Source organism: Vulpes vulpes, chromosome 2, assembly GCF_048418805.1.
Source record: "Vulpes vulpes isolate BD-2025 chromosome 2, VulVul3, whole genome shotgun sequence".
In the NCBI taxonomy this organism is placed as follows: Eukaryota; Metazoa; Chordata; class Mammalia; order Carnivora; family Canidae; genus Vulpes; species Vulpes vulpes.
The window spans coordinates 124,380,144-124,617,334 of record NC_132781.1 but is presented as its reverse complement, the minus strand read 5'-3'; the positions used below and the strand labels follow the sequence as shown (position 1 = coordinate 124,617,334).

The following is a 237,191-nucleotide window of genomic DNA, read 5'->3' as shown; positions in this document are numbered from 1 at the left end:
GATTTAAAAAAACACATGAGAATATTTTGACTTAAGTATTTTGTATAAAGAACAAATGGGTCTTATATTTAGGAATTCTTTTAGCTTTAATGTATTCGATTAGCTACCAGTAATATTTTTTCAGGGCTAACATCAATAGTTTATAAGCAGTTTATAATGATTTACACTAAATTTGGTCATTTTAGAAAAGGGTTTTTTCTCCCCAGGAACCTGCATTTGTCAGATTTAGATCATGTCCACTATATTGCAAATTTGTTTCATTCGAGCCAAAACATCTTTTGATATTATCTGTGCCATTCTGCTTCATATGAGGGAAAAATATTAGGTATTGATTGCCACTGGAGAAAAAACATTTCTGTTTCTTTAAGGATTCAACATGGGCAAAGATTGGGGTGTCTGGGTGGCTCGATCAGTTCAGCATCTTTCTCTTGATTTGGGCTCAGGTCATGATTTGAGAGTCGTGATATTGAGACTGTTGGCTCTCGTAATCACCTGGGAATCTGCTTGAGATTCTCTCCCTCTGCTCCTCCCCCCACTCATGTGCACATGCGCTGTCTCTCAAAGAATAAATCTTAAAAAAAAAAAATGACTGTATGGGCAAAGGCCAATTCCGATAACCCTAAGGAACCTGAGTTCTAATTTTCAGGTTAAATCAAGAGATTTTACTGAGCTATCTTCTTCAACAGTTTGACAGGTACTGGACCACACTGAATGCTTTATCATAGATCCATTGAAGTAAGTCATTGAATGTTAGAACTCAAAGATCCCTTAGAGGACAAGTGCAAGTTATCATTTATCAGCGTAGCATAGCAGGTAAGGTTAATATGCTCTGAAGTCAGACTAGCCAGGTTAGATTTCCACTCTTTCCATTTGCTACTTGGGTGATCTTGGCCAATTACTCAGACTCAGTTTCTTCATCTGTAAAATGGAAGTAATAATGTGCCTATCTACTTTCTAGGCTTATCAGAGATGTTTAGGTGAAACATTCTAGGAAAACCATATATATAGCATAGTACCTGGTAGGTGGTAAGACCTCAGTAGGTGTTACTGATTAATGATAGTAATGATGATGATAATTAATAAAAAGCCCCAGGATGTATTGGTTTAAGATTATTTAGGCTGTAATCATGTCCTTTCTGTTGGTTTCTATGGGGCCACCATTTTGTTGTTTGCCCTCTGGATTCTTTTGCTGCTCCCTGTGTATAGCCTTAATTATTCCCTAAATCAATTAATCTTTCCATGTGCCTAATTACAAATTCACTTAAGTTTAACTTTGGTAAATTAAACTATATATGTTTTGGGGAAAAAAACAAAGAGCAAACCAGAAGGATGGAAAATAATTGCAATATTATGGATGATTATGCCTATTTCATTAGATGAGCCTACGAACCTCTGCTCCTTGGATTAAGTGTGAGTTGGAATTCATAGATCCTCTGTTCTTGCCGGCTTGAATCCTTGGTGCCTCTCTTAGAATGAGCGAGCATCTTGCTGGGCTGAATATGCTTCTTGTGTTTAAAGATATATAAGTTTTGTACATGGAAGCCTGCAAGCATGGGCCCATTGCTTCATCTGGTGCTCAACTGAAGAAGCAACAATTAGTTGAAATGCTGAAGAAAAGGCAGCCCCGGTGGCGCAGCGGTTTAGCGCCGCCTGCAGCCCAGGGCGTGAGCCTGGAGACCCGGGATCGAGTCCCACGTCAGGCTCTCTGCATGGAGCCTGCTTCTCCCTCTGCCTGTGTCTGCCTCTCTCCCTCTCTCTCTCTCTCTCTCTGCATCTCTATGAATAAATAAATAAAATCTTAAAAAAAAAAATGCTGAAGAAAAACAGGCTGCATTCGGCTTACTGTAATCATAGGAGTTTGGTACCTTCCTAAAGGATTTGAATTCCTTTTAAGTTGTGAAATATGCACACACAAAAGTGAATAACAAGAAATACATAACACATACTCAAAATATAAAAAATTAAATTAACAAAAATATTAGCAACAGCAAAACAATTATCAACAGAGCAAAATCCTATATAATCACCATTCAGTCAAAGAACAGCACAACGCCAGCACCTCAGAAGCCTACCTTGTGCCTCCTCCCATAAAGACAAGACTGTGTCCCAGTGTACAATTTTTATACCTGCTTTTTTAAACTGACATCTTTAAAAAAGATTTTCATATAAATTCAATTTAATTAACATATACTATCAGATTTTTTTTTTCTTCACTAACTGTTTTTATACATGTTCTGTGTGGATCTGAAAAGAATGTTTAGGGCAGCCCCAGTGGCCCAGCGGTTTAGCACCGCCTTCAGCCCAGGGTGTGATCCTGGGATCAAGTCCCATGTCAGGCTCCCTGCGTGGAGCCTGCTTCTCCCTCTGCCTATGTCTCTGCCTCTCTTTCTCTCTGTGTCTGTTGTGAATAAATAAATAAAATCTTAAAAAAAAAAATGAAAAGAATGTTTATTCTGCAATCATAATGTTCTGTATATGTCCGTTAGGTTATAGTTGGCAGATTGAACTGTTCAAATCTGTATCCTACTGTTTTGTTCTTTTGGTTTATTTTTGAGAGGTGTAATAAAATCTCCCAAGGTCATGGATTTACATATTTTTCCTTATAGTTCGTATGTTTTTTTTTTTTTTGATGCTGTTATTTGATGTATATAGATTTAAATTCTGTTATCTTCCTGGTAAACTGAACTTTTTCTAATTGGGTAGTGTTCCTCATTTTTAGAAATGTTTTTTGCCTAAAGGCTATGACATTAATATAATGACATCAGTTTTCTTTTGGTTAGTGTTGATGTGGAATATCTTTCTCCATCCTTTTACTTTTAACCTTCTGTGGTTTTATTTTAATATTTTATTTTGACAAATTTTAAACCTACAGAAAAGTTAAAAGAATTGGCCAATAAACATCCATATATCTATCACCTAGATTTACCGATTGCTGCATTTTGCCACCTTTGCTTTCTCTCTGTCGAAATATACATTTTTTTAAATAAACTTTTTATTTTGGGATACTTCTAGATTTATGGAAAAGTTGCATCTATTGTACAGAGAGTTCCTATACACTCTTCATAGTTTCATAATTTCCCCTCGTGTTAACAGACATCTTATATAGCCTTGGTTCAGTTGTCAGAACTAAATAATTAACATTGGTATTTTACTATTAACTAAATTAGAGCTAAATTATAGGCTTTATTTGGATTTCACCAGTTTTTGCACTGATGTCATTTTACTGTTTTACTATTGTAGGATCTAATCCAGGATACCATTTTGCATTTCGAATATACTTATAAAAAATTCTGAACCATTTCACATTAAATTACACGCACCATGACACCTTACCTTTTAATACTGTAGCATGTAACTCCTAAGAACTAGGACATTCTCCTGTATAATCACTATATATGTGTGTGTGTGTGTGTGTGTGTGTATATATATATATTTTGCTCAAGAAACTTAACATGATGCAGTAATATTAGGTAATAAGCTTTCATAATAAAAATGAAGTAATAAAATTTCCCCAGTAACCATTAATAATTTTTTTTTTAAACTCTTAGGATCTAATCAAAGATCAAGCATTAGATTTTGTGGTCATGTCTCTTCACCTTCAAGCTAAGACAGTTTCTCTACTTTCTTTTCTTTTTTGGTATTTCATGACTGTAACATTTTTGAAGACTCCATGGCAGTTGGTAGTAGTTTGTCTCACAATTTGAATTTGTCTATTTTCTCATTATTAGATTCAGATTTAAAATTCTTGGCAAGGCTAATGACATGGGTGATGTTTTCCCTTGTATCACATTAGGATTGGTATGTTGATATATTGTTGGTGGATTTCTCCATTGAAAAGGTTCTGTTTCCGTTTTATAATTAATAAGGTGATTATTTGGAGACTTATGTGAATATTCTGTTAGCTACAAACTGTGATGAAATGGCAGTATTCACTGGTCATGTTTCTGCCATTTGTTATTATATGGATAGTTGTAATAAGGTAAGTTCTTAATTTTGTCATTTCTTTTGTATTTATTAGATCTAGTTCTTCTGTAAAGAAGAGGTTTCCCTTTTGCTCTCAATTGTTTTCTTTTATCGTTGTTTTGAAATCACTGGACTGATGGATTCTTTTTTTTAGACATGCTGTAATCTCAATAAATTTACTCATTTGGTCTCAGTGATTTCAGAATTGGAAGTTCAGTACTATTATTAACAACAAATCTAAGTAGAGTTCAGGTTTTTTTGTTTGTTTGTTTTTTTTTTTTTTGAGTTCAGGTTTTTTGAATAAGTAAAATACACAGTTCAAAAATAAAAGATTGATCCATTTAGAGAATTTTTTCTCTCTTGCACCATATTCCCTCCTATACTCTGTAGCTAACCACTCTCATTAGTTTCTGCATCGTCTCTTCTGTGTTTCTTTTTCCAAAAATAAGTAAATATTTATATGTACTTTCTAAAAGCTGAAGTATAATTGACATACAATGTTACACTGGTTTAGGTGTATAGTACAGCGATTCAGCAAGTCTGTACTTGCTTACAGGTGTAGCTCCCATCTGTCACCATAATGTGCTATTATCATCCCACTGACTGTATTACCTGTGCTGCACCTTTCATTTCAGTGACTTATTTGTTCCATAACTGGAAGCCTGTATCTCCCACTCCTCTTCACCCATTTGTCCATCCCTCCACCCTCTACCCTCTGGCGATCATCATTTTGTCCTCTCTCTATATGTAATTTAATTTTTCTTGTACAAAAAGCATCATGTTATATATAATTATTTTACACATTGCTTTTTAAAGTTAACAATAGCTTGGATATTTTTTCACTTTAGTTCATAGAGATCTTTCCTTCTCCTTTTCCTCCCTTCTGCCTCTTCTTTTCTCTCTGCCTTGTGTCCTACTGCTGTAAAAGTGTACCAGTTTATTCATCTCATCTCCTATGGATGGCACTTAGATTGTTTCTGAGCTTTTGATATTTTACAGACTTTGTATAGAATTATATAGTGAGTAACTTTGTGAATATGTGGTTTTATATTTGTAGAGGCATATCTTTTTTTTTTTTTTTAGGATTTTATTTTTAAGTAATCTCTACACCCAACATGGGGCTTGAACTCACAACCTCAGATCAAAGAGTTACATGCTTCACCAGCTGATCCAGACAGACGCCCCTGTGGAGGTGAACCTTGGGAGTAAATTTCTAGAAGTGGGCTTGTAGGTGCAACGGTAAATGAATACGTAGTTTTGTTAGTCTGTAATCTGGGAAAAAGCCTATAATCTGGGCAAAAAAAGGCATTTGTTAGCTTGTAATTTGGACAAAAAGAAGATATAGCAGGTCTAAAGGCTCTGAGGCAGGGACCTGGTAGCTGGTGTGCTGAGGGGATTGCATGGAGGCCCCATGAAGAAACAGAAATGAGGTGGCCTGAAGATCATATGCACTAGTGGCAGAGCTAAGCTAGAGCCTTGGCCTCTCTACTTGCAGTTCATTGCAATACACACCCAACACAGGGCTTGAACCCATAACCCGAGATCAAGACCCAAGCTGAGATCAAGAATCAGACACCGAACCATCTGAATCACCCCAGCGCCCCTGCAACACACTTGTTAAGTGTGTTAATTCTTTGTTTAAGAATGCATACATGCAAAACAGGAATCTATTTGACTGAGGGCAGTCATGTTAGGGCTATAAGAGGAGGGAGAAGTTCATATGGACCGAAGTCCGATGAGACTTCAAAGATGAGGCAGCGCCATAAAGGAGGGCTGGGCCTGGAGTAGAGGTTGAAGCAGAGCAGATCCACCTCCCCGACTTTAGAACTAGGTGTGGATAAGGGCCTGGAGCTGAGAATAAGTATGTGGTTGGTGGGGAGTTAATGCCAGGAATAGAATGTTTATCTGGGAGAAATGAGAGGAAAATTGAAAACCAATAAGTAAATTGGGCCTTGTAAAGATTCTCAGATTCCAGGATGAAATTTGAAGTTGATTTGTCTGCACAGTCACTGCAAATTTTTGGCATGGGGATGAGGTAGTATGTTCTTGTGTTTTCTCTAGTTTGTGGTCATTGTGTCCGTCTCTTTTTGTCTTTTTTTTTAAAATTTTTTTAAAGATTTATTTATTATGATAGACAGAGAAAGGCAGAGACACAGGCAGAGGGAGAAGCAGGCTCCATGCCGGGAGCCGGACGTGGGATTCGATCCCGGGACTCCAGGATCATGCCCTGGGCCAAAGGCAGGCACCAAACCGCTGAGCCACCCAGGGATTCCCCCCCCCCCCCCTTTTTTTTTTAAGATTTTATTTTCTCATGAGAAACAGAGGCAGAGACATAGGCAGAGGGAGAAGCAGGCTTTCCATGGGGAGGCTGATACGGGACTCAATCCCAGGACCCAGGATCATGACCTGAGCCAAAGGCAGATGCTCAATCACTGAGCCACCCAGGCATCCCCATCTCTTTTTATCTTGAAAAATTCATTCATTCAGTTGTTCTAGTGACTAGTAAAGATCAATGTGCCTGGCTCTGGTAGGCCCTCCTTGTTATCTGGTACTTTGGTTACACTGTTTCCTCTCCTTGTTGTCTTTGCACACAACTTCATCTCTGTATTGGAAAATACTCAGATGCCACCCAAGACTTGCAGAATCAATTAAGTGTTCTAATTGCCCACTGTTAGGCTTACAGCTTGATTGGTAATAAGGTGGGCACCCCTCCTCTCACTTCCAGAAAGCAAAACAGCAGAATAAGATGTGATCCTTACTCCTAAGGGCTTAGGAATGTGACAGAGGAGTACTCACTTCACTCTGGAGGAGTAAATGGTATTTTATTCTTCTATCCCTCATTTTCCTTATCCTGGGATTCAGTCTAGAGCTGTGCTGTGCAGTAGTTTAGCCACTAACCCCCTGTCTAGAGCACATGAGAGGTGGAGAGTCTGAATTGAGGTGTGCTGTAAAAATGTGGGACATACTTTCAGTTCAAAGACTTGGTATGACAAAGAATAGAAGATACCTCGGTAATAATTTTCTATTGTTTACATGCTAAAATAATGTTTTGAATAAATTGTGTTAAAATACTTTAAAATTAGTTTCATCTTTCTTTTACTTTTTTTTTAATTTTTTTTTTTTTTATTCATTTATGATAGTCACGGAGAGAGACAGAGAGGCAGAGACACAGGCAGAGGGAGAAGCAGGCTCCTTGCACCAGGAGCCCGATGTGGGACTCGATCCGGGGTCTCCAGGATCACGCCCTGGGTCAAAGGCAGGCGCTAAACCGCTGCGCCACCCAGGGAGCCCCTCTTTTACTTTTTAAAAGTATGGCTACTAGAAAATTTAAAATTGCATATGTGATGTGGCCTTGCATTGTATTTCTTTTGGACGGTGACCTAGAGACTTGATAAATTTAGGTCAAACATTATTATGTACTGCATCATACCAAGAGGTCCATAATACGAGTTTTGTCCTACTCTTAGTGACATTAAATTTGGTATTTTCCAAAACTCTATAACTCTTTTAAAGTTCCATTTTGGGGGATCCCTGGGTGGCGCAGCGGTTTGGCGCCTGCCTTTGGCCCAGGGCGCGATCCTGGAGACCCGGGATCGAATCCCACATCGGGCTCCCGGTGCATGGAGCCTGCTTCTCCCTCTGCCTGTGTCTCTGGTTCTGTCTCTGCCTGTGTCTCTGGCTCTGTCTCTCCTTCTATCTCTCAAGAATAAATAAATAAAATCTTAAAAAAAAAAAAAAATAAAGTTCCATTTTGGGGATCCCTGGGTGGCTCAGTGGCTTGGTGCCTGCCTTCGGCACAAGGTGTGATCCTGGAGTCCTGGGATCGAGTCCCACGTCGGGCTCCCTGCATGGAGCCTGCTTCTCCCTCTGCCTGTGTCTCTGCCTGTCTCTGTCTCTCATGAATAAATAAATAAAATATTAAAAAAAATAAGGTTCCATTTTGATCACTGTCAGAACTTTCCATTATAAAGGTGTATGTGTATGTATATATGTATTATATATATATATAAGGTATATATTTTTGAAATCAATTCCAGGGTTTTTATTGTAGCAATACTAAAAAACCAAAACCAAAACCAAAAACCTCAGAACTTTCCATTTTAAAGATAGATTTTGGGCAGCCCAGTGGCTCAGTGGTTTAGTGCCACCTTCAGCCAAGGGCGTGATCCTGGAGACCCGGGATTGAGTCCCACGTCGGGCTCCTGGCATGGAGCCTGCTTCTCCCTCTGCCTGTGTCTCTGCCTCTCTCTTGCTCTCTCTCTGTATCTCTCATGAATAAATAAATAAAATCTTTAAAAAAAAATTAAAGATAGATTTTGAGTATTTCTGGAATTCTCCAGAGATCCAGAGTCCGTATGGACTCAGCTTACATGGACAATGGTTATTCACTCCTTAAAGGAATCTTATTGTAAATCTTTTTTTTTTCTTTGCAAAGCTAGTAATCACTTGCTAATTTCTGTTATCCTTACAAAGTTGACTTTTCACGGGTAGCACATTTATTGAACAAATTACTGAATGCTGATTATGTTGCAGACCCTGCGTTAAGCACTTTGAGTTGGAGTGGTAAGCCGGAGAAACACGGCCATGCTTCACGTAGGATGGTCCTTAGAGGTGAGGAGACACAGTTGCCCAGAACCCAGTGAATGAAGGCAATTAGGAAGCTCAGCTGAAGAATCTTGATTTGGGAGGTATTATATAGGCTTTTCTTCACAAACCTGCTCAAATAAATGCTTTGAAGTTTAGAACCCTCCACAGTCATTCTCCGTGGGTCTGATGAGAAGAATATATAGTATAGTCGGCAGCTCCCTCCCGTTGTCTTTCTCATGTAATGCTGATTTATGATTGTAGAACTCTTCCCTCAATTGCAATTTTTTTCCCCTTTCTGGACATTTTGCCAGCATTCCTGGGGTCCGCACCTCCATCAGGCGGGTCCTAGAGGCGTCCTTTGGAGACTCCTAATACCCGGGACATGGACCTAACCAGTTAGATGTGTACGTGCCTTTAAAGAAGTAACATGTCTGTTAGGTCCATGCTATGACCTCAGGTTCCAGAATATCAACGCAACATTCTTTAGAAGAGATACTTCACTTTGGATTGAAACTAAGTTTAGAATCAGCCAGCCTTTTGTCCAAGGGAGGAGAAGAGTCCCAGTGAGGGAACACCTCACTATGAGTTGGTTTGGAAATTACTTCTCTCAATTTCCTGAGGATGTTTCCTTGCTCAACATACACTCGCCTCTGTTGCTTTCACTCATCTCTGAAGATGAACAGCATCTTATTTCCAGTTTGAGGTAGAGAGTTGGGTGATTTTTTTTCCTTTTAACTTTTTCTCTTTGGGTAGCATATCAAATCTCTCTCTCTCTCTCTCTCAAAATCAATCTCTTATGAGGAGCCAGAGAGAAGAAAACCGGGCAAGCGAAGAAAGTCGTTGCTATCATTTTTCAAGGATACTTGAAAAGGGGCAACTCATTATTGGCTCCTTAGGGCCCTGCTTGGCTGGTGAAAGAAGGGCTGGCTTGGGTGAAAGGGTGTCTCTTTATTCTTAACTTTCAATGTTGAATCCTTGACCAGGTGAAACTTGACTTCTGTTTGGCTCCCAGTAATTTCTAGTCCTTTGAAATCAGAACTCAAGGGCTTTGGCTTCAGGTAAGTTTGAAGTAATCAAGGAGGCCTGAGTGGAAGGCAGAATGAACCCTTTTTAGGATTGCAAGTTTAATCAAGGAAGAGGTTTCAGGAACCCACCCTCAGGCGGAAGCACCCCACCGGGTGGGGAATGTGCTTAGGTAGGGGAGATCTGAGCAGAGTGAGGTGAGAAAGGGGGGTGGGCGTGCCTCTCCTCCATCTCCTAGCAGTCTCCTAGCACTGTGCCTCTGGCCTCTCTATCTCTATGGGTGACTAACCTTCTTGGGTCACCTGGGACTGTTCTGAGTTTAGCCCTGAAAGTTCTCTCTCCTGGGAAAACTATTAGTTGTGGGAAAACCGGAGGCTGATGGGTCCCCGGGATTGAAGTTTGGGGTATTTGGGCTGCACAGGTGACACCTGAGAGAGTGCCCCAGGCCTCCTCCCTCTGTTTCTCAGAGTAGGGTAGGAGTGCCCTAGGGGTAAGGGCAGGCTCAGGAGGTCAGAATGACAATAGCCACCTCCACCGGCCTCCTGGAATCCTTAGGCAACTGTGGAGGGTGGGTGTTTTCAACCCAGTTTCAAGGGAGAGAGACCAGAGCTGAGGGCGATGATGTCTCTCGGGTTTCCCAAGGCCAGACAACTAGAAGGCCACGAGTGAATTTTAGTGTGCCTGAGTCTGAAATCTGTCCTCTTTCCACTAAATGAAGAACTCGTTGAATTTGATGGCAAAAAGACAGCTGCTCTGATATAGCAAAGCTCCGTGACCATGCGCCTCCTCCACTGTTCCCAAACTCCGGGTTTTAGTCGTAGAATCAGATTCCCCGGGAGGCCCCAGAGCTAAGAGCTGTACAGGCAGCTGTAGTGGGTGCTTTAGTCTGAGGCCTGTGGCAGCCCCCCAGTTAATGATCCGGTTGGTAAAGGAACTGTGAGGGGCCTGGTGGCGTAGGTGCTCCGTGGAGGGTAGCTGTGCTTGTTACTTTCATTAGGACACCCAAGCTGTAATGTTGAGCTGAATTTTGTTAGCCAGTGCATGTCAATTCAAACATTTTAATATCAAAATCACCAAAGATTTAGGGTATTAGGATAGTAAGATACTTGCTGAATTCAAAGTTAGGCAAGCAAACCCATCTCCCCCCCCCCACCAGGAGAAGCTGATCTCTTTGCTACTTGATTAGAACAGAGGACAGGCTTCCTCACCATCCTAAAAGGCTGAGCCAGGAGCAGAAAGTTCTGTTCTAGGACTGCAAGCTGTAAATGGTCCATTCCAGGGGGAGGTCCAATCCAGGGGCTCAGGCCTCAGAAATTCTACTAAATTCAGAGCTGATTGGAAGCTCTTCCTATAAGGACGGAAACCCCAAGGTGTAAGCAGCACGTTGGGAGGTCCAGGCCCTACACTGGGGGGGTGGGGGGGAGCTTTGAGGCCACTCTCTGCTTTGGTTTCCTCTCACCACCTGAGACCTATGCCCTGGCTGGGTCAGGAGGAAACACAGCGAAGATCAGACCATTTGTAGCTGGGTCCGAGGAGGACTCAAAGATAACAGAGGAGACCCGTGCATTCAACGAATGGTCCAGCTCAGCGGGCAGCCACCGGCCCGCTCGGTGTCGGTGCTGTGCAGGGTTCTGGGGTTAGCAGAGGGGCAGCGTGTGCCCGCTGACCCCAGGAGGTCACAGGGGAGCAGAGGAAGTAAGCGGGCACGCAGGGGGCTTCTTGAGCAGACATTTGACATCTTCACATTGACTCAGTCCGCTTGGGCCCCCGGAAACGAAATATCATAGACAGGGTGGCCTGACGAGCAGAAAGCTGTGTTCTCACCTTTCTGGAGGCTGGAAGTCCAAGATCAGGTGCCCGCGTGGCCGGGTTCCTGTGAGGTCAGTACACGTGGCCTGCAGCCTTCTCGCTGGGTGCTTCTGTGGCCTTTCTGCATGGCAGTTTTAGCAGACCGGGCTCCCACCCCTAGTCCTCACTTAGCCTTCATCATCCCCTAAAAGCCCTGTCTCCAGATTTAGTCACACCAGGGGCTGGGCTTCAACATACGACTTTGGGGGATACACGATTCAGTCTATACCGTGGGCCCTAACCTACACTGTAACAAATGTATTAAAACCAACCCATACCACACGTTATATCCACATTTTTTTTCCTGCTGTACAATAAGTGAAAGGATTTTTATAATTTTGTTTTTGAAATTATTTGGCTATCTGGGATTAATTCATTTTATGATTGGTTCTTATTTCTCAGCAGTCATTCATACTTGGAATTTTTTGCAAAATGAGAATCCTAAATTGTTTTTATTTTTATTTTATTTTATTTTATTTTATTTTATTTTATTTTATTTATTTTATTTTATTATTTTATTTTTTTTCCTAAATTGTTTTTAAATGTAATAAAATATTTGTGAATCTGACGGTTCATGAGATGGACATAATGCTAGATTTTTATGTTTAGTTGAGTATTAACTAACTTTGCAGTCTGCTTTGCAGTTTTTATAGTTTGGAGCCAGTACTTTTTTCCAGACCTCAGATACTGTTGCAGGCTCTTGAACAGCTCGTTAGCCTCTAAGCGTTGTCTATAAATGCCTAAGGGCTAAAGGGGCTGGGGTGCGCAGCTCCACTTGACACTTGTAGATAGGTAGCTCCTGACCCTAACTTCTTCCAGGCTCTCCTACCTTCCAGCTCCTGTCTCATTGGCACTTAAGACTGGCCATGTTCCACCCACTCTCTTCCCCGCCGGCCTCCCTCCCATTCTGTGTTCTTTGCCATCTTTCTTTTTTTCTTTTCTTTTCTTTTCTTTTCTTTTCTTTTCTTTTCTTTTCTTTTCTTTTCTTTTCTTTTTTTCTTTTTTTTTTTTTTAAGATTTTATTTATTTATTCATGGGAGACACAAAGAGAGAGAAGCAGAGACACAGGCAGAGGGAGAAGCAGGTTCCCTGCAGGGGGCCCAATCCCAGGACCCCAGGATTAAGCTTTGAGCCGAAGGCAGCCGCTCAACCTCTGAGCCACGCAGGCGTCCCTCTTTGCCATCTCTCTCTCACGCTGACATCACCACTCACCCCGTGGGAGACTCAGAGGCCGTTGTGGCCATCAGAGGCCTCCATATCCACCTGTGTCAGGTTTCAGGCTGGTGTCAGGACGACTGCCTAGGTATTGCTGGCAACCTTGTTATGAATCCTGATTTCTGTCCCTCTTGTCTGGAGACCTGAGCTGTTGGCCTGGGGTGAGGTGTGGGCATTTTTTTTTTTAACAGTGTTTAATAACAGTGTTTAATAAACAGTGTTTATTGAAAGCACATCAGGTTTGGGAAGGCGTGGACATGGGCAGTATTGGTGGAATGAAAAAGAGATGTGCGTCTGAGTAACGAGAACGCATCCCCCCTTGGGTTTATTGCCCTGATTTAGAGGTTCTCAAAGGGGCCTTCTGCTGTTTCCATGATGCCCGCAGGGTGTTGCCTTAAGGTGCTCAGGAATGTTCCACTCTGGCCTCCAGACCGTGGGTCACAGGTGCTGAGCGCTGGTGACTAGTCCTGTAACAGCAGCTGTTAGAGGAAGACATTCTGCTGTCTCTCGTTTGTCTCACGTCAGAGGCAGGCTTTCTTCACAACAGCAGAGGCAGGGACAAACTGCTAATAAGCCTTGCTCAAAGGGGATAATCATACCGCGTACAGGCTCTCGGTGGTCCCTCCACCATCCCCTCCATCTGGCCCTTCCACAGGCCAGTGCAGCTCCCCCTTCACTGTGGGACTCACCGCAGGTATCCCCACGGTAGGAGCTTGGGCAAAACCCACTTTCGGCCCCAGAAAGAGAAGGAAGTTTTTCCACCTCACTTTTGAAGCCCATCCCCCGGGCCTATATTTCCTACTTCAGAATGAGGGTATAGGATATCTGTTTCCTTCAGAGAGAACGATCTGAAGGTGTATTCTGTGGTCCCCCGAGGACAGCCATGCAGCACTTTGACATTAAGACATCTTCTGGGGCCTGGGTGGCTCCGTGGGGTAAGCATCTGACTCTTGGTTTCCGCTCAGGACCTCAGGGTCGTGAGACCCTGCCCTGCGATGGGCTCCGTGCTCAGTGGGGAGTCTGCTTGAAAGTGTCTCTTTCTTACTCCCTTGCCTTCTGCCCCTCCCCCACCAAAATAAAAAGATAAATCCTTAAACAAACAAACAAAAAGACATCTTCTGAAGTCTTGGTTCAATTAAATGATACTGCGCGTTGCCCTTCCATAGCCTAGCCCCAATTTCCATGTCTGGTCCTTATTGGTCTCTTCAACGAAGGCTCAAAACCTTTGGGGCGTAGCCTCACTCGGGGCAGCTGGTTACATACTCCCTAGGCACAGCAAACTAAGTATATGTCCTTCATTCAACACAATAACCTGATAAAATTACTTATTTTTAATTGTACATTTGAACAAATGGAAATAGGTGTTAAGCAACAGCCAAGGTCAAGCTGCCAGGAAGTGCCATGTTGGCATTTGAATCGAGGCCTCTTGGTTCCAAATTTGTGAATCTAGCTATTAATGAAACTCCAAGGAACACTAAGGAAGTAGGCTGGATTTTATGGTGAATGACAGGATCAGGAATAATCATGCCACTAAGAGAGCTAGGATAAGGTCAGAGGAACAGTAGGACTGGGGCAGATGGCGAGGAGCTTGGGCTATGGGTTAAGAGCCACTAGGCATCATCACTGGGTCCCTCTCTCCTCCGCATCACTCTGTCTTGGCTTAACGGTTATCCTTGTGAACCATCACCTTTGTTTTCAAGTTAGTCACTGTTTTTGACTCTCCAGGAGCCATGGGCCAGCCCAGGCTGTGGTGAAGCAGCCTGTCCGGGGAGCCACTGGCAGGACCACAGTCACAGCGATTGTCCAGACTGGTGGAGACTGGAGCACCGGCCTCTTCAGTGTCTGCAGAGACAAGAGAATCTGTAGGTGTCCCCTCTTCATTTAAGTCCTCCTTGACTCTTTCTTTCCCAAGGCATCCCTGTGTGCAGCAGCTATGTTAGGCATACGGACAGAGATCTAATGGCTTTAGAATAACTGGACTGATCTTCTAGTGACTCACATGCACTCCTTGGTGGGAGACATCTTGCATTTGGGGTAGGGATGCTTTTCTAGAATAAGCAGTGACCTCAAAAATGTTTTAAATGACCAGATCCACCTTTGGCAAAGGTATGTGAGATGGGCTCCCCCATCTGCTGCTGGTGGGAGTACAGAGTGGTATAGCCTTCCTGCTGGATGGCTTAGCAGTACATATAAAAAGAACCTCAAGTGCTACATAGCTTTTGGCCAAGTAATTACATTTGTTTAGGCACTTTGGCTTGGGAAATAAATTATGCACTAAGACTTAGCAACATTAAATTCTGCAGCATTGGTTATTACAGCAACAATCTGGAACAACCCAAAATGTTTGATGGGGGCTCGCCTACAATGAGTTATTATACAGCCATGAAAAGTCATGTTGTCGAACAGCATTTAATGGGATGAAGGATGTTTTGGTACATTTTTAAGTTAAAGAAGCAGACTGTAAAACTAAGCATGTTAGGCACCATTTGGGGGGAAAGGGAAGTATTTTTAAAATATCTGGAAGGATAAAAATACAAATGTTTATGGGATGCCTCCAGATGGTAGGCTAATGAGTAATTTTTATTTTCTTTTTTGCGCATCTCTTTCTAGTGTTTCTATGAGGAATATGTAGGACTCTTATAAAAACAAGGATATCACAAAAAGACGCCCCTTATGTTGACTGAAATATTTTCAGATGTTGTTTCAGCTCTAAAGAGGTATCAATAACACTGTCCTCTAGCTACATGATTTTCCTCTGGGAATGAAGTTCAAAGCACATGGATTCCATTTTTATCGTAGGACATTCTAATGCATCTCTGGTACCACATCAGTGTCCCCTTCCAGGTCCTGCCTTTGCCCGAGGGAGCAGCTCGGCTACAGAGTCTTTCTTGTGTATGCTGGGTGGGTGGGGGAAGGTCTCCTTGTTGGACAAACATTAATCACTAACATTCAAAATCCAGCAGACCCTGTATCTCAATATTTTTGAGCAATATGGCTTTCCCTGCCCTTTGCTGGCTTTTGGGAAGATCTCGATTTGTTCTTGAAGTCTCACAGGACTGATCAGAGATCCCTCTGAGCTGTTACCTGGTCCACGTCCCTATTCAGCGAGGAATCTTGCTGAGGCTAAAGCTCTCCTGCCATGTTTTGGTGCTCTGGCCATCTACACTTGAGCTCTTTACTGTTGGCCTAGGCCTCACAGAGGAGAGACTGCCTAGTACAGAACCCAACCCTCCATCCCTGTCCCTTTGCCCATCTGACGCAGAGCTCAGCAGGTTTCTTCCTGCCTCTGCTATGTGTGTAGACTTCTGATCAGATAATGATGGCAACCATTTTTTGATTCTCTCAGCTTTCTTCCTTGTTCTCTTCCAATTACTCTGACTTTGGTTGTCTCCCAGTGCTGATGTACAAAGAAGACAGACTGGCTGTGTGGAGATGTGGAGACCTAGCATCGAATTGGGAAGACGGCCATTTTCCTTTCCTAGCTTGTAGGTGGGGGTTGGGGTGCCACCAGTGCATTTTCAAGCAGGGCCAAGCCTAGAATATAATGTAGTGAGGAGAACATGTTCGTATCAGAGAAGAGTTTGACTTGAATCTTAGCTCTGCCTCTTATTGGCTATTTGACCTTGAACAAATTCTCTGGGTCTTCATGTTGCCCCCTCTAACATGAGGATAATAAGTGCTCACTTTCCTCAGGGATGGTTGTTAAGATTAAAACGTAATGCTTATAACCCATTCTTAATACTGGCTTGGAACTTAAACTGGATCAGAGTTTTCTGGGTTGCATGCTCTACCCAGTTGAATAGCCCTCTCAAAATTCATGTCCACCTGTAACTTCTGAATGTGATCTTATTTGGAAATAGGGTGTCTGCCATGTAGTCAGGGACTACTAGATTAGGGTGGATCCCTAATCATCCAATGGCTGATGTTCTTGTAAGAGTGGGAAATTTGAACACAAACATTCAGAAGAGAAAGCTATGGGAAGACAGAGGCAGAGATTGGAATAATGCATCCACAAGCCAAAGAATGCCAAGGATTGCCAACATCCACCAAAAGCTTGGAGAGTGGCATGGAACAGACATTCCCTCAAAACTTCTGGAAGGAACTAAGCCTGTCAACATCTTAGTTTCATACTTCTAGCCTCCAGAATTCTCCAGTGAGAGAATATTTTTTTTTTAGTTTTTATTTAAATTTCAGTTAGCTAACATCCAGTGTCATATTAGTTTCAGATGTACAATATAGTGATTCAACACATCCACACAACAGCTGGTGCTCATCATCACAAGTGCACCCCTTAATCCTCATCATCTGTGTCACCCATTCCTCTCCGCTCCCTCCTGTTATTGTCAGATTGTGAAGAGAATAATTTCTACTGCTTAAAGATGCTCAGTTTGTGGTATTTTGTTACGGTGGCTCTAGGAAACTAATACAGAAACTAACACTGGATTTCATCAGAAGGCTTTGGGGTAGCTCACAGAATCAGAAAATCACCTTAAAACTAAGCTTAGAAGGGACAAGCTGCATTATCAGGAGCTAGCTGATGCTCTGATCAACTCCAAACATTTTTATTCTTTTGTTTTTCCCTCCAAGAATTGATGGAGCAGATGGCGTCCACTTTGCCCGGCTTCAGTCATTCCAAAGGATGGTCCTATCGGTACTGCCCTCAGTAGTGAAGGGATAGTCTCTCACAATTATTATTGGGGTGCTGTTATCAGGAAATGCCCAACAAGTACACAACGATGTGCTTAGTGAATCTTAGATATTAATATTATTGTTACTACAAGTTGTTACTATCCTCCAGCGTGTTGAGAGCAGAGTCAGGAGGCATAGACTGGCTGCTGTACCGTGATTTCTACTCAATCCCAAGAGCACCTCATTGGGTAAAGAAACAACCGTCCTCACTGCTCTCAGCCTTAAATGCCGCTTCACTCCTTAGCTCTGTCCCCACCTCCTTGGTGTTCAGACCAACCACACTTGGTCTTCTGAAAATTCCCTGCTTGTCCACTTGAGAGCTCATTCTGGGGACAAGGTGAGAAGGGAGGACATGTGGAGAAATCAATGTTCTTTACATTTTGGCACAACCTGTGGAGAAGGGGCCACAGCCATACAATCCAAAGTGACTGGAATGCTCTGTGTCCCAGTTATTCCCCGGGTGGACCTCCATCGTATGATTGCTCATAGTGTGTCTAAGCTGACTAGCTCAGAGAAGAACTTAGAGGTGACATCACTTTAAACATTCGTTCCTGCATGCTCATTCCCAGGACACAGGTGGACTCAGAGTGCTACAGACCCTGGGCTTTTTTTCTCGTTTAGAAGGGCTACTTTATTCACAAAATATCTTTTTTTTTTTTTTTTTTTTTTTAAGATTTTGTTCAGTTGAGCAAGAGAGAGAGAGCATGAGCAGAGGCAGAGGGAGAAGGAGGCTCCCCGCTGAGCAGGGGCCCCCAATGCAGGGCTCAATCCCAGGACCCTGGGACCATGACTTGAGCCAAAGGCAGATGCTTAACCAACTCAGCCACCTAGGCACCCCTAGCCACAGAATTTGAATTCAAGCAGACCAGTGTGTAAACAGTTGTGACAAACTTGGAAACAAAAAGGAAAGCTGCTTTCCATGACAGATTCCCATCCTGGGACAGTTTCCTGTTACATGTTGAGAATTATTGCCACGATTTGACACCCATTAAACAAAGGTTAAGTGATGAACAGCAGCGATTTCCATTTCTCTTTGACATTTGGCTTCTTCATTTTATTGCAATTCCATTTTTTACACTGCCTCCCTCTTCCCACCTGGGCGCTTTCCCCTGAATTCAGAGGGCGCTGGGATGGGCCAGTGGGTGCTTCTGAGTCCTTTGGAGATGGGGTTGCTGGAAGCTCAGTTGGGAGGATGAAGCCGAGGGGGAATGAGTGGCTGCTAAGTGTTGTCATGGGTTGAAGGTGAAGTATCCCAGCTTTGAGGACATTTGTGACGGTGCCCCAGGGAAGGTTTATGTGTGAGGCATAATCCACTGGGTGTGTAATTTCATATTTACTGAGTTCCTACCTGTGTGGAGACTGTGATGGGTATTACAGACGTTAACAGCAAACGAGGCAGAGAAGTTTTCATAGAGGAGAGAGACAATGAGCAAATAAATCAGTTACCAAGATAATGACAGTTGTGATAAGTTCCATGAAGGAAATAAATAGGGCGTTATGGAAGGCAGCTGTGGGGGAGTGGGGTCAGGGATGGCCTCCTCGGGGAACCAACTTAAGCCAATACCTGGAAGGTGGGAGGAAACCTGCCCCTCAGCCTCCCTGTGGAGGGCACCATAAGCTTCAGGGGTAAAGAGCTTGGTGGGACTGGGAATCATCACATACCCAAGATGCATAGGATGAAGTGGGCCGGGATTGTCTTTGGTTTTCTGGAAGAGGAAGAAGGCATTGAAAAGGCTTCCGATTTGTGTCCCTGAACTATAACCTGGTAAAGCTACACTCTCTCAAATCAGGGACCACTGCTGTGCCCAGCAGAGCGCCTGGTCCATAGGAGGCACTTATAAATAGTTCCTGAACAACCCATCCATGAATGCATTTTAACCTGGATTCTCACTGGATTCTTTCTGTCTTACCCTTCATTGGAAGAGTCATAAATCCTCTGAGTTGGAAGGGGTATTGTGGTCCGCTGGTCTGGCCCCTCCCCTGCTTGTCTAAATCTCCTCTGCACCATGCCTGGCAGGAACCTGGCAGCCTTGGCTTTTGAGCATTTCTCGAAAGGGGGTTTCTCTCCTTTGGAGCCAGCTCAGTGCTTTAAAAAAGAGAGAGAGAGAGAGAGAGAGAGAGAGAGAGAGAGATTTTGAATAGCTTAGCATGCACGGGATGCAAAATTCAAAAGCACCTACGCCTTTGATATATCTGCCATCTGCCCACCCAGTTCCCCCCAAAGGCAACTACTCTTACCTGAGTCCACATGTGGTCTATATGCTTGTGAAGATATAAAATAAATTTAAATGAAAGTAGATTATTCTTATTATAAAACCATCCTGTAATCATCATAAAAAAAGAAAAATACAGAGATGTAGAAAAGAACAAAACCCAGCTGTTGGAGATCATCCTTGTTGTAGTTTGGTACCTCTCCTTCCAGGTTTTCTGCTGTGCCGTGTATATAAATAAATAATTTCTACAAATAGTAGAATTGTAAACACATACTGTTCTGCATCCAATATTTTACATTGCTGCATAGATTCCATCATATGAATTTATCATGATTTATCCAGAAACCCTCATTGGTGCATCTTCCTGTGGTTTCCAGACTTTGTGCCGCTCAAACCAGTGCTCTATGAGTGACTTTGTACAGGTGTCATTTTGCATGTGTGTGAGTTTACCTGTTGGACAATTGCCAAGGAATAAACCTGCTGGTGGAATAGTACATACCATTTTAAATCTCGATAGATGCTGCCAACAGTATCTCCATTTGGAAGTTGTACTAATTTACACTCCCACCCACAATGTATGAGTGCGCCCCATTTCTTTCTTGAGCATCTCTTACTGTTGGATAGTTCTGCCTTTTTGGAATAATTGATCGGCACTGTGCCTCGTTGCAGTTTCCACCCACCTTTCCTCCTTCTGCTCTCTGGAGCTCTGCACTCTGGTTCTGTGTAGGCTTTTTCTTTTGATCTTGACTCCCCTGTGAGTTAGAAGGATGAATAATAAATCACATTCCATGCATGAGGGGGGAGCCCATCTCAGAGGACAGGCCAGGAACAGTTAGGCTGTGGATGCTTACATAACCACCAGGCCTTTGGGTGTAAGAGAAAGAGGCTAAATTTCTGGCTCAAATCCTTTTAGAGCCTGAGCTCCTTAAAATAAAAAATAAATAAATAAATAAATCTGTGTATATGTATATACACAAATAACACATGAATATGTTCACCTTGTAAAAAAAAAAGAAACATTACAGAAAAGGAAATCATGTCTCCTCTTTTTTTATAAAATAAGTCTGGAAGGTTTCCTTACAGATCATTTTCTTGGTGTTTGTATATGTAGCCATTAGTAATAAGTAATATTGTTCTCTAACTCATTAAACAAAGCATAAATAGTATTGTGGTATTTGTATAATTATGCAACTTCATTTTTTGGAAGATTTTATTTATTTACCAGAGAGACAGTGAGCCCAGAGGGTGACGGTAGGAGGGAGAGAATCTCCAGCAGATTTCCTGCTGAGTGTGGAGCCTGACGCGGGGCTCAATCCCACGACCCTGAGATCAGAACCTGAGCCAAAATCAAGAGTCAGACAGATGCTTGACTGACTGAGCCCCCCAGGCACCTCTGCAATTTCTTTTTAACTCAAAATATGTCTTAGAGATTTAACTCTGTTGGTACTTAATCTTTCACTGCATTCTTATTTATTCCGGAATATGATTTACACCATGATGGCTTATTTACACTTGCATCTATTAGTGCACATTAAAGTTTTCAATTTCAAGCTACAAACAATGCTGCAGTGGACACCCCTGTGCTGCCTCGTTGTGTACATGTGTAGATGTTACTGTAGGGTAGATGCTTACAAGTGGGATCACTAAGTTCTGGTGTATCTAAACTTGTCCTAGTTTCACCCAACTTGCCTTCAAAAGGGCTGTGTACCTATTTCTCTATGGTTTCCCCACAATGTAAATATTGAAAAAAACTGGCATTCTTATGGGTTTCCAATTGCCTCAATAGCATCTCCCTGATTACTAATGACTAACTTTTCACAGTTGTTATTGGCCATTTGTGTTTCCTCTTTGGTAAATTACCTGCTCATGTTCTAGCTCCATTTTCTTCTTTTGTTTAATCCTTTACATATTGATTTGTAGGAGTTTGTAACTATGTCGCAAAATTTTCTTCTAGAGATCCTTTAAGACAGTGTTCCATCGTCCCACTTTTGCCCATTCCTATTGAGGTATGAGCTGAGAATTTTTATCCCACTCATTCCATCGCGTAGTGACATCTGACAAAAAAGAACTTTCCTAAAGTTGTGTGATGTGAGAGTGTCTCACAGGAATAAATGCAGAGTAGTGGCAGTGAGGATACTGTCTCAGAGCACACAAATCCACAGCTGCTGTGACATACTAAATACATAAAACACGAGAACATATGGTGTTGTGTAGTAGTTAAGACTTTGGGGCCAGACTACCTGAGTTAAAATCTCACCTCTACTCCTTCCCAATAAATGTATCCCTCTGGCTATCTGTGCTCCTCCATTAAAATGGATGCAGTAAGAGTATCTGTATCAAAAGATTGTTGTGAGAATTAAGTGGGCTAATGTAATGTATTTTTAGCAGGGCTTGGCACATGGTGAAGTCTAATGTTAGCTATTACATAATAAGAATTTAGCTTTCATAGTGATTTTTTTTAAATTTTTATTTATTTATGATAGTCACAGAGAGAGAGAGAGAGAGAGAGAGGCAGAGACATAGGCAGAGGGAGAAGCAGGCTCCATGCACCGGGAGCCTGATGTGGGATTCGATCCTGGGTCTCCAGGATCGTGCCCTGGGCCAAAGGCAGGCGCCAAACCGCTGCGCCACCCAGGGATCCCTGATTTTTGTTTTTTAAATCACATTTGACTTCATCTGACTTCTGTCCCAGGGTAACTGAACGTGTGTTCTGTTGTGTTGCCTTCAGCATCTAGAACTGCATCCTAATGAACATTTAGATAACACGGTTATCTGATGGAAAGGATTAAAAATAAGAATAACAGCACGTGCTTTTTAAAAAGGTATGCAACTCATAAAGATGAGATACAGGAGTTCCAAAGCACAAAACAATGTCTTTACAATATGCTTACTGAGAGGATGGTGGGCATTTGTCCCTGCCGATGATGGTGCTACAGCTCAGGCAATTGTGAAAACACAACTTATTATTCACTTAGCTTGCCAGCTTTATAATTATGCAGCTTTTGATTAATTTATTTGCAGGCATTTGCACTATTTCATAATCCATGCATAAAATGAGATTTGATTGACCTTTTTTTTTATATGCCATGATTTCCAAGTCTCCCAATTCAGGACTGCCTATAGTATGACTACTGGGAACTCGCAGGAAGTCTACTGGGCCATCTGTCCTCCAGCTGTTCACACCAGTGGTTGCTGCAAGGTGGTGGGGAGGGGCTGGCTTCTGATCTGGCTGAGGGTAATGATTTTTTTTAAATGTGGGGCAAAACATCTCAGATTGACTGAAAGCTAAATTCAGAGTTTGCTTTGGGTGAAGGGATGCCTACAGTACATGATTTAGCAAATTATCTCACGACTCCTGAATGGAAGAAATAGATGTTATTTTCCTCAAAGATGGGCTGCTCCTTGTCCTCCTCCACATGGAGTCCTCTTGCCCTTTGTGTGTGTGCTACCTAACTCCCTCACAGCGACAGTTAAGTCCAGAGCCCTGGAACATCTTCTGGGGGTGGGGGGGTGTCTAAGATAAAATAGCATTCCTAGCATTTTGCTTTTTTGTCATTGAAATTGGAAGTGGGTCTTCGCACTCCCCACCATTTGGGGAGGGAGGGAAGGAGGGGTAGCAGAGACAGGCCTTTGACAGGAAGTTCTGGTATGCTAATGACACGGTATTTTGAGCCTTTCTGTCTGGTGCACTAAAAGGCTGTGATCATTACCATTTCATTCTCACTGAAATGGCTAAAATAGAATGCGCTGACCATAGCAAATGTTAGTGAGGCTGTGGAACAACTAGAAGTCTCATCCATTGCTGGTGGGATTGTTAAATGGTGCATCTATTTTGGAGAACAGTTTATTTCGTGTCAGGTTAAACATAAATCTACTTCATGACCCAGCAATTCACCTAGGAATCCACATAAAGGAAATGAAAACTGTACACGAATGTTCATAGTACTTGTTCACCACAGCAGAAAATGGAATAGCCAGTGAGAGTATGGAGAAACAGTCTGCTCTGTATTCATATGTTGGAATAGCACTCAGCAGCAATAAAGAACGTACTACAGATTCACAGAACAACAAAGATGAGCCTCAGGAAACAAAGTTGAATAAAAGAAGCTGGATATAAAAGTAAACATGGTTCCATTCATATGAAGTCCAAGGAGATGATAAAACTTATCTATGGGAAGAGGAGTCAGAGCAGTGGTTGCCTCGGGAGTGGGGATGGGAAGATTGGGGTCATCCGGGAAGGGGCATGAGGGACTCTGAGGACAGCGCTCTACTTCTCTGGTTGCTTGGGTGAGAACGTGATTGTCACAACTCACCCAACAGAGCACTTACGATCTGTTCATTTTCTCATATCTAAATTATATCTGAGGGATCCCTGGGTGGCGCAGCGGTTTGGCGCCTGTCTTGGCCCAGGGCGCGATCCTGGAGACGGGGATCGAATCCCACGTTGGGCTCCCGGTGCATTGGAGCCTGCTTCTCCCTCTGCTTATGTCTCTGCCTCTCTCTCTCTCTCTGTGTGACTATCATAAATTAAAAAAAAATTAAATTATATCTGCATAACATCTATTGCATATGTGCTTTAAAGGTCATGGTTAGCTTTTTGGTATTTATTATTTCATTTTTTTTGCTGTTTTATAGTGCAAATTCTGCATTCTTCAAGATCATCCTCATCTGGATTGCTAGGCGTCATAACACTTTAACTGTATATGAGGAATTCTTAACGCGCTCTGTTGATAGTTTTCAGTGGATCCTTGGACCCCACAAAATTGAAGGCACAATTTTGCATGTTTGTATACTTTTCTTTTCCCTTGAAGAGTAATTTCATGGCTACCACCATATTCTCAAAAGGGTCTGTGACCCAAAACATATTTAAAACAGAACTTGTGTGTTAGATGGTTCAGGCAGAATGTGTAGGAAACAGTATCAGGAGTTAAAGATCAACGAATGAATAAATGACGAACTGTTTCCAGTTGCTGTTCTAGGAACCAAGCCTCCAATAGTTTACTGATTAAAACTGGCAGATGCCAGTGGCTCCATGAAACTAGCAAAAATTAGAGTAACCTTCTGGCCTGAGCAATAGAACACAGTCCTGAGGAGACTAGCGGGCAGAACCAGTGCAACATGAAAGAGCTTTCAGTCCCATTTATAGAAAAAGATGCCTGCTATTCAAAAGTATCATATCCTGGGTCTATTTTAAATATTGAAAATAGATGAACATAATAGAAGCCACAGTGACGACTCAACTGTAAAAAATTATTTAATGCTTTTCTCTTGACAGGAAAAAACAATTACCGTCGTGAATGCTAACAGAATTGTGTCAGGTTCGGCTTTGCCAGTGTTTAACAAAAGAGGACAATTTTGATGTGGCTCAGTTACGGCAATTTTCATATGCTGCGTTTTGACAATTGGTTATTCATTGTCAGTCCTTGATTGCAGGGAGACAGCGTAGCGTCGGGTCAACGGCATAGGGCTGTGAATGCTCTTGGAGACGGGAGGCTGCTCTGAGCACATGAGAGCCGTGGCTTTCTTTTGTGTGGTTATCGACAGGTTTCTGTGGCCTGTTTTGTCCAATATGCCTTGAGTGTGACATCGCCAGGCATCACGGAGAGTGCCTTTGTTGGCCATTGTTACCTGGGTCCACCTTTGCGCTGAGAATTGGCACCAGAGAGAGACATAAAATACGGGTAAGTTTGAACGTGTAAATGAACTTGGATCTATGTAAACCTAAATGTCTTTCAAACCTGTGATTTAAAAAAAAAAAAAAGTCTGGGCCAGGATGCTTGAAAACACCACACTTAGTGGAAGACTTTGGGAGAGGGAAGGGAAGAAATCTCTGATTTCATTCGTATGAGCCAAAAGGCTACATCGTGTGGGGTGTTTCCTGGGGCGCCTATTCGAATGCTGGTTATTGGTCAGTGGGCTACTTCTGTCTCTCTGTCTCTCCCTGCCCCCTGAGATGATGATGGGTAGAACTGCACCAAACTTAGAGGGTGTTCTTGGGGTGGTCTGATGTAAGATACAGATGATGTGGCACATGCAGAGCTCACTCTGGGGGTTCCCTGGAGGGAGCTTCAAAGAGCCAGTCACTTTCCAGCGCAGCTGAGCCTGGGGGACAATGAGAGCCCGAGTACAGACAGGTCACACATATCAAGATGACGAGAGTCAAAAATAAACAAGGCACCTCCTTATATATTCATGTGGAATGATCCCTACTACATACATATTTCAGTGGACCCTTGGACCACTGAGATAGATCAATACAAAAATATATGTAAGTATCTATATTTATTTGAAATATCTTTATTTATTCACAAAGAGACAGAGAGGCAGAGGCAGAGAGAGAGGCAGACTCCCTGCAGAGCAGGAATCCCAAGTGGGACTTGATCCCAAGACCCTGGGATCATGACCTGAACCGAAGGCAGACACTTAACTGACTAAGCCACCCAGGCGCCCCCTAAAATAGATTTTTAAGTGAAAAAAAAAAAAAGTACAAGACACAGAAATATGCAACTATTTGCATAGAAGGACTATATATACACTTGCGTAGACATAGAATTTATCTGGAAGTGTATATAAAGAGCTGCCAATGACGGTTGCCCCCAGACAAGTGAAGTGGGTGGCTGGGTACAGCCATGGGAAGAGGGATGTACTTTTTACTTCCCGGGCCTCCTTGTTGTGAGAATTCTGGACCATATGCACTTGGCACCCCGAAAGAAAGAAAGAAAGAAAGAAAGAAAGAAAGAAAGAAAGAAAGAAAGTCATTATAAATATTAAGTCCTAGTAGAAAAAAGAAAGAGGTTGACAGGGAAATCGGGGCTTTCAAGTATGAAGCGTGTACCAAAAGCCCGAAGCAGGGCCGGTCCCTGGAGTGAAGGACCCATGAGCACTTGAGCAGCGGGGCACCTGGGGGCCCCCCAGGGCAGCCGCGGCCCTGGGCGCTCACCGCGGAAACGGGGCGGCCCGGCCCTGGGAGCTGGTAGAGCGGCGCGGTGGCAGGACAGACCGGCTCTCCCCGCAGGCCACGCTGTGTGAGGACTGGCTGGCCGTGCACTGCTGTTGGCCCCTCGCCGTCTGCCAGCTGGCCCGGGAGCTCAGGATGCGCGCCGCCCGCCTCCACGAAATCTCTGCGGCCCCTTCAGCGAGGGACGGCCTTGTGTGACGGAGCGAGAGACGCCCCCGCCCCCGCCCCCGCCCCTCAAACTCCTCCTAGAAGAGACACTGTCCTTAAGGTTTCACTGAAGTAGCAGAAGAATAAATGAGGGCTCCCCTACCGTCTTGGCTGCGTCCCTCCCTCCCGCCGCCGCGAGGGCGTCCCTGGCCTCTGACCCGCTGCGGGCTCTGCGGGAGCGCGGCCCCGCGCACTGCGCGGGCTGGGGAGGCCGGCGCCCCCCCACCCCCTCCCCCTCCTTGGGAAGCTTCCTTTCGCCACCTGCTCCCTCAGGGCCAGCGCGGCGGGAGCCGGCCCCCTCAGCCCGCCCGCCGGACGCCGGCCCCTGGACGCCGACCCCCTCAGCCCGCCCGCCGGACGCCGGCCCCTGGACGCCGGCCCCCTCAGCCCGCCCGCCGGACGCCGGCCCCTGGACGCCGGCCCCCTCAGCCCGCCCGCCGGACGCCGGCCCCTGGACGCCGGACGCCTCAGCCCGCCCGCCGGACGCCGGCCCCCGGACGCCTCAGCCCGCCCGCTGGATGCCAGCCCCGGGACGCCGCTCGGGGAGCGCCGGGCCCAGGCCGCTGCGTCCCTTGAGCCGCTCTCCCCTCCGACGCCCCGAGGCCGCCCGGGCCGGACAGATCCGGGAGATCCTAGCCCGCGGTGCCTGTGATGTGACCTTACCTGGCAACAAGGCTCGCAGACGCCATTAGGGAGGGGAGGGCCCTTTCCCTGCACGACCGCCGACCGCCGTCTTCACCAGAGGAGACGAGCCGCGAAGGCGGACGCACGGCGGAAGACAGCCGCGTGGAGGCCGAGCGGGGCCGGGTGGGGCCACCAGCAAGGGCGCCTCGGTGACCGGTGACCGGAAGCCGGGCGAGGCAAGCAGGAGCCTCCCGGGGGTCTTGGGGGGAGCGTCGCCCTGGCCACATCTTGGTTTTGGACCTCGAGGCTCCAGAACCGGGGCAGATGGTGCCAGTCGCCCCGAGCCACCCAGTTAGGGGCACGTTGTGGCCGCAGTCCCGGGGCGCGTCCAGCCCGGCGGCCCCACGAATGCAGGCCAGTCCGCGGCCAAGAGCGGCAGCCCAGACTGGGCTGAGGAGCCTCGTCCTGAATCCCAGACTGCCGCCTGCATTTGCTGAGTGCCTGGCTGTGGGCAAGTTTCCTTTTTCTTTTCTTTCCATCGGAGTTCGATTTGCCAACATACAGCCTAACACCCAGGGCTCATCCCGTCAGGTGCCCCCCTCAGGGCCCGTCACCCAGTCGCCCCCGCCCCCGCCCGCCTCCCCTTCCACCACCCCTTGTTGGCTTCCCGGAGTTAGGAGTCTCTCGTGGTTTGTCTCCCTCTCTGCTTTGCCCACTCGTTTTGTGGGAAAACTTTCTAATGCCTGTGCCTTAGCTTCTTCCTCTGTAGGGTGACGGTGCTGACCTCAGAGCTGGGAGGATTCTCACCAGTCAAGACTCCCAGCACCGTGCGGGGCAAGTAGCAAGGACTCGGTACATAGGCGTGCTCAGAACTATTTAACTGCTACCTCAGATTCACAGCAAACTATGTTAGTTCTCCACCTACAGCTGCGATGTAAAGTTTTCTTTTCAATTAGCTTTTACTTAATTAACTAATTTATTTTTATTTTTTTGAGAACCTGAAATGTTTATTGCAGAAATTTGGTCACAATTCCCACTGGGTGGACCTCGTTGAAGTTGGAGCAGAGTGGGCCCTTTGTCCAGGGGTGGGCAGGTGCAACACGAAAGAGTGGAAGGAGTGTCTGGGCTCAGGCACTCAGAGCTGCGAGAGGATGTTGGGAGCCAGGCTGCAGGTGAGGCCTGTACCATCTGGCTCCACATTCAAGGACTTCACTATGCCAGTCTCTATCACCATAGAGAACCTCTTGAGCTGATGATTTCCAAAGAGAGATACCAATGAATCATCCAGTAACAAATCTGTCTCCTTCCCAAAGGCCCCAGTGGGGTCAGCCAACAGCCTAACCTTGCCTCCTGAGTTATGAGCTCGTCCCCAGGCCTCAGTCACGAAGACATCATTAACGCTCAGACAGGCTATCACTTGGACCCCCTTGGCCTTCAGAGCCTCAGCCTACTCCATGAATCCTGGCAGGTGGGTCTTGGAACAGCCAGGGGTAAAGGCCCCAGGGACTCCAAACAGCACCCCCTTCTTGCCCTTGAACAGCTCTGCCAGGTTCTCCTTGTTCCCAGGCTCCCCTTCAAAAACCACCACCGAAGGGATGGCATCTCCCACCTAGAGGGAAAGACTTGATTGGGGCCATAGTGGAGACAGCGCTTCTGAAACCATGGGCCCCGCCAAGCGTCCCATTCCTGCCTCTTTGCTGGCACCCGCCCGCTGTCAACGCTGCCTATGCTGCAGACCCGAAGGCAGCTGTGGGGACGAAACCCGAGCCCACCGAGCTGTTCAGGACATTCAGTGAAAGTAGCTGCACGCCAGTCCCAGCGCACACCATGGCCCGGCCCCCCTCAATTAACTTTTAGATTACAATGGAATCAATTCAAATACTCTTAAGTAACAATCTGGATGGTCGGTGGATGTGGCAAACAATTTGAAGGTGGTGAAACATATTGGCTTCTTGTTTACACCAGGTACTGTTCAAAGTGCTCTACGTGTTTTAAGACACCTAATCCTTTCGTTGCTCAAGACGACACAGGAACCTGAGCCACAGAGTAGTTAGGTGACTTGCCCAAGGCCACATAGCTGTTGGTGACAGGTTCTTGAGGCCGTGCTCCCGGCCCCTGCACTAAGGGAGTGGAGAAGGCTTCTGTCCAAGAGGTCTTCCTGGGCCCACGTGGTTGTACCAATGGGGAGTTTGCTCTCCAGAGATGAACCCAGCCTGGTGAGCTCTGAGAGGTGGTGGCAGCCATCCTCACAGATCCCGAGCAATTCCCACCTGACAAAGTGATTCCTCTCCCTCCGGCCCTCCCTGTTGGATGTCCAAAGCAGCTGCCAGGACAACCCTCTGGGAAAAAGCAAATGCTCAGTGTTGGTATTTATTCTACAATAAAATGTTCCCCCTCCACACCATTTACTGAAAAAAATCAGGCCTGAGGGACAACTAAACCAATTTTATTGTTCATGCTAAAACACACATCGGGCTTCCCAAGCTTGCAGCTGGGGACAGTATGCATTTCTGATGAAGGAGGCTTGGGTACTGTCCCCACTTTGGCTGATGGGCCCTTCCCTGGTGGAGGGCAGACGGTCCTGCAGGCCCTGGTCTCTGGTGTGGGTCTCCTGTGCTGGTGGGAGGTATAGGTGGACCTGTCCAGCCAGGGAATGCCTGTCTCCCTTGGCTTCCTTTCCTCAGTCTGGCCGGTAAAGAGCAAACTCAACACCTCATTAGAATCGCAAACCCAAACAAAACTAGGCTCCAGAGAGCACTGGTTCTGCCAGTGAAGCACGGAACAGAAAACAGAACGTGGACGGTTCTTTGAAAACTATGGTGGAGAGTGGTCCCGAGGCAATGCAGCTTAGGGCCCTGACTTCTGGTTTCCTCTAGACCATGTCAAGTGCAAGAAAAAAAAGGACTTACTAAAAATATATGCTTTCTTCCCAAGAGAAAAGTTAGCCAACATCCAATATTTAAGTGAGAGACAACAACTCTGGTGTTAAACTTCCCATTTCCTCAGACTTGCAAAGAGCTGTCAGTGGTACAGATCTGAGGGTTTCCCAACAGTGAAGACATGTTCTGTGAATTTTTCTTTCCACCAGAAAATTCCTTTTGGTTTTCCAAGATGCAAAGTGTGGAATGGATCTCTGATGACTCCCATGTGGGCGAACAACACTAACACACAAGCAATAGACATTTCAAAGCAATCCATACAGACAATCATAAATTACAAAACTAGAAAACACATAAAACCCCACCACACTTCTTGCCTTTACAGTGGAATATACTAAGGAAATAAGCTGCCAGCCTTGGAACTTTCTTTCTTTCTTTCTTTTTTTTTTTTTTTTTGGAACAAGGATATGAAAACTTTGGAAGTCCTTAAGTGTCCATTGCTCTATAAAATAATTTTTGTAGGTTCCTATATTTTATATATCTAAGCTTATACAATAGTCCATAATGGTTAAGATATTACATCCTATTTTATAAACATTCACATACGTATTACCTCATAAAGATTCTCTTTTGGTCTATTAAAAACACTGTACTTAAAAAAAAACAAACATGACACAAGAGTCTATAGGTTCTCTGCTTACATTTCCATGGAGGTGTGAATTTTTCTCCCCTTCCATTTTGTCTTTCCACTTTTTCCCCTAAATGGTACCCTCTCCCCGAGCCACATGGAATAAGAAGAAACAATTCCAGAAGATGAAACCCAGACTCTGGTTAGCAAACTATTCTAGGGTAAATTTCTGGGCTGACCTCATTCTGACCATTCTACTTCATCCTCACTGCTTCCCCACCCCTTCCACTGCTTTTTGGCCCATGATGTTTTGGAATCCATATGGTGGAACTGACAGTTCAGAGATGAAAACTTTAGGAAACAGGGGTGGGTGATGGTGCTTTTCTTAAGCTCCTGTTTGGTTGGAAACAAACCAGATTTTTCATTGAGGTTTTTAAAAAAATATTTGGTCTATTGGCTAAGCAGAGTCAAAGGAAAAGCTACATTTCCATAAAACCTTCCACTTGGTAAGTCATGGAAAGTTCCCAGAGACTTAAAAAACAGCAAGTGTACAAATTAGGAGTGGTGATCTCCTGTTGCCTCAATGGGAGAGGAAGAAGAAAGAAAATGTGAGAAGCAGCAAATGGGAATGAGAGGCTCTTGAACACAAGGCTGTAATTAGCTAATATGGTCTAATGGTTTCTGGGGACTAACCGTTGTTGTGTGTCCACCCCTCACCCCAACTCCCTAGTTTATACAACATGCTTCTGTGTGGGCAGCTTGCCTATACTTCACCTTTCCAAATATCATCTATAAAAGTAAAATTCCTTCTCTGAATTCAAATGACTTTTCTCTGGAAAATGAAGTCACTAAAACCTATATATAGGTGGGCTGTAAGGCCTCATGGTAGTGACAAATAGATCCCAGAGTCTGAAGGCAGCATCTCTAGATTCTTTGCTGCTGGGGCTAGAGGAGCCAACCAAACCTGAATGCATCCCAGAGGAAATGGAGCCAACATTGAGTCAGAGTAGTTAAAAGGGATGACAGACAACTGGCAACAGAATCACTGACCACGTGTGAGAAGCTGTGTCATCCTTGAATTATCCTTTCTGTGGTCTCTCCATACCTCTTAGCTTCTCACTCACCACCTGGCAGATAAAGCCAATACTTTGAGGTTGCTGGTGCTTATTATCACTTTCCTCTGGGGTTAACTGAGGGTAGGGTGTGGTTAAAAAGTCCAGGTTGCTCATTTAATTAAGAGAGGGGTGCTAGTTTGAGTCCTGCATGTGGCAGCTTCACATAGCAGAAAACATTCCTTTAACTACAAAATACATTCCTTACTCTGCTCATGGTTTGGCTGATGCTCGCTCCTGCTTACAAACAGGACTGCATGAAAGCCTGAGGTGGTTTCAGAGCGAAATTATCGTCCTGAACTTTTAAACGACCAACATATCCAAATGCTGCTGTATTCTTGTCCTTATCTTTAATAATCAGGGTGGCATGTGCTTTTAAAAATGAAATTCTCATCGATGTCTTAAGATAGGGGAGGAGATGAAAATGTATGGCTTGAAGAGTCTCAGGGTACATCTGAATTGCATTTATTGGTACCATGGCTCGCTCTGCTTAATACAGATAATTTAAAATTTGTGTTTAAGGTAGGGGAACCTGGCTGGCACAGGTGGGAGAGTATGCAACTCTTGATCTCAGGGTTGTGAGTCTGAATCCCATGTTGGGTGTAAAATTTGTATTTTAGAGTTTTTTGAAACCAGGCATAGGAGATCTTCTAATGATCAGTCCTTTAAGACAACTTATTTCTGAACAAAAGAGAATGCATGGTTGTAACTGATTTTATATCTTTAGACTTCAAATAGCCTCTCTGTAGTCTGTGGTAGCTCTCTTATTACATCATGGATTTTTTTCTTCTGGAATTCTTTATGTACTAAGTCCTCATTTCCTTAATCAGTATGTTCTAAAAGAAACCCTCTTGATCAGACAGTGTTGGGGGGAAAAGATGGCATGGGATCAGATGGAAAAAGAACAAAGGTGTGGAGGAAGGGCTCAGGATGATTGGTGGGAGTCAGGAGAGGGAGTCAAAGCTAGGGGTGTTGTGAAGAAGCACTGGCCTCTCTGGCTTGACTATCTAAGAGGAGAATCTTATACCATCCCCTGCCTCCACTGTTCCAAATGTGAGCTGCAGGGACTGGCCAGGCACAGAGCTGGAAGGAATTTGATGTCCAGTCTTTTCATTTGTCAGTTAGGTGCCAAGGTGTGAGAAGTTGGCAAGATAAAGTTTGGCTCGGACAACAGAACAGAGTAACAGGAGGGTGAGGAGTCTGTGGTAACCTGGAGCAGCTTACGTGCTGTTCCCCAACCTGACCCACCACCCACTGATGCACTGGTTGAAGACAAATTTTTTTCTTCTCCTATTGCCCTTCTGTCCCAGAAGCCAGCCTGTTGGTATTCTGGTACCACCCCTGACGTCCAAGGAATATCACAAGGCCCACAAACTCTCCATTGAGCAGTTTCCATCCAAGGAGATGATTTGTTCTCTTTGGTCTCCCAACTGTTGCTAGCTCCTCCTGGGAAGATGACCAAGGCAGGGTCTGTGAAAGTGAAAGAGATTTCAGAATCTATTATGTGTGAGTGCACTCCGGAAAGGACTATGGTTCTTAACATTACTAAGCCTTTTGGACAGAAGTCTTTCTTTTCATTTCATAGAATAGGCGTTATTTCATCCTATCGGGAGGTACACAGTGTCTATTTCCCCACAGTGATTTAACTGTGGTCTTTTGGTTAAAATTACTATTTTCCCCTTTGTGATTAATAAGTGTCCTGAGAGGAAATAATCTGAGCTCTTCAAGCTTTCATCCACTAATTTTAATAACTATTGATGATTCTTGCCTGAACCAATTACTAGTGTAGTGGTTGCCGAATGGTAATTTTTAAAAAATTCCATCGTTCCTTCCCCATTTAGTAGTTGGCACTCTACTACAAGGAAGAGCTTTTCCTTATATTCATATATCAATGGACTCAGGGCTTTCTATCTGATGTGAAAGATTATTATTTATTACTGCCCAAAATCTAATAATGGAGAAATGTCAGACAAACCCTCACTGAGAGAGATTCTATAGAATAAAAGGCCTATATTCTTCAAAATGTTAAGGTCATGGAAGACAGTGAAGCTTGAGGAATTGTTCCAGATTAAAAGAAACTAAAGAGAGATGGTAATTAAATGTGTTATGTGGTCCTGGATGGGATCCTAGACATTACTTTTTTTTTTTCTGTGAAGGAAAAAGAGTAGGCATTGAAAACATCTCAGGATAATGAAATAAGATCTGTAGACTAGTTAACAATTCTTTATCAGTGTTCACTTCCTGGTTTTGGTTATTGTTTTGTGGTTATGTAAGACCACATCCTTGTTTACGGTACACACTGAAATGTTTAGGCATAGATGGGCATTTGGTCTTCGGCATATTCTCAAATGGTTCAGAAAAATATATATAATTTACATTAAATTTTTATGTAATATTTAATTAATATATACTATATAAGAGAAAATCAAAACAAACATGGTAAGATGTTTTAGTATCTAGGGCGCCTTGCTTTGAAGGGTGTATAGGAATTCTTTGTACTATTCCAGCAGCATTTCTGTAAGTCTGAAAGCCTTTCAAAAATAAAAAGTTAGAATCCACGAGCCCCCAGAATTTCTCCAAGGCCTCAAATACTCTACTTGGATGACCAACTCAAGCTGCACACCCACCGTCCCCACATACGTACCCAGTGTCCTCCTTGCCCTGACCAGCCCGCAGCTCCTTCTCCCCCCGAGCACTGAGTTCAGAAGGGCGGGCAGTAAGGGCTCGGGCTGACCTGTCCAGGCGAGGGCGGGCAGCCTGAACACCCACCACAGCTCTCCAGGGCTTGGCTGCTTGGCCTCTGGTCCTCCTGAGTGCAAGTGAAGCCCCAGCGGATCATGCCGAAGGGGGACAGGCTGCCTAAAGGCTGACGGGAAATGGGCCCAAGAGCGTTGAGAAAGACTTGCCTTCTGAAAGTCAGCCTCAGAGCCTGTCCATGAGTGAGTGCATCCCCTGAAAACCCAGTAGAAGTGGACACGGGCAGGAGAGGGAGTCGGCCAGCTTTGCCCTGTTGCTTCCATCCAGCCTGTTGACTGCTTTCCTCTCCGCGGACTCCGGCTGATTGGACAGACCAGTTTTCTCTTTGGGGAAACTCCGACCATGATCACAGTTTGGTTTTCTGCAGGATGGCGTGGGGCCTATCTTGCCAGCGATTTATGGGAAACACGGAGACTTGCCCCCCAAGCCCTCACTCTCCAAAGGCAGGGCTCTGCTCCATTGCTAGAGTCCGTTCCCAGGAAGCCCGAGTTTGCGGCAGGCAGGTGCCTCCTTGAGCTCTCAGGGCCTGCGGACGCGATGCCCAAGGACTCCCTTGCGGACGTGCTCCACGCAGAGTCTCCAGGTGGCTGCTCCCGTGCAGCGGGAGAAGCCGGCGCGAACAGTCTGCGATCGTTGGGTGCGGTCTGCTCCCCGCCGTGCCAGTTACACGGGATTTGCACTCATGCTCTCTTCGCCGCCGCACACCACCAAACGCGGGCAGGAGTTTAGTCCTGCTGTTCGTGACTTTTTAGCCCTTAAAAGGGAGGGCACCTGCGCAGGATAGGTCTTGCTTCTCCACGTACCTAAGTTGGTGCCCGTGCCAGGGCTGGGCACCTGCCTTTGGGGATTTGGGGACGGGTCATTGTCACTTGGGCTCAGATAATGGCGTGCTGTCATCCCCAAATCAGGCGGGGTGTTGGCAGCTGGGAGCAGGACCCTCCGAGAAGGAAGGCCAGGTTATCTGAGACAACTGCATCTGGATGGCAAGGGAGGAGTGGTGGTTGGTTTGCTCTTTTAACTGCATTTCTTGTGACGTGGTGTTTCTGAGGGGGAGCACAGGGGCAGGAAAGGAATAAGGAGGTGACTGCCAAGGGGAGGATAGCTGCCACATTAATCTGGCCTTCCAGGTTGTGCTAAGTGATGGAGAAAAGAACTTCAATTCTAAGATCGACTGATGTTCTACGAGGCCCCCGAAAATCCCATCAGTGGTGGGAGGTGTGACCTTACCTAGGGCTGCCACTGCATAGTTGGGCAGCAGCCCTTATCAGTGCTGTGTTGGTGGGCCAGGGTTTTAGGGCTAGGCAGGTAATAACTCTTTGTTGACTGAGCGCTCAGGGGAAAAAGTCTATTTGAAGTAGAAAAACCTGATGTCTACAGGAAAGCTTTTAGGTTTCATCTTAAATGAGGGGGCAAGCAGTCAGCAGCATTGACTGGAGTCAGAATGCCTGGGTTTAGCCCCCAAATCCACCAATTCCTGGCCCTGTGGAAGTTGTCTTCTCTCTCTAGGTCTTAGTTTCTTTATCCGTAAAATGGGGATAGTATATAATAATAGTATTTACTTTGTGTAGTTGTGATGAGACTTTTGAATCAGTAAATATAAGTAAAGCATATAGAATAGCGTCTGGCACAGAGTAGGGGATCTGTAATTGCTGGCATGAAACCATCAGGATAAATTAAAAGACCTCTTGAAGGCTATTTCTTGTGATCCTCCTTCTTGATTATCTTCAAGAATGGAAAACAGATCATTAAACAGGTGGAGACAGATCATTAAACAGGCTCATTGGCACTCATTGGTTGAGTTTCCTTTGCCTTAAAGACCCAGATCTCCCTTCTCTCTGTTGAGTTCTGACAATTTCCCACACTAACTTAAAAATAAGGATAACAACAGCTGAGTATTTACTTTAGATGGTTGCTGTGAGATGGTCTCTCTTATTTTCCTCTACATTATATGGATGAGAAAATTGAGACTTGGAGAAATGAACGGACTTGTCCAAAATCACACAGCAAGTCACACCGGAGATACAAGTCAAGTGTTTCAGTTCTGTAGCCTGGGCTCTTCCCTGCTCTGCCAGAGAAGGATTGGGCCTGGGGGTGGGGAGGAGCAGAGGGAGGAGATGGAAAGAAGGGAGGAGGAAGGAAGCTCCCAACTAATAGTGTTTTCGGACTGGGTGAGGGCTCATGGAAATTCAGTATGTAATTCGGTACGTACATCCTAATGACAATGACGCAGATGACATGCCTTGACTACAACCAACCATCCTGACTGCTTAAAAAAAAAAGACAGATTGCTTTGTGCTTGCCACACAGTCACTGCTTAAAAAGCTGGGAGAGCCAGTCCCCTTGGAAGGTGTTCTGAGCCTACAGGCCTGGAATGCTAGGGCTTAGGCACAGCCCCTTATTTTCAAGAAGGGGAACGGGGCTGGAGAAAGGGCAGCCACTTGCCTCTATGCTGTGGCATCTCCCCGGAGCTCCTCCTGCCTATGTGAGGGTCCTTCTTGATAGGAACAAAGAAGATGGACCTATTCTTCCATTGTTGGTTCAACACATATTTATCATATAATCCAACCTGCTGGATAAATGAATGAATTTCCTGACGTCTGAGCTTGTTTCTGTTCGCCTTGCCACACTGCATGTCTGGTTCCTTCTTGGTCTTCAATCTCAGTTCACATGTCACATCCTTGGAGAAACCTTTCCTGGCCATTCTACCTAATGTAGCCCGTCCCCCTCAGCCAGTCTTTGTCCAATCACTTTGTGTCCTTCATAACACCTGTCACGTAGAAGCAGTCCTGGGTGTTTGCTTACCATTTACCCGCCTTCACGAAAGCAGGAACTTTGCTTGCGTTGTTCATGGCTGCATCCCAATGGTATTGAACAAAACCTGCACATGGTAGGTGCTCAGTTGGTATTTGTTGGATGGAAATAAACAGATAAATGAGCGAGGTGACACTGATGTCTACCAAGGAGGAAAATATTCTGTGACTTTAAATGGAGAAGAGTGAGAACTGGGATGTTGGCCTGCAGTCCCGTGGTGTGTCTAGCAGTTGAACTCATTGGCACATACATTTTCTGAATGACGAAGTGTGCCAGGCACATTTAATTTCTGTTAATTGGCACCAGGGAGGAGGGCATTTTATGGAAATCACAGCCAGCTGGAAGCATGTCCGTGTGAGACCTCGCTGCACAGCACAGTGGACATTTCATCAATGCTGCCACCTTGTGAGGCTGCAAGTCCCCAAAGACGCAGCCCCAGTGTGCTCACTGGCTGGGCTCAGGCGCACTGACAGCCCTACACCTTCCACCTCCAACAGCTGAGGAGGCGAGGTGGTGGGGAAAATCAGACAAGAAAAGACGGATGAGCATTATGGCATAAGGTGCATTTAAAATAACTGTCCTATGACCTTAGCCCCAAGCTGTTTACCAGCTTATGTGAAAAGTGGAGAGAACAGAAATCCGAGATTTTGAGTCTTGCAGAGCCAGCCCTGCTGCTTCCTTATGGTGACCCTAGACAAGTGCTTATCCTCCAAGCCCCAGTTGTTTGAGCTAATAAATAGGGGATCCTAACACTTAGCTCATGGAATTGTGAGGATTCACAGAGAAACATGCATGTGAATAACCACGATGGCTACCACCACACAGCGTTCCTACGTGCCGGGCGCCGTGCTCATGACTTTACATCCATCTTCTCTTTTCCTCCCTACCACACCTCTCAAAGAAGTTACTTCAGGCATCTTGCAAGCAAGGGGACTAAAGACTGGGCAGATTAAATGACTTGCCCACTGTGGTGGCACAGGGAGGAAACGCCGAGCCTGGATTTGCATCGGGCCACCTGATGCTGTGCTCTTCACCACCCTCTGATTGACCCTCTGAGGGGTTAGCTCAGTACCTGGCATTGGGGACACGTCTACCAAATGGCAGCCAGCAAGAGGCTGCTCTTATACTTAGCATTTCCCCTGCTCAGCTGCTTCCAAGCCTCTGGGTGCCTGTGGACTCCTCTGACAGCTGTCCCTTGTAGGGCTCCTTGTGTGTGCCAGCATCTCCCTGCTCCCTTCACGTGCCCTATAATCCTATGAGGTGCTGATATATTGTTTCCACTCTTCAGATGAGTCAAGAAAGTCTCAGGTTAGGTAGTTTGGTCCAAGATCAGAGCACCCAGAAGAACAGGATTTGAACATAAGGACTTGTGATTCCAGCGCCCAGGTGCTTTCTCTCCACATGGCAAACGATGTTTCTCCGTGCTAACATCTTTTAGAAACTGCTTCTTGTCCTCGAAGCCCCCTGACAACTGAAGCACACCCTCATTGCTCCCCCTTCTCATTCCTGTTCATATGATAGAGCCTAGCTTCTTTATTGTACTTTCCAATCTTGAATTGTGCCTCCATATCCATTTATTAGTCATAACTACCATTTATTTAACACTTCACTGTACCCCATACAACAATCAGGGAGGGGTACATGCATGATTTCATTTAATCCTGCTGAGAAACCTAGGAGGTGGAGGTTCTGATACCCATTTGACAGATGGGAAAATGCGCTTAGGGAGGTGTTGTAACTTTAGTCATGTGTCACAGGATATATAACTAGGGAGTGACAAAGCTGGGACAAAACTCCAGATGATTTGGTTCCAAAACTCATCACTCACCCGAGCAAGTATGTTATATTGCTTCTCCATATCTTATGAAGTTCTAGTGGATTGGGAACATAGCTGGTGTAGCTACCCCCAAATCCTTGTTGACCAAAGCTTTAAAATCTAGTCCTTTGTTCAAGGTCTCCATAATGAAGAAGTCCTAGGCTCTCAGAACTGCCAACAACTAAAAACAGCTTAAGCTTAAAAAAGAATTGAGCTTATAAATAGAATGTGCAGAATGGGATATTTGGAAATGTGGTTCTGATATCTAAATTTCCCTTCCAACCAGTGTCGCCCCTTCTGACTGACTGCTCTGTTCCTCGTCACGGAAGCTGGTGCTATCTCTCTCGAGCTGTGACTGACATGTCCTCTTCATGCAGGGAAGTTTTCCCAGCTCTCTCCTTGACAGAGATGTAAAACATCTCCCTGAGGAACTGGGAATGGGGAAGGGCTGGGAATCGGGGGTGGCTACGTTCCTTGGTAGGTGATACCACTTTGAATCCTCTTTGGTTCTCCAGGTGTTTTTGCTGCCTCCTTACTTTTAGGTTCAAACTTGCTTTTGCTTTATTTGTGAAGGTCTCCTGAATGCCATCAGCTCTCACAATCCTCTTGGGTGGTTCGGGGAGTCACTGTTTTCATGGGGAGGGCATCAGGGTGGCTCTGGCCTCCAGAACACACGGGACCTCCAGCAATCAAACTCTGACGTCACAAATGTCCTTCATCAAATCGGTCAGTCAATCTAGCACTAATGCTAATAGCATTAACTGAGGATACACAAAATGGCTTTTGCAAATGCCTTTTGCCTTTCTCCCTGGGTCTTGGCTAGCATCCTTTTAGTCCTTACTGGGCCCTAGCTCTTGTCCATCCAGCAGTGACCCTATTTGCATAATTACCTTGCATCTGGGGGTGTGTATTTACCCCTGAAAGTAATCGCCTTTGAACTTTGGATAAATACCAGCATGGAATACTGGAAGATGTTCTTGCAGTGCTCTCAAGCTTTCTTGTTCCCACAGAGAAGATGAAAGTGGAGGGTCATTTTGGAGATCATATCCCCCATCTTTTTGTCTCTTTTCTGTATCATTTAAAGTGAATACAGGCAAAACCAGAAATAAACTCATGAAGAGGGAGAGATCTAGGGAATGCAAAATGACTATTGTGCATTGACGTCAATGATCCAAAACCACACTGTAAGCTTGGTTTACATTTTGCTCGGCTGTGTCTAGGTGCCCTTGCAGCAGGGGTACATTTGCTTTTTGGATATCTCTTTAGAGAACACTCTCAGTTACCTTCCTTTCCACCATGACTTCTTGATGACAAGACCCTTGTATTTTAATCTGGGTGGGCTGGACCCTCTGAAGTAAATCACCCTCTGTCCCTGTCCCCATCCTCATGCCTGTGATTTCAGAAGCACATACCCATTTGTCTATCCTCTCCAGCCTCAACCATGCTATTAATAGTTGCCATTGAACAAGAGGGATGTGGTGATTTAAGGTTAAGGTCTGGGCTTAGAGATTCTAGTCCTTGTTGCCTTAGACTGGTCATTTGACCTCTGAACCTTAACTGTAATCTCTAAAACAGGATAATGCAATTCCTCCCCTCATGGGGCTGGACAGAATTAGGTGGCATAATGCATGTAAAGTTCTTGGTACATAGTAGGTGCTCAGTAAACGGTGACAATTATTGCTGGATGATGAGTTATACTTTTTTTTTTTTTAATTTAGTAGTCCCCTATCATCTCAAACTAATCATGAAACCTTAAATAAAGCATTGCAACATGTGAATCTCAGTTTCTTGATCTGTAGTCAGAGGACAAGAATAGCTTTTCCCTGCAGACTTCACAAGGTTCTTAAGAGAATTTGTCAGCAGCGGCAGCCAGATCTGTTTCAGTTTCAGATTCTAAGGAGCTGCTTCTGGTTTCTGCAGTTGGCTCCCACAAAGGGCCAAGCCAGCCCCACAGGAGAGCCGCCTGGAAAGCCCTATACTCAGTTCGAGCACAGCCACAAACCATATTTTACCTGTTCGTGAGCAGCATGATCTCTCTAAACAACTGTACTGGGAAGAATCATATAAAAATCCCTCTCAACTAGAACCTCTCAAAACCAGACATGCTGTACATCAAAATCTCAATTCCCAGCAATGACTCAAAGCCGTGGCATCCCAGTGACAGAGGCCAGATGGGAGTTCACATATTCGGCGGGGCTTCTATGGCCTCCGGTTGCAATATCTGCTCTGACTAGTGTTCACTGAGATCTATAAGCCGCACTGAAAATTCCATATGGTATATGTGTGGAAAACTTACAATGGGTGATAAGCATGGGGTTGAGGACAGTGGTTGTGAGGAAAGTGGGGAGGAGGGGAAGACGGAATGAGATTGGATGAAGCGCACAGCAGGCTTCAATGGAATGGATAATTATTATTTTTTAAAAAGCTAGATGGTTGGTATATGGTTATTTCACAATCCTATACATATAGGACACACACACACACACACACACACACACACACACACATGCCATTGAATTAAAAAAGGGAGAAAGGCAGAAAGGAGCCCCCAAATCCACTTAAAATTAATAAGAAACACCAGTCTGCGAGGCCCATATGGATTTTCTCTCTCCTGTGGAACGACTGAATCCCCACCATCTGTCACAGAGCTTGATCCAGAGTGGCTGATGGACAACTGGTGCTGAATGGATGGATGGATGGATGGATGGATGGATGGGTGAATCTGCAATGCTCCTTCATGCCCCTACCCCCACTACCTTTGATCCCACTTCTGCCCAATTCTATTTGTCCAAGTCAGAAGAGCTTCCTGAGAACGTTTTGTTTCTGCTCTGGTCCAGGACACTATACTATGGCTTGATGGCTTGATCATTGAACATTGTTCTATTTCAAGCAAAATGTCCTTACAAGATTTATTCTCAGGGACACCGAGCTGCTATAGGTACCTTTGGAGTTAACTCCTGTCGTTGGGTCTTGCCTGCTCAACTCATTCCCTGAGTGACTGTCATTTGTGGTCACCTGAGAGGGTGCTGAAAGTGCTAACATTCCCTTCCCTCAGCCAAAGGCAGAAACCGGGGTCTCTACTGTGAACATGTAAACAAGAGAGGTGCCCATGGCAGCAGCTGCTGGCCCTGGGTTAGCTGAGCTTGCTCAGTACTTGCTCCCAGTGGAGAGACTTGATAGGACTTTGCTCTTCTGCCTGCCACAGCTGTTCACTTCCCAGGAAGGGAGTCCAGAGGCCATGTGGCTGGTCTGTATGGGCAGAGGAGGGCGAGAGGGTGAGGATCATGCCCACTCATCTTATTGCAACAAGCAACTTTCATATCTGCTTAACTGATGCCAGAGGAGCTGGGAAGCTCAAAGGCATTGCTGGTACCTGTGAAAAGGCAGACCAGTGAGCAAAGAACTGCCTGCCCTCCAAGTCAGCTCCTGTCCTGAGCCACAGGCCTGATGGAAGTAATTGTCAGGGGCTGAGCAGTGCCTCGGATGTTGGCTGGGCAGAGTGCTGGGCTGAGAGCAGTGCTCTTGGTCTCTGAAGGACGTCTCTGGGCCTTATTCTGTATAACAGGGTACCAGTCAAGATAGTCAACGACCAGTGTGGTGTAGGCACCAGCCAATGACAACGAAGGAGAGCTTTACTGCTGAAGGTCTCAGCTGCACATGGCCCGAGCCCTTTGGCTATTGGAAGGTAGAGTGATGGGGAGAACGTGGAGAAAGGGCCAGGGAGCAGGAGTGGGGAGACGCCTTGGGGAGCTCAGAGCATCCACTGTTCAGCTATCATAACAGGCGTTGTTCAATATATTGGCAACCATTGTGGATACATTTCCACCCTACTGTACAATACGAGAAAGACAGGTTTGGTTCTTATACATCAGGATCACTTTATGCTGACGACACAGATGCCTAGACCCCACCTCAAAACTACTGAATGATACCCTGTCAGGCCCAGACTAAGCTTACTATGCTCATGAGACCCAAGTGCCTGGATCAGCTGATTCTAAGGGTCTAGCTCTAATTTTTAAGGCATCCCTGAAGACTGTGCAGTGAAATATGGTACACAGACTCCAGGAGAACATGCCTAATTCAGGTGTAGGTCATGTGAGTGAGTGAAGCAGGCTGGTGGGGCTGCAGCAAATTTAAGTATGCGTGTCCATCTAACTAAAGCTTGCCCCTGACCCAGTACCACTGCATCGCTTCTGTTTGGGAACTGCAGGCCTGGCAAGGACAGATCTTCTGAGTTTTCAAGAGAAGTTGGAAGTCAGTGCACCATGTTTTTATTGAGTCAGTTTTGGATTTAGCCAACTCACAGATGGGGCACTGCTTTAAACTGTTTCTGCTCCAAAAGCCCTGTCTGTGGAATGATGGCGGGTAGTGGAGGTGTAGCTGGTCCCACATGAGAAAGGACATAGACAAGCTCTAGGTGCGGGTCCTGATGCTGCTTAAGGAGACTATTTCCTCAAGTATGGCCCTAGGAGTCTGTACTCAGCTGACTGTGCCCCTCTATCACCTCTCAGATGTCCCTCTTACCCCCAGCACTCCCCAATCAGAGCCTACCCTCAGCACCTTTCCTAGCCCTGGGATACCAGGGGGCGATCATGAGGCAAAGAGGCACCTTCCTAGTGACTCTGAGTCTTGGCTGAGGGATGGAGCTTTCACAGGTTGGGATATTTGGCTTCAGATATGAGGTACTCAGTTCCACCTGGGATCTCTGGAATGTTCCACGAAGGAGTGGATTCCTCTAACTATAAGAGAACTTGGTTTGATTGCTGCATTTAAATCCAAGGGCTAAATTCTTCTTTCTCTGCTTGGGATGCCCTTCCCCCACTCTTTTTCTATCTGACTCCTTATTCATCCTTCAGGACTCAGACTACCCTGTGCTCTGACCTCTGTGATGGGGCAATATTTGTTTCGTTTTAGCACCACTGTCCTGGACATGCCATTCCTTTAGCCTTTCTCACCTGGAATTTCAGTGGCCTGTTCCCTTAAAAGCATTCAAGTCTGACATGTGTGAGGTATGTACTATGTCACTTCATAATATTATGTCAGTTAATCCTCACGATAGCCCAATGAGACTGGCACAATTATCATTCCTATAGAAGAAAACAAGGCTCAGAAAGGTTAAGTGACTTACCTAACATCACATGGCTAGCAAGTGGTAAATGGGGATTTGAACCCAGTCTGCATGTAGCAGAACCTGCATTTGCTACCATTGCACTATGTCATATCCCTGCAGTTGGAAGCCAGTGGTCTGGGTTCAAGGATGGTCCCTTAATTCATAAAGCATAGTCCCATGTTGGGCTTTGAAGTCAGACAGCTTGAACTTGGTGCGTGGGCAGCTGTCAAAACCACTCTGCTTCTATCTGTGGTTACCCTGTGGGCCTGTTTCCTTGGCTCTGTACTGGGGACTATTTACAGTTGTCTTATGAGGTTACACCAGACATTGTAGGATAGGATGTATCTGTTGTCCTCACTGCAGTGCTCAACACATGGGAACTGTCTGAAACCCATTGGTGGAATAAATGATTGGAGGTGCCAATGAGTTCCAACTTTTACTTGGATAAAACACTCTCTTGCTCCTTTCAAATCCTCCTATGATTCCACAGAGATGGAGTTTGGTTGGAGAGGGACTAAGTGTGATGCTGGGTGTTAGTGAAGAGTCAGGAATGGGGGTAGCAAGTCTTTGGAGTTGTTTACATTTCTCAAAGACTACCATATAAAGGTAGTGGGCAACTGGGAGAATATTCTGTTTTGTGTGGAAGGCAAGTACATTACTCTTGTACGCACAATGCTTGTCAACTACACAGTTAAAAATTAACTGGATCCACTGCTACTGAGGCACAGTCTAAATATTTGCTTGGCTGGTCATATCATGTATCTGCCATTCTGGGTGTAGATTGCTAAACTCATAGAGGGTGTTCTTTTGAGTAAAGCAGCAGCTTACGAACTTGACAAATCATAGGATGCCTCCCTGTCCTTGTGACTTTGTCCCAGTTCTCCATCTGGATAATTATATTCAGCTCAGTGAGGCAAGGAGTTGGTCATGTTCATTCTTTGGAGCAGATAAGGGTGATATCTCACAGAAACACTAGAACCTGTTACCATGTTGGCTCTACCAACCCCAAAGTTCTGACACCTGAGCAGTATTCCTTGGCAGGATTATGGTTTTGCTTTCATTTTATTAATATCCAGAAAAGTATGTGGACAGTTCAGTTTGCCAAGTGCATGTATGTGTGTGTGTGGGGGGGAGGGTATGTAGAAGATAAATGTTTTTAATCTCAGGACTTCAAGAACTGTCCAGGAAAAAGGTCTAATTAGACCTGCCTTGTTTTTTCTAATGACACCCAGGCTTAGTGGCAAATGGCATTTATGCACTAAAGTGCCCACCCTGATGGGCATGCAATATAAGTTAAATCACAGCAGTCAGGTCTAATGAGAATTAATGGGTTGTCTTACAACACTGCCTCAGCTCTCCGGGGTGCCCCCTCAGCCTTGTTTATATGGCGCTTGCTTCAGCTCCATCTCTGTGGGGTCACCTGGTTTTGCAGGCTCCATCCTTCTGTCACCACTTGTCAGGAGTGTCAAAGTCACTCTTCTTCCCCTTTTTTCTTCTTCCTTGATACGCCCTGCCCTGTCTTTCTCTCTCACACACACACTCCCAGCTTCTCTCCACCCTCCCTCTTCTCCTCTGTGTCCCCTTCCCTCTCCAACCTTCTTGAACCTGTCCCTGTAAGACCAGCTGTCCTCCAGGAAGTGTCCCCAATGCAGCCTTGCACTGGCATCTTCTCCTTTACCTTACTGCCCTATTCCACAACCCAGTGAAACAGCTAGTCTATCCCAAATAAAAGAGACAGTAAATAATGTCATAATGCAAATAAAATATCATCTAAACTCACACTCCTTACACAGTTTTGAAGCATGCTGTGTTTTCTTGGGGAAGTCAGACTAGAGCCAGAATGAATGAATTACCCCTAATTCCATACAGGACCTTGCCTGCAGCTCTGTACTTCCTGCTTATCTATCATGTAGGATTATATGTGGGAAAATAGACTGAGAAGTTTAAAATATGATCATAGCTTTCTCTCTGACCTTCTTGTTTGGACCAAATCCAATAAGCTGACTCCTTTTGGTTTTAGAGGATTCTCAGAATGATCAGAGTATCCATCACACATCCTTCCCCAGATTGCTCCTTTGCAGCCAGGATTATGACTCAGTGGAGGGAACACCATGGCAGTCACTGGCGGCCAGTGTTGGGGCTCCAAAAGATGGCAGAAGCCGTTCTGGTGTTTGTTCAGAACAGGGTGATGAGGTCAAAGAAGGAATGCCAACATTCCCACCATTGTGACACCCATGGCTGAAGCCCCATTTAGGGCACCACAGAAATTCTACACAGAACACAAGGGATGAGGCTGCACACTCCATTCTGGGGAAGAGGGCAGCCAAGACTGTCTCCCACTCTTTGGTCTGAGTAGTGGCCTTGCATCAAATCATTATGTTCATAGGCCACATGCTTTATCTTCCCACCCAGGACATGGATCCTTGCTCACCCCTTTCCTTTCCCAGAGGTAAAATGGACAGAACGAGGACCCGTGTTTGAGTACCCAAAGAATGGCAGGACTCCCTCAGTGGAGGCAGACTGTATTTAAATGCAATTCACCTCTTTGGGGTCTGGGAAAAGCCATCTGTAGATTCATTTGCTGGGGAACACGGTCTGTGTGGCCGAGGCAGCGGGCACCGGGGTCATGGTCTTGCCCAAACTTGACTTCCTTCGGAGGTCTGTTTGCTGTCCAGAATGGCAGCCGCTTCGGTGGGCGAATAGGACGGTCATCTCTGGGCCTGAGGGGGCTGCTTCAGGCTGGGACCCCTTCAGGGTGGCAGGCTGTTCAGGCTTTCCTGAGGTGGGATGGGAGGTGTACTGCTTGGCAGGAGGAGGGCTGTAATTCTGAAATCTCACGGTTTTGACTTGCTGCAAGAGAAAGGAGAGCAAAAGGACCCAGGTGTGGTGGAGCTGTGCTGTTTTCCCTGGGACTTGACTCATGCTCTTGCTCAGTACTTGTCCCTGCTTAATAACCCTCATTTCTGTGTTCACTCAGCAGAGACCTGTGTCTGCTCTGAGGGCCTACTATGCATCATGCTGTGAGGTGCCGTGAATCCAAGAGCAGACAAAAGTGCCCCGACAGACAGATGGGTTAAAACAAGTGCTGTGCTGGCCAAAGTGTAAGATGCTAGGGGTGTAGAGTGCGCTCTCACTGCAGCTGCAATGGGGCAGCCAGGGAAGGCCTCCTCGAGGCAGAGCTATTTAAGTTGAGAACTGAAAAATGAGAAATCACCTAGGAGAAATGGGAGAAAAGGGCCGAAGCCAGAGACTGTGGTCCCCTCTGGAAAGTACAAGAGGTATGCCTTCCCTCTCTTCTCTCCACCTGCCATTAAGGCCTAACTCCAGGCCCACCTCTTCTGTGAGGCACCTCTCTACCGACTCCAACTCAAAAGTTTCTTTTCTTTTCTTTTTTTTTTTTTTTTTTAAAGATTTTATTTATTTATTCATGAGACACAGAAGGAGAGAGGCAGAGACACAGGCAGAGGGAGAAGCAGGCTCCATGCAGGGAGCCTGATGTGGGACTCGATCTCAGGACTCCAGGATCACGCCCGGAGCCAAAGGCAGATGCTTAACCACTGAGCCACCCAGGCATCCCTCAAAAGTTTCATAATGGCCTTGTATCCTCAGAGCAGAGTTCCCAACCTGGACATCTGGTGGCATGATTTCAACTGCAGGATATTTGAGAGTTTGACTTAGTTGCCAACACATTAGAATCAGGTGACGGCATTTAAAAATTAGACTTCGTATGTCTTTTAAAAAAGTTCAAAGATCTGGTGCATTGAGGTCTGTGCCCCATCCTGGCACCAGCTGCCTGGCCCTGATGAGCAGGTCCCCCTTTCCATGGGAGGCATAGTCTCCTGTCCTCAAGCCCTTCTCTCTCTCTTTCTTTCACCTCCCCATGCCTCTTCTATCTCTATTTTGTACCAACAGGTATTTGCTTGAGCACATCTCTGACTGAGGGCTTAATCGTGTTCTGTGCTACTGTTTAGAAATCGTTTGCTTTCCATGGAATTGGATCCTAGTGTCCCCCACTGAGAATGTGAGTGTCTGCGTACTTGGGATGCTCTCTACATCTTGCAGAGGTCTGGGCACTTATTAAATGCTGATTGTTCAGGGCTGTTATCTAACAGTCTGTGGTAAGGGCAACTGGGGGCTGGAAACTGGAATCTGAATACTAAAATTCAGAAAAACAACCCTTAACATATATATAAGCCAACACTAACTGTTTCCAAATGCCTTTTCTTACATGCTGATAGCTTAGTATGAAGAGCATGAGTTTTTCTATCAGATATGGATTCTACTGCAGACACTGCCATGTGTCAGCTGTGTGCCTTTGGATAATGTACTGTAACTCCTTCCACCTCCATGTCCTCATTTTAAAATGAAGGTGACAGTAATAATACCTCCTTGTTGAGAATAATAGTATCTACTTCAGAGGGTTACTGTCAGGATTAAGTGAGGTGAGACATGTCAAGTCCTCAGTACAGTGCCTGCCGGGTTGTTAGCACTCAGTAAATACTTAACAAAGAAGAAGAAACCATATTGTCTTTCCCTTTTGGGATGGAATGGGTAATGGTGCTGTGTTGACGGTGGTGATGATAGTGGTGATGATGGAGACAGTGGTGGTGGGGATGGTGGTGGTGGTGGTGATAGTGGTGATGGTCATGGTGGTAGGGATGGTGGAGATGGTGATTGTACTGAGGGTGATGGTGGTGGTGGGGATGCTGATAGTGGTGATTGTAATAAGGGTGATAGTGGTAGTTGGGGTGATGGTCAATAAACTAAAAACTAACAATCACCTAGTCTTCTTAATGTCACCTTTATCTTACTGTTCCTTTGACCTCAAGGATATTATTGAGAACCTAAGATTTTAACAAGAACTCAGGTCTCTAGTGGGAAAAGCCCCGGACTAGAAGGTTAAAGATCTGACCTGTCATAGAGGTCATAGTAAAAGTCAGTTGTTGGTGTCATTATAATTCGGTGTGAACTTGAGAAATCACTTAAATTCTCCTGTGTCTCAGTTTCTCTTCTATATCATGAGCCCTTGTGTAAGCACTTTACACATCTTCTCTCATTTCATCTCCACATCAATCCTATGTGGCTGTTACTATTCTTACTGCTATTTTATAGATTAGGCAAAAGGAGTCTCGGGAAAGGTTAAGTGTTTTGGCCAAGTCACCAGATAGCAAGCAGTTGATCTGGAATTCAGATCAAGATGTGTCTGATGCCAAGGCCATACTTTTTCCAACTCACCTTTGGGCTTCGAAAGAACTATGTATGAAACTCAGGAAGCATAAATGAGATCCAGTAGCACATCTACAGAGGGTGTGAGTGGTCTGGGGATGTGTGTGTGTGTGTGTGTGTGTGTGTGTGTGTGTGTGTGGAGCACTGTGTGAAATGAGGCTGCGATTTTGATTCATTGTCCACTAACCTCAGAAGCTGGGACACTGTGCAAAATAGGTGATACCCGGCCCCCCTAAAGTCACTTCACTCCTACCTTTTCAATGCCGTTTCTTGAGTTTTCTGGTTTCACCAGGATTGATGGTGGGGCAGATGCAGGTGGTTTAGGTGGAGGCTCACTCTTGATGGGGATTTCCTTGCCTTCCATGATGAGGGAACTGGCTGCTGAGCGGATCCTGGTGTCGCTGCCCCTGCTGACGCACGTGAGGGCAGGCTCTCCAGTGGGAGTGGGCTTAGGTCCCAGCTCTGCCACCACTGTCGAAGGTGAGGAGGGGACCCCCTGTGGCTGGTGGAACTGGAACTGCTGAGGCCGAACGACCATGGTGGGATTGTGTCTGAGGGAGCCCACCACAAGGGTGGGGATCCCTGACTGGGCAGGTCTCTGCAGGGATCCATCTGAGGAATTATATGACACAGATATCAGCATCGGGGGCTGCTGACAGCAGGTTGGGTTGGGGTTGTGCAAGCCATGTGTCCTGATATCCCGGAATAGTTAAGTGCTTTCCTAACTGGAGTGTACTCACATTCTCTCAGGGTCTTTCAGAGGTGACCTTATTCTTTTTTTAGTGCTGTTTGCTGATGCTGGCAGGAAGTAGCTGCCTAGGCGAATGTTTGGTGGGGCAGGTGGGGGGGGGAGTGCTGTCAGAAGGTATATTGCTTCCATTTGCCTCCGCTCTCCCTCACACACATGCACACATGCACTCCTACTCTCTCACTTCAGAACTAGGGTTTGGAAAGTGAAGAAGACAAACCTAAAGAGATGGCTCCACAGTGGGAAGCCAACAGAGGTATGCAAACCAGAGAGGAAATGAAGGACTGGAGACAGAAAGAGATAGAAGAAATTGAGAAACAGAAGAGTCAGTCAATGGGGAGGGATGTGAGGGAGAGACAGAGGGAAGCAGAGAGGATGGGAGGGGGCTCTGACCAGTTATTGGGAGACAATTCTAACAGAAGCTGTAGGCATGTAGCAGTGGGGTCCCTTTTGTTGGGGGCCGTAGGGAGGAAGGGTAAGTGGAATTAAGGGAGAATGTGTGCGGGCAAACATGACACCACATGGAAGCACATTTGGAAAGGTTTGGATTATGTGTGGATGAGCTTTTGCAAAGTCCTATGACAGAGGTTCTGGAATCAGACTTACTCCCAGGGAGCCTGGGACAAGTCAGCCACATCACCTCCCAGCATCTCAGCCCCTCATGTGTAAACCAGAGGTGACAGCAGCACCTTACAGGGCTGCTGGGAGGCTTACATTTGATAATGAGTGCAAAATGTGAGGACAGCGCCTAGGGATAAATGCCCCATGTTTGTTAGGTCTCATTACTTTTGGGTAAAGGATAGCAAACCCTACAAATATACAAGGCTCAGGAATGTGATTTTATCACTTTCTTGAGCTTTATTTTGTTTTGTTAACTGAGATGATCCTCTTTCAGTAAGAGGAAGTCATTCCTTCCCCTCAAATTCTCTGGAGAACAGGAGGCCCCCATCCCTTGGTCCTCCATCCTGTGTGGGACCAGGGGAACACTGGGGACTTCAGTGCACTCTGGGGGAGGAGACAGGAGACACACTCCTGAGAAGCTCTGCCGTCTGCTTCTCCATAAGGGTCTCCCAGCATTTAGGGAGCCATCAGTGACATCCAGTCAGGGATGTGAGTCCTTTGTTGTGATAGCCTGTAGACATGTGTGCAAATCAGAGTCATCCGTGTCCAGCACGGAGGGTTGCGTTATGACTGTTTGTCAAGCCAGATGTGAATGTGAAAAGCAGAACGCTCACTAAACACAGTCAGTGCTCTCAGCTGCTGTGAGCAAGCCAGGCGCCATTTACACAAGTCTGCCCTTTCAATGTAGACATTTATTTTTCCACTGACAGCCCTATGAGGTACACAGTCAATTCTCCTGTCATTTCTCTTTGCTGTGGGGAGATTGATAGGTTGGCCAGCCTCACCTTGGGGAAAGGGAAAGTGAAAGCCTTCGGGACCTGAGAAAGTCAAAGCAGCCCTGGGCAGACATGTCCTTAGGCTCCTGGAAATGTGTGAAAAATCGGTTTTATGCCTCCTCTATTTATCTTGTTGGCTTCTCATTTCCAAGAGATTTAGTGCTTTCTTATCACATGAGCATATAGTGCAAGCAATCAAAACTTTAAGCCAGTCACGATCTCTGCCAAGGTAGAGAAGGAGTGTGTGAAAGGAAATGTGAGCAACTGCCAACAAGACACAATTCTCAGCACTCCTAAGTGGTCTAAACTGAGTGTGAACATGTCAATACTGAGTCAAGTTCACACACTGGATGGACCAAAGATGACCTGCTTGGTTGTTGCAGCAATGACAGTATTGACAAAATGATCACCCTATGCAGACAGTTATGGTTTCTTGAGACTTACTTTGTGCCATCAGTCTTACATGGATTACTTTGTTAAATCTACACAATAGCCCTGATGAGGTAGGTACTAAAGAGGTCCATTCACTTGCCCAAGGCTGCTGTGGTGGGATTATTTAGTACGTGTTTGTGTGTGTGTGTGGGGGGGGGGAGGTGGGGGCAGGTCAGGAGGGAGGAGGAAGGAGGTGTATGGTCAGGTAGAGGCAGCATAGTGGGAATGGTGGCCAAGCAGGTGGTCAGGTGAAGGCACTGGGAGAGGGTGCAGCTAAGACTTTGTTTGAATTTTCTTGGCATGTTTTCCTGTGTGGCAGGAAAACTGTCCTACATGTTACCTTCTTGCTTTGATGAGTTGTACTGCATTTTCATATTTAACCATCTTTTAAGATGGAAGAGAGACTGCACAGCCCAGTTTAAAAGAGAGGATGCAGAATAAACCAAATTTACTTTGTTTGCCTCATGGTCTTCAAGAGACATATGCAAATGTAGAATCTTCATGTTTTGTAGAACAATGGGTTTCAAACACTTTTCAAAATACCTGAAGATGAAGTCTTAGGTAGAAATTGCAGTATGTTAGGAGATAAAAGTATTGCCATGTGAGCAATGTGGATGTTCTACAGGTAAAAATAAAAGCAAGATGCAGACAGCGCAGTAGGTATGATTACAGGGTACTATTTATGTATGTGGAAGAGCACTTGGGACAGGGGTTAAGGATATGAAGACTTATTTTTATAGAATATAATTTATATTAGTTAAATAACTAAGCAAGATTTAGGGGCTCAGAGAATTGACTCCTTAACAGTCTTTGCCTCCTCCTCCCCATCCCTCCCATGTTTCCCTTTTGGCACCGCTGAGGTGTTCCCTGGAGCATAGTTTGAGAAACACTGACCCAGCAAGTACTTTGCTTATTCTGTCCTAACTAGAGCCAGCCTCCACCTTGGCTGTGCTCTCATATGTTGGCACCAGGGCTGCTATCATCCCAGCCATTCAGTGTACAGGAATGGGGTGACCAAGGGCAGTGACCTTAAGTTGGTCTGGCTTCATCCAGTAAAACCAGTCACTATTTGGGAATCAAAAGCACTCTTTACAGGAGCATATTTTAAAGCCACTATTTCGTTTTTGCAAAAGGTGCTCCGTCTACCCCAGAGTCAGATCCCCTCACTACTTAGCTCAAGGCACGTACCTCTCTGCCACCACTTACTCTTTCTCATGCTGCTCCGCCCAGATTTCCGAAGAGAGCCCTGTCCTAAAGTCCCCGGGTTGGCTGTGCTCCTCACAGGGTTGACAATTGCGGTGGGCACAAAGACGGACTTGAAGGGACGGTTCTGCCGGGGATCACCTTCTGAAATGCTGCCTTGGGAGGACACAGAGGAGTTGGATAATGTCCATGTGGTATAGAGACCAGGACTCCGAGAATCTGGAAAACTAGATGTCTTTCTGGTTGTTGCAAACATTTTAAAGAGAAGAAATAAAGAAAATGCTCAGTTAAGAGTCATATTTTAAAAAACTCTCAGTTCTCAACCACATACTAAATGTGGCCTCTCTCCACCCTCTTCCTACCCATTTATACTCCCTTTATCAACCACACAGGCTTAACTAAGTAGGCCTCACCTCCTACAGCTGAGGCCCTGTGTGGGTGTGCTGGGGGCAGGGACAGGGTCTCATATTGGGGCCCTGATGGAACAGGAAGACTTGAATTTTGTCATTCTTCACACCAGCTCTGATCACTCCTGACCCCATGGGTTCAGAGCATAATATCTTGTATGTGTTCAACTTGCTTTGCAGTTCTGATTTTTCTTTTTCTTCCTTCCTTCCTTCCTTCCTTCCTTCCTTCCTTCCTTCCTTTCCTTTCCTTTCCTTTCTTTCCTAACTTCCTTCCTAGCTTTCTTTTAGAGATCAAGAGATCGAGAGAGAGAGAGCACAAGAGAGAGCATGAGGTGGGGAGGAGCAGAGGCAGAGGGAGCAGCAGACTCTGTGCTGAGTGCAAAGTCCAATGCAGGGTTCCATCCCACGACCTTGAGATCATGACCTGAATAGAAATCAAGAGTCAGAGGCTTAACTGACTGAGCCACCCAGTTCTGATTTCTTATTCATTCAATGACTTTTCCACTGGATTCTAAAGTCTTTGGAGGAAGAGATTTTATATGATCTCTTTTATATCCTCTGTGTTCTGCATATACTGCTTATTAACAAATGTTTGTTGAATGGCTTCCACGATCCTTTCAGCACTGATGCCAGTCATTTGGGCTAACATATTTTGAGCACTTACTGGATTCTGGGCATTGGGCAATGCTTTGCCCACATTACCCCATGGGTTCTTCACAACAGCCTTCTGAGGTAGGTACTTTTAGTGCCATTACTTTATAGATGAGAAAACAGACTTGGAGTTACTTGGCCAACCAGCTACTAGACCTGATATTTGAACCCAAGTCCAGGCTGGCTTCTGCTGTACCACTGAACTGTTATCACTATCTTACCACTGAGCACACTCCATCTTGGCTGGTAGGAGCCTTCATTGTTTAGGTAGCAAGGAGAACACTGCATTCTGCGTGAAAGAAATAAACTAAAGAAGGGGGTAGGACCTACACATGCCTTCAGAAGACTCCAATTTTTCAGCCTTGGGCTGAGTTTTAAGATTAGTATTAAAATCTTACAGAACAAAAATCCCTAGTCCGTTGTTTCCAGCTTGTTACTCCCTGAACCCTATGGGGAATGGCTGCCATTTTACACGCCCTCTTGCCCTTTTACTAATCCTACCCCAAGATCACAGTCCCTTCTGAGCAGTCGATGGATCAGCTTGTCACCCTATTGATGAAATAACCTCTGCTAACTCCCCAGGAATGATCGACTCGCCCAAGGCCCTGGCTCAGAGATGCCCTCCCTGGTGGTCTTTCCGTTAATGCCCACAGGTTTCTCTTTGGGGTATTTCCCCTATTTCTCCTCCTCCTTTTGCCTAAAAAAGCGATATGGAGCTTAGCAACAAGCCAGCCAGTTATACAAAGATAAGTTAGGCTTCATTTAATGGGGCCCACTCTGCCCACGAAGCAGATGTAGCCAGAGGCCCAGGAATGATGCTTGCCAGGGCCTCCTACTCATGGCCAACAACCTGTCTCTGGTCCTTGGGGATGTGGTCAGTGAAGGGAGTAGGTTTAGGTTGCCTGCCGGTAAGAGCTCAGACTATATTTCGGAGCTGGGGACTGGGCAGTGGAGAGAAATCCCTGCCTCTGACCTCTGTGGCAGAGGGCTGCATCTGTCCATCTTTTGAATGTTGGTCTCAAGGTCTTGGATCCTGTAAAATGGGCTGGCAACAGGAAAGACAGCCCAGCAGCAGTAACAGCAGCAGTAGCAAGGACAGAATATAGCTAATTAGCCCAAGGCAGCCTTATTTCACAAGTCCCTCTTTTGAATGACTATTACAGACCAAGCTACGACCTCATTTTTCTGAGCCTGGCACTAGGCCAGATTCCAGAAACTCCTACATCCCAAGCCCCGACCTCACACTGAGTCCCTCTATGTCTTTTGGCAAAAAGCTCAGCACTTGCCCAGCACTTTGGTCTGGTATCAAAGTACTTTGCTAACATATAGCAGTAGTCCCCATAACACCCCAGACCTGCAAACATTCTGATTCTTGTTTTCCAGATGGAGAGATTGAAAGACACTCTTGGGTTGAGGTGGGAAGGGTGTATGTTGCCTCTGACTTGCTCTACTGTGCTACTTTGAGTGTGCAGGTCTGTGTCCCTTTTTCCATCTGTGATATGAGCCCATAAGAGCTCGCATCATATTCAACCCCCTCTGCCATGCTCACCACTGGCAGTAGCCTCCTGCTGAGGCAGAAGCTCGCACCTTGGCAATCTTTATGCAGTTCTGTGTAGAAAGGTAAGAGAAATTAATGTTGGCTCGTGTGTTGCTTTTCTCCACCCATAGCACACCAGGAGGGCATACACATCTGGTGAAGGTTGCAAGAAAGAGAAATATCCTGGCTCCTGGAAGAAGGGAATGTGCTGGGAGGTCATGAGGGACAGAGGGGCCTTGGAGACAGGATCCAAGGGAGGCTGCCGAGAGCCCAGCAGCGGGGTTCTAGGCAGGGGATTCTGATCAGATGCTGTTACCCCTGCTCTTGCCATGGATGGTTTTCACCTGCACCCACATTCTTTCCTCTCTGGTTCAAGCTTCCAAGTCCTAAGAGGGAGCATCAGATTGGCTGAGCTTGTTCCTCAGCTAAGTTGATGGGAGGAGGAGGTCAGTCTCTCTAGAGTTAGTCCCAAAACTGTGACAGGGAATGTGTTCATTAGGGAATAATGCTAATAAGAGCAAACATGCAAATGCTTATGGGGTGCCTCATACTTTCAAGCCTTGGCTCTTTTATAAAAGGCTATATTTTACACCAAGAGAGCTGGTGGCAGTAAGAGGCATCACTGCAAACTGAAAGACAAAGAAGGTTGGGAAAGCCTCACACACAAAACCAAAGAGCAGGAAGGGGCCGTGTACATGTAGTCCAACCTGTTAGTCCTAACACAACCTGCTAAAAGTAGTGGAAACTCAGTAGACAAAGGACAACACCATTTAGCTCTGAGAGGCAGAAGGAGCTAAACTACCCACATTGGAAATGGTGGTCAATAACAAGGGTGAACTGCTCCCAGGTAGACAAATTGGGCCATAGTCACCCATGTCTAAGATTAGTGGTGATGAGATCTTTCTTTGCATCAGGGGGCTATCAAGGAGAACTTTACACACAGAAAGCACTCATCCTCTGTTATCTAACAGCCCCCTGGAGACTATATTCTGACAGGGACTTTCTTGGAAATACTGGTTCCCTAGAAGCAAACACACCCATCCACATAGGTAGCACCTCAGTACACACATATGTTTAGGATTCTATGAAATCAAGATCAGGGACAGACTCAATGGAAACCTATGGCTGACACTCCATCCACTGTCTGACATGATGCCAACTTGGAACAGGTGAGTCTAGATGTTCATGACTTGCTGACAGACACAATACTTGTACTTAGAAGAAAAGCCAAGGAAGGAAAGGGAAGCCGGAGCCTTGAAGTCCACTGGAATGGAATCCTACATGCATTCTAGTTAGGGTAACCATTTGTTCATCTCTTCCTAGGAGCGTCTCAGTTTACAGCTGCTCTCCTGGTATATTAAAAGTACCTCTATTTTTTCCCTTAAAAGTGTCCTAGTTTGGGTGACAAATTATATGGTCACTCTTATTCTAAAGGTTTTTTGTTTGTTTTGTAGAATAACCAGGACTTTGGGTTAAGGCCCTATGCATAAGCAAATGCCCTAATAGTAGACATGATCATGGAGAATTCATGTCATGGAGGAAACTGTTCATAAGTTAAGGTTGCTCTTCATTGGCACCTCTAGACCATTCTCCCACCTTCCTCAATCCTCCTCAGCTTTGACTTGTACTATCAGACTCTACCACCTGCCACTCTATCTTGTCACCATTTCCTCTCTCAGCCTCTCTGCTCATTCCATGAAGATTTTAGTTTCTGGCTCACTATCATTCTCCCCAATGCAACTGATCCTACCATGATTTCATCTAGCCCTAGGGCTTTAAATACCATCTCAAGCCTGGACATTCTTCCTTAAATGCTAGGCTTTTGTACTCAACCATTTGCCAGTATCTCTACTGGGATTACTAATAGGCATCTAAGACTTAATCTGCTGCTCACTGAGTTTTTGTCCTCCCCCCCAACCCCACTGCCACCTCTCAGAACCCCTCTCTCTCAGTAAAAGGCAACTCCATAGTTACTCAGGGCAAAAACCTAGGATTCATCCTGATGACTCTACTCTTTCACACCCAATATTTCATTTGTCAGAAAATCCTGTTGTGTCTGCTTTCAAAGTATACTCAGAATTTAACCACTGCCTCCGTGGCTGACACCTGCCTTAGCTCAGTTTCACCTCTTCCCCAGATTATTACAATATGCTTTTAATTAGTCTCTGCTTCCATGATTTCTTTCTATAGTTTACTCTCAAGCTAGCAACTACAGGGATTCTGTTTAAAACATAAGTTAGATCATGTCACTTTTATGCTCAAAACCCTGTGATAAAACCAAATTTCTCATTATGACTTAGGAAATTCTAGATGATCTGGCCGACCAGTTATCCTTCTGACCTCATCTACTACAAACGTCTCCCTCACTTGTAATTCAGTCCTTTTGGCCTTCATGTCAGGCAAACTCCCACTTCAGGGCAACGGTACTTGCTGTTCCTGTGGTCTGGAATATGCCTGCTTCATTCCTTTCCTTCTTCCTTCTTATTAGTAAGGCCATCCCTGACTAACCTATTAAAACTGTAGTCACCTCCCGCAATGACGCCACAAATTCTATCCCGCTTTTCTGCTTTTTCTTCTTAGCCCTTACTGTTAACACTCCGCATATATTACTTACATATCTTTTATATATTACTTGTATGTCTTGTGTATCGTCTGCCTGTCCCACTAGAATATAAGCTCTAGTGGGCAGAGATTTTGTGTCTTTTGTTCACTGGTGTTCATCTAGAAAGGCGCCTGACACATAGTTTGTGCTCAATAATTATTTGTTGAATGAATGAACCAAGGCATCAGTTATAGAGACACTTCCTTTGCCTATGGAGATTTTGCAACTTTCTAACAAATTCCAAGGACCTTCCACTGAAGGAAATAACTTCAATTCCAACCTTCTGCCATGTGAAGAAGTCATTTTATATAAGCCTGGATCCACGGAAAGCTAGAGGTGACCTGTACTCTTCCTAGAAAGGGGTCTGGTCTATCACTTTGCCAGCCAACCTTCTTGGAAAAAAATCTATGCATTAGAAAGTGCAGCCTTTCCCTGAACCAAAACCTTCTAGGTTGTATCCGCCGGCTCACTGCCCCCTCAGGAAATAGATTTCCAGTCTACAGCCTGTTATGATCCCTCTGACCCTCGTCTTCTGCAACTTAACCCTAGTTTCTCTCTGTGGTATGCTTCTCTGTCTCCTCACCATCCTTGTTGCCCTCCTCTGGACACCGTGCCCCACCTACATGAAGGTCCCCCAAACTGGACATATGACTGCGGGGCTGATTCCCAGAGAGTATAATGGGTTATCACTTTCCTCAGAGGTATGTCACAAAGCCAGCATTTGGTGTGTGCTGATGGCCTCACGGCCTTGTGACATGCTGTACCTGGGCTGACGTGGGGATGCGGGGGAGGGGGAGGGGAGGTGCTGGGATATGTGTGCATCTGTGGTTCCAGTACGAGCAGCTGGACAAGGGGAAGTGTCTGATGTGCCAGAGAATGAAAAAGGTTAGGAACACTGTAAGGGACATGGACCTCCAGGGTAACCTGCCTGTGGCCTGGGGTGTGTATGGACAGGTGGTAACCTGAGTCTTAGAAACTTGCCTACTGGCCTGATGTCCTAAGAAGTTTCCTGATCTCCTGAAGTTTCCTCGGAGGGGTCTTCTGATCATCGCATGTTTCCGTTATTCAACTAGATGGGAGTGTCAGGGTGCAGGGTGTGAATGGGATTTTGGGGTGTGTGTACAGTATTAAAACCTGAAACTCAGTTCTTGAGTGGGTTGCTGAACTCTGTATATCACTTTCCTCATCTGTAAAATAACATCTATTTCATGAGAAGGACTCTTGGGCCTAGGCAGTGAGGTAAGAGTCCTTGTAAAATGTGAAGAGCTATAAAAAAGATAACTTGTTACTATTTAAAAAAATAAAGTGTTAAGGGGTTATTTTTTGGCCCCTGGCCTAGGTGACCCTGCCTCTGCTCCCTGAGAATGGAGGGGACGCACCTGAAAATGGGTATGACATAGTTGTTGGGGAAGATGCCGACCCGCCCAGTGACCAAGGAGACACCCCTGAGCCAGCCGTCTGGGTACTTCCCCAGGACCCTGATGCCTTCTCCTTTGTGCAGGTCCAGCTCATCGGGTCCGTGGGCTGAGTAGGAGTGCAGGGCTACAAACCTGGGGAGACAAGGGAATAGGTGAAGAAGGTGAGTGTGCCTAGCAGAGAGCTTGGAACCAGCAAAGGGTAAAGGGAAATGGAACATTAGGGACCACTGTCCCTATGGTTAGCAATAACAAACTTCTTAAAAATGACACTCCAGTATGGAAGGTAGGTAGCAGTGATGGAGCATGGTGAAACCACGGTGGAGGGGCCCACATCCCTGCCCTTCCTGATTCAGTCTTCCATAGAGTCCCACACAGCTGTGAATCACTAAGGCCACTGTGGCATTGTGACAGTGCGGAAATTGCCCTAGGACAGAGACAGGACCAGGGATTGGTGGCAGAGCCTGGTCTCACACAGGAAGTGGTGGCTCTGCCCAGAGTGCTTTTTCATACTGCTCAGAGTATTACCCAGGAAAATGGTTGTAGCCAGCAAGTGAAGGGAAAGGAGAGGCCAGAACAAGCCTCTCTGATCCACTCCCTCTCCTGAGAGTGGGGACATGTTTGAGCCCCAGGAAAGGCCCAAGGAGCTAGCTTAATGTAGGCAAGGAAGTAGACCCTGAGAATTGGGGGGAGGAACAGGTTTTACTTTGTGAGCACATAGTAGAATCCTGGCTTCATGGAAGGATAGAAGAGAATGGACTTGTAATATCACAAAATGTCCTTGGGTTTGAGCAGTGACTTTCTACTCTGTAGTCCACACAGGATCAGACAGATTAAATAACATCCAGATATAAGTCAAGGGGCGAAGACACTAGCAAGGCTGTGAAACTAAGAAAATCTGCCTGACTAAAAGCATTAAAAAGAACCCATGATGGCTTGCCAGATTCAGGTGACTAGTGTACGGCTTCAGGCTGGACATCAAGAAGTCCTTCCAGACTCCAAGGACCATGAGACACTGGAAGGTTTTATCAAAGGGGCTGAGGGTGTGTCCTCATCCACCAGGTTTTCCTCCTCTAAAATGCTGTATTTATTTTCTGCTGGTCCTAAAGTAACATCTTTTTGTGACCCATCATTTTGGATCTATATAGTAAGTCAGTAGAAACTGCAATATCCAACCTCCCAGCAATGTTCTGGTGTATAATCTTCCAGTCTCTTTCAATTCTTGGAAAATAATGAGCTAGGAGGATGTGGTTTGCCAATTTATAGGGTTTTATTAAGCATGATTTCCTTTAAAAGATGTAAGGGAAGGGGAGCTATTGTCTCTCTAGATGGAATGGTTTGGGAGTGGTAATGCTTGATGGCAGAGGGATGGCAAAGACGGCCACTCTGGCCAGGACCTAGAGATGGAGGGCTGAGCTTGTTACTCACATGTTGGCAGAGAGGTGTTGCTGGGATCCAGGAAGATTGATGATGGCTGTGGAATGTCCTGGGGAGGCGGGTACAGGGTGGTAAGTGCTGACCTACACAGACAGAAAAGACAGCCAAGCAGAACCAGTGAATGCCACAAGCCAGGCCCACAGCAAAGCTGCTGCAGAAAGGCCTGATGCAGCTGAAAACCAAGAGCCATGCCCAGTGCCACCCATCATGCATCTTCTCTGTGGTTTGTGGCTGTGGGCAGAGTAGGGTGGAGATAGACTGGTTTATGGCCTGCTGGGGTGGCATGCCAGGGCTGCATTCCCAAAGACTGCTCAGATATGGGCAGAAGATGAAGACTCATGCAATTTCCAGTTGACAGGGTACTGCCAGGCTCCTTGATTTTCCCCCCAGTCTCTCCCCACCTCCTCCCAGTACACTTAGCCCTCCTATGGAAACCTACTCTCAGAAAATGATATGATGGCTACTAATGAGAACTTAACACTGGCCAGGCACTTTTAAGTGCTTTGCAAGTATCATCTGATTTAATCTTTAGTAAAGGTACTATTTTCTTCTCTAATTTTGAATGAGAAACTGAGGGAAAGATCACCCAATTAGTAAGAAATCAAGTTTTAAACTCAGGTAGTCTAGGTCCTGAGCCCATACTCCTATTAGTGCTCATATTAATACACACAGAGACATACCAGTTAACCAGTGATTTGAATAGGTGAATCTGAATAGTGTTCACTTTGCCAGGATGAAAGAGGGAGTAACAGTGCGAGACACACCCGGAAACTACTCTCCTGGCACCCTGCCTGTGTTACACATGACCTTGCTTCTTTCCTTCTTGCCACCTCTCATAGATGTGACTGCCCCTGTGGTTAGACTATAATTTGCATGAGGGCAGGGACTATCCCTTGTTCATTGTTATCTTTTCTATGCACTCAATATGTACTTGTAGTTTAAAGAACAAATAAATGAAAAGGTCTTCCTACCCAGCAGACCCAAGGACTGACCTAATCTCAACCATCTCCATGTCTTCCAGAGTAAATACATCACCATGAGTGATAATTACTATATGTGTGTGCCTTTTTAGGGCTGTACTTTTGTGGGTACAACTCTTGTTTGTATATGTGTATTTGGGCAAGTGGGGATGCATTATTGAGTGCATGTGTCTCTTGTTCTGTGTGTATGTTTGTTTACAACTCATGACAATTATATGCACATCTGCGACAGTATGGTCTATTGTGTATTTGGTTATGTTCACACATGTGAGTCTCTGGATTGATATGCACGTATATATACTGTGTGTGATGGTCTGTATAAGGGCTTGTGATTGGAAATGTCTATGTGGGATTCTAAGTGTATATATGTGAACTCTAGAGGTGTGTGCCAGTATACATGACTTGGTAGTTTTGTGTGTGTTCTTTGTTGATGATTGTCTAAGTATATGTGTGCTGTGTATTTATGTTTGCCAGTTTTAGGATAGGATTAGAAAACCATTCCAGTCAGATAATAACAAGCGTTGAGGAGAATGTAGAGAAACTCAAACTCTCATACAGTTGCTGTTGGGTAGGAATGTAATATGGTGGAGCTCCTTTGGACAATAGTCTGATGGTTCCTCAAATGATTAAACAGAATTAGCAGTAGACCCAGTAAGTCCACTCCTAGTACATACCCAAGAGACAATGTAAACATGTGTCTACATAAATACTTATACATGAGGCATTACTCATAATAGCCAAAAGGTGGAAATAACCCCAATGTCCATTGACTGATGAATGGATAAATAAGATGTGGTGAATCTGTACAATGGAATATTATTCAGCCATAAAAGGAATGAAGTATTGATACAGGTTATAACATGGATAAATCTTGAAAAAATTATGCTAAGTGAAAGAAGCCAGATACAAAAGACCATATTATATAATTCCACTTATGTAAAATGTCCAGAATAGACAAATCCGTAGAGATAGAAAGTAGATTAGAGGTTGCAAATGAGAAGGGTTATGGGAGTGGCAATTAAAGTACAGGGTTTCTTGTGGAGGAGAAGAAACATTGTAAAGTTGTGGTAATGGTTGCACATATCCATGAATATATTTAAAAACCCCACTAAATTGTACATTTTAAAATGGATGAATTGTATGGCAGGTGAAGTATATCTCAATAAGCTCTTAAAAAAATTCCGTAGTCACCCATCTGGTGCTCTCTAATGCTGCATAAAATAATCCGAGCTTTGCAATCAAATACTGTCACACCAGTTTCTCTTAAACAGAGAAGAAAAGTTGCCAGCTTTCGGCTAGGCTGCTCCTTCCCTGTGACTGGGCAAGATAAATCCCTGCTGGGCTTGGGAGATGTGCCAAGGGAGAGTCTTGTTATGTGAACAATTAATCTTATGTGCATGGAGACGGTTGGACCACTGATTAATCAGGATGCATTTCACTTAATACCCATGACTTTCCAGTGTTATGTTTGAGTAAAAAGCCCTTCTAACTGTAAACACTATTAATCATTAAGGGAGGGGGAAGATGTCAGAATGCAAAGCCATCCCTCCATGGCACCAGGCTATGTCTTTTTATTGCTCTGGGTCTTCACCTGGAGACGGGGGTCCTTCCCCCTACTTGGAACACTGAACCTCACCAGGACTAAAACTAGTGGGCTTGTGATGGAGTGCTTTCTGCTATGGAATGGGAAATGAGGCTTGATTCTCAGGTTGTGAGGTTTCCTGGCAGAGAAGGAGAATATGTGTGGACAAGGAGGGAAGAGAGAGGCAAAGGAGGAGGGAAAGAAGGGGAGATAGTGGACAACTCTGGGGGCAGGAGTATGTGTTTCAGAAACTGGGACAAGGACACAGTGAGAGAAAGAAATAGAGCTAGGGGATAGAGGAAAGAAGGAAGAAGAAAAGACAGATGAAAAAAATGTCAGAAAAAGTCTTATAAACCTTATAGAAGATGGCAAACAACCCAATTAAAAATACCACAAAAGAAGATGTATTAAGTGGCCAAGAAGCATGTGAAAAGATGCTCAACATCAGCAGTTATCAGGAAAATGTGAGGTAAAACTACCATGAGATACCACTATATACCTATGAGGATGGGTAGAATTAAAAAGACTGACCATACCAAGTGTTGGTGAGAATGTGGAGTAACTCTAACTCTTATATACTGCTGGTGGGAATGTAAAATGATGCCACTATGTTGGAAAACAAGTTGGCCATGTTTTATGAAGTTAAATATACACTTACTACACTACTCAGCAATCCTATTCACAAGTAGTTATCAAAGTAAAATGAAAACATATGCCCATACAAGGACTCGTATATGAATGTTCTAAGTGGCTTTATTCATTTTAGCCCCAAACTCGAAACAACCCAAATGCCACAAACTGTGGTATAACCACAAGGGAATCTCCCTGGCAATACAGGCAATGGCATGGATAAATCTTAATCTCATCCTAAGTAAAAGAAGCAGAACACACAAGACTACGTATTCTGTGATGCCATTTACATGTCATGCTAAAAAATGCCCAAAGTACCAATAGCCAGGGGTGAAGGGAGAGGACTGACTGATTGTAAAGGGGCACAAGAAAATTTTCTAGGGTGATGGACTGTTCTTTAACTTGACACTGGTAGTCAATCACATGCCTTTATACTTTTGCCAAAAGTCATTGAACTGTATCCTTAAAATGGATGGACTTTATTTTATGTGACTTATAGTTCAGTAAAGCTGATAAAAAATATGAGTATAGGGCAGCCCCAGTGGCGCAGCGGTTTAGCGCCGCCTGCAGCCCAGGGTGTGATCCTGGAGACCTGGGATCGAGTCCCACATCAGGTTCCCTGCATGGAACCTGCTTCTCCCTCTGCCTGTGTCTCTGCCTCTCTCTCTCTCTGTGTCTCTATGAATAAATAAATAAAAATATTAAAAAAATAAAAAAAAGCCAGATGTGTTTAAAAAAATATGAGTATATTATCTAGTTGGCAGGAAAATTCAAGTGAACTGAGCTCTGGGGTTGGTCAGAGGAGGGTATAGGGATGGTTTTGCTTATTGACGGGCAGCTAGCTAGTGACTCTCATAGCAGAGGGCCACCTGGGTAGGAGAGAAATCAAGAATGGAAATCTATGGATCACACCCAATCTCAATAAATAAGGCCAACAAAACTGAGTGAATGAATAAATGAATGAAGAGATAGGAAAAGAGAACAAGATAGACAAAGGTAGAGAAGAGAAAAAGTGGCAGGGAAGGAGGACAGACAGAACAAGACAGAAATGAAGGCCCCACCCAGTAACTGGGGACAACCAGGAGATGGCCAACTTCTAAGGAGACAAGTGTGTTCCTGTCACCAGACTGAGTGAATGGGTCTCTGGCAGGTGGTTCCCTGGGGTCAGCTGTGACCTCAGGTCCCTATGCCACAGGGACCTGAGGCCAGATGTGAGGTGTTCCAGCAAATGGTGTTTCCTGGTATAGCATCTGGGGGCTTGAGTGGGGATGGACGGAGGGAGTGTATTTGAGGGTAGGGGTGGATATTTCTGCGATAATCTAAAAACATTTTTTTCCTCTTTATTGAAGGAAATGACTCATTTAAAGGAAGCCTTTATCAGTAGCAGAAGAATATACCACTGCATGGCTTCTGGGCGTTTTCGGGTCTGGAGGTGTTAACGAGGGAGGAAACAGGCATGTAGTCTGGCATGAGGTCCTTCCCCAGCAGCCACACATGGTATGCAGAATGAAGCTCCATCTCAGGAGTCTGGAGGGGGAGGTTTAGGTTAGTATTCAGGCAATGTGGGGTTAGCATTTGCCAGGGTTTGTGATTTGGGCAAGTGATCAATTCTGTAGGTCCTCTATGTCCTCAGCTGTAAAATGAGGGCAACAACGATAGTTCTCTCAGAGTTGTTATAAGGATTAACTAGAGTAATCCATGCAAATTATTGAGCACATTGTAAAAGCTCAGTAAGTACTACTTATTTAGATCTAGAACGAGATTAGCTGCTGCGCAAGGTAGAGAAGGGGTGGGTGGAGCATCTGCCTCCTTTTATGCAATAGCCTGCAAGGTTTGAACTGAAAGCAGGACCTAAGAATGTTGTGGGGGATGGGAAGAAGCAACCCCATCTTTCTGGAGGATAATGTTCCCCAACTCTCCAAAATGTAAGTTTGTTGTCCCCCTCAACCCATACTGTGGCACTCAGCTATTTCCTCCAGGGCTCATGCTTTTTGGCAACTTAGTGGGCATGAGGAGTGTGAACTTCTCGGGAGCCCATGGTGCTTCTGCATCTTGGTATTCCCAGGAGCTAACAAGGGCCTCGAACCTACAGTGTTCACTCAGGTTTAGGAGAAGAGCTGCATTTTAGAGACAGAAAAATAGGTATTGTATGATATTGCTCACCATTATCGATAATCTGGAGTCGACTATCAAACTTTATAAAGTTAAAAGCTCATTCCCCTGTAAAGATTAAGAGTCTTTTAGTCTGATTAAGAGTCAGCGATTGCAATGCGTGGACCTTATTTGGTCCTAGCACTGGGGTTAACGCAGTGAACAAGGCAGTTAAATCCATAATTCTATGAGCATGAGGGGTGCTGGGGTGGAGGTGCTCTGGGTGCCGCCAGGGGAGGCTTGCCTTGAGCTTCGAGAGGTATCTCACTCTCACACCCTATAATTTCAGTGCTAACTTCGATACCATCCTCATGGTCATTCTCCCCGATTTTACCAATGAGGAAATTGAGATAAAAAGTTTACATGATTTTGTGGAGGTGGCTGGCAAATGGTGGTCAGGTGGCCACTGGAAGCAAGAACCCTATATTCAGAGCTCTTTCTGTAGGACACCAAGGTTAACATTTTTTAAAAGATTTATTTATTTGAGAGAGAGAGAGTACATAGATGAGCAAAAGAGGGAGAGGATCTCAAGCAAATTCTGCAGTGAGCATGGAACCCAACACAGGGCTCGATCTAACAACCCTGAGATCATGACCTGAGCTGAAATCAAGAGTTGGATGCTTAACAAACTGCACCACCCAGGTGCCCCAACAGTTACCATTTCCATATTTCAATATGTCTAAAGGGGTCCTATATATGAGGCAGGTTGGTGCATCCTAGAAAAAAATCATCCTTCCAAATTCAGCATTCTGTTTTTATGCTCATGGATATATTATACTCACGATGACTACCATCCCTGTCCAGCGCCCCGTGTAATGTGGAATAGATCCCAAGGCTGGAAGAATAGTGTTAGTTTTTATTTTTGTTCCTTATCTGGCAGAAGCAAGGTCTCAACAGTCAGGGCTCTTTCTGCCACACTGTTCTCCGTCCTTCCCATCTCAGTCTATGTCAGAGCCAGCTCAGCCTGATGAGCAAGGAGAGGCCACCCAGTGCTATTTATTTGCCCTGTGAGTAAAACACTGAGAAAGAGAACTCATTTATGAGTTGGCAGCAGACCCCTTTAGGTCTATCTCAAAAAAAAAATCTTCTCAAGTACCCAGATAGGTCAGCAAAGTATCTGTAAAGACTACTGAGTTTATGTCTCCTAGGTAGTCATCAAAGCTTTGAATATTCCCTGTGATCTGCCTCCTGCTTCACCTTCTTATATTCCCTCTCACTTCTTCACCTCCATCAGACTTGGGTCTATTTTCCCAGATCCCTGAGCAGGTCACACTCACTTTCTGTCTCCCCCGATCTTTGCAGAACCCCAATCCCCATCTCTGCTCTGCTATTTTCCTTTGTTATGGAAATTTTAAATGATAAATATATAACACATACAAATAGGTGTATATAATTTTATGTATCACCGAAAGAAGAATAATAAAACTAACACCTGTATACATACCACCCAACGTAAAAAAACAATAAAAATAGAAATTGAATACTGTACTGAGAGGCCGCCTGCATATTCCTCCATAATCAGGTCTCTGCCCCTCTCCTTGTAACTACAGTGCTGAAACGGATATTCATCATTCTCGTGCTTCTCTATGTAGTTTTACCATCATGGCATACATCCCTGAACAACATGTTGTTTAAATTTTCTGTTTTTGAATACGGTGTGAATGGGATTTGTGTTGAGCATATTCTTCTGTGAGCTGCATCTTTGGCTCAATAATAAGTTTTTGTGGTGGATTTTCACTGTCGGTGTGTATTTCACTGCATGCATATACCACCATTTAACCATTCTATCATTTATGTGTCATCTGGGCGATGTTCAGTTTGGGGCTGTTATGAACGATGTTGCTATGAGCATTCTTGTATATGTCCCTTGTGCTCCCCCGCCCTGAGCAAGAGCTTCTCCATGATACCTATCGACAAGTAGTATTGATGGGCCATAGGGTATGAGCCTGTTCAGTTTTATTAGGTAATAACAAATTGTTTCCCAGTGTGGCTGTAACAATTTACACTTCCACCAGCAGCAAAAGGCAATTCCTGTTACCTCATAATCTTGCCAGCATGTGGTAATGCCTAGCTTTTTAATACCTGTCTATGGTGGGTGTGAAATGATAGCTCATTGTGGTTTCAAATTAATTTCTCTGAGTACTAATGGGCTTGAGTTTCTTTTCAAATGTGTATGGGCCATTCTTACGTCTTGTATGAAATGCCTGTTCATGTCCTTTGTCTATTTTCTCTCCTCTGTTGGGTTTATTATTATTTCCTTAAGTTATGGAATTCTAATATTTTGGATATGAATTCTTTGTAGCTTATATTTTTACTCTGTAGTGTTTTCTGATAAAGTTCTGATTTTTAATATAGTCAAATTTCTTTCTTTATTTTTTTAAAGATTTATTTTTATTTATTTATGATAGACAGAGAGAGAGAGAGAGGCAGAGACACAGGCAGAGGGAGAAGCAGGCTCCATGCCGGGAGCCCAACGCGGGACTCGATCCCGGGACTCCAGGATTGCGCCCTGGGCCAAAGGCAGGCGCGAAACCGCTGAGCCACCCAGGAATCCCCTATAGTCAAATTTACAATATATTCTCTTGTGGTTTATACTTTAAAAAATCTTGAATATGATTTTTTTATCCCAAGGTCATAAAGATGTATTTCTTTATAGTCTTCTAAAAGTTTTATAGTTTTGCCTTTCATATTTAAGTCTTTAATCCACCTGGAATTGATTTTTGACAAGGGAGGAATCCAATTTCATATTTTTCCACATGGATACCCAATTAGCCCAATGCCATAGTTCATTCTTCCCTTCTGATCTGCAAAGCCTGCTCTCCCATAAATCAAGTCTCCATGCTATGTCTATTTCTGCGCTCTCTAGTATGTTCCACTGGTTTAATAGAATACCTATGCTAAAGCCATGCCATTTTAATTACTACAGCTTTGAACTAAAATTTGGTATCTGATAGGGTAGGTCCTCACACCAACCAAATTCCATCTTCTTTAGAAATACCTTGGCTATTATCTTGCCTTCCATTAGAATTTTAGAATCACCTTTTGAGTTCCAAACAAGCTACTGGGATTTGAATTTATAGATAAATTTGAGGTAAATCATCTTTAAGATTATGGAGTCTTCCTATTCAAGACCATGGCAAAATTCTTCATTTATTTTAGGTCTAATGTCTTTCAATGGAGTATTATAAATTGTTTCCAAAAACGGATTGCATGTCTTTTGTTGGATTTATTCCTAGAGATTTGAAAAATGTAGTTGCTTTGTAAATGGTATCCTTTTAAGAAAATATTTTCTATTTTTTTAAGAGTACAGAAATGTAATGAACTTTCTTGTATTGACCTTTAACCAGGACCCTTGCTAAAGTCATATTGATCCCTAATACATTTTTTTTCTCCGATTCTTCTGAGTTCTCTATATGGACAACAATATCGTCCACAAATAATGAATGATAGCTATGTTTCTTCTTTTCAAATACTTAACCTTTTACTTCTTTTTCTTGCCTTACTATACAGGCCAGGTACTCTGGGAGGGACAGTGTTGAGGAGGAGCATACTAGGCATTCATTCTGTTCTTTTTCATATGCTAAAGAGGAATGCCTTTAAGACTGAACCATTAGGTAGGATGTTTGCTGTAGATTTTTATAAATTCCATTTATCATGTTAGGGAAGTTCCCTTTTATTCCTAGTTTGCTGAGATTTTAAAAATATATGTATAATGAATGGACGTAGAATTTTTTCAAACATTTTCTTCTATAGCTATAGAAAAAGTCACATGATTTTCCCCCTTTAATCTGTTAATGTGATAAATTACATCAATTAATTTTTGAAGGTTAAACCAACCTTTCAATCTTGGGAAAAACCTACATTAATCATGATGTATTCCATTTTCACAAATCCCTGGGTTTGGTTTGCTAATATATGCTTGAAGGTTTTGCATCTATGTTTAAGAGCAAAGTAGAGTTCAAATTTTCCTTTCTCATATTGTGGTTTTTTGGTTTTGATATTAAGGATATCTTAGCCTCATGAAATAAGTTGAGGGATGTCTTCTTCTCTTCTTCTTTTCTTTGGAAAAGTTTATAAAGACTGAAAGGATTCATCTGTCAACCTGTTGGGATCTGGGTTTTCTTTGTGGGAAGATAAAAAAAAAAAGGTTTGTTTGTTTATTTATTTATGAGAGAGATGAGTGCAAGCACAAGTACATGCACTGGGATGGAGGAACAGAGGGAGAGAGATAGAGAATCTTAGGCAGATTCTTTGCTGGGTGTGGAGCCTGATGTGGTGCTTGACCCCAGACCTTGAGACCTGAGCTGAAACCAATAGTTGGATGCTTAACTGACTGAGCCACCTAGGTGTCCCTCTTTGTGGGAAGATTGTAAATTTCTTTAATGGTTATAATATTATTCTAAAGGGTTGCCAATGCTGTTTATCAGATGTAAAATGTTTTTCATAAATCCTGTTTGCTGAAGATAAATTCCTTATTAATTATTCTTCTGCTGGCTTCTTTTTTTTTTTTTTTTAAATATTTTATTTATTTATTTATTTATTTATGATAGTCACACAGAGAGAGACAGAGAGAGGTAGAGACACAGACAGAGGGAGAAGCAGGCTCCATGCACCGGGAGCCCGACGTGGGATTCGATCCCGGGTCTCCAGGATCGCGCCCTGGGCCAAAGGCAGGTGCCAAACCGCTGCGCCACCCAGGGATCCCCCTGCTGGCTTCTTTTGGGAAAAAAAGGTGGTGCTTAGAACATCTGTGTAGAAGTTTGGCAATCCCAGCCAATATGGATTCCCATAATGTGAGTTCAAGTCCTTAGAGTCAGTCTCCAGAGTCCCACTCTTTACAAGAAGAACTCTATAAGACAGTCACTGACTATGTGGATTTCTGTAACTCCATGAGATGCTATGCAGCCATGGCTAAGAGAATGAACTTGGGCTGTCTGAAATAAGTTCAAATTTTGGCTGTGTGAAGCTTAGACTTAATTCCTCTGAGTCATTGTTTCTTCATTGCTAAAAGGGGGCAAAGTTAGTTGTAGTTACCTCATAGAATTTTTGTGAGAATCCAATCAGACCATGCCTGCAAAGTACTCCGCACAATGTCTGTAACTCTGATGAGATGGGAGACATACAGGGCAGATTTGTGAGAAGATGATGGCAACAGGACTTTCTCACTCGGACTGGATTTAAGAAGGAAATATTCATTCTCTAGGACACAAGAGCCAGCCACAACAGTCCACATTCCCATTGAGGATGACTTGGTGATGGGTGTATTGACTGTGCGTGGGGGACAGGAATTCAGGAGTCTCTTTCCTGACACTGGATTGGCCTATCTCAACCTAAGGCTTCCAGAGAAGGATAAGGTCTAGCATCTCTCTGTAGCTGTGTTCTGCATTGGGTTCCTGAGACAAAGATGAAAATGAACTTGTCCCTCAAACCACAAAGACAAAAAAATCTTCTTTAAACTGAGTCCTTTGGTTGGGCACTGTGACCCCCAGCCCTGCCACTCTCCCTTCTATCCTCTACCTCAAGAAACCTTGCAGGCAGGTTTTAGTACCAAAGCTGAGTCTGATGGGGTGCACACTATTAGGGCTTGTTCAAAGGCAGGGTATACCCAAACCTTAATTATAACCCTTGCCCTCCTAGTCATAACAGTCCATTTGAGAAGTAACTGCATGGCAATAATTATAATTAAATCCTCTCACTGGGCTTCATTAAAGGACATAAAAATTTAAACAAGCAAAGCTCCTCTTAAATTTGCTGTGGTCTTCTCATGGCGTTTATTCACAGAAGATGCTTGTTATGCATTTACTAAGTATCGAGCGCCAGGCTATGTCTTGAGGATCGGTGACAAAGGCCAGTGCGCACCAGGATAGTGCAGACTGTATGAGAAATCTTCAATCTGTCCCACACCAGGCTCCTGACCTCACAGTTGCCAGACAAAAGAGTCCCAAAGAAGCGTAAGTCTCTAAATATTTAGAAATATTCTACTTGCTTTTTTTTACATTTTTATTTATTTATGATAGTCACACACAGAGAGAGAGAGAGGCAGAGACATAGGCAGAGGGAGAAGCAGGCTCCATGCACCGGGAGCCCGACATGGGATTCGATCCTGGGCCTCCAGGATCGCGCCCTGGGCCAAAGGCAGACGCCAAACCACTGCGCCACCCAGGGTTCCCTATTCTACTTGGTTCTGATAGACTACATGTGGTCCTTAGAGATTAGTTTTCTATGGTGGAGATATTTGGGCTGACAGTTCTTTCCTGAGCTAAGGAAAAATGGACCCACGAGGAGATCTGGATGGGGACAGTAGCAGACTAAAAGCAGTCAGAAGATGAAGTAGCACAATCAGGAGGAACTCGGAGTCTGCCTTCAGATTTTCCCAGGTATGGCTTCCCACATTGTTACTCTTTCACAGAGTAACCCTGGGCAAGCTATTGAACCTGCCTGCTCCTAGATTCCTTTATCTGGTTTAGGTGAGTTTGACAGCTTTTTCTCTACAGATTTGGCAATTTTTATGGGTCTGACTCTGGGGGAGACAGCTGGAAAGGCAAATTGAAGTAGGACTAAGAATTAATTTTTAAAAACCCCTTCTAAAGAATTTAGTGAGTCCGGAAATCATTTGACAATGTCAAATTCACTTGGCATTTTCAGAATGTTAACTTCTTCCCATGTGTTTGTTGTCTATTAATATTTTTAAATTCTCAGAGGAATCACTGCAACCACAATGGACATTTCTGTTTAAAAAAATTTTTTTTAAAATACCTATTTATTTGAGAGAGAGTGAGCTTGTGAGTGGGGGATAGGGGCCGGGGGGGGGGAGAGAATCTCAAGCACACTCTTCACTGAGTGTGAAGCCATATATGGGGCTCAATCTTATGATCCTGTGATCATGACCTGAGCCGAAACTAAGAGTTGGAGGCTTAAACAACTGAACCACCCAAGCGCCCTCAGTAGACATTTTTAAAAAGAGAAAAAAAAATTGTTCACTGCCCCACCACATTATCAATTCAGTTGTCTTTGCTCTCTTTGAGTAAGTAAATACTCTCAATACATGAAGGATTTATGATCTTAGGAACTGTAGGATCTCGAGCTCTCATAGGCTAATACCTTTTTTGGTGGCAAGTCTGCTTTTCTCTTCTGTATTGCTATCATAGGAGACACTTGGGAAAACACCCTGGACAGAGGCTAAACCCTCTGATGTGGTTGGTCACTTAACAATTTTTCCTTCTCATGGGATTGATGGGATGTGGCTGCAAAGTCCTTTCTAAAGGTAGGCTCAAGGATCTACAATGAGTGAAAAGGACACGTGACATTTCCCAAGCCAGTGCTTAAAGCCCATTTCTGGATAGCATGCTTGTTGTCTTTGTGATTCAGGGGAAGCTTGCCCTCTCTTGTCTCAAATTAGATTTAAATAGTTTTGATTGGCTGCCACCACAGACCACCATCCCTGCCCTGAGAGCCCAGCCTTGGTTCTAAAGAGGCTGAATACCCTTCCAGTGAGCACTCTGCAGTCTTCCCCTTTCACTGAGTAAACCATATATGCCCAGGGCCCTAGGCTGTTTATATAATTGATGCATCTCACCTTCCAGGTTCATGCACTGCACTTGAAGGAAACAGAAAGTAAAGCCTTTCCAGGTGTCATGATACCTGCTAAAAAGGGATAAAGACATGCACTTGCATTCAGGACTGGATCCCTAATTTTGGTCCCTCTTAGAGCAACTGTAAAAGGATTATTTGTATCTTTAGTCATTAGAATGATACCCCAGCACCCAGTAAAGAAAGTCAGTGTCTAAACCCTCTGGGGCAGCTGTGAAGAAACTATCCTTTTCCCAGTTCTCTCTTCTATTGGTGTTAAAATTTGCTAATAACAAACTATTAAGGTATATTTTTGGGAGAAGTTTTCCTTCTTGTTCTTTATCTTCTCTAGAGGTTCCCTAACTCAGCTTCTTCTCCCAACAATGGTTTTCCACAAAAGGTGGGTGTCATTTCTCTCAAAAGAAGGCTATGTGCCATGCCAGTGGATTTTGACTGGCAGATCCTCATTTACATTTGGAGAGCAAAGATTTGGGAATGTGTGATGCCTTCCTCTCAAGTTGTTCTAAGTGTTCTGATGGCTAGGTGTGGCAATGTGAGCATGAGGTCGAAAAGAAGGCACAATCCCTGCCCTTAAGGGGTGTATAATCTCACTGAGATAAAATGGGGGGATACCTAAACAGATTTTGGAAATCACACAACTACAAGAGCTAGTATGTACAGAATGCTTGCTAGGAGCCCCCTGTTCCTAAGTACTCTGTTATCTCATATAATCCTCACAATACACCAAAAGGTTAAATTCTATTATTAGCATCACCATTCCCAGTTTATAGATGAGAATGTCAAGGCAAAAACATATTAAAGTAATTTTCCCAAGGCCACAGAGCCAGCAAGTTGGCTAAGCTGGGATTCATACCTAAAAGTCCTGACTTTAGGGGTGCCTGGCTGGCTCAGATGGAAGAGCATGCAATTTTTAGTCTTGAGGTTGTGAGTTTGAGCCCCATGTTGGGCATAGAGATTACTTAAATAAATAAACTTAAAAAAAAAAAAAAAGTAAAAATCCTGACTTGAGAGCTGGCCCTCTCAGAGCTCCCTTCAGTATGCAAAGCAGTGTGTGCATTTTGGAGGTTGGAACAAGTGACTGGCTGGCAGGAAAGGTGGAAGGGTTCTCAGGGTGCAGGAGTCAGTGGGGGCTGGAACCTTCAGATAAGCCCTCTTCTGCTCCCTGTACCTCATTTTCCAGGCTGAGCCAGGAAGGGTTTGTGTGGTTTCTGGGGACTCTGTAAAGACAATTAAAATGAGATTTCCCAGTCACGGAGGTTTTATGGCATACTTGTATGGCTTTCATGAGGCACAGGCAGCAGGATGCCAGGCTGGGCTGTGGCTCTGCGGGAGAGAACTGACCACATTGGGATAGTCACACATGCTCAGGTGGCCACTGGCCAAAACAAAGATGTCACCACACCCAGTGTCACTTTACCCCATCACAGACTGGATAAAATGGCTGACCCTTATGTAATAACCGAACTCTTTTTTTTCTTTTAAGTGCTGTGGCCGGGGGACTCAGGTTCATGCCAATTATGTGAGTCTTGAAAATTCCAAAGGCCCTTCCCCTTGGCTTTAGAATCCTAACATGTGGGAGCTGGAAGGGACCCTGAAGATAATCTCATTTAATCCCCTGAGCCTCAGAGAGGGGAAATGGTGTGCTGAAGGTCACGTGTGCCAGTTGGTAGTTGGTGAGAGTTAGGTCAGGCCCACCACTGGCAGATGAAATCATGTCTTGGTATCTGGTTCAAGTGGTTGGTATACTTGTTTTCCAGACAGTGTTTCACTCATTTTCAAGAAATATCTATTGGGATTTCTGTGTGCCTCTCTCTGTCCTCATGGAGTTTATATTCTACTGAGGAAGCAGGCAAAACAACAAAAACACACAAAACAAAAAGAAGACAACAAAGTCTGCATTCTAGAGGAAACAAAGTAACTGCAGGGACGTGTATTAGGGTGCTTTTAATTCCACATTTTCCTACCTGGTTAGGATGACCTCAGACATGAAATTCACCCCAAACCAACACACTGCCCATCCTTTGCACTTGGAATTCTACCTTTGGGTTCGGTCCTATTCACCTGTAGCACATAGAAGAGATGGGGCTGAGGATGCATTAACTGAAGGCATATTTTGTCCATATATGGGAGGGAGGCCACAGTCTCATAGGCATGGCTGTCTGGCTTCCAGCCCAAGGGTGCAAGTGTTTTTGTCCTGACAGAAGCCCCAGATGCTAAAGCACTAAAGCACGGGCACACCCTCAGTAAGAGAAGCCATCAATTAAGTTCAAAATCCCATGGCTGGCAAGGCATGAGCAAGCAAGGCAAAATGACGAGATCAGCAGAACGTGGCAGTGACACCCTATGTCCTCATTATATAGCATCTGTACAGACCCCATAGCTGCACTCACTTGCTCACTCATAGATCTCTCCTTTCTACATTCGCTCATATTCTTATTTCTTTGTTCAATCTCTCACTTTTACAAGAATTCCCTCAGTCATTTATGTCTTCTTTCATCTAGCTCCTCAAGCTTTATTCATATATTTATCCAGTCTCTTGTTTACATTTATTGACTCATACACATTGGTACACATACATTCGCTGGGTTTTACCCACTTCCTCACTTAACACATCCTACTAACATTTACCAAACATCCCTTGTGTCCAGCTCAATTGGGCTTAGCCCTGGAGGGGTCAGAGGGCACCAGTTACCCTGTCCTTACAGAGTAATTGGCACTAAGGCAGCTTTTAGGTAAATTCCAAAACAAGGTGTGAAATGACGAACGTGCACCTGGAGGCATAGATCAATTATTGTGGGGGTTCAGGTGGTGCCCTCTCAGGCACCCAGTTGTCCTTCTTCCCTGAACTGGCGGAAGGGACCAGATATACATGGTCTCACAAAGGAACTCAGAAATTGCTAGACCAGTCGGTATTTGCATTTTAGAGGAGGAGAGAGGGAGCAATGTTTTAGCCTAAGGGTCAGTAAACTTTCTCTTTAAAGGGTCAGGTAGTAAATACTTTAGGCTTTGTGGGTCTCTGTTACAACTACTCAGTGCTGCCACAGTACAAAGCATAAAGAGAATGGCTGTGTGCCCGCAAAACTTTATTTTGGGACATTGAAAATAGAATTTCATATAATTTTCACATGTCATGGAATAGTCTTCTTTTGATTTCCCTCCATTTAAAACTATAAATACCGGGGTGCCTGGCTGTTCAGTTGGTGGAGCATGCAACTCTTGGTCTTGGGGTTGTGGGTTCGAGTTCCAGTACAGATCCAGAGATTACTTAAAAAAATGAAATCGTACCAAAAAAATAAAACTGTAAATACCATTCTTAGATTATAGGCCATACAAAACCAGGCTATGGGCCGTATTTGGACTATGGGCTGCAGTTTGATGATCTCATTTTAGCTCAAAGAAATGAATGAACAATGGATAGATGCCAGGTGGTGCAAACAGTGTGGGGTGGATAGTCCTTCTCCCCATGGCCGTGTTCTCTCCTTATGCAGAGAGATGAGAGCCCAGAGAGCACTTGATTCCAGGCATAAGGGATGGGACTTTGAAAATAAAGGATAGGCATGCTCTGACCTTGTCAATGTTGTATGTACTTGAAACTGACACAGGAGAATGTCTGAAACAATGAACTTTCTCCCTGACCCAGTATGTGCTAGCTCACAGGTATAGGGTTTGCCTCCCAGTGTTTGCCCAGGACTTGGTGCATAAGAGGTATTCAGTAAATCTTTAATGAACGAATGCCTGACATGTGGCAGGCACGCCATGCTTGTGAACAGGGCCACCAAGGTAGTGAGCCTTCTATAATCTGTGCCAGCTCAGGTTAAGTCAGAGGTGGCAGGGAAAGGCCTTAAGAGCTCAGTTAGGTAGCCAGATCTGAGCCTAGCTGGTGGGGATGATTTGTTCACGTTTCCTACTCTGCCCTCTGTGTCCTCAGGGTTGCCCCAGACCCAGCCGTGAGAAAGCATATCTTCCCTAGCTGAAGTGTCTGGAAACAGACAAACTGGTGTTTACAATATTCTCTGCATATGTAAGCAGGTTTTATTATGTATCTAGTTGTGCAATTTTCCACCAGGCCTTGCTTGTTTTGGAGTGGGAAGAGAAGACGAAGGATAGATACTGTGTCTCCCAAAGTCGTGTTTTAAAATATAATGAACATTTTTTTCTCTAAAAGAAAGTGGCCTATTTCATTAAAGTTTCCCCTTTCTTGGAAAGGAGGAAAAATGAGTGGGAAATATCAGAAAGGGAGACAGAACATGAAAGACTCCTAACTCTGGGAAATGAACTAGGGGTGGTGGAAGGGGAGGTGGGCGGGGGTGGGGGTGACTGGGTGACGGGCACTGAGGTGGGCACTTGACAGGAGGAGCACTGGGTGTTATTCTGTATGTTGGCAAATTGAACACCAATAAAAAATAAATTTATAAAAAAAAGTTTCTTCTTTTCTTTTTTGAGAACACTGTTCCGCATCAAAAATAAAATTCATGAAGCATTACCAAAGTGTCGCGACAGGGGTGTGTATTTTGCTTTTCCATGGGAATCGTCTAAGAGCATGTCTCTTTCGCAGAAATCCTTACATATGAAGACCTATTTTTCAGTTCATGCCTTGAGGAAAGGATATAGTGCAGTTGCTTACTTGCTGAATAAACCCAGATGTGCCCCTTGCCTGGTGTAGTCCTCAGAAGATGATGTAGAATCACTGAATCATGGATTATAGGCCTGTACATGGGTGGCAAACTCATGACACACTTCCTATTCCTGGGTCCATACCAGACATTGCTAATCAATCCCATCCTTCTTCCAAACTGACCCAGAATCATCCCTAAATGAAGTCAGCATGTGAGAAGCCCCACTCTTGCCGCTTGGGTGGGGAAAGAGCATGTGTTTGGAAGAGAGTCAGACCCAGATTCTGACCCAACCCTAAAATCTAATTGCTGATAACTCTAAATTAGGTATTTAGCTTCTCTGAGTCTCAGTTCTTCCATCTAAAGTGGAAATAATATCTCTTCACAATTCTCAGCAGCCAAGATGTATGTAACACCGTGGCTCTGGGTCTGGCATCTGCTACCCACACCATAAAATTAGCTTCTTTCCTGTTAAGTTGAGCAGAGTATAAAGGTGATCTTTTCCCACAATCTACTCAACATACAGATCCCTTCAATTTCTCTGGCCAGGGACACACTAATCTCTGCTTTAATCTCTGTTTGTACATTCCAGTGATGGCACTGGCAAGCCTACCCATCCCATGTTTGGAAAGTTCCAGATTTCTCCAAGGCCCTTATATTCTTGGCATGTGTTTGGAAAGAAGGGTCTGCTGCGGCTACGCAGAAAGGGCCTTTGCCTTGCACATCCTTGATGTTAGCTGCCATCTACTCTGCGTTGACTATATGCCAGGCCCTGTGACATGTCCTTTACCTCACTTGTTGCCACCCGGGGCTGATTTCAATCCCGGGGAACATTTGACAATGGCTGGAGACATTTTTTATAGTCACAACTGAGTGGTGGGTGCTGCCGGCATTTAGCGGGGAGAGACCAGGGATGCTACTCAACACCTGACAGTGCACAGGTCAATCCCACGACAAAGAATTATCTGGCCCGAAGTGTCAACAGCACTGAGGCCAAGAAATCTTGTCTGTGAACATCTCACTCAGTGTTCTGACAGGCCTATGTGAAAGGTGCTATTTGTTTTACGGCTTTAAGATGAAGAAACTGAGGCTCTGCAATGTTAAGCCACACAGCCAAGGTCTCTGTGCCATTAAGGGGGATACCAATGCCCCACATCTTCCTCTCTACTGTGTCTTCCTTGTGTCTGTTGCCCTGCAGCCTCTCTTTCTCTTGCCCTCCTATTCGATTTTGCTGATTCTATGAGGGGGAGAAAGCATGAGGGAGCATGCAAGCACATGTGTTGCAGGCCCACTGACCTTGGCTATATATTACCCCTGCTTCTGGCTCCCAGAGCTAAGGAGTTTGTGTTCAAAATGTCTGAAGTGCAAGCTGGGCTGCTCCCTCTTTCACCTGGGCAGGGTTGGGCCTCCTGAGTGCCTCACCTGCCAGGATTAATTGGGCAAAGTGATGATGTCAAGTTTAACTTCTTGTTGGAGAAATGCTGAATCAAGGAAGCAAGCCGAATAGTGGGTTTAATTACTGAACCTGCTTTGGTCACCAGAAACCAGAGAGACTTCTCCGCAGAGGACCTCAGGAAGCTTGGGCGTGGTGGGGAGCCAAGGAGCGCAGGTGTGGCTGCGCACCAAGAGTGTTGGCATCTGCTGCCCTGACTTCAGGAGAAAGGGAACTGGGCTGCTGGGGCTGAGGAGAGAAGCTGGTGGGGCCTTGCATTGCCTGTTTGTTTTCCAGCAAGCTCTGTGCCCACTGTGACCCCAAGATCAAAAGTTACAAGCTCTGCTGGCTGAGCCAGTAGGCACCCTGCTTCACCTGTTTGTTTTTAACCTGGCTGTCTCTGTCCTCCTTCAGTCTCCACCTGAAGATCACTTCATCAGGGGGGCTTCTCTGACCTCCCAGACGAGGTGGGCCCTCCCTCACAAATTCCCATCATTCCCCATCCTTAACTCAGCAGTACTTCACACACTCACAGTCTCGTAATCAAGTATGTATAATACCTGGTTTCTTATTGGTCTTCCCTGCTAGCCTGCAGGTTTGTAAGAATAGGGACCATGACCCAAGAATAGGGATCATTACCTGTGCCTGGCCCATGGGAGGCACCCAGAGATTCTTTGTTGGCTGCTTTACTGATGGGCTGTGAGCAGATTGGGCAACTACACACGGTGAAGATGGGGCTCACAAAAAAAGCTGAAGATGGTGGACAGACAGCTCTGCCTCAATCTCCACCTTGGTCTCCCTTGTCCAAAGCCTTTCTTCCTGGAGCCATTCCTGGTTTCCTTCCCGAGGGTTCCCCTGGGGATTATAGCTGAAGATCTGAACTGAGCAAGTACAGTTGCCCCAGGGGTCCCCTAGATATAAGCCAAAAGTTGCTCCCTTCCTTCTGAAATGGTCACTGTTTATCAGGGGAGCAAAGGAGCTCTTGGAAGCCTCTGCACTGCGAGGCAGGCTCCAACAGATCATCCTCTGATGTGTGTGGCTCGTGAATGTCATTCTCAGCAAGGCCTGGGGATGGAGGATGGTTACAGCTTCCTGACATGACCTGGCTTAATAACAGAGTGAACATTTATTGAGCTATTTGCCACTGTCAAACCTGGCCAGTATCTCACATACATGTACTGCCTTGTTTTATCCTCATAGCAATCTTATGAAGTTAAAAAAAAATTAGTTCCATTTCACAGATGAACAATTGAGGCCCAGAGAGATTATGTAACTTGCCTAATGTTATACTGCTCAGTGAGAGGCAGAATGAGAGTTTCATCCTGGATCTGGTGGTCCCCAAAGCCCACATTTTCTCATTCAAGAGCCTGTGCTGAGAAACATTACTGGAAAGCTCTTTGCCTCAGAGAACTCTCCCTGACACCTACTGGATCTTTGTGGTAGGCAGAAAGGAAGCAGGTCTCTTGTGTGATGGTGTGCTTGAGCACAAGGAGGGATCACACTGATGACCATCATTCACTAAATAATAGGAACAGGTTTTCATGGTGTTATCTGGCTTCTGAATACACTGTTAACAAATTAAACTGCCAAAGATCAGTTTCATCATTCCACCTAGAAAACGAGAAAATTAGGATCTGGAGAGGCAAAGATGCCTCATCCAAGGCCATGCAGCTAAGTGGTGGGAGCTCAGATCAGATTCTCTTTGGCCTACCTGGGTCTGTGATGGCAAGTCCAGTGCTAATAATGGCTATCACCACCTGGGACTATAGGACCCAAAGATGAGACATTAAATTATATAAGGACTCCTAATTCTGTCTTAAATTGCAATGACAAGTTTTTTTGGAAGACCTTGAATCTGTCATAGAAGTACCTTTTCCTGCCAGTTTTCTTACATATGAAACAAGATCACCCTCATGTCTGCCAGTAGTTGTGAAAAATATACCTTAGGACACTCAGCTCAAAAAGACATCTAGATTTTCGAAGATGTTTCACTTGCCTGCTTTAAGTCAGGGGTTCTCCTCAGTGACACAAATGATGATACGTTCTAAGAGCTCTGCTTGGAGGAAAGAAGGTGGTAGCAATGGCCATAGGTAGCCCCAATGACTCTTCATGAAAGCCTCTACCCATTTTGCAGATGAGGACACTAAGGCTCAATGGGGGAAGGTATTCAGTTTGATGTCCCTTATGAATTACATGGCAAAATATGGCATGAAGCTTTGCCTGACTCAAAGCCTTCTTTATTTATATTAAGCTGCCTTCCTCTGTAGGGAAAAATAAAAACCCAAATCAAAGCCCAACAGTAATAGTTTCCATTGGCTCCTTCAGCATTTTCAGTATTCATTTTCTCACAACCTTTGTGATGGTAGAGACTTCTTGGAACTCATGAAATCCTTCATGCTCCGATTTATGTTGTGTTCCTCTTCTGGACCCGGGAGTATAAAGCCAGTATATAAACTCAAGTTTGGGAAAATAAAATCAACACTCACTCTCAAATTTATCCTTTCTTTTCCAGGCTGAAGAAAACCTAGGCCTTTTCTCCTAGTCTTAGCCCGGGGTGGGAACCAGACTTTAGGAGGAGTGGGAGGATGAGCACATGGCTGAAGAGACCAGGATGCTGAGGCTGGCCTGAGGGCAGTGATAAGGATGTAAACAAGAAGACTGACACAGGCAGGCAGGGGGAGATTAGCCTGGCTGGCAGCGGCCAGTGGAAAAAGGGTAGCAGCAGTTCAGTGATGGCAAACATGCCAAGCGAGAAGGTGGTGAGAAATGAGTCCTATCTTTGGGCTAGGGAAACGCCCAGGAACAAACAAGGAAGAGAGAGAGAGAGAGAGAGAGAAACAGAGACAGAAGGGATATAGCGGTTGAGGCATGAATTTTGGATTGCTCAACATATGCTGAGCACCTATGATATACAGGTTTGGAAATCACTGTGAAATAAAGTAGGTATGACAGTACAGCATGTTACACATAATCAGCCCTTAGAAAGTAATAGTCAGTCTTGTAGAAGAACTACAGCTTAAAAATAATTTAGGAAGAATGATAGATTTGGAAAGTCACTATTTGCAACCTCAAATGAATGTTCATGAACAGCACCTTAAACCATTAGGTGAAATGCTGATGGGGAACCTTATAATGGACGGAGAAGGCTGACAACACATGAATCTGAATCAATGCAAAATGAGAGACATTCTTTTACATGTAAAATCTGGACCCTGACCTCACATCATACACAAAAATTAACTCCAAATTCATATACCTAAATGTAAAACGAGTAAAGTCTTAGATGAAAATGTAGGGTAAATTTGGTGAAATTGGACTATGCAATGGATTCTTAGATATGTAAGCAATGAGGGAAAGAACAGATAAACCGGACATTATCTGTAATTAAAACTTTTGTGCTTCAAAGGACTCCACCAAGAACATGAAAAGGCAATACAGAATAGGAAAAAATTTTGCAAGTCACATGTCTGATAAGAGACATGCACCTTGCATATATGTACATATGTAGAGAATTTTAAAACTCAGTAATAAGATAAATGACCCAATTAAAAAATGTAGCAAAGGATATGAATAGACAGTTCTCTAAAGAATTCGCATATTCAATAAACACATGAACAGATGCTTAGCCATCAAGGAAATGCAAATCAAAACCACAGTGGATACCACTTCATACCCATTAAGACGGCTATAATAAAAAAGACAGATAGTAAAACAAGTGTTGGTGAAGATGTGGAGAAATTGGAACCCTCATAAACTGTTGGTGAGAATGTACAATAGTGCAATCACTTGGGAAAATAGTTGGCAGTTCCTCAGCTAGACATAAAGTTACCATATGATCTAGCAATTCCATTCCTAGTTATATAACCATGTGAAAACACTTGCCTACACAAAAACCCGTACACAAATGTTCACAGCAGGATTATTTATAATACTAAAAAGTCAAAGAAAAAAACCCAGATGTCCATCAACTGATAATTGGATAAACAAAATGTGGTATATCCACATAATATTCTACACAATGGAATATTATCAACTATGAAAAAAGAAGTACTGACACCTGCTACCATGGATGAACTTTGAAACACAATGCTAAGTGAAAGAAGCAAGCCCCCAAGGACCAAATACTCTGTGATTCTGCTTATATGAGTATAATAGGCAAGTATATAGATATAGAAAGTAAATGGGAGTTGCCTAGGGCTGAGTTGGGGGGTGGAGGGAAATGGGGGGTTTAGGGGTGATAGCTAAGAGGTGTGGGCTTTCTTTTTGGAATAAGGAAATATTTTAAATTATGGTAACAGATGTACAATGCTATAAATATATTAAAAGCCAATGAATTGTGCACTTAAACAAACAAGACAAAAACCAAAAAAAAAGTACTTAGCATTATCTATGAGGTATTCTTGGAAAGTCAAGCCTGAAGCTGATTAAGCCTGCAAACCTAAATACCAGTGTACAGAAAGCACAGAATAGAGAGGAATGTATTAAACAATGCTGCAAATACGCAATTGGCAATACTCAGAATGCAAAAATCCAACAAGACAAACTACCTGGCTTCTAGGTAGCCAGGCTACCCATGCATGGCTAAGGACCAAACAAGGAAAGAAGAGTTTGTGGAATAAAAGAAATCTAAGAGACATATCAACCCAATGCAAAGTGTTTCCAATCCATCATCTGGATGCCATTTAAACAAATCAACTGTAAAAAAAAATATTTAGAAGGCTAATACGGACATTTGAACACTGGCTGACTAATGTTTTTAAGAAATCACCGCCCACACTGATGTAATGAGCACTGAGTATTATATAAGACTGATGAATCACTGAACTCTACCTCCAAAACTAATAATACACTATATGTTAATTAATTGAATTTAAATTAAAAAAAGAAATTGCTGCCGATTTTCTAATGTGTGAGAATGGTATTATGGTGATGTTCAACTCTTAGAAAAAAATACTAAAACTGGTAAAGAGGTATTGAGATACGTGTGGATGGAATGATAGGATGCCTGAGGTTTGCTTCCGAAGAACCCAGTTGGGGAGCAGGTTCAGGGCTGGGGCTCTAACTGAAGTCAGACTGGCCCATGAGTGTATAATTGTTGAGACTTGGTGTTGTGTACATGAGGGTCCATTATACTCTTCTTTCTGCTTTTGCATATATTTAAAATTTTCCATTATAAAAAGTTCAAAAACATGTACAACATAGTGATCGAAGAGAAATCTAGCAACTGATGTCTATGAAATTTTGACTGCTAAAATATTTAATAACAACAATAATCAAAGTGCTAGCCAAGCACTTTATAGCCACTTTGCCTGCTCTGATTTCCCAACAATCTTTTGAGGCAGAGGTTACTCCTGTTCTGATGGAATCCTAAGGCTCAGAGTGGCTACTGACTCACCCTAAGTTTCCTCACTGAGATGAGGAAGAGGTGGCTGGGTCCAAGACCATAGGGGTTTCTCCTGGACAAAACACTGCTTCTCTAGGTGGCTCGTGATAGTTTTTTTCCCTGGGGGGAACTGGCTGAGCAGAGGGCAGTGGAGGCCCTGTGGTTCTACCTTGTGTCTTTTCTTACTGTTGGATGTCCATCAGGGAACTCCTGTTCAGGTATTACTGATAATTTATGAGAACAGTTCAAGGGGCTATCTCTGGCCAGGGGTACACTCTTGAAAACTTACCAAACAAATTTCAAGCACCTATTAGGCTCCACAGAAGATACTTTGGGGCAGGTAAGATGACATGGAACAAAACAGTTTGAGCAGATAGGTACCCACTCAATGGTGGCTTTCTATTTTTCTAGCCACAACTGTTTGGGACCACCCCAGCCAGTTCAAGAGTGCTCTGATAACTTCATTTATGAATAGGGATTTTTTTTTTAAATTTTTTTTTAATTTTTTATTTATTTATGATAGTCACAGAGAGAGAGAGAGAGAGGCAGAGACACAGGCAGAGGGAGAAGCAGGCTCCATGCACCGGGAGCCCGACGTGGGACTCGATCCCAGGTCTCCAGGATCGCGCCCTGGGCCAAAGGCAGGCGCCAAACCGCTGCGCCACCCAGAGATCCCTGAATAGGGATTTATTGAGTGAAAAGTGGAAAGACAGAAAATTTTATCTTAGGTAGTATTAACATAAGACTGTAAGAATAGGCTAAATCTATTTCTGTAAATTACCTTAGAAAAGGAGAGTTAGCTAGAATCTTAAGCATAAACTAGCACTGAGACTGTGTCCAAAGGAAAGAAATTATCTAAATATTGCCATCTCTCATGGCAGTCGGGCTGAGAAACTCCCATGAAAGAGAGAAAGGGAGAGGATCTGGACTGGTAGTTCAAGCTCCTAAAAGTTACTTTATTCAAAGTGTCTCAAATATAGGATTGAAAGGAAAGACTTACAAGACTTCAGAATTCCCCAAGGTCTGTGACAGCTTATCTACCCAAGAGCCCAGGAAAGATGCTTGGAGTTGTCATTATTATCCTGGGGGGTGGCGGGGGGTTGGGGTGGGGGCAGAGGAGGCATGCAGGAGCTAATAACATTCCTACCCTGACTTAGGGACCTGCCATTTTCCATAGTCTTATCTCTTTTGTTTTCTGGGTAAACAGAAGAAGGGATCAGGTTTGGTAATTATTTTTAAAAGTCAGAGGTCTTTGACTCTGTTTTTAATTCTCGAGGCAAATTATGTTATTTCAAACCTTTACTGGGGTTTTTGGGAAGTCAACAGTAACATAAATGAACAAAACACCATCCCTGCTCTTAAGAAGTATCCAGTCTCAATGAGCATGGTGAAAGATAGGCGCGCAGTATGGATAGTGCAAAGAAGAATGTATAAACAATATGCTGTGAACACAGCGGGAGATACTAATTCTGCCAGGGAGAACCGGCAAGAAGTTCCTTGAAGAAATGGTATGCGTACAGGCCTCTGGGGTGTGGATAGGATTGTGACAGGTGAATGCACCAAAAATAAATTCCAGGAGAAACAGCCTTTAATTTATTCAACAAACATTTGTTCATCACCCATAATAACACTGATACTATGCCGGGCACAAGGACCCACATCAGAGTGGCCTAGTGTATACATACTGTGCTTAATAAGGTCAGGGAGATCACTTCAACTTTTGTGTGTGTGCACACTCTTGTGTGTATATGTGCACACACATGCATACGTTTTCATGTGTGTGTGTGTGTGTGTGTGTATGTGTGTGTGTGTGTGCCATTCATATGGTGGGTCTGGGAGTGCTGGGAGGGGGACTGTAGTCAGATCATGGAGGGCCTAGAATGCCTTCATTTATTTAGGGGATAGAGCACAGGTCTCCCCTCAAATCCTGGGTCTGTTTCTCACTTTGAGACCTTGGGCAAGTTGCCTATCTTTCTGTCCCCAAGTTTTCCTGTTTGGTAAAATGGGCATAGCAGTGCGTACTCTTAACAGTTGTGAGGATAGTCTGTAGGTTTGCAAATTGTCGTTATAGTTTCTGGCTTTTAGTGGCTGCTCATTAAACAGCAGGTATGACTTCTTCTGTGGACTGCAGGCAACCAGTCTGGGCAAGAGAAGCAGCTGAATGGATCTGGGTTTTCAAGAAATTGTGATAGAGGCCATGATTAGAAGAATGGGTGGGAGTGAAGGGGCAGACAGGGTGAGGGTGGTGATTGAGCCTGAGCTCTGGGAGAACAGGAAGGAGGCTGAAGCAATGGTCTAGGCAAGAGATGAGGACCCAAACTAAGGCATTGAGATGGAATGGACAGAAGCTATATAACTAGGCGGCAAAATGAGCTTGCTGACTAACTGAATGTAAGAGATGAGGGAAAGAGAAATCTCTGGAATGGTGACAGGCTTTTTTCTAGGTGTCCAGCAATCCCACTAACCTGGATCTGTGATACAGGAAGAAGGGCAGGCTGCAGGAAGGGGGACTGATGGTGGGGTGTGTGAGAGAGGAGGAAGTCAGGGGTATACTGAGGGACCAGAACCTCTTAGGAAGCCTGCTGTTAGAGAAAACAAGAACGCTTCATTGTTCTGTGAGTGTGGGAGAAATGGGACAAGTAGGCTCTGTGTCATGAATAAGTGAATTTTAGAATCTCTAGAGTGGGCACTTGTGACTTCCACTGCTGAAGGACTTCATTCTAACTTGTGTCCCATGCTGTTGATTTTCTCCTTTTAAGGCATCCCTTCTCAGTGCAGACCTAGGGATCATCTTCAGGACCCTGAAGCCTGAAGGCCAACTCCATGGGTTCCAATCCTCCTACTTATCCTCCTCCATCACCGTTTCCCAGGGGGCCTCCTCGGGTCTAATCCTGAATCGTTTTCTAAGTACAGTTGTATTTAGTGCAAAGTTTATCCTTGAGGTCATTTCCTGACATTGTAGCCAAATGTGTCAGGTGGTTTCCCACAGGTGGGAAGACACAACACCAACAACAGGAAAACAAAATTCCTTGCTTTGGCCTCTCTTTTCATATTCTTCTGTGAACATAAAACTGTATTACTTACCATATATGGAAGATAACCCATCAGACTACATGAAAAAATGTTCAGTGTTATTCAGTTCAGAGATGGGCAACAGCTTGCCTCAAGCCCTGACCCTCAGGCCCTGCTCTTTCCTCCTTCCAGAGGCAGATTATTAGCAAGAGTCAGCACCAAACTTAGTATCATCAAGGGGGTTGGGGAAAATCGGAAAGGGAACAGCATTCTCAGTCTATAGCTCTGTGTTGTTAAATTCTGAGTCTTTGTACTGCTAAAGCTAGTGTGGGTGTCAGCAGGGCCTCATCTCATGTTAGAAGTCCTAACTCCACTAAAGTTAGTTATTCATTTTTTGTGTCCTTGCTAGATTGGGAGTTCCTTGATAGTAAGAGCTTACTCATAGTGTCTTCGGCAGCGTATGTAATGGTTGGACACAGCTGATACTTCATAAAGGAACAAAGCGTGATAGCAAATGACAATCTTTCAGTGTAAAAGACTTAGGGCAATTGTTTGTTGAGGAATGGAGTGGGTAGGGAAAACAATGCTGTAGGGCCTGGAAGTCTAATAGGAGTCTGGTGAAGCGTCTGAGAGAAGGGAGGCTATAGACACCCAAGATGAACCACACTGACATCATAACAGTGTTGCCTGATGAGGCCTCTGTTGAAGACATAGTGCAGTGACAAAAGTGTATGTTCTAATATCAGACAGTTCTAGGGTTAATCCAGACTCTCACTGTTTACTATTTACATGAACTATGACCATACTATTTTTGGTGAGACCTTAATTACCTTGCTGTAAAGTGGAGATAAGACCTTCTCTACAAAGAGTCTTACTATCTTTTAGGATAGAGGGTGGGACTTAGGAGACCAGCAGCAAATAAAGACTTTGCTATCAGAGGATATTATCCTATCTATCTGTCTATTTCTCTATCCATCAATCATACTAGTCTCAGTAAGTGTTCAGGATTATTATTGCTGTTCTTCTTGTTTTGGTAGTTGAATCCCCAATACTCACTATGGTTGCTAGTATATTGTAAGCACCCAAAAGATGTTTATTGGTTCAAAGAGTTACACTGACCTGTGAGCTTTCTACAGGAAACTATTCCTCTTCCAGTCTTTCCTGTCTGAGTATTTGTCACCACCATCTTCCCAGATGTTTAAGTCAGAAGTCTTGATTCCTTGATTTATGGGGTGCCTTCTAGGAACTAGGGTAGTGCGATGGGGAAGGTAAAGGCAGCTTGAAAAACTAGACCCAAACTCAGCTCTCCAGGATGTTAGAGAAAAAAGGAAGCAAAAGAACTTATCATTTGCTCAATTTTTTTACCCATCTTTAGATGTAGCTTATAAGTGAAGCATTTTAAGAGTGTTTTTGACTATATCTGGGCAAACATGTAGAAATACTTATAATCCACTGCCATCTGAATTGAGAAAGGCTATCAGTACTGTGCATAGGTTTCCTGGGAATAAGATATGCAAATGTCATACTTCAGAATTCTCACCATCTGTGAAAACTAGGAAGTAACATTATTTTATTTTATTTTTATTAAAACTTTCTTTGGGGGATACTATTTATTTTAAATCCTACTAGGATTCCCCACTTTGGTTCAGCCTTTCTGTGGATGAGGTAAATGACTGGAAAGAAGAATTAAAAAGGCACATGAAAAGTGACTCTTGGCTAAATCTCTGGGGAAACCAACTTACAGCTGAGTGAGTTTGCCTATAACTACTGAGTGTAGGCTGTACTTTATATATCTATCTCTATATATAAAAAATGGCTTCAGAAAAATTCAGTCAGTCTTTGGCTTAATTTTGAGTCACTAGGCCCCTCATTTTAGAGGGTATATATTGTGTGTATGTGTGTGTGTGTGTGTGTGCGTGTGTGTGTGTTGAAGGGAGAACTTTGGGTACAAAGCGTGTACGTACTTGTAAAAAAGCATTTGGAATGTGTGTGTAGGAAGAGAACTTTATGGGTTTTTATGTAAGGAGGGAGGATGTGGAGGGAAAAATGTATTTGTGTGTGTGTGTGTGTGTGTGTGTTTGTGCCCGCGTTCGTGTATGTAGTGCAGATGGTGGGCTGAAGTACACGAGCTGCCAGCCTCTTAGAGATCCAGACAGTGGTGCAAGATATAAAATGTCGTAGATGGTGATTGTTTTCATTTTAGACCAGCACACAGGTCTTTGAGGAGCCCTTGACTTTCTCCTCCTCCTTGTCTTGTTAAAAAGGGATTAGAGTCCAATTAAGTCCTTTAATCCCAAGGTAGAGATTCATGTTTTAAAACAAGATTTACAGCTTCAAAAAAAAAATACATCAGTGCAAGCTGAAGTTTGTCCTTTCAAGTTGCCACCTGCATGGTTCTAAAGAGTGTTTTCAGCAGAATCCCCAACACACAGTTATTCTTAATTACTTTGCCTCATACCTCCAGTCCTTCATCTTTCAAAGTACCCTTCAACCTAAATAGCCACATGCTGTTAGAAGTACTTCTGCTTCTGGATTGCCACAATCGCCACTTGCTTTATCTCCCTTCAGTTGGCAATTCAGTGTTCTGGCTTAATAGTAATAATACTAAGAGCTAGTGCTTATTGGATGTTTAGTATGTGCCAGGCATTGTGCTAAGCACTTTACATGTATTATCTTACCAGATAATACATATAAAAACACGCAGGGTTGGCTTCATAGGTGTGTAACATATGCAGTCACGGGGCTCTGTGTTTAGAAGGGCTCTTCCCTTGGTTTAATGCTCTGCTGTTGCTGTTGGTTAAGAAATTCTTAACCATTTCTGAGCAAGGGACCTGCATTTTCACTTTTCACTGGGCCCTGCAGATTATGTAGCCAGTTCTGAAAACACCTAGTAACCCACATTTAACCCATATTTCTCTTTTCCTTCCTTTCCATGTGATGCCTAAGACATCGCCACAGGATGGAACAGTGAATTTCTAATCATGGTGCCAAAACCTTCTCTGGAAAATGGATGCCATTATTTGGAGGGAGTATTTTAAGAGACAGGAATCACATCATGGCTTTTAGCATGGGAAAGCAAAATATCTGTGAGGATCCCCAGTGACTCCTCTTAGCCTCAGTTTTCTTACCTGTAAAATGGGGGTAACAGTAACACCACCTAACTCAAGAGGCTGTTTCAAGGACAACATGAGATCATGTGTCTATAGTTCTGATACAGAATATACACTATTAATGCATTATGGCTGCTCAGCAGGTACTCAATATCTACTGTTGCTTGTGACATGGTGTGTGTCACCTGCCTAATCCCAAGGTGCCTTATCCCAAGGGTTTGTTTCCTACCTGTCCCACAGAGCTGGGAGGAACATCTGTTTTCTCCATGTGCTGGGTAATCACAGAAGGGTTGCTGGAGCTGATGAGCACCGGAGTGCTGATCTCTACCATATGGCGCCCAGAGGGAGAATGAACCATTCTGTTGAGAGTGTTCAAGGCTGTTGTGATGGAGAACTGCCCAGGTCCCTTCCTCCTGGATCCAGGGCCCCTGCGGAGGGTGGGCGTGTTGTTTGCTTTGCCTCGGGAGGATGAGGGCACCAGGGACAGGGTCTTTGTGCGGGCTGACTGCCGGCCTTTGTTCTTCTCTAGGAGGTGTCTTGCAGTGAGGTTTGGCTGAAAACACAGAAGATCCATGAGAAGTCAGTCTCCCTTAGTGTGAGCAGCGAAGTCCTACTCAGGCTGGTCTGAAGCCAGTTCAGATGTTACTGTCATCTTTGGTCAACTTCCATCTTTTATCAGTACTTCCCAGTTACTTCACTGTATCAATACACTCTGACAACTCTCTTGCAAAGTAGGTACTGCTCTTATTCTTTACTGAGGTCAGCAGGGGTTAAAATAAACTATGATACTCTTCCCTGATTGGGAGCATTCTTCCTTCATCCACTTTTCCTGGGCACTCCCCCACCCTTTTCCTCTTCTAGCCATGCCTGAATGCCACTGGGTGGGCTGCAGCCCCTGTGTTCGCCCACTGTGGCACTTTACACACCACACTGTTCATTTCCCTTCCTTCCTTCCAGTGGACTGGTGGCCACCCGAGGGCAGAGAGCTCACACAGGTCCATCTCTGCCCTATCCCACAGTGGGTGCTCAGTGAGTATTTGTGGAATCATGTGTACATGAAGCTGCTCTGGTTTATACATTTGATAATCATCTGTGCTAGAATGTGAATCCATTTGGAACTTTGAATCTTTATGTTAAGACCATCTTTTACTACTTCCTTTACACGCTTTCATCTCCCCACCATTATTTCTTGTTCTGTATCTCTTAATCTGTGATACGCTCGTTAATCAGGAAAATAATAAAAGGGGAGGAAAAGAAAAAGAATAGAAAAGAAAGAGCAAGCCTTGTTTTGTAGAGTTTACTAATTTCTATGATATAAATATCTACTAGTGGTTTACAACTAGCTAGCAGAATTTCTGAAAAATGTAAAAACCAGCTCTTGCAATCTAGTTCTAGCTTTAGCACAACCACCAACTGTGCTATAGTTTGAGTTCAATTCCTTCAGAAGGCTGAAATATGCTGACAAAGTTGCCCCCTAAAGCCACATATCTCATTCTAATGTAGAGATGCAACTATAGAGGTAAAAGGGAATTTGCCCATTTAAGAACTTTTTATGACAATGCGCAGAGATTAAAATAGCCAATGTAGAAAATCTTAAAGTTCTTACCTTAAGAAGCTTGTGGTATGGTGAACAAGAAAATCAAGAAGGGGAAGTAGCATTATTATGTCTTCTTTAAAGATGAGAGAGCTGTGGCCCAGAAGGGGTGATTTAAAAATGGCACCACCAGTAAATAGACAACAAAACAAGAAAATATCAGATAGAAATGAGTGCTTTGATGTGATAGACAGCAGCAGGGGGAGACGCATACTTTGGGGGAGGGGTCAAGGAGATCCCAGGAGAAGATGACATTTAAGCAAGACACAGATGACAAGCAGGAGCCAGCCATGTGAAGACAGGGCTAAGAATATTCCAGACAGAGGGATCATAACCTAGTGGGAAGACCTTGAGGAGGAGAAAAAACAGTTTGAGGAAAAAGTCAAGAAAGAAACAGATGCTGGAACAGAGAGAGTGAGGGGCAGGTGGTAAAGTAAAGAGACCACAGAGATAGGCAGGGGCTGGGTCATTAAGGTCCTGGGAGGCTCAAGTTTATTCTAGGTGTAATAGGAAGCCTTTGGCAGGATTAGGTAGAGAAGTGACATGATCTGATTTATGCTTTTAAAAGCTCATGCTACAGTTTGGCAGTTTCTTATAAAGTTAAACCCATACTTAGCATCTGACCCAGCCGTCCCACTCCTACATAATTACTGAAGAGATATGAAAACTTATGCCCACTCAAAAATCGGTATGCAGATGTTTATAGTAGTTTACTCATAGTAGCTAACAAGTGGAAATGGCTGTGTTGTCTTTCAGCTGGTGTGTGGACAAACAAACTCTGGCACATCCATACAGTGGAATATGGCTCATCAATAAAAAGGGACAAGCTGGTCATACACCCAACAACATGGATGAATCTCAAATGCTTTGTGCTAAGTGAAAGAAGCCAGATTCAAAGGCTACATTTTGTATGAATCCACTGGTAAGACATTCTGGAAAAGGAAAATTATAGGAGCAGAAACCAGATCAGTGGTTGCCAGTGGTTGGGAGGCAGGGCAGGGGCTGATGATAGAGTCAGCATGCTGTTGTATTTTTGGCAGGACTTTTCTATTGGAAAAGTTGGAACTTTTGGAACTTTTCTATTATCTTGATGGTGGTGTGGTTATACTGTATGCACTTACCAAAATGTATAGAAGTGGACACCAAAAAGAGTAAATTTTACTGTACACAAATAAATACATAAAAGCTCATTCTGGCTGTTATGCAGAAGTACCAGCCCGGAGACGCCTGGGTGGCTCAGTGGTTGAGCATCTGCCTTAGGTTCAGGTCATGACCCCCAACCCAGGATGGAATCCTGCATCAGGCTCCCCGTGGGGAGCCTGTTTCTCCCTCTGCCTATGTCTCTGCCTCTCTCATGAATGAATGAATGAATGAATGAATGAATGAATGAATGAATAAATAAATAAATCTAAAAAAAAAAAAAGAAGTACCAGCCCAGAAGTAGGGAGACCAGTTAGGAAGTTACAGAAGTTGTCTAGGCAAGCTCTGACGGCAGTCTGGACTAGGGACAATGCCTCACATTCCCCAGAGCACCTATCCCTCCATTGTTCACCTGGTAAGAGGACAATATATATTCTTTGAGTTGAATGAGTAAAGTTCTTTATGATTGTTCACAGCTACAATGAAAGAAGTTGATTTTTTTTTTTTTTTTGCCTCTACCTAATTGTTCTGTCCCCAGGTGAGCAATACTTTCAGTGTTTTCATCAGCAACATTGACAAAGGGCTCTGTGTGACTCTTGGTCTGCCCTGTGCTCTGCCAACATGATTAATAGCTCAGTTGGGGGAGGATTGCAGATCTCTTAAATTTGCATCCACTCATTTGAAATGATATCCTTGAGGTTCACTGGGCTGAGCAAGGTTCACATAACCCAGGCAGGCCCACTGGAGAAGTCTTGACAGGAATGGGTGTAAGCTCAGCATTTGTTTTACCACCTTTTTATCCAGGTGCTATTCAATAAATCAAGTGATACATTAATAAGAAAAATCCTGTTTGTGAAAAAAAAAAACAAAAAACAAAAACAAAACCCACAACCAAAAAACCCAAAACTCCCAAGCCACAAAAAAAACCCCCAAAAAACCAAGCCACATCATTCTTACAAGAAAGCTTTCCTTCTTTCCAATTGCTTTACATGGCACTGGTAATTCAAAACTTATTTAAAGAGTTCTCAGCAAGTGCTAGTCTTAATGAAATGACTGGAGTCAAAATTTAAGTACTGCTTTAAAAAGCTCAATTTAGATTTCAAGTAATTTTTGAAAATCAGGTTCCCAGATTAGAGCAACCACTTGATTATCTTTTTCCCCTCCTAGCAATTAGGAGAACAAATGAAGCAATGGCTAGTTTGATGATAATCTGGAGGGTTCTTGTAATCACTAATTTTAGAGGTGAAGTGGTGGGGAGAGTGTCCAAGTGAATAATCATTAAATGTAGAAATTTTGGAAAAAAGAGTATCAAAGATGGGTAATAAAATCAATGATGCTTTCTCCCCCCAGGAGCTATGGAGAAGTTTCTTGAAATAATGCAGGCGACTGTGTAAGCTCTGAAATGCAAAAACTGAACCCCCTCCTATGTATCCAGCTAGATATTAGCTGGAGCTGGTCTCTGTCCTTGGAGACTTAACCACTGTCTCCCCATCACTGTAATTGTTCCACTCCAGCAAATGTTGCTTGACCCAGCAAATGCTTCCACCACTAACCCAGGCACATAAAGCACAAATTGAGGCCTGCATTCTTGACCATTCCCCCTACCCTCTCCTCACTTCTGTCAACCTCCAAGTCCTGTGGATCTACCTCCTAAATGGTGTTGAATCTATTCACTTATTTCCAATCTCCTGGTCCAAGCCACAGTCATCTTGTAACTGAGACTGCATGCACTGGCCTCCTAAGTGGTCCTTCTGCTTTTTCTCTCTCCTCTTCAAATTATTCTTCCCACTGTAGCCAGAAAAACAGTCTAATAAACCCAGGTCTGATGCAGAGTTACTGTGTCCCTTAAAATCTTTTGATGGTGTCTACTGACTTCCGGATCAAATCCAAACCTTTTATGATATGGCAAAGACCACAATATCTACTAGATAGTCCTTGTACCCCCTTGTACTTCTCGGCTGCCTTGAAGACAGGTGAGGTTAGGGGCATGGTTTGGGCCAGTGGGCAATGAGTGGAGTGACAAGTGTCACTTCTGACCTGAGGCCATTCACTGGGTTGTAACTCAGTCTTCCTTACCCCTCCCCTGCCATGAAAACTAGGGCAGTCCATGTGTTCCAGATGGCAACTACAACATGACGGCCCAGCCTCAGTGAGTGTTCTGGAGTGACTATGTGAGCAGAGCCTCTCACTGTTCTGTGCCAAACATGTAATGTGGGTGAGAAATAAGTTTATCTTTGTCAAGCCATTGACAGTTTGGGGCTGTTTATTACCATAGCATAACCTAGCTTATGTTGACTAATACAGGATGACATATCTGTGATCTGTCTCCCACTTACTTGTCTGGCTGTGTCATGTCATCCTTTTACTCTCTTTGCTCCAGCTCTAGTATTCTTTTGGTCCTTGGGTACACTACACTTCCTCATCCTACAAGATTTTTGCGCATGTTACCTCCATTCCCTCAAACATGCTACCCTCCATGCTCACCTACATAGTTTCTAATCATCTGTCTGATCTTGGCTTAAAAGGCATTTGCTGACCCCCTTCCCACAAAAGTTGCACATCATTCTTTCCTTCTCCTATTTAGTTCCCTCTCCTTCACTCTTTGTATCGTTTATTACAATTTGAATTACTTGGTTAATGTCTGACTTTACAATCCCTGAAAGTAGGGACCCATATCTGTCTGTATCTTTATTTTATTTTTTAAAAATATTTTATTTATTTATTCATGAGAGACACACAGAGAGGCAGAGACATAGGCAGGAGGAGAAGCAGGCTCTAAGCGGAAAGCCCGATGTGGGACTCGATCCTGGGACGTCAGGATCACACCCAGAGCTAAAGGCAGGAGCTCAACCACTGAGCCACCCAGGGATCTCTGTCTGTATCTTTAGACTTTAGCCTAGGACCTGACTTAGCAGGTACTCAATGTAAAATGAGTTGAATGATTGAATATACATATATATAGGACAGGGGTCACACTGAATGGGTTTGTTTTCTAAATTTTTTCTCCTTATTCACTTGTTAAGGTAATTTTTTTTTTTTTTAACAGAGTACCTCTGTGTTAGTAGCCTATGCAGTCTAAGCAACACCTGCTTAGTGTTGGCTTAGACCTAGCAGTCTAAGCCATCAGGTGTTTAAGAGAAGACAGAGACAACTGAGTGGTCAACTAGTGGTGACATTTTATGGAGGAAGCAGGTTTCTTTTTTTTTTTTTTTTAAATTAATTTTTATTAAGTAAGCAGGTTTCTAGTTGAGCCTTGTAACCTGAGTGAGATTTGAACAGGTGGAGAGGATCGGGTGTGTGTGCCTCAAAGGGGCCTCAGGAAGAGAAAAAGCACTGGTAATGAGAATATTGTTTACTAGACACTGTTAGAAGACCAGCCTCTTGGGACCCATCCTCTTCCCTTCCATTTTCCAGTCTTTCAACATTGATTGAGTTGGAAGAGCTATAGAGAATCTTGCAGGCTGGATAGTGTTCTGGGCATACCATTTGCTTCAGAACCTGTTTTGGCTCTTAAGAATGAGAGAATTGGTCTCTTTATCTCCAACTATGTCTCTGTTTTCACCCTACCTTCCTAGATGGTGGAAAGCATGCCTTTTACTGTTCTCATAGCGCCCCACTTCTCACTTTTAATGCTTTATGCTTGGTAAGCATCCAATTAATGCAGTTAAACAATGGAAACTCTCTTTTAAATTTGTAATGATCTGCCTCAAGCTAAGGTGAGGCTCAAGGATAGAGAGGTTAGGAACTCCAGGTTATAGTATTATTATACTTGAGAAATAAGTAGATATAGTCTAGCATGTGCTCTTCCTTTGTTTTCTTTTTAAAGTAGCTTAAAAAAAACCCAGAAGGAATATATGCTCATTTCAGAAGATTTATAAAATATAAGTTGGCAGGGGCAGTCCGGGTAGCTCAGCGGTTTAGCTCCGCCTTCAGCCCAGGGTCTGATCCTGGAGTCCCGGGATCGAGTCCTGTGTCGGGCTCCCTGCATGGAGTCTGCTTCTCTCTCTGCCTATGTCTCTGCCTCTCTCTCTCTCTGTGTCTCTCATGAATAAACAAATAAAATCTTTAAAAAAAATATGTAAGTTGGCAGAAGACAATGAAAATATCTAGATTTTCATTATCTGGTGATCACCACTGTTAATATTTTTGCATATACCCTTCCAGTCCTCTATCTATTTATATACACACACACATATGTATAAAGCTAGTTTCATACAGTTCCAATTATTTATCATGGTAAAAAACATATGACAAGAATTTACCCTAGTAGCCATTTTAATATATAGGATGCAGTAGTGTTGAGTATATTCATATTGTTGTGAAACAGATCTTCATGACTTTCTGACCTTCTAAATCCAGAACTCTATACCCATCAAATTTTATTTACTTAGCAACAAATCATAAACCTCTTTCCATAATTACCAAATACTCAGTGATATTTATATTCTTCTTTAGAATTATTTTAATGGGTATATATTTTTTCATCACCATAATTTTTAAAAATGAAATCCTTATTGGATATTTAGATTATTTCTTGTTTTTCACCATTACACACAATGCTATGGCGAACACCTTGTACATATATCTTTGTATACTTGTTCGAATATTTCTTTACAATAAACTCTTGGATGTGGAATTGCTGAATCAAAAGAGATATCGGTTTTTTAATGTTATTGATATGGGTTTATTTGAGTTTGAGCATGAGAAATTGCACAATTCACACTCCTACCAGCAGAATAAAAAGGCCCATTTCCCCACACTCTTGCCAGAACTGGGTGTTATCTTCTGGCATCTTTTCTTTGGAGACTTTAGTTACTTCTGAAATAAGCCTTCTATCAAAAAGGCATTTCTCTCAGGTGTCCCTGTGGCACATGTGTATTTCAGGGTAAGCGTGTATCAGATGCAGACTTAATACTTACGTACCTCTACAAACAAGATCGGGAAGATGCCTACTTGATCCCCTAACTTGCCTTCTGCCCAGTTCTCATCCACTCGGCTGATCACAGTGATGATATCATCCTGAAAGAGACAAAGTCTCAAGGTCAGCATTTGCTCTCGGTTTTCAGGTGGCAAAAGCTTTCAGTGGAGATCAGAGTGGAATCCCAGATGGTGTAAGGTGCAAGAAATGTAACTCTTTCATAATTTATTTATAAAATCTTCCTCCATTAAGGGCAGTATTTGGGTCACCAAGACCATAAGAGGAGTAGAAATAATTTGGAGGAACAATGGGATCCAATAGAAAATTTGGAAATGTTTCTAATTTTCAATCACCAGCAGAATCTGGGTGTTAGTTTATATTAGTTTTATGGAGAAATCAATATGGGAGCCACAGGGAGATAGATTTTTAGCTTAGCAAAAGGCAGAATAAATTTCATTCTAATTTTGAAGACTTTGCAGAACCTATTCAATTTTAATTTTTTTTTTTTATCTTTAAGTAATCTCTACATCCAACATGGGGCTTGAGCTCACAACCCAGATATTAAGAGTCGCATGCACCACTGACTGAGCCAGCCAGGCACCCCTACTCAATTTTTAATGTATCAAATGTAAGGTGTCTTTTTACTCAAAATTTTCTTGTTATAAAAGGTGATATGTAGATTTGTAGAAACATTTGAAAATACAGTAAACAAAACAAATATTGTACCACAATATAGATACAGCCATTGTTAACATCCCTGTTAGCACATTTCCCCCCTAGATTCTTTTCTATGAAGATGAAGATACAACATATCTGTTTTATATAATATATATATATATATTGATTTTTTAAAACTTTGCTGAAAACATACACTGGTTCAAGAACTATAGAACATTTCCAGCACCTACAAGGTTCCTTTGTGCCCCTTCCCATAACCCAGTAAGAGCTAACCACTATTCTGACTCCTAGTGTGTGTATATGTACACATTCATTCAGCTCATCCTTATATTTCATCTATAAGAAGTCATACAGGACACACTGATTTTTCACTGTATACCATACCAGGAATGCCCTTCCACTTCCATACCCATTCATCAGTCCAAATCTGAATATCCATCCTTCTCAGTAATTTAGATGAATCCAAAGTTCATTACTGCACTGTACCTTTTCTTAGCTTTCTCTGTCCTTATCACAATTTACAGTTACACATTTATAGTTATGATTTCTTTAATGCCTGTCTACCGCATCAGACTATAAACTCCATGTGCTCAGGGTCTCTGCTGTGTTCATTTCTGTGTCCCCAGCACCCAATACAGTGGTTCCCATTTAGTAGTCACTCAATAAATATTTCTCAAAGAATGTGTGCATGCATAAATAAGGGGATATGTGAGTAAACTGCACAATTACCTGAGATAGAAAACACTAGGAAAAGAACATCTTTGAGGAGGAAGATCTTGGGTTTAATTTGGACCTGCTGAGTTAGGAAGATCATGAAATTTCCTAGTGTAGTCTCAGCCTTCCACAGCTTCCAGAATGGATCAAATCCTCTCTTCTGGTTCCTGGGTCATAATTTCCCATTCATGTGTCTGTTCCTTTCACTAGTCTGCCAGCTTTGTGAAGGTAGGAACATTGATTTGTCCTTTTTTCCTCTATGGACAGCTTGGCACATGGATGGGCTCAATGAGCAAATGAGCAGGTGGAGTTTTTGCAAATTTTGCAAATTCCCAAAGAGGGATAAAAATGCAGATAATGCTTCCTGCCTCTGCCTTCCTCCAGTGGTGTCTCCAGAGCTCAGTGTTTAATGCCTGGCCACAAAGTAAATGGTCAATAAATATCTGTGGGCTTGAACTGCCATTCTTCTAAGCATCACTCCATAAGGGATTCAGTCTGAGGTGCCAAGACAATAATGCTCAGTATTTCAAAATATGGAGGACAGTGAGGTTATCTAGTTTGAGGCAATCTGAATCAAATCTCATTTCTGGGAATGGTGGAATAAACATGTTTGACAAAATAAAAGACCTTTTCTAAGTTTCCATACCAGATCTACTTCTATTATCTGGTGTACTTAGCATAAGCAGCAAAGAGTGAAAATCACCCCAACTTTGGCCTTTGTGAGAGAATTCGAATGTGTAAGGAATAATAAATACGGAATACACAGAATTAAAGTAATCTAGACTTCAGTAAAAGTGTTGTTACTGGATAGCCCGGGTGGCTTAGCAGTTTAGTGCCGCCTTCAGCCCAGGGCCTGATCCTGGAGATCAAGTCTCACGTCTGGCTCCCTGCATGGAGCCTGCTTCTCCCTCCCTCTCTCTCTCTCTCTCTCTGTCTCTCATGAATAAATAAATAAAATCTTAAAAAAAAGTGTTATTACTTGCACATGGTGAGAAATTATCTGATAAATAAAAGAGGCAAAAAAATCTTAGGGTAATTAATATGCTTGGAAAATAATATCTTGTAAGAGGTTATTTATATATAAAGGCATAATTATGTTATTGTGTGTTTCTGGAGTGCTTTGAATACAATGTTTACAATTAAATAGAATGTTGCAAAGAGTAGAATTAGGTACTCAGAACTTAGTCAGCAAGAATGTCCTCACAGATACATGGTAAAGAAGTAAGAGCTCTATTTTGCCCAGCACACTGTCAAACTGTATTTGTAAATTTCTGTCCACTTATCTGTCTCTTCTACTACTCTAAGGGCAGAGACTGTGACTTGTTCATGCTGCATCCCCCAGGGCCTGTGAAGAAGAGGTGCTCAAAAGTGACTGTAGAATGAATGAGTGAAGATGTGAATACTTATTTTTGTAATTGTAATATAAAAGGTTTAAGGATTTTCATCAAACTGTTACTAGTAGATTTCTTTGGCAACTTCCATTTAGTTTTGAATAGTACAAACACACAGTACATATATATGCACATGTGTATACATAGAAACATTTATGTGTAAAATAGGTACACATTTTAAAAATCAGCAAGTATTAAACAAGTCCAGGTTCTGCTACAGTCTCTATGTAGTTGCTGGTGACCTCCACGGCTGCCCAGAATCTTACCTTGAGGAAGGTCAGGCAGTCCTGGTTCTCACTCTTGTCTTTGTCTCGTAGGTCGAAGTTGTAGAGGGCCCGGCAGAGTGGGGGTGGCTGGGGAAGTTGTTTGATGACTTCCACGGAGCTGGCTGGGAAGATGCCACTGACTCCATTGATCTCCCCCTGGTACCAGTTCTCATCCAGCTGTCTCCGGAGAAGGATGACATCTCCCTTATTAAACCTCAGGTCACCAGGATTCTGCCCTCGGTAGTTGCATAAGGCCTTTGCTCGAGGCACCTGCAGTGTGGCACAGACCAATGAAATATGTCCTTAGTTTACATGCTAGGGGGACAGAAGATACATTGATAGCTGATTACTGAGCACTTCCTTTTTTTTTTTTTTTTTTTTTTTTTTTTTGAGAGGCACAGAGAGAGACAGAGAGGCAGAGATATAGGCAGAGGGAGAAGCAGGCTCTATGCAGTGAGCCCCATGTGGGACTTGATCCCGGGACCCTGGGATCATGCCCTGGGCTGAAGGCAGACGCTCAACCGCTGAGCCACCCAGGTGTCCCAAATGAGCACTTCCTATGTGCTAAGGGCTAGATGCTTATTACTCCCTTTCCTAAGTAGGGCAACTGAGGCACAGAGTGGTTTAATACCTTGTCTAAGAAGACACAGCAGGGAAATAGTGGATTTCCTAGTTTCAGAGTCCCTGTTCTTAATCAATATGCAGGGAACAGGATTTTGGACTTGACTCCATAACTATGTGAACTTGAGTGAGTCAGTGACTCTCTCTGGAGCCTGCATACTAATTGGGAGAATTCTGGCTCTACCACTTTCCTCTCATGTGACTACGGTCAAGTCACTTAATCTTTCATAAATCGTATCCATCTATAAAATGGGGTAAAAATAGAATATGTACTTCATTAGGGTAGTCTTTAAGACTAAATGTTTTTAAGATCTTATTTATTTGAGAGATAGAGTGAGAGAGTGAGAGAGAGCATGAGTAGAGAGAGAGGGGCAAAGGGAGAGGAAGAAGGAGACTTCTCTCTGAGCAGGGAGCCCAACACAGGGCTTGATCCAGGGACTCTGGGATCATGACCTGAGCTGAAGGCAGACACTTAGGTGAGCCACTAGGTGCCCCTGAAGACTAAATATTTATAATGATGCATTTAGCATATTGCTTGATAAATAGTATGGGCTCAATAAATGACATCTCTTATAATCATCATCTGTAAGGAAAGGTTAATGATACCAGTTTTACCTATTCCTCGGTGTTGATGGGAAAAAAACTGAGGTGAAAAGTCCTAGAAAATTCAAAGTGCTATATGAGGGGCACTGGGCTGCCTCAGTTGGAGAAGCATGCAACTCTTGATCTCGGGGTTGTGAGTTCAAGCTCCACACTGGGTGTAGAAATTACTTAAATCAATAAATAAGTTAATATAAAAAATAGGAAAGAAAGTGCTATATGCGAGTGATGTAACATAATTTGTCTTCAGTCTCCTCTACAAAGTGTAAACCTCATGAGTGTTTGGATCATTAGGAAGCACTGAGACAAAGAATTAGTCAGAAATCAGTCATCACTTAAAAACTCAGCTAAAGAACTATCATTTGTTAAATTAGTTATCTAAATATTTGTTTCAATCAAGTGCATCTTTTTTTTTTTTCCTAATTGAAATGGGTTTCTACATGCAGAAACAGTTTCACTTTGGTCTTGCTTGAAGTCAGTGTGGCAAACTGAAAGTTCTCCTAACTTATGTTTACTAGCCCTTCAGAGTTACCTGGGTTTGGATTTTACTTTGTGCTTTCCTCAGCAGTGGGGTGAAGTAGTCCCCTCTCTCGGGGGTAGTCTTGGTATTCATAAGGGGATGTAAGCAGGCAGTATAGTATTTCAGTCTGTGAGAAACTTCCGAGTCTGCGATGTTCATTTGAAAAGGAGTATCAAGCAGTTTAGGGGTAGAGACAAGCCCTGAACAGTCCCTTGCTGATGGGATGGTAAAGCAGTATTTTTCTGCTGGTCCCTGGATAGAGTAAGGAGGGCCCAGGGAGATATAAAACCACAGGTACACAGCTCATCCTAGGGAAACGAGTGGACAAGTGAGCGAAGACGTGTGTACTAGGAGTCTTAGCATGGTGTTGTGGATATCATAAATGGAATTGGTTGAAAAATTATGGAAAATCCTAAGTCATTAAAATTATGACACTGATCTATAATAAAATTGCCAATTACTCATAATATATACTAAATATAACAGAAGAGGTTAAAAAGTTGTGTTTTTATTATAAATGAAAACTAGAAAAAAAATATAAATGAAAACTAGGCTTTCATTGTAAATATATATGTATATTTTTATCTGGATGGCTATGCCAGCATTTTAAGAGTAGTTACTGCTAAGTGGTAATATTTTTTAATATTAAAAAAATGGTTTCCCTAAGTGCTTAGCCATGTTTTCTAACTTTTCTACAGTGAAATAATTGTATCGTCTACTAAAATTGGACAGTAGAGGGGCATGTGGCTAGCTCAGGCAGTAGACCATCTGACTCTTGATCTCTCAGTCATGAGCTTGAGTCCCACATTGGGTGTGGAGATTATTTGAAAAAAATTGGATAGTAGAAAGAAAATGAATGAAACTGGGGAATGAGAAGTGAAAGGTCTGAGAGAAATTTAGGAAGAAAATAAGCCAAGCTGACTAGGATCAACGAGCCAAGCCAACTACCTTTTTGAAGTTTCTTATCTGAGAAATACGCAAATAGAAGTAGAATGAAAGCACAGGATTGCTGAAGAATGATCTGAATCTGTTAGATTCCTAGGGCTGGGTAGATCAGGTGCAATAGTGGTCTCCTCTTTCTTCCAATTTTCCATTGTAATATAAATCACATTTTTTGGGTACATGGCACCTGGAACACTGGTCACATTTTCCAGCCTCCTGGGGCAGCTTAGTTTTGGCCAATGGGGTATATATAAGCAACTTTTAGGATGTATCATTCCTGAGAGAGACTGATTTTCTCTTTCCTGCATTTGCCATGTGGAATGCAGACATGATTGCTGGAGTTGTAGCTGCCATCTTGAACACTGAGGATGAAGGTCACACTGAATGAGGGAAAGAAGTTACAGAGCTGCCAGACAATTCCTAGACTACCTTTACTTCCAGTCTTTAGTCTGGAAGCAAAATAAACACCCATCTTGCTTAAGGCACTATTAATTTGGATTTGTAAAAAGCGAAAGAACAAGAAGGAAGACTGAAAAAAATTGAGAGAAAGAACTGAAGCCCCTTTGGCTTTGCATAATAACAATAATACCAATGGCTAATGTTCATGAGTGTTCCTTTCCATGTGCTAGGTACTCCACGATAGATCTTATTTAGTCTCATGACAGCCTGTTATTAGAAAACTGGGCATCAGAAAGGTTAAAGGATGGCCCAAGTTCATGAAGGTAGATGGTGGTGGTTTAAGATTTGAGATTGGGTTTGCCTATTCCGAAGAGCTCAAGCTCTTAACCACTCAGACAGTGTTTTTCAAAATAAAGTCTGTGGTTCACCTCTATCACCTATATCTTCCATGATGGAAGATATAGGTGGAAGATTGAAGATGTCCAAGATGCAGATTCCTGGACCCCCACCCTTGACCTATTTGACCAGAATCTCTTGGCTGCATTTTTACCAAGCTCCTCCAGGCTCCAAGTTTGATACCCTTGGTCTGATTTATATGTTATTCTAACTAAAATGGGAGCAGTGGAGTTGTGATGTAGGTTTTGTGAATGGCTAAACTGCCTTTTCTCTTTTTTTTCTGGAAGACATTCCAGTGCAAGTGGCCACATATTTTAATGACTACTGAGCAAGCATATTAAAACTGAAATTGCATACAAAGTGCTTAAATCTCTGCAAAGATGCGTGGACTTTGAAACCCTGAGATAGTACTAAGTGCCTGACCAACTTCATCTTTCCTCCATCTCCCCTCAGTACAGATAAGTATTGTGGAACTGTATCGTAAAATGATTTTAAACATCTTCTTTCTCTTCAATCTCCCTTGGTATCTCAGCTCTACATTCATACTTACAGGAACCACTGCCTTCCTGTTGTAAAAATGGTTGGATGGGAGCAGGGGCAGGGAGAGATGGAGAGAATCTGAAGAGAAGGAGGAAATTAACATTTATTGTGGTACTGACCGGCCACAGAAATGTGCTTCACATTATAGCTCTACTTCACTTTCTGTGTATTATGTCATTCATACGAACTAAAAATCCTCTGAAATAGGTGGCATCATCCCATTGTATTGATGAAGAAATAGAAGTTCTGAGATGTTCACCATTCATACAAGGTCACACAGCCAGTGTGACCGACTGGCTCTTGTGACCTCAAGGCCTGGTGCTTCTCTCATTCTCTTTCTTTTTCATCCAGCTGAAGTCACCAAGTATGTTTTTCCATCATAAAACTCATTTGGGCCTCTGTTTTATAATCAAAATCTGAATAGAGTGTGAATGCAATTTGCTTGCTGCTGGCTGTATTAGCATGAATTATTGAACTCCAGAGCCCTCACATAAAAGCTAAGCACCTGAAGAGACTCAGCTGGTTGATTCTATCCGGTTCTCAACTGTTCTCTCAGGGGAAAATGACTCGAGTTCCACATCACCTACCACCCGTTACATTGTTGGTAATAGCTTTTATCACCCACAATTGTTTTCTGTCTCTACAGGTGTAGGTGGGTGGGGAAATGCAGATAAAGTGGGTGTGGAGGTCTCAAAGCCAGGTCATTACCAAACTCTTTTTCTTTGTGTTTTTCTGAAAGCCAGATAATCCAATGAGAGCTTGTATGTGCCTGAAGAGCTTTCCTTTTCTATGATTCAAAAGGCTCAAGTTTTCTGTGGTTCTGTAATTTGTCTATTCATTTGTCACCGCACTGGGTCTGAAAGCCACAAGGACGGCTTTGGATGGAGGGATAATGTGTGAAACCAAGAAACAAGGAAACAAGGTCAGGCAGACACATTAGCATAAAGGCATGTTGCAGAAATGAACGCTACTAGTAAAATTACGGCAAGCATTCCTTCTCTGAGGAACCACCTGTTTGCTCTCTATCTTCTGATGGGCCTGTCATTCATTCTGGTCACACCACACACATAGGGGTTTGTGGGCCAGGCCAGCCACAGTATCCAAAACCCCTAGCATAGTGCTTTGTATGGTGCACTCATCTGCCTCCAGTGGGGTCAACTAGAATCTTCTCTGAGGTTTAACATATAGATGCTCTCTTGGATCATGAGCCTTGAGGAGGTAAACCTTGGACTACCAAAGGTGATATTTCCTGAGCAGTAAGACACATCTTCTTGAATGAAGCTGCAGAAGGCAGCAGAAAGAGATATAGATAGATAAGAGCCTTGACAATAAAATTTGAATGCCTAGGTCCAGCTGTGGCTTGAAGGATACTTAGTTAATAAATAAGACCATATATATAATGTTTTGTTTATTACTTAAACTACTTGGGAGTTATTTTCTGACACTTGAAACTGAACACGTCCAGACAAGCACATATTAAAAACCCGGAAACAAGACTGCATAACAGTGAAATACCCAAATAGTAGAATCCAGAAACAGCAGGAGGTATAGTTTGCCAATGAGCTCTGAGCTTATTTCCAACTTGAAAATAATAAAGGAGGCATGTGGACTGATAACAGGGTAACAAGAGAAAAGGAGCCCAAGTGGAACAGAACCACCACAGTACAAGGGAAAAGGCTGAGCTGGGAAGAGAACCCCATTTCTTACTATGTAATGAGCTCTTTGCCATGCACTAGTGACACTTCTCAGTGGTTTAGAAAGGATTTGGCCTGGTTGTCTCTACTCCTGGCATCAGGTGGGGCCAAAATCAACATGCTGAGCTAACTGCTCACCACCCTGAGCTGGTCATGAGATCAACCATCTTTGGAGAATGGAGCCAAGAAAAAAACATCCCAGCCTTTGGCTCAAGTTATTATTCACTAGGCTATGGATTCTCGTTGGAGAGTTCAGGATGTGTCTCTAATGCATCTCTGTATCTGTTTCTGAGACCTGCAGACGAGATGTTTGATAAATGCTCAAAGAATGAATGATATTGTGAATTAATCAAGAAATAGCCAGAAATTGGCATTCCGGGAAGAGAAGGATACATGCAAGGTTAATAAATATGACTGATAATAATAATTTGAAAGTAGGTTTATTGGCATAAGCTGGAAAATAAAAATGGGAGTCTTGGCCATATTTTCCAAATTGTCCTGATTTTTAATAATTGGGTGTTACATACATTCAAAAAAGTGTTCCATACTCCAGTTCAGGAAATGCCAACTTAAAGTTATATAGGTTTCTTTGCTGACTGGCTTCTCAGAAGCTTTATCTGCCCATGTGATTTTATATTTGCATCTGGACCACTTTGCAGGATTAACAGAACAGGCCTTGGGAATGCTGGGTAGGATAAATGTGATTTTACTCTACTAGTGAGACAAAGGGCCAACCAACTGTCGTGGATCCTAACTTCCTACTTGCTGCTAAGCCAGTTGGGCCAGAATGCCTCCCTCCCTCCCCATAATAATCCTTTTGAAGCAGATTTTGGGCAATGGAGACTATGTTAGAAAGTTCTAACTGGCCCTTGTGCACACATTTTGTCTTCCCTGGTGAGAAGGGAGAACCCACCCCCCAGTGCTCAGCAGGATCAAGACCGTCTGCTAGTTGGGGGCTTGAGATCACCAGAGGGTTCACAGAATTATGCTCTTCCTAAGTGGTAGTCCTTGAATCTGGACATTTACATTTGAGGCTGTATGAGATATCAGCCTGGGAATATCCTGCCTGTTATGAGATATTCTATGTGAATTTCTTTTCTTCATAGAGAATTTTACTTTTTTAAGGGAGACACAAGGGTGCAATAGAACACCAATGTTCGCATCAAGTAGGATGTTTGTATGCATTCTGGCTTTTGTAACTTTGACCAAATCACTTAGCCTTCATGATCCTTAGCTTAGGTCATACACAAAATGGGGCTGGTACTACACCTCTCTGTGCAGCACCGTCAACAAGTCTGGGTTATTCAGACCCTGCCTATTCCAATGAAAGGTTTGGCAGTTGACCTGGGAGATAACCTCTAAGCCCTGGGAATATCCTGCCTGTTCAGAGAGATTTGGTTTACTTAGGGCCTTGGGGCATACCAGAGAGTCTAAGCTAACAATGTGATTTACAGCTTGGAGGCTTGAGTCATGTGATAGAACGCTGACGTCTTGAGGAGCTGGAGACTCAAGTCAACCACAGGCCTACCTGACCAACCTCCAATAAAAAGCCTGGACATCAAGTCTTGGATGAGTTTCCTTGGTTGGCAATACTTCATGTGTGCTGTCATGCATTTTGCTGAGTCAAATAAGTGTCTGTACAACTCCTCTGGGAGAGAACAACTGGAAGCTTGTGGCTGGTCTTTTCAGGTCTCTGCCCTATGTATTTTTTTCTGATTCTGACTTTAATATGTATCCTTTCACTGTAATAAACTGTAACTGTGAGTGTAGCAGCTTTGCTGAGCAGTTCTGTGAGCCCTTTTAGTGAATCATTAAATCTGAGGGGGGTCTTGGGGACCTATGAACACACTTCCTCCTGGGTTTGCTAGTAGGACAAATGTGATAAATCACAGAATATTTGTAGAATGTTTGGCAAATAATAAGTGTTCAATAAATAAGGATGCTTTGAGATTTTCCCCAAAGGAGGAGAGAGGAGTAATAACCTCACTGTTTCATCTGGCCTTACTTTTCCAGCCCTACTTGTCATTCATTCATTCATTCATTCATTCATTCATTCATTCAATAAATATACTTTTGAGGGCCAACTATGCCAGGTATTGTTTAGTTGTGAAACCAAGATTAAACTTATAACTAAATATATAATTACAATTTGCAATAGTGTTATGGAAGAAAAGAATAGGGCAATGAAGGCTGGGAAGGGAACCAATGTAAGGAAGGTCCTTGTTACTGGCCCTGTATCAACATCTAAAAGTATATTCTGCTCAGTGGCTTTTGTCATGAATCTCTTTTATCACCTTCCCTCAGTCACCATCTCAGACTTCTCTTCTTCAGGTTGTAGGTAGAGAGCTGGGACACCACAGCTCTGCATTGTTCTTTATTATCTATCTACTGCTACTTTTAATCAGTGGGCATGGTATTCCTGCCTTCCTCTCTTAATAAAATATCAATCAAGTACCCAGGATATGCCACACATCTTTCCCTTGGTTCCTCTTGCCTCCTTCCTGGGTTATTAGGGGTCTCATAGCAGAAAAAAGGGAAAGAGGCAAGGGTTGATACCAGGGGGCAGAGAAAGAGCCATTCACAGTCCTTAGTCCCTTTTTATGGTCACCCTTAGCATGCTTTCATTTTTCCCCACAAACATTTCTCTGAGATTGCTTTGGGGTGATCTCATTCCCCTAACACAGGAGGTAATCCCAGACATGTTTATAGCCATATGCCAGCTCCTAACATAAGCGGGTTCTTAATAAATAGCTTGTGATTGCTTTTGAAATGGGCTAGATGCCATGTCCCAGAACTGTTCAATGGGATAGTACTGAATTCTCTAGGGAACCAAAGCATTTCCACTGTCATCTCTCCTCCTGGGAGGGCAGAGGCACCTGTGAGGGAGGGCCAGAGGTGTATGGAAGCCTGAGGGACAAGGGGAGGAGCTTTTTCACTCATCCTGGGAGGCACCTCTGCTCCCTTCCATTATCCTCATTTTCAGAGTGAGCTTTTCCAATAGGTGTGGCACCTGGTGAATGAGTCTCTTTCCATATGGTGTGAGAGCCTGAGCCTAATCCCACATGCAGAGGGAGGAAAGATGGGTCAAATGACTCTCCCACCACCATCATCTTCCCTGGCTTAGGAAAAAAAAAAAAAACAAACCTCTGGTAACATGTACACTGACTTTCTCCCCCAAGTTTTTTTTCTCTTTCACCCACATGTGAAGATTTCTGCAGCTAAAGGAGGAATCACTATTGACAATATGACCTAGGCAAACAGGGGACAATTCTGATAACCAGACCATTGTTTGGGGGCTGGAGGGAGCCCCTAGACAGGATACACAAGCTACATATTTATGTCTGTGAGTGACTGAACCTCTCTGAGCCTCAGTTCCTTCAACTTCAAAGCAAAGACGGTAATCTTACCATTCTTTCCAACTCTAAACACAACAGAGACTAAGGTGAGTGATCAAAGCTGCACGAATATCTTTAAAATATTTCAGAAATAAAGGTGATGGATGAGACAAAACCAAATTAGCAAAATGTTGGTTACAGTTGAAATCTGAGTCATTGATAAAAGGTTATTTATAAGACAACTGTTCTCTCTACGTTTGTGTAAGTGGTTCCTCCTTAGAATGGCAGGTGCCACTAGCAGGACAGGCTGTTGTGGTGAGGCATGAAATGATTGTTGAGTCACTTCATTTTCATCTTGGGGAAAACGCCTTTGAAGAGGAACACTAAGGTGGCTGAGCTTGTCCTCTACTGTCAAAAGTTACATCTTGATTTCAAACAGTTTGCTTCCTAATTCATCTCAATCCTTTAAGACTTGCATATTGTGTGTGTGCATATTTGTATCTATTTGCACTTTAATTTGGTGATACCGCAGGAAAAAGCCTGCATGATGCTTGTTGAAAACAGCAAGCTCTGGAAAGTTAGAATTCTTTTCTTTCAGTTCAGCTGTCCTTGAAGCCATGATTTTCATCATAAGGACCTTCTGCAAATCTGCAGTTTGTCTGACTCTGTCAAATGAAAATTTAGACCATTCTTCTCATTTATACCAAATGGGACAGACATGACCTTGGAGAAGAAGTAGCTACCTATAGAGATGGTCCTCATGTTAGGAGTGAGTGATGATAAAGACCCAAGTGTCATCAGTCCCACTGGGCACAGGGTCATTTAAGTACAAAGCCTGAATTTAGGAAAATCTACTGAAAATCCCTGAGAAAGGAAAATATCTCTGATGATTAAGCTATAGAAGTATTCCAGAAACGATTTGCAATCATTTTTCACTCTAAGATAGAGTCTGTAGTCCTCCTAGGAATTCAAGATACTGGGGCACCTAGGTGGCTGTTAGTTGAGCATCTGACTCTTTTTTTTTTTAAATAAATTTATTTTTTATTGGTGTTCAATTTACCAACATACAGAATAACACCCAGTGCTCATCCTATCAAGTGCCCTCCCCCAGTGTCCATCACCCATTCACCCCTCACACCCTCCTCCCCTTCCACCACCCTAGTTCATTTCCCCGAGTTAGGAGTCTTTATGTTCTGTCTCCCTTTCTGATATTTCCCACACATTTCTTCTCCCTTCCCTTATATTCCCTTTCACTATTATTTATATTCCCCAAATGAATGAGAACATACACTGTTTGTCCTTCTCCGACTGACTTACTTCACTCAGCATAATACCCTTCTGTTCCATCCACGTTGAAGCAAATGGTGGGTATTTGTCATTTCTAATGGCTGAGTAATATTACATTGTATACATAAACCACATCTTTATCCATTCATCTTTCGATGGACACTGAGGCTCCTTCCACAGTTTGGCTATTGTGGACATTGCTGCTAGAAACATCGGGGTGCAGGTGTCCCAGAGTTTCAGTGCATCTGTATCTTTGGGGTAAATCCCCAACAGTGCAATTGCTGGGTCATAGGGCAGGTCTATTTTTAACTCTTTGAGGAACCTCCACACAGTTTTCCAGAGTGGCTGCACCAGTTCACATTCCCACCAACAGTGTAAGAGGGTTCCCTTTTCTCTGCATCCTCTCCAACATTTGTGGTTTCCTGCCTTGTTAATTTTCCCCATTCTCACTAGTGTGAGGTGGTATCTCATTGTGGTTTTGATTTGTATTTCCCTGATGGCAAGGGATGCAGAGCATTTTCTCATGTGCATGTTGGCCACGTCTATGTCTTCCTCTGTGAGATTTCTCTTCATGTCTTTTGCCCATTTCATGATTGGATTGTTTGTTTCTTTGGTGTTGAGTTTAATGAGTTCTTTATAGATCTTGGAAACTAGCTCTTTATCTGAAACGTCATTTGCAAATATCTTCTCCCATTCTGTAGGTTGTCTTTTAGTTTTGTTGACTGTATCCTTTGCTGTGCAAAAGCTTCTTATCTTGATGAAGTCCCAATAGTTCATTTTTGCTTTTGATTCTTTTGCCTTCGTGGATGTATCTTGCAAGAAGTTACTGTGGCTGAGTTCAAAAAGGGTGTTGCCTGTGTTCTCCTCTAGGATTTTGATGGAATCTTGTCTCACATTTAGATCTTTCATCCATTTTGAGTTTATCTTTGTGTATGGTACAAGAGAGTGGTCTAGTTTCATTCTTCTGCATGTGGATGTCCAATTTTCCCAGCACCATTTATTGAAAGGACTGTCTTTCTTCCAATGGATAGTCTTTCCTCCTATATCGAATATTAGTTGACCATAAAGTTCAGGGTCCACTTCTGGGTTCTCTATTCTGTTCCATTGATCTATGTGTCTGTTTTTGTGCCAGTACCACACTGTCTTGATGACCATAGCTTTGTAGTACAGCCTGAAATCTGGCATTGTGATGCCCCCAGATATGGTTTTCTTTTTAAAATTCCCCTGGCTATTCGGGGTCTTTTCTGATTCCACACAAATCTTAAAATAATTTGTTCTAACTCTCTGAAGAAAGTCCATGGTATTTTGATAGGGATTGCATTAAACGTGTAAATTGCCCTGGGTAACATTGACATTCTCACAATATTAATTCTGCCAATCCAAGAGCATGGAATATTTTTCCATCTCTTTGTGACTTCCTCAATTTCTTTCAGAAGTGCTCTATAGTTTTTAGGGTATAGATCCTTTACCTCTTTGGTTAGGTTTATTCCTAGGTATCTTATGCTTTTGGGTGCAAATGTAAATGGGATTGACTCCTTAATTTCTCTTTCTTCAGTCTCATTATTAGTGTATAGAAATGTCACTGACTTCTGGGTATTGATTTTGTATCCTGCCATGCTACCAAATTGCTGTATGAGTTCTAGCAATCTTGGAGTGGAGTCTTTTGGGTTTTCTATGTAGAGTATCATGTCATCGGCGAAGAGGGAGAGTTTGACTTCTTCTTTGCCAATTTGAATGCCTTTAATGTCTTTTTGTTGTCTCATTGCTGAGGCTAGGGCTTCCAGTACTATGTTGAATAGCAGTGGTGAGAGTGGACATCCCTGTCTTGTTCCTGATCTTAGGGGAAAGGCTCCCAGTGCTTCCCTTTGAGAATGATATTTGCTGTGGGCTTTTCGTAGATGGCTTTTAAGATGTTGAGGAATGTTCCCTCTATCCCTACACCCTGAAGAGTTTTGGTCAGGAATGGATGCTGTATTTTGTCAAATGCTTTCTCTGCATCTAATGAGAGGATCATATGGTTCTTGGTTTTTCTCTTGCTGATATGATGAATCACATTGATTGTTTTACGAGTGTTGAACCAGCCTTGTGTCCCGGGGATAAATCCTACTTGGTCATGATGAATAATTTTCTTAATGTTCTGTTGGATCCGATTGGCTAGTATCTTGTTGAGAATTTTTGCATCCATGTTCATCAGGGATATTGGTCTGTAATTCTCCTTTTTGGTGGGGTCTTTGTCTGGTTTTGGAATTAAGGTGATGCTGGCCTCATAGAACGAATTTGGAAGTACTCCATCTCTTTCTATCTTTCCAAACAGCTTTAGTAGAATAGGTATGGTTTCTTCTTTAAACGTTTGATAGAATTCCCCTGGGAAGGCATATGACCCTGGACTTTTGTGTCTTGGGAGGTTTTTGATGACTGCTTCAAATTTCTTCCTGGTTATTGGCCTGTTCAGGTTTTCTGTTTCTTCCTGTTCCAGTTTTGATAGTTTGTGGCTTTCCAGAAATGCGTCCATTTCTTCTAGATTGCCTAGTTTATTGGCGTAGAGCTGTTCATGTTTTTAAAATAGTTTGTATTTCCTTGATGTTGGTAGTGATCTCTCCTTTCTCATTCATGATTTTATTAATTTGAATCTTCTCTCTCTTCTTTTTAATAAGGCTGGCTAATGGTTTATCTATTTTATTAATTCTTTCAAAGAACCAACTCCTGGTTCTGTTGATCTGTTCCACAGTTCCTCTGGTCTCGATTTCATTGAGTTCTGCTCGAATCTTTTTTTTTTTTTTTAAATTTTTATTTATTTATGATAGTCACACAGAGAGAGAGAGGCAAAGACACAGGCAGAGGGAGAAGCAGGCTCCATGTACCGGGAGCCCAACGTGGGATTCGATCCTGGGTCTCCAGGATCGCGCCCTGGGCCCAAAGCAGGCGCCAAACCGCTGCGCCAAACCGCTGCGCCACCCAAGGATCCCCTCGAATCTTTATTAACTCTCTTCTTCTCCTGGGTGTAGGATCTATTTGCTGTTTTTTCTCTAGCTCCTTTATGTGTAAGGTTAGCTTTTGTATTTGAGTTCTTTCCAGTTTTTGAATGGATGCTTGTATTGTGATGTATTTCCCCCTTAGGACTGCTTTTGCTGCATCCCAAAGATTTTGAACGGTTGTATCTTCATTCTCATTAGTTTCCATGAATCTTTTTAATTCTTCCTTAATTTCCTGGTTGACCCTTTCATCTTTTAGCAGGATGGTCCTTAACCTCCACGTGTTTGAGGTCCTTCCAAACTTCTTGTTGTGATTTAGTTCTAATTTCAAGGCATTATGGTCTGAGAATATGCAGGGGACGATCCCAATCTTTTGGTATTGATTCAGACCCGATTTGTGACCCAGTAAGTGGTCTATTCTGGAGAAAGTTCCATGTGCACTTGAGAAGAATGTGTATTCAGTTGAGTTTGGATGTAAAGTTCTGTAGATATCTGTGAAATCCATTTGGTCCAGTGTATCATTTAAAGCTCTCGTTTCTTTGGAGATGTTGTGCTTAGAAGACCTATCGAGTATAGAAAGAGCTAGATTGAAGTCACCAAGTATAAGTGTATTATTATCTAAGTTATTTCTTCACTTTGGTTATTAATTGATTTATATATTTGGCAGCTCCCACATTCGGGGCATATATATTGAGGATTGTTAAGTCCTCTTGTTGGATAGATCCTTTAAGTATGATATAGTGTTCCTCTCATCTCTCACTACAGTCTTCGGGGTAAAGTTTAGTTTATCTGATATAAGGATGGCTACCCCTGCTTTCTTTTGAGGAACATTCAAATGGTAAATGGTTCTCCAACCTTTTATTTTCAGGCTGGAGGTGTCCTTCTGTCTAAAATGAGTCTCTTGTAGACAGCAAATTGATGGGTCCTGCTTTTTTATCCAATCTGAAACCCTGCGCCTTTTGATGGGGTCATTAAGCCCATTCACGTTCAGAGTTACTATTGAGAGATATGAGTTTAGTGTCACCATGATATCTATTCAGTCCTTTTTTTTGTGGATTGTTCCACTGAACTTCTTCTTAAAGGGGAATTTTAAGAGTCCCCACTTAAAATTTCTTGCAGAGCTGGTTTGGAGGTCACATATTCCTTCAGTTCCTGCCTGTCTCGGAAGCTCTTTATCTCTCTTTCCATTTTGAATGAGAGCGTTGCTGGATAAAGTATTCTTGGTTGCATGTTCTTCTCATTTAGGACCCTGAATATATCCTGCCAGCCCTTTCTGGCCTGCCAGGTCTCTGTGGAGAGGTCTGCTGTTACCCTAATACTCCTCCCCATAAAAGTCAGGGATTTCTTGTCTCTTGCTGCTTTAAGGATCTTCTCTTTATCTTTGGAATTTGCAAGCTTAACTATTAAATGTCGAGGTGTTGAACGGTTTTTATTGATTTTAGGGGGGGAGCTCTCTATTTCCTGGATCTGAATGCCTGTTTCCCTTCCCAGATTAGGAAAGTTTTCAGCTATGATTTGTTCAAATACATATTCTGGCCCTCTGGCCCTTTTGGCGCCCTCGGGAACCCCAATTAAACGTAGGTTTTTCTTCCTCAGGCTGTCGTTTATTTCCCGTAATCTATCTTCATGGTCTTTTGTTTGTCTCTTTTTTCCTCAGTTTCCCTCTTTGCCATCAACTTGTCTCCTATGTCACTCACTCGTTCTTCCATCTCATTAACCCTCGTCATTAGGACTTCTAGTTTAGCATCTCATTCAATTGATTTTTAATTTCTGCCTGATTAGCTCTAAATTCTGCAGTCATGAAGTCTCTTGAGTCCTTTATGCTTTTTTCTAGAGCCACCAGTAGCTGTATAATAGTGCTTCTGAATTGGCTTTCTGACATTGAATTGTAATCCAGATTTTGTAACTCTGTGGGAGAGAGGACTGTTTCTGATTCTTTCTTTTGAGGTGAGGTTTTCCTTCTAGTCATTCTGCTCAGTGCAGAGTGGCCAAAAGCAAGTTGTGTTGGGAAAAGGAGAAAAAGAGGAGAGAAAGATGGAAAGAAAAGAGGAAAAGAAAAAAGACAAAAGGAAGAAAAAAAGAAAAAAAAGAAGAAAAAGAGAAAAAGAAAGGAAAAAAAAGGGTGGGGGAAGGAAACAAATCAAAAAGCAAAAAACAAAACAAACAAAAAAACAACCAAACACGTGGGAGTATCTTCTGATTCTGTATACTTTAAGTCCCTTGACTTCCCCTGGAACTTGTATGTCTAGCTGGTCTTCTGGGGGAGGGGCCTGTTGTGCTGATTTTCAGGTGTTAGCACTTGGGGGAGCTGCTCTGCCCCCTGCCTGGTGCAGGGCTCAGTGGGGGTTGTTTACCCCGTGAGGCCCCAGGAGGAACAACCGCAGTGGCAGCGGCCAGCTCTGGAGCCCTGGAGTCAGCTCCCGCAGGAACTCCGGAGCTCTCCGTCTGCAGGGCCTGGAGGCTCTGGGGCGGGGCCGCTGATCTGCTCAGTTCCAGGCAGGAGCGTCCTTGCTGTCCTGGGTCCTGCTGGCCTCTGCCTGTCCCAGGGGGGAGGCCGGATCCTGGGCTGTGTCCCGGCGCCCAGTGCTCCCCTGCGTGCGCTGTTGGATTTGCGCTCCCGGCCCGCAGCCCCCTCCGCGGAGCCGCCGCCCGAGCCTCTCCGAGCTGCTCCCAGGTCTAGCCGTGTGCGCTGCAGCCCTTCAGGGAGCTCGGCGCACTCTCCCCGGGCCGCAGGTGTCTGTTACTGTCCCAGGGAGCCTGAGGGCATCCCCGCCCTCCTGGGGTCCTGCTCCAAATCACTGCGAGGCCTTTCCGCCCGGGAAGATTGGTGCAGCTCCTGCTTCTCCAGGACGGGGCTCTCCTGTCCTGGGGACACTCGCCCCGGCCTCAGCCCGGCTCCTTGCGGGGCCCCTCCCCCTTGGAGGCCTTTTGTTTATTTCTTTTTCCCTCGTCTTCCTACCTTGATAGAAGCGCAAACTCTTCTCACTGCAGCATTCCAGCTGTTCTCTCTTTAAATCTTAGGCTGAATTCATAGATTTTCAGGATAATTTGAAGGTTTGCTAGGTAATTTGGTGGGGACAGGTGATTTGGAGACCCTACTCTTCTGCCATCTTGCCCCTCCTCTCGAGCATCTGACTCTTGATTTTAGCTCAGATCATGATTGTAGGGTCATGAGACTGAGGCCTGTGTTGTCTCTGCATCTGATGTGGATCCTGCTTAAGATTCTCTCCCCCACTTTCCTGCCCCCAACCCCTGCAGGAATACAAGATACTGCAAATTATGTGAACAGCTCCCCCCCCCCCCCCACAAGGTCATACCCAGACAGGTGTCAATAGGTTTGGCATTGTCTCTCTGTCTTCAGGATGTCTTTACTGTCTCCCACTCCCAAGGCTGAATTGGGTCTCCTTTTCTTGCGAGCCCCTGCATCCTACAAGGGCCGGCCCTATCACACATTACTCTTCACCTTGTGATGTAACTGCTGGCTTTCTTATCTGTCTGCCCTCCAGACTTGAACTCTGTAGTAGCTGGGCTTATGGCTTATTTATCTTTAGATTCCAGACAACTGGAAATGTGATGCCATCCTGTGCATTCATTCAACAAATACGTTGAGTGAAACTCTGCCTTTATGGGACTTACATTCTAGCAGCACCTAGGAAGCTCAATAAGTATTTGCTGAATATATAAATAAATGAATAAATGCATAAATAAATATTACACCATATCATGCCATTTGAACTGAACTCCGACTTTGATATTGCCATCTCTGGTCCTGACATAAATTTTTAATATGCCTCACTAGTTTTTTCTCCAGGATGGAGAGTATGCAAGCATACTAGCCACAGATATCTACAGATAAATACAGTATTTTTCTGGGTCACCCTTTAAAAAGGCCCCATTATTTCAAATGTGCTTTGGGCTATCTCCATATCCCAGTTTTTCCAATCAATACCTGCCTTAGGGATTCCCACTGTTGAAGACTCTGTCTTTTCCACATGTCTTCTTCATCAAGTATATAATCTCCACTGCAGGCAGCCATGATGAGTGACAAAAAATGCCAGCTGGCAGCTCCAGAAAATGGAGCAGAAGGGAGCAAGGAGATATCTTTTTCCGCCTATTCAGAACATTGAAATCCAATTTATCACTGACCACATGAGCCAAAGAAAGCAGCTCTCAGCAGCTGTTGATCTGAGAGGCTCCAATCTCACTTCCATGCCCCGCGTGTCACTGACACTCCTTGGGCACGTCTGGGAATGGGTTGGCATAAAGGAGTGGCTCTCCTGTTCTCTTCCCTAAGGGCTGGCTTTGGATCAGCCTGTTTCAGATGGCAGAAAAAGTGATAAGAGTCACTCTTCAAAAATCTTTGTTATTTGGATGGACATTCCTTGATAATTGCTACACAGGGTTCTTACTCATTTCATGACATTCTCCCTCACTTAGTGGTGTGCTGATCAACCAGCTCTCAAAAACAAACAAACAAACAAACAAACAGCTCTGATTTACAGTGTTTGCCAATTTTCATGATGTAAATACTTCTACCTTGGCTACCAATCTGACCTCACTGAATATGAAATTAGGAAGACATAAGAAGTGCATTATTACCTTTTGTGAACCAGCAAGTAGCTTATTCCAACACCATGGCATGGCTTCCTAATTCACACATGCTCTGGAGGTGAAACTGGACCAAACTGGAAGCACTGTCTTTCTACAACTGGGATTTTATAATATAGTTTGGAAAATACTTTTGCACCTGCTACATTATTGGGCTCGACCCACAATGTTGCACGGCAAGTATTATGCCTATTTGGTGGTGGAAGAAACTGAGGCATAGAAAGATACAATTTGCCCCAGCTCACATCATGGGATTTACTCAGTTCTTATTGCTGAAAAAAAAATGTTTTTTAAAAGATTTCATCCATTTATTCATGAGAGACACAGAGAGAGGGGCAGAGATATGGGCAGAGGAAGAAGCAGGCTCCCTGTGGGGAACCGGATGCAGGACTCTATTCCAGGACTGCAGGATCATGACATGAACCAAAGGCAGGCTCTCAACCACTGAGCCACCCAGGTGCCCCTGTTAGTAAGTTTTTATCTTAATTTCAGTTAGCTAACACGCAGTGTGATATTGGTTTCAGGTGTACAATACAGTGATTCAGCCCTTCCATACATCACCCAGTGCTCATCACAAGAAATGCCCTCCTTAATCCCCATCACCTCTTTTCCCCAAAACCCCACCCACCCCTCCTCTGGTAACCCTCAGTTCATTCTCTATGGTAAAGAGTCCGGTTTTTGCTTTGGCTGTCTCTCTCATTTTTTCCCCCTCTGCTTGTTTTGTTTCTTTAATTCTGCGTATGAGTGAAATCATATGGTATTTGTCTTTCCCTGACTTATTTCACTTAGCATTATCTTCTCTAGCTCTATCCATGTCATTGCAAATGGCAAAATTTCATTCCTTTTTATGACTGAATAATATTCCATTGTGTGTATATCTATATCTATATCTATGCCACATCTTCTTCATCCATTCATCAGTCAGTGGATTATCTCTCTACTCTTGATTCTGGTCATTCTCCTCTTTCACCTCTGCTGCAGCCAAACCATATGTCTTTGTGTACTGCCAGTGCCTGCTGCATGCTCATCTCTTAGGTCCTTCCCAGAATATTCTTCCTGCACTCTCTCTACCTTCTCCTTCTGTCCAACTGCTGCTTGACTTCTAGGTCTCAGCTTAAACACTATGTCCCTCCACATCCATGTCTGGCTTAGGGATCTCTCCCCTGTGCTTTTATCCCTATCTTGTTAACTGTCAGACAGTGTTAAAGTACTGATCTGTCTTCTCAACCACACTGTCAATTTTGTGAGGGCAGAAACTTTAATCTAGCTCACTACTGATCCTAGTGCCAAGCACAGGGTCTGGCTCGATGCATGTCTTTAAAACGAATGAATCCATGAACAATGGTGTCTTAACCCTCACTGACTGTTTTGTTTTCTATATCATATTCTATCAGGACCCCAAAGCATCCATGTCCTCATAGTTTGGTTAAAGTTTTATCAGGAATCTGTGGAAGCTCCTGCTAAAATGCCCAGCGAGCCAGGATTCTCCATTGTTTGTTGCAGCTGCTCACCTCCTGAACCTCCCCATGGCCCCTCTGGACTTTGCAAAATGACACACGGAAGCTAGTTGAGGAACCTGTTCTGTGTGCTATGAAATATGCTCATTACCCACATGCCAAGACAAAGACACAGTCAGAAAGGAAGCTCCAGCCAGAAGCACCTGCACCTCTGAAAGAGAAGTGTTTAAGAATATTCTGGAACCAGCATGTCCTACAGTAATTGCAAGACTAAGTCCTTAAGGATTTGCATTGATTCCCTCAATTTCCCTCTAAAAAGGCAGGAAAGAATTAAAGTCGCTTGCATGCCGGAGAACTACTGACCTTTGGCACCACAAAAGCTCATACATACGTGAGGTACTCATTACAAACATCTAATCATCTTCTGAAAACACAGGCAGCTGCCACTTAAAACAGGTGGAGTAGAGTCTGGCACACGTTAGTGACTTCCCTTATATTACCTGACACTGCCTCATAATGCAAACTTCAGGGTGTTCATCTTTGTTTTAAAGTATATATTTGAGAAAAAAATAATTTACCAGTCATCAGAAGATCCATTGATGCCTCTGGAAGCATTCTGTCCAATAGAAGTTTCTGTGATGATGGAAATGTGCTATTTTGTACTAACACAGTAGCGACTAGTCAAATGTGGTTCTGAGCACTTGTCATGTGGCTAACGTGACTGGGAAACTGGACTTTAGGTTTTATATACTTTTAATTAATTTAAAGTTAAAAGTTAAATGACCACATGTGGCTTGTGGCTCCTCTATTGGATAGCATAGCTCTAGGTCTAATTATCAGTTACATGAAATATGGAGGACTGAAGAGCATAGTAAATGATACTGTAGGAAAAAAAAAAGAAAAATACACAAAATGGGAAACTATAAGACAAATGACCAAATTCCTCTTATGTATTACAAGGAAAAAAGAGAAAGTGTGTGTGTGTGTGTGTGTTAAAAAACCTAGAGATTAAAAGAGACTTTAGAGGCATATTAACCAATGCAATGTGGATCTTTGTGGATCTTGATTTGAGTAAACCAGTTACTAAAAAATTATGAGACAATTGGGGAAATTTGAAAACTGAGTGGATATTTGATTATATCAAGGACTTTTTAGATGTGATAATGATAGTGAGGCTATGTTTTAAAAAATAGAGTCCTTACCTTTTAAAGGATCTATTGAGTGGTTTATAGATGAAACAGAATGGCTTGTCTCACTTGAACCCAAGCAGAGGGAGAAGGTGAGTGAGGTATGGGTGAAATAAGATATGTGGATGGCTGTGGAAGCCACATGATGGGTACACAGTGGTTCATTACTATTAGTTCCTCTATTTTTTATGTTTAGAAATTTTCATAATAAAAAGTTTTTAAAAATCTGAGGAATGCAAATGTTGATGAGAATATGGACAAAGAGACACTTCCCTTCTTGAATGTTGGGAGCTTAAAATTTCACACTGAGAATGCAATTTGGGTACATCCATCAAGATTTAAACTGTATTTTCTTTTTGACTCAGCAATTCTAGTTTTAGAAATTTCTTCTACAGTTACATGCAGGAATCTATGCAAAGGATTATAAAGTGCAGGATCGTTTAGGTAAATAGTGGTATTAACTACTCTGGAACGCTAAGCAGATTTAAGAACAAGATACATCAGTGTGGACTGCTGTCAGAAAGATATCCATGATGTATTCTTAGGCTAAAAAGAAAAGCAAACTGTAAAACAAAAACAAAAACAAAACAAAAAAACAAAAAACAAATGTGTTACCATGACCCAGTAAGAAACTACATGTGAGTATGTATACATACATATATTGGTATACAAGTATAAAGCCTAGAAACAACATATACCAAATCGATCTGTGGAGGGGAGGAGGAGCTTACAGCTCTATTAAAATGAGTCTGAGTTGCTCTGTTCTCTGTGGCTACCTATTACCTATAGGCACTCCTCCTTTGTTTCATGAATAATCAACAGTTAGCTCTTCCATCAGGCAAACTAACTGCTATGCTCTGAGTGTTGTGTGTCCTCCAAATTTGTATGTTCAAATCCTAACCCCAAAGATTATGGTTTTAGGGGGTGGGACTTAGAGAGTTGCTTAGGTCATAAGGGTGTAGCCTTTATGAATGGGATTAGTGCTTTTATAAAAGAGACCCCACAGAGATGCCTCACTTTTCCATCCTGTGAGGACACAGTAAGAAGACACTGTTTTTGAGCCAAGAAGAGGACTCTCACCAGAACTTGACCCTGCTGGTACCTTGATTTTGGACTTTCCAACATTCATAATTGTGAGAAGTAGTACATTTCTGCTGTTTATAAGCCACCTAGTCTGTGGAATTTGTTATAGCAGGACATTTGCCCTTCTTCCCAGAAGAAATTGAATGTGGCTTCTATGACTGAGAAGTTACATTTACCATGAACTCTTGATCCTTTCTCCCAAAGTGGAGGGGCATTTAGGAAGTTCATGTCTGTCACAATAGCTACCAGTTACTGGGTGATACTCTATGACAATCACTATGCTGAGAAGTCTGTGCACATATCTCTCCCCAACAGGCTCTGGAATCACACTCAGACTCTTCTACTTGCTAGCTGTGTGACCTTGGACTAGTTACTTTAGCACTTTCCTCATATATAAAATGTTAGGAATAACAGTACCTATCTCATGGACGTAAGAATTCGGTGAGATAATGCTTAAGTGCCTGGCACATAAAAGTGCTCAAGAAAAGTCCACTCTCGTTATTTTTTTACTTCAACATTCCAACAATCCTATGGGGTAAATACAATAATGCATCCATATGACAGACAAAGAAAATGAGTCTCAGAGACAGTGGTGTGTTGACACCAGCTCACCTGGGTAAAGCTAATTGCTAAATTTTCAGGAATTTTTTTTGACTTGGCTGACCATCATGTTGGTAGCCTGAAATTAGGCAAGATGGGAGTATTCTCACTATGGCAATTGACAAATACTACATTTCCCACAGAATGCTGTTCGTTAAACATGTACTGCTTAGGGCAGTTAAATAACTTGTCTCAGGCTCCATGGCTGGTGAGTGGCAGAGCCTGAATTTAAATTGTGCTCTGCTCAGTTCCAAAGGTCTTAATGTTTAGATAGGCATTGTTTGGATAAATCTCTTTAAAAGTTAGGACTCTCACCTGGACAAAAGCTAAGTAGGATAATGCTCTTCAACATCATGTCCCCAGAAGTGGTTCTCAAATTTCAGGGTGTGTAAGATTCACCTAGAAGTCTTACTGCAACACGGGTTGCTGGGCCTTACCCCCAGAATTTTTTGGGGGGAGTTCAATAACTTGCATTTCTAGCCAGGTTCCAGGTGGGGCTCATGCTGCTGGGCAGGGACCCTACTTGAAGAATTACTGTCTAGTACAAAACCTGAAGCTTTCTGCTGTACATCTTACCATAAGTTTATTAGGACCATGGCTTTATCAATTCTTCTCTGATCTAAAGATGAGAGGATTTAGATAGTAATTCTAGGCCATGAACTTTCCACAGGAGACCATTTTGGTAAGATATTTGTGCTCCCAGTAGTCTGAGCACAGGAAAACAGGAACCAAAGCTTGGTGCCTCCCTCTCCAGTTGGCCCCCACTTAGCTCTGGCCTGTATCCCAGGAGCCTGAGCCGCTCCCCACACACAGCAGGAGGCAAATGAAAAAAGAAGCATTTCAAAGTCTATCTTTAAAGCCTGGCAGAAATCTGCCCTATAATTACACGAAGTGAACTAGTTACAACTTCTCTCGTATTGATGTAGGATTATTAAGAGATTGCTCACACAGTCCTGTGGAATTCAACTAATGAATTTAGAGATTTTTTTTTTAAACACTTGTCTCTTCGAACCACCTCCTGCCTCCTAAATATTACAGAAAACAAAACCAGGAAGGAAAATGAGGTAAACCCTGAATTAATGCTCCTGATCAGAGTATGACTGCTGCTTCTAGAAATGCCACTGTCCTAGTCCAGACTTCTAACTTAAGTTTCTCACTTTTTGTAAACCCTTAGATGGGTGCCAAAGTAGGAGGGCATGATGGTCCATATGAAAACTGACCTGTGGACATCACTTCAAAGGAATCTGGAGAAGTTAGGATGGGGATTTGGCTATCTCAAGTTTGCACAGCTTTTACTTACTCTCCCTACAACAGTGTTCCAGGAACACACCCAGCCAATGGTGTATGTGAGGAAATAAACAAGGCCAATGGACCCTGGTGGGCCACTTCTAAAATCCCGAGTTTGGGAGACAGGACAGGTGCTCTTGGCTTAAAATGTACCATGGGCTTATATCATTTGGATGTGCTTTGTTTGAAGAAATAAGGGATTATGATTTCAGGAATATGAATTCTTGCAGACAATTGCAATCCCATTTTTTTTTTTTTTTTTAGAGAGAAGGAGAGAGTGAGAGTGAGTTGGGGAAGGAGTTGGGGGGAGCAGAAGGAGAATGAGAGAATCTTTTTTTTTTTTTTTAATTTTATTTTATTTATTTATGATAGGCACACAGTGAGAGAGAGAGAGGCAGAGACACAGGCAGAGGGAGAAGCAGGCTCCATGCACCGGGAGCCTGACGTGGGATTCGATCCCGAGTCTCCAGGATCGCGCCCTGGGCCAAAGGCAGGCGCCAAACCGCTGCGCCACCCAGGGATCCCAGAATGAGAGAATCTTAAGCAGGTTCCATGCCTAGCACAAATTCTGACACGGGGCTCAATCTCATGACCCTGAGATCATGACCTGAGCTAAAATCGAGAATCGGACACTTAAGTGATTGAGCCATCTGGGCACTTCACAATCCCACATTTTTGAGAGAAGGAACTAAATATTATCCATGTAGCCCTAGATTCCCATTCACATAATTAGAGATCAACACACTCAACCCAGAATGATAGAATGTTATTGTGGAAAGAACGAGGGCTTTCAAGTCACAGTGATTTGCATTCAAATCCCAGCTTTATCTCCTGTGCTGTATCTGCAGGACCTTAAACAAGTCATCAGTTAACAAAATTTACTGATTGCCTGTGTGCATTGACACTGTTCTAGACGCTGGGACTATGTCTGTGAATAAGGCAGTCAGAATTTCTGTCCTCAAAGGTGTATATAATGTTAGAGCTTATCTCAAGCTGCTCTCAGGAAGGCCATTTATGCAACAGAGTCACAATACCCGGGTTGAAATCCTACCTCTACCACTATCTAGCCATGACATATCAGCAATGAATGGTAATAGGACTAGCCACATGAGGATGGTGTCAAGATCCTAACATCCATGCATGTCTTTGTATATCTTTGGAAAGGACATCTCTTCAGGCAGATGAGTCATGTATACATCCTTGGTTGGATACCTTGCACAAATATATGTAAAGCCTCTAGAACAGTGCCTAGCACATATTAAGTGCTCAATAAATAGTAGCTTTTAATATCATAGGCATGCACTGAGAATTTAATTCAAGCAAGGTATCCACAGTATATAGTTGTTGTTCAATAGTTCCCTTCCTCTTAGTCTGTGGACAGACTATATAAGCATAGGTCAAAGCAAAATGTAGGTGATGGACAACCATCAGCTACCTTGTCTCTCCTTCTGTAAGTGCAGGAGATAGTTTGCCCTAAAAAAAAAAAAGCCCCAGGCTGGCAATCAGAAGACTTGGATTCTGGCCTCAGCTCAATCATCACTTGCCTCTAATTGCCCAGCCGCCCGTCATCAAACCTTATTTCTCTCATGTGTAAATGAGATGAAGGTGTGGGATGGCCTTGGTCATGTGCCGGTGTTATCACATGAATGTATTTCACTGTAACAAGTTCTTACTTTGCCTAGTTGTGTACAGACAAATGGGGTATGAGCCAGACTTGGGCAAGTGGTAAGTGGGTGAGCAAGTCTTAGAGGGACTTTCTGTTCCAACATGCATGATTATACAGCACTAATTGAGATGACAGGACTTGCCCAGGATCACATAGTGGGTCAGTTCTGGATGGTTTCAAATGACCTTTAACTAGGGAACCATGGGGAGAACTGGCTAGATAGCCTGGATGTAAAGCAGATGGCTTGGATACGTGAGATTGTTTCATGTTCTAGGTGTGCTTGGGCTAACTGGGTGACAGCGGCTATATCACTTCTGGCTCATTTGGTCTAAGATTCTATCCAGCACAGATACTCTAACAGTCAATGAGTAATATCTTCTATTTCTCATTTACTTTGCCAGTTAGAACAAGACTATTCAAATTCCCATTCAGGCACATGAATGAGGCATTCTTTCTCTCAATTTGGGGAAGGCAAGGTGGTTTCTAAACCCTTAGTGATTTTTGGCCCTTAGGCAGGTGCATTTCAGAAAATCTTTCTGTTTTCCCTCCTTAACTCCATTAGTCTGTAAAACAGCTAATAAAAATCACTACTTATTAAGTGTTTGCTGTGTGTTTAGAACTGGGCTAAAATATATTTAGATTGAATATCTTGTTCAATCCTTACAGCCAGCCCATGAGGCAGGTAGTATAGTTATTTTATAGGAGAAGAAATTTGAAATTCAGAGAGGTGAAGTAACCTGCTGAAGGTCATGCAGCTGTTAAGTAAGTGATTGGAGCCTGAAGATCAATCTTGGCCTCTTTGTTCTGCAGCATCCTGCATTTATTGAGCCCTTGCTATGTGGCCTTATGTGAGTGGCTTCTCATTTGTAGTTGCTTAATATTCTGGGTCAATTAATGTTGACCCGGGCCAAATATTTACTAAAAATTTATACCATGTACAAAGGAAGGTTCTTTATGGTGTATGTGACCTGTTGCTATCTTACTAGAGCTGCATAATTACGTATTTATGGATGCTGTTTGGCACAGATGTTGAACATTTAAAAAAGCCAATACCATTCATTCCTTATTGAGTGCCTGTTATAAGTTGCATTGTTTTGTCAAACAGTCCTGTGTTGTAATGCAGGATCTCATGTAAGCCTCAGCATAGTCTTTGAGGTTGGTCCTTTTATTATTCCCACCTGCAGATAAGGGATATGAGTCACAGAGCAGGGACTGGTGCACAGCACACAGCTTGCAAGTGGCAGGGTGAGGCACTGTCCCAGGTATGAGAATGCATGTCCTCTGTTTCCTCTGCCTCTCCACCAAGGGTCCAGTGCTCTGCATATGGTTTGAACTTAATACAAGTTTATGGCTTGATTAGATTCTGGCAGGGTTGACTGAACCACAGGATCAATGGTTTCATTTTCCTTGCTCTGGGCAGGTGGGAACCAGCTGGAGGGCTTTGTCCAGTCAAATAGTGCAGGCAGCTGGGGTGGGGCCTGGGATTAGTCGATCTGCCTGCTCTGAACTGGTGCAAGAGGGATCCAATTTCTAAACTTTTCCTTTCCCCTACACTGCTCTGAGTCACCTTGTGTCACATGCAGGGGGGTTCCCATGGTGCTTGCAGCTGCTGCCCCTTTAAGACACTAAATGGTGAGTCAGGGATGTGACATGTTCAGCCACCCTTCTTAGAGCTAGTGTTGGAAAATGCTAGTTTCTGAGGACTTGACGCTGAGCAGCACTTTTGGAGCCATCTAGTTAAAGTGGCTATTGGGAAACTGTGCTCCAGTGTCAGTTGGGAAGGACGGAGTATCCAGGAATAGAATGGGACATTGCAAATGAGCCATGAAAAACAAGCCTAGGCACCGCTCAGCTGCCTGGGCCCAGATGTGCTCCTGCAGAAATTTGGCAGAATATGAGTATAGATACTGCCTGGATAAGCTGGGCGTCTCCAAGGTCCTTGGTATAGCTTGGCTGCAGTGTTTAGCTCTAGATTCTGAAAAACAGGTGGGCCAGCAAAGGGTGCAGAAGCCTGAGACTCATCCATAGTCCCACTGGCTTGAGCTCAAGAGAATGTTTTTCTAATTGGCTGCTTCCTTCTAAAACCAAGCCAGTATTGTAGACCTACAGGTTTCCTTACTGATTGCCAACTCTTTCAGGAACAAATTTCATTTGTTTGGAAACTCTGTTCTCTCTTGTTTCTCCATTCTCTTTTTTATCCTCTTTTCTCTCCCCTCTCCTGCTCTCTTAAGTACAGCATAGTAGTTACAAGCTCTGGCTGTAGAATGTAAGTAAAATGAATATGATTTCTGGCTTTACTTTTTCCACTATGAGAACTTGAGAAATTTACTTCTTTGAACTATAGTTTTCTCTTCTGTAAAATAGGGATAATAGTAACACATACCACACAGGGTTCAGAGAAAGATTAAATTATAAAATACATAAAGATAACTGGCACAGTACCTAACTAATAATACATAGTTAATATTACATACACAGATACATTTTTCTTATCCTTCCATTTCCTTTTCTTCTCCTTGCTCTTTTCTTTCTTTTCCTTATCCATCTATGGCAGACAGACTCCAAGGTGACCCCATGACCCCACCACCATGAACATGGGTGCTCATGCCTTTGTGTAATCTCCTTGCCTTGAGTATAGGTGGGACCTGTAACTTATTTCTAAGAGAATATGGCAAAGGTGATGAGAAGTGACTACACAACTCTCCATCTTGCTACGGATTGTCTCTTTTGGAGGTCATATTAATGGGTCCATATGTCAAGGAGCCAGGAGTAGTCACTATGTAGGAGCTGAATGCAGTCTTCGGCCAACAGCCAGCAAGGAGCCTAGGCCCTCATTCTTAGGGTCACAGGAAATGAATTCAGACAACCCTCAGTGAGTGTGGAAGTGGATCCTTCCTCAGTCAAGCCTCCAGATGAGAACCCAGTCTGGCTGACCCCTTAGTACAAAGGATCCAGCTGGTTGTGTTAGGACTGCTGACTCACTGAAATAATGAGGTATGTGCATATTTTATGCCTTTAAGTGTTGGGAATTTGTTAGACAGCATAGAAATATGAATCCTTCTGCAATTATTTCTCTCTTCACTACTTCACACCTTTTATAATTGCTATGTATATGTCCTAAGTAAAAATGCAGTAGAACCACATTCATATATCCCTTGCTGAAATATTTATGAGAAGCCAATTTTGTCTCAAGGTCAAAAGCAAAACCAAACAAACCAACAAGAAACAAAGAACACACTGAGTTGGGTTGAATGGGCTCAAGTACCCTCAGAGAAAGACCTAGAGAAGCTGCTGTTATTTTTACGGCATAATAAAAGTAGCATCTCTTTCCTCCTATGTGGCTCTGTAGAGATTTCAGCAACTTTTCATCTTTCTTAAAATGATACATCTATTTTTGGACATTTCAACAACTACTACATACAGAATGAAAAGTTTGAAAGACTCAAAAGACTTTTTTTGGAGAGAGTTTCAATTGCTTTCAGATTCACTGTCTTTCTTGGATGGGTGGAAGATAATGTTGAAAATGTCCAATTCCTCAGTGATCATATCACTTGTTTTGCTCAGAATTCTTTAGCAGTCTCCCCATTGCCCCCAAGATAGAATCATTACTCCTTAATATGGCTTAAAGAGAACTGTCAGCTTCTTTAGCTTCACTGGTCCTCTTTCTTTCTCTGATGTTCTGACATCTCTCATTTCAAAACCTTTGCACATACTGTTCCTCTGCTCTCACTCACCTTTTAGGTGCCAGTTGAGATGTCATTCACTCCAGAAAGCCTTTCTTGAATTCTAAGCACAAGTCAGGTATCTCTCCAATGGGGCCTTTTACTTGTCAAATCACAGCCCTTATTACAATGTCTGTCTCACTCCAGCAGACTATGAGATTCTTGAGGGCAGGGTTCATACTTGGTTCCTATTATACCCCATATGCCTCACTGTGTGCCTGGCAGTATGAATAAAGCAGCAAACGGGATAAAGTCCTGCCCCTGTGGAGTTCAAACTAGGACTAGAGTTAACCTACATTACCAGGCCAAATTCCACTTTGGCCTGACTTACCCTCAGCATCCCTCTACCAAATAGACCAAGTGACTTCTATGATGCCAGACCATTAGTGGTAAAGATGATATATGCAGCTTCTCTTTATCTTGGAAAAGTACAAAAAACGTAGGAACAATTACAAAGCAGATGCCTACCTCCCAGGTGATATGGCCCAGCAGATACTTGTACTTCCTGTGATATTCACCCCTTGAGGCAGTGCTTAGGTTGGGAGAGGACTTCTTGTCCAGCCCATTGTCCCTCCAATGGCTCTGGGTGGTCACTAGTGATTGCCATGGGAATGGCACCCTGGAGCCTAATTTATAGAGAGTAGGTCAAGTATTATGGGTAGGCAGTGGTGGGGGTCTTCATCTTTTTAATGCCTTTGCTTCTGCACTTACTCCTTTAGGAGGCAGCAAACCAGTTTGCTCTAAAGAGTGGGAACAGATCCTCTGCTATTCTGATAGGATGCTGAAATACACTTGGTCCTCTCTACCTACTACATACATAATAGTTAAGAACCTTTTTTCCTTTCTTTTCTTTCTTTCATCCCTTCTTTGCCTCTCTCCCTCTTTCCTTCTTCTTTTTGTATTATTAGGGTTTTTTTTTTTTTTTCCAGATGGACTGATGCAAGATAAGTTAAGCAATGTTCTCAGGGTCCTTAGATAAGGAACGGTACAGTAAGGACTTGAACAAAATCTATCTGGTTCTAAATCCAAAGAAATATATTCTATGAAGACAGATCTTCTCTACTGCTAGCTGGGTCACTGTGGCCCTGTCTCTTCCTCTTTATTTATTTTTAAAGATTTTATTTATTTATTCATGAGACACACACACACACACACACACACACACACACACACACAGGCAGAGGCATAGGCATAGGCAGAGGGAGAAGCAGGCTCCAATGCAGGGAGCCCGACATGGGACTCAATCCCAGGTCTCCAAGATCAGGCCCTGGGCCAAAAGCGGCACTAAACCGCTGAGCCATCTAGGCTGCCTGTCTCTTCCTCTTTAATATGAGGATGATAATAACATCGACCTCATACAGTTGTTGTGGTACTAAATGAGCTAGTCCATACACAATGCTCAGAGCTTAGTAAATGTTCTAAATTGTTAGGCATTATCATTATTATTATTATTACTTCTTGACTATTCCAAGCCTCATGTTTCACCTTAAGTCTTAACCTTTGGGATTGATCTTAGTCTGGCCATTCCAGAATCGACAGTCTTGTTTATCAATGCTCTTTGGGGGGTTGGCTAGGACCATGAAATTTTCTTCTCAGTGCTCACCATAACACCTAGCACACAGCTGGCCACAGTCAGCCTTGTGGACTGAGAGAATGACTGAACTTCCTTCATTCTGATTTTGGCCTGGATGCCTTATATTCCAGCTTGGCCTCCCTTGCTCTAGAAAACAACACATTGAGGAATAAAGTGTATTGAGGAATAAACACAGATTCTGGGGACATTTGCCAGCTAGGGGATTTTGGAAAAATAACCTACCTCTTCTAAGCTCAACTTCCTACACCAGTCAAGTGGAAATAATAATCACTACCTTGCATGGTCACTGTGAAGGTGAAATGACATATGTGAGGAGAACTGGCTGTGCTGATCCTTTCTCCTCTTCCCTCAACCATCTCCTGTGACTAAACAGTCACCTTCCAATGCCTGGATCCAGCGTTGAAGGAGAGAGGCAGACTATTGTTTATTGGCTTGTTGCTTCATTTACTTACAAACCAATAAAGCCTGCTCATCAGCTTTTGGCAGGTAGGAAAAGTTTCCAAGCCCAAGGGCTCAGTTTGTAGATGGAACAAATATGGCTTCTTGCAGAGCTGTCAAGTTCAGACGCAGCCATGCAGGTAATATTCATAGGTTGTTTAGAGCTGGATTTCTAAGTTCTTCTTACAACAAAAAATAGCCCTGATCTAAGGAGAACCAGCCCAATGCAGAAGAAACCTCAAGGCTAGAGTTGTTTAGGTTTAGAAGTCCTCAGAATCAGGTTCCCATTAATTTTCCTTATGACTCAAAAATGACTCAAAGTTACATAAAGAGATTACTTTTCCCCCCTTCTTTTAAAATGCTCTGAGGAGAATATGGAGATAAAATTGTATTTGTAATCATGTTATTAAAAATGCATGTTCATTAATTATCAAAACATCTTCTGATACACATCAAGTCTATAAAGTTCAATTCCCTCTTTAAAAAAAGTAATTCTCAAAGCTCTGAACTCATGTAGTTTCCAGTAGGCTGGGAAAACTGAAACAATATTTATCTTTCTTATACTATTTTTTCAATTTACTAGAGTAAGTTGGGGCCCAGTCAATACCCAATAGGGAAGGAAAGCAGATAGAGCATCATGGTCAAGAGTATTAGTTTGGGTTCAGACTTTACCAAGTATGAGCTCCAACTGCTATTGGCAGCAGGAATCTGGGCAACCAAAGCCACTTAATGTTTCTGAGTCTCAGTTTCCTAGATTCTAAAATGGGATGATGATGGTACATCTGCCAAAGGTTTCCGTGAGGATTAAATGAGTTAATGCATGTATAGCCAGTGTTAGTAAGGGCTTGGTCACAATTAGCCATTATTATTATTATTTGGCAATATGAGCAGATTTCTTTGGCACCTGAATCTCTCCTCTCTTGGTAAAGTGGAAAATGTTCAGAGTTAACGGGTGGGGAGAGAATAATATGAGAGTATGTGCTCATCACATGCAATGCCACTGTATAACACTGGTAATCCAGAATCCTAGGAACCATACACTCATGTTAGACTGTATACTGACCACCAGCCTGATATACTTGGTACACTTTACTGACTCATGACTTGAGTCTACCTTACTCTAGCCTGCTTTGCCCTCTCACTGCTGTAGCTGCTTTAGTTGTAGGTAGATGGTGTTGGGATCTGCCCTCTGTGCTTCCTCCATCACCACTCAGTGACACCGGGGAACCTGGAGTCTGCCAGCCCCAATATGCCCATAGTGAACATCTTTCGTTTCTCACCTTTTTTTCCTCTCCTCCTGCTTCCCACCAAATCCCCTTTCTTTGAATTCCCATTGTTTTGTCAGCCCTACTTGATGATAACATTCAGCCTTGAGATTTTTTTTCTCTAATTTTTCCATAAGTAAGCCTTTCTTCCATCAAAATTCTAAATTCAAAGAATTTAGAATTCTGTCTTCTGTGTCTTCATAACCTCCAGGGGGTCTAGCTCTCACTGTGACTGTTTTCACATTGTAAATTTTTAATAAACACTCAATGGCTTGATTTATTTTCTTTGCAAGATATATATGTGCGTGCACAAATATATACATACATGTATATATACATACAACATATACATAAATATATGCATATATATTTATATATATATTAATATATGTATATATTTACATATCTTTGCTAATGAATCCTTGATATCAAGTAGGTTCTAGCCTTGGTGGGTTATCTGGCTAGACCTGAGAAGCAAATTCAGGTACTTACCTATATGTTGCTCCATCAGTTCTTTAAAATATATGTCATTAAAAAGTAAAAGAAATATATCTTCTCTATAAAGAAATCTAGGCACTATAAAATGCATAAAGAAAATATAGCTGCCCGTTTTTGCTCTCTTCTCGTTCCTACTTTCTGGTTAAGACAGCTTCCATCTACAGTCTGAAATATAAGCTTCTAGATTTTCCCTACCCAATGTGGTAGCCACTTGCCACACGTGATTCTAAAGCACTTAAATGTGGCTACTCAAACTATAATGTGCTTATAAGTGAAAAATACACACTGGATTTAAGAAAATTAGTACAAAAAAAAGAATGTAAAATATCTCAATCGTGTTTATATTGATTTATATGTTGAAATGATAATATTTTGATATATTGGACCAAATAAAAAATGTATATACATATTTTTTTTATTTTAGAGAGAGAGTGTGTAGTGGGTAAGGGCAGAGGGAGAGGGAGAAAGACTCTTAAGCATATTCTGTGCTCAGTGCAGGGCCAAAGTAGGGCTCGATCGCATGACCCTAAGATCATGACCTGAGCCAAAATCAAGAGTCAGATGCTTAATGGACTGCCCTCAAATAAAAAATGTTTTTAAGATTAACTTCACCTGTCTCTTGATTTATTTAACATGGCTACTAAAATTTTTAAATTATATATGTAGCTCACATAGCATTTATATTGGAAAATGATGTTCTAGATTTATTGCTATGTATATACAAACATGCATATGTGCACAAACACATGTGAAACAAAATTTTTTTACAAAAAAATATATAGCACATATAGATATGTTTGGCAAGTTGCTTATTTCATTTAGTTGTACTCTGGATGTATTTTATTAGCATATGTTTTAAAAATAGTTATAATATCCTTTTTAATGATACATATCACTGTTTATTTCATTAAGTCTTCATTGATAGGGCTTGGGGTTGTTTCCATTGCTTCCTTCTTTTACTATTTTTTAAAAGATTTTTTACTTATTTATGTGTATGTGTGTGTGAGAGAGAGACAGACAGAGACAGAGAGAGAAAGAGAGAGAGAGAGAGTGAGCACACAGTGGGGAGGAGCAGAAGGAGAGGGACAAGCAGACTCCAATGCTGAGCATGGAACCCAATGCAGGGCTTGATCCCATGGCCCTGAGATCATGACCTGAGCTGAAATCAAGAGTTGGACACTTAACTGATGGAGCCATCAAGTGCCCCTCCAGTGTTGTCTTTTATAAACAATGATGCAGTGTTTGAGAATCTGTGAACAAATACTGTTAAGCACTTTGTTAGTATTTCCCAAGTGAGATTATTAAATTAGTAAACACATACATCTTAAATTTTGATAGATTATGCCAAATTTTATCATTGTGGAGGGTCATGAACTTTTTGACAATCTGAGGAAGGCTATGGACTCTCTCCCCAGGAAGAATCACAGAAGCAAACATCCATGCAGTTTTCTTATAGAGTGTTAGGAATTCATGGATCCCCTGAAATCAAAGTCCATTTCTAGGGAAATAATTTACCATAAATTCAGCTTCTAAGTGTCCTCACTATTGACTATAGAGGAGAGAGAAAGATGGTGCCACAAAGTAGTCTGCAGATAATCCTACATAGTGTTCAAGACTGCACCCTGGCATTGGACAGACCTGGGTTCAAATCCATCCTCTGTCATTTACAGTATCTGTAACCACAGGAACATTCCTTGAACTCACTGAGCTTCAGCTTCTTCCTCCATAAAGCAGAGGAATAATGCCTACTTATGGGGTCTGGTACTTGGCATGTACTAAATAAGTATTATTTTGTTTTTGGCAGTTCTGATGAATGACTTTATCTTGCGGCATCTTTGTTCCTCCGACAGAGCTAACAGATTGCTTTCAGTGCCCAGCCACTGGTCAGTGACTTACTTGGGCAGAAGTCCTAAAAGGGCAAAGTTGGAGTTCACTTAAAGCTTCTAGATTTTCCTTACCCAATATGGAAGCCACCAGCCACATGTGATTCTAAAGCACTTAAAATGTGGCTCGTCAAATTATAATGTGCTATAAGTGAACCTATTTAGAGTTCACTTAATCATTGGGAGAGCCTTTTCTCCGGCAAAACTCTTGTTTTGAGGCAGCTGCCTAAGCAGGAACCCTAAACAGTATTCAACTCACATTGAGACTTCTGTTTTAATATTGTTTCAATGGGCAGATTTTAACCTCAAGTATAAAGGCTAAACAGTTCTTATTCCCTTGAAGGGTCGGTCTTTGACGCCCTGCTTACAATTAATTACTCCTGTTTGTGTCATGAGTTTCCATCTTTCATCTCTCCATTGGTATTGTGCTGGATATAGAATGTATATTTTAATTCGTTTGAACTGGAATCCCTGTCCAGAGGGTTCTTAACAGAAAAGGGAGTTTTTATTCAAATCATTCTTGTTGGTCTGTAAATAATGACAATAGCTAATGTTTATTGAGTACCTATGGTGTGTCAAGCATTGTTATAAACAATACACATATTGTCTTCCTTTATTATCATGACCCCATGATATGGCTGTTACTGATTCCACTTCACAGTTGAGGGAACTGAGTCTCCAAAATAGATCTCAAATACGTCACTTCTTTCTGTCTCCACTGCTACCACCATCTCCCTTAGCCATGTTCTAATAGGTCTCCCTGTTGCCACTTTGCCCTCACCCAGTGTTTCTCACCAAGGCAGCCAGAATGATCTTGAGAAAATGTAAATTGGATCATCCTATTCTCATCTAATACATCAGTGGCTTCCCATTGTCCTTAAAATATGATTGGGTCCCTGCCTACTCCTACGCACCCCTGTGACTCCTTTCCCTTACAGGCCTGAGTCCCACTCTCTAGCCCTCTTCAGGACCTTTGCACAAGGCAGTTTCCTTTCTCTCAAATACCCTTGTCCACCTCTTCAGTTGGCTCATCCTGATTTACCCTTTACACTCTCAGGAAGTACCTTTTTTGGTTTCTGATCTTCATTTTAATTATGTCTCCATCCTCAAATATCATCCAAAAATATCCCTTCTTACGAGTAGGCCACAGCTTTCAACAAGGCTTTTCCTTGTTAAGACCAACTGCACTTTTTTATTTATTTGTAAGTTTTATTTATTTATTTGAGAGAGAGACAGAGAGAACACAAATGGGGAAAAGGGGTAGAGGGAGAAGCAGATCCCTGGCTGAGCAGAGAGCCTGATATGGTGCTCAATCTCAGCTACTGGGATCATGACCTGAACCAAAGACAGACACTTAACCAACAGAGTCACCCAGGTGCCCCCTGACCAACTGCACTTTAAATCACACCTTAAAAGTATGTATTTATTTGTGTCTCATTATCGAACACTAGACTGCATCTTCCATAATAGAGGAAACTGCATGTACACTTTTCTCCACTCTATCTCCCCCTGAGCCTAGCAAGCTGTCTGCCATATGGTGGCGGCTGATAAATAAATATTTATTCAAAGGATGAATGATACTTAGAGTAGTTAATGTAAACACTGACTATATTAGTTCTTTTCAGCTCTAAAAACCCTGAATGCCCAATCTAATGCTCTCTGTGCAAAAGGCAATGTTTGTTGAAATGATTACAATAGAAATTCAACTTTCTTTTGCTTCTCTTAGTTTAACAGAAGACTGTTACCACTCTTGTCCAAAATGACGATGGCTCTAGATAGTAAAATTATGATTGCTCAGAACAGTTTTATGGTGATTGTAACATGACTGTTGGCCATGGGGCTAATATAGCTCCAGATGAACAAGTGAACTCCCATCAATCTTCATTTGATGGTTACTTACAGAATCAGACACAGCCTGAGGGTAAACACCACAACAAAACAGGGCCATTTCTAGGAGAAAAATGAAAAACTGCAAATGGCAGAGATAGGGTTCTTCTAGTTTTGACTTTCTGAACAGCTTTGTTAGAAATAACAAATCTTTAAAAATGAGTTTGCCACTTCATTTAATAATTCTCAGAACACACAGGGAAGTGTTTTTCTCCTGGAGCATTTTTCATGAGAACTAAGTGCAGCCCTGAAGTGGATCACTGAATGATCCACAGTCAAAACAGATAAGGGCAAGTCTCTGCAATCTACTTACTTCATTTTCTGTAAGCAGAACTTAACTAGACCTGCAGTTTTTGGATGTAGGGGGAACTCCAAGGAATCAAAGAGCTCGGGGTGAGGGATAAGGTTTTGGGTCACCTGATAACATTTAATCCAGCCCCTTGTCTTCAGAAAACTTGAAAAGTAGTTACAAGTGATGGTAGGAGGGGTTCTGGTACTTAATCAGCCTGACAGGAGGGTAGTTTTCATTACATTAAAAAAAATTCTCTTCTGCAATAATTTAAATTTATTGTGTCCTACTTGTTCTCCATGTGGTTATGACACCTTGTATTATAAAGTTTCTGGTTGCTCACTAAGCTAATCTTAATCCCTTCATTCTTTGGAGCTCTTCCTTACTGGCACAAGGGGAGGGTTTATGCCAGCCTACAAACAACTCTTTTTTTTTTTAATTTTTATTTATTTATGATAGTCACAGAGAGAGAGAGAGAGAGAGGCAGAGACACAGGCGGAGGGAGAAGCAGGCTCCATGCACCGGGAGCCTGATGTGGGATTCGATCCCGGGTCTCCAGGATCGCGCCCTGGGCCAAAGGCAGGTGCCAAACCGCTGCGCCACCCAGGGATCCCCACAAACAACTCTTAATTGTAATGACAGAGTCATTCATTTATCCATCCATCCATCCTTCCATCCATGCATCCATCCATGCACCCAGTGTTTATTTTGTGCAAGACAGAAAAAAAAAGGAAGAGTTGAACAATGCAGAATCATTGCTGGCTAGGAACTGAATCCAGGAGTAGAAACAGACAAGAAATACTCAGCCTCTTTTCTTCCTCCTTCTCTTGCCCTCAGTCTATTTCTTTTTAAAAGTATTTTCTGAGTTTTAATCCAGTGGTGCGGGAGGCAGAGGGCATAAGGCAAAACTATGCATATATAATTCATATGAAGGCAGGGCAAGGCAGTGCCAGTTGGGTTGGAATATGGGAGCTCAAGAGAGACAGAATCTCACGGGGACCAACAGAGAAGATTTTCCAAAGAGGCAGCATTTGAATAATACCTTAGAAAGTTTGAGCAGGATTTTGATAGACTGATTTGTGCAGTGGTGAAAAGGCTAGATGGAAAGTGAGAATGTTTAGGGAAATAATAAGGTGTTGGGGAGTGAGTACTTTGAATTTTGGTTCCCTTTTGTTTTTGTTTTTTTAAAATTTATTTATTCATGACACACATACACACACACACACACACACACACAGAGAGAGAGAGAGAGAGAGAGAGAGGCAGAGACACAGGCAGAGGGAGAAGCAGGCTCCATGCAGGGAGCCTGCTCGATCCCGGGACTCCAGGATCACACTCTGGGCTGAAGGCAGCGCCAAACCGCTGGGCCACCGGGGCTGCCCAGTTCCCTTTTGTTTTTAACTGCTGTGCATAAAAAGTTAATGATCCTAAAAATGTACCCAGGATTTAAATGTATTCTTACAGAGACATTTGTCTACACAGACTCTCTTCCTCTTGTGAACCACCTCTCCTTTATTTCCTAGTAATTCTGTTCAAGTGGTGCTGGAGGGCTGACCCTACCCTGCCTTCTGGCTTCAGGGTTGGTTGTGTGACCTAGTCCTGACCAATCAGAGCATTTTCTGAGAGAGGCACATGGGACCCAAGGTAAGCTAATTGGAGTCTTCTTGGTAGAGCTGTCAGGGAAGAGGACACCCTTCATTTCTCTAAGATTAAGAGCTTTAAGAATGACGTGGACTTTGGCTGCCAGTATCTTCCTCCTGGAAAGAACTTCCCTGAGAATGAAGAAAGCAGCAGCAGGCACAAGTGTGAGATAGAGATACAGAATTCAGATGACTGTGAACTCATAGATCCCGCCATGCCTGAGATCCACTCGTCAGATCTCCATGAAACTACCAAGTCTCTAGTCACCTTCTCCCATTTTTTTTTCAAGTTAATTTGGCAAGGAATTTTGCAAATTCCAACTGAAAAGGTCCTTATACATGGAGCTGATAAACTGTGTTGATGCAAAGGAAATTTCCTTGGATATACAGGCCTAAACAGTATTGACACTTCAGGTTAACACATCTGACTTGGCCAACTTTTCTTCTTTGCCATATTGACAGCTGCAAGTCAGTAACTTCAGTTAAAGTGACACCACCACTGTGTACTGTCTCTGTGGTTATAGTACATGCCCCCAAGTGGATGCCCAGACTTCTTTTTTTTTTTAGATCAAAGCTAAAAAAATTCTTTTAACCAATAATCACAATGATTATTTCCTATATTTTAGGTATTTGAGTCATTTCACCCCAAAGAATCCTGAAATAGTTCCCTATCTGCACCTAAAATACTTCATCCACTATGGCCCTGCCCTGTTCTCTCTCTTTGACTCTCTCCCTTCCCCCAGGCCAGAAAGAGGCAGGAGTAGTCTGGAGATGAGTGGAACAATGTGCTTTCCTGAGAAATGAGAGAATTCAAATGACATCTAAAGATGACCCCCTCAGGGTTTTTCCCCACTACAAACTCTTTAAAAAAGAGGGTGTGGGGAATGGATGCAGGAGAGCAGTGGCTCCTAAAAAATCCTCCTGTCTTCAAAAATGGTATCAGTTTGTCCTCTTCCATTTTATCTCCATGGGCAACTTTGCAAGAATCAAGGCTGGGTGATGCTCACCACAGGAATATATGTTAGCAAAGCTAATTTCAGCATCTGTATAAAAATTTCCATCAGTTGCTTGCTGCTATCAAATATCACACTACCTGTGAAAGCTCTTTGAGGGATTGCATTTTAACTTCCTGCCCTGTTTTCAATGAAACTGAGACTTGTATTTGCCATCTGCCTTGCCTATTGGGTTCTGATCCCAGTTTTGACCCTGCTCATGTATTTTTAAGTGCCAATAGCAATTTTACATCTTGTTAATATTCGTCCTGGCTAAGAATCTCATTATCTATTTCAGGAGACTTCCTTTGGTAAAAAATGCCAGATTTCCATTGATCAGAAATACTATGTCCCTTCCCTCTACCTCTGAAAAAGAAACTACACAGCCATAAATGTCAGGCCAAGTGAGGTAGGTCAACCTGGCCATCTTAAACCAAAGTACAGGGAACAAATCTTTCAGACATACGGAAATGAGGACATAGAATTTTAATTCCATCTGAGTCTTGTCAGGATCAGACACAACGGAGTCTTAGGATTTAGAATCAGGCCTATTTGTTAAAGCTTTGGTCACTTCAGTCTGACAGGTGTGTACTAAGTGCCAGGTACTGACCCAGGTGGTACTGAAAGAGACTTTCCTTCTTTCCTGGCATTGTGGAACTGGAACTCTGTAAATCTGAGCTGTTGTTGTGTTTCTTACAGTACATATTCATGATTCTTTTGAATGCCCTGTATCTGAACCCCCTTTGTATGTTTGGGAACTCACCTACATTATAAATCTTGGTGGGCGGCAGAAACTGCCTCAAAATTAAGAGGTTCAAATGCCAGCTTTATCAATATGGCTTGGGATTTAGGCTTTAATTGTAGAGATAGGACTTGAATTTTAAATTGGGAACTAGTGACACAAAGACAGCCCAGGGTAGACTGGTCTCCACTCTGAGAAGGTGGCAGAGTCTGCTAAACCCAGGGTGACTGGCCTCCAGTTGTAGCAGTAGGAGCAGGGCCAAAGCAAGCCTCAGTGTTCAGTGCCAGTGAGGTCAGCCCTGGAAGTCAGAACTTGGTCATTTCGGGCAATTTTCCTGGCAAAGTGGCCTCAAATCAGGCTCTGTGGCTCTCCTAGAAGATCCATGAACTATTTCATATCCTTTTTTATGAATCCTGTCTCTTAAATCTGTTTTTGTAGTAGATCCTATTGTTTGTAACTAAGAACCCATGAAGATGCACCTTCTTCGATGCTCATCATGGAAAATGTCATTTGCAGTTGGAGTGAATGATGCCAATACATAGAAAGAAGAGAAGTCAAGACACAGGAGAGTGATCTGAAGGACAATCTGGGTCCTTAAGAGGGCCTGAGGTTGGGGATCCCTGGGTGGCGCAGCGGTTTGGCGCCTGCCTTTGGCCCAGGGCGCAATCCTGGAGACCTGGGATCGAGTCCCACATCGGGCTCCCGGTGCACGGAGCCTGCTTCTCCCTCTGCCTGTGTCTCTGCCTCTCTCTCTCTCTCTCTCTGTGACTATCATAAATAAATTAAAAAAAAATTAAAAAAAAAAAAGAGGGCCTGAGGTTGCCATTCTTTGAGCCAACAAATTCCCACTGTTTGAGCTAGCCTGAGGTGGGTTTCTGTGACTTGCAATTCAAAGAGTTCTGTAAACACAGATGAAAACAAATTAATATTATATATGGGAGGCTCAAAAATACTCATTTCCTGTGACCCAGTAATCACTTTTATATTCTTTGGAAATAATTTAAAATGTTAAAAAGCAAGCTCAAAATACGTGGAGTGAGGTAAATGGTTGCCTACAAAAATGCTTTTGGATAACAATATCCATGATGTTGGAGGCACTTGCAGCCAATTCCATGCTTACCATTTTCAGGCCTTTTGCTTTTTATCTGAAACATGTTTTCATTGCCACTTAGTTTTAGTCTATGTCTCTCTGTTTAGCTTCTCCCTTGTGCTGTCCCCTGAGTCTTTGGAAATTGCCTTTTGAGGCTCAAAATTGGCATAAACTGCGAGACTGTGTAAATGGTTATTTGCTTCTCAGACCAAATTGCAGTTGGGCGCCAGAGGTCTGAAAGTGCCCTGAAGAGGCCACGTTGCAAAACACTACACATGATCTGAATGTGTTCATGCTTCTAAAAATATTCTTTATGCTGAAATCTGCTTTGGAGGCCTCTGACCCAAGCCCAGCAAACTAATTACAATGGTCTGGGGAAGATGCAAGGTTCTTTGGTAAAACACAAAGTGCTCAGACTCAGACTGAGGAGACCTGGAGCCTGGTCCTTGTGCCTGTTCCCTGGCCAAATGTGTGGCCTTGGAAAGTCTGTTCTTGTTAAGCCTTCGACTCCACATTTGTGTAAGACATTGGGTGAGAAGTTTTTTACAGCCTTTTGTAGCTCTCAGTACCTATGCTTTATGATTCCTTATAAGGTGGTATTTTTCAAAAAAGCCTGAGATGAACTTGATTTAGGAATGCCTTTATTAAGCACCCAGTCTGGGTCAGGCCTCAGGCAGAGTCATAGAAGGAATTTGCTTGGATGAGCTGTCCTTTGAAGGAACTTGTCCCAGAGTCCTCAAAGTCTCCTGAACCAACTTCCAAGGCTGGGAGCCTAATTTGGTTTCAATTCTGCTCCCAGCTGGAGGCAGCTGGGGAGGTGGTCTGAAGTGATGGTGGGGCACCTTATTGATTCAGCTTTTACAACATACCATTTAATCTCGAAACAATCACTTGAAGTAGGTATTCTGTGACTTTATTAGGAAGGAAACTGAGGCCCAGAAAGTTATAATGATAAGTCAGCAAGTGAAAGAGCTGGGATTCAAACCCATGGCTTTTGGTTTTAATGCCTGTGATTTTTCTCTCTGCCCCACAGATATCCTGCAAATGAACACTGTTGAAGTGAACAGTGATGTGCACATTCAGAGAGGGTGACATGTGGCTGATCCTCACCTCTCTGTTTTAATGCTACAAGAGAGCTCCTTAAGAGCATTGGCTTTGCGGGATCCCTGGGTGGCCCAGCGGTTTGGCGCCTGCCTTTGGCCGGGGAGCCATCCTGGAGACCTGGGATCGAGTCCCACGTTGGGCTCCCTGCGTGGAGCCTGCTTCTCCCTCTGCCTGTGTCTCTGCCTCTCTGTCTCTCTCTGTGTGACTATCATGAATAAATTTTAAAAAAATCTTTTTTTAAAAAAAAAAAGAGCATTGGCTTTGGCCAAATCTACCTTTGTCTCTTGTTCTTGGTGTGACCTTCAACAAGTTAATCTTCCTGAGCCTCAGTCTTCCCACCTGTAAAATGGGGATGTAGGTAATACCTCATGTAGAAGTTGCAAGAGTTAAATGGAAGTGCTTAGCACAGTGAAGATTAGTGACACAGAAAGTCCAAATTGCAGCAGGTTCTCCTTTTCTGTTTCTAGATTTGCTCTCATATCCATTCACTTCTCTCCATCACTGCCACCATCTTAGTCCAGGCCACCCAGCCAGAAGACTAGACTTGATCTTTTTCTTTCATCCTTGTTCCCCAGATATTAATGTCTCACAGAGGAGCCCAAGTATATATTAAACTGAAAAGCAGGTCAGCTCTCATCTTGGATCTTTCTCATTGCAAGTAGGATTGAATCTCCTTTCATCACCATGGCACCTTGGTCCCTCTAGACTTTTCCTGCCGTCTTTTCTCATACTACTCACCTTACTGTTTCCTTCCCATCCCCCCTACAACGATCTGGGTTCTCTAGTCAGTTCCCCAGACTCTAAGCTCCTTCTGCCCTCTGGGAACAGGGCACAAGATGTTCTCCAGAGCTGCACCCCAATTTTCTGCTCTTCACTCCACTGTCTTCCTCTCATCCTTCAGGTCTCAGCAAAAATGCCTCCTCTTAGCAAGGCGTTCTTTGACTACTCTGGTCAGAAACCTTCCATTTTATCCTCTACTTCAAGCCTTTGCATAGAGTTAGTGTATAGAGCAAACTCATAATTTGTGACTATTTTGGTAACTGTGTGTGTATGCATGATGCTGATGGTACTCTATCCACATCTTTTCAGATCTTTTTACCGTTTCTGTGTACTCCAGTCTCACCTCCAACAGCCAGCACCTATAATTTTGTAGGAAGTCTTCCCTTGAGCTTCTAGAATCTACTTTGCTTCTTAGGACAGCTCTTAACCAATGACTGGCAGGTATATGGGTATAAATACCCCAGAGCTTTCACCTCTTGGCCAGGATAATTCTGAGCTGCTTCCCAGAGCTTTCCTATAGGATGAAGCTCCAGTCACCCTCTGTGGTAACTAGCTTCATAACACACCTTTACTAGCCACCATCCCTCCTTTTGTATGATATCCCCACTCTCCTGCCAATGTCATTATACCTCCCAAATAATCTGTAAACACTGAATCTTCATGGCAGGGTCTGATTCTGAGGGGAACCCAACTAAGACCATGGAGTTTTTATTCCTAGGAGAGTGTACATTATATGTCATCTTATTTATGGTTATACTGTAGTGCCTAGTTCAGTGTCTGATACGTAGTAAACAATATATGTTTATATAATGATTGAATACTAGTGATATTATTATAGCAATGCAGGATTTATTCCTTTTTTTTTAAAATTTATTTTATACCTGTGGCCTACCATGCACCTACAGAAATGTTAAACGTGCCCTCCAAAACTTAGAGAAAAAAAAGGTATTTTCTCTGGTGTTTCCAAGAATAACATTCCTGTTAAAGTGTTGTTTTAGCAAGTTCTGTTATAGCTAGAGGTTATTTATCAGGAAGAGATCTCAAGAGAGATTCTCCAGGAGTGTGGCAAGTCTTCCTGAAGCCACCTGAAACCCAGTGTGGAGTTACTTCAGAGATCTTTTATAGGACAAACCTCTATTATGCTTATTTGTGTGTGGTTTAAACAGAAAGCTACTAGACTCTGGACCAGGCGTTCTCACTGAATCCTCAGAGTCAATGTATGTGGCAGGTAATATGTTACTCTATTCTCAGAGGGAGAGATCAGGGTTCAGGGTGATCAAATGACTTGCCTAAGGTCACACAGCTAACAAGAGGTAGAACTAGGATTTTAATAAACTATTACAAATAGTTTATTAAACTTCAGAGCCCCTGCTCTTATTCCTTGATCTCACCCCCTGGGTTAACAATACTTATAAGCAGCTCACCAAATGAACTTAGTGAAGTATTTCAGCCTGGAGAAAATAAGAAATAAGAATAAAATGCACCTCTTCTATGATGCCTTCAAAGACCTGTAGTCACTCATGGAAAGAAAGGACAAGTGTGTTTTGTTGGCTAAATTTCAGGAAGACTTTTCTTATTTTTTTTTTAAAGATTTTATTTATTTATTCATGAAAATACACAGAGAGGAGAGAGACAGAGGCAGAGACACAGGCAGAGGGAGAAGCAGGCTCCACGCAGGGAGCCTGACATGGGACTCGATTCCGGGTCTCCAGGATCACGCCCTGGGCTGAAGGTGGCGCTAAACTGCTGAGCCACCTGGCTGTCCTAGGAAGACTTTTCTAATACTGCTGCCCAGAGAGGGAGGGAATAGAGTGTGTTCAGGCACAGAAAACTCCCCCACACTGGAGATTTAAACGTACCAGTTATGTGGCAAGTCTGAGAGGACTGAAGCACAGAAGTGGATGGCTGGCTTGGAGGACATTTAAGATATCTTTTAGCTATGTGATTCTAGAATACAAAGGAACTAGAAGACTCACTCAATTCCTGAACATGTGGTTGGTATTATGTAGTTTTGGAGTGACCAGATTTACAAAGGTAACATGACTTGGGAGAAATGTACAAATGCCACGTTAATACACTAAAGAAGGTATGTGCTATATGCACTCTTTGCATAAGAGAGGTAGAACTACTGTTGCTGCATGATTAACCAGCATAATGTCAAGAATGGTCAAGAATGTGGGCTTGGAGTCAGTCTACATGAGTAACGTTGGGCAAGCTACTCAGTTTTCCTGAGCCTCAGTTTCCCTTATCTGTACAACAGTGTTGTTATGTGGATTTAAAGGCTTTTGCAGGTAAAATATTGAGCACAGTCCCTTGAAGCTGTAAGGACTCAAAACTGGTACCTATTTTTCTGAAAACCTTTATATTTTATTTCTTAAAAACAGAAATCCAAATTCTTCTGTATCATTTGTATGTTCTGTTAAAATACAAAAAGGACAAGTTTTAAATTTGAGATGCTAGAATATTGAGGTTCAGAGAATTTGGGACTTTTCCTGTAACTGCAGTAATTGCTAACATCTATTAAGCACTCCTCAGATACATTTCATGTCACATGGTTGGTTTTCAGCTAAGGCAGGATTAGAAGCTGACTTTCCTGAATTTCCGGCTCTATTTGTCCCCACTTATAATGGACCATTTTGCCTGTCCAGATGTCAGGTTTCCAAAAGGAACGGAGCATAAATATTTCATCCTGACCCCGCTTACACTTCATGGCAAAGCAGAGCAGCTCTGGATCAGAGCTCATCGTACTCCTGCTAACATATCTCCCCAAGTATTCTGCCCATGTGCGTTTGGCCCCTTGATCAGCTTGCCTCCTTTCCTCCTTCTCCCTCCCTGGCTTCTGTTGCCCCAGTATAGATCACAGCTGCAAACTGTTTCTGCCTTTCTCTGCCCTCTTTTCTGATTCCACCCCCCCCATCTCATTTCCCTATTTACCAAAACTCATTACTACTACTTAAAACCTTATATTTCTGACTGAGTGGCACCCAGTTAAGACATAGCATGTCATTGGGGCACCTGGGTGGCCCAGTCAGTTAAGAGTCTGTCTTCAGCTCAGGTCATGATCTCAGGGGCCTGGGATCAAGCCCCTCGGCAGGCTCCCTGCCAGCAGGGAGTCTGCTTTTCCCTCTGCCCCTCCCTCTACTCATGCTCTCTCTTTTTCTCAAATAATAAATAAAATCATTTAAAAAAAAAAGACCAAAAAAGATGTAGCATGTCATTACCATGGAACTGGGTTGGCCACAGATAACATTATGCTCTGGAAGCTTATCAACAACATTACAATGGTACTGTTGGTGCCAACAGGTACCAACCCAGCAACGGCAGATGGTGCAAAGCTCCACGGAGCTCCAGGAGAACAACCATGCTTGTCTTGGTCACTTAGACTGATCTGGTTAAAAGCCCAGTGTTTGCGACACAGGCAGACCTGGTTCATATCCTGGTTCTGACACTTTCTAGCCACTTTCCTAAAGTGGGAAAATACCACTGAGAAAGGCAAGGCTGCACTAAATCTTATTTGGTACTTTTGCTTAATAAACAGGAATGGCAGAGAAAAAGAGGGGTAGAAGAGAAAATCTCCCTTCTTGGCTCTCTGGAGAAGCAGGAGGGACAATATTCTGGATTTCATATTTCTCCTTGGAGTGGTGAATTCCCATAGATGAGGGAAATGCAAGTAGATTGGTTGTTGGGAGGTTGTTGGGGGGCTTCAAGGAAAACCATGGTTATTTTGCAGAGTGTCTGGCACCTGGTTTGAACTATATGATGGCCATTGGCTAAGGGGCTGACTGATAACCATGTCTGTCTTCTCTCTGGCTTTTCTCCTTCCTGGATTCTCCCTCTGTGCCCAAGCAATCAGGATAAGCACTCCATAGGATGAAGTCTGCTTGATTCGTTGGGCCTTGGCGTAGCCACTAGAATGGGGAAACTAGGAAACCCAGAACATGTCTCAACCGCAAAATTTTATGATGATGAAAAGAATCCTGGTGTTTCAAAATCTTCAGAAAACAAAAACAAAAAAAATAAAAAGATACATATTTAATCAGAAATTCTTTTCTAATACAAAAGGAGGAGATGGGAAATGTCCTTTCTGTTAAAATGCAGCCTCCTGCATCCTGGATCTTTTCTATACTCTCTAGGGAGGAAGAAAACATGGCCATCTCCTTCCATTTTTCATTCACCTATTACCCCTGCCTTCAAGCATGGAACCAATCTACTTGCATTTCCCTCACTTATGGGAATTCACCACTCCAAGGAGAAATCTGAAATCCAGAATATTGTCCCTCCTGCTTCTCCAGAGAGCCAGGAAGGGAGGTTTTCTCTTCTGCCCCTCTTTATCTCTGCCATTCCTATTTATTAAGCAAAAGTCCCAAATAAGATTTCGTGCAGCCTTGCCTTTCTCAGATCCATGCAGCTTGTTAATATCACAAACACTCCTCCTGAACACAGCTCTGCAGAGTTCTATTCCTGCCCCATGCCCACTGATTCTGCTGCATCGCCTTGGCAACCAATTAAAATACTTCTGTGTGTGCACCGATATCATCCTTAACTCTGCAGAACCAGTGCAACTTGCTCAGACGGTTGTGGCATGTCAGTCAGTTGGTGTTCTATCTGGCTCCATTCTGGTTTGACTTTTTTTCACCTCCCAATTACCTCTGAATCCCCTGCAAGCACCTACGTGCCATTCCTAACACACCTGGCTTGCCATCAAAAAACACCTTTGTCAACAAGACAGGGGCTGGAAAGGATCCTGGGGACAAAATGGCTGATATATCCCCTTTCCATCTAGCCTCAGGGAAAGACACCAGGAGCTCTTCAGCCATGAAGCTGCTGAATCTAACTGCAGTTTCTTGCAACATGGCAAACAGCATGCATTCAGTAATTAAATCTTTACTGAATGCTGTCTGCATTTCAGACAGCCTGCTAGGTACAGAGGAGATGAGACACTTCCTTAACCTTATAGAGCTTAGAGTGCATTGGGAAAGAGTAGCGAGTGGAAAACACTATACCGTCTGATGCATGCTGTGGAATGCAGAGGACAGCACTAGGGACTCTGGGGACTCTAGGAACATATGGCCAGATTAGGATTTGGAAAGAGGGCTGACTTCCTAGTGAAGGCTACATTGAGACCTAAGGATAGATTGCAGTGGCTACATGGGCCAGTTTCCTGACTGGTGGACAGTTTAATTCTTGCCTTCTCTAACACTGGCAGTCTGGCTGAACCCCTGGGCTAGGATGATCTGCTTCAGACACCCCAGGAGTACATGCCTTATTTCTCCTGATCTCCAGGCTAAAGGTTTCCCATGAGCCTCTCAGGGAAGAGTAACAGTGAACGGTCCAAGTTCTGTTCATGTCCTTTCTGTTAAAATGCAGGCTCCTGCATCCTAGATCTTTTCTCTCACCTCTTCTCTTGGCTTTCTATGCTATACATGGGAATGGTGGCTGAAAGGCACAGTGGCCAACATCCGCAGCATCAGGACAATGATGCTGGAACTCACCACCCGATATATGTGTCTCTCAGTAATTCGGAAGGTTGCAATCCTCAGCATCATGGGTTTCTGTGAATGCTTAGGTGATTAGGAATCAGATCACCTGCAACCTCCATAACTGTCCCAAACACAAATACTGGATGTTGTAAATTTTAGTCTGTAGCTGTTTTCTCCCATTTTATTGTCTCATATGAACATATATTGAGTACAAATCTCAAAAATTTCACAATTTATGTGAAAGTAGAAACAACAGTAGCACCCATTTCAGAGGCTTATAGAAAGCATTAAGTGAAATTCTGCTAAGTAAAAGTGTTTCACCCAGTGTCTGACCTACAGTAAATCCTTGAAGATTTATTAATGACAGCATAATTATTAGTTTACACGGTGCTCTCAAAAGACCATAAGCCTTTGAGAGCAAGGACCATATTTATTTTTGTTTATCACTACACCCCAACAAAGGATCTTATTCATAAAAAGCATTCTATATATGTCTGTTGAATGAATGGGGAATAACAACAATACCTCATATTCATTGTCACCGGGTTTACTGTATGTCATGCCCTGTGCCAAGAATTTTAAACCAAGTATCTTGATTTATCCTCCAAATAGGGCCCTGATTGCTGTTTCTCCATGTCTACAATGTTGTAAAATAGCTGTCCAAATGCAGTAAGTGTGGTAGTACTTTAGAAGGGAGTACAAGAAAAGAGTTCACCTTTACTAGGAGCTTACTTTGTCCAGACCCTGGCTAAGCACTTTACAGGTATCACCTTATTAAATCCTCCCAATAACTTGATGAGGGTGAGCTTTCTATTTCTGTTTTATAGTGATGATGCTTGGAGTTGCTCAGTAACTTGCCCAGAAGCCATAGTCAGTTCATGAATTGAGAGCTGTTGTCTCGAGTAACAGTATAGTCTTATTTACTTATTTTATTGGAAGACTAAGACCAGAAGCAGCAGAAAATTTGAATACATATTTTAAAAACAATACTAAAAAGCATATTCCTCTTATTCAGAAAGAAGTTTTAAAATATATATGTTACATATTATATAATATATATATACACACACACACACAAACACACATATGTACTTAGGGCAATGGAGAGTTATTGCTTAATTGGTATAGTTTCAGTATGGAATGATGAAAAGTTTTGGAGACAAGTAGTGGTGATGGTTGCACAACAATGTAAATCTATTAATGCCATTAAACTGCACACCTAAAATGACTGAAGTTATATATATATATATATATATATATATATATATATATATATATATATTACATAGAATTGGCAGCACGAAGGGTACAAGGGCCATGCTCCTACTTGAAATGCTGCCTTCCCCTTGACAGGATGAGCACTGGGTGTTATTCTGTATGTTGACAAATTGAACACCAATAAAAAATAAATTTATTTTAAAAAAAAGGCTGCCTTTCCTTCATGTTGGAGTTCAGGTCAATTCAGCTCATAACTCCAGTGGCAAATTCTTTTAAAGCCTCTTCCTTTCCTGTTACTGGTCTCCCTGTGACTAAATGTCAATTAACTCGAGATAATGTTTCTCCTAAGATCAAAGGATCACATAAAATTTGTGATATCTGACCTAAAAGTGTAGCCATATGTGCAGTGGCATTTCTTATGTTCTTAGGGTTAGCAATTCTTGAGCTCAGTGGTTTTGAGCTTGGCCCACTGTCTGGAGAGTGCTGTCACCCAAAAAGGTATTTAATAAGGTGATTCACATCTAGAAGATTTCAGTTGCTGCATGACTTTACATCTAATATAACGTGCTGCTCATTCCTCACCTAGCTCTCTAATGGCTTGATTCAGGAAGAATTCATTCTTGCATCATCAGAGTTATTCCGTGATTCCATGAAGCCAACCATAGACATGCTGTATTTATTTATTCATTCATTCACAAAGTATTTGGGGGTTCCTAAGACGGACCAGGCTGTGGGCTGGGTGCTCTGAGCACCCAGTATTGCGAGACAAAACAAGTTACCCATTCTCCTTGTGCTTGGATAAAAGACTGGAGAAATGACAGAGATTGGAGGTGAACTCAGCTACTATTTGAGTCCTGGAGTCTGAGCCCATGAGCATCTCTGATATGGGGTTGCAGTGGTGCGAGCTTTCAAGACAGAGCCTGGTACAGAGTAAGCACTCAGGACCAGTATATTGAATGTCCTGTCTTGGCTTCTGAGCCGGGGATCTAGAGCCGTTTGACCCTGAGGATGACACACAAATGCAAGTTGCAGAAAGCTGTTCGTGACAAATGGACTTGTCTGTCTTTCCTTGCCTGTGTCCCACCACTTACTTTGTGTGCACTGGCTGGCATTCCTACGTGCTAGGGTTATCGGGTATCCCAACCATTTCAATGGGAAAAAAGAGCTTTGTCTGCCAGTGAAGGGGAGACTCCTCCTAACTTGCTGAGTAAGTTCAGTTATCCCCTTGGAACACTGTATGGCTGTACTGAATCCATTAGGGAGACACAACTCATGGGCCACGAGATGACACGGAACCAGTGTGGCTGTGGAGAGTCTATACTACAGAGTGCCTGACATATGTCTTCCCAGTGGCAGTCTAAGGTTAGGTATCATCACCTGGTCTCTTCTGCTTCTGTTTCTTTCTCTCTCTTCTCCAACTTTGATTCTACTCCAGATGTCCCTATCCTGTCCTGTCTTTCTTAGCACCCATGTGCCCAGAACAGATGTTCCTTTTTCACTCTCTCCCCATGTCCTTCCTGACCATTGAAACACCTATATTTTCTAGGAAGTTTATTTTGATTGGCCAAACTTCACTTCCCTCAAACCGAACTACCTCACTGCTTCACATTTTAATAAATCATCATTTCTTGAGTCTAAGACTTCTTTGCCTTAACTGACCTTATGGAGTTATAATTTATACAGAAAAAAATGCACTACTCTTAAGAGTAGAGTCTGGTGAATTTAGACAAACCTATACACCATCATATAAAACATTTGCATCCTCCCCCAAGTCACTATATAATATAGTTTTGTCATTTCTAGAATTTTATATAAATGGAATCAGACAGTAAGTCAGACACTCCTTTTTCATATCTTAACATTTCTAAAATCGGATGTATCCTACAGTGAACACCTAACACAGTACTGTTTCCTTTTTCCTTTAAGTGCTATAACTAAAATGATAACATATCTTCTAATGGATAATATCTTTAAGTCAGGGATATATGCATGCTGTGTGTATGTATCACACATATGTGTATATATGTATATATACGTGTATATACATGTATACTGACTAGTTGGTTTTGCCACTAGACAGTAAGCACTGGCAAAGTGAGGATCTTAACTTTGCTGTGTTCCCATAGTGCTTAATGCTGGACACTGATAGGAGCTAAATAAACACTACAGAGGGTGGTGATAGTGAGTTAACAGTATTCCAAAAATATCTCCTAATGACAAGAACTTGCCTAAAACTCTTCTTGGAATGAGTCAGTAGTCTCTAACTACAATATGGGTTCTCTTTGCTGGCTTAGCTGCCTTTGCATTAGTATGAGACATTTTCCCAAATTTGTTACATGGACAATTAATATCATTCAAGGTATTAATAAAAGGGAGGAGAGGGGCACACCACTGTCAAAGAAGTCTGGGAAACATTTCTTATAATTTACCACTCAGAGATTCACACTTCACCAGCATGCTAAAAGTTCTGACAAGTGCTGTCACAAAGAATAAAAATGTTTAGCTCTGTTTTAAGCTTGGGTTTGTTTTACCCCAGAGCTTTAAGGACCATCTATCTATCCATAGATTGCTGAATACATGTTGTGAAAGACTGCTCTAATACAGACGCATGATTTAGAGAGAGAGAGAGGGAGAGAGAGAGAGAGAGAGAGAGAAGAAAGAAAAGGAGAAGACCAGGCAAGTGAGGAGAGCTGTATTTGAGCTGGTCCCAGGTCAGCCCAAAGCTACATAGTGCCATCTGTAATGGGAGAGATGAGGATGCTTTTTGTGAGTAAAAGGGCTGAACAAGCATTCTCCCTTGCGTCCTCGTAATCTCTCTTTATCCTATGAAGGGATGTGTGGGCAGGTAACCTTTCCTAAGAGGTAAGGAAAACAACACAAAAATATGTGTTGGCTAATCCCTTAGGTGACCTGCCCGGAGCGCTCTGTGTGGATAACTGAGGTTGCATCACGAGAGCCTGTTGCCCCACCCCTCTGCCTTGGCTGCCCTATGGGCGCTGAGCTGCTGTGTTTGTCCACACTTGAACCAGACAGCTTTAACTGATGAGAAAATAGAAAGAGGTAATAGGCTGGCTCCATAAAACAGAGAGGAGCCCGGCTGCAGGAATTACCCTGGTCATTCGAATGATGGCCAAGTCCTCCTCAAAAACAGCACTGACTCAATACATGAAGAGATGAAAGGAACTCAGACTGGGTGAAATCAGGCAGAGATGATAAGAAGTGTACAAGAGCTCCCTTTTCCATTTCAAAAAATATTTTAAACATCAGTAGACAGTAAAATAGACTTTCTTTTTCCTCCTGGTATATATGCCTATGAATTTTAACAGATATCTGGACTTCTATAACTGCCACCACTGTCAGGGTATAGAAGAGTTCCTTCACCCAAGAGAACTCCATTATGCTATCCCTTTCTAGCCACATCCTCTCTCACACCATCATCTCTGGCAAACACTCAGAACCATTATTTTCCATTACTATAGTCTTGTCTTTTTAAAACTCCCTTTCCAGGGATCCCTGGGTGGCTCAGCGGTTTGGCGCTTGCCTTCAGCCCAGGGTGTGATCCTGGAGACCCGGCATCGAGTCCCATGTCAGGCTCCCTGCATGGAGCCTGCTTCTCCCTCCTCCTGTGTCTCTGCCTCTCTCTATATATATATATCTCTCTCTCATAAATAAATAAATAAATAAATAAATAAATAAATAAATAAATAAATAAATAAATCTTTAAAAAAAAAAAAAACTCCCTTTCCTTTCGCTATCCCCTTTGCCTCATTTTTTAATGGAAGTCTCTGCATGGTTATGTGTGGGTGCAAAGAATTTCAAATCCCATGCCAGTAGACTTTCTCCTCTACTGTTGCTGTTTTGTTATTTTTCTGTTGCTAACATTTATCAGCATCTGTGATGTGCCAGGCATTCAGATTTTTACATGCATTATCACATTTTAATCTTACAGTAGCTTTATGATATATGCACACCATTATTGTCTCCATTACACAAATATGGAAACTGGGGGTAAAAGAGGTTAAGTGACCTGCCTAAGGCAAATAAATGAATCCCAGCATATACCCAGCTCCATCTGATGACATATTCTTAACATCCAATAAAAGGGAAGGGATTGTAACTAGGAAGGACGGATAGAGAGAGAGAGGTTGGGGGCAGAGCCAATTTGGTGCCATATGGTTTTTAGAAAGATAAGCAAATGTGTGTGAAGGTGGAGATCCATCAGGTCTCCTGATTTCACCACCTCAGCTCCTGTCTTTATGTCTTCTTCCACCTGTCACATGTAGTCCTTGCTGACCCAGGTGGCACCTGATTGATGTTTTCATGGGTTTCAGACAGCTTTAGCCCCCTTGCAAATTTAGCAGAAACCTCTGTGTCACAGGACACAGCAGCTAAGACGCAGAAAAGGAGCTGGATACCTTATGGTTTCAACTCAGCCTCAATTCTCTTGTGTGTTTTCTGACCTGATTTCTTCCCCCTCAAGGGCTTGCAACACCAGCTGAAGAAGTTTCTAGGACACAGCCACCTGGTCTGTGTGCTGAAGGCGGCAGGTGTGTTCTTGCTAAGCTGGGGCAAGCGAGACAGAAATGTGTGTGGTTAGCATGATGTGTAACAAAGATGGGAGAAAGTCTGGCCTTGCAATACCCAGGGCAGAGACATTTGTGTTGGGAATAGAGAGGCAGGAGACAGGAGAACTAGAGAAGTTAGGGATAAATCAGAGACACTGGGAAGTGGAAGCTTCTCGCCTCCAAAAAGGTGTTCATTTGGGCTTGTTATTTGGGGAAGTGAAGGTTGCTAGCAAGTTTTCTTCTGGAATCAGCTCCTAGCTCCTTAGGGGTCTTGGAAGTGGGCTGCCAGGCCAGTGCAAGCTGGGAAGAATCATGCATCTGAATCATAGCCATTGGTCATGTGGAGAAAAATCAAACAGTCCAGAAATCAGGGTACCAGGGACCATCTTCGGATGACACTCCATCAACAAGCAGGTCAAGGAGGACATGCAATTTAGAGTGAAAAGTACTGAGTCACTTCAATAACAATACCAGCTAACATTTACTGAGCACTAAGTATGAGCCAGTCGCCGTGCTAAGAGCTAACTGACATGAATCATCTCATTTATTTCTCCCAACAACTCTCTGAAGTAGGTAACTACTATTATCTCCAGTTCATGGATGGGGAATTGAGGCCCACAGGTTTAAGGAACTCACACAAAGTATACAACTACTGAGCAGCTGTAGCAGGATTTAAATTCTTATATTTTTCAAACCTAAGCTTGCAAATTTCACTACTTTCCTACCTGTATTAATTCAGAAATATTTCTAAAAATTCACATTGTGGGGAGGAAGAGAGATCAATTATTCAGGAGCCTGTAATATTCCTGAAGGCTTGCAAAGTTCCTTTGGCCTGACTGCCGCATGAAGGAAGCAATAAGAACCAGTGGGGTTTGCACTGCCAGGGGCTGTCCAAGAGTCTGTTGATCTTACCTGTTGGTTTGAAATAATTAAATGCTGTAGAAACCTCCAGCCATTTCTCAAGTTTTCTTTTTACCAATAGGCTTGGGAGCGTTTTGGACAGGTAGGCACAATGGACTGTATTTTTCTCTCTTGGGCTTGCATCATGAAGTGTGACTATTGGTTCCACCCTGGCACACTGGCTAGCACGAGAAGCACCAGGACTTTTTGAGCCAACAAAAAAGCTGGAAAGCTCATTTATTAAAAGAGCCTAGTGAGCAGAACAGACTTCAGGCTTTACGAACCCATAGGCAGGAACTCTTTCAGAGTGTGAGGTTAACATCGTGTCCTTGGGAAGAGGTGTTTTACAAAATGGTACCCTGCAACAACAGGTTATTTATGCCCTCTTTGGGGAGTACTTTATACTTAGTATCATCCTGGGCTGGACTCATCACAGACTCCAGTTCAATAATAATACCTATTACACTCTCCTGCGAGAGGACTATCACTTCTGTGTTTTTTTGGAATTCCTCATGCATGGCAGGGTACAATAAACAGTCAATAATAATGTTTACTATGATAATGATCTTCCAAATGCCTTTCATCTAAGGATCTCAAAGTGTTATGTAAACACTAATTAGTTAAGCCTCACAATGGTTCTCTGTTTTTATAATACATTTTCCGATTTTATAGAATTTTAAATTGAGACCCAGCAAACTTAAGTGGCTTGTCCCAAGTCATACAGCAGGTTTCAATGAATGATAATGATGATGCTATGCATTTACAGGGCATGTGTTTTCTAAGGCAATAAGCGTATGTTACAAAGATAATTTTCACACTATCCTGGAGGGAAGGGGTAGCAAGAATTATTAACTGTTGACTAAACTGGGTAAACTGAGGAGGCAGGGAGGGCAAGTAACTTGGTGAGGATTTGATTGAGGATGTAAGTACGTCCTCTGATTCTCAGGACAATGTGGCATCACAGACAATACTCAGTTCTCTTAACTGAGGGATGTATGCCTGCTTTTGCCCTTGCAGAAGAGATAGCTACATTTTTGGAAGCAGAGACATGCTACAGAATGACAGGCATATTTACATCCAGAAACAGGTTTGTTCATAGCCCCATTGAGAGAAGCAAAGGGGTGAGATGAGCCACTTCAAGTCAGGATGGCTCAGCAAATGACGGGAACGGGGGTGGCTGGTGGAGACTGCCAATTCTGTTCTCTTGCAGAATATCTTTACTAAGGCATGGGCTGCCTGAAAGCAGTAGCCTTCAACAGCCTACTTCTGTGTTCCAGCCCCCAGACAAGGACTTGGTCCAGTGTGGCTCAGATGATGGACACAACCCCGTCAATGGCACCTTTGTCTGATGTTACAGGTCCTTGGGAAAGAGTTCCAGGGACATGTAGTATCTTACCAGCTGTCTCTTACATATTACCACCTCTCAGTCCCACAGCTCCCTACGCCAGGAGGGGCCTGGGAATCTTCCACAGTTCAAAACCTCAGTCACCGTGGATACATTCCTTGCTACCTTTTCTTAACCTGGCCACATTAAAAAAAGATAAAAACCTGAACAAAAATATTCGAAGATGTCAGAGACTTCCTTCCTCCCAGTCTGGCGACACTTTCCTAGTGAGTGAGATACTCCACCAGGAGGCAAGTCAGACTTTGCTGGGTGGGGGGAGGGGAGAGGTTGTTGGGTCTTAGAAATTCAAAGGAGGATTTGCTGACCTCAGATAGAGCCCTATTCTCTACAAACAAGGCACTTGAGAGAAGTTTAGTGCCCTACCCCCACCCTGCCTTTTCCAAGCCTGTGGATTCTGATTGATGACTAGACCTTGGGCTAACAGGAAGCCTGCAAGAAGGGCACCAAGCCCTTTTCAGGAATGCAGTCACACATACAAGCACAATGGCAATAAAAAGTCTGCAGTGAAGAAATCACACCAATGCCCACTGCTTCCCGCTCACATTTTTGACACATTCCCCTACTACATGGGCAGCTTGGAGATGTAGGGAACAGAAGGAGGTGAGCCGCTGAAAGGAGTATTTTAGAAGTGTCCTGACTGCACATCATAAGCCTATTCTCCAGTGCGGGAAGGAATCTGAGAAGACCCTCCCACCCACTGTTACTCTTCACAACGGAGTTGGGGGGATTCTGCTGTTAGATTTAAAGCTGTTCAACACCAAAGAAACAAACAATCCAATCATGAAATGGGCAAAAGACACGAAGAGAAATCTCACAGAGGAAGACATAGACATGGCCAACATGCACATGAGAAAATGCTCTGCATCATTTGCCATCAGGGAAATACAAATCAAAACCACAATAAGATACCACCTCACACCAATGAGAATGGGGAAAATTAACAAGGCAGGAAACCACAAATGTTGGAGAGGATGCAGAGAAAAGGGAACCCTCTTACACTGTCGGTGGGAATGTGAACTGGTGCAGCCACTCTGGAAAACTGTGTGGAGGTTCCTCAAAGAGTTAAAAATAGACCTGCCCTATGACCCAGCAATTGCACTGTTGGGGATTTACCCCAAAGATACAGATGCATTGAAACGCCGGGACACCTGCACCCCGATGTTTCTAGCAGCAATGTTCACAATAGCCAAACTGTGGAAGGAGCCTCGGTGTCCATCGAAAGATGAATGGAAAAAGAAGATGTGGTTTATGTATACAATGGAATATTACTCAGCCATTAGAAATGACAAATACCCACCATTTGCTTCAACGTGGATGGACCTGGAGGGTATTATGCTGAGTGAAGTAAGTCAATCGGAGAAGGACAAACAGTGTATGTTCTCATTCATTTGGGGAATATAAATAATAGTGAAAAGGATTAGAAGGGAAGGGAGAAGAAATGTGTGGGAAATATCAGAAAGGGAGACAGAACATAAAGATGCCTAACTCTGGGAAACGAACTAGGGGTGGTGGAAGGGGAGGAGGGCGGGGGGGTGGGAGTGAATGGGTGACGGGCACTGAGGGGGCACTTGACGGGATGAGCACTGGGTGTTATTCTGTATGTTGGTAAATTGAACACCAATAAAAAATAAATTTATTAAAAAAATAAATAAATTAAAAAGAATAATGAAATGTAAAAAAAAAAAAAAAAAAGCTGTTCACTTTAGGTAAGACTTCACAGAAGGCAGCCTTGACTTTCTAAGTATGCCAGTAACCCAGGTCACAGCTTTCTGTGTCTGCTCTGATACACTGACTCCTGGGGTGACAGTGCACATAATCCTGCTGGACTCACAAGGACTGTGTCCCTCCTCTCAAGATGTGTCCTTAACACAGCTTCCCACAAAAGGCTTGCAGCAAGGTCAGATAGAGTCCTCAGGATCCAATCGCATGGCTGGATAGAATGATTCACGTTATCCAAACACCAAAAGAATTCCTATGATCTCCTGTGCACCACTGCCGGGCCTTTGTGGTTATGGCAGCCACCGAGGTGCATTTTATGTATGTTTGATTCATTTTGTAGAGTTAGACATCTGCAGGGCTCCTGTACACACGTGTTGTACTTCACAGCCCAGCCTTCCTATCAATCAGTCCACCCACAGATATGCTTTCCTCCTGCACAGTCTTTGGGTGTTCAAGTATCTTGATAACTTCGAACAGATCATGAATGAGCACTGTCATAATAGCGCTTCAGGACTGGAGGTGGAAAGATGGAGTTGGGTAAAATTAAAACAAAACCTGACATTTAACTTCTCAAAGATCTCAAAAGCAAAAAGCAGCTGGATTTGTTTTCTCTTTTTCCCCCTCCTCTGCACATTTCCTGTGCACTGGTTTGGCCTCAAATAGCAGAAGTGAAAGGTGAAAAATAATCACGAAGGCTTTCTTTGTGCTAGTACCTTCTAGACAAGCAGCATGGGGAGACCTCAACAATTCTAAGAATTTCTGGATGGATAAGATAGGCTCAGGATTCCACCAAGTTTCAGTAAAATGATCCCTGCCCATAGAAACTTCTCTCTGGGGAATCACTGGCAGCACTCATTGAAATGTAACTACAGGAAGATAATTCCTAGCTGCTGGTATACACAAATTCAACCTCCAAAGGGACACAATACGAACAAATAAGATCTTTCTTACCCCATCCATGTGGATTCTGATATTAGGCACCAGTCGGAAAGGGCTGGACTGCAGACCTCTGGGGTTAGTCCTGCTTTTCCTGCTGTCCTGCAAGGTCAGCACACCAGGCCTGCGGAAGGAGCCCCCTCTTCCAGAGCTCTGCCCTGAGCGAACACCATCTAGAAGACGCACGAGCAGCAGGTTGGCTGGCAGAGCCTCGATGCTGCAAAACACCAGGGTCCTGCATTCGGGGCACCTCAGCTCCTTGTGGGCCTTGAAAATCCTCTGGAGACATGGTTTGCAGAAGGTATGCTGGCAAGGGAGGACTTTGGCTGTGACGTCGAGCTTTTCAAAGCACACGGGGCACTCCAGAAGATCAAGTAACGTCAAATCATCCATTTTATTTTAAAACTCCAAACCTGATCTGGAGGGGCAAAATCTGCATGGTAGGGTGAGCTGAGCCAAGGAGGCAGATCCAGTCTCTTGGGAGTGTCAGAATTCCTGCCTGTGTGAATGAGAAAGGAAGAGATGAAGAAAATGGGACTGCTCTGAGAGGTATATCCCACCTACATAGAGGCAGTGTCTCATAAGGTAGTTTGCAAGTACTTTGTTCCAGCACCCAAGTTTCAAATGACTCATTCTGATTCAGTGCTAGCAGGTATGAGGCTCAACTCCTGCCTGCTGGAGGATCTCAGGGAGCATTCTCCATGGTGACTGACTACTTACTCATTGCTTCTCTGTGTGGAAGCAAGAGCAAGGAGACAAAACTGGCTGGTTGAGGTGGCCTGAGGGCTCAAAGGGGGTTCTTTTCCCCACCAGACAATCAGTTTCAGTTCTCACATCAAGGGCGCCCCCAAAATGCAATTTCTGTGAAGTCATCTAGTCCTCCTTCTTCCCCTAGGTTTATCTGTTATCTGCAGCACAGACAAGTTTATATAGACAAGTTTATCTGAATTTCATGCAGATGTAGGATTAGCTCCTTCATTATGCATCTTCCCCCATTAGTTTGTTCTAGCAACATATGAGAAAAAGTTCTATGAGAAACACATTTTCAAAAATTGTTTGCCTTAACCACAGGCCAGGATGCTTGGAAGCTTTTTTCCCCCCTCCTTCTCTCCTTTCGTCCCTCCCTCCATCCCTTTCTTCCTTCTTTTCTCCCCCCTTCTCTCCTTCCTTTTCTTCCCTGATTATTCTAGCCTCAGAGACAAGATTCCTCCCACAGGGTGAAGTCACACAGCCTGTTTAGTTACTTTGACAAGTGTTCTCAGTTTCATCTGAAACAGATCCCAATTCTGGACTGTGGTCACAACCAACAAAAATCAAGATGGAGCAATGTATACAGGTGTGAGTGTGTGTGTGTGTGTGTGTGTGTGTGTGTGGTCTGAAAACATCCTTATTCCAGAAAGTTTCCTTTTAGACGTCTGAAAAGAAGTGTCCAGTTGAAAGAGGTCTCCCAGGAAGAGGTCACCTGTCCCTCACAAGTGCCAAAATTGTGCACAGCAGCCCCGGAGGTTTGGGAGGTACAGCCCAAGGGCGGGTGGCCCGCCAGTAAGCAAAGCAGACATGACACACCAGGAGGAGAGAGGGTGCCTTGCCTTCCTGAGACAACTCTCCCAAGGTGTCAGTTCTGGGGAGATGTGGGGGGGGGCACTAACCTTGAGCACAGAACCCCAGCTGAGTTCAGCTCAGCGCAATCCTCCATCCTCGGCTTGGCCAGGCTCCCTCCAACTCGCTTCCTTTTCCCCAAGAGCCGCTGCCGCGCTTTGAAAACTTTAACAACTCTGAGTCTTACTCATTTCAAGGATCGCCTTACTCAGCCCTGTTAACGCTTTCACTGCCTGGCAGGCAGCAGCGCTTTTCTCGGGAGTTCACCCTCTGCTGCCCATCGTTCCTTTGTGTAACTGAGTTGATTTCTGGGAAAAGATTAGAAGGGACAAAATATAAGCCAGCCCCTAAGGCTAAATATTTGCAGTTGATATTTTCACTTTTCTCACTTTGTCTCCTATCCCAGAAGTTGAAACATGCTCAGTTTATAAACATGCTAAGATGACTGTGTGTATTTTAAACCTTTATAAGGATTTGCTGAAAAGGTCAAACATATTAACGGTAGCTATAACAGAGATAAGCCCACCACCTAAAAAGTACTGCTCCTTGAAAAGCAGTCAGTCCTTGAATTTGTACATTTGAGATGGACCTTTAGTGATCTCTTTTGCTCAATCTCTTTAAATTAAAAAAAAAATCGTATCATGGTAGTACATGTACACCTTTGAAAAATCACAGCACAGAAGGGTTTTGAAGAAGGAATGGTTTCAGTCTCTCTCCCTGCCCCATGCCTGCTGGAATCTTTCTATAACTCCAAATAATACTAATACTTTGATGTCTTGATTCATCTGTAACACATTTCATGTAAAGTTACATAGTTATTTCATAAAGTAAATACTCATGATAATCTTACCCCAGAGTAGCCCTTATCTGTGCTAAGCACTGTTCTACTTTACCTATATAACTCACTTAATCCTGTTAGTAAGCCAGTAATACACTACACTCTTCTTTACCCTCATTTGCAAATAAGGAAACTGAGACACAGAGAGGTTAAATAACCCATTCCAGGAGTCACAGCCAGCAAGAGACAGGTGTCCCGTGCTCCGTACTACCATGTCCTATGGTAATACAGCTTTAAGGGGAGGAGATAGTTGGAGGGAGCTAAACCGCATCTGGGGATGGCAGAAAGTCAAAAGATAATGACCCAAGCTGACCAATCAACTTCCTTTGCAGATGAGGCAGCTGTGCCCAGAGAGATCAAGAGATTCCTTCAAGTTGCCCAGTAATTTAGGGGCAGAACTGGGACTAGAAACTGGTATTCTTTTTTTTTTTTTTAAACTATATCTCTTCTTTCAACTTAAGGATGGCAGTTCTTTATGATGCAGAAAGCACTTAGCTACAGCTCCATGGGAATATCTTAAGAGGGGAACAAGACGCCAGATAACAGGTGGTGGTGGATTACATGTTTTACAAAATTTTTCCATGTTATTTCTGAAAAAGCAAAGATGCATGGAGCTCACAACATAGGAGAGCTTTAGGATGCAGCAGATGAAGTCATCTGTCCTCTGAGCACAGAGACCTGATTTGAGTACATGCCAATTTCAGAAACCATTTTCAACTCTTTTTCTCATCTCTCTTTATGAAGGTTTTTTTGGGCTTCCACAACATCAAATCCAATTCTGTTGCCTGTTCTCCTTCAATTAATTTCCACTTTTATAAATTCTATGCTCATCAGGAAGTCTCTTATCTTTGATGTCTTGATTTATCTGTATAAAGATAAATCTGTCCCTTACTTTGCTGTCCCTTACTTTTTCCCACTTGGTAAAGCTGAGCCCTCTCCTCTGTGAGCTGCTCTGCAGACCCCTCACCCTCTAGAAAGGTCTGCTCCAGTGCTATAACTCCTGCTGCAGAGGTGAACAACATCCTTCCTCTTTCCCTCTCTTGTTCTTAAACATATTCTACCTCCCTTAGATGCCCAAATTTGCACCACATGAACATGGACACACATACTTGCATAAAGACAAAAGTACACATAACCTTAAGAGTAACATTTGCAAAGTACTTGCTATATATCATGGACCAGTGCTAAGACTTTAAACAGATTATCTCATTAAATCTTCCCAACCACCCAATAAGGTAGGTGCCATAACTTTCTTAGGATTACAAAGCTTCTGATCTGAACCCAGGCTGGCCCAATCCCAGTGTTCCTTTCCATTGTTGCTTCCCACATTATAAAGTCCTGGACGTGCCGTAAGTATACCCATATCTCTTTATTGTGTAAATCCATTCACATTTATATATGTCCATATGTACACACGAGCTGATCTCAGAGCCAACCTAAAACAAAATGATACAAAATGCCCAGTCTCATGCATTTCCATGCCATTGCGTGACCAGTTGTCTCAAGTAGCTTCGAACTCTCCTATCCCTGACAAAACTCAAACACTAGCTGCATTCCAGGAAGGCAAGATAGATCTAGTAGGTTGCTCTGCACTATCTGACAACTGAAGATTCAGCAGAATACAAGTGTGATGGTAGATTCTTAGGTGCTAGTGAAAGACAGAGAAAGTTTACACTGAACAGGAGTGGTCTTTTAGCACCTCTTAATTCACACCTTGTAGGTGGTCCCCACCACCACCCACGTATGAGGTTAGTCTTGGTAGAAACTTTTGAAGCTTTTGAAAAAAGGGAGAGTTTTAAATGAGGATTTCATCCTGGCTTACCCAAATGCTACCTTGGCATCAAATCAGATGAACAAGTAGTCCTCAAAAATAAACAAAAAGGTGAACTATGTATCCCTTCCCAGACTCCAGGCTCAGGCCACCACCTCTACTGCTCCCACCCTGAATCAAAACTCCTGTTTATATCTGTACTGGTATATAATGATTACACACTGTACTTTTTTATTTTTTAAAAAGATTTTATTTATTCATTCATGAGAGATATATATAGAGAGAGGCAGAGGGAGAAGCAGGCTCCCTGCAAGGAGCCTGATGCGGTACTTGATCCCAGGACCCCAGGATCACTCCCTGAGCCAAAGGTAGACACTCAACCACTGAGCCACCCAGGGGCTCCACAGACTGTACTTTTTCAATACCTTTGTGATATTTATGAGTTTCTGCTGTTTGTATTTACAAATATATCTCCATTTATGTTAAACAAACTCCATCCCCAAATTTGTTCATATTGTTCCCCTGTTCATAACTCTTCAGTAGGTTCCAATTGACCTTAGATAAAATCTAAATCCCTTTTGTCTTACCAGGCCCTGGCTCCTGCCTGCCTCAACTTACTGCACATCTCCCCTCACCCACCCACACTAGTTCCACTGGCTTTTTCTCTATATTCAGGACAGTTTCAGTTTTTCCACTGGAATGCATTTGTTTATGCGCTTTGTCTGCAACATTTTCTAGTTACACTCTTCCTCCTCCTCTCTTCCTAGTTACTCTTCCCGACCCTTTGCTTTTTTAAACCCCTCCTCTGCAAGTTTTAGTTTAAACGCCACTTCCTCAGGGAAGCCTTTCTTAATTCTCGCGACTAGAAAGTTTATCATTCTACATTTATCCTTCATAGCAGTTATCACAATCATAATTCAGTAATTATAATGATTTACTGCCTGATTCCCTAAACAGACAAGCTCCAAGAAAAGCAAGGTACTTATGTGTCTTGTCACTGCTCTTTGCCTTAAACCTAACACAGTGACTGGCATGTGGCTGATGCTTAATAAATGCCTTGAATGTTTCACTAATGAATGAATAAATGAATAAACTGTGTCTGGGCGTATGTATACCAAACTGTTTTTTGTTTTATGAGTAGGCCCTATGCCCAATATGGGGCTTGAACTCACAACCCTGAGATCAAGAGTCCATGCTTTGTGCACTGAGCCAGCCAGGTGCCTCCCCCACAAACTGTTGATAATGGTTTTACCTTGGACACTTCCTGGGTGCCACTTCGAATATTCTTAGCCTCATCTCCTAGGCTAAGGAATTTGGCCAGATTCAGGTGTACGCTACCTGGAAGTGTCTTTCCTGACATATATCTCTTGCCTCCTGCCCTGCAGCTTCTCTGGTGTTGCAATATGGGATAATTCTGGGAGCTTGCTCTATACTCACATGTGCATGATCCAGGACCATCCTGGACTAATGGTAAATCTAAGGAGGACTAAAGGAGGATAAACACTTCCTCCTTTCATCTTTTGGAGTAGGCAGTCCTGAGATTTCATAAGGTTTTTCATAAGGTTCTGTGTGATGAGTACCATTCAACTATTGAGTGGCTAATGCAATAATGTACCTTTGTATTGTTTCTTCCTCATTCTCTGTATCACTCCATCCCTAACCCTTGCTCTCAAATTAACTACCTTAAAGCAAGTAAGCAGCAAGCAAGCCTTTGTTTCAGGCTAAGACAGTTTCTTTCAAATTTAAAATTAGAGGGATCCCTGGGTGGCGCAGTGGTTTGGCGCCTGCCTTTGGCTCAGGGCGCGATCCTGGAGACCCGGGATCGAATCCCACGTCGGGCTCCCGGTGCATGGAGCCTGCTTCTCCCTCTGCCTGTGTCTCTGCCTCTCTCTCTGTGACTATCGTAAATAAATAAAAATTAAAAAAAAAAATTAGGTCACAAAACAAGTGTGCATTTTTTGTCAATCAAATTTACTTATTTATTGGAATTATAATTTTAGAGTTATGCTGTTTTCATTTGACTGGCTCTTATCCCTTTGGTGATCTCAGGATCTTTGCCCTAAAGTTAATCATTTGTAAGGCAATCCATAAACCCACCAAAAGGGTTCAAGTAATTGGAAACCTAAAGCATTGTAGCTGAAGGGATCATGAAGACTTTCTTAACTGTTACTGGACTCTTGTTGGTGGAGCCCAAGTTTTGTACTTCTTTGCTCTCTTTCCTCAGTATCTAGTATAAATTCGGAAATGTTTTCAACATTTAAATGAAACTTCATTTTAATCCGTTTCTCTGACACTAAATTTGTCCTGGTGATTTTGGTTTTCTAACGATACTAGGAAACCTTTGGAACTATTCAAGGAGAGAAATGATTGGAGGAAAGTGGGAAACTTTCCAATAGTAGAAAAATGAAGAAAAGTGGAATGGCAGGGTTTGAATGGCTATGAGACATTCTTTCCTTCTTTGAAAGATGCAGGCCTGGAATGAAGTTGACTGTGACATTTCCTCTCCAATCAGGAGGATGTCTGTAGGTGAAGAGTGTATTTTCAGATATTGGTGTGCAGTAACTAGACCCAGAGTAAAGTGACCCAAATTCCTAGCAAGGATAACTCCATCCCACATTTTCTAGAGATGACTTATGGTCCTTAAGTTTAATGAGAAACCAGCAGTCAAGGACATGGTTTTAATCCAACAGATCTGGTTTGGATCTCAGCTTTGCCACTCACTAGATAGGAAACTTGGGCAAATTATTACATTCCTCTGTTCCTTGAATTCCTTTTTTTTCTTTTTTAAAAGATTTTATTTATTTATTCATGAGAGACACAGAGAGAGAGGTGCAGAGACACAGGCAGAGGGAAAAGCAGGCTCCATGCAGGGAGCCCCACGTGGGACTCAATCCCGGGTCTCCAGTATCATGCCCTGGACTGAAGGCAGCGCTAAACCGCTGAGCCACCCAGGCCGCCCCTTAAATTACTTACGTATAAAATGAAGTTACTAATAGGACCTATCTCATTGATTTGTTCTGAGGAGTCAATGAAATGATGCATACAATAAATGCTTAATAGATGTAAGATTCTTCTTAAGTTTCTTTTTTTTTTTTGCAAGCAGGTCCCATAAGAGAACCAAGAGCCATCTTCTCTAATCCAAACTAAACCCAAAGAAGAACATGCCAGACCATGTGGTTGGTCAGTTCTTTATGGACAAAGATACTCTAATGCAATGAATCCCTAACTTCAGTCATTTGCATCCTATCTTTGTGCTGTTTGCCAGACATTTACTGAGGCTTTCTCCTTGTAATCAGAGGAGTGAAGTAGAAGGTGGTAACTTTCTTACTGCGTGAGTCTGTGTTAACCATTTTGTGTTAGGGGTGTATCATAAAGGAAATACAATGACTACGAAGAGCCAACTGAAGGCCAGAACCTTACCCATATTCTGTGCCATAAATGGTGGCTCACCACCTCTGCATTTAGTGGGGGACTCTTACTTGTATTTCTTACTCTTCATTTTCAACAGAAGATAATAATCTACTAAAATAGTTGTATTCTTTCGGCTTTAAGATAAGGCAATTCTAAAGGCAGTTGTGTGAAAAAAGAAAGTAGGAAAAGTAAGTTAGAATGCATCTTACCATTCTATTAATATTAAATAAATAATTCAGCTGGCCGAATCTAAGTGAAGTATGTAGTAACTTACTGTGTTGTACCAATGTCAATTTCCTAGTGTTTATACTGTACTATATAATAAGATGTTACCATTGGGGGAAGCTAGTTAAAGGATGTAAGAGACTTCTCTGTATCATTTTTGCAACTTTTTGCGTTCATGGTTATTTCAAAATATAAAGTTAAAAAAAAGAAAAAAGAAAAAAACCAGTAAATGTGCAAGTATTTGCATATTTGCATCAAAATCTTGCAAATATGTCCCTACCCTTTGACCCTAAAATACTACTTCTAGAGATTTATACTAATGTAATAGATATATACCCAACCATGTCCCTCATTTAATTATTTATAATAGTGAAATGTTAAAAACATTGTTAATGTTCAACAGTAGCAGAGCAGGTAAATAAACAGGGATATATATACACACACTCAAATACTATACAACTATATAAGAAATGATAGTGGAGATGTATATTTCATGACATGAAGGGCATTCATAATTAACTAAATATGGAAACTTACAAGCTGTATGAGCCCAAGTTATTAAATAATAATACATAGATATATAATATTGAGACTAGAAGAATGTATGCCAGAATGTCAGCAACAGTTATTTCTGGCCTCTGGACCTATTGGCTGATTTAACTTTTTTCATTTTGTTCACGTGTTTTTCTCATTTTTCTACAATGAACATGTTACTGGTGTAAAATTTCCAAAGATAATGAAGATAGCTTAAATCACTATAGATTTACTAAAACATTCACAACGGGGAGTTAAATCCTATAATGCTAATACCCTATGCATTACCATTGGTAAGACAGCCATTAAAAAGAAAAATAAATTACAAAGTTCCGAAACTACTGTACGTCAATGTTAATCCATACTAGATACTGTGCCTTACAAAAGAAAAGGGCTGTGATCACTCCTAACCGGTCTTCCTCCTCTTCCTTTACTGTTTCCTTTCTGATGAAATCAGAAAATGTTTTGATTCAAAACCATGAGCAGGATGCAACCCTAATTCTTATTACACTCAGGACAAGTCTGTGCAAAAGCTGACAGTTTGCCTAGGCTATTGGGTAACCACAGTCTTATACTTTTGATCACAGGTGGGAAAATTGCAAAACTCAGTAATTCCCTAAATACCCCGATTAGTCCTAGATGCCTCCTCATAGGTAGGTCTTCCAGGATATGAAATACATGAGAAGCAAATATCTTCCTCTTTTTTTTTTTTTTAAAGAATTAAAATTATTTTCCTATGACTTACTACAAACATTTGTCAAATCAATTGGAGATTTCTTGGGCCCTCTAATGGTGATAATTATACATTAATTATATAATATTATGTTATTTACTCCTTTGGCCTTATAAATTGTATCTCTCTTCCACACAATCTCTGTTTCATGGTGCAGGAACTATCCCTGTATTGTGCATTTGTGCCTGACACTGGTAAGTGCTTAATAAATATTTGCTGAGTGATGAGGATGACTCACTTGTGTTTGGAATTCTTACTGCATTCTTAGGGAGAAAGCTTGGGATTGCTTTGGAAACTCACCTCTATCACTAACAGTTCTGTGACCCTGGATACTCAACAGCTTAAGCCCATCCAGAAAGTGTTATCAGTAATATGTACTTCTCAGGCTTGCCACAAGGAATGAACTTCCTAATATATGCTGGTAGCCTTTGGAACAGTATCTGCTGCATACAAGTTGCTTGAAAGATACCAGTCGACAATATCCGAATTCCTCTTTTTGTCCTAGCTGTGATTTACCTCTTTCTGCAATTGTTTCGAACTTACTATAATGGTTAAGAGCATATAGTCTGGAGCCAGAAGGTCTGTGCCAACTTATTAAATAAGAGTGTGACCTAGAGCAAGTTGATTAAACATTCTATACTTGGTTTTCTCATCTGGAAAACGGGGATGGTAATAATAGCACTTACTGCATAGGATTATTATGAGCATATAGTAAGAAAATGCTCATAAAATGCTTCAAAGAGTGTGACAGAGAGTAAGTGCTCAGTAAAGGTCAGCTATTATTCTCTTACCAGGCCTCTTATTATCTATCATGTTGCATCTAAAGTATAGTTTAAAAGTGAGCCCAACTCCTGGTTTCTTTTCCTGAAGGAGTTATTCACTCTGATTTGGCCATGAAATGACTGTCAGCTCACAGAGCAGCTACCCAGAGGCTTATTTGGTCTTGGGCACTGCAGCACCCTGTAGAACTTTAAGAGGGGGTGGGGTTGGTTATTATGTCGGAATAAATAATAACAATTAACTTTATTTTGTGCCAGATTCTGTGCAAAGAACTATAACCCTATTATTACTCCCATTTTAACAGAGGAAATAGAGGCATAGAGTGGTTATACTTTGCCCCAGCCAGTGTTTGGAGAAGTCAGGCCTTATGCCCAGAAAGTCTGCAACTGTTAACCACCAAGTCATCCCATTTGCTGCATTTATCATAAAAAAGAGGCTATTTTAATCAATACTTATTGCAATTTTGATTGCAGATTTTAAAAAAAGATCTTATTTATTCATGAGAGACTCAGAGAGAGGCAGAGACATAGGCAGAAGGAGAAGCAGGCTCCGTGGGGAGCCTGATTTGGGACTTGATTCCAAAACCCTGGGATCAAAACCTGAGCCAAAGGCAGACTCTAACAAAAAAAACAAAAACAAAAAACAAAAACAAAAACAAAAAACAAAGGCCAACTCTGAACCACTGAGCCACCCAGGCATCCCTGATTATAAATTTTTATCTTTACTACCATTCAGGAGAACCCAGACTTGGAAACAAAAGCAGCCTTCACACAGTAACATCAGGTTAATCTATTAGAAACAGAAAGGGAAATAAGCCTGAAACACAAAGGGAGGGAATATAGGCGGCACTTCCTTTTTAGATAAAATGAGAAACGCCAAAAAACTAAAAACTAGTCAACACATTTGGACAAAAAGCCCTTTGGTTTTTAATAACAAATGAAGAATCTCCTAAATATAACCAGACTTGTTACCTCATTTTGTTTTTCATGCCTAATTTATGACTGAATTAACTTTTCAGCTAGAATTCTAAAATGTATTTGTCCTGCTAGGTCTAGTTCTCCATTTGCAATATTATATTTGTAGCCATTAGCTAAGGGTAGAGTAAGTATTGGAGTATGGAGTATGGTGGACAGTTCATCTCTTGATGCTACTCTCCAAACTCAACCACTCCTTGTCCCTTGCTTAGTACTAAAAAAAGGCTTGGATTCTAAACCAACTTCACCATTTTGGCATTATCTATTGAAATTTTATTTTTTTTTTAAGATTTTATTTATTTATTCATGAGAGACACAGGGAGAGAGGCAGAGACATAGGCAGAGGGAGAAGCAGACTCTCTGTGGGAAGCCTGATGTGGGACTCAATCCCCAGACCCCGGGATCACACTCTGAGCCTTAAGAAGGCAGATGCTCAACCACTGAGCCACCCAGGTGTCCCATCTATTGAAATTTTAAATGTGTTTCTTTTTACTCAGTAATTTCCCATTTAGAATTTTATTCAAGAGAAATGCCCACAAAATATGCAAAGATACAAACAAGGGTATTTACTGTTTTGTTGTTTGTAATTAAAGATAAATGGAGCTAGCCGAAATATCCAGCAGGAAGGGACTGGGGAAGTCATACAGAGGAATAAATAGGTAAAGTTGTATACACTGACATGGATATAATGGAAAAGAAGTCTGTAGGCAGTGCTCATCACACTTAGGATATTACAGAAAGATTTTGTAAGGACAGACATCAATGACTGCAAAACTCAAATGCATAAGGGGGCCAGACTGGTTTTATAAATGGGTCAGGCAGGGACTGTGACAACCTTGAGAACACACCCTATGTGAAAGCAACTGACACCACTGACACCACTCAGCTTCAGCTAATCTCTGCTAATGAGTTTGCAGATCTTTGGATTTTGCCTGAAAACCTATAAATCACAGTACTTTTCATGCTACTTTGTGATAGCCTATTTACTTCTCTGCCACCTTGAAAGCTCCACGAACATATTTCAGTTATATGAACCTCCTGATTTTTATTTTGTAGCAACCATTAGAAATACTTAAAATATATTGTAAGTGCTCATCTGTGAACTGGATTTGTCTTGTAGACTCCCCACCTCTAAAATATCCTTAGCAATGGCTATCTCTGAAGAATCATATTTTGGGGGATCCCTGGGTGGCACAGCGGTTTGGCGCCTGCCTTTGGCCCAGGGCGCGATCCTGGAGACCCGGAATCGAATCCCACGTCGGGCTCCCGGGTGCATGGAGCCTGCTTCTCCCTCTGCCTGTGTCTCTGCCTCTCTCTCTCTCTCTCTCTGTGACTATCATAAATAAATAAAAATTAAAAAAAAAAAAAAGAATCATATTTTGGGACAATATCAGAGTATGGTCTTCCACTCTTCTATCTACACAGAGCTTTAGATTTGAGGGTGTGTTTGTTTGTTTGGCCATGGCAAGGACCAGTTTACTGGTAGAGGTAAGGGGCAAGGGATCTTTACAATAAGGAGTGAGGGCTCAGGCCTCCCCGGTGAAGTAGAAATTCACTCCTCCACCAGGTTCTGGAGGTAGGCCTTGTCCTGGTGGGAGGAAGGGAGAGTGGGTAGCTGTTGGAAATGTTAGGTCCACAGCGCTCTGTAGTAAGGCGGCGTCCCCTAATAGGGCGGCGTCTAGCAGGGCCCTGAGCCACACGGGAACAACCTTGTGCATCACAAGCCTCTTGATCCATAGCTGGTCCTGGGGCCATGACTCTCCTACGGAGAAACAGAGGGTGTAGCTTGAAGGAGTGTCCACTTCTTCCGTGATAAAGGCGATCAGATCAGGAGAGCGCCCTGGTCAGACATGCTTCCTTTCCTGTTCCTGGAGACCTCACCGTTGGCCAGTGACCACTACCAGGAAGGAGCTTCTGGCTCAGCGCCCAGTAGCCTCTGGGCCTAGAGCACATGATCCACCCTCCACCAGAAGCAGCTTGTGCTCCCCACCACCCTGCCCTCAGGCAGCTCCGCACAAGCCTCACGTGGCGGGTCATGCCCCTGTCAAGGGCACTGCCTGTCTGGCAGGCTTATTAGCTGCCCAGGGCATGTCCCATCCCCTGCTTCTGACCCCACTGGCCATGGGTCCTTAGAGCAGAAGGCAATTGACCGGAAGACCTGGCGCTCGGGGAGAAGGTAGTAAAAGTCGGAACCTCGAACTTCCACTCTGAGCAGCTGCAGCAGCGACATGAAGGGGGAGACCGGGAAATGTAGGGGCACCACTGCCCCGGCCCCAGCCCCTCGCCCCCCCCCCGTCCCCCCACGGTGGCACTCACCTTCCTCCCACGCATCAACAGCCACCTCAGGGGGGTTTCGGTAGGTTCCGAGTTTGAGCAGGTAGCAGAGATGCCCAAGCTGGAGTTGGGCAAGAGCTGAGGGGGGGCTCTTGGACCCCCCCACCTGCGAGCGGGGCCAAGACCATGTCCCTCAGTAACTCCTCCCGGAGGTTCTCTGGGTAGCACACGTACGGCTCTGCCCTCGTGCGGAGGGGTATCCCGCTCAGGAAATTCTCCGGGAACTTGCACACGTCTCGCGCACCTCGGGGGAGGGGGGGTCCTTGCCCCGTCCTCGCGCGGTCCTCCGCTAGGCGCTACCCTCCCTTCCGGTGGAGGGCGGGCCGGAAATTCCCCTTCCGGGTCAGCGGGTCGGGGTCCGCGTGCGGGCTGCGCGGGCCTCGGCTCGGGTGTGGGACGCCCTGCGTCCGCGCGCGGGGGAGCTATGAGAACGCGTTTGCAGTGGCCTCGTGCTGAGACGTTCTGGGCCAAAGTGAGTTTCGAGATTAGTTCAGACTAGAACCAGTTCCGGGAGTTTGCCTCGCGTTGGTTTTGTCACCCATCTCAAGAATCTGGAGTTTGGTGGTTACCCCCTGGGCTCATCCAGATACATCCAGATAATGACAAGGGAGTCCTCTAAATAATGTTTTGGACTAGGGTTTCTGTCGCCTTGAGGCACTTCTGACCACGTTGGACCCTAGGAGTCTCTGGCAGTGGCAACAGCATCTTAAAGATGTCGGGAGAGAACAACCCCATCTCTTCCGGTGCATCTGGAGCTGGCGGGGAAATTCCTAGGGGAACCGTCATTCATTGATTGACTCATTCACTCATTCACCGAAGATGTTTGGAGTCTTTACCATGTGCCTGGACGCTGTTGGGACACGGAAACCTTTGCTGCGGCTGGCGACCTTGAAGACTTTGAATGTGATACTAAGTAAACAGACAATCACAACAGGGTGAAAAGCTGCGTGATGAGGTGCTGTGGGAGACCCCTTGGAAATCAGGAAACACTTCCCTGAAGACGCGGCACCTGGGCTGAGTGTTGAGGGAGGTGCGGGAGGAGGTAGCCTGGTGAAGAAATGGAGGTGGGAATTCCAGGCTGAGTGGGCTTGAAGGCAGGAGAGGGCCTGGGACCTTCCGGGAACAGACTAATGTTTTTTTTGTTGTTGTTGTTTGTTTTTTTAAGATTTTATTTATTTATTCATGAGAGACACACAGAGAGGCGCAGACACAGGCAGAGGGAGAAGCAGGCTCCATGCAGGGAGCCCGACGTGGGACTCCATCCTGCAAGTCCCGGATCATGCCCTGAGCCACCCAGGCGTCCCCAGACTAATGTATTCTCTATAGCCTGAGCACGGAGTTGGGGTCAGGACAAGTCAGGCTTCAGGACTGGAGTGTGGGCAGGCCCCTGATCATAAGTGTTTGATGAAGTATTCTGGGATGCCTGGGCTCCATCCTAAAAGCAGCTGAGAGTCATATACAGGTTTTAGGCTAGGGAGGTTTTGGGAGCTGTTTTGTATATTTATGTCAACAAATATTTTCATCTAGAGTTTTCATTTTTTATGTTTCCTCGATTTTGTGAACCAAGGGGGAAATGCTGTGTGTTTAAGTGAAAACGAAAAATGACTTTTTTTTTCTTTCTTTCTTTTCTTTTTTTTTTTTTTTTTTAACAAAAACAGAAGCCTTTAGGGCCACCTAGCTGATTTGGTTACCTGAATTCAGTGACTCTTGATCTCTGGGTGGTGAGTTTGAACCCCACATTGGGTGCAGAGATGACTTAAAAATAAATGAACTTCAAACAAACAAAATTCTAAGAAATGATGGCTGAGAAAGTGTAGTTTCTAAGTTTTAAACCTTCTTGTCCTCTTAGATTTTAGAGATGTTTCTGCAAGTTAATTAAGCCATCAGCTTAGAAGGTTGCTGGTAGATTCCAATCCAGTTTCGAGGGTGTGTATGTCTTGTGTATGGGGAGCCGGTTAAAGGCATCCATAACATTATGATAATCCTCCCTGAATATTGCTAGGTTTCCAAGTGGCATTTCATCTCATTCCTGGCGTCTTTACCCACTAAGGGCCTTGCTTCCCCAGAAAGGTAGGTGAATACTCCTTTAATAGGAAGAGCAGAAACATGTTCAGCTTGGTGAGAACTTGACTTTCCTGTCTCAGAAGGGGAAAGGGAAAAGTCTGTGGTTTTTGGGAGCAGAAAAAGGGAGGGGAGGAGCAGACAAGGGTGACTGATGATGCTGTGAAAGCCACACAATTGCTGTTAAGGTGGTTTTTCACCCCTGGAGCAGGGTGATCTCATTTGCTGCTGCACATGCATTCATCTTTGGTTTTCTGGTCTTCCGGCCATGAGGACACCTGTGAATATGCTGAATGTAGTACGTGTGCTCCAGGGAGACTGGGAGGATTTTAGAGACAGACTAAGTGAAATTCAGATTCTACTCTGCACCTTGATTAGCTGTGACAGCCTGGCACAGCTGATTCACCCTACCTGACCTGATTTCAGGATGCTTACCTGGCATGGGCTTTTGTGAGAATTAAATGAGATATTTATGTATTGTGACTGGCACATAACTGATGTTCCATAAATGTTAATTTCTTTCCCAACCCTGGACTCAAGCTGCCTTTAATTGGTTTCTAAGGGACTAGCCATTTGTCTCTTTGACTCTGTCATGCTTCTTTTTTACCAGTAGGGAAACATATTTAGGGTAGCCGAATGACCTGCCTTCCAGTTCTTGTGTTACCACTCACTTTGGACAAGTGGCTCAATACTTTTGACACTTAGGTTCCTTCTCTATAAAATGGGGACAGCAATGCTCAATGTTCCTGTTCCTTCTCTAGTCATTGTGAGGACTCAGTAAAGTAAGGCAGGGTTCTCAGACTTTAGAATGCACCAGAATCATTCATCTAAAGCTTGTTAAAACAGATTGCAGGACTCCGTCCTCAGGGGTTCTGATTCTGGGGTGGGGCCTGAAAATTTGCATTTCAGAATTCCCAGGCCGCACTTGGAGAACAATGCCTGGTACACACTGAACACCAGATGGATGTGAGCTACTGTCATCCATTGTCTTTTGGGACAGGGGTAATATTATAGACACCACAAGCTGGCTGTAATTCTAATTTTAGGGTCCTTATTTTGACTATGTGAAATAATTCCCTAATTTTCAATTTATGTAGAACTGATAAAAGTAGTGAGGAGGGGGGCACCTGGGTGGCTCAGTTTGTTAAGCATCCAACTCTTGATTTTGGCTCAGGTCATGATCTCAGAGTAGTGAGATGGAGCCCTGCATTGGCTCTGTTCAGTGTGGCGTCTGCTTGTCCCTCTCCTTCTGCCCCTCCCCCAAATAAATGAATGAAATAAAATCTTAAAAGGAAGTAGTGGGGAGGAGGAATTTAGTGTTTTAGGTGATAAGAATTTACAAATCATTTCTGGGCATCTGTGTGACCCAGACATAGGAAACAGATATGAGAGGCTGGGACTGGCCAGATCCCATTGACAGTTTTATCAGTCTGGTCCCTTTGAGGCATGAGAGGCTCAAAGAGCAAATTTCTGAAATATTCTCCTATTGCTTTCTGCAAAGTGCTGAGGACATATTTGGGGGAAATTGGGGGAAATGGAAGATGACTTCCACATGCAAGAGTCTCCTTTGGTCTTTTATAAAAAGTCTCATCATTCCCAGGGTTTCTAAGTATGTGAAGGAAGGATCTTCCCACTGAGGAAATCATAGGCCTTGACTCTTTTATTTTAGAAGGTGGATGGCAAAGATAAGGGGCATGGTGACACCTCTGCCACTTAATGAGCAGTCTGAATTACAGATCTAAAATTAACAGCTTCTCCTCCTCCCTTCCACCCACCCACCCACCCAATACTTAAACTCTCCTATGTCATTGCTTCTTAGAGCACTCGAGTTGCAAGAAATGCTACCTGGATCTGCAAACCTTTAAAAACAGCCAGGAGTGGGGCTGAGTGTTGCACTAGGGTTCAGAGTCTGGGTTCTGTGTTCAGATAAATGGGGTCCATTTCCTCATTTTGTAGCTTAGTGTGTGACCTCATCAAGTGACCTTCTGAACTATTTTCTTATCTAAATTGAAGGCAGTAACACTACTCATTTTAAAGGGTGCTTGTGAGGGATAATTAGGTAAGCATGTGAGGACTCAGTGAGTGACAGCTGTTGTTGCTGTGGGGGGGACTTCTGAGAGTTCTGGGCTGGCACCAACCCCTGCATGCCCTCCCTGAGCTGTCACTTTTTCAGAATTCTCCAGCAATGTTCATGTGGTTTGTGGGGCCTAGATTCTCAACTTTTCCCAATTTGTTTATATTCCCCTGCATGGGGCCTGGGGAAAGAAATGGGGACACAGGGACAGTGGAAGGATCTATGAGGAATCCAACCCTGCCTGACCCCAAGAGATTCTTAGCCCCCACAAGGCTGGTGTTAGAGCTTGAAGGATGAGCTGAAGGATTTCATTTCACCTGATGATATGGGACACTCACAGCTCAGAGGCCAAGGTGACAATGCAGGTTTGGGGCAAGGGGTGCAATGAGAACCTAAGGGAACCTGAGTGTATTACCAGTCTCATGCGGCAGCATCTTAGGCAGCACAGCAGTGCCTTAACAGAGGCCACAGCATTCATGAGATGACAAGACAATTCCCATAGGAACTTGTGGGTGAGTAGTAGATAGTAGTGAACATCAGGAGATGAGAGAGCAAGAGAGGGAGAGAGAGAGAAAGAGAAGCCCTAAGGGACTCTTAATGATAGAGAACAAACTAGGGGTTGATGGAGAGAGGTGGGCCAGGGATGGGCCAGATGGGTGATGGGTATTAAGGAGGGCACTGGGGGTTATATGTAAGTGATGAGTCACCGAATTCTACTGAAACCAATACTACACTACATGTTAACTAAAATTTAAATAAAAACTTGACACCTTAAAAAAAAAGAAAATATGTGAGGCCACAGGCTAATTATTTAATCATTTGCAAAATGGGTCAAAACTGCCTCCTACCAATAGATAATAAATGTAAAAATGTTTTATAAACTGTCAAGTTCTGTTAAGGGGATTAAGAAACGTGGTTTTGGCTTGGCTAATGATGAGGTCTTCTAGGGCTACTGGCATTCAGTAAGGGGATGGTCTTTTATTCCAAAATGAAGATTACTGAGGGAGTTCAGGCATGGAGCCAGCTGAGGGATGCAGAGGTATTTTGGGATATCCCTGAGTGTTCACTGTGTACTCTTGAGGCCAGTTCACAGGACACAAACCCAGTGTCTTACCAGAAGACATCACTGGGCCAAACCTGAGGATGAGACAGGGCCCCCTCCCTCTCTCCTCCTAGGGTTGTTTATTGCTGTCTACCTTCCAGGCTGGGAACTTCTAGGCTCTTAGCACAGGGCCTTCTGCACAGTGGGGATTCGTGAGGGTTCACAGAATGATTCAGTGAGTAAGTGAGTGGGAGGATGTGTTTTCTTTTTTTGGATTATGGTCCTTGACTGTATTCTGCGCATTTACTCTCATTCTTGCACCTCATCACTTTCTAAAATATCTTCAAAGCAATCCACAAACTGGAACATGGAAACAGCAATACTTGGGGCTAAAAAACCAGAAACAGCTGAGAAAGAACAATATCAGTCGTTCCTGGCTGAGCCATTTGTACTGTGGGGTCAACTGGGGAAGAAAGGAGACTCAGGAATTGGTTGCTGGTGATGGGATGTAGGGTCAACAGGCAAAATCTTTGGAGAACTGGTCTGTCTTAGCACAATACTGTTCTGTAACTTAAAAGAGATGTGAGCTCTAGGGATTTCCAGCCCTGGGAATAATAGCTTTCTCAAGAGAGACAAAGAATTTACAAAATAAATCTGGTGATAGCTCCCCTTGTTATTAGGGTTGAAACAGGTGATCTGTGTGTTTCCTGGAGGCTTCTATGATTCTAAGCCAGGGAACAGCTTAATTTTTTGCTGGGTTCCTTTCTTGCTCCCATAACCTCTTAGGAATGGTGACAACAGAGACATCGATGAGGAGAGTGCCTTTCTTTGAGGGTTTGCTCTGCACTGCCTCATGCTTACTTTGACTCATTTTTCACAACAACCTTGCAAGGTCAGTTATAATCTCCACACCATTTTACAGACAAGGAAACCGAAGTTCAAGGGGTTAAGTGACTTCCCCAAGGTAACATAGTCACCTTCATTTGAACAGTGTTTACATCCTGGTCTGGTAGTTACATCCATGCCCTTCCCCACCCCCTGAACTGCCTCCTTCAAAAACTGTAAGGTGGCCTCTGAAGTATTTTCTAAGCAGTTCAAATAAAGCCCCATCAAAATATAGATTGTGTGTATTTCCTGGACAAGAAATCTTCCCCTCCTCCCAAACCCTTCCCTGCAAGAGCTTTTTCATAGGCTCCTCACCCCGCAGGGTCAGCCTGGAGCCTGGGGGAGAAAATGGGACAAGAGAACAATAAAACAAAAGACCCCAAGGCTTGTAACTGATCGTGATTGAAATGTGCTTCCCCAGCTTCACAAAATGTCAGCCTGATTCTCTTTGTTCTAAAAGTTCTGCTTTCAGAAAGCATCAATTTCCCCTAATAATAAGCCTTTTTATTCTTCATCTAATGATGCAGGCTGGTCTTGAGAATTCTTATGATCTCTATTGCTCATCCAGGATGACAGGCGCACGCACAGTGAATTTCTCACTTCCCTCCTTTTCCTTTTACATCAAACATGATTTCCGCTGAGCACGAGTAGGGGCTCTGAGCAGTGTCCTGTCTCCTCCCTTACCCCCCACCCCTGCCACTTTCCTCTACCCCCTCACTCTCACACCGCCATGCACAGCATCATTGGTTCTTCGTGAGTAAGCTCATCTTTCTTTTTTCCCCACCCCTTCACAGTGACTATTGTGTCAGCTAGTGTGCTGTGGGCTCTTCCCCATGGCTGGGGGGGGGGGGGGGGGGGGGGAGGGGCAGTATTTTTGATTGGTTGTACAGTTGAAGTAACATTTATCACACATGGACTGTGTTCCAGGCACACTCCGAGTGTTGGAACAGATGATCTCATTTGCTGCTCCTAACACCCTGATGAGGTGGTTTCTGCTAGTAAACCCTCTATACATGGCAGGAAACAGGCCTGAGAGGATGTCCAAAGACAAAGCTCTCTAGGGGTCTAGATTCTAGAGCCTCTCTTAATCAGTGGGGGACACTGGCTTGGGGTTGTTCCAGAAACTTCTATGTGAAAGTAATACCTGGCTTTTGAAGTTTTTAGCTCAAAGGACCCGGGAGAATCAAGGTGGACAATAACCTTGGAAGGGTTAAGCCGAGCAGTAACAATAACTGTAGGGTTTATAAAACAGCCACAGACCATTAGAGATTAGGACACAGAGCACAGGAATGGCAGTGGGAAATGACCTGTGCTTGCATCCACCTGTCACTGCCTACAAGACCTCCTCCCAGTCATCTTCATCATCCCTTCACTCCTCTCTCATGGTGCCCATGCAAAGACTGGTAGTGGGCCCTTTCGGGCAGAAGTTCTCGAAGTTACAGATAGGTCAGTGTCACTTAGGGCGCTGATCTAAAATGCAGATTCTGGAAATTCTGATTCAAGAAGCCTGGGAGAGGGACTCACTGTTTTTTCATTCTAACTAAGCAAATTGGAAGATCCTGATTCAAGAAGCCTCCAAGCCGATATTTAAAGTACTACTGCTCAGATTACAGCATTAGGAAAGGAAGCAAGAAGCCCAATTGTCAGTGGCCTAGCTTTGCCTCCAGCGCTCTCTCATGGACGGCTGGGAGCAGAACTCCTCTCGTGACACCTCCCGCCCCCGCCCCCCCCCCCCTTGGTTGTTACTGCTTTTGGTCTTTATCACTGCTGTTGGGGAGGAGACAGCTGAGCCCCTCTTCATCTGGATCAACTGTGCTTATTGTAGGAGCTCAATAATATTTGCTATTATTTTTAAAATCTTCTTAACTGGAATCAAGATTTTTATCTTCTGGTCTGAGATCTCTTATCCAGGGGGGTTTTCTAATCCTTGAATCCCCACTTAGACCTCCTGAAATGATCAGGATAGAGTTGGGAAGAGATACAGCAGTAAAGATGGCTCCTTGTTGAGGTAGCAACACAACTTAAGTTGCCTCAAAACTTGTTTCCTCTGATTAAATTATGCTGGAAACCTCACCTCTCACAGGAGGCTTCTTTTTTCCTGAGAAGAGGAGTGGCCTCCCTTCCCATCACAGATATGATCTCCTGCCAGGCACTCCCAATTGTTGCACTCATTTTACAGCCAACACATCAGTGTCTCGTTGCCTTTAATCATCATCTGCATCAGGTTAGTAATAAATCTCTGAACAGGTTCTGCAATTAGTTATTTGGTTTTTCTTAGTCCATAGCATGCTTCTAAAACCAAGACTCATCTGATGTCCACATAGGCTAGGCTCTAGGCTCAACTAGCCCAGGAAACAAGTGTCTCAAGAGACTAGCATAGTGCCTGAAACATACAAAGTGTTCATAAGTGTTTGTTGATTAACTGGTTGTAATTTTACAAATCCAGAGGCTTGGTTTTCTATACTTTTTTTATCCTTCAAATTTTTATTTAAATTTCAGCTATCAAACAGTGCAGTATTGGTTTCGGGAGTAGAATTCAGTGATTCATCAGTTAGATAAAACACCCAGTGCTCAACTCAGCAAGCACCCTCCTTAATCCCCATCACCCATCTAGCCCATCCCCCACCTACCTCCCTCCATCAACCCTCAGTTTGTTCTCTATCGTTAAGAGTCCCTTATGGATTATTTCCCTCTCTCTTTTTTCTCCTTTGCCCATATGTTCATCTGTTTTGGTTCTTATGTTCCACATATGAGTGAAATCATATGGTATTTGTCTTTCTCTGACATATTTAACTTAGCATAATGTACTCTAGCTCCTTCCACGTTGATTCAAATGGCAAGATTTCATTCTTTTTGATGGCTGAGTAGTATTCCATTGTGTATGTATATGTGTGTGTGTGTGTGTACTCCACATCCTCTTTTTTGCAGTTTTAGCCATTTTTATTTTTTATATTATGTTTTAGTAAGTTATCTCATATAGAATTGTTAATTTTTTTTGTATTTTTTTAATTGGAGTTCGATTTGCCAACATACAGCATAACACCCAGTACTCATCCTGTCAAGTGCCCCCCTCAGTGCCTCTCACCCAGTCATCCCATCCCCCTGCCCACCTTCCTTTCCACCACCTCGTTTGTTTCCCAGAGTTAGTAGTAAATCTCATGTTTTGTCACCCTCACTGATATTTCCCATTCATTTTCTCTCCTTTCCCCTTTTTTCCCTTTCACTATTTTTCATATTCTCCAAATGAATGAGACCATATAATGTTTGTCCTTCTCCGATTGACTTACTTCACTCAGCATAATACCCTCCAGTTCCATCCATGTTGAAGCAAATGGTATTTGTTGTTTCTAATGGCTGAATAATATTCCATTGTATACATAGACCACATCTTCTTTATCCATTCATCTTTCGATGGACACTGAGGCTCCTTCCATGGTTTGGCTATTGTGGACATTGCTGCTATGAACATTGGGGTGCGGGTGTCCTGCCATTTCACTGCATCTGTATCTTTGGGGTAAATCCCCAACAGTGCAATTGCTGGGTCGTAGGGCAGATCTATTTTTAACTCTTTGAGGAACTTCCACACGATTTTCCAGAGTGGCTGCACCAGTTCACATTCCCACCAACAGTGCAAGAGGGTTTCCCTTTCTCCACATCCTCTCCAACATTTGTTGTCTCCTGTCTTGTTAATTTTCCCCATTCTCACTGGTGTGAGGTGGTATCTCATTGTGGTTTTGATTTGTATTTCCCTGATGGCCAGTGATGCAGAGCATTTTCTCATGTGCTTGTTGGCCATGTCTATGTCTTCCTCTGTGAGATTTCTCTTCATGTCTTTTGCCCATTTCATGATTGGATTTTTGGTTTCCTTGCTGTTGAGTTTAATAAGTTCTTTATAGATCTTGGATACTAGCCCTTTATCTGATATGTCATTTGCAAGTATCTTCTCCCATTCTGTAGGTTGTCTTTTAGTTTTGTTGACTGTTTCTTTTGCTGTGCAGAAGCTTTTTATCTTGATGAAGTCCCAATAGTTCATTTTTGTTTTTGTTTCCCTTGCCTTCATAGATGTATCTTGCAAAAAGTTGCTGTGGCCAAGTTCAAAAAGGGTGTTGCCTGTGTTCTCCTCTAGTATTTTGATGGATTCTTGTCTCACATTTAGATCTTTCATCCATGTTGAGTTTATCTTTGTGTATGGTGTAAGTGAATGGTCTAGTTTCATTCTTCTGCATGTGGCTGTCCTATTTTCCCAGCACCATTTATTGAAGAGACTGTCCTTTTCCCAGTGGATAGTATTTCCTGCTTTGTTGAATATTAGTTGACCATAGAGTTGAGGCTCCACTTTTGGATTCTCTCTTCTGTTCCCTTGATCTATGTGTCTGTTCTTGTGCCAGTACCACACTGTCTTGATGATCACAGCTTTGTAGTATAACTTGAAATCCAGCATTGTGATGCCCCGGCTCTGGTTTTCTTTTTCAATATTCCCCTGGCTATTCGGGGTCTTTTCTGATTTCACACAAATCTTAAGATGATTTGTTCCAACTCTCTGAAGAAAGTCCATGCTATTTTGATAGGGATTGCATTAAACGTGTAAATTGCCCTGGGTAGCGTTGACATTTTCACAATATTAATTCTGCCAATCCATGAGCATGGAATATTTTCATGAAATTGAGTCTCCCTCAATTTCTTTCAGAAGTGTTCTGTAGTTGTTAGGGTATATATCCTTTTCCTCTTTGGTTAGGTTTATTCCTAGGTATCTTATGCTTTTGGGTGCAATTGTAAATGGGAGATTGATTCCTTAATTTCTCTTTCTTTGGTCTCATTGTTAGTGTATAGAAATGCCACTGATTTCTGGGCATTGATTTGGTATCCTGCCACACTGCCAAATTGCTGTATGAGTTCTAGCAATCATGGGGTGGAGTCTTTTGGGTTTTCTATGTACAGTATCATGTCATATGCAAAGAGAGAGAGTTTGGCTTCTACTTTGCCAATCTGAATGCCTTTTATTTCTTTTTGTTGCCTGATTGCTGAGGCTAGGACTTCTAGAAGTATGTTGAATAGCAGTGGTGGTAGTGGACATCCCTGTCATGTTCCTGATCTTAGGGGACAGGCTCCCAGTGTTTACCCATTGAGAATGATATTTGCTGTGGGCTTTTCGTAAATGACTTTTAAGATGCTGAGGAATGTTCTCTCTATCCCTACACTCTGAAGAGTTTTGATCAGGAATGGATGCTGTATTTTGTCAAATACTTTCTCTGCATCTATTGAGAGGATCATATGATTCTTGTTTTTTCTATTGTTGATATGATCTATCACATTGATTACTTTACGAGTGTTGAACCAGCCTTGCAAGCTGGGGATAAATCCTACTTGGTCATGGTGAATTATCTTCTTAATGTAGTGTTGGATCCTATTGGCTAGTATCTTGAGAATTTTTGCATCTGTGTTCATCGGGGGTATTGGTCTATAATTCTCCTTTTTGGTGGGGTCTTTGTCTGGTTTTGGAATTAAGGTGATGCTGGCCTCATAGAACGAGTCTGGAAGTATTCCATCCCTGTCCATCTTTTGGAACAACTTTAGTAGAATAGGTATTGTTTCTTCCTTAAACGTTCAATAGAATTCCCCTGGGAAGCCATCTGGCCCTGGACTTTTGTGTCTTGGGAGGTTTTTGATGACTGCTTCAATTTCCTCCCTGGTTATTGGCCTGTTCAGGTTTTCTATTTCTTCCTGTTCCAGTTTTGGTAGTTTGTGGTTTTCCAGAAATGCATCCGTTTCTTCTAGATTGCCTAATTTATTGGTGTATAGCTGCTCATAATCTGTTTTTAAAATAGTTTGTATTTCCTTGGTATTGGTTGTGATCTCTTCCTTTTCATTTGTGATTTTATTAATTTGAGTCTTTTTTCTTTTTAATAAGGCTGACTAATGGTTTATCTATCTTATTAATTCTTTCAAAGAACCAACTCCTGGTTTTGTTGATCTTTTCTACAGTTCTTTTGGTCTCTATTTCATTGAGTTCTGCTCGAATCTTTATTAACTTCTTCTGTTTGGTGTAGGTTTTATTTTCTGTTCTTTCTCCAGATCCTTTAGGTGTGAGATTAGCTTGTGTATTTGGATTTTTTCCAGTTTTTGAGGGATGCTTGTATTGTGATGTATTTCCATCTTAAGACTGCTTTTGCGGTATCCCAAAGATTTTGAACAGTTGTATCTTCATTCTCATTAGTTTCCATGAATCTTTTTAATTCTTCTCTAATTTCCTGGATGATCCTTTCATCTTTTAGCAGGATGCTTTTTCACCTCCATGTGTTTGAGTTCCTTCCAAATTTCTTCTTGTGATTGAGTTTAAGTTTCAAAGCATTATGGTCTAAAAATATGCAGGGGACAATCCCAATCTTTTGGTATTGGTTGAAACTTGGTTTGTGACCCAGTATGTGGTCTATTCTGGAGAAAGTTCCATGTGCATTTGAGAAGAATGTGTAGTCAGTTGGGATCAGATGCAAAGTTCTGCATATATCTATGAAATCCATCTGGTCCAGTGTATCATTTAAAGCTCTTGTTTCTTTGGAGATGTTGTGCTTAGAATATCTGTCATTTGCAGAAAGTGCCATGTTGAAATCTCCCAGTATTAGTGTATTATTATCTAAGTGTGTCTCTACTTTGATTATTAATTGATTGATATACTTGGCAGCTCCCACATTAGGGGCATAAATATTCATGATTGTTAAGTCCTCTTGTTGGAGAGACCCTTTAAGTACATAGTGTCCCTCTTCATCTCTTACTACAGTCTTTGGGATAAACTTTAATTCTTCTGATATGAGGATTGCTACCCCAGCTTTCTTTTGAGGACCATTTGAATGGTAAATGGTTCTCCAACCTTTCATTTGCAGGTTGTAGGTGTCTTTGGGTCTAAAATGAATCTCTTGTGGACAGTAAATAGATGGGTCTTGCTTTTTTATCCAGTCTGAAACCCTGGTCTTCTGATGGGATCATTTGGCCCATTCACGTTCAGAGTTACTATTGAAAGACATTAATTTAGTGTCAATGTAATACCTATTCTGTCCCTGTTTTTGTGGATTATTTCTTTGGGCTTTCTCTTTCTTTTACAGGGTCCCCCTTAATATTTCTTGCAGAGCTGCTTTGGTGATTACACATTCTTTCAGTTTCTGCCTATCTTGGAAGCTCTTTATCTCTCCTTCTATTCTGAATGAGAGCCTTGCTGGATAAAGTATTCTTGGCTGCATGTTCTTCTCATTTAGGACCCTGAATATATCCTGCCAGCCCTTTCTGGCCTGCCAGGTCTCTGTGGAGAGGTCTGTTGTTAATCTAATATTTCTCCCTATATAACTTAGGGATTTCTTGTCTCTTGCTGCTTTAAGGATTTTCTATTTATCTTTGGAATTTGCAAATTTTACTATTAAATGTCCAGGTGTTGAACTGTTTTTATTGATTTGTGTGTGGGGGGGCTCTCTATCTCCTGGATCTGAATACCTGTTTCCCTCGCCAAATTAGGTAAGTTCTCAGCTATGATTTGTTCAAATATGCTTTCTGGCTCTCTGGCCCTCTTGGCACCCTCTGAAACCTCAATTATACAAAAATTTTCCTTCTGAGGATGTCATTTATTTCCCTTAACCTTTCCTCATGGTCTTTTAATTGTTTTTCCCTTTTTTTCCTCAGCTTCCTTCCTTGCCGTCAACTTGTCTTCTATGTTGCTCACTCTTCTACCTCATTAGCCCTCGTCATTAGTACCTCCAGTTTGGATTGCATCTCATTTAATTGATTTTTAATTTTGGCCTGATCTAAATTCTGCAGTCATGAAGTCTCTTGATTCCTTTATGCTTTTTACATAACCACCAGTAGCTTTATAATTGTGCTTCTGAATTGGCCTTCTGACATCCAATTGTAATCCAAATTCTGTAACTCTGTGGCAGAGAGTACTGTTTCTGATTCTTTCTTTTGTGGTAAGTTCTTCTTTCTAGTCATTTCGCTCAGTGCAGAGTGGCTGTATGATTTGGCTGTGTCACAACCTAAGTAAATTTCACCCTAGATGATTCTTTCAAGGTCAGAGACCAGAAATTGAAAACAAAGATCAGAACAAAATAAAACAAAAGGACCACTAAAGTGAAAAAAAATTTAAAACAAAGTAGTAAAAAATAAAAGGCCAAGAATCCCAAAGAAGAAGAGAAAAAGGAGAAGATAAAAAGGAGAGGATGGTGATGGTGATGAAGTTGTAGTGGAAGGAGAATGTAGTCTACTTGAGGGGTTTTAGAGGGTGATCCTCTTGTTTCTGAGTGTATTAAGTTCTGTATGATAAAAATGCTCAGTCCCAAATTCATATAAACCAGAAATACTTGCAGAAGGCCCCAACATTGACCACCAAAACATAAATAAGATAAAAGAGGAGGGCAGAATGGGAATGAGGGATCTCACAGAATGAACCAGCATGATATACCACTTGATTCTGGGTGCATGCTGGTCACGGTTTAGAAGGTATTAAATCCTTCCATTGTAGAATAAAATGAGACAGAGAAAACAAAAAACACAACACAAAACAAAAAATATCTTGTTTATCTCCCCAAATTAAGTTGGGTATGTTGAAGGGAATCTAGAAGTACTTCACATCTTTTTTATCCATTCTTCAGTCGATGGACATCTGGCCTCTTTCCATAGTTTGGCTATTGCAGATAGTGGTGCTATAAATGTCAGGGTGCACCCCTTCAAACCTGTATTTTTGTATCCTTTGGGTAAATACCTAGTAGTGTAATTGCTGGATTTTAGGGTAGTTCTAGTTTTAACTTTTTGAGGAACTGCCATACTGTTTTCCAGAGTGGCTGCACCAGTTTGCATTTCCACACAGGTCTTTTTCTTTTTCTTTTTCTTTTTCTTTTTCTTTTTCTTTTTCTTTTTCTTTGCTGCTGTCCCCAGATGAGTCTGTGGGGCTGGATAGGTGTAAGTCCAAATAAAATGTCATTCTTCTCAGACAGAAATGGGAAAATTTAGGACGTTGTTTTTTTTCATAACACTAAATTTATTTAGTGTAAAAATAATGCCTATTTTGAGCCTGTGTTCTTCCTAATTTGGGTGTATTAAGATTACCTTTATTTTGTGAGGTGCCAAGTGATAGATGTGACTATATTGACTAAACTGATTCCCACTCCATTCTTTTGCAGAGGCTCCTACGTCCCTTGTCTACATGACTGAAGCTGAGTAGGTGACTTGCCTCAGTGACTCCAGAAGTAGCCTGCCTGAGCCCCCACATCCCTCTTATTTATCAGGACTTCTCATGACAAACCAGAGAAGCTGATTCTAGCTTTTGCTAGCTTGAGGTAGTTTCTCAAATACAGAAAGACTATTTAAAAGATGATGGGTCTACTTGCAGGATGCTATCCTGGGTTGGATCCTGGAAAAGAAAAAGAGTACTGGTGGAAAAACTGGCAAAATTCTAATAAAGTTTGTTGTTTAAGTTAATGGCAGGCTACTCATATTAATGTCTTTATTGTACCAGATATACCACAGTTAGGTAGGATATTAATAGGAGAAACTGGGTGAAGAGTATAAGAAGTCTCTGTACTGTTTTTGTAAATTTTCGAGGAATCTAAAATTATTCCAAAATGAAAAATTTATTGGAAAAAAAAAGATAAATGCTCACAATCCTGAGTCAATCCTAAACAATTTAGTTGACCATAGTTACCTTTAAAAAAATATAAATCAGAGCATGTCAGTATCTTTCTTATATAATCTTCCAATGGCTTCCTGCTGCTCTATGGGTAAAATTCCAAATCTGTATCAGGCCCTTGTGAACTGATATGTTCACATACCAGTGCCCTACTAGTGTCCCAGTACCAGTCCCCTACCTCATTCTCCTGTCTGTCCACTCTGTCTTTGACCACTTCATTCTACTCACACTGGCCTTCTTCCAGGTTCTTGATTAGGCCATGCTTGTCCCCACTTGAGGGCTTTGCACTGGCTTCTGTCTTGGATGCCCTTCCTCCAGGTCTTCATATGGCTGACTTGTCTTGATATTTGAGTGCCTTTCCTGCCCACACACCCTAAAGTAGCTTCCTGCCTATCCTCTCCTTCATTTCACCCTGCTTTGTGTTCTTCACTCCACTTAACACCATCTGTCAAATTATTTAAATGATTTATTTGCTTATTGCCTTCTCCTCCCCCTGGGATGTCAGAGGTTTATTGTTCAGCACTGTATCTGCATTGCTTAGGGCAGCGTCTGTCACATAATAGGGGCTCTGGATTATTTGCGGAATGAACAAAAGAAGGGACATTTTATCCGGGAAACCTTCCTGACTCTTGGCCAGAGGTCAAAACCCTCCATTCAGCTTCCATGTCCTCTGTTACTTCTCTTTCCCACAGCTCTTGCCCCACTGGGCTGTAACTCTCTGCTGACTCATATGTCTCCTTCACTAGGCCTTGAGCTCTGATGGGTAGAATGATATTACTCACTGTTGTACACTTAGAGATAGCACAATGCCTGGGACACCATTGACACCCCAACAGTGGTAAAACTCATTAGGACCCCTGGCTTGGACACTTGCTGGGCAGTGTGGGAAGTCAAAAGTGATCTTATTTTTAAAAATTTATTTATTTTTGAGAGAGAGAGTGAGCGAGCATGTGAGGAAGGGAGGAGGGGCATAGGAACAGGGAGAGAGAATCTTAAGCAAGCTCCATACTCAGCATGGAGCCTGACGTGGAACTCCATCTCACAACGCTGAGATCATGACCTGAGCCAAAATCAAGAGTCAGATGCTTAACTGACGAGCCACCCAGGCACCCCAGAAGTGAACCCTGGTTTAGGCAAGACCTGTCACCGACCACTTCATTCATCTTTGTATTGTCAGTGCCTTGCACTGGAATACATTCAGTCTGCATTTTGAATACATAAAGGAGAGAATGAGATAAAACAGGCTGGCTATGGGATTGGAGGTCAGAAATGGATTTGAAATTCAGCCAATATCTAAGTACTGCCCAGAGTATACTCTCAAGGGAGGAGTGAATTGAGTTCTCATGTTCATTCTGTCTTCCTGTGTTTTATTTCTTATCTATTACCTTGGGTGTCTTGTCAGTCACATTTTCTCCAGGTAGAGTTTTTCTTTCTTTCTGTCTTCCTTTCATTTCAGTCTCCCTTTTCTCCTACCTCCTTTCTGTTAATGATCCAGGTCTTTTCCAAACTGTAAACCTACAGTTGCTACTTTGGCTTCCCTAGCAACCTTACTCAGCAATCACCATAATGTTCAGGGGACACCCAGGGGAAGAAACAACCTCTTGCCTTAATAAATGTTAGCCTTCATCTTCTCTGATTGAAATAAATGCCATAGAACCATGGAAACAGTGTGTAAATTGGAGCTAGACCAGGTTTAAAAACCCTGTCTTAGACGTGCAGGACGGCCAATAGACAGGTGAAAAGATGCTGAATATTGGTCATCAGCAGGGAAATGTAAATCAAAACTACATTAAGATATCATGTTATACTTGTCATAATGGCTACAATAAAAAACACAAGAAATAACAAGTGTTGACAAAGATGTAGAGAAAAAGGATCCTTGGTACACTGTTGGTGGGAATGCAATTTGGTGTAGCCACTGCAAAAAACAGTATGGAATTTCCTTAAAGAAATTGAAAATAGGGCAGCCCGGGTGGCTCAGCAGTTTAGTGCTGCCTTCAGCCCAGGGCCTGATCCTGGAGACCCGGGATCGAGTCCCACGTCGGGCTCCCTGCATGGAGCCTGCTTCTCCCTCTGCCTGTGTCTCTGCCCCTCTCTCTCTCTCTCTGTGTCCCTCATGAATAAATAAATAAAATCTTTAAAAATAAATTGGAAATAGAATTACTGTATGATTCAGTATTTGCACTACTGGGTATTTACCCAAAGAAAACAAAAACACTAATTTGAAAAGATACATGCACCCCTACGTTTATTGCAGCATTATTTACAATAGCCAAATTATGGAAGTCGCTGAAGTGTCCACTGACAGATAATGGATAAAAAAGATGTTCTGCATGCGTGTGCACACACACACACACACACACACACACACACACGATGGAGTGTTGCTTGGCCATAAAAAGAGTGAAATCTTGCTATTTGCAAGAGTAGAGGTAGACCTAGAGTGTGTAATGCCAAATGAATAAGTCAGAGAAGGTCAAATACCAGATGATTTCATGCATATGTGGAATTTAAGAAACAAATGAACAAACAAAAAAGGACAAAAAACAAACTTTAAAAAAAAGATTTTATTTATTTATGAGAGAGAGTCAGAGACATAGGCAGAGGAAGAAGCAGGCTCCCTGTGGGGAGCCTGATTCGGGACTCGATCCCAGGACCCCAGGATCATGACCTGAGCCAAAGGCAGATGCTTTACCACTGAACCTCCCAGGTGCCCCTAGAGGGGCACTGTCATAATATTATGACATTAAGAATAATTCACTGTTTTTATGGACAGAGGGGAAATTATTGGAAAGAAGGAAAATCACATCTCTGGGCAAAGAGTCCTCTTTGCTTGGTTAATGGAGAGACTAATTTAGATCCACAAAGGTCAAGCTATGTTCAGGGGGTGCTGACCAAGAGGATCTTATCTTCCACTGAGAGATGGCATGCGTTTCTGTGGCTGTCAATTTATGATCAGCCCCTGAGTTTGAGAAGATAAAGTTTCTTGGATGTCTCTTGCCCTCCAGTCTGCTTGTGTAGTTTCGATTTATTTTAGTAATGAATTCAGTTGGCATTTTCCCCCCTGGAACCCTGTTATTAAAACAAACTTGACAGAGGCTTTGCTTGCAGGTACAACAGCGTAGGAATGAAATGAACTCCTATGTATAATATGAGTCTCAATATTGGTTCAGCCTTGGCATGACACTTAGAATGAGTGAAAGCAATGGGAATCTCATTAATCCTCACAATTTAGCACCAGCCTCCAGGAGAGGAGAAAATCATGTCTGATTGTACTGTCCTGTTAGCCTTGTAAATTCACAGGAGAGGGCAGTAAAATGAGCAGGAATATTTATACCAACTCTTTGGTCATTTGCTCATGAATCTAAGAAGACTAACTGAAAAAGATTTATATACATAAAATCATGATGAGAAGGCTCAGATAGATGGAGAGAATTGTTATCTGTCATTCATCTTTCGTTTACTGAGCATCTACTATGTGCTAGGCATTCTTCTGGGCACTGCGAATGGAAAGGTTAAGAAGTCAGTCAAAATCCTTGTTCTCAAGAAGCTTACTTTCTGGGAGGAAGAGATAGACAACAGCTAAATGAGCAAGTTAACTAATAACTTCTGTAAAGGAAATAAATCAGGGTAATGTTAATAGGACTTTAGGATGGGAGTAGGGAGGACTTTTAGGTTAATAGTTAGGAAAGACTTCTCTGAAAATGTGACATGGGAATGAAAGGTGGATTTTTGGCTGGAAGTAGCTGCAGAGATGGAGGTTAAAAGCATGCCTCCAAAGGAACAGAATGGGGGGAAGCCTTGTGCCTGGAATGAGTTCAACATTAGAAAGAAAAAAGGACCCCTCAATCCCCTCTAAATGCTGAAATACAAATAATTAACATTTCCATATTCTTAACTACTTCCTAGTGATATTTATTACTTACTAGCAATGTGACCTTGGACAAGTTATTCATTCACTCTAATTTGACAGCTGTAACATGACAGTTATAAAGTCTACACACCTCCTTCCATGGCCTTCTTACAAGAATTAAATGTGATAGCAATAAATGCTCGTAACTATTAAGTACTAATTATATGCTGGCACTATGCTAAGTGCTTCACATATAATACCACACTTAATCTTGATAACTTTCTTAATAAAGTAAGAAGCACTATAATCCCTATTTTGCAGATGAGGAAACTCAGTGTAGAGAGGGTGGGTAACTTGCTCATGGCCATTCAGAGTTGAGATTTGAATCCATGCTCTTTTCTTCCAAAGTGCTCAACCTTACCCCCTTGCCCCCACTCCCTGCTGTATCTTCCAGATGCGGAAGCCTTACAACAGTTTCCTTTAGGTACCTAGCCCAGTGCCTGCAAGAGGTAGCTCTCAGTGCTTCTAGATCTATCGTTACTACACACATTGTCTTTCTTCCACTTTACAACACTGTGATTGATTTTAGAACCTGCATTTTAGAATGTGACTTTCAGAAATCAGGGATCTGCCATAGAGCTGGAGCTGGAAGCAACATCTTCTGACGCCTAATCTCTAGGTCTTTTCCCCGTAGTGTGCCTCCCCAGAGTTTTTGCTTATGACAATTAAGCATATTTTGAAAGGAACTCTCAGAAATACACACCAAATTTGCTTCAGTAGATCCAGCTGTTTTCAAAATAATAGGTTCAATTTTCTTCCTTAATACTGCTTCTATTAACATTTAAAAGATCCCTCCATATTCATTGTTCCTATTTTAAGCTAAGAAATCATCAGAGCATTTCAGTGTTCATCAGCTGATGAAGCCTACCAGGTTTCTGAATGGACACCTACTCTGCCACCTGTTGCCTGGGCGCTGCTCTCTGTGCCCATCTTGCTCCTCCTTGTGTTCATTCCAGGAATTTCAGCTTTCCCTGAGGCTTCTCAGGTAGGAAATTTTGCTCCTTAAGTGTGTTTGTCTCTGAGGGTTTTTTGTTTGTTTTGATTTTGCCTGTGTCATTCATATTCTTTTGGATTTTTAGAGTGGAACCTGAAACTTGAAGTTCACTCTTTAAAAAAGTCTTCTTGGATGGGATTGTTGTAATATAGAATCTACCTCTGAGAATGGAAGAAAGCACATCTGAGCTCTCTGCCTTGCCAGGCAATTACATTTATAAATGGAAAGAGGGCATGAGAGGAAAAGTAAGGCAGCAAGAGTATCTCTCCTCTTGTTATCCATGAGGCTAACGCTTCTTCTGATCTTTCGCTAAGATTGATGCTGACACAAGCCTCTAATCTGGATGTTGTCTTTGGACTTGAAAGATCTACCCCATGTCTCCACTTAGAAGTCTAACAGGCAACTCACATTTAATGTGATGAAGACAGACTCATGACCTATGAACACAGACTTGTTCTTCTCTCAGTATCCCCATATCTCTTAATAGCAAATCTGTCCTTTGTTGTGTTCCATTGAAAATGTTGGAGTCTTCTCCACCCTTTTCCCTTCCCTTTTATGACCCCATGTCCAGTCAATCAGCAATACCTGATTGAAGGCTAACTTCACCTTCAAAATAGACTCGAAAGCTGACCCATGTCTCACCACCTTCACAGCTGGCAACAAGGACCAAGTTACTATCTTCTTTCCTGATTTCTGTGGTCTTGTAACTGGTCTTCTGCTTTCATTCGTGCCCTCCTTCTTCATACTAGGTGTGATAGCCACAGTGATCCTTTTAAATCTGTATTGGTGTATGCCCCACCTTTGTTCAAAACAAAGTGGTTTCCTGTCTCATAGAATGAGAGTTAAATCCTTAAAATGGCCTATGAAGCCCTCCAGGATCCTGCCCCTCTCCATTATAATTCTAGTCTCATCTAATCTACCCTCTCATCCATTCCAGAATGTAAGTATTATGAAGGAGGAATATTTGTCTTTTTTACTCTGTTTCCAGTGCCAACAATAGTACCTGGCACAAAGTAGGCACTTGAGCATATTTTTTAAATGAATGAATGAATGAATGAATGAATGAATGACTGTTAAGAGATGACCATAGTGCCCAACTCTATGAGGTCAGGAATCATTTCATTACAAACAGAAAACCAATGCAAATTAAATGTGATTGGATCACTTCTAATGTGATTAGAAATTCAGAGGTACATTACTTTTAGGGTAGCTCTATTCAGGAAATCAAATGAAGCCATTGGTCATTGACTTTCTTTGTCCATTGTCTTTTTTTCTTCCCTGTTAGCTTCATTCTCAGGCAGGCTTTCTTGGTCACCATAAACTTTGGTATTACATAATGTTACATAAATAATCCCAAGGAGGACAAGCTCAGGAGACAATCTCACTGGCCCAGGTTGAATAAGGTGCCTCTTTCTGAACCAGTCACTGTGATCTAGGGTAACAAAATGCTCCCATTGGTCAAATTGATTTATCTAGCCACCTCTGCAGTAGAATGTGAAAGTAGGGGTATCAGGCCCACCAACACTCAATAGACTAAGAGAGAGGAGGACTGCTTCACTAAAGGGAAGTATAGATATCATTGTCAGGATCATCCCACGTTACTACCAGACTGATCTTTGTACAACATGGTTCTGATCTTGTCACTATTATGTTCTAGAATCTTCAGTGAATTCCTCATTGAAATAAATGCCAAATCCTTGGTCTGGTGTTTAAGACTCTTCATAATGTAGTCCTAATCTGTGTCACCATGCACTCCCATATTTCCATTACTGCACAAACGCTGGACTGTATGCTATTCTTTTTTTTTTTTTTTAAGATTTTATTTATTTATTAATGAGGGACAGAAAGAGAGAGAGGCAGAGACACAGGCAGAAGGAGAAGCAGGCTCCCGTCAGGGAGCCGGATGTGGAACTCGATCCCCAGACCTGGATCACGCCCTGAGCCAAAGGCAGACGCTCAACCGCTGAGCCATCCAGGAGTCCCCGTGTGCTATTCTTAGAAAACCATTTGTTCATTTATCGGTCCATACATACACATACATGATACTTCTTTTTTTTTTTTTTTAAGATTTATTTATTTATGATAGAGAGAGAGAGAGAGAGGTAGAGACACAGGAAGAGGGAGAAGCAGGCTCCATGCCAGGAGCCCGACGTGGGACTCGATCCCGGGACTCCAGGATCGCACCCTGGGCCAAAGGCAGACGCTAAACCGCTGAGCCACCCAGGGATCCCTTGATACTTCTTTTTTAAAAAAATATTTCTATTTATTTATTCATGATAGACAGAGAGAGAGAGAGAGAGAGGCAGAGACAGAAGCAGGCTCCATGCACTGGGATCCCGACATGGGATTCGATCCCGGGTCTCCAGGACTGCGCCTTGGGCCAAAGGCAAACGCTAAATCGCTGAGCCACCCAGGAATCCCCCATACATGATACTTCTATGTGTCCCAGCCTTTGTTCATTTAGTGACCTCTCTCCTGAATGTCTTTTGCTTTCTCTATGCATATAAAAGCCAACATATTCTTAACGACCCAGGTTAAGTACCATATTTTCTAAGATGTCCTCATTTTTCTCTCTAATCCCCATGCAGCTCAAAATGATTTATTCGCTCCATCTCTCTCCATAGTACTATATTCCTCTCCTAAGGCAGCCTTTTTTTTGGCCTTGAGTGGATGTTACATCTGTACGTACCTATTTCCCCTATTGGAGTCTAAAATCTTTGAGAGCTTGGACATCTTTTCCGCCTACACAGCCAGCCAATTATAGTAGTATTGTAAACCTAAGAATTATCTAAGAATTGGTTGTGAAATGAATGAATAACAAAATGAATTTAATTAGACTTCCAGTTTGTCATTTTTTGTCATCACTATGATATGTTTATTTGTATAGCACAACTATTTGTAGAGTATGTTTGGAATTATAAAATGTTCTGAGGCCTTTCATCTTACTTACTTTTCATAATAGTATTCTGAAATGGATATTATCTCTATCTTAAGAATAAAGAAGCTGAATCTCAGGCAGGTAACTTTTTGATTGTACAGTGGTAAGGACAAGCATTGAATTCAGGGCTTTAAAAAAATTGTGTTAATTATTGCTAGGAATGCAAGCTGGTGCAGCCACTCTAGAAAACAATATGGAAGTTCCTCCATAAGTTAAAATTATAACTACTTTATGATACAGGAATTGCACTACTAGCTAGGTATTTATCCAAAGCATACAAAAACATTGATCCAAAGGAGCACCTACTCCCCAGTGTGTACAGCAGCGATGTTCACAATAGCCAGACTATACAAAGAGCCCAGATGTCCACTGAAATGAAGAGATAAAGAAGATGTGTTATAATATTTTATTATGTGTGTGTGTGTGTGTGTGTATGTGTGTGTATATCTATCTCAGCCATCAAAAAGAATGAACTCTTGCCATTTGCAATATTGTGGATGGATCTAGAGGTTATTATGCTAAGCAAAATAAATTAGAGAAAGACAAATACCATATGATTTCACTTTATGTGAACTATAAGAAACAAAACAGAGAAGCATAGGGGTTGGGAAGGAAAAATAAAATGATAAAAACAGAGGCAAGCCATAAGAGACTGTTAATTCTAGGAAAAAAACTGAAGGTTGGCTGGAGGGGGTAACTGGGTGATGCGCATTACGGGGGGCACTGAGTATTATATGCAACTGGTGAATCACTAAATTCTACCCCTGAAACTAATAATATACTATGTTAAATAAATTGAATTTAATAAAAACTTTTAAAAAATGTGTTAAGCTTTATTTTTAATTGAGGTATAGTTGACATATTAGTTTCAGGTGTACAGCATAGTGATTTGATGATCATATACATTTTGAAATGCAAAATGCAAGTGCAGTCACCATACAAGGTTATTATATCATTGACTATATTCCTTATGCTGTACTTTTCATGAATTCAGATCTTTTGACTCTGTATTAATTATGAGTCTTTTGGCAACAAGTGATAGTAACTCAAACCAGCTTAAGTACAAAAGGAAGTTTTTTTAAAAATATTTTGTTTATTTATTCATGAGAGACACACAGAGAGAGAGGCAGAGACACAGGCAGAGGGAGAAGCAGGTTCCATGCAGGGAGCCTGACATGGGACTCCATCCCAGGTCTCTAGGATCAGACCCTGGGCTGAAGGTGGCGCTAAACTGTTGAGCCACCCAGGCTGCCCAATACAGAAGGAAATTTATTGATTAATGGGTGCCCCTCAAAGAACTATGCTTTTTGGTCTTCATAGTGCCATCCCTCAGGGACTCTAGGCTTCGATGTGTGATTTTTTTTTTTTTTTTTTTTTTTTGGCTGATGGGACTTTAGCAAGCATTGTGTAAACAGAAGCTTGATTTATTGCTGGCAAATTGGGACTTGTCGGCTTGGAATGATCCCTCTTTGGAACATGGCTGGCATGCCCTAAGAAGCCCAGGCCACATGGGGAGACCATGGGGGAGAAGTGAGATGCTCAGTCAGCAGTCCCAGCTGAGCCTTCAGCTGCTACCCAGCACCAACCACCACCTTGAGTGAGCATACTGGGTGTGAGTGAGGATCCTGGATGTTCCAGCCCAGCCCAGCCTCCATATGACTAAAAGCCCCACTACAGAGCCATGACAGAGAACAAAGAGTTGTCATTTAAAGCTATTAGATTTCAGGGCATTTTGGTCTTCAGCAATAGGTAGTAAAAAGAGGAGGACAGTATCTGATAGATTCTTTTTGAGTTCATCTGCTCAACTTTGAGCAAATTACTGTGGCCAGGGTTTCAGGGTTTTTTGCTTCTTGCAAGGACCACATGGAGCAGGGGGAAGAGATGATAAAAAAATCTTTCCACAATTGGGAAATTGTGCAGAACAGACAAAAATTGTAGCTACCAGTGCCTAGGAGAGCCTGGAAAAAGCCAGCATAGCTTTTCAGTAGATCAGGCAAGAATCATAGATTGTTGGAGTTAACAAGTTCAAGTCCAGCTGTTTCATTTTACAAATAGTACAGTTAAGTCCCAAAGACCATTTCCAGGGTCAAGATCCACCAATAGTCAGGACAGAACCACAGTATCCTGGCTCCGACTGTGGGTCTCCTTCTATTGCCTTGTTTGCTCAGCAGTGATGGTTCTCAGGAGTGGGGTGGATGTGGGGTTTGTGTATATGAGTGTGTGTGTGTATGTGTGTGTGTGTGTGTGTGTGTGTGTGTTTCTGAGAGTCTGACCTGGGTGGGATGGAAGGGTCTAGGGCTGAGTGGGGGGAGGGGGATTGATTTGATCTTCCCAGAATTCTAGGGCACCTGGGTGGCTCAGTCAGTTGAGTGTCTGCCTTCGGCTTGGGTCATGATCCCAGGACAGTGTGGAGCCTGCATTCTCCCTCTTTCTCTGCCTCCCCCCAACTTGTGCATTCTTTCTCTCATATAAATAAATGAAATCTTTAAAAAAATCCACCCAGAGTTTTGTTTTCAGCACCTGATACCCCTCTGGGAAGAGACCCATATTTACATACAAGTCAGCTCCCTAGATTTGGAATTAGTAAGATCTAATTCAGCTCCAGCCATATGTGCTGTTCAGCCTTTGGCACAATTGATTGTTTAACCAAGCAGCCCAGGACACATCTCTGAAATGTTGTAAAAATTTCCATTGTGGAGGAAGACTTAGAGGCAACATTTGGGATCTTGGGCTTCATGTAATGCCCTGTTTGTAATGTCCTGCTTGATGTGCATTTGTAGCTCTTTAGACAATTTAAGAGCAATTTTTGTGAAATTTCCCAGGACATTTTGTTTCCTCAGGCAAAAAACGACTTCTGCTGCATGAACAACAGTTGCGCATCTACTCCAGAGAGATGCAATCAACTGTGGCTTCTGACAAATCAATAAATATAGGTAGGAAACCAAATTCTTCATGTTCGCTATATCCATCATTGTCTTCCTTCCCATCTTCTCATTACTGCTAGAGATAGAGTTGTAGGATGTTCATTCTGAGAGAGAATTTATAGTTTATTTAGTCAACTGACATTTTTAGAGATGAGGTAATTGAAGCCCAGAGAGTGCAAAGGTCTTGTAGCAGTCACACAGTAATTCCATTGATTGGGTTGGGATAAGAGTTCTCATTATTGACTCAGGGCAAATGAGAACCATGGCCCTGAAATCTTTTGGCGCCTTTGGGGCAGCTCTAACAGAGGATAGAGAGGAGGTTGTGAAGAAGGGAAATAGAGAGGATGCTAAATGTTAAAGGAAATTGATTTATAATGGGGGAGGGGACCTCAAAGAGTGAACAGAATGATCTAGATTTCACCAGTAGAGACTCTGAACTTTATTACCAGTCTTCAGCCACAAACAGGACACTTGGATCTAAAATCTTTAAGAGTTTTCTTTTTTTTAAATTGAAGTATAATTAACATACAGTGTTATATTAATCTTTAAGAAGTTTTTATACTCACAAGTCCCTCTAGAAAATTAGCCATGCTACATCTCATTTTCTCAGGATCCTGACCCACTTTTCTGAGATTCAGAGAGGTTAAGCACTTTACCCAAGATCACACAACCAAAAGGAGTCAAGTCTAAACCCTATGCCCTTTGCATTATCCTGCACTGCCTTTTAGGGGGCTAGGCATAATCTTTACTGTACGTGGAATTGCTTGTGCAAGGAAAAAAATCACAGAGAATATAAAGGAGCTTATTTATATTTAAATGATGCATAGTACGGCTGGTTGAGGATGTGGCCTCCAGGGTCAGATTGTCCAGGTAAAATCCAAGTTCCATCACTCACTGTGACCACGGGGCGGATCATTCAGTCCCTCCAAAGAATTCTTTTACTTTTTATCTATATAATGGACATCACATAAAATTTACTTCATATGGTGTTGTTAGGAGAGTAAAAGGGGGATAATGCTGGTAAATCACTTAACACTGTGCCTGGCACTTAAGTGCTCAGAAATGTCAGCTGTTATTTGGTTTTATCATGCCCAATATTAATTGTGGAATGGAAAAAAATAAATAAAAAAATAAAAAAATAAAAAATTGTGGAATGGGATGATGCAGAAAGGGGAAGAGAAAAGAGTACCTCTTCTTCATGCTTCCGTTAGCTTAGCTCACTGATTCCTTTGCACCTCCTGAGCACTGTCCTCTCTGGTTGGTTAGATTAGATCAGCTCATTCCAAAGTGAAAGTGTTCAGTGGGAAATCCAACCGAGTGTGCACAAAGATCCATGTATGAAGATCATCTTTGTAGGATCATTTATAATAGAGAAAACCCAGAAATTACCTAAACATTAGTTCATAAAGAACAGGTACATCTTTGTGAATGCACCAGAGTATCTCCAGATGCTTTAGGTAAAACATTGGAATCATATTTGATTCTTTTTTTTCCTCTCATTCTCCATGTGAATACCATCAATCAAGTCAGTGCTATTCTACCTTTAAAACATGTTCACATTGTGACCTGTTCTCGGTACCTGCACAGCTACTAACCTGATCTTTAAGCCACTTACCTCTTTTGTAGATTTTTGCAATTACTTTGACCTAGTCTTCCTGCCTTTTGCCTTTCTACCTACTGTAGTATCCTTGCTGTTCTTTGAATCCTATCTTAGGGCCTTTATACTGGCTTTTCTTACTGTCTAGAAAACTCTTTTCCACAATGTCCTCAGAGCTACTTCCCTCATCTGCTTGAGCCTGCTTCTCACTGAGGCCTGCTCTATGTACTCTCTTTTTAATTGCATTCCATCCCACTCTGGGTTTAGAATGTATAATCTTATTTACCCTGCTTTATTTTTTTCTTAGGAGTTAGCAGTTTTTCATGTATTATCAACTTATTAAGCTGTTTCTTTTTTTTCTTTTTTTTTTTTTTTATTAAGCTGTTTCTTGCCCCTGGAACATAAGCTCTTTGATGGCAGGATTTTTGCCTTTTTTTTTTTTTTTTTTAAGATTTTATCTGTTTATTCATGAGAGGCACAGAGACATAGGCAGAGGGAGAAGCAGGCTCCCTACCACCTGATGTGGGACTTGCTCCCAGGACCCCAGGATCACACCCTGAGCTGAAGGCAGGTTGCTCAACCACTGAGCCACCCAGATGCCCCCCCATTTTTTGCTGTTTACTATTATGTCACCAGCACTTAGAATAGTTTCAGGCATATAGTCAGTGCTTAATAAATATTTGTTGAAGAATGAATGAATGATTTAGAATGAATTAGTATGGACTCTTAAAATCAATGAGAGGGAACTCCAGGAATTGACATGAAAAGGTATCTAAGATACATTTTTAAATTAAATGAAGCTGTAAAGCTATTAATATATATATTTGAATATAAATGGAGATACACACATATATGTCTGTATTCTTGTGCCTATATGTGTATATTATAATTTCATTTATGTTTAAAAAACAAAGCCAGCTATTTGTATTTGCATACATATGCATATAAAAGCATAGAATGTTGGGAAGACCATATTCTAGACTTACAGTAATAGTTACTTTTTTTGGAAGAGCGAAGCAGACCTTTTGTTTTATTCTTTATACCTCTCTAATTTTTAAAATATATCCTACCAAAAGGCTGTTGTATTCACGCATCACTTGCGTTAAGTTTTTATATAGATTTTCTAAGTTGGTGTAAATTTTGAAAAAAATACATATGTGCAGAAAATTTAGTACTCTTGTTACATTTTCCTAGATCAACTAACCCGAACAAGTTGCCAGCAGAGAGCTCTGAAGTGGGTGGGGAGTATCACTGACTGGCTAATCATTCTTGTCTATGTGACCTCATCCTCACCTCCCCCAGACCCACCTCCAGTACTCTCCTATAGGAGACTTCGAACTGCTTGGGAGCAGAGCTGTGGTTTGGTCAATTCCATAGCCTTATCTTCTAGGAGCACAGGACTTTGGACGTCAGAGGTGCAAAGTACTTATTTCTTTAAATGCAGTAGCTCTTTCCTGACCCACATTTTTTCCTGTGGGTTCCTGGGTGCAGCCTCAGTTCGCTTCCCTCACTGTAGGTGGCAGTCCTCATCGGCTGGGCTGAAGTAGCTGACTTCCCAGAGCGGTGATTCTCTGTCCTCAGAGGCAACGCCTGCAATGCACGCTTTCAGTAACGCTTACTTCCTTGACTCTCCTTTACTGTTAGAGAAGGAAACTGTCAATTAAATAATCCACCCAGAAATATAACTTCAAAAACCAATACAACTCCCTCGTTCTTTAAAATCCTTGAGTATAAATAGACAGAAAGGGAAAGTAATTGATAATAAAATCTTATGTCTGTAGTAGCAAATGCTTGGGTGTGATTTCCCTAGGAGATATGATGACGTGGTTAGATGTCCTGTCTGTGTCTAGGACCCCTGTGAATGCAACAGCTACCCATGCTGTCCGAGAGAGGAGCAGCATTTCAGTCTGTGAAGTGAGTTTCTAAAATGGTAGACAATGCTTGGCAGAGCTCTGATTAAAATAATGTACCAACTTCCCTTAATGTTTATGGATTCTCAGCTGCCCACCGTGTATTATGTATCAAAGCCTAGCTCCCTGCTCTCACCAACCAACAAACGAACGAACAGGTTCTAGTCTTGGATAATTATAAACAAGTGTTTGACCTATGTGAAAGTCTGGGGTGTTGGACAGTTTTCTGTTGGGCAGGACTACTCTTCATATTGCAGAATGTTCTGCATCCCTGGCCTCAGACCCACTAAATATCTGTGGTGTTCATTCACTGTGAGTATAGTACTGAGAAATAAATGTTCCTGTACATTTCCAGAATGCCCCTCAGAGGGCACTCCTGGTCCCCTTAAGAACTTGGGCATTAGCTGCGCTGCACAATAGGGTAGCTGCAAGTCCCACGTGGCTACTCAGCCTTGAAATGTGGCTAGTGCAACTAAAGAACTAAATTTAATCTAATTTACACATTTTAAAACTAATACTGGGAAACTTTTGAGTATGATTGGACTAGCTTGGCTGGGTATGTGAATCTACTTTGTCCACTGTGAATTTCCTGAAATCTGAGAACAGACCAAATATTTCAAATAGTTTACTGGGCTAATTGAGATGCTCTGAGTGTAAAATACTCAGAGGAATTTGAAGATTGAGCAAACAAAAAAGAATATAGAATATGCTGTGAACATCATTCTTAGATTACATATGGAAATGATCTGTTTGGATTTATTGGATTAAATGTTATTAAAATTAATTCTACTAGTTTCTTTTTATTTTTTTAATGTTGCTACTGGAAAATTTAAAACTACCTATGTGGATCATGTTATATTTGTGTTGGAAAGTGCTGGGATGGAGAAAAGTCATGGCCATTTTGCAGCCTCTGAAATCCCTTCTGGCTTTTTGTTTGGTAGTCTGAAGTGAGAGAGGAGTTAGAAATATTAGTGTCTGATTCTCTAGCTGGCAAACCAGGGGCTGCAGGGACAGTCTGCAATGGTAGAATAATCCCATGTGATTATTATTTTTTAATGAAGCCCCAGATTTTGGCCCATGGTTTCTGGCAGGGTTGATGTTTTTCCACTACATGCACCCTCTGCTTGGTCCTCTGGGAACCTTCCCTTTACATTCTGACAAGGAGGTTTTGGCCTGTGATACAAAGCCTTGCGCCAGCTCTACTCAGAGGCAATGAGGAAAAAGCATTTCAAAGTACCTAGAAGATGGCCTATCACTCCATTCCAGTGATTTACAGATAATACAGGTGGTTAAATTTCAAAGCACATGGCGGGGTCTCCTCTGAGGCAGAGCACAGAGAACCAGCCACATGGGCAGCTCAGTTACATTCCAGCCACAGAGAGGCCTCACTGATCATATATTCAGAAGTGTGTTAAGCGTTTTAGATTACAAACTAGACTAGTTAAAATGGTTTTCCGTCCCCCTCTTAAGGAATTGACTTTTTCTCCCCCAAGTGGTCAGTTTGCTGAGGTGAGAAAAGCAAAAATGCTGAGAAGCTTGAACTTTCAGGTCAGACTGAGTTGAGAATAACAACCGTCAGATTTCATGGCTGTGGAACTGTGGACAGATAACCTCTCCGAGCTTCAGTTTCCAGGTCTCCTATCTGAAATGCCTCTTTTGTATATAGCAAATACTCAGTAAGCAGTAACTGTTGTTCACATAAAGAAGTGAGAGTGGTAGATGAGAATTTTTAAGCAGAAAAGCATCTTAGAACAGCATCTCCAAGACCATATTCCTCAGGACACTGGTCCCATGAAGTAGAATTCTAACAATAAAATGAGTTCTGTGGTCACTACATTTTGGAAATGGTCTATGTCTCAGTGGAGACTGATAAAGTACTTCAGCATAGTTCACACTTTGCAGTAAAGAAATTAGTTTAATTTGGCTTTCTCAAACTTTATTAGTCTCCCTTCTCTGCCCCCCGCAGGAAATAACTCTCAGCTCTGTGAAGCATACTTTGAGAAATGATGGCTTGAGTGAAAATGTCTGACCTAATCAGAAATCCTTGATCCCACACTTTGTGTGTGTGTGTTTTAAAGATTTTATTTATTTATTCATGAGAGAGACAGAGAGAGAGAGGCAGAGACACAGGCAGAGGGAGAAGCAGGCTCCCTGCGGGGAGCTCAGTATGGAACTCCATCCCAGGACCAAGTAATCATGACCTGAGCCAAAGGCAGACACTCAACCCCTAAGTCACCCAGGCACCCCAATCCTACACTTTGGATGGGTTAGTCTCCTTGTCAGATTGCCCTGTGACATGGGGGGACAGATGGGACAAGCCAGCAGACTACATCCCATGTCACCTAGGTCCATAATGAAAAACCCATCCCTTAGGGAGCTTAGACAACCTTGCGGGGAAAAACAGTGGTGTGAAATACAGTCTCTTGAAGCACTGCCTTGGAAATCTATTTTGGTTGGTGGTGGAGCAGGGGGGACTGTAAACTAGACATAAAGTCCCATGAACTCTCATAGCTCTCTGCAAATGATCAATAGCTATCATAATCTTCTGCCATAACAGTATTTCAGAAGAGTTTCAAAATGCCAGACTGGGTTTTAAATACACACAGACACAGACACAGACACACACACACACATATGCACACACACTCTGAGTAGTTATATAAGAGCAGATTAAAAGGATATGTTTAATTTATAAGCACCACTCTGATTAGAAATGATAGATGTGGAAGGATTGCTAAAGGATAATGTTCATACTCAATTTACAATAATTACACATTTCTTTCATCAAGACACATATCTAATATAATCTCCCAAATCCCAGAGTACACATAAAAATAAAGTCCAGTAAATGACATCAGACAGGAGAGGATAAAAATTCTACCTCTAGAAAGATTCAGAATACCCAGGGTCTAAATCAAAATGAGTAGACCTAGATATTTTTGAATATTTTTGTGAGAGGATTATTTGCCATAATTTGTATTTTATGTATCTCAAACAGGAAAACATTAGAGTAGTACGATAAACAACCACAAGGAATTGTCAACACTTTTTCAATTTTTTACTTCATATATATGCATATATTTAAATATAAATACATATTGGGGGGACAAACTTGTTCATAATAGATTGCAGACATTGTGACACCTCACCTAAAATATTTCAGCATGTATCTTTTTGAAAAAGGACATTTTCCTACATTATCACATGTCATTATTCTGCCAATAATTCTCTAGTTCCGTCTGATATCAACTCTAGAGTCAAGTCTCTTCAGCAACAATCATAGTTCATATATTACATTTGGTTATGTCACTTTAAATGCAGAATGACCCCTTCATCCCAACATTTTTTCCCAGTATATTAATTTTGTGGTGAGACTAGTAGTCCTGTAGGATGTCCCACATAGTGGTTTTGTGCATCTGATTGTCATCTCTTGGGGTAACTTAGCTCATTCTTTGATTTTCTGTGTAGCTTGTAAACAAAAAGTTAGGTTGAAATTCAGGATGAGATAAACATTAAGCTTTTAACTATACCTCATCAGTGGGAGGATTGTTTATTCTCATTTGCCTTCTGTCCTAGTGTAATATTAAATAGTGCCTTTCAGGGGTACCTGAGTGGCTCATTGGTTGAGCATCTGCCTTTAGCTCAAGGGCATGATCGCGTGGTCCTGGGATCGAGTCCCACATCAGGCTCCCCTTTGGAAGCCTGCTTCTCCCTCTGCCTATGTCTCTGCCTCTCTCACTGTGTCTCTCATGAATAAATAAATAATCTTAAAAAAATAAATAGTGCCTTTCTCCATCAAGAATGACCTGTTTCGAACACATAGTCAGCAAATGAAGTATCACATTAGAAGGCACAGAATATCAGTCTGTCCCACCAGTGGGGACACCAAGTCTAATCACTTGGTTAGGTCTCCTTCAGAGCTTTTAATGATAATGAGCCCCATTATAAAATTATAAATTGATTGGTTTTATCATGTAAGTCATCTCTACTTTTATTTTATTTTTTTTATTTTTTTTTTAATTAACTTTTATTGGTGTTCAATTTACCAACATACAGAAAAACACCCAGTGCTCATCCCGTCAAGTGTCCACCTCAGTGCCCGTCACCCATTCCCCTCCAACACCCGCCCTCCTCCCCTTCCACCACCCCTAGTTCGTTTCCCGAGTTAGGAGTCTTTATGTTCTGTCTCCCTTCCTGATATTTCCCAACATTTCTTTTCCCTTCCTTTATATTCCCTTTCACTATTATTCATATTCCCCAAATGAATGAGAACATACACTGTTTGTCCTTCTCCGACTGACTTATTTCACTCAGCATAATACCCTCCAGTTCCATCCACGTTGAAGCAAATGGTGGGTATTTGTCGTTTCTAATTGCTGAGTAATATTCCATTGTATACATAAACCACATCTTCTTTATCCATTCATCTTTCGATGGACACCGAGGCTCCTTCCACAGTTTGGCTATTGTGGCCATTGCTGATAGAAACATCGGGGTGCAGGTGTCCCAACGTTTCATTGCATCTGAATCTTTGGGGTAAATCCCCAACAGTGCAATTGCTGGGTCGTAGGGCAGGTCTATTTTTAACTCCTTGAGGAACCTCCACACAGTTTTCCAGAGTGGCTGCACCAGTTCACAGTCCCACCAACAGTGTAAGAGGGTTCCCTTTTCTCCGCATCCTCTCCAACATTTGTTGTTTCCTGCCTTGTTAATTTTCCCCATTCTCACTGGTGTGAGGTGGTATCTCATTGTGGTTTTGATTTGTATTTCCCTGATGGCAAGTGATGCAGAGCATTTTCTCATGTGCTTGTTGGCCATGTACATGTCTTCCTCTGTGAGATTTCTCTTCATGTCTTTTGCCCATTTCATGATTGGATTGTTTGTTTCTTTGGTGTTGAGTTTAATAAGTTCTTTATAGATTTTGGAAACTAGCCCTTTATCTGATATGTCATTTGCAAATATCTTCTCCCATTCTGTAGGTTGTCTTTTAGTTTTGTTGACTGTATCCTTTGCTGTGCAAAAGCTTCTTATCTTGATGAAGTCCCAATAGTTCATTTTTGCTTTTGATTCTTTTGCCTTTGTGGATGTATCTTGCAAGAAGTTACTGTGGCCAAGTTCAAAAAGGGTGTTGCCTGTGTTCTCCTCTAGGATTTTGATGGAATCTTGTCTCACATTTAGATCTCTCCATCTCTACTTTTAGTAACCAATCAAAATTTTCTGCAAATGGGCAAAATCCTGAGTAAATGATTTTACCCTAAGTTTGATTTAAGGTAAAGTCACTCTTTTTTTATATTAAAATGTTATGAAAAATATTATTTTTCTACAATAAAACATTTTCTGTTGTTTGACTTCAACCAGAGGAAAGAAATGGCAGAAGGTTGAAGATTTAATTTTCTCAAGCCATTTACATAAATTCATCTGTATTTTAAGAATCCTAACCAAAGTCAACTCTCCCAAGTCTCTCTCTTTGGTGCCTGGTTGAGAGAGGGAGGTAAATTTCACATTGTTCTTTCTTTCCAAATTTAGATTGGCAGGGAAAAAACATTGGTTATCAATTCTTTTTCTCCCAGAGATAGCTTTTGGCTCTTATTTGTCTCATTTTGTGTTCTGAGAACTTGGCTTAGCAACTGTCAGGTTATAGGCTCCAGAAATATGGTTGGTATGGTTGGAGAGAAATGTGTGTTGTACTTTGATGTTCAGAGTCTGCTGGGAACTTCTTTTACACCTTCTCCCCTAAGCTAAAATGAAACTATGTATCCACAGGGAATATTAGGCTCCCAGCTGAGCAGGGAGCCCCACTGGGGGCTTGATCCCAGGACCCCAAGACCACAACCTGAGCCTAAGGCAGATGCTCAACTGACTGAGCCACCCAGGTGCCTCTTTTCTTTGCCTTTGAGTTGTAAATGTTCTATCTGTCCCCTCTAGGAACTGAGAGCCCTCTCTTGAAATGTGAACTACAGGGAGGTAATTCTGATCAGAAGGGAAGAAAAGACAATAATTTGGAAATTAGGTGAATAAAAAAATCTTAAAAATCTTCTCCACAGATAATAATAGAATTTATTAGCCACCTGAGAGGTAACCTTAACTTATTCTATCTGATAAATATACAATTTGAACCCAACTCTTCTTTTATAAACTAGTGAGTTTTGTATGATCACATCTGTCTTATGGTTCATGCTTTAAAACAAAAGCTGTAAAATCTCTGCATCTGTCTGTATGTTTGTGTAAGTTTATGTATGTATGCTACAGATGTGTGATATTTTTCTGCCTCTGGATAGTATTGCCTAATTAATTTGTAAAGAGCTCTGTTTAATTGGCTTAAAGACAAATAAGCATTTATATTAATGAAGTAGACTCTCAGAAATATAGAAACTAATACAAATGTTTTTCAAGTTCATGTGATGTAGGATAGTCTTTGGTATATAAGAGCTAGTTTAAGCTTGTTGGTTTAATTAAATACATATCTTTAGAGTTATCAGTGTCAAATATAATATTTTTTAAAAAGATATTTTATTTATTTATTTGAGAGAGAAAGCACAAGCAGGAGTTGGGAGGAGGGGCAGAAGGAGAAGCAGGCTCCCCGTGATCAGGGAGCCTGACAGGGGCTTGATCCCAGGACCCCGGAATCATGATCTAAGCCAGAGGCAGACATTTAACCAACTGAGCTACCTAGGCACCCCTCAAATATAATCTTTTATTCTACCTAGGTTTACTAAAATTCAAATAAACTTATCTCTTACAGAATTTGTCAGCAAGAAAGATAACTTAAAATGACAGCTGAAATTTTCATGAGTAATCTAAACATAATTTTTTAAAAAGATTTTATTTATTTATTCATGAGAGACACAGAGAGAGAGAGGCAGACACAGGCAGAGGGAAAAGCAGGGAGCCTGATGCAGGACTCAATCCCAGGACCCCAGGATCATGCCCTGAGCAGAAGGCAGATGCTCAACCCCTGAGCCACCCAGGTGCCCCTCTAAACATAATTAAGAACAAGTAAATTGGGCAGCCCCGGTGGCTCAGCGGTTTAGCCCCGCCTTCAGCCCAGGGCCTGATCCTGGAGACCCAGGATCGAGTCCCACGTCAGGCTCCCTGCATGGAGCCTGCTTCTCCCTCTGCCTGTGTCTCTGCCTCTCTCTCTCGCTATGTCTCTCATGCATAAATAAAAGTCTTTAAAAAAAAACAAGTAAATTAATAGATCTAAATAAAAGTTTATATCTGAACTTTTCAACAATTATGCTTTATGGTATGTCTACTTAAAAATAGTTACCATAATCTTTTTGGTAACTTAAAACCTTAAAGATATACTGAGATAAATTGAATGATTGCTATTCATTGAATATCTAGATTATTCAAAAATAAGATGAAGGACTGAAACATTAATTACTGAACATAGTCTATCCACTTTTGGCTTCCTTTTAAATATATTTGGGTCTCTAGTAAACATGTTTTGTGCCACACCAAAAATTTGCCTATGAGGAAGCATATACTTCTAGAAATTGTGAAAAGGATTTACACATTTGCAGATGAGCAGAATGGTAGAGTGACAGACAATTCAGAATTGCTTGTTTCTTACTTTTCACTAGGAATAAAGGATTCTAAGTTTTAAGAATTCCAATTATTACATATCATTAAAACCACTTAGGAATTATAAGAGTAAAAAGAAACGGCTATGTATGAAAAGTAGGTAGGGGAAGTAGAAAGACCAGTTCTTCCAGAGCGAGAAACAGAAAAACATAGGCCCAAACCTAAATGAATATAAAAAGAGTTTTAGAAGGTCTGTGGAAAGGGAATCTTGGAAAAGGAATTTTATGTGTGGTCAAGCTGATTAAAATGGGAATGGATTGCTTTGTGTATGAATGTTACTAATATACATATCTCAGAAATTGTTTAAAGTTGCTAGAAATGTGTCAATATTCTCATTGTCCAACTACTAAACTAAATTATTGTATGCCACAGAAATAACTACATTTCCTTATCAAATGAACTCTCATCAGATCTATAACCATGGCTATTTGGTTAAAAATCCTTTTGTCATTTATAGACTATTATTATTTTACTCTGATGCTTTTGCAAAGGTGCTTCATCTTCAGAGAGATTCATGGAAAGGACTCTAATTTCTCTAGAATGTAAGTTTCTTATAAGTTTAAGATTATAAAACTAAGGTGGAAAAGAATTCCTAGAACTTATGGAAAAATGGGATTTAAGCAGAACAGAAGTTCATAAATCCCAGTTCATTCATGGGATGGAATGAATTGATGAAGATGATTCTAATTTTTTTACAACTGTTTCTTTGCAACATTGCTGGTTCCTTAGTTTTGTTTTCTTCTAGATTTAAGGAAAGCTTTTACTCTTTTCTCTTAAGCCATCTATGACTGTAATTTTGTAAAGTATACCTTTGTAAACAAAAATGAAACATTTACTTTTTCTTCCTATCTCATCCCTCCATAATTCAGAAACCTATTGAGTATTCCTATTCTCATGGCAATATAGTTATTTGCATAAATTTAATAGAATCTGTTCTCCTTATACCAGGACACAATTGCAAACATTGGTTATATTACCAAATCTTTGACTGGAATGTCATGTTTGAGAACATGTATATGATCAAATATGACCAGACAGTTTGAAGGAACTAAGGTTGAGTTCATGCAACCAATAAAAAGCCCCTTGGAAAAACTAGCCTGATACCTTGCTTAAGGGTGGCTGCCTGTATACTTACCAGGTGGGCATAAGAGAGGTCACTTCCTAGCAGCCCCTTAGGAACCCTCAGGACACCTTCAAAAAGAAGAATTCATGCAAATCTCTAGGTATTCCAGGTGAAGTCTAATGGTGAGTTCTTGGCTTGGTTTTTTAGCCTCAAGAGGCTTTTAACAGTCCAGACTAAGATTCATTATGAAAAGGTCCAGTTAAAGAAGGTTTAAAAAAAGAGGCTGTATGGTTGATCACTGTGCTTGCTGCACTTGTGTAAATAATCAGGCCAAATCTAATAAGACTAGACATATTTTACAAACAAATTAGTCTTACTGTGATGATCCTTGATAGAGATGAGGGTGACTGTAGAGGAAAAATTTGTATTTCATAGGACATTATACACAAACTTGTAGACATCAGACTGTAGTCCTATTTATTGTCTTTGAGGTTTTGTTATATACCTATAAACTGAAGGGGATCTTGAAGTCTAGTCCCTACAACTCTCCATATTAAAGTCAATTTTCTCCCATCCTTCTGATTTGGAATCTCTAAGAAGAAAGACTGCCTTGAACCCTCCTTGGAAGAGACCATACCCGGTCCTCCTCACTACCCATACATTAGTCAAACTTCAGGAACTTGACTTTTAGGTCCACGTCTCCCAGTTAAAAAAGACTTCAGATTCTTGGAATTGCACATCAGCTAGAAATCTAAAATTAAAATTGACGAGGGAGGGGACTCCCTGGAAATAGATGGCATCTCAAGGGGACAGGTCTCTCAAGTTCACAGATCAAGATCTTCATATCCATCAGGAAAAGTCTATTCTTTTTGCTTTTTTGCTACTTGCTTTTTTTCTCTCTGTTAATGCTCAGAAGGACAGTGCCCTTAATTCTGACAACTATCACTGAATCTACCAAATAAGGCCACACATAGCTGCATAGTAGAAGTCCCTCAGCTTTGCTGCTTAAGGTGGATTTAGATAATAGAATTGCTTTAGATTAATTAGTGGCTGAACAAAGAGGGGTCTGTGCCATTGCAAATAACTTCTACTGTACGTGAATCAATATTTCTGACGTTGTAGCAACTACAAGAAATTAATAAATATGCTGCTTGGCTAAAATAGGTTGATGCCATTTCAGGTACATTTTTAAAAGTTATTTAATACCAGTTGCTGTGGTTCATGGATGCCCTGGCTAATGAATATATTTACGTCTCTTGGTGTTATCCTCCTAATAGTTACCACTGTAGTCTCCCCTTGTGTGCTGTGTTCTCTAAAAGGTCTTAAGTGCATGTTTGCAGCCATCAGCAGTACATCAGATGGTCTCACTGCAGAAACAGAAACAAGATGAACAATGAGAGGAACGCAAAGACAGTTCTTCCACGGATCTGATGTCTGTTCCTGGAAGTTTCACGATGAGACAAGAGTAAATTAGTTTTGATGGTGACTGAGAATCACACTAATAGGTGTTTGGTCAATCTCTCATGTATAAGAGGATGACCAAAATGGGAGAATTGTTAAATTAATTAAAGAAGGAGGTCTTTAAACTGATGTGGCTTTAATGTTGTGGTAGCCTATGTGACCTATATAACCCAAATCTAAGCCCATATGTGCCTAGAGGGTATGAAATGAAAATGCTGGGGGCAGCTAGTCACTCATAGCCAATCAGTAATTTCCTGAATTTGCTTCCGCCTTTTCTCTGTATAAGTTTCTCCCCTGCACACCTGTTGGTGGAACACTCCTAACCACTTCTAGTTTGGTGCTGTTTGATTAAAATCAATTTTTTCCTCTAATAATATAGGATAATGATATTCATTCTGTACACTGGAGAAAATGAATGAGACTAATGTAGTCAGGGATGGACTTCTAGAAGTCTGAGGCCCTCCCTACCTGGTTGTCCTGAGGACTGAGGAAACCATATATCAGCCTCCTATAATGCATTCATGATACATCAGGGCCAGCTCTGCAGCCTAGGAAACCTAGAGGAACATATATTCTGATCTTGTTATGAGCACATCTTCTTTAAAAATGTTTTGTGTGTGTGTGTGTGTGTGTGTGTGTGTGTGTGTAACCTATTCCTTCCATTGATTATGTAGGACCTTATAATTGTGAAACTCCTCCTTAGTGGAAATATAAATTTTTTCTTGACTGCTTTCTGATCCTACCTGTTCTCTGTTAAATATGCTCAATTCCTATTTTAAACGTTTGATTTACTTGATTTTTCTTGCCTGGAAGTCATTCACTCAACAGTTATTAATGGAATTCTTTAATGTACCAGGTCCTTTGATGAACATTGGGGATAGAGAAATGGTAAAGGCAGTTTCTGAGTCTCAGGGGTTTCCAGTTTAGTGGAGGGAAACACAGGAATGATAAGAGAAAGCAAGAAGCGCTTCATGGTGGTTGGTGCAAGGTTCCATGGCCTCTGACTGGGGCAAGTGGGAAGACTTCCCAGAAGCAATGACATTTGAGATGTAGCTTGAAGGAGGATTGAAAGTTTGACATTTGAGTGGGGGAAACAGAGTGTTGGATAAGAGAAACCTACGGTTTTAAGAACTCGGTGAGCTTGTTAGTGAGCCTGGAACACTGATTCAGGCAGCAGCCAGAAGAGTGACAGAGGACGAGGGTGGAAATGAAGGTACAGTTAGGTTCCGGGGAGTTCTGCTTGCTGCACAGAAAGGTTAGGACATTTTATGCAGGAGACTGATGACTTTAGATGGTTTTTACAACATGGCTCTGGCATCAATGTGGAGAATGGATGGGTGTGGAGGTCATTAGGAGATTGTCGTAATTTCAAACAGCAAAGTGATAAGGGTCAGGGTGGTGGTGGTAGATGAAAGATGGCAGTTGTGATAGAATCCATGGCAATGGATGCAGGAATACAAATGAGTTTGGGCAACTGAGTAAGTGATGGCATCATTAACACAAACAAGGAGAAAGGCTCAACCCCCACCATTTCGGCTCCTCAAATCCAACCCACCCTTTAAGACTTATCTCAAGGGCCCATTCCTTTACAAGTCTTCTTTCATCCTTGTTCCCTTAGGGACCATTCTCTTCCCAGAATAGATATTCTGGGAGTCAGCAGTGGACAATTTGCTTAGCAAGCAGAAGGCTCTTGTTTCATGTGTGTTAAGTCTGTTTCCTGAAGTAGATGCAGGACTGTCATTCACAAGCCCCATGTCTCATGCTTCCCTGATAGTCATCACAGCGACGAGTGCACAATGTCAGCCATTTACTGGATGTTGTCTAGAGTAGGCAGCGGGGTTTGGTGCTGTGCTTCCAAATGAAACCTTAACTTAAAGTAGATGGGAAATGTAGCCTCTCTGATTCATGCAGGGATGAAGGCCTGGAGTCCAGGATCCGTGGTTTCCTCCTATCTAGGGCTCCATGAAACACAGTTTGAAAACTTTTGGCTTAGTGGACTGGCTGTGGGTTTGGGGGTCAGAACTGAGTTCTGATCCCCATTCTGTCTCTTACCTAGCTGTACTAGAATAGACAAATGGGGAAACAATTCTGAGCCTCGCTTTCCCTTCTGTAAAACATGGGATAATTATACTTCCAATATAGGCTTATTGTGAGGACAAAGTAAGGCAATGCAGGCAAAAATCTGTGGTGCCTATTAAGTGCTCTTATCTACAACTAGGTTGTAGTTGTTGGTAAGAATAATAATAAGACATTTGCTGGCTGATGGAATAACTGATCCTTATTGGATTGATACTTGTTCAGCCTAAATAAATCTACTCTTGCTCAGGTTAGGAAGGGCCAGGGTTAGGGTGAAGTTATGGGGGGAGTTTGGGAATCAAAGGATACCCAATCTTGTCTTATGCTGTGCTCTGTCCACACCATAAACTCATGATCGCCTACCTCTGCATGAACGTCTATCAATATTTAATGTGTGGGTGTCAGTTGCTGTAAACTGAGCATACCCCAGCACCAACTTGAATTAATTATATGCAAGAGGAGAGAAAATAAAATGCCTTTTCTTGAGAGCCCCAAATTTTACTGGCCACACTGAAGCCTGGAAACCACAGAGTGAAATTTCTACTGATGGAGGACCCTGAGAAGAAGCTGAACCAGAAGAGTGATGGCAAACCACGGAAAGTACGCTTTAAAATCTCTTCCTCCTACAGTGGCAGAGTGTTGAAACAGGTCTTTGAGGATGGGCAGGAATTAGAGTCGCCAAAGGAGGAATACCCTCACAGTTTTCTCCAAGAGTCCCTTGAACCAATGGATGGTGTTTATGGGTCTGGGGAAGCCCCCAAACCCCAGCCATACTCCCCTAAGCTGACTGCTCAAAGGATCAGCGTGTTTAGAGAGGGCAATGCCTACACTTTGACGGGCAGTCAGCCTTTCTTCAATGACTACAAGGCGAATGATCATAAGGTTGGTATTGTGTGGTGTATAAACTTTAAGGACTAAAATGTAGATAGGAAAACACTAACTCATTCAAATTTGTATCTTGCTCATGCGCTGGTACCAGCCAAAGCTGTGGGTATACCAAATGGGAAGCTGCTGTTGGAATAATATTTCTGGAACAAAAATAACATGCTTGCTGACTACTTATTGGAAAGTGCAATAAGCATGTATAGTATTCAGTTCCATCCTGGATAGTCAACTGTAATTGGGTTACAGTAATTGGCTAGGTTATCTGGGTAAGTAAATTAAACAGGGATGCAGTGGTTTTCAGCTTGCCAGACTGCCGTTTTAGAAAATTATGTGGCAGCCGGTTGTTTTGTTTCCTGAAAGAGCTGAGTGTTTGAAGGTGCTCACTGCATTCCAGCCAACCATTCAGCTTGTGGCTTATCTATGTCTTATTTTATTTCCTATCTCTGTCTCTGTGCCTGCTTTTTAAAAAATGTTTTTTTTTTGTTATTGTTTATGTATTTTGCCTTTCCATTGTTCATTAGCATGAACACTGAGTGATTGGAGCCCTGGGAAGAAATAGTGAAAAGCAAGTCAACCAGAGGAAATGTTACTTGGAGAAAAAGTTTGAGCTAATAGTTCAATTGAAACATGTATTTTATCTGTTAATTTCAATTCTCTTCCCCAGTACCATAGATAGTCAAAAGCCCATACATGATTTTCTTTTAAGCTAGAAGAACTTGGAAAATATTCACTGATTTCTAAAAATGAAAAAGAGATTGTATATGCCTGCCATTGGGACCATGATTGCCTTTTTTTCTTTAAATACAATTATATAATGTGCCAGGTTATTAATGAATGGTACACCAGGATATGCTCTCATCTTTAAAGTGTGAAATTCAGATAATTACTCTCTAATCATTTTTATTGTTAGTTTCCTTAGGGAACAGATAATTCATCTATGGCAGACAAATGCATTGGCCTCTCTGGCATTGGTAAAAGTGTAATTATGGGCAGTCCACATTTATCAAAGATAATACCAGGTTTCTTTTTTATAATAAAGGGGGCTGGAGTGAATAAGCCCTCATGTTAGTGGAGTGACTCATGCATTATTACAAAGCAGTATCACAGACTTTCTCAGTGGTTCTTTATCACAGCCTTGAGGGAAAGGCAAAACATGGTCATTCCCATTTTGCAGATGAGGAAAACTGAGTGCCAAGTTGTTAAGGGATCCACCCAGTATTAGAGGATCATTAGGTGCAAAATCAGAATGAGAACCCAGGTTTTCTTATTCATCATGCTTTTGGGCATGTGGAATGTTCCTTTTTATTCTCTAAAATTATTCTTTTTTATTCCTAGTTGTTCTATTCTCACCATAAATAATCATGATGTTAACAGTAATAGTTGCCATTTACTGATGCCTACTATATCCTAGGTTCTTGACTATGTCTTGTACTTACAATATCTCTTTGAAACTGAATCTTATTTGTAGGTTGAGACTTTACAAAGTTGTAGTTTATGCAGACCTTGTACAAGGTCTGGTAGATAATATTGGACCGCTTGACCTTCACAAGTCATGTGTCAAACTTGACGCTTACATTAATGTATAATTTGATAAGGACTTATAAAACCAGATGATTGAGTCTTCATAGCAGCACCACACCATTGGTTTAAACACAGTGCTCTGGAGACCATATTCAGAGTTCGATTCTTTCTTGATCCATTTATCCTTGTTTCCTTTGTTGCCTGATCCAATTTACCTCCCCATCTTAGCCAGCCTCTGGGTAAGAGAGGGGTGAGGATGGAGACCTGTAGCTCCACCCACTGAAACAGGTCATCAGTGTGGTATTTATGAAAAATAAAAAAAGACAAGCTGGAAAGCCATGATTTTTTAATAGCGAATCCAACTGTAAAATAGATCCTGGTAAATATTGGCTGTGAAGCAACACTGGGTAGCAGTTAAGCACAATAATTATAAGTAAAGATTCTGAATTTGAACAGGTATTTGTCCACCAATGTTCATAGCACCTTTATCCATAGTTGCTCACAAGTGGGAGCAACCCAGATGTCCACCAATAGATGAATGGACAGATACAATGTGGTGTATACACACAGTCAGACATTACTCAGCCTTGAGAACGAAGGCTATTCTGACACTGGCTACAACGTGGGTGAGACTTGAAGACACACGAAGTGAAATGAACCATTTGTAAAAAGAGAATTACATGGTTCCACCTCTGTGAAGTGCCTAGAGTAGTCAGATTTACAGAGACAGAAAGTATAGCGGTGGTTGCCAGGGGCTGGGGGAGAGGAGAGGTAGGAGTTCAATGGGGATACAGTTTCACTCTTAGAAAATGAAGAAGTTCTGGGGATGGGTAGTGATAACGGCTACACAACAGTGTGAACGTACTGATGCCACTGACATGTACACTTAGAAATGGTTAAAGTGGTAAAAAAATTTTTTTTAAAGATTTAATTTGTTTGAGAGAGAGAGAGAGAGAGAGATGGTGAGAGCACACAAGCAGAGTGGGGAGCAGAGAGAGAGGGAGAAGCAGGCTTCCCCGTTGAGCAGGGAGCCTGATGCGGGTCTCGATCCCAGGACCCCGTGATCATGACCTGAACTGAAGACAGATGCTTAACCATTTGAGCCACCCAGGTGCCCCAAAGTTGTCAATTTTATGCACTTCATATTCTATCACTTTTCCCAGTAAGAAATAATCATGAAAAAAATCAGGTGCTCTGATACCCGTTAAATCTGGGCTTGCTGTCCACTCTACCTACTTACTGTGGGAGCTTGAGCAGACCACTTAATCTTGCCTGGCTTCAATGTTTTATTACGAAATGGGATTAATAAAAGTACTTAGGAAGATTATTGTGGTGATTAAAAAAGATTATACATGAGAAATACTTAGCATTGTGCCTGGAACATTGGATGTGCTTAGCAAATATTCCCTATCATTGTGATAATGACCAGGTTCTCATCAAAGAAATATGGAGTCTTTAAAAAAAAAACTTTACATGATAGAGAAAGTGGTTTTAAACAAGTATCTTTCAGAATTGAAACCATTTGAAGTTTATAAGATTCATTTAAAAAAATGAAAGGGAAGGAAGGGACATGGCATTTACTGAACATGTACTTTGTACATATGCCATTTCATCTTCACTGTAATTCTTTGAGAAAGATTTTACATATTGGAAAAACAGTGCATGGAGCTTGGTAACTTGCAAATCTTGTACAGAAAAACTGACCTCAAAAAAAAAAAAAAAAGAAAAGAAAAAAGAAAAATTGACCTCAGACCTGCCTGCCTCCAACCCATTGCATTTCTAGGACTCAGGAAGGTGTCTCTGCATCTTAAGTGGAAAGGGTTCATGGTGTTTGTATTGCCGTCTCCAGGTGTGTGGCCACTGGCGTCAGAGCATTTATGAAGCTCAGTCATCTAAGTTGCCATTCTGGGCACCATGGAAGGAAATGCAAAAATTCCTGGCTTCATCCTGGCCCTCTGTAATATAAGAGTGGGTGTTCCTCACGGGCAGTTGGGTCTCACCAGATAACGGGAACTTTGGTTACACCTGGAGGGTTTCCTTAGATGCAAGGAAGAACTTGGCTGTCGAGGTGACTGAAACATAAACACACCTTACAGGTGTTTTGGGACCCTCCTTCTTTTGAGTACATTAAAAATAAATTTACTATCCTGGGTGTCTCAGATATAAACCAGGGTAGAAGCAGGAGGTTGGACCACATGACCACAGGCTTTTTTTTTTTTTTTCAGTAGCTTAAGAGTTTCACCTTGAAAAAGCCAGTTCTACATGTGAAAAAAAAAAGTTCCCTAGTAACTAAACCTCCTTGGCTATTAGTGGAAGTGGAAATGGAACCTTCTAAAAGTACCACCATCTTTATCTTCTGATGTTCAGAAACCGATAGTCCAGAGTGTGAAACAGGAACCCAGTGCACATCAAACAGTAGGAAATGGAAGCTGCCACATGATCCCTTGGAGACAGAGAGAGAAAGAGAGAGAGAGAGAAAGCAGGGCCAAGTAGGAAGCTGGTAGCTTCATAAATAATGATAGAAAACTCTGTGTTTCAAGGAAGGGGATCCCAGTAGTGAAGTCCCATTTAAGCCAGGGTGTGACCGAATGCATTAGGGCTGTAAATAGGAGACTGCTTGATTGTGGTATCCCGACGGATTTGGTTTCTACACTTCTATAAATGCAGAGTGGAATATTTCATGCCGGAGTATGTAGCTGTGTAGCATGATTGTGCATGCATTACTAATGAACAGTTTTTAATACCAGCGACAAGGCCATCTCTGCACAGTATCTTTCACAGTCCTGTTTTATATATTCTGCTTTGCACCCCCGCCCCTAGAAATTGGTATAATTGGCCTCAGGGATGAGCATCAAAATCTCTGACCATGGGAGCATTGCCTAGTCAGCACAGAAAAGCAGAGTATTGGGGCAGAGTCCTGAAACCTGGGATCCTAATCATTAGCTGGTATGTTACTAGGTTTGGGGATGTTGGAGGCTCCCTGAAGGGAGTCATGGTTAAAAAGAGGGCACTCAGGAGTCTCAGGATGGCACCTGCTTACCACCCAGTATCCAAGTATTCCTATGTTTCGTTTTGCTTTGTTTTGTGTTGAGAGAGAGAGAGAGAGAGAGAGCGAGAGAGCGCATATGTGAGTGAAGGAGAGGAGGGGCAGAGGGAGAGGGGAAAGAGAATCTTGAGCAGGCTCCAGGCTGAACACAGGGCCCATCTTGGGACTTGATCTCACAACCCTGAGATCATGACCTGAGCTGAAATCAAGAAGCAGATGCTTAACTGACTGAGCCACTCAGGTCCCCCAGGTATTCCTGTTTTAGTAATGACTTTGTGGTGATGCCCACCAGTTAGATGTCACCCCATCTGTGGATGAGCAAACTGGGGATTCTAAGAGGCCAAATGACTCGCCTATATCTCACAGTTGGTAAACGGTGGAATTAAGGTTGGTGTTATTTGTCACCAAGCTGTTGTATCTCTGCGAGAAAATCTGTGTTCTTAGGAAATCCCTAAACATTTATTCCCCCGTGCTGCTCTGCTGCATTGTAGTATTGCCTAAATTATTCCTCAGGAAATCACCAAGAAATACATGGTAAACCCACACAAAGGAATATAAGCTATTAGTAATGATGCTACAGAAATATATTTATTGGCATAAAAAGATTTATATATTGTACAAACAATAAAAATATTACATATGTAAGATCATTGCATATATATAAAATCACTACACATTTTATATATACATAAATATATATGTATATGATCATTATATACATAATGATATTACAGGGTTTTTTGGGGGAAATGCTTGTGAATAGTACAGTGTAGGTATTAAGATAGGGACTTTAGAGTTAGGCAGACTGGGATTTGAATCCCTGCCACAGACCCTGACCACTGGTAACCTTGGGAGACTCTTAACCCCACTGTGACTTAGCCTCCTTATCTGTAAAATATAGAAATCATAGCATAGCACCCACCTCAAGGGACGTTGAAGGGAAAGTGAGGTAATGTTTCTAAAATGCTTAACATGATGCGTGACACAAAATAAACACTATCCACTATAATAAAATAAAGATAATAATAGTTCTATAATTATTATCTACTATTATTATTTATGCATAAAAGTTTGGAGAGCTATTTAATTTTTTAAGCATTCTTCTGTATTTACGAGACACTCACTGTGCCCAGCTGTGTATCATGTACTGTGGTTTAGAGGAATAGAAACTCTGGCTTCTGTCCTGCAGAGTCTTACGTTGCAGTTATATGATTGGTTCAGCGTTGGTTGGTTATCATCAACAGGGCAAAGGAAGCTAGTTTTCAGTGTTTTTAGAGAGAGCGAATGAACCAGGGAGTGAACTGTAACTTTGGGGTTTGTTGGAATCCTAAAAGCCAGAGAGTTACAAGCTCTTTCTCTCAGACTCTCTCCTGGCATGTTGAACAGGTCCTGCAGCCCTATATTTGGTGATTGCTCATTCTCCATTTCTCTAGTCCCCACCTATTATAGATTTTGGAAAGATCATCATCTACACGAATAACTTGAAAATCATTCGAACCCCCATGGACAAGAGAGACTTCATGAGGAAAATTCTCCAGAAGGAAGAGGAGGCTGAGGAGGAGTCTCTGATGAGCAAAGAAGAAATCTACGGAGACAGTGACCAGAACGATGGGCATTTGCCAGATGCAGGAGGCACATTCCCCCATAACCAGTACCCACAGGTGTGTCAGAATGGTTCACTGTCTTACTTGGAGCTGGCCCTACAGCAGTGGTCTTCAAATGATTTAATTGTGCACACTTAAGTGAAAACTTGAATATAAATACTTGAGATGTCTAACTGTTGAAGACATTAGGGAATTTTAAATTTATTATATTTTAATGGTATGTTATTAGCAATAATGGTTATGTCTGTATTTCAAATATGCATAATTTTATTTTTTTCAGTGACTTCTTTTGAGATCTGATTAGGTATTTATTATTTTCATTCTGCATTGTGGCATAGAACAGCTTATTCTGGACATGGAAAAAAATCAGCTCTATTCTTTTTTCTTATGGGTTTGCTTGTACTTCTATTATTGGTGTTACCCTCAATCCAGTTTCCTTAAAGAATCTTATTGAGCCATGTGTCTAGATTTTGTAGAGACTTAGTTTAGTTAAAACTAAGTGTTATCTGTTTATTCATAGAGACACACACACACACAGAGGCAGAGACACAGGCAGAGGGAGAAGTAGGCTCCATGCAGGGAGCCTGATGTGGGACTATCCAGGGTCTCCAGGATCACACCCTGGGCTGCAGGCGGCACTAAACCACTGCACCACCGGGGCTGCCCAAAACTAAGTGTTATCTGCAAATCCACTAGACCAACGACAAGTGAACTTCCATATGTTGCAAGGTGCTCAAAGTGAATGAATGAGCTGGGACACCACTGTCACTTGATGTGCAGTGGGGTCACTTTACATCATACTACTTCAGGGAAGCAGGGTCCCTTGGGTCCCTTATTTGTCTGGTGACTGCCTGACCTAGTGAAGGGGCCAGTGTCAATTAATTTATTAAAAATGAGCATAACAGTTTCTTTTGAAAATATCTTGAAGCTTAATTTCTTGCCTTTTAAAGATAAAAAGTAAGTAGAAATAGTAGAATGATTTTCTTCCGACACCTCTTAGAGGTGTGCACTCCTCACCTTGGAAACCGTTGCCTGGACATGCTTAGATGAAGGGGTAGAGTGATGATAGTCATTAGTTCACAGTTTGGGATTGGCGGTGGGAAAAGCAACTTTGATGGATTTAAGCTAAGAGGGTAAAAGCTTGGATAGCAGGAGAAATGAATTTTCTCTCTCTTCAGTTTCCATCTTTTGGGAGTTGAAGCTTTCTATGGGACTCACTCTCACCTCCCATGGATCAGTGTGACAAAATGGGCCAGGGGCATCCTCGTACGTGAGTGACGTCCTGACCTCAGTAGGGTTTAGAGGACAGGAATAGGAAAGTGATGACCAGACTCTGGCAAAAGACCCTTATTAAAGTTCTGCTCACAAAGACTCTTATCTCTCTCCAAACTGATTTCAGGTTGATAAGATACTTTTGAAATGCAAGTATGATCATGTCACCCCTTCTTCACTCTTTTCCCCACCCCAAACTTTCAGTGACCTCTGACTGTTTGGAATTAAACAGTATATAGCCTGGGCACTGTTAGCCTCTTTAGCCTCCTCTTACACATCTCTCCTCATTCACTGTCCTAGACACACTGCCCATCTAGCTACCACGCATATATGTTCTTTGCCCTTTCCTACCAGAAGCAACTCCCTTGTGCCTAGAATATTCTCCAGATTCCCCTCTGCTTCGCTCTTAGCACCTGAAATCTCAGTGGAGGCATCACTTGCTCAGAGGGGCCTCCCCTCACTTCTATGAAGATAAAATACCCAAGGATGGACCCCTCAGAGCAGCTTACATCCCTCCTTAGTTGTGATCTTATATTTCCCTGTGTAAATCTTTGGTTAATGTTTACTGTCACTCACCAGATTTTGTCTCCATGAGTCCAGGGGCCGTATTTATGTTGAGCATAGAAAAGTAGTTCTCATGTAAAAAAAAAAAATGAGAAATAAAAATAAAAATAGAACCTAGCACAGAGTAGGTGTGCAGTAAATGTTAGTTAAATGTTCATGGAAATAGTATTGGAATTTGGGACCAGAGAGCCATCTGGTAGAAGTATCATGCCTCAGCCTTCTCTTGCCTTTTACGTGGCATGGCTCAGAACCTAGCAGAGCAGCAGGCAGACTATAAACGTTGTGATCCAAAGCGTTACTTTCCCACTTTAAAATTCATTAATTCTATTCTTTTTCATCCTATTTTGTAATTTGCAGGAGCATGTATTTGCAGAAGTGAGCCAGAAATGATAAAATGCAGGTCACGCTGCAGGCCTGAGTAAAAAAGCAGCAACAGGCCTGACATGACAATTATCTTTAAATTCAATTTGGAGAGATCCATGTTTTTTCGCTGTAAGACCATAAACTAGGACAGAGGTATGCAGCCGAAAGTTGTCGTGAAAGGTTATACTTCACTTGCCTGTCTTTTAAACTGTTTTAAATTGCTATTTGTTTGCCAAATCCCTTGTGCAATAAATGCCCAGACAGATTTTATTCTAAAAAAGAAGGTCAAAGAACATCAAGGAGCCCCTTCTGACCAGGAGACTCTTTGCTGTGTTAGATGGAACAGGGAAACAGTGGGAACCTTGATGAAAGAGCAGGCCAAGGCTAAAAGCCAGGCCATGCCAACCCTCTGTATTAACTATAAAAGAAAAGGAGAGGAATAATTGAATTGAGCCACAGTGAAATACAGAAGGGGAAAAATCTGTCCATATGTTTGCTGGATCCAAGACTGTAACTCATCTGGGCTTCTTTATGCTTTATGTGATCTTGCCTTTGAAATAATAGTAGTAGTAGTAGTAGTAATAATAATAATAATAATAATAACTGCCATTTATTGAGAGCCCATGATAGCTGGGCACCATGCCCACTGCTTTCCATGCATTAGTCTCTTTCTTTCTCATGAGGACTCTCTGAGGGAGGTAATTGTTAGCAGTCTTCTTCTGTAGCTAGGGGAACCAAGGCACAGAGAAATCAAGTAACTTGCCACACGTCATCAGAATTGGCAGTCAAACCCAGGTCCACCTGACTACCAATCTTATAATCTTAACCCATCTACTGAGAAGCCTCCAGATTGGTGCTCGTTGGCTACTTTAGGGCCACCCAAGCTTTTGAATCTACAATGAAAGCTGAGGCCCTTTTCCTTGCTCATGGAGCCAGTAAGAGGTGGTTTGGTAAGGTGGTCTGTTGGTTCTAGAACTTAAGTTGTGCAATACAACTATGTTCTAAGTCTTCTTACCGAATATTTTCTGAGAAGAATTTAAAAATGTTGAGAATGGAAGGCAGAAGCTTATATCCCGCATGCCTTGTGCAGAGTAGAGGCTCAGTAAAACTTGATTTAATGAATCACTAAATGATTCAGTGAATGTGCTGAGGGCAGTAGTTGGAAGGAGGTTGGTAACCTAGGGTAAGAGTGCAAACTCCAGTGAAGCCCCTAATACTGCATTGTATAACCATGTGGCATTAGAGAAAATTTGATCAATGATTTATTTTTGTTCTCTACAGCACACTCACCAGGTCATTTTATTAATCTTTTAATACCTGAACCTGGCATTCTATGCAAATTAATTTTTGGCCAACATGTATGGCACTATGGTAGGATTTTACTGTACTTTCTTTGACAACATTAAAATCTCACTAGGACCCAGTACAAAACAAAAATGTGGATTTGGCAGCAAAATGGACCGTGATAATTTGCTTAAAGAATATTTTGGCAAATACACTTATTTTGAAGACTTTAAGAGAAGAAAAACCAGTTTCTCCATTGTTTTTTTTTTTTTTTTTTATGATAGTCACAGAGAGAGAGAGAGAGAGAGAGAGGCAGAGACACAGACAGAGGGAGAAGCAGTCTCCATGCACCGGGAGCCTGACGTGGGATTCGATCCCGGGTCTCCAGGATCGCACCCTGGGCCAAAGGCAGGCGCCAAACCGCTGCGCCACCCAGGGATCCCTCTCCATTGTTAATATATTAAAGCATAGCAGTAGTCAGGGCGCCTGGGTGGCTCAGTCGGTTAAGCATCAGCCTTCAGCTTAGGTCACAATCCCAGGGTCGTCAGGATCCCTGTTCAGTAGGGAATCTATTTCTCCCTCTCTTTCTGCCTGCTGCTCCCCCTGCTTGTGCTTTCTCTCTCTCTCTCTGTCAAATAAATACATGAAATCTTTTTAAAAATAGAATAAAATATGGCAGCAACCGATAATATATTAAGAAAAGAAGACATAGACATCATTTAGGTTTTTGTCAGTTGGATAATCACTTCAGTTTCCTAAATCTAGAATAAATAAAATTTAATACCTTCTTAGGCACTTTCTAGCACAATAGAACTATTTTCAGAATGTACGCCTCCCTTTTCAAGATTATTTTTATTCTTAAGTTATAAAAGAAAGCTGTGTTAGCTGGGTGGAGCTACCTAGGGAACTCCAGCTCTCTTGTTAGTTCCTAGAATTAAGAATTGGGAGGGTTCTCCAGATAGCATTATTTTGTTTCTTTGTCCAATAAACATGTGAACAACAAATATTGTGCCAGTCACCATACTTTAAGTCTTGGAAGTGGTGGTGACAGACTAGCACAGAGAACTTGCTGTGTGGTCAGCAGAAACCTTCAGTAGATATGAGATGTGCCATGCTTGGGGCAGTACAGGTGGATCAGGACTCCGGGCTAGAGGTGTAGGTACTGCTAAGCCAACATCTGAAAACAAATAGGGGTTGGCTGGATTGGAGAGAGGAGCCCACAGGATCTGAGGCAGGGTTCCACCATGAATCTGTGCCAGAATTGGTGGGTATCTGGACTAGGATTGTGGTTGTGGGTGGAGAAAACTGGATGGATTTGAGAGATGTTTAGCAGGTAAAATAGAGAGGACTTGGTACTGGATCTACCTGTTATTGATTTAGTACTACCCCTTATTTCTTGGGAAGTTCATGGTCTATGCACAATCTTTTCACAGAGTGCAAAGTTTACCAGTTTCCTTGGGATGGATGTCCTTAGGGAAGGAGCATGGCAGTAGACAAGGGGCATTATCTGCAGGATGGGAGTTGAGGACTAGTAAGTCCAGACTTAATAGCAAGGCTTAGAAGTGAACTAACTTTTATGGAGAACCTATAATATGCCAGATAATATATTGTGGTCCTTTTACATACTCTCTCATTTAATATTCTAGCTACTCTGAGTGGTAAGCATTACGAGTCCCATTTTGCAGGTGAAGAAAAAGGTTTAGAGAGGCCAGGGGAGAACTGTCCACGGTGCACGATTGCTGTCTTAGGCCATATCACAGTTCTTAAAGAAAATAAAGATGAAGCGCTGCAAGAATTCAGAGCTAAGCTTCAGAGGATTGTTGTTGAGTTGAGTTGTCCATCTACTCAGTCTTTGGTCACATAAAAACAATATTTCTTGAATGCCTGCTGTTGGACAGCTACAGTGAGGGGCTGTGTACATAGTCGTGTGGACTCTGGGCTCGGTTGCCTGGGATCAAAACCTGCCTCCTCTCTTCCAGGCTGTGTGACCATTGGCAATTTCTCAGTCTCTCATTTTCTCATCTGCCACAAGGATGATAATACTCACCCTAACTCTCTGGGATGTTGTGTGGATTAGATAGATGGATGTAGAGCAAACTCTTAGAACAGCTCCTGGCACCTACTTAGCATGCCACAAATGTTCACTATTAGCATTTGGCAGTGAGGGAAAGTAAGTCCTTGTCCTGATGGAACATACAGAAATAACATGTCACATGGTGACAAGGGCGATGAGGAACGAGAAGGTACAGAGTGCAAGGGGTGGGGGGGGAATGCTGTCTCAGAGATTCCATCAGGGAAATCCTCTCTGATAAAATTAAAGTGAGTTTTCTGTGCCTCTGGCCTGTTCCCCCTTTGTCAGTTGTAGGAAGCATTTTGTCCTCCCATTCTCTCATTTTGCCTCTGCCTTCTTGGCAGCCCAGTGCTATTTCAACCTGCTTTGGAAGAAAGGTCTCGAACTGCTGTGACTAAACCCTGACCTGTCTCTTGCAGGAAGGGGAGCTTCCCGAGGACAACTGTTTTCGCTGCCGAGGGTCGGGCAGCGCCACCTGCTCCCTGTGCCACGGCAGCAAGTTCTCCATGCTGGCCAACAGATTTAAGGAGTCCTATCGGGCCCTGCGGTGCCCTGCCTGCAATGAGAATGGCCTGCAGCCTTGCCAGATTTGCAATCAATAGCCCGTGGCTTTGTATGTCCGCTGTTATTGCCTCCTTCCTGAAGTGATTTCTAATAAACTGCCCCCTCCTTCTCTTCCTTCTCCAAGCAAGGAAGCCATGGTGGCTGTGACCACTTCCACCATTGGCAAAACTCAATCGCTTGATGACATCTCGTAAGGCTAGTAGCATCTCCGTGTGGTCCTAAGTGGCAGAGGCATTTTCGAATTAGAGTCTGCTTTGAAATGGGTTCTAAAATTATCCTTCCAGGAACGTGTGTGTACATCTTATTTGACTTAAATCAGTTTTTTCCCTTGCACTAGTGAGCAAATAAATGTCCATTTCAGGCAGCAGGTTGAAGTCGTTTTCTGGTTGGGAGTTATTTTGCAAAATTATGCAGTGAGGAAGGAATAAAAAAGGCAGGTTTCTGTTGAACTGAATTCCTGTTGCTTGTAATGTATTTGAAATCATTATCAGTCAGATTGAATTTTTAATTAAGCAGAAGAGGACAGGGATGTCCAGTGCCGAATGTATTAGCAGGCCACTGCAAACAAAATAACATGTACGTGCTTCATACTGAAGATAGGCAAGCTGAGAAGGCTTTTCTCTCCAAGTCCTGAGTCTCTCCTGTGTGATGTGCTTGGGTAGTATTCATGCAGGCAATGAGCAATGCTACTTCTTAAGACCAGATGAGATAAGACATTTCTGTGTGCCTCTAAACTACTGAGGTTATTTACAAGCCAAGTCAAAGCTATTTATTATAAATTTGGTGCTTAAGTATGTGTGTGTGATATGACTTCTTGAATTATTAGCAAGTAAATAAATGTATTTTAAATCTAAGATACAGCCACAATCTCTTCAAAAAAGACTGGGTATTTTATAGTTCTCTGCTGGAAACCTCTCAAAGAAAAACTAACCTGGGCAGATTTTTAAGAATTATCTTTCTACTATCTGTGAATACACATGCTGAAGGTAATTCTTTCCTCTTAAAGTTGATTATAAAATTAGAAAAATACTTTTGTTAATGACCTTTTGTAGCTCTAATACCCTCTCCCCCTACCCCTTGAGAATAACACTGTAAAATCTGTTATCTATAGAGACACATGGCTTTTCTATGATAATTTTTATTTTCATAACTTAATTTTTTTCAAAATTTGTGGTTACCCTCTAATATTCACCTGTTAAAAGAATCCAATGGTGGAATGCTTTTCAGGAAATATCAACACTTATAAAAAGATTAAAATATTTTTTGAAGCCAATAATACATTTTGCCTTTTCTCTCTGAGCCAGAATAATAGAACTATTGCTCACCAACTTTCTTTGCTTCTGTACTTAACTATTTCCTCACTTGGATTATGTTTGTGTGTTTTCCTTTTAAGATTTTATTTACTTATTTGAGAGGAGAGTGAGTGTGCAAGTGAGAGAGAGAGAGAGAGAGAGCGTGCACACACAAGCGATGTTGGGGGCGAGCAGAGGTTGAGGAAGAAGCAGATTCCCTTCTGAGCAGGGAGCGTGATGTGAGGCTTGAACCCAGAACCCTGGGATCTTGACCTGAGCCGAAGGCAGATGTTTAACTAACTGAGCCACCCAGATGCCCCTTGGCTTATATTTTCTCGCAGCTTTTGACTCTGTTTGTTTTTCCAGAGGACCAGATGAAGGAATGATAACAAGAGATCTTTAAGTGTATTGTTCTCTTTTTTGACAGGAAGATTCGACAACAAATATTTTGAGTCCTGTATGCTTGATGTGCATTGTTGCCCAGATGGGCAGCAACCCTTTGGTAGTGCATGAGGCTTACAGTCTCAGTGGAGGAGACAGATCTATGAACAGATAATTCCAACATAGTGTGACAAGTTCTGGGACAGGGGGATTACAAGGAGCGTTTGAAGCACATAGAAGGGACATCTAACATAGCCTGAGTGGGGTTGGAGAGGCTTCCCAGAGGAAGAAGTGTAAGCATTGTTGGCTTCTTTTCCTTCCTTCATGCTTTTCAGGGCCTTTAATACTTTCCATCCCATGATAAATATATCCACTAATAATTACATTTGTTTATTCAGTTAACAAGTATTTATTGAGTCCTGGAGATATATCGGTAGACAAAGCAGACAAAATCCTAGCCCCCATGGAGCTTACATTTTGGTGGGGAGATAATGACAACTAACAACATTTATTAAATATGTAATACATATATTTAGAGACAACTAAAAAGTATGCAACAGAGAATTAAAATATATAATTATGTATGTACCTATAATGTATAGGTGTAGAGGGTGTTAGAAAAGGATACATGCTTTGATGAAAAAGAAAACAATAAGGGGCATAGAGAGTTGGAAGGGGTTGAAATTTTATTTTAAGATTTTTAAAAATTCTTATTCATGAGACACACACACACACACAGAAACAGGCAGAGGGAGAAGCAGGCTCCTCACAGGGAGCCTAATGTGGGACTTGATCCCAGGACTCCAGGATCACACCCTGAGCTGAAGGCAGATGCTTAACCACTGAGCCACCCAGGCGTCCCAGGGGTTGAAATTTTAAATTAGCTTTCAGGGAAGCATCATTGAGAAGGTTTCCTTTAAATAAAGGCCCAAAGGAGATGAGGAGTGGGTTGTGAAAGTATCTGAGGTAAGATTTTTTCCAGGCAGAGGAAATAGCAGGTGCTAGGCTCATAAGAAGGAGAGCCTGACATGTTTGGAGAGTTGCAAAGAAACCAGCGTGGCTGGAGAGCATTGAGCGAGATGACAAGTGATAGGAAATGAGGTCAGGAAGAAAGGCCATGAGTCTTGGCATGAGGGGGCCCTTTCTTTCAAAGCCCTTGTAAGATCTTGGGTTTACTGAGTGAAGTGCTGTTCTGGATGGGGTCTGTTTTCTCTCAAGGCACACTCCCTCCTTCCATACCCTGCTCTTACTTGCTGGGGTAGGAGACCTGCAAACTACACTTCCCAGAAGTCTGGCGGGGACCTGCAAACTACACTTCCCAGAAGTCTGGCGGGCTGGCTTCCCATTAAGTTCTGCCAACAGGCGGTATTGGCAGAACTGGAGGCAGGAGGAGCCTTCTCTTTCTTTCTGATGGGAATACTGACAGCTGTTCCCATGTGGCCACGGCAGTAGCAGTTATAGCGGCCCAGAATGCTGGCTAAGGAAGCCTGGTTCCAGCTGTAATCACCTTGGCGGCTCTGATTGTAGGTTCAATGTAACACCATTTCCCCCTTTTGTTCCTCTAGCCTAAGAGTGGTGATGGCTTGCTGCAGTTACTTATCTTTGTGATCAATCCCCTACAATATATATTCCCTCTCTTTGAAATGTCTACAGTGGTTTCTGGGTTTCCTGATTGAATGCCAGGTGATACAAATATTTTGAGCAAAGGAAGGTCACAGTCTGATTGTGTTTTAATAAGCTTCTCTGGCTGCTGTGTTGACAAAAGACATCGTGGAGCCAAAGTATAAGTGGGAGCCCAGTTAGGAGACAATTGCAATAATTCTGGTGACAGCTAGTGGTGGCCTGGGCCAGTGTGGTACTAGAGAAAGTGGTATAAGTGGTTAGATTATGGATATATTTTGAAGGTTAGATCCATAGAGTCTGTCTCCTGTACTTTGTACGGAGAGATATTGCCCATGACTGCTGTGTGCAAACCTTATCTGTGGAGATAAGTAAAATACCCACTTCTTGGTTTGTGATCTCCAAGCATTGCCTCTGGTTTGAGCACTGCCATGGGTAAGCTTACTGTCATGAGTATAGTTGGCCAACTGATACTCCTAAGACTGCAAGAGTTCCTTCAGAGCTAGGAACAATTATGATGGTTTAAAAATATCCTAGTGATGCTGGGACTCTTGGTTGGGACACCCGGTTAAGTGTCTGCTCTTGATTTTGGCTCAGGTATGATCTGAGGGTTGTGAGATCAAGCTCCATGCCAGGGTCCATGAGATTCTCTCTCTCTCTCTCTGCCCCTCCCCCCACTCAAGTGCGTGTGGGTGCACCCACACACACTCTCTCTCTAAATAAAAAAAAAATCTTAAAAAAATCCTAGTGATGCTATAATTAAAATAATACTATGCCTTTTAAATGCTCCAAAAGTTTTAACTATGTCAGATATAGTTCAATTAAAAAAGTTTTAAATTAATATGAAGGTTTTCAGAAGACATAATATCTATCCATTTACTTATTCATTGAGGCATTTCTCACTGACTTTCTACTATTGTCCAAGTATTTATACTAGACTGTCAGGATTGAAAGATGAAAATACTCTTAGTATTTATCATTAATGAGATAATAATCTCAGGCTCCTGAGTCAGCATGATAAATGAATCTGGTTGTAGAACTCTGGAGGACACTTCCACTACCCTTTGCTACTGACTCCTAGTGATTCTGTTCCTCTGCTTGGCCAGGTTAGCTGGGTCTGCTATGGGGGCTTTATTACTGAATTTCTTTATTTCTTTACTTATTTGAACAATCACATATCACCTGTACTGTGTGCAGGACACTGTTCTAGGCACTTCACAGTAAGTCCATTTGTCCTAACAATTGAATTCATCCTGTGTGTCGGTCATCTGTTAGCCCCACACATGCCATTCCTTCTCACATCACATCCACACAGACCACGAACATGCAAAACCTTTCAGTGACCATCACACACATCTTGCTGGACTAGGCTTTTGTGAAGATAACACACTGTACTGAAAATGGGGGTGGTAAGCAGGGCGTTGAGACCATGTTGTAGTAACACCTCACCCTAACTTAGCAATATTGGTTTTGCTGGTGTGCTGGTTCCTTAGAACCATCCCTCCTGGTTCCTTCTGTCTTTTCTGCCTTTTCATCCCAGTGCACCCTCTGTTATTCTAATCTGCTAGACGGAATAACTCATCTCTGTGGCCCCTCTTCCCAAATGTGGCTTAGCCTCTACACCTATCTTCTCCTTCACACAAAGATCTGCAGGGCCAGAAGGTTCCCCTCATACACCCAACCCTTCTTGAAAGTCTCTTGTGCTTTGCAAGGTCTCTTATCTTCCCCTCCCTGCCTGTTGATTCTGTGAGGTAAAGGAGACCGTACCTTTCTGCCTTAAACCTTTGCTGCTAGAACAACTCTGCTCCTTTCTGTGTGTATTTTGGCTTCCAGGTAAAATCGCTTTTAAAGAGAGAGTTGCACATTGAAAATGTTTTTTGAAGTCCACATTAAGCATGAACTGTGTAACCCATAATGTACCTTTCCAAATGAAACTGACCAAAGACATCAATTAAGCTTACATTTGTAAGAAAGATGATGACATTCTTACTCTATGTCTTCCACAAATATGAATCATTCTGGTAATATATTCATTTAGACTGATGCCTGTGACATTTATAAAAAGTTTCTATGGTTCACTAGAGTTTAATCTGAGTGAATTTTATGATAAAGGTAAATTTGAAAGAAGTGTTCGCAGTTGTTTTTATCACCTGTCCTAATTAGTTGCATCTTATTTTCTAATTAAATGCAGTAATTACAGAGAGTTCACATTCATGCCATTATGTGAGAGAAATGGAGTTCTGTCAATGTTGGAATTATGGCATATAATTGGTAAAGAACATGTAAAACCCAGAGAAGAGAAGACCTGGAACCATAATGCAGTATAACTTCCTCATTGTTTGGTGGTGGAAGTAAGGGAAGGTGGTGGGAATGGGGCAGTTAAATCAGGCCTTGACAAAACTAGAGTTAGCATTTATCTTCTTTAAAGGTACCAAATTCTACTTTGTACAGTCCCTTACCATCACTTCTTTTTTTTTTTTTTTAAGATGTTGTTTATTTATTTAAGAGAGAGAGAAAGGAAGCATGAGCAGGGGGAAGGGCAGAAGGAAAAGCCGACTCCACAGCTCTGATGAGGAACTTGATCCCAGGAGCCCGGGATCATGACCCAAGCCAAAGATAGACACCCAACCGACTGAGCCACCGAGGTGCCCTCTTTAGTATCATTTCTATCCAGCTCCCAAACACTTCTTCCCCTGCTGATGATTATTTCTCACAAGATTGGAGCCATTAATTTGTACTTAGATGTGAATAGCTAATAGATTATTGACCAGGTCTGCTTTATAGGTTCAAAGTATTAAATTGTTGAAGGACTCTTGTGAGTAAGGCCATGTGAAAAAACAGGGAGCCAGAAGATGAAATAGACATAGTATCCTCTCTTAGGAACAGTATAGTCTCACAGGAACCAGAGATTTATATGAATATTTGCAAAGTACAATGAAATTTTGCAAAAAAATTATAGGAGGGGAAGAGAATTGAGAGTGGCTAACTCTACTTTAGTTGTTGGTCTCCTTCATTCATCTGTGAGGTCCTTAAGGGCAGAAAGTGTGCCTCATCTATGATTATATCCCCTGCATCTACCATAGTGCCTGGTGTATAGAAGCTGTTCCAATAAATATTTGGTGATTTGGTTGTTTACAGAAACATGATATTTGGTTACACATGCAGGACCCTCAGTGTATTGTTTTCTTATGGGCCAATATCTAAAGAAAATTTCACAGCTTCTGAAATGACTCCCAGTGATCCCCCACCTTTTGGTATTCCTGCCTTTGTACAATCCCCTTAATTGTTAACCCGACTTAGTGACTTGCTTCTCACA

At 42.5% G+C, this 237,191-nt stretch overlaps 3 protein-coding genes across 7 annotated transcripts; 2 read left to right on the top strand and 1 right to left on the bottom strand.

The window, feature by feature from the left end:
• The first annotated feature begins 9,131 nt into the window (after positions 1-9,131).
• PLAC8L1 (PLAC8 like 1) lies at positions 9,132-94,546 on the top strand. Of its 2 annotated transcripts, XM_026018469.2 has the most exons (4): positions 9,132-9,253; positions 14,362-14,498; positions 25,083-25,219; positions 26,554-26,694. In XM_026018469.2, exons 1-4 carry the CDS (start codon positions 9,132-9,134, stop codon positions 26,692-26,694), a joined length of 537 nt encoding a protein of 178 aa, XP_025874254.2. The 2 variants fall into 2 exon arrangements, 1 of the variants encoding a protein (XP_025874254.2); XR_012000008.1 differs by lacking the exons at positions 9,132-9,253; positions 14,362-14,498; positions 26,554-26,694 and adding an exon at positions 94,329-94,546 and having other exon boundaries at positions 25,146-25,219.
• Positions 30,629-163,909, bottom strand: SH3RF2 (SH3 domain containing ring finger 2). 4 transcript variants are annotated; one of them, XM_026018456.2, is made up of 11 exons: positions 163,670-163,909; positions 162,036-162,519; positions 102,680-102,949; positions 99,636-99,731; positions 92,208-92,531; positions 61,487-61,578; positions 60,023-60,193; positions 53,450-53,685; positions 49,920-50,278; positions 46,982-47,290; positions 30,629-33,443 (listed from the first exon to the last, which is right to left on the bottom strand). In XM_026018456.2, exons 2-10 carry the CDS (start codon positions 162,411-162,413, stop codon positions 47,015-47,017), a joined length of 2,202 nt encoding a protein of 733 aa, XP_025874241.1. In that variant the 5' UTR covers positions 162,414-162,519; positions 163,670-163,909; the 3' UTR covers positions 30,629-33,443; positions 46,982-47,014. The 4 variants fall into 4 exon arrangements, with proteins under 4 accessions (XP_025874241.1, XP_025874234.1, XP_072606006.1 ...); XM_026018449.2 differs by having other exon boundaries at positions 30,629-33,416; XM_072749905.1 differs by having other exon boundaries at positions 53,450-53,598.
• Positions 163,910-217,954: 54,045 nt separating this feature from the next.
• GRXCR2 (glutaredoxin and cysteine rich domain containing 2) lies at positions 217,955-231,841 on the top strand. Its single transcript, XM_025982870.2, has 3 exons — positions 217,955-218,290; positions 224,294-224,521; positions 230,438-231,841. The coding sequence occupies exons 1-3, from the start codon at positions 217,955-217,957 to the stop codon at positions 230,618-230,620; spliced, it is 747 nt and encodes a 248-aa protein (XP_025838655.1). The 3' UTR covers positions 230,621-231,841.
• Positions 231,842-237,191: the final 5,350 nt, after the last annotated feature.

Coding starts and splice junctions, on each gene's coding strand:
- PLAC8L1 (XM_026018469.2), top strand. CDS start 9,132: ATGAGTTGGTTTGGAAATTACTTCTCTCAATTTCCTGAGGATGTTTCC. Junction 9,254..14,361: donor CATCTTATTTCCAGTTTGAG/GTAGAGAGTTGG, acceptor TTGACTCTCCAG/GAGCCATGGGCCAGCCCAGG. Junction 14,499..25,082: donor CTGCAGAGACAAGAGAATCT/GTAGGTGTCCCC, acceptor GGTTATCGACAG/GTTTCTGTGGCCTGTTTTGT.
- GRXCR2 (XM_025982870.2), top strand. CDS start 217,955: ATGGAGGACCCTGAGAAGAAGCTGAACCAGAAGAGTGATGGCAAACCA. Junction 218,291..224,293: donor ACAAGGCGAATGATCATAAG/GTTGGTATTGTG, acceptor CCATTTCTCTAG/TCCCCACCTATTATAGATTT. Junction 224,522..230,437: donor CCCATAACCAGTACCCACAG/GTGTGTCAGAAT, acceptor TGTCTCTTGCAG/GAAGGGGAGCTTCCCGAGGA.
- SH3RF2 (XM_026018456.2), bottom strand. CDS start 162,413: ATGGATGATTTGACGTTACTTGATCTTCTGGAGTGCCCCGTGTGCTTT. Junction 60,194..61,486: donor CAACACCTCTCTGCCAACAT/GTGAGTAACAAG, acceptor TTGTCTCCCCAG/GTTTGTAGCCCTGCACTCCT. Junction 53,686..60,022: donor TATGTCATACCCATTTTCAG/GTGCGTCCCCTC, acceptor TGCAACAACCAG/AAAGACATCTAGTTTTCCAG.